Consider the following 227859-nt stretch of genomic DNA (forward strand, 5'->3'; position numbering starts at 1 on the left):
TTATATAACATTCTTCCCACCCTCTTCGATTATTTCACTGATTTTTGTTCAATTTTTTTTTTTTTTTATATTTAAATTACTTTATGTTCAATTGATTCGTTCTCGCTTTTATTTTATTTTTTTTTTTTTCATTTTTTAAATTAAATTATTCTTTTAATTGTTTTATAATCACTTTCATTCGTTCATGCTTTCGACTCATTGTTTAACGCAATTTAAATATATATATTTTATTTAGTTTTTCATTAATCACTTTGAAATATTTATTTGAAAATTATTTTTAATAATTTTCTCGTCAGTGGTGGTATTTATTTTTACAATGAAAATAATAATTATTTATTCGATAAACAATGTGACAAAAACAAAATATAGTTTATCGGAATGATTTGAATTTGTCAAACGTTGACAGTTATTATTGAAGTAATAATAAATATTTTAACAAGGAAACATTGTAAAAAATAGATGCCAATAATAAATATTATTGTTTTTTTTTCTTTTAGTTATTAACATAAAAACTTTCATTAATTCTAGTCCTACATATCTATCTCTTCCAATTGTATAATAATATGGAAGACACTTATCAAGAAAAGTATCATATTTTCTTTAACAATTTTTAAAAAAAATTAATTTCAACTACTTCATCATGAAAATTTGGCAAGTAAAAAACTAATGAAAAATAATTGCAAAACACTGTTTATTTATTTATTTTTATTTCTTTTTTTGTACACTAAACCACTGACGACAGAAGTTTTTGTTTTTTTCATATATTTTTTTTATTTTTTGTAAAGCAATTGAATAGCCCCTGAAAAACCATAGCTGCAAAATGAAGCCTCAAAGTTAAATGATATATAAAACAACAAAAGATTTTTTTAAATAAAAAAAATAATAAAATGAAAAAAAATAAGCTTGTCAATTTTATCAAAGTGAGAACGATTGTTCGTGTCGAAGAAGCCCCCCCCCCCCTCCCCATTGAATGTTTCATTGAATTTTAGTTGTTATTTTTATTTAATTTTGTTTTATCAAAATTTTATTTATTTTTTTATTTAACCATTGTTGTTATTTTAATATTAATTTATTAATCTCTGCATCTTTGAATTTATTTAATTAATTATTTACCTCTTGTTTAAATTTTTTTCATTTTTGTTTATCTGTTTTATATTTTTTTATTTAAATAATTTGTTTATTAAATTTCTTTTTATTTAGTAGTAGTAGTCCATTGTTGTTGTGTTGTTGTTGTAGTTGTTGTTTTTTTTTTTTTGTTTATTAAATAATTGAATTGGTCAATCATAACAAAATAAATTGTCATTTCATTGCGTTGGATATTGATGCATATAAGTAACCAATGGTGGTTGACCAGGTGGTAATTGTGGTGCACCAGTTGGTGGTGTTGGTGTTGCTTGTCCAGGTTGCCATGTTGCACCAGCAGATGCTTGCATTCTCATGCTATTCATATATTGTTGTTGTTGTTGTTGAGTATAATATTGTCCATAATATTGAGCTGCTGCTGCTGCTGTTGGTTGTAAAAATTGTCCTTGCATTTGTGGATATCCTTGATACCAATAGCCCATTTGTTGACCATAACCATATGGATATTGTCCAGCTCCAGCACCAGTAACATTCTAATAAATAAATAAATAAATAAATAATAAATAAATATATTATAAATGAAAAATAATGATAAATAATATACCTGTTGTGCTTGTTGATTTGCATTTGGACCAACACTATTTGGATCACCATTTTCTTTACCCCAAAAACATTTAACAACACTACCATTAATTTCTGTATTATGTGTTGCTTCAATAGCATGTGTTGCTGCTTCTTTTGTTGTAAATTTAATAAATGCATAACCTTTATCTTTGAATACTCTAATTTCACTTATAGCACCAAATGGTGAAAATGTTTTAGTTATTAATTCTTCAGATATACCATTTGTAAAACCACCACAATAAACAGTACAATTTGTTGGACTACTTTGAGCATAAACCTCTTCGTAGTTTGGTTTACTACTATTTGGATGTCTTGGTCTTTCTGATCTTGGTGGTGGTGGTTTTCTCGTTGACCAATTTGTCCTGATACTACGTGAACCTAACCATTGTCCATTCATTGATGATATTGCTGCTTCAGCTTCTGATTTTTTAACAAATGATACAAATGCATAACCTTTACTTTTTAATGTTTGTGGATCACGTACAATACGACAATTACTTATTTCACCAAATGGTGCAAATGCTTCTTTTAATGTTTGAGTTTCAATTTCAGGTGATAAATCACCAACAAATATATGATGATGATTACTAGTGTCAAGTTTTGGTTGATTACCAGGACTTGTTGCCCAATTAACTTTTATTTCTTTATCAAGAAATACTCTTTTATTCATAGCAAGTGCTGTTGCTGCATGTTGATGATTCATAAATTCAACAAATGCATATGGATCATTACCTGGTTCACGTATTATTTTACAACCTTTTACTGGTCCAATTTGAGAAAATAATGTTACTAGTAAATCTTCAACTACATTTGCATCAAGATTACCTACGTACAATGTACGAGGATTACTTTCTTCACTCATTTTTTCTTTCTTTTCTTCTTTTTTCTTCTCTTTGTTATATATTGTTTTTTTTTTCTATTATTCTGCTCACTTCTGAAAAATTAAAAGAGCCGGTTAACTCAACGCCGACAAATCAAATTATATCTATTTTTTATTTTTATTAAAAATAAATTCAACAAAATAGAATGAAATTAAGATGCTACTTTGACTCTCTTTTTTTTTTTTTTTTTTTTATTTCCAACAAAATTAAAATTTCACCAACACTGGGCCACAAAAAATCATCATCATCATCAATATTAAAAAATTAAAAAAAAAAAAAATTATAACACGACTACTATTTTAACATTTATACTGCCACCTTTTGAGCTTTGCTTATCATCAATACCGTTAAATAAAAAAAAAAAAAAAAAAAAAGTATGTGTGTTTGTGTGTTTTATAACTTTTTTATATATATTTCATTTTTTTTTTTTTTTTTTTAAATTATCGTTTACCAAAATATAAACACTTACCATGTATTAATTTTTTGTTTTTTTAACTTTATTATTGTTGAATTAAGCTTTAATTACCTTTTTTTTTTTCGTTATTTGGTATTATTTGAATTATTAAATTTATAATAATTTATAATAAAAAAATTAAATTTATTTTTTTTTTTTTTTTAATATGTAATGAAAAAAAAAAAAAAAAAATTCACAGCCACCAGAGCCTACTACTATCGCAAACACTTGATGTTTTACATGTATGCATTTGTGATAATTTTATGATATTAATTTGTTATTATTTAAATAATATATTTATTCACTTAATAGACTTTATTTATTGGTTGTAAAAATATGAATATTTAATTACGATGATAATTATATTTAACGGTTTAGTATGAAGCTGTTTGAGATACAATATAAACTACACACACCCAGACCTGTACGTCATACTAACATAAAATGGCGGCTATGAGAGGTGCGTGCGTGCCTGCGACTATGCTGACATTGCTGACAATGCAATTGCGGATCATTCATGCAACCTGACATTTTTTTTTTTTTTTTTTATTATTAATTTATTACTCTTTTTTCTCTAAAATAATTTTTTGTAATTGTTTTTCTCTCTCCTACCTCATCAATTAATATTTACAACAATTAATTTTAACTTTATCAATTATTTTTCATTTCAACAATTGTTAATTAAATTTTTTTAATTATTTATTTATTATTTTGTTTATGTTATTATTATTGTTATTTGCAAAAACCACTGTTGTCTCTCCTCGCCCCCCGCGCGCGCGATTTCATAACATTTTAGCGGGAAAATAATGGATTTCTATTGGTTTAGATTTTTTTAAAAACACCGGTAGATTTGCCATTTTTTTTTTTTTTTTTGCTAAAAATATATTAATTAATTAAAACTTGTTAATATATATATATTTTTTTTGGAGTATATTGAGGACAGAAAAAAGGTAGATGTTTAATTAAGAAAAATTAATGAAATATGATATAATTTCACGATTATAATTGCTTTTATTGATATAAAAAAAAAAAATTAGGTAACTAATAAATAAATGAGTATCTTGAATAAAACAATTATATACTTTATATACCTTATTTTAATTATTAAAAATTTTCTAATTAAAATTGGCTTTTTTTTATTATTAGTTTATTTGTATTTACCGCTGTTTTTTTTGTTCTAGATTAATCAAGATTGAAGATTAATTGAGCTATGTACTCTTATCTTGTGCGATAAGCAGATTGAGGCATACTTTGAGTTATCATGTTCAATGGATTGAATACATATACTCAAATGAATATACCACTAATCTATTATGCAAAAACAACACAGAGAAAAATAGAAAATATGAAAATATATTTTATCAATGAATTAGAAATCCTGGGGGAAAAAAATTATGGCTTTTATTTTACGAGACAATCACATGAAAATTATTCAAAAATAATTTCCAGCAAGCTTCATAATTAACTGTACTATTTTTTTTTTTCACCCCCCATAATTAATTGTACTTGTTTTTTAAATTTAATTTTTCAGCTATATTCTGCTTTACCGACTTAAAACCCCATAATTTCCTATAATTAAACACTAGAAAAACCATAACGCGCATGCTCTATTATAATCACATGATTTTAGCCCTTTTTTGCCCTATTTTCAACCCTAATTAAATGCAATTCAATGCAATCAAATGCAACTGTCTCTCTCCCCCGATACACACGGGTGTTTGTTATTGTTTATTGAATATTTTGAGGTTAAACACTGTGTGCAATACAAAAGGAAAAATATAAAAAAAAAAAAGAATAATAAAAGCAACAATTGAATAATTAAATAATAGATCTTGAAAATGGCTCATCCAGAGTCATGTCAAGAAAGACAAAAAAATGAATTTGAAGTACTCAAGGTAAGTGATCAAGAAAAATAATTTTATATTGCATCATAAAATTTAAATAATATTTATTATTATTATTTATAGTCAATATTTGGTGATGAACTACATGATTTGAGAAAAAATAAAAATAAAAAGAAATGGCAACCAATGGATATATCAATAACTTTAACACCACAACAAGGTATGTCTGGACCAGCTGAAATATATGCTAAAATTGATTTATGTTTAACATGTAATGATAAATATCCAGACACACCACCAACAATACAATTAAATAATAGTCTTGGTTTATCAAATGAACAAATATCATGTTTATCAAATGAATTAAAAATTTTATCAAAACAATTAAAAGGTGAAGTTATGATATATGATCTTGCTCAACATGTACAAAAATTTCTTCATGAAAATAATAAACCTGGTACAAAATCATTTTATGAAGAAATGGTAACAAGACAAAAAGAAAAAATGCAAACTGAAATGCAAGTTATGCAAGAAAAAAAATTACAAGAAGATAAAGAACGTCAATTAATACAAGATGAAATATTAAAACGTCGTGAAGCATTACAAGCTGAATTACGTGAACGTCGTGAAAGTATACAATTATCACAAACAATACAATCATTGTCATTGTCACCATCAACATCATCATCATCATTATTATCAGAACGTGGTCAAAAAACAATATCAAGAAGACGTCATAGAAGTTCATGTGTTTATTTAGATGATAAAATTTGTAATCATCAAGGTACTGAGTTAATTAAATTTGATAATAATTGGGGTGATAGAAATGTACATCGTGGTAGATGTCTTGGACATAGTAGTAAAGGTTCAAATGTATATGCTGGTGTTGATAATACAAGTGGTGAATTATTAGCAATAACAGAATGGTCATTAAAATGTATTACAAATAATGATTCATCAATAAATGATACAAGTGATTTACAATATGCCATAAAACAAATAAGTAGTATTGAACAAGAACTTAATTATTTACAAAGATTACAACATTCAAATCTTGTTAGATATTATAATTTAAAATACATACAAGAAAATGATGAAATAACAATTTATATTGTACAAGAATTTGTTGTTGGTACAACATGTTCATTTTTATTAACTGAAAATTTTCCAGTAACACCAGAAATGCTTCGACATATTACAACTGGTGTATTATCAGCACTTGAATTTCTTCATAATAATAATATTGTACATAAAGATTTACGTGATACAAGTATACATATTGATCGTCAAGGAATCATTAAAGTATCTGATTATTCATTGAATAAAAGATTATCTGATATTTATCATTCAAATTGTTTAGCTAAAAATGATCATGATTTTCCAACAATACAAGGTAGAGGTGGTAAAAAATTAGACATATATAGATTTGGTATTATATTATTGTCATTATTAAAAGGTAAAATTATCACTGAAATTGATACTGATTGGGATAAAAATATTGTACAATCAGAGATACGTGATTTTTTATCAAAATGTTTAACAAATGATGAACGTTCAAGATGGTCAGCAAATCAATTACAAACACATATATTTATACGTACACCAATAATACATAGTATATCAAAACCTGAAAAAAATCATGATAATGAAAATAATAGTACTGAATCAGAGGAACAAGCTAATGATATGTCAATGTATTTGACATTGTTAGGTGGTCAATCAAGAATTCAAAATGAATTTGAAGGTCTTAAATGGCTTGGTAAAGGTGCATTTGGTGATGTTATAAAAGCTAGAAATAAATTAGATGGTGGTATATATGCTATTAAAAGAATACGTCTTGATGCTAAAACAAAACAATTAAATAAAAAAATAACACGTGAAGTTAAACTTTTATCACGTTTAAATCATGAAAATGTTGTACGATATTATCATTCATGGATTGAATGTGCAACAATGGATGATACAAATACTAATGAATCATCAACATCAGCATCACAAACATCTGATGAACAATCTCTTGATAATAATCATGATGATGATGATGATGATGATGATGATAATGAAAATGATGCTTCAAGTGATGAAGATAGTGATGAAGATTGGGATCTTCTTCGTCGTACAGCAAATGAATCATCTGATTTTGTTGAATTTGAAAAAGATGATGATGATGATGATGAAGAAGATGATGATGACGAAGAAGATGATGATGAAGATGATGAATCAAAAACAATTAATAAAACAAATAATGGTAATAATATTAAAAAAAAAATACAATTTATGTGTATACAAATGGAATTTTGTGAAAAAAGTACATTACGTACAGCAATTGATAATTTTTTATACAAAGATGAAGAAAGACTATGGCGTTTATTTCGTGAAATAATTGAAGGCTTGGCACATATACATCAACAAGGAATGATACATCGTGATTTAAAACCAGTAAATATATTTTTAGACAGTAATGATCATGTTAAAATTGGAGATTTTGGTCTAGCAACAACAAATATATTTTCATCATCTTTAACACAATCTTCAACAAATGATAATGATAATAATAATAATATGTCAGATAAATTATTAGTAACATCTGATACAGATAAATGTAATTCAATGACTGGACAAATTGGTACAGCATTATATGTTGCACCAGAATTAAATTCAAAAACATCAAAATCAATGTATAATCAAAAAGTTGATATTTATAGTTTAGGAATAATATTATTTGAAATGTGTTATAAACCAATGGATACTGGAATGGAAAGAATTAAAACACTTATGAATATACGTATGAAAGAAATAATATTACCAGATGATATTAATCAAGGTGATACAAATAAAAAATTAAAATTATTAAATTTATTATTAAATCATGATCCAAGTCAACGTCCAACATCACAAGAATTATTAACATCAGAATATTTACCACCACCACTTGAAGAAGCTGAATTACAAGAAATGATTGGTCATACATTATCAAATAGTCAAAGTAAAGCTTATAAATATTTAATATGTTCATGTTTTGATCAAAATGTAACACCAGCTGAAGATATAACATATGACATGATAATACCACAAACAAAATCAACATTAAATAATAAAAATACAATTGCATGTTGTTGTGATTCATCACTTGGTTATGTACGTTCATATGTTAAATCAAAAGTTATTGAAATATTTCAATGTCATGGTGGTATTGATATAACAACATCATTATTAATGCCAAAATCAGGACATATTTATAATGATACAGATACTTGTGTTAAATTAATGACACATTCTGGTTATATTGTAACATTACCACATGATTTACGTGCACCATTTGCAAGATATGTTGCATGGAATAGTATAAAACATCATCGTAGATATACCATTGAAAAAGTATATCGTGAACAAAAAGTTCATGGTATTCATCCACGTGAATTATTTGAATGTGCATTTGATATTGTTAGTCCAACAAAAAGTCTTATGGCTGAAAGTGAATTAATATATATTGTATGGAAAATATTTGATAATTTACCAGAGCTATATAATAAAACATTTACTGTACGTTTAAATCATACATCATTGCTACAAGGTGTACTTATGTATTGTGATATTGAACCAGATAAATATCAAGATATTTACATGATATTACGTGATGCAAGAAGTGGTCGTATATCAAAATTTCAAGTACAAACACATTTAATTAGTTTATGTTTAAGTGATCGTGCAATGGCATTGTTATTTAATCTATTTGATATTGAAAGTTCAGCAGCTAAAATAATAAGTATATTAAAAAGTATAATTAAAAGAAAATGTGATGCATCTGAATATGTTAAATATAGTTTAAGTGAAATTGAAACAGTTATATCACATGCTGAATCATTTGGTGTTAAATTTCCAATAATAATTGCTCCATTATTAGTACCAAATATAACACAATATAGTGGTATATTTTATCAAATAACATGTGAACCAACAAAACCAAGAAGACGTGATGGACATAATGTTATTGCTGCTGGTGGTAGATATGATAAAATGTTAACGACATATCATAAATTAGCAGAAAAAACTGGTTTAACTAATAATACAATAGAACAACATGCTGTTGGTATTAGTATATCATTTGATAAATTAGTTAAAATTGTTAGTGAAGCTGAAAAAGATTGTTATGATTATACAACAAAAATTGATATGAAATATGGTTTAAATGTTGCGGTGTCTTGTACAGATGGTGAACCAAAACGTGATCATGAATTAGCTAATTTATTACGTGAATTATGGACATTTGGTTTTCGTGTAACTGTATTAGATTTATCGACAACTCAAGATGTTGTTAATCATGCACATGAAAATTCAATAACACATATTATTATATTACAATCTGATGAAAAAAGTATATTTAAATTATATACATGGGAACGTGATCATTATAATGAACGTAAATTTTCATTAAATAATATTATTGAACATTTTCAAAAACAAATTGATAATCAATTAAATAGATCTGATGTTAAAGTTACTAATAATTATGATAGTAGTATAATGCCAATTAATGTTAATATACGTTTTTTATTACCATCAACATCAAAGCTAAGTGGAAGTTCACGTAAAAGTTTTAAAAATTCAATGTTAGCACAAATGACAACACATTTACAAAGAATATCATCAAAAATACCAATTGAAGTATTTGCTGTTTTAATTGATATGAATGTCATTTGGACAATTGTTAAACATTTAGAAACTGATGAAAATGAACAAAAAAAAAATTTACAATTTATTATTGAAGAACATTCACGTCATAAAGAATATATACAACAAATTTGTGATGAAATGATTGAAGCTAGAAATGAAAAATCACGTCCATCATTAATTATGTATAGTCTTATTGATAATAAATTTGCAATTATTCTCTAACATAAATTATTACATAAGTATATATTTTTTTAATATGATAATATTTTTGTTATAAAAAATTTAAAAAGACTAATAGTTTTAGATATATATTTTTGTCATTTTTATAACGACAATTGTATATATTTGTATAAAAAAAAAAAAACAACAACAACAGCAACAACAATAATAAAATATTTTTTAAGTAATTTTTTTTTTTTCTTATGCTGAAACGTATTTTATATTATATAAATAAAATGAAATGAATATTTTTAAATTTTGTAGTTTATTTAATTTATTTAATTTATTATTTTTTACTATTATTTATTTATTAAATTAAATGTAATTTAAAAAAGCCCGCTTTAGCATGTTGGTGTGTTATTTCAAGATGGCGAATTAAACTCCATGCACGTGTGTAATCGAAAATCGAAATCAATCGAAATCGAAATTTCGTATAAACTGGTCCATACTTGTCAAGCGTGTGTGGTTATTAATTATTATAAAATAAAATAATAAAGTTTATTAAATAATTATTGATTATTGTCAATAGCATAAAAATAAAATAATAATAATATTAATACAATTAATTATTAAGGTAAGAAAAAAACTATAACAATATATGTAAGAAAAAAAATAATAAAAACATGCTTTTAAAATAAACTTAACCTTAAAAACATATGTGATACATAAATAAATAAATAATAATTAATTAATAAATTATTTAACAGAATGGACGACGAGGTAATTGTTGGTTTTGAAAAACCAGTATATTCAGATGTTGATGATAATGAGGATAATGATGATGAAGCAATTGCCAAAATGAAAAGTAAAAAAAAATCAAAATTAAATGGTTTTGAAGCAATGGGATTAAGTAGTACAATATTACGTGCATTAAGAGAACAAAAATATAATAATCCTCATCCAATTCAAAAAATGATAATTCCACCAGCATTAGAAGGACGTGATATTGTTGGTATGGCAAGAACTGGAAGTGGTAAAACAGCTGCATTTTTAATACCATTACTTGAAAAATTAAAAGAAAGAAGTGCAAAACCTGGTGCAAGAGCATTTATATTATCACCAACACGTGATTTAGCGCGACAAACATTTATTTTTTTTAAAAAATTAGCTAAATATACAGGTTTAAGAGCAGCATTTATTGCTGGTAATGAAAGTATGGATAATCAATATGATTTATTAGTTAAAGAAAAACCAGATGTTATTATTGCTGTACCTGGAAGATTTTTACAACTAGCAATTAATATGGATAATGAATATAAATTTGATAATATACAATATGTTGTGCTAGATGAAGCTGATAGATTATTTGAAATGGGATCAGATTATGAAATTCAAGAAATAATAAATCGTTTACCTGAAACAAGACAAACCCTATTAATATCAGCAACATTACCAAAAGTTTTAACTGATTTTGTACGTGTTGGTTTAACAAATCCATATCTTGCTAAATTAGAATTAAAATTACCAGATAATTTGACAATGCGTTTTGTATTATGTCGTACTGATGAAAAAATTGCTGTATTATTACATTTATTAAAATTTGTTATTAAAAATGATTCACCAACATTTGTATTTGCTGCATCACATCAACATGTTGAATATTTAAATATGATACTTGAAAAAGCAAATATATCAAATGCAATGATTTATGGTGCAATGCATCCAACAGCAAGAGAAATAAGTTTAGCTAAATTTAAAAATAAAATTGTTAAAGTACTTGTTACAACTGATGCTAGTGCACGTGGTATTGATATTCCATTATTGGATAATGTTATTAATTTTCATTTTCCACATAAACCAAAAGATTTTGTACATCGTGCTGGACGTTGTGCACGTAATGATAGAGCTGGTACAGCATACAGTATTGTATCAGGTGATGAACATGCACATTTATTAGATGTTAAAAATTTTTTAAATTTAACACTTGAATCAACAACAACAATTGATACATCAAATAATGAAGTTAAAGCAACAATTGGTACATTACCACAATCATTAATTGATGAACAAGTATCAGAAATACTACGTTGGCATAAAGAATGTGCTGATCTTGAAAATATGTCAAATGTATGTAAAAACAGTTATCAAAAAGTTATGAGAACAAGAAAAATAGCAACAAGTGAAAGTTGTAAAAATGGTAAAAAATTAAATTTAACAAGTGCTGGTATTATTGCTGAATTATGTCCAACAACATCTACAACAACTGAAAATATTGATATATTATCACAAATGAAAAATTATCGTCCATCTGGTACAATATTTGAAATTGGAAAAAAATCAGCATCAGTTGGTTATATTGTTATGAAAGCAAAACGTCAATTACATTCAAAATCAATAAATAAATATAAAGAACAAGAAAATGAATTTAAAGAAAGTATTAAACAAGAAAAAGAATTATCATCAAAACGTGGTAAATTAGAAGAATCAACTGAACAAGATATTGAACAAATATTTGGTGATAATATAAGTTTTAAAAAACGTAAAATGAATGATTTATTTAAAGCACCTAAAAAAGTTAAACGAGAAAATTTAAAAGATGATGAATTTTATATTCCATATGCAGCAACAGATAAAAATATTGAAGAAGGTCTTGCAATAAGTAGTAGTAGTGCAAATGAATTAATGAATAATAAAAATTTACCAGCACAAAGTAAAAAATGGGATAGAAAAAAGAAAAAAATGGTTACTGTTAATAATAATTCAAAAGCTGGAAAAATACGTACAGAATCTGGTGTATGGATACCTGCATCATACAAAACAGATTCATTTAAACGTTGGAAAGAAAAATCTAAAATTGGTGATACAAATGATTCATCAGATGATGAACAAGAATCATCTAAATTCCAAAATTGTATGTTGTTATTTATAGTTAATTTATTATTTTTTTTTTTTTTTTGATTAATTTTTATTTTGTTATTAATTATTTTGTAATTTATTTTTGATTTTTTAGTAAAAACTGGTCCAAAAACTCACTGGGCACGTCACAATCAAAAACTCAAAGATAAAGTAAAAACTAAACAAGAACTCAAGAGACCAGAACAAATATTAAAACAACGTAAATTGGCTGAAAAAAAACAAGCAAGAAGTGGAAAAAAAGGTAAAGGTAAAAAAAAAAGTAAAGGTAAAGGAGGAAAATAAAAAATAATTTTTTAATTGTATCACTTTAAATTGATAATAAAAAACTTTTCAAATAAAAAAAAAAAAAAAATTTCTATTACAAATATAAATAATAAAACCGAATTTAATAAATCCCATAGATTTAAAATAATAACTAAAATTTAATAATGACGCTTATATATAAAATATAAAAAAAAAAATTAATTTCGTATCGGGAACATAAAAATACATAAGAGATATTCCTTATTTCATCAAAAATAATTTCTTTTCTTTATGTTTTCCTAATTAAATCGAAAATTCACTGAAGAATTCTTATATTAAAAAAAAAATTAATTTCGTATCAAAAACATAGAAGTACATAAGAGGTATTTCTTAATTTATCAAAAATAATTTTTTTCCTTTATATTTCCCTGATTAAATTGAAAATTCGCTGAAGAATTTTCGAAAAAAAATTTATTTCGTATCAGGAACATAGAAGTACATAAGACGTATTCATTATTTTATTTAATTTACCTCCTTTTCCTTATAATTTCCTAATTTATTTAGAAATTCGCTGAAGAATTTACGAAAAAAAATTAATTTTGTATCAGGAACATAGAAGTACCTAAGAGGTATTCGTTGTTTTATTTAATTTACCTCCTTTTCTTTATGTTTTCCTAATTAAATCAAAAATTCGCTGAAGAATTCTTAAAAAAAATTAATTTCGTATCAGGAACATAGAAGTACATAAGAGGTATTTCTTATTTTATCAAAAATAATTTCTTCCCTTTATGTTTTCCTAATTAAATCGAAAATTCGCTGAAGAATTTTCGAAAAAAAATTTATTTTGTATCAGGAACATAGAAGTACATAAGAGGTCTTCATTATTTTATCAAAAATAATTCCTTTTCTTTATGTTTTCTTGATTAAATTAATTAATTTTGTATCAGGAACATAGACGTACATAAGGTATGTAATATATTTTTATAATTTAAATTTTCGTGACAAAAAATGTCTTCATATACTCTAGCGGTGTTTTTTCTTCTCCTTACAACTCAGTCAACTCTTATATATCTTCAGTCAATAAAAGATCAATTGTTGATATATGGATTTCAATTTATTATTAAAAATTAATACTCTCAACTGACACAAAAATTCAACTACAATTTAATTGTTAACAATTTGATCAGATTATAATATGCATATCACTTTTCATCAATTAATTATCAATTATTAAAAATATTTCGTTGCGATACAAACGACACCTCTTGGCTTTTTTGTTTTCCTGAATTCCCGCTCAATTTTTGTTTAATATCAACCTTACCCTATTAATTTTTTTTTTTTTTCTCATTCTGCCCATTCTGCTAACAAGAGAGAGAATACACACACTCGCTTTGTAGCCCAAAAAATTTTACAACGTAATTTATAAAAATTAAATCATCAAGTGTTTCGTTTTAATTAAATAAAAATGTCAAAACGTACTCCAACACAAAAAAACACTTTATTTAATTATTTTAAATCACCAAAAAGTGTCGATCCAAAAAAAGATGATAAACCAACATCAACAGCCAAGGATAAAACACCAACAACTCCCAAGCGTGCACCAACAACATCAAGATTAAGAGGTTTGTTATTTATTAATTTTTTTTTTTCAATTTAAAATTATTTCTATTGATTATTTTAATTATTCAATGACACTGACAATCAAGCTGAATTATTACAATATTGTCCAGCAATGTCAGGCTAGAAAAATTCATTGGCATCTATTGGATATAATTCACTACAAAAAAAAAAAAAGAAGCTTCTTTTGTCTGGATAAACACAATAGCCCAACAAAAGAAAATCCTAATCTCCCTCTGAGATTTTTCCCAACCAAGCCAACAATTTTATTTCTACCAAAAAAAAAAAAATAAAACTATTATTGTTATGTTGTTAATTTATTTGTTGTTAATTGTTTAGGTGCAGTAAAAGGAAAGGAAAATAAAACTGATAAAAAAGAAGAAAAAAAAACAGCATCAAGAAGAAAGCTTGTAAAATCAAAGCCAAGTGAAGATGATGATGATGATGATGAGGATTCCAAAGAGGAAAAAAAACCAGCAAAAAAAACAGCATCAAGAAAAAAGCCTGTAAAATCAAAGCCAAGCAAAGATGATGATGATGATGAAGAAGAAGATGAAGATGACAATGATCAAAAGAAAAGTAAAGAAAAAAAAAGAGTTACAAGAAAAAGACCTTTAAAATCAAAATCAAATGAAGATGATGATGATAATAAAAATAATAAAATGGATGAATCAGATGATGAAGAAGAAGAAATTGAAGTTAGTAAACCAAAAAGAAGAAGAATTATTATTCCAGATGAAGACAGTGAAGGTTGTGATTCATCAGATGATTATCAACCATCAGAATCTGAGGATGAAGATGATGCTACTGAATCAGAATTTTCAGAAAATGTTACAGAGAGTGATGCATTTACTGAAGAAACTGAAGAAGAAGAAACACCAAAAAAAAAATCAAGATTATCTCAACCAAAAAGTAAATCATCAACAGCAACAGCAACAAAAACAACAACAGTTATAAAAAAACAAACAAAGGTATATTTTATTAATTATTTTATAAATATTTAAAATTGTTAAAATATATATTGTATTTATTTTTTAGGATGATAATTTTCAACTACAAAAAGCACCAGCTAAAACTGGTCCAGCATCAGGTGGTGATACATGGCCACATCTTAATTATGATTTTCTTCAACCAGATAAAATACGTGATAAAGAACGTAGATTAAAAACAAATCCTGATTATGATTATCGTACAGTATATGTACCAGATAAATTTTTAGATAATCAAACACCAGCAATGCGTCAATGGTGGATACTTAAAAGTCAATATTATGATTGTGTATTATTTTTTAAAGTTGGTAAATTTTATGAATTATATCATATGGATGCTGTTATTGGTGCTAAAGAACTTGGTATATCATATATGAGAGGTGAATGGGCACATTCAGGTTTTCCAGAAATAGCATATGGTAGATTTTCATGTATGCTTATTGAAAAAGGTTATAAAGTTGCTAGAATTGAACAAACTGAAAATCCAGAAATGATGGCTGAACGTTGTAAAACAAGTAAAAAAGTTACTAAATTTGATAAAGTTGTTAGACGTGAAATATGCCAAGTTAGTACATGTGGTACACGTATTGCAACAGTACAAGATCCAGAAATAATAACACCATATTCAAATTATTTATTATCAATTATTGAAAAAATTGATACCAATACAAAGCTATCAACATATGGTGTTTGTTTTATTGATACAACAATTGGTGAATTTCATTTAGGACAATTTAATGATGATCGTTGTAATTCACGTTTATTAACATTACTAAGTCATTATACACCAGTTCATGTTGTTTATGAAAGAGGTAATTTATCACAAGATACAATGAAAATATTAAATACATTATTATCAACAGCAATTAAAGAACCATTACAAAAAGATGTACAATTTTGGTCATCAACAAAAACATTAAAAGCATTAAATGAAGGTGATTATTTCAAGGATGATAATACAAATGAAATAACATGGCCAAATGAATTAAAATTATATTTAAGTGATGATGATAGTTTGAATTTAACACCAGCAAATAATAAAGAACTTGCTGTTAAAGCACTTGGTGGTTGTATTTATTTATTAAAAAGTTTTGTACTTGATCAACAGTTATTATCACAAAAACATTTTCAAACATATACACCACCTGATACATCATTTATTGATGAAAATAAAAGTAGTGTTGGTATACCACCAGTTAGTAGTATGGTACTTGATGCAATTACAATTCATAATTTACGTATATTTGGTAATGATGCATCATTATTAAAAACACTTGATCATTGTTGTACAGCATTTGGTAAAAGATTATTAAAAGAATGGATGTGTCGTCCATCATGTCGTAAAAATATCATCATGCTAAGACAAGAAGCTGTTACTGAGTTAACATATCAACCAGATATTGTACAAGAAGTTAGAAAATTATTAAATAATTTACCTGATTTAGAGAGATTATTGAGTAAAATTCATACACATGGTAATGCATCAAGAATGAAAAATCATCCAGATGGTAGAGCAATTATGTTTGAAGGACAAATATATTCAAAAAGAAAAATTGTTGATTTTATAACAGCATTAAATGGCTTTGAAATTGTAACAAAAATTATTAAAAAATTTCATATATGTGAAAGTGAATTATTAAAAAAAACAACAATGATTGTACCAGATGGTGAATTTCCAGATATTCAAGAAACATTAGAACATTTTAAAACAGCATTTGATCATGAAGCTGCAAAAAAAATTGGTAGTATTGTACCACAAAAAGGTGTTGATGCTGAATTTGATAAAAGTATACGTGAATTTGATATAATTAAACAAGAAAGTGAAGATTATTTAAAAAAACAAATGAAACATTTTGATGGTAAAGTAACATTTGTTGGTAGTGATAAAAAACGTTATCAACTTGAAGTACCAGAATCAAAATGTCATAAAGCAACATCAAAACATGAATTACAAGGACAAAGAAAAGGTTTTAAACGTTATTATACTGATGAAACAAAAGAATTTTTATCAAGACAAATAAAAGCTGAAGAATATCGTAATAATATATTAAAAGATTTAAATCGTCGTGTATTTTCAAAATTTAGTGAAAATTATGATTTATGGAGTATAGCTGTATATAAAATAGCTATATTAGATGTATTATTATCATTTTGTGAATATGCTAAAAGTGTTGATACATGTATACCAGAAATAATTGATAATGACACTGAAATATGTACAATAATTAAAGATGGTAAACATCCATGTATACAAAAAGATAATTTTGTATCAAATGATACTAGTTTAGCTGGTGATGATACAGCATCATTAGTTATATTAACTGGTCCAAATATGGGTGGTAAATCAACATTAATGCGTCAAGTTGGTTTATTAACTGTTATGGCACAAATGGGTTGTCATATACCAGCAAGTAGTTGTAAATTATCAATAACTGATCGTATATTTACAAGACTTGGTGCTAGTGATGATTTATTAACTGGTAGAAGTACATTTCTCATTGAACTCAGTGAAACAGCAACAATATTACAACATGCTAGTAAAAAATCATTGGTATTACTTGATGAACTTGGTAGAGGTACATCAACATATGATGGTACTGCTATTGCTGCTGCTGTTGTTAATTCATTAACAAAATTAAAATGTCGTACATTATTTTCAACACATTATCATTCACTTGTTGAAGATTATAAAAAAAGTCATGATGTATCATTGGCATATATGGCATGTCAAGTTGAAGCTGATGAAGATGATGAAATAACTGAAGAAACAGTTACATTTTTATACAAATTTGTACCAGGTGCTTGTCCAAAATCTTATGGTTTTAATGCAGCAAGACTTGGTGGTGTTCCATCAGTTATTATTAAAAGAGCTACTGAAATTGCTAAAAAACTTGAAAAAGAAGCTAATCAACGTAATATGTTTTCAGCTTTATGTCGTGCTAATTCTGATGTTAAAAGTATTATCAGTAAACTTAAAAATACTGTTCTTGTTTAAATATTCATCATTGCCATTTTTTTTTTTTAACTTGCAATTGTTCGACTTGTTTTTTTTTTTTTTAAATAACTTATCAACATTAATTAAAATTAAACCAGTAATTTTTTAATAATATTATTAGCTTTTTCTCTGCGCAGGACGCTTTCATTTATAATACTTTTTTTAAAAATACATTTACTCATTCATTCTACAGTCGAACAATTGCTTTTCTATTTTTATAAAAATTAGATGTATGTGTTTTTTGTAATAAATAAAAAATTTGAATGCTTACAAAATTTTTTTTATTTCATTTTCAGAGTACAAAAGAGAAATAATCACGACTAATGTGATGTGTTACAGATATAATTTATATTTTTTTTTTTTTCCTTTAAACTCACATCAAACATTGATTATTATAAACTCATCTGATTATTATTATTATTATTATTTTTTATCATATACAAATAAACAGATATACAATATTATTATTATTATTATCATTTGTTGATTTTTTTTTTTTATAAATTGTGTTTAGTTTATAATTTAATTCGTAAAAATTGTGTAATTTATTTGAATATTTTATTTGTAAATTAATTTTCTATTTTTATTTCAAATACAATTATTTATAATTGTTATTAAAAATATTTCTTTTAATTTATCTTGATGAATCTTTTGATGAAAAAAAAAAAAAAAAAATGATAATTGTTGATTGCCATGGTAATTGAATAAAAAAAAATTTACACAAGCTATTTTCTGTTGCATACTGATAAACAGTTTTAATAATAAATAATAATAATAATAAATATATATTATGAGGAAATAATCACGCACGTTGATTAATTTAAATTAGTAAAGAAAATATATATAAATATTTTAGATCAAGAAGGCTTTTACAAAGTTGCTCTTGAGATTCATAGAAATCATTTAAGTGCACCTCGTTTTGCTCGAAATATTATAAGGAATTTATTAATAATAATAATATAAAAAAAAATAATAATAATTAATATAATTAAACTAAGAAAAAATTGCTAAAGCAAAGCAGAAGAAAAATCAACGTGTGAAACGAAATAGAAAAGAAAAAAAAAAAAAAGGTAATAAAGCAAGGTAAAAAAGCACTCTAAACATTATGGTGCATTTAATTTTTTATTGAATCAAAAAAATTATTTAAATTTAATTCCGATTATTATATTATTAAAGACACTCGTTTATTAATTAATTAAAAAAAAAAAAAAAATATCGTATCGACATATCCAGTAATTTAATATTTTAATAAATCTCAAATGTATTTTTTTTTTTTTTTTCTTCAAATAGTTTAAGTATATTTAAAAAAAAAAAAAGAAGCAAGAATGTTTTATTTTTATTTTTGATAATTAATTTGAGATTCTTCTGTTGATGATTCAATGATGATGATGATGTGTGTTGTTTTTATTAATAATTGTTTCTTCGTTAGGTATTTTGGTGGTTGATTTACCAAAGACCGGATGAGAAACCACCTGGTGGAACACGACCACGTACTGGTTTGCTGGTAACACTTGCTGGTGATGAATCAGTTGTTGATCTATTATCACCATTAATACTTGATGCACTGCTACCATTTTGCGATCCACCATTATTTCCATTCTCAATATAACCAGCACCAGTTACTGGATTTCCATCTGTGATTAAAAATTTCATAGAAAAATTAATAAAACATTGTCGTTTTTTTATTGATAACAACTGGTATTTTTTTGGGACAGTTATTATATTTTTTTTTAGGTGAATAATATTGCCTGCAATTGATTCAAGCACACAAAATGTAAATTAATTTAAAAAATCTAACAGCTTAAATAATAAATAATAATAAATATTTATATGCGGTGATAAGCACAGGTGAAAATACCGGTTATACTCACCTCAACGATCTAGAGTGCTGTAAATGATTAAAACATTGATAACAAAAAGTAATAAAAAAATAAAAATTAAATAATACATTTAAATAACAAAAAAAAATTTAAAGTTGCACATTGATGAAAGCCAATAATAATTATCTAATTTATCAATAAAATAAATCTATAAATAATCCTAATTTATTACATTAAAAAAATAATTTATCACTTGCGCTTCAATCAACTATAAATTTTCATATTAATTATTTATGAAAATTTTATATCACTTTTTTAATTTACAGTGTGATTATCATTTATTATTAATCATAAATTTTTAATATTAATTTTTTTTTTTTATAGAGTAGTTTAATGTTGCGGGGATTAAAAAAATAAATATTAAAAAAAAAAATGAGGATTATAATTGGGTTAAGAAAACGTTACCTCTACATTTTCGTAAGTTGCGTTTTATTGGCGTGATAATAATTCCATCGCCAGTTACTGGATTACGTGGCATGCAGGAGCTTCCTCCTGGTTTTTTTTTTTTTGTTTATTTATATTTATTAATTGTTAAACAGCCAACAGGAATAGACCCAAGATGTGTGAAGAGCCATAGAGACATTCAACCATCACCAAAAGCACGTTTTTCATATTTTTTTTTTTTTCAAAATTTATTTTTTATATTTTTTTCAATATTGCACCATGCACCGAGACAAAGATTCATTGAAATTTTCATTATGTGTTAGTGTTTTAATTAATAATATTAATTTAAAAAAAAAAATTTAATTTTAATTAGCATCTCGAGAATGAATCAAGAAATTAATAAATTTTTATTCAAGTAATTTTTAATAAAAATAAAAAAATATATTTATAAATACAAGTTAATAGAAATAGCAAAAAATATATACTTTTTTTATTTAATTAAAAAAAAAAATTGTTAAAATCAATTACACGGGTAATAAATGTTTGAGAGAACAATTTTACGAGAAGAGTTTATTTAACTGAAGTTGTTTTATTGATGGGGTAGGTGGATTCAATCTCGAGATGCAGTTAAATGTTGGTAATTGGGAGGGACTTAAAAAACATGATGTATTAACGCATCTAATGATTATTTTAATCGTGAGAATGTTGTTATTTTGTACACTAGGCAAAGTTAAATTATTATTAAATTGCCAATGTGAAAGCGAGATTATTTAAATGAATTTTAAATTAATAAAATCAATGAGTTTTATTTTATTTATGTTTTTTTTTAATTTAAAAAAAAACTAAAATTATTATTATATTTATTTTATGATGGTATATGGGTTATGGGATTTTATTGAAAAACTATAAAACTGTGCAATTACATGAAGCGAAAAACACAAAAAAAAAAAAAAAGCTGTAACTCGTGTTCACATGACAATAAAGCTGAGAAAAAAAAAATAAATTAATATATATTGTTAGATATTTAAATGAAAAAAATAATGAATAACTTAAAATATGTGTCTCATTGTTTTGATTCAACAGGCCTAATTAGCAATGATTATTTAAAAAAAGTAAAAAAGAAAATGATTATTTAATTTTTTTTGCATTGAAAGCTATTTTATTTTAAATCAAACTAACGAATTTTTTAACTTGATAATTTAAATGAATTAATTAATCATTGGCAAATGGGAAAATTGAGTATTAATTTTGTGTAATGTCATCTAAATTTTGTTTGTCTCGTTGCAAACTTACGAAATCTCTTGTTTCTCCTAAATGCTGCTTGTAAATATTCGACATTTTTTTTATAAAAAAAATAAAAATTAATAAAACAATTTTTTAAATTTATAAATTATATAAAAATTTTCATCTATAGGTTTTACGGGAAATAAGAAAAAATAAATTAATAAATAATAAGGCCTGTGTAACACATATTTCAAGATAACTGTGTTAGTAAAAGAAGAGATTGAAAATAAAAATTAAATAGCAAAAAGAGTCTGTTGATAAAATCTTGACAATCAATAAATTTATAATTAATGTAACTGATGATTTAATTAAATTCTTAATTGAATTTTCATTCAAAAAAAAAAAAAGCTAAATGACAACAACCATCATCACCATCATGATAAACATCACCAGACTCTTAATGAAAAAAAAAAAAGAAATATAAAAAATCAAGATAAAAGTGATAGTGTAATAAAAATAAATAAACAAAAAGAAAAAACCAGGGAAGCGTTTGGATAGTTTTACCTGTGTTATCATTAGTAAATGCATTTCCGTTGATAATGGAATTGCCATTTGATGGTAGAACACCATTAATACCGTTCATCTTTTTAATTGTAAATAAGTTGTCTTGATAATCACTACTGCTGAGTGATATATTGCTGCGCATATGATTTTTTGTATTTGGGTTTATGGGTTCAGGGGGACCAAACAGACGTTTGTATGAATCATTACCAGGTTTATTTCCACGTGGTGAATCTGGACTTGTGTTTCCTGTATTTGTTGAATCACCAAAAAATCCTGAACTAAGCTGCGATTGATTGTGATTTTTAATACGACGTGGACTTGTTTGTCCACTTGATCCAAATATATCACTGCTTCCACCACCTGGTGGTTTCAAGACCCTTTAACAAAAATTAATTAAAAAAACATTTTAATATATTTTCTTTTTTTTAAAAACACGTAGCATGTGATTAATGATACAACAAATTAAAAAAAAAAAAGAAGAAATTATGCAAATATAAAATGGTCTCGCATCCATGGCAAATTGTTGAGGATTTACGGATTGTTGATCATCATCATCATCATCATCCTGGTGTACATCAACATACTGTGTGTGTTTGAGCATTCAAGAGGCCAATTACGGTATAGAGGACCGTTTCTTAAAGGCAACTTTGTTATCATGCACGTGCTGATTATTAATAAAACATTAAATTCCGTTCAGTCAAAATTATTATATTCACATCAATTACTTATTTTTGTATTTATTATATAAAAATTTCTAATGATTTTTATGCTATTGCATGTATTGAAATACAATAGTTTTTGGACACGCGTGTTCTACAATAACAGACACGTGAACAAGGGCAAATTCAACCCTAAAAAAATACGTATAATCATTAGTAAATATAGTATAATATTTTTTGAAGTTTACATTATGTTTTTTCTTTTTTTTTTCTTTTTGGTGACAAAGGTATTTTAATTTAGGGGAATTAATTTTCATTGCGTGTTGTACTCGATTATAACTGTTTTTTTTTTTTTTTTGTTTTAATAATTTTCACAGTGTACATTTGGTTATTAATAATTTTATGAAAAATATAAATAAATTCATGGTTAAATTGTTGATAAAAAAATTGTAAATAAAATTGTGATAGACAGGATATAGGTGTGCCTTGTTTACAAGTTCAATCGGAAACGATTAGCATTGAAAAAAAAACATTAAAAAAAATTAGTAAATGTATTTGTAAATAATAAAAATTTATACAATGTATTTGGTATATTTAATTGTAAAAAAAAAAGAGAAGACAATTATGTAATTAACAAATTAGATGAGTATTGGGAATTTAAAAAAAATATAAATAATAATTAGAAAATTAAATTTTAATAATTTAAAAATAATAAAAATCGTTCGAAATAAATTAGAAGAAATTGATTCGATAGTTGTTTGATGTTTTTATTATTAAAAAATAAATGAAACTTGGATTAATAAATTATGCAAGAGTGATTTTGTCATGGGTACACGATCAACGAAATAAAATACGAAGATAAATATGATATTCAAGGTGGACACGAAGGTTGAAAGATGAATATGATAAATTTAAAAAAAAAAAAAATATATATTGAAAATAGTGGTACCAGGTTCAACTTGTGTCAGCATGACTTTTTTATAAATTTTTTATTATTTATTTATTTATAACTTGTACTCGATTCTTTTTCATTTGCAATTTATTATTTTATTGTTTTTAATATTAGCTCGATATTGTCATGACAATATAAATTTTTTTACTATTGTAATAATAATATTTTTATTATATTTATATAAAATACTGTGTCACGCGATTTAAAAGAAAAAAATTCAAAAATTATTTTTTCTTATAGCTCATATTTATATTGACAAAAAAATAAATAATAAAAATTTATTTGAATTTAAATAAATATATAAACTTTGAAAATAAAAAAAAATAAAACTCGTACAACAAAGAACAATGGTTTCAACAAATTATGAAATAATAATAAATAAAAAAAAAAAAAATATAGCTGACAAGCAAATTTGTGTGTAAATCATAAAACATATATTCACACGATGAAATCTCTTGTCAAACAAATAAACCACCTATTCAAAAACCAGCACGTGCGAATTAGAAAAAAATAATTAAAAAAAGAAAAAAATCTATATATTAAATAATAATTTATAAATAAAAATAACAATGAATAAATTTCCATAGAAATTTAACAAAGAATAAATTTTGTAAAATTAATATATTTTTATGAATAAATTTGCTGATAAAGTTCTAAATAAAATACAAATAAAGTAATGAAAATCTAAATGTGATTTATCGATTATAGATCGATTTAATAAATGTTATTTAATATATTTAATTTAACAATATATCAAAGATCAATTAAGATAAATTTTAATACTCAAATGTTCATCCCTTTCTTTATGTCAAGGTTAATTTTTTATTAAACAATTGAAATATATTTTTTAAATTTTATAATTGAAACGAATTGACGCTTGGTACTTTGATAGATAAGAAAAATAAAAAAATATATTTTCCATCGATATCTCAAGACTTTACGAGTAGTTGGTTCATTATTAACGATGTTAAGCTTTATTATAGTCCAGTAAAATTCAAAACCGTTACAAAACAATTTATCGCTATTTCTAAGAGGTTTAATTTACAAGTATTTTATTATTAAAACCATCTTCGTTTTATTTATATACATTTTTTTTTTTTTTTTTTTTTTTATTATATACAGTTTATTTTTAATTTAAAATTATTTTTTTTTACACAATTACCAATTTTTTTATTGCATTTTAAAAGTACCGTATTTCATCTGGTTCCATCATTTGTACTTTAAATCAGGTGTTTTTTTTTTTTTTTTTTTGTTAATAAAAGTTATTATTATTTTTTTCAAAAAGTTATTTAGTGAAAGTATCATTTATTAGAAAATTAGGAACAAGTCTTTGTCCTGGTATTTCTCAATAAAAATACTGTTATTTTAAATTGAAAAAAAAAAAAGTAAATTAAATTATTTAAATGATAAATTAGTTGACTTTTTTTTTTAATTAATTTATTTATTATTCAATTCGGTAGTTGTGTAATTAATTAAATAATAATTAGCATTATTGATAATTAAATTTTCAAGTTATATATCGACAGAAAAAAAAAGTTATTTAAATTTATTTTTTCGATATAATAAAATGATAATTTTATTTATTTTTCTTTCTTTGTAAATTAAAAAAAAAATATTATAAATAAAATCAAGATATTTTATTATTTGTTTTATTTTTTTTTAAATAAAAAATATTTCAATTTTTAATATAACGTCAAAGATGTTGGTGATGAAATGGCTTCTTGGTGGTGTTGTTGTAAATTAGACGAAGCCTTGAGAAAAGCTTTGCATGACTGAATATATTTTTTTTTAATTTTTAATATGGGGTTAGTATCCCCTAAAGCTAGTCACGTGGCACTGTGACTTTACCCTTTTTATTAGTTGTATTTACAATGTTTTTTGTCGTCCATTTGGAAGTCGTAGTATTTTTTTTTTTTAAACTGGAGAAAATAAAAAAGTCGTCTCGAGTGTAACATTACGTAATTGTTGTAATACAATACTCGAAATGAACGGAAATATGATGCGTCCTGTTTCCACGCGTGCAAAAAGTCTTCATAATTATTAAATTAAAAAAAAAAAAAAATTTCTCATCACCCTTGGTTTTTTGTTTACTCAATTTCCAATAAAAAGACATTTAATTTTTTTATTTTTTTATCATAGCCATGTCATAATTAACTACATCAATTATCAAAGTGTTTTTTTAAAAATAATCATGTCATTATGTCAATTTTTTATATTAAAATAATTATTGTTAAACAATTGAGCCACCTTTTTTTTTTTTATAATTTATTTTATCTATTTTTGGTCGACTAATTAGTTGACAACTTGAAGATAATTGCAATCGATTAGTCCGCAAATTAACCGAGTCATTTAACATTTTTTCCATTATCTCCAACCAAATTTGGTGGTAACGTGGGCTTGTCGTTGTTTGTGTATTTTTTTTTTTTTTTTTTAAATTTCTAATAACGATAATTGGATATTATTTATTACCTTGAGGATAATAATACATAAAAAAAAAAAAAAAAAAATTAATGAAATCTAAACTTGTATCTTGTCTACATCAAGTGTATTATTTTTTTAATTTTAATAGGTGAGATGTAGGAAGAATGTGTTAATAAAAATTTGAAAAAAAAAACGAGGTAATAATTTTTTTGAAATACAGTAGATGCCTTTGGAGTGAAATAATTGTGAAATGCCTGAAGATATAAATACAGAGGTTCAGCATCGCACGCTCGTTTGCACCCGATAACGATCAACTGCGGAGATCGATCAAAATACTAATCGATCGCTTTGATCATAGATTATCAAAAGCAACTTTAATATTAACTGGATATATGTGTATTACAAAATAATATATGCAAGTTTATCTTGTTAAAAATTATCCTCACCGTTGTCCGTTATACACACACACGTCATAGACTTGTATAATTTTATTTTAAATATATAAAAAAATTATTTTACAAATATTCCATCAATTGCAATGAGAGCAGTTATTGTTTTTTCAATGGAAAAAAATGTAAATTAATAAAAAAATTTATTAAATGCCTGGACAGTGATCGTGAATAATTGGTTTATCAAAATAAACCGATAAAAAAAAGTCAAAAGTATATGTGAGTTACTTTATACGCTTTCTAGATTTGCAAATTTATATACAAAAGAATAATATCTGTATCAAACGATCTGTATATAAATATAAAAAATAAATTTTTTATTTCCGTATCTTTTTCGATATAAAGCCGCCAAAATTTACTTTCATTTTTTTTTATTTAAAATATATATTATTCCTCTAATTATTACCTGTATTTTCGTTGGAAAAAAAATTTTATTAATTAAATTTATCAATGCTCTAATTGATCATCAAAAAACAAAAAAAATTTCGAAAGTATTTTGACATTTTCTATAATTATTAAATTATAATTTAATTAATTTTTAATTATCAATTAATATTTTTTATTTAAAAAAAAATTTAAATTTATTTAAATGATTTTTTATAAATATTAATGTTCTTTTTTTCATTTCGAAATATAAATTTTCTTTTTTCGCTTGAAAAAATTTTTATTAATTATTATTTTTAATTTATTTTAATGATTTATTATTATTTTTATAAATAATAAATTGTTTTTTCTATTTTTTTCTAATTTTTTTTTTTGGAAAATAAATTTTCTTTTATTAATGAAATTACTGATTTGAGTGACATGAAAGTGTGTATAAAGACAGGTGGAAGATGATGAATGAATGAGCTTGACCGAGGGCCTTGAAAATGCACGGTCATTGAGTTTATACCGCAAGTCGACCTCTTATAGTCTTATTGCAAGCACGCGGACCAATAAACCATAAAAATTATAACAATAAAAAAAAATTTTAATTTATTTTTTATATATATAATTTAATTTTTTTCTCAATCGAAAAACATCTCGACTCATCAAGACGACTCATCAATAAAAATATCGATATCATTGTTATTTTTTTACCGTACAATTATACAATTATATTTTCTATTTAATCTATTTTATTTAACATTAGTTTATTCTACTTTTTCATTACACAAAGACCATTAAAAATCAACCGTAAAAATTAAGAGCCAGAGAAGAATTTAAAAAAACTTCCAAAGTCCCAAATGATGGATAAATGATTTTAAAATAATTACAGACTTGGTTGTTACAAAAAAAAAAAAAAAAAGAAATGGGATATATTAAATAACGGATATGTAGGATTTAAATTTCGTCAAATAATGACAAAAAAATTGTAAAGTTCCGGTGATCAACCATAAAGAATTTAAAGTAAAAAAAAAAATTAATTTTCAGGGTGATTTTTTTCCTGTAATGTTTAAATAAAAAAAAAATAAAATTATAAATTTAAAAATAAAATAATTAAACTAATTAAAGGCGCCTAATTTATTTTTCATTTTTATAATAATTATTTTTCATTCAAGATTAAATTAAATTGTAATTTACCAAGCGTAAATAAAAATAATATGATGATATCATATTTAAAACCCGGAAGAAGTAATTTATATTTATATATTTATTTTGATCCACACTGATAACTAAATATAATTAGCTAAATATAAATCTGCATTTTTTAGAATTTTTTTTTCATATAATTTTACCTTTTTTTTCCATAGCCAATATTGTCAAGCTCAATGTGTCTGTATGCAGCGTAAGTTGCCATGTTGTCTGACCACAAATTGATTTTATCCCTAGCTTACTCAAACCAACCCTCAAAAAAATATTTCCAAGTAAAAAAAAACCCTTTTTTTACTCAAATTTATTAACACTTGATTCTAGCTTTAATTTAAATAATTTTTAATAAATTTTTAACACTATTTTTCAACAATGTAAAAAAACAAAAACAAAAATCAAAGAAAAAAAAAAACAAAAAAAAAATTCAAATAAAGCTCTAAAAACACTCTTTCACTATATTTAATAATTTTTTTTTTCTAAATTATAATATTATGTTTATCTTTAATTAAAATTTATTATTTTTAAATCAGTTTAATGCACAACGCGAACAGATGAGAGACTGCCAGTCGCATCGGAAAACCAGGCTGTATATAACGCCACTGGTAACGTTGCTCGTCCCTGCCTCTTTTCCCTTTATTTTTCCCCCCTCTTGTTACGCCCCCCTGACTCTTTATACAAGTATCCCTCACACTTATACTTATGTGTACTATATATACATACTTTTATACTATTTTTCCCTCTGTACAATTTTATACATGTCTTTCTTCTTTTTTGTTTTTTCGTTTTTTCTATTCCCCACTTATTTTTTATTTTTTTTTTACACCTCCCCTCGTTTTTCCCCAACCCCCCGCCAATCTTCTATCAACTGACTCAACTAACTACACCACCCAACCACCCACTGGCCCTTCTTGCGCTGTGAAAACTATATTTTCCGCGCCCTCGCGTCTTTTCTCAGATCAGCACTGCCATCTATATTTAATCCAACAATCTTTAATCCATCCCTCACATCATGATAACATATATTTTTGTTTTTTTTTTTTTTTCATCATGATAATCATCATGCTCGTTAGCCTAATCAATTTATCTTTAATAAATTTGAAATTTATTTTTCATTTTTTTTTTTTTTTTTTGGGTATTGTCTTTTATCAAAGGTGAAATTTAATTATTTTTTTTTGCAATGTGATTATTATTTTTTATTATATTTTTATTGATAGATTAAAAAAAATTGTATGAGTTTTCTGATGATATTGAATGTTGGCCACGCTCATGAACTTGAAAGTTGAATCGATTCAATATAGAGATTTTGTCCAGGCTCAGATATTTCATCTGCATGCAGTATAAAATTTTTATATCATAACTCGGGCGCATGTCTATTAAACAGTGTTGATGTAGGTCAAAAAAATTTGTGCCAAAATGAAATTTGTGTAATATGACATAAGCCTCAAGGGATGATATTTATAAGCTGATGAAAAAAGCCCATTACAAAACAAAATAAATTATTGTTTGATTATAAGACAGGTGTTATTGTTTGATAAAGATTATTAAAGAAAATAAATATTAAATTAAATAATCGATAATGTAATTCAAACAAGAGAAAAAAAAAAAAAAAAGGTTGATGTTAGAATTCAAATAGCATGATCTTTAGCGATATAAATTTAACAATTGACTGCACCTATATACAAGGGTGGCCAGAGAATCATGAAACGAAACGAGCTAGACGATAGAAAATAAAAAAGACAAATGTTAAAGAAAAAAAAAAAAAGGTTAAATAAAAAAGAAAGAGTCAATCGAAGAAGCCATAGCCCATATCACATTGCTTGTTGGTTGACCAAGCGAGCTTCCTGCTATCCAGGATCAATTACAAATCAAGGATTGCCCACGAGTCAACCAGAAAAAAAAATTCTTTTTTCAAATGATATTTTAAAAATTAATAGAAAGTAGAAATAAAAATGATATATATATATACAATGAAAGTATATTAAAATAATTAATCACAGTAAAAATTATTACTCAAGACAGGTAAAAAAATTAAACAGAAAAATGATGGACATATGTCAAAAAAATAATCATTTGTTTTGATAATTTTTAAGTCATTTACATTCTATAAATATAAACAGAATAACTGTCATATTATTTTTACAATCTTTAAAATAGTAAGCATGACAAAAATAATTTAAAACAAAGATAAATAAAATAAAATAAGAAAGAACAAGTTACTTAAAATATATCATGGTATATTTTAGATATATGTTCAAGAGAAAATCTAACATTAGAAACACGACATTACAAAAAAATAATACAACTAAGAAAGCAATGGTTTTTTTATTATAAATAGTTAATTTAGTAAGTCGTAATTTGTGACTACAAACTTTAGATGACTTTTGTTAAAAATTTTTATGATTATTTTATACATGCAAATCCTTTTAACCTGATTGTTGAATTATTATCGATCAAATAAAACGATAAAATATATATTATTTTATATGATAAAATGAATTTTTTTATTTTGAATTTTTAGATATTTTTTTAATATTTATAGTCATTATTATCAGTAGGTAAATGAAGATAATTCAAGTAGCTATTTAAATAATATTAAAACTTGGAATTACTTGGAATTTTTAATTGACAATTAGCTGGTAATTTAAATAAATTAATTAAAATGTAAAATACAAAAAAATCAATTGCAATTTAATTAATTTTGGAACACTAAAATAATAGATAAATAATTGCAAATTACCATAAAAATTGTATGAAATTTATAAAAATTTTGGAGCAATAAAATAAAGTAAAATAATAAAATGACATTTTTTTTTTGTAATTAAGAATAAATAATTATTGTGTTTACAAAAAAAAGCCCTACCCAATGTTGTTGTAAAAATTATTTTCAATGAGGTATATAATTACGAGCTCATAAATTTAAAAATTCAAGAAAAAAAAATATACAACTTTTAATAAAATTTTTATTCTAATATATGAAAAAAAAAAAATATATTCATTGATCCTTGAAGAACATGAGTTAAAATAAAAAAAGGATAAATATTTTTTTTGTATTTATTTAAACATGGACCTTGAGGGCATTTTAAAAATATTAATCACCAATATAAAGCAGGTAGAATATTGAAGTGAGTAACCACAAGACTATACAATTCAAACCAGAAATCAGTGATGCATGTACACTTTGAGATCAGTTGCATTAATGAACATGAAGTAAAAAAAATTAATCATGAAATTTTTTATTTAAATGAAAAAACCAATAAATATATTAGGCACCACAGGCAGATCAATTTGATCAAAGTGTTGTGTTTACGACTTTGATTCCATCTGTTTGCCTCAAGGCATTATCATCATACAAATGATTAATTTATTTTTTTCATCATAAAATATGTATTTATACTTAAATATCATGCTTGTTAAATATTTTTTAATATGTATTTTATTGGCTTCTGTTTGCTAAATATATCAAATGATAGCCTGTAAAACAAAATAATAAAAAAAAAAATAAAAACAACAACCACTTCCTTCTTTGAATAAAAATATGTTTGTATTTTTAAGATAAAAATATTTCAACTAAAAATACCAAGTGTTGTTTTGACAAGTCTGATAATCAATCAGTTTTTTTTTTAGACATTTTTTTATCAAGATGAGTGGAAAAGTTTGTGGTGAAAAAAAAGATAATTTGATGTTAGTTAAAAAAAAAGGGGCGAAGCTGCTCTTCTGAAACAGGAAGAAATGGATCAATGAGCAGCCTTGAATCGTAGAAATATTAAATACAATGGAATCGTCGATGCAATTACATCCGGTTATGTCTTATTTTTATATATTAAAATTGTCTCTCACGATGATGGGAAATCAAAAATACATATATTAAAATTATTTGCATCACTCCAAGAAGCAAAACAAAATTAAAAAATTAAGCCCTGCCTTTAAATTGATAATAAAAAATGGGCAAAGCTTGTCAATAAAACTGTCAACAATAATTCTCATTAAAAACAATTATAGAAATAATAAATTGTCATTAAAAAAAAAGATTTAAATCAATATTCAAATGAGAGAAATATAAAAATATTTAAATTTTATTTTAAAAATATATAAATTTCATTTTAAAAATATATAAATTTCATTTTAAAAATATTTTCATGTAAATTAAAAATAGCAAAAGTAGTGACCTGATATTGAAGTACTATTATAAATTTTTTTTTTTTTTGCAAATTGCGCAGATATTTAGAGTATGTACTTGGTTGAGAGAAGATCGATATTTGCGACATTGCGGGACCGCAGTATGTCGACAAGATGTTTGAAAGAAAAAATATATATGTACTTAAATATTGAAAAAAAAAAAAATCAAGTAATAAATAAATATAATTTTAACAGTAAAATACAAAATACAAGTATCAATTTTAGCTTAGAAAGCTTCTGAGAATAATTTTATTGGTATAAAGACAGATGGTATAACACAATCCTGAAATTCAACTTGTGGCAAGATGTAATTTCATATGTCTTGTTGATTCACCTATCATCATACAATGTTATAAAATTATCTATAAAGTTTTTAAAAATATATTTTTACATTCAAGGGTATACACAACATGATGACTTTGAATAAATTGATCTTAATAAATTCACAAGAGAGTGATTGAAGTTTTGATCGATCGAAAAAAAATAAAAAATTAACATATAATCTTAAATGTTATGGACAGATATAAAAAAAAAAAATTATAATATCGACAGATTAAAAATAGAATAAAAATTTTGAGCTACATAAATAATTTGAAACGATTTAAAAAAAAAGGATTATTGTTGAATTTCGACTTGTCATTGATGATTGAAATAAAAGAAAAAAATTAAAGATTTAATAAAATAGTGTAGATTTATTTATCGTGTTGCTATTGGCCCACCCATTGTGAATTAGAGAATAGAAAGTTATCGTGAAACGAAGAAAAGGTGAAAATAATCGTCTCGATTTATTGTTGCTATTTGCTATTAAATAAAAAAAAACAATTGATTTATCTTTGGGGAGATCTTCACTGATTCAAATAAAAAAACTACAAAAAAAAATACTGTGATTTTTTATTGCAGCAAGTTTTTTAAATGATTTTTTTTTCAATCAATTAGTCAAATTTTTTATTATGATTTTTAATTAAGGGAAATTATGGTAATTAAGAGATTAATTTAGAAAATATTTAGAAGAAAATTAGGCAATATTAGACATTATTTTAGTCATTGAAAAAAAAATTTTAAATATTATTTGTTTGACTTTTAGTGGATTGAAATTTTCAAGAATTTTGTTTTCATTTTTATTCACATCGATAAATTTAATTTGAAGTTTAAATAAAAAAATAAATTATCTACAATCAAATGTATTTGATATGCTTTTTTAAAAAATAAAAAAAGATCACTAGGGTCAACTAATACACTCTTCTCTTGAGTAATCAAGAATGACAAAAAAAAAAAGAAAAAACTTTTTTTGTATTTTTTTTCTAACACAGTCTAATGTTACCTTTCTTTGAATAAAAAAAATTAGATATTATCTGTTAGATATTACTCAACTTTTCTATTATGTTTATAGATAAAAAAAATATATTTTTTTTTTGATAATAACAAAAAATAAAATTATCAAATAGTGTGAGATTTAAATCGTGACTTGGTGAAATTTCTACCTTTAAAAAATCGTCTATTGGTTCTATTGATTTACAAAAAAAAAAAAAAAAATAACTAACCAATTGCGTGTCTATGATTATTAAAAAAAATAACCTAAATAAATTTTTATTTGATTATTGTAATTAGCACAATAATTAAATAATTTTTGACCAGTTAAAATTGAATAAAAATCTTAATTTCATTTTTTTTTTTCAATCGCTATATATATTTATAAAAAAAAAAAAATATTAATAATATTATTAGATATAATTTGAGTTGTTTATTTTATTCATAATATTATATTGCAAATATTTTAATCCATTGATATAATCATTAATTGAAATACTCAAATGTCAGGTGATTTTTTTTTTTCACTATTCTTTAAACACCTGCAGGCTGCATCAACACTTGCGTGCAGTAAAATTATTCAAATGTTATTAAAATAAATTCACGCTTGTATTTATATCAGCAAATATATATTAAATAATTATTTTTAAATTTTTATAAAAGTAATTTTTTTCGCTCAGTTTAGTCCAGGAAATAACAGCCAATTAAATTTGATTTCGTTGACGCTTTTGTGCTCTTTTTATCTCTTATTTTTTTCCGTTAAAAAAAAATTTAAAATAACAATATAAATAACAACATAAACTTACACAAAAATTTTATAAATAAATATAATTTTTTACCTGAAGATAAAAAAATAAAACAAAAAAAATCATCATGTATTTTTCGGGAACATGAGAGAAATCATAATTATTTTTTTATCATCGTTATAGATATATAATTTTTTTTATGAATGACATACCGAAATAATAAATTTTTTTTTTATCGGATTAAAATCAAGGTATTATAACGGTTTGTCCGGAAATCATGAATGAGATTGGGACAAATTTGTCGAGGCTAAAATACACAGTCTATTTTTTTTTTTGAATATTTAATTTTTGTTTAATTTTTATTATAATATTATGTGTGTTTGTGTGATGGTACTTTCAATTAAATTAACGGTATGCATTGAGGTATACTTGTCATGACTCTAATAAATTGCATGACACTAAAAATGACTTTTTAAAAGGTCAAGAATAATATCTATAAAATATTTGATTACCACTTGGCTCTTCAATCATAAAAAAAAATATATGTCAGATTAATTTGCAATATATAAATAAACAAAGTGTGAATAATATTTATTTTTTTAAATAAATTTATATTACTGTCTGATATATTAGATTGGTCATCATCATCATCAGTGTATGTAAAATATACAAGAGCTTGTTCATTGCACTGATCGAGGCCCACACATAAACTATAAATTATTTTATTTTTTTTTTTCAAGTATTTTTTTCATTGCCATATGGCATGAAGTACCAGCACAAACGATAGATACTTTGTATTGATTAAGTAGAATAGCTGTATACAGCTACAAATTAAAATAAATAAATATAAACAGACGTTATTAATTATCTGATTGGTGTATCGATCTTTTAACACACTTGATAGTTAAAACAGTAGAAATTGATGATTTTTTTTTATTTTAATTTATCTTTTGATATAATAGAAAGAAAAAAAAATTATGTATGTATAATTAGGTCGATTGGAAAATGGTAAAAGTATTATAAAATTAAAATATTTATAAATTTAATTTAATGAAATCGTCTTTAAACACGATTTCTATGGAATGACGAGGCGTAAATTCATTCGAGCACGACACCTTTCTTATACATGATAAAAATTTAAAATTTATTTTATATTTTTGCAATGTATTTTTTTGCTGTAAATTTGATTAATTATTTAATGCTTCAATGATTTATTTTATTAAATTTTTTGTTGGTTTAATATTACCACAAAATTTCTATGTAGAAAAAAAAATTTCTATGTAGAAAAAAAAATTTTTTTAGATCATTTTTTACTATTTAATATTGCGGCTAGATAAATTGTAGATTGAGAAAAAAATTAAAAGATATATTTCAAGTTAGAATTTACAAGATTAAAAATAAAATGTTAAATTTATATATTTATTTTTTTAATTTGTAGAGTATTTTATTTATTTATTTATTTTTTTGTACTAGTTTTTGAAAGGAAGGTATTGAAAGAGGCTGTGATATAGTTGAATTGAATATTTAGATGGTAAATGTTGGGAAGGATGTGCAGGTAATCCAGGTTTTATGTTGTTGGGCTATACAGAATATAAGGCTTTACGTGTTTTTTAAGATATTATCTGTAACAGTGACTCAGATTGGGATGGATGTCTTCCAGGTGGAAGTCGATCTAGCGGATAATAATTTTTTTTTTTTTTTATTAAACCATTCACGGATATACCAAGTACAAATTTAAAGTCAATTCTTTTTGTAGACGACTGATCGAATAAAATCAATAAATACTAGAAGCATAATTTCATGGAATTTTCGTTTAGAAATATTTTTTTTTACCAATGATAACTTGTGGCAAAAAATACCAAATTTTTAAAAAATTAAAAATTGAAAAAAAAAATAAAAATAATAAAAATTAAATTTTAAAATTTATAAGATAGATAGATTTGAGTGTTGTTTAAATATTAGAACAATAATTTCATGAAAATTATGTTTAGAAATTTTTTTTTTTACGAAATATAACCGGCAGCGAAAAGAGAGCCTCGAGTTTTATAAATCACAGAAAATGTAAGACTAAAAAAAAATCATAAATAATTGAAATAAAATTTTTAAACTTTTAAAATAATTAAATTACGATGTTGTTTATCTATTAAAAGCATAATTTTATGAAAATTTCGTTTAGAAATAATTTTTTTTCCACCAAAAACATGAAAAAAGTACCAAATTTTCGAAATTTTCATTCAACATTCGGTTAAATAAATAAATTTAAATAAAAATAAATAAAATTATGTTTAAAACGATAAAATTTATGGCATTATGCCAGACAAGTATTCCGGAAATAGGCAGTGTCTATCTTGCGAGTATTTAATGTCTACTTTTGTATAATTACAAAAATTTTCTGAGTTGTATCCTTTGACTATTCGCGTTGTCGTGCATTGCACTTGTGATTGTTGGAACGTGGCCCTCTCCTCGTTACAGTCACTGAATTTACACGTAATTTTTAAACTTCTATATTCTAACTATAAAAACCAAGATGAACATTAACAAACTCAAGATGAAAAACACACGAGAATAGAAACACCAGAGATAACAAAAAAAAAAAAACAAAAAATTTATCATATACTTGATATAAAAATAAATAAATTCACGATATATATATTTTTCACAAATTAAATAATCATATATAATTTTTTCAAATATTATTCAAATTTATTCATGTACCATCATCAAACGTGATGATAAAAAATCATGCTACCAGTTATAATATAATTGAAAAAAAAAAAATAAGAAAATTATGCAATGATAGTGATCATATTAGCAGCAAGTTACGCTCTATTAAATAGACATTAAAAAAATAATGTTAAATCAACATTAAAAAATAAAACTAAAGCTAAAAACATTTCCCGTCATCATCATGTACACCACTGATTATTTTTTTAACAAAATAAAATCCGACATTCCTTTAAACACGATAAAATATATATTTAATAATTTTTTATTTTTAAAATTGGCACAATTTTTGCTCTTCAATATTCAATAATTCAAGTTCAATGTAAAAATAATAATTTTTTATTTATTTTAATCTTTAGTTATCCAACAGTAGTTGTATTTATAAATTTTTTTTTTAATTTTATTTGTCAGTGTTGCACTTGAGCGTGAAATGAAATTTCTTGTTCATCACGAAGCAAAAAAACCCTTTTTTTTCTTTTTTAAATAAATCAAGAAGATTATTTTATATAAATTTTTTTTTTCATGGTTTTTGTGTGAAATTATCTACGCTTTTCTAAACTCATCAAATTTTATTATTATAAATTTTTGGTATCATCATAGACGAAGATCAAAGCCATCACGTTTTAAAGTATTTTACTCGTTTACTCGTACCCCCCAAGATGATATCACATAAATAAATTATAAAATTAAAAAAAAAAAAATATGTATATATAAAGTACCGAGATAGATAAAAGTATAAATAGATATTTTTTTTTTTTTCGCTAGACAATTGCAAACACAAAGATATAAACTTCCTCAATTCGTATTTTAAACCGGATAATCGTTGTTGCACCTATGGGGTCAACGTAACGATATATTTAAATCATGTCAGTACTCAGTTATAGACTTTTGCTATTTTCTGTTGATTTTTTTTTTTTTTTTTTTGTCTTTTTTATATTTAACATCTTTGTGTGTATATGTGGATGACAGCAGAATTATTTATCGGTTAAAAGTTAAATGCTAAGAAGTTAGAAATTGTAGAAAATTTTTAAACTTAACATTTAAACGTTTAAAAGTTGTTCATGATGATAATCGATAAATATAATTATTTTTATTTACTTGATTTTTGTTTCAATAGAATATAACATCCATTATTATTTTCTATTTTCATATATTATTGATGATGGTATATACTGATTGACTTACCTAAAACAGATTAAAAAAATCATAAAAATTAATATTTTTATTTTATTTTTTTACAGATAAAATAATAATAATAAAAAAATATTTATAAATTATTTTATTATTTAGATTATAAATTGTTATTAAAAGAGAAATTTTTTTTCATATTTTTATCAATATTTTAATGTTAAAACAAATGTTTCTAATTTTCTAAAAATGATATCTCTTAGTGTATTTGAATTTCAAGTTACTAATTAAATTTTTGTGTTAAAATTATGAAAAAAAAAAAAAAAAAAGAAATTTACAGTTAATATTTCAGTGTATATATCAATTTGTATTTATATTTATTTATATATAAGAATTAAAATTAGTGCAACTTGGTCATAACTGCGTGAAAAAAAAATGAAAAAAAAAATAGTCACGAAAACGAATAGAAGAAAAAGTTGATTTTTAGCATATGCTTGACACATCAATGGACGTTTTAAAAATAAATATAAATAAAAAATAATATAAAGATTGAAGAAAGGATTCATTGAGAAAAATAAAAATGCAACTTGACATAATGTTCAAGCACAGTTACGAGTCTCAACCGAAGAAATTGATGATTTTTCGAGTCGTGTTACATGTCTAGTTAAATATATTTATCTTCATAAAATAATCTCAGTTTGTTTTGATAGATCTGAGTACCAAAAAAACAAACTAAATCAATGAATAAAATTATTTAAATTAATTTAAAAATACAGCCAATGATACAAATGACTTTCGAAATCTTAAAACAACTATTTTAAACCGTCGAAAAAAAACCCTTAAATTTTACCAAAAATTTTTTTGTAAAATTCATTCATTAATGTAATTAAATTATTTAAAAAAAAAATATAATTTTTTTTTTAATTGCAATTTAAATGAGAAAAAAATAAATGAAATTCACAATGCGTTACGTATCTAATTAGAACGAGCATCCTCATCATCTTGTGGGTCCTCAAGACATCATTAAGATTTCATATCACAATTGTTTTGGATTAAAAACAATAGAGTCAAAACAAGACATAATACGCCTCGTCGAACATCATCACCAGCATCAACCCAAAACCCACCAAAGTTAATATACATATTTTTTTTTTTTGATTAATTATTTTATCTACATGTTCATCAATAATTTCAGATAGAAAAAAGAGTTTAAATAAAAATAAAAAAAAACATTTTGTTGTGTTTGTTCATAGACCAGGAAAATATCTTAATCAATTTTTGTTTTTTTATTTTGACATGTGTATTTGGGTGAAAGCATACAATTATTTTATTTTCTCGCTATGAATTTTTATGTAAAAGAAACAGTAAATTTGTCAGTGAGTATATAAAAAATGCTATTTTTTTTTTTTTTTGAATAGAAAAATTGTGTATGCACACCGAAGCATGATTCCTGTCTAGCAACATCTTGAAAATATATTTTTTAAACTTCAGGTTGTGTGTATGTTCATTAAGAATTTTATCATACCACAAAAGTTGGACATTTAAATTTTTATTTTTTTATTAAACACGATAAATAAGATAGAATATATTTTTTTTTTATATTTTTTATTGAAATTTAAGGCTTGTAAATTATTGTAGAAAAAATAAAAATATCAAACAATTATTTCGACAAGATATCAGTTTATATTTGCAACAAGTTTTTGTTAATTTTTCAATTATTAATTAACTAGAAGATTGTTAAAATATTTATAATTTTCCAACAAAGAAAATTCATATTAATTTTAAATAATTAATAATAAAAATAATAGCTGATTCGTTGGAAAGAGAGTGAGTGTCGAGAGGGAAGTTGTTGCAAATCAAATAGAATTAATTTTAATGAATTAATAAAAATACTTGGCATAAAGAAAAATAAACATCAGACAGCTTAATTTTCATGTCAATTGGTACTTGCATAGTTTCATAATTGTAACACAAGAAAAAAATAAAAAAAAAGCGAATTGAAAAGATAAACAAAAATTTAAAGATAAATAAATAAAATTGTTAAAGAATGAGAACAACAAGTGGATCCACTTTGTCTCATTTAATACTTGAATATTTGTCTATTTGTTACAATTATTACTATCATCAGACTAAATAAATGATTAAAATTCTTTGAAATTTTGTCACAGTTTTTTTTTTTGAGGGTATTTCCTGGTTAGTATATAAATTATTTACGCTTTCATTGGCTGTTTGCATGTTTAAAAAAATTAAACAAGTCATTTTATTTATTCACAACCCTTATCATGTTTCTATTTTTCGAAAAGAAAAATAAGCTTTTTTGTATTTAAATAATTACCAAGTATAATGTCATGTTTTTCATCAAGCCAAATTATATTTTATTTTATAATAATTTATTGTTAAATGAATATATAATTATTATTGATATTTTTGATAAAAAAAATACCCCAATTATTGTTATCTTCAAGTTGTTATTTAATTATTTTTATTGGTAATATTTATTTTTTATTTTATTTATTAAATTATTCCTTATTTATTTGCTGGATCTTTTTTTTTTTTTGCTATACTAATGGGAAGTTATTGTACCATGTAAAGAAGTTTTTGGCAAATTAATTTTAACTTTTTTTAAGCTACTATATGAAGATACGTGATTTGTGTAGGCGATTGAGATTCAAGTCTCGTTATTATTATCGAAAAGAAAGTACTCGATTCGTCGAGTCACTGGGTGCAGCCAAATATACATGTTATAAATAATATATAACATGCATTTATCCAAAAAACTTTTACACAAAAGAAACCTAAAAAAAAATATTAAATTTTATAAAAATTATTTTTATCAGCAAGTGAAATTTATAATTTTTAAAATAGTATTTTTATTTATCCCTGGATTAATCAGAGAAAATAAAATTTAAAAAAATATTTTTTTTCTTTCTTATATATAAAGAAATAACATTTGTTTTATTTTCATTTCTACTGAGCTTTTTTTCGCATTAAATAACAAAATTAAATTGTATAATTTGTCATGATTTTTGATTAACAGCATGTAATTATTTTAACTAGCTCACAATAATATATAACCAAATTAAAATAAGATTGATATTAATTTCTGATGTATTTTTGAGTAGTCATACAGTTGTCAAAAATAAATAAAAAATTTAACGTCTAAAATCATGCGGTAAATCAAAAATTATTAACCACATATTTTCTCATTACTTGCACAGTTAAAACGGGGTGTGGTGTATTAAAAAAAAATCATTATACCTAAAATTAAATAGACCCTCTTTTTATTTATCAAAAAAACCGAATAAAAATTGAAGAAAATAAATACCAAAATTATATTTTCTTATATAATTATTTCATGTTTTTTTGATACTAGAAAAAATAAAATTTCCATGGTTTTTTTTTCGTTTAAAAAATTGTGAAATATAAAAATGAATAATTTACTCTTTAAATATTCAAATTTTATCGAATGTATATTAGCCAACAAATCACAGTAAACGGTAATTTAAATATTCCATGCAATGAGCTTTTTTTTATACTCTTTTTTTGCACTCGGTCATTAACTTTAGAAAACTACTTTTTGGTATCGCTAAACAGCATGCAGAGTCATATAAAATAAAATATATTATCAAGTAAAAGGCATAGTCATTGAAAATAAATTTGTTGCATTCCACTTTTGATTATAAATAAATCATAAAAATATTTTAACTTAAAATTACAACCTATTATTTACGATAGATCACGAATGAAAAATAAAAATTATTATTATTCTTATCAAGTGTTAAATAAATAAAGTATTAAACTGGTAGTCAATGGATAAATTGTGTATTATTTTAAGCTTGCATGTGGTCATACATGAAATAATATAATAAAACGATTAAATAGATAAATAAAAATATCATAAAATTATTATGAAAAATAAGTGGTAAACAGGGAGCAACAAAGATCCAAGTAGCGATCGATCGATCATGATTAACAGACGATCAATTTAATAAATTTTTTTTTTTTTTATAATGAAAATCTGAAAGTCTATCAGTCGAATCATACTGTCGCATTTTTTTTTTTATTTTTTCTTGTTTAAACAAAATTAAATAAATAAAAAAAAATAAATTAAACTTGATGCAAAGATGAGACTTGGTGCTTAAATAACAAGCAAAATTTAAAATAATTAAAATTTAATTTTCTAGCTTTGTATTTAAATTTTAAATAATAATTTAATGATATTTTTAATTATCAAGGTATTTAAAATAAGGAATGTCTGCTGTTGTAGAAAATAAAAGGAAAAAATTTATTTATAAATTAAAATGTCTTGTTTAACTTGGCATTCACCTTCAAATTATCACCATATATATATTTGATACAATAATCATGACAATAATTCGGCCTTCTTTCTATCCCGATTAATAACTACAATCATTGTCATGAAATAAAACCGGATCTAAAAAAAACATATTCACTTTAAAATATGTAAAAAAAATTAAAACAAATTTCTTTGTTTCTTTTTTTTCAAACGAAAATAATTAAAAATAATTATACATCATTTCTTTTTTATAAACTCAACATTCTTGCTATCGAAAAATTTGTTAATTTCATTTATTTCATTTATTTCTTTATCAGGAAAAAAGTTTTTCTACAGACATGATAACAGCAAGTAAATTTACAAAAATCATGTCATAAACGCATAAAATTGTCTACATCGATTTTACTCAAACATGGCTTCTAAAATTCGCGTGTTGGATTTTATACATAACTCTCTTTTCTCTTTACTTCTTCATTCTTCACTCAATATATATATCAACATGAAAATTGTAACTATGCACTCTTGTTGAGGTCATTAAACTCATTTCACGAAAAGTCGAAAACTCACATTGGCGTCAATGTCTCTCTACACCATTCTATATTTATAAATCCATATAAATAAATAAATAATTTAAACAATAAATATTAAAATCAATATATTATTTATAAATTAAAAAAAATAAATTATTTAAATAATAAATATTAAATTTAATTTAATGTATTATTTATAAATTTAAAAAAATAATTAAATCAAAAATATTTTGAGGCTTTTGTCATGATTATTATGAAAGAAAAATAATTAAAATTTATAAAAAATATTGTGTGTAATTTTATGATGCAAATATGGAGAAAAAAAATACATAGTGGGATAAATTTTTTGTATGACCTAGTAAGGAAATTTTTCAGTGAATGTGTCCTTACAATTTATGAATCATGTTAAATTATGATTATGGATTTTTCATTTTATTTTTTCTTCATTCAATTTTCGAAATAAACCATTACTATTTAATTTTTTTTGTTCTTAAATATTGAAATATCATTATAAATATTTAAAAAATATATTTTTTGTTTTTTAAAATATTGTTAGACAGTTAACAGCAGCAAAACGAGATAACCTGTTTAACCCTTTTAACCTGAATTGAATTAACAAGACGTTGTTGCTTCCGGCACGCGAGGATGATTTTTCTTGTCACGATAAAATGCACTAGATGCCACTGATATTTCTCTAAATAAAATTCATCAAACCTATTATATTTTCAAACAAAAAAATATCCATCTAACTCGCTCATTCTCCTCCAATTAAAAATAAACAAAACGAAAAAAAAGTCTTTAAAATAAAGAAAATATTTTATACATTTTCATTTTTTTTTTTACATAAGTAAATAATAAAATTAGTAATTTACCTCGTTTTATATCTCAGTGTATCATCCTGTCCAGCCCACATTTTCTCAGCTTATTTTTTTCACAAATAATTCCAAAGTATTCAACAAAAAAATAACAAAAAAGAGCAAAAAACAGCTGTGATTTTTTTCTATCAGTTTGTAGCGAAAAAAAAAATATAATAATAATAATGATTCACGATTCTCTGGGTACTATTTATTTGCTTATTTTATTTGTTTCACCAATACACGCGATCAGGTCAAAAGGGGATTTTTTAAAAACTTGATATTTGCTCATGTAATTTTAGCACATGGTCTAGATGATGATGAAGATGAAGATGATTAATTGTATAAACTTTCAGATACTATTTTAAAATAATTGATATATTTTGTTTATTTAATACACAAGAGACAATTTAAAACAAGCAACTGGTGTGGTTGGTGGGTGATGTAGCAACTGAGGTGTCCAAGAAATCGTTTCTCTCATGGATTTTGTCGCGTGGTACATAAACGAGTCACCAATGTCTCATTACAAATACAAGTATTATACAAATAAGTATCAACTTTTAATGTATGTATATATGATTTAATGGTTTTTTATATTTTTTTTTTTTTTATTATTTTAAATATGCATGTATGCAGGGAGAACCGAACATGGGTGGCAAACATGTTGTCTTGACTTTCTTATGCATTACAAAAAAAATAAATAAAAAACCTTCATCTGTAAATGAATTATTCAAGGTGATGGAAAAAAATTTTTTGTATAAATTTTTCTTAATATTTAACTTGATATTTGATAGTTAAAAAAATTATTTATTAATTAAGATATTATTTTTTTTTTTAGAAGATAAAAAAATTTCTATACAAAGAAAATTCCATGTTATTATTATAGAAAAAAAATTTTTTAAATTGTTTCTATTGTTTGTGAATACAAGGTTTTTTTTTATTTTATTTTTTAATATTTATTTATATAATTTTCCTTTAGTAATGGATTTAGTTTTGAAAAATTTATTAACCGAGACTAGAATGTATAACGGTATGAACTTTAAAGAGATAAAAGAATTTAATAATGAAAAAAAAAAGTTTGATATTTAAAAGAATAATACAACTATTTGAAGATGATTATTGAATGAAAAAAAAATTGTAAAAAAAGCTTTCTCAAATATAATTTAAGATAAAATAAATAAATAATTTGCGTAGGTTTTGTTTCATGGTGTGTTTTTACACATGTTAAATTAAATCCACATATATATTATGGAAAAAAAAAAATATATGTGGGTGTTGGCAGACGGGAAATGGAAATCGAATCTGTTATCTTCCACCAGGAGTTTTGTCATCGACAATCAAACATTCGATCTTCATATTAAATATATTTTTTGCAACAATAAATTATGATTTAAATCTCAAAAATTAATATTGTTCAGTTCAAAGCTTCAAATTAATTTAATAGAAAAAAATTTTATTAAAAAAATTCACAAGGCAGTAGAGGAAATGAACCTTCTTTTTTTATTCATGAAAAAATTACTATTAGAGGGCAAAATTTAAAAGAGAAAAAAAAAGGATATAATATATTAAATAAAGGGCTTTCGCAGAATTGTTGTATGCTTTATGATTTCATAGAGAGAATTGTTGAAAACAAAAAATGAAAGGGTTAAGATAAAAATGTAGTAAGTTAGAAATAAAAAAATTTTAACAACAAAGAAACATTGAAAGGTAATGATAACAATAAAACAAGACTGGTTAACGCCCAAGACTTTGCCTCAAGCACAACTCCCACATTGTGTTGTATAAAAATCACCTTTTGATTTTTATTTTTTTTGACTCTCAGGCTCTCGTTATACTCTCTCTCAGGTTCGTCATACTATTCCGACAACAAAAGCACCTCACATCATCATCATCATCATCATCATTTGCACTTTACTTAAAATGTTTTTTATTATTATTTAAAAATCCCGGAAACTATTTTATTTAGATTTTTTTATATTCTAGAGTTGATACTTGATGACCAACAGAAATACGAGGTCAACCACTTTTCATTTTATTGGAAAATCAAGGAAAAATTTTATTTATAAATTAATTTATTTTCCTAAATAGCTCAAGAGTGTTTTTTAAATTTTTTTTTCCAAAGGGAAGTTAGTCTAGACAAGTCAACAATGAGTCACGTATATGTGCACTAAATTGTGTATAAAATTTAATTTTTTTTTTCCCTTTTTTTTGTCTGTTAATTTTACGCTTGAAACATTAGTAAATTAAATTTTTCAAATATTTACTTTTAGTCACTGGATAAATGCAATAAGTCAATATTAATTTTGTTTTTTTTTTTTTTTTTCATTATACAAAGTCAAGAAAGTCTAGTCCAATTATTAAAAATAACTTGAATAAAAATATGTAAAATATAAAGCAAATATTTGCAGGTGAATGAGCTGTTAAATTTTATAAATTTATATTGTTGAATTTTAAATTTCATTGATGAAACAAGATAAAAAAGAAAATTAATTTTCACAAGATTCATTAACAATTTATCATTTGATTTTTATGTAATAAGCTATTTATATTGTGTTGAAATTTTTTTTTAATTTGTTTAAATCTTATCAATGTAGAGTTTACTGATGTAAAAAATATTGAAAAGATATTTAAAAGATATTAATGAAAATAAAGCAAATTAACTTCACGTAGGGCTGAGCCAGTTTGACAGTAGCCCGAACAACATTATTTTCTCACACATAAAACGAACTAAAAAATCATTCAACCGAATCATTACCATGGAAGTCATATAACCAGTATACCGTTAATGGTACACAATAAATCTCAAAAAATATATATGCAACTATATTTATCCGTAAATTAAAAAACCAATAAAAATAAAGAAAATTAATCATAAATTTCTAGTCTTTACCTGATGCCTCATGATAATATCAAAAATAAAATATTTATATTTAAAAAAAAAACCATCTAAAAATATCTACACGTAAATAAAAATCTCATTAATTAATTTTAATCAAAATTAATCATCTTTAAAGCACAGTACAATAATTAATTCAAAAAAATTCGAAAAAAAAAAAAAATTTCAATTTTATTTTTCTCATTAAAATAATAATTTATATTTAATGCAATAATAATAATAATGTATTATTAGTTAATTGTTGTAAATAATTGTTATTATTAAATAGAAATTTTAAATTTTTAATACAGGCAACGCATTCTGTTGGTAGATCGTTGAATCACCAAGCAAATTTACAAAGCCAACCGCGAAAATATAAAAGATAATAAAAAAAATATATATTTATGAAATTTATACACATTCAACAACAAATAAAACCTCCCTAGGTGAATAATCCAATAAAAAAAAAAAAAAAGAAAAAATTGCCTTCTGTCGCCGGTTATTTGCTAACACGACTTTATGTCGCGACGAAAATATCGATTTTCCCTATTCTCTCAGAAAAACAACAAAAAAAAAATATATATAATGGCAAAAAAAAGTACAAAAGGACATGTATTAACCCCCTAACCACCCCTATAAATATGTCTCATGTCCGGTCATGTGAATCAACCCCTAATCATGTCCTTCCAACTGGACAATTATTTTTTTTTTTTCTCTCAATAAAAAAATTTGCCATGTTAATTATATATTTACAAATTTTTAGTTTTTTATTTCTGCTTATTTTAATTAACAATTTAAGATAATATACGTATCTTATAATAAATAAATAAATAGATAACGTAAAATCAAGACACAAGGCCAAGTGCAAATATTTTAAAAATAAAATTCTATTTTTATAAAAATATATACGAAAGTTCGTTCAACCGATCATCATCATGATAAAAATAAAATTAAAAAATCATTAATTAATATATTGTTATTATTATTTAACAATAAAATAAATTTATAAATATTTTTTTATGTGTTTAAAAAAAAAACAAATTGGAAATTCATTTTTTTCTTTTTTTTCTGTTAGTTTTGTTTTTCTACTCTCTCTCCCTTTCTCTCTCTCGCAAAATAATTGAATTAATTTTTTTTACTTATTATATATTCTAAATATATTTATTAATAAATATATAATTATTATTATTATATTTTTATCGTCAGAAACCACAGGCGTGTGCTTGCCTGTTGCTAACCAAAACCGATTATTACTTTGCAATCAAGACAGCTGCGTCAGGCGAGGACACAATATATCCCTTGAATGACTCACCATCAAACAGACAAAAATATACTAAAATACTAAATAATAATCAGCATTATGCCTTTTTTTTATTTGCCGAATTTTTTTATCAAACAATGTGCATATTGCACCTGTCTTTGACACGCCAACAGAATTTTTCAAATGAGAATTTATAAAATTTTTAAGACATATTTTAGGTGATTCAACTTCTTATGACTCATCAACATCATCATATAGTCAATAAATCATGTAAATTAATGTGACAAATAACAGATAAAATACATCAATCAAAATGACAACAAAAATTTATTAATAATAATATTATTTAACTTGCAAATTTTTTCCTTCCTTCAATATTTTATAAAAGAAATTTGAATATTTCACAGGACAACGCCCCTTAAAAAAAAGGGCAGTTAAATTATCCAATAAAATAAAAAAAAAACTCAATTAATTTCAAGAAAAAAGCTCAATTAATATTACAAAAAAAAAAACAATTAATAAACCAATTTTTTTCCAATAAAAATAAATTAAATTTGTTTTTTTTTTTTTAAAAAAAACGAGAAAGTTTTATTGAAAATTGAATGATTTGTTGAATGATTTGATGATTAATATTGTTGAAAATAATTTAGTCAGATGAATTGAGATAAAATGTGGAATTTAAAATGAGGGAAAGTACCATCATAATAAAAATCATTGAAGCATGTTAACGTATACATTGTGAAGCAACAAAAAAAAATCCAGATTTTTTTTTTAAAATTGAACGAGGCAAATGTATCCTGGAGGATATATTATGTACAAACATGTATGCACTGTACATATTCAAGTGAAAAAAAATAAAAAACACATGATACAGAGGATGAGATATATCTACTTGTATCCGGTTAAAACTTATATGCGCAGCGTGTAAATCCATGAATGGATGTTTAATATTTTAAAAAAAAAATAATTGACTTTTTTTTTATTTTGCGCATTCAATAGTCGTTTGCCAAGACAAAGAGCCATTATGAAAATATAATATTGACACCAAAAAACTATTGCCAATAAAAAAATCTTGGCAATAAAAAAAAACGCTTAATTTTCGGAGCCGGCATCAATTTTTTAGCTTGTTTACAAGATCAAACGTCATTATAACCTAAATTGCCAAAAAAAATTCAACAAATTGTTTTTTTTTTCCCCATTGGTTTTTGTTTTTAATAAAATATTTTTGTCAATTTTAAATTCAAAATCAACTAAAAATACTCCAATAAATATCAATGATTATTTAAAAATAGCAAAATAATGTTTATATTATTAATTTGACGTAAATTATTCAAATATTATTGACAAAAAAAAAAGTCTTGACTTACTTGCTTGAATTGCGGTCAGCATTTAATCCCTGGAATGTTCCTGTTGAAGTCATCTTGATTGATTTCTTGATTGTTTATTAATTTGACAAGAGAAGATAATATTTTTGTTGTTAATTGAGATTATTTTTTTAATAATTAAATAAGATGTCACACAGAACAGAAGGTTAACCGTTGTCTACGAGAGCACACGACAAACACAACGAGTCTTCTAACTTTTTGGAGTATTTTACACACACATATAATCAAATACCGTTTGAAACAATATCATTGGTTAATATCGATGCTTGGGTTTTGTGACGTCACATTATTGGTTGAAAAATATTATTTCCAAAAAATAATGCTTTATTGTTTTATAAAATATTTAAAATTCAATTTGACAGATTAATCAATCTAATAAATCGACTGCTCTTATTTTTTTTTTTTTTACAATGATTATTTGTTTAATTAATAATTTGTTTTATTTAAAAAAAAAAAAAAACAATATGGCGAATTTATTGATATTCTGGAAGGGGTCGCTACTGTTGACTGCTGTTGACAGCTAAGAAATAACAAAGAACGCCATCTGTGATTTAACATGGATAATGTTTATAAATAATAAATAAATAAATAAAATAATATTTAAACAATGAAGTTAATAATTAAGTAATTAGTTTTTAATTATTATTATATATTGATAAGGCTTTTTTTATTTTGTATACTGATAATAATTGTGTTGGTATTTTTAGGTTATAATTTTGGAGTTAAATAGATCTTTCTGTCATCGAAAAAGATAAACATAAACATAACATCAAGGACATGAAGACTAGGCACCAGGACACTCATATGGCCTGAGATCAAATTATTGTTATGAAATTGATAAAGATTAAATAAGACAAACAATGGCTGGATATTTAAAAGACATTAATGGATCAATTCGTTTTGATGAAAATCCTGATAACTCTGATGTAAGCTAATTGGATTGTTTATTGGATTATTAAATTATATTAATATGATTTATTTATAGGTAACAATATTGAGAAGAAAATTACAGGCAAAGACAGATGCATTGATGGTGCTGAGTCAAGAATTTGATCAATGTAGAACACAACGTGATCAATTTAAATTAATGGCTGAACAAATACAAGAAAGATTTTGGTACTTTAAAAAACAAGCAAATGATTCAAGAAACACCAGGTGAATATAATAACGAATTAGTTAATTTTTTGATTAAATAAATGTAATGTTTTTTTGTTTTTTTGTTGAAGAAAATTAACTCTTGATGATGATTTTCGTACAATGGATCTTTTAACTGAAGCTAGAGAACAAAATAAATGTCTACGTCTTCAAGTTGAAACATTGAGACAAAAATTAGGTGATGTACAAGGTGATATTAAAGTATTACGTACAAGTAATAATTTAAATTTAGATCAAAATGAATCACAACTTGCTCCAGCAGTACATGAAAGAGAAGAACTTATTGAACAATTAGAAAATTTAAATATAAAATATACACAATTAAAACAAGATATAAAAGTACTTGTTGATGAAAAACTTGAATTAGAAACAGAAAGAGATGCATTTAAATGTAAAGCACATCGTTTAAATCATGAATTATCAAAAGCATTAAATGCAACACAGCCAATTGATTTAGATTCACTCATCAATGAGAATAGATATTTACAAGAAATAATTGAACAGTTGACTGAAGAAAAAGAAATAGCAAGACAATCATTATCAAAGTACAAAGTAAGATTATTTATTTGTTGATGATTATTATTTAAATTTAATAATGAATATATTTATTATTTAAAGGGTATGCTGGATAGTAAAAAAATTAAAGGAACAATTAAACTTGGTGGTACAGCTGGTACAGCTGGGAAAGTAATGACACTAAAACAAGGTATTAATTATTGTTCAATTGTTTTTTTTTTTTGCAATAATAAAGAAAAATTTATTTGCTTTTAAAGTTGAACAATTACTTGGACAAGAAGTTAATATATCTGCTCAAAAATCAACAGCTGCATTGGCTGATCTTAGAAGTCTTTGTTCAGCTCTTCTTGAGTCACTCAATGACAAAACATTAGCCTTGGTGCATCAAAAAAAAGCCAACAAGTTAGTTAATTATTATTTAATGTAATCACGAGTTGATTTATTGATTTATTTTTATTTGTTTTAAAGAATTTTAGCAGCAAGAATTTGTGAATTAAACAAGACAACGCCATCACCAACATCAAAATTATTGGAAGGATATACTGGCTCTAATGTTGATGACAGTAAGTTATATTAAATCATTGAAAATTTGTAACTATTTTAATTGTGATTATTTAAATTTTAGTTGAAGAAGAATTTATACGAAAAACACTTGAAGATAATTTAACACAACGTGAGGATCAATACATGATGAATGTCAAATCATCTTCATCATGTTCAGAAAATCCAACACCAACAAAAACACAATTACCACAAAATTTGGAAGATCTTGTTCAAAAAGCACTATTAAATCTTGAAGAAAATGAAAAATTAACTTCCTAAAAATAAATTGATTTGTTTATACATCTATCAAGTATTTATATGCATCAAAAGGGTCTTGATGTCATTGATAAATCCAATACCAAAGATTAAAAAAAAAAGTCATAATTATAATTTAGTTTAATCAATTTTTTAATTTAGAAAAAAACCGTTATTTGTATATCTAATTTGACAGTTAAATTTTTTGGCATTTAACACGTGGTTTAATTGAGCATTGTAATAAAGTTTAAATTTACAAAGCCAACCGCGAAAATATAAAAGATAATAAAAAAAAATATATATTTATGAAATTTATACACATTCAACAACAAATGTCCGGTCATGTGAATCAATCCCTAATCATGTCCTTCCAACTGGACAATTATTTTTTTTTTTTTCTCTCAATAAAAAAATTTGCCATGTTAATTATATATTTACAAATTTTTAGTTTTTTATTTCTGCTTTTTTTAATTAACAATTTAAGATAATATACGTATCTCTAATAATAAATAAATAAATAGATAACGTAAAATCAAGACACAAGGCCAAGTGCAAATATTTTAAAAATGAAATTCTATTTTTATAAAAATATATACGAAAGTTCGTTCTAATTTGACACGTAAATTTTTTGGCATTTAACACGTGGTTTAATTGAGCATTGTAATAAAGTTTAAATTAAAATAATAATTAATAATTGTAAATAATAGGATGGAGGGAAAAAAAAAAACAAATACTAACAATGATTTTTTAGTAATAAGTAAGATTCATAATTTATTCAAATAATTATTATAATGAATTTACTTATTTCTTGGCTGCTGCTCCAACCTTGGATTTCTTGGTACCTCTAACCTTCTTCATTCTGTTCTTACGTTCCTTACGTTGTTTTCTTGATTGCTTTTGTTTTTCATAAAGACCATGTCTTTGGAGTCTGTGTTTTGGTTCAAACTTTTTAGCAAAATCAAGAGTTTCATAAATCAAAGCAAAACCAGATGTTTTACCACCACCAAATTGTGTTTTAAAACCAAATACAAAAACAACATCTGATGTTGTTTTGTACATTTTAGCAAGTTTCTCACGAATTTCAGTTTTTTTAACTGATGGTAAACCTGGATGGAGTACATCAACGACCTGAAAATCATCATCAATCAATTAGAACACAATTAAAACTCAATTTTAACTATTTTTCATATTTTTTTTTTTTTTAGCTTTTCTTCAGCAATAATTAATGATAAAACTAACCATTTGTTTACGGCATAATAGTTTATTGGTCATAAACTTCCTGGTGCGGATAGTTGCGCTAGTCCCTTCGGTCTGAAAAAAAAATTGAACAAATCAACACATGAGTTGTGAGGTTATGAAACACCTATCACTTAAACAATTAATAAACTTTATTTCCATAAACTCTTTTTCACTAATCATATTAAATAACAAAACTAAACAACTTGATATTTAATTAACAATTATTATTATTCATTGATTTATTTTTATTAATTATTTATCTTTGGATACATACCATGATTGAAATGGTGATTGATCCACTTGCGATCGAGCAAAAGGAGATAAAGAAAGACCTCACCAAGCTCTTTTTTTTTTTTTAATAAATAAAACAACATGGCGATGGCAGACGCTGATCCAGCGACCAGCACTACCAACAACAAGAAAAATATCTATTTTTTTCTAATTAAAAATAGATGTCACTAGTTATCATTTATTAAAATTATTATTATTATTTGTCGGCCATTACGTGTTCCCATTACACTCCCCCTTGCATGCAGTTTTTTTTTTCTTCAATGGGATTTTTCGTTGATGCTCAACAAATTGCATTATTTTCGAAAATAAAAATAATAATTTTAAACACTAATAATCACCACGTGTTGTTTGTTATTTAAATTATTTTTTTACAATTAATATTAGTTTTAAATAAATAAATAAAAAATAAAACGTAAAAACATATTTATGAAAAAAAATAGTGACTCCAAATTTGTGTGTATATAAATAAAAAAAAAAAAAAGAAAACAGTGTTAAAACAAGATAGGAATAATAATAGTTGGATTAAAAATAAATAAATAAATAATTATTTGGTTATTGTGTGTTTAAAAATAATGGCTGATATTGAGGGTAAAAAATTGGCCGAATTACGGGTCATAGATCTAAAAACGGAATTAGAACGACGTGGTCTTGACAAAACCGGTAATAAAGCAGCACTACTTGAACGTTTATCAAAGGTAAATTAATTTAAATATATTGTAAATATATCATTGTTTAATATTTATTAAATTTTATTGATGTATAATTATGTTAAATTGATTGAATGATTTATTTCCTGGGCGTCTTGTATATGCGCTTCCTGACGCCATTTTAATTTTATTGATCATCACACACACATACCATCCAACTGTGTTATCATAAAATCAGTGTCACTATGTTTTTAATAATAATATAAATTAATAATTGTTATAGGCTATTGCTGAAGATGGTGAAGATCCAGAAGAATATTTAATTATTCCTTGTGGTGGATCAAATAAAATAAATCCAAGAAAAAATAGTGGTATGTTTGTTATTAAATTATGTTTGTAATAACATTGATTTGTTGTTAATTTATTTATTATTAATTTATAGTTACTGGTTCAGTTACACATGACGAATCACACGATTCACAAGAATTGAATAATCACAATAAAGATAAAGATGATGTTAAAGATAATCAACAAAATTCAAATGTTGTTATTAAATTAAAAAAAGATACATTGACATCTAGCAAAAATACAACTCAAGAAGATGTTAAAGAAGTGAAAAAGGTATTGTTAATAATTTAATTTATACTTTGAATGTCAATTAATGAGGTAATTTTGTTTTAAAATAAAAAAAAGGATGTTGATGAAGAAGCAGTTACCAAGAAAGAGGAAAAAAAAGTTGAAACAGTAGATGAACCAATGGAGACTAATAAAAATAATGATAAAATTGATGATAAAATAAATCCAGAACCGGAAGAATCAGATAAAATGGAAAAAATTGATGCCAAAAATAAAAATGGTATTGATGATTTGATAATTCCACCACCAGCACCAGTTATTGCAGCACCAGCACCACCAGCACCAATTGTTGCACCATCAGTACCAAAGCCAATACCAACATCAATAATAGCTGAGGCAAATGGTATTGATAATGAGGATTCAATTAATTTAACTATCGGTGAAGACGAAGAAAATCTCCTTGCCGAGGAGGTACGTTTCGATTTTAAATAAAAAAAAACATCCAAATTGAATTTTCAATCATTCAATGTATTTATTTTCTAATTTTTATTTGTTTAGACGGAGACACACTTCAAGCAGAGAGGTAAGTCCGCTAATATTTTTAATTTAAAAAACAAAAAAACAAATTAAGATTACAATACAACGAAAAATTATTTTACTATTATAAAGAAAAAAAATTTGTACTGTTGTGATACAGACTGGAGACACTCGCTTGCTCATTGGTTCATATTTTGTTTTTTTTTTTTATATATATATTTTTACATTTGACAGCAAAGAACAACTGTTGTATTATTAAAATAACTATCATCAATTACGTTACTAATTAATAAGTCGCAACATGAGCTTTCACCATTAAATATCAAGACTAATAATTTAGTTGAATTATTACTATAAGTGCTGCCGCGAAAATCGAAAATGCAACATCAATTATACATGAAAAAACAATGACATTGCATCTCCAAGTTTATTTATTTATATATTATTGTAAACATTACATGAAGACTTCAGTAATTTTTTTTTTAATAATATTTTTCATGTGGTTTTTTTGATAGTGAAAAATACATCATCTGTTACGATTTCCCTCCCCTCACCCAAAGTTTAAATTAATAATCTTGTGATTTTAATTCTTCGAGTTTGTTTAACCACCACAGCTTAAAACATATTTATCAATTTTTTAAAATAATTTTTAATAGTTAAATATGAATTATAAAAAGACAAAAAAAAAACTAAAATTATGCTCTGATTGCAATTTGAAATTTTGTGACAATGTCAATTGACTATAAAAAAAAAAAAGTAATCTTCGAAATTGATAGCACAAAATATTATTAAATGATAAAGTATATTTTTATTTAAAATTTATTTAACATGTGAAGAGTCTTCTCTCGTCCCCAGCTGATTAAATTTTAAAATTTTATTTTTATTTTTTTTTTTTGATTTTGACTATCAATATTAAATATTTATTTCCACATGCCCCCTCTTGAAACTATTTTTTTTTTTAACTGAATATACAAGGGTGACACGTCCAATAAGACAATTTTTAAAATTCCAAAAAATATTCACAAATATTGGAGAGGTGAAAAAATAAATAAAAGACAATTTCTTGGGTCTCCCAAATGGGATGAAATTTTCTTCAAAAATTGAAAATAAAATAAGTATAAAAATGAAATATTCGTTTTTAAAATAAAAAAATAAAAATAAAAACTCATTTTTAAGTCATTCTTAATAGAGAAAATCTCTACCAGCGAAAAATTCAAGAAAAAAAAAACGAAAGATATCTGAGAAAGGGAAAAAAAAAAAAAAAAGTTAAAAAAAAGCAGGTTGTTCGTGTTGGTGATGGTGTTGTTATGAAGGATTTAAACTATCTACTTAGTACAACTATTTCCTGATACAACTGAAAGGATATTGGCATTGAAACAACTGTACAACTTGATTGTTCCTGCAGATGGTGGAGTTAGAAAGAGAATTGAAGATAACAACAACAAGAAAGGTGAGCCAATCAAAGGTAATTGCAGATCAGAGGCTACATCATCATCATCATCATCATCAATCATCAAGGATGGGACATCATCCTCATTGAACAGCGGCAACAAGATCAAGCTGGACACAAGCGATGGAGGCAAGAGGTTGGTCTCACATTGCTAAAACAAAAAAAAAAAAAAAACAAATCAAAAAAAATATATATCTAAAACATATTTCGAAAGTTAAAAAATTAGACAAATGGTTCGTGGTGTACACCATCACAAAACTTTTTTACAAATATGTTTACATAAATAAAAAAAATATAACATTGTTTAAAACAATGTTCGCTCGTTGGATCATCACTACCTGGATGTGTAAGAAATTCTACGACAACGCTTCCCTACTTACCCCAAGATCGAATTTATTCGACTGATTTTTATTTACACGCAAGATATATAGCTCACTTTTTCATAATAGTATTTTTATTATTTATTAAATTATTTATATCAACAAATTTTCATAGCTGTTGATTTTTAATTATTTAAAATTCTTTAATTTATTCTTTTAATAATTTTTTCAAATCATTTATTTTAATCCTCGAGCTGTGTTGAATTGTGTACAATATATCAGGCTGTAATTTTTAACTCTGATAATTATGTTAAGTTTTTTTTTTTTTTTTTAATTAAAAATTGGCTAGCAAATTTTCTTTTTTATTTTTTTTGTTTATATTTTTTTTTTTTTAAATTAATTAATCTACAATTGTTGATCTGTTGAAAGAGCAAGATAATACTGATGCTGGTTACAAATGAATTGATACAATTTGTCATTCAAGATATTCATAATTTTTATCCAATTATTATGGATAATACGAGGGATAAAACACACGAGGATTAATTCAAGATAATTATATAATTATTCAACAAGACAACAACATCAACAACAACTTCAAGATGAAAAAAAAAAACATAGAAAAAAAATTTTAATAATTTTTTTTCCATACATCGAAAAGGTGTTTTTAGTTGGAGCAAAAAAAAAAAAACAATTTTTATTTTATTTATTTAATTTTTTTTTATTGAAAAAATTGCTAGCCAATATTTTGTAGACTTGACATATTTGCAGAAATGATTATTGCGCCTCAGTAGCTATTTTTTATTTTATTTATTTAAAATAATAATTATTTTATTTTAAAATTTTTTTCAATCTTATCAATGAAAAATAAAGTTTATTTATTTATTTTACTTAATTTTTTATCTTGATATAAACACAATAAATAAGGGCAATATAAATAATATAATTGAAGATAAATAAATATAAATATTAAGGTAGTTTAATGAGTTGATGAATTGAGAATAACGCTTATTTTTTTACAGCAGTGACTTGACAGGCATCAAAGGACCAAAACGTGATGAAAAGGGTAAAAAAATTTGATTGCAATTTGTTTATTAATATTTATTATTAAATAAATAATGTTAATTTTTATATAATATAATTATAGATAAAAAAACATTACCAATTAATGCAAGTAGCAGAAATCTTTGGGTATCTGGATTATCATCAACAACACGTGCAACTGATTTGAAACAAATATTTTCAAGATATGGTAAAGTTATTGGTGCTAAAGTTGTTACAAATGCAAAAACACCTGGTGCAAGATGTTATGGTTATGTAACAATGTCAACAAATGATGATGCTGGTAAATGTATACAACATCTTCATAAAACTGAACTTCATGGACGTGTTATATCTGTTGAAAAAGTAAATATTAATTATTATGAATATTTATTGTTAATATAATTATTTATTTATTTATTATTTTATTATTTTAAAGGCAAAAGGTGATAATCAACAAAGTCATACAAAAAAACGTGATGCAGCAAATGGAAAACAAGATAAAAAAGATGAAAAAGCTAAAGATATAAATTTAATATCATTAGAAAAAAAAGAACCTGATCAAAAAGAAAATGAAGAAAAATCAATTGATGCAATTAAAAAGCTAGATGACAAAGGTGGTTTTATTGATGATAAAAAAATTGATGATAAAGATGCTGATGCACGTTCAACAAAATCAACAAGTAAAAAACCAGATAGTGAACGTGGTAGACGTGGTGGTATGCGTCAAGAAAATCATCGTTCTGGTTCACGTTCACGTAGTCGTGAACGTCGTAGACGTGATGATGTTTTAACATTTGCTAAAATACGTGAAGAAAGAGAACGTCAAAGATTACGTGATCGTGAACGTATGTTACGTGAAGAAGAACGTCGTCGTCGTGAAGATATGGAACGTCAACGTGAAATTGAACGTCGTCAACGTGAAGAAGCAGCAAGATTAGAACGTGAACGTGAAAAATTACGTCGTGAACGTGAAAGAATTGAACAAGAAAAAGCTGAATTATTACGTCTTGAACGTGAACGTCAAAAATTAGAACGTGAAAAATTAGAACGTGAAAGAATTGAATTAAAAAGACAACAAATGCGTTTAGAAGAAAGTAGACGTGTACCACCACCAACAACAATGAAAAGAACATCAAGTGATAGACGTGATTTACGTGAATTATATGTTGAACCAGATAGAAAACGTATGGCAACTGAACATAGAAGAGGACACAGTCCAAGTGATAGAGTTACTGATAGAAGAACAGATATACTTGATAGAGTATCTGAAAGAAGAATGGATACACCACCATCATCTGGAAGATATGATTCAACAAGATCATCACAAGAAATTGGATTAAAAAAAGATGGATTTAAACGTTCAAGTGAATTTTCATCACGTAGCAGTAGACCAGATACATTTACTGATGTATCAAGAGGAAGAGAAGTTATTGTAAGACGTGATACACTTCCAATTGCATCATCAGCAAGTGATCCAAGACAAGTTAAAGAAAGGTTATTATTATTTTTTTAATAACAATCACACAATTTAATTTAAAATATTTATTTGTTTATTATTATTATTATTACAGCAGATATGAAAGACCAAGTACAACATCATATGGACGAAGTGATCGTGAAGTTAGACGTACTGATACTGATAATCATAGAAGTTCACGAGACAGTCATACTGGTCGTTACAGTGATAGCACAAAACCACCTGGATCAAGTGCACCTGGACGTAAGTCCTCAACTAATAATTATTTACACATAAAATTATAAAATAAATAACATCTTTTATTTTAACAATTAATTATTAATAAGTATATTAATATTTTTCGAAAAAACAAACTTGTATTAATATCTAATTATTAAAAATAATAAAAAAAAAACACAATCAATAGATAAATAATTTAAAAAATTGATTATATTTATTTAAAAAATTTATGATTATTGTTTTTTTCATTAGGTGACAGTCGTTATGGTGATAGCAGTAGAAATACAAGTAGTTGGCATTCAGTTCCACCATCAAAATCATCATTTAATTCAGTAACAACAAGTGGTAGTGGTGGAGGTAGTGGTAGTGTTGCTGGTGGTGGTGGTAGTGGTAGTGGTGGTGGTGGTAATAGCAGTGTAAGTGGTCAACGTAGTGGTGGTGGTGGTGGTGGTGATTTAAGAAATGAAGCAACAAGTTGGAGCAGTCGTTCATCTGATAATCCAAATAGATGGAATAGTTCAAGTAGTATAGGAAATACATTGAGACATCCTGGACCACCAATGGGCTATCAAGGTAGTAGTGGTAGTGGTGGTGCTGGTGCTGGTGGTGGACCAATGCAATCAATTGGCCTAACAGCACCTGGTACAACACCATCATATGAACGTTTTGATCCCTATAAATCATCAATGCCCAATATGAGGAAGTATTAATTAAATATTCAACGAAATAATTATATATTATTATTTAAATAATTAATTTTCTTCATTTAAATTTAATTTTTTTTTTCTTTCTTTCTTCTATTATTATTTTTTCTTTGTCAATTATCTTTTAAAAAGATGAATAATATTGATAATAATTTACTGATAGCTCAGTAGGTATTTTATAAACTTTTTCTTTTTTTTTTTTTTCTTTCAATAAATATAAGTCTTAATATTACTTTTTATTATTAATTCATGTGTAAAAGAATTTATGTATATTTGTTAATAGACGTTATACATTAACTAATTAATCGTATAATTTAAATTTCAATAAAAAAAAATTGACCTGAATTAAACGTAAATATATTATTCTTTATTTTACTTTGATCATATTTTTCTTTAAAAATTTGATCATAAAAATAGAAAAATTTGATTGAAAAAAAAAAAAATGAATTTGATGAATAATAATGATTTTTTTTTGTTTATTAATAACGTAATGATTAATGAGTCATGGTGTTTTTAAAAAATTTTCATATACATAATAAAAAAAAACATATTTATATACATTATGTATAGTGAAAATAGTGTGCTCGATGATGTGTGTGTCATTGTTCATCACTGTGTTTTGTGAACATCGAAAAAAACGTCATTAAGTCAAATAAATAACATAGAAATATTATTATAAATAAATTGGGGAAAAATTAAACAAAAACAATGATTAACAAACTAAAAAAGAAAAGACGTATGTAACTAAACTGTTAACATGTTTGTTATTTGGTAGAATTTAATAATAAATAAATTAAAAAACAAATACATATTGTATTATTTATTATGTTAATGATTATCAATATATATATATTCGTAACGTGTTATAAATTTATTTGAATGTCAAATATAATTTTAAATAATAATATTAAAGGTGGGGAACAAAAGCACTTTCCCTTGGTATATTTATCAAGAAGGTGTGTGAGGGATGGCGCCTCTCAAAGAAGAAGGAATGGAGAGAGTATAAGTTTGGTTGAAGTATCACTAAGTATGTCGAGGTCTTTTCACGGACAGTTGTAGTCAAGACACTGTCCTGCAAGACCAAGTGTACCTATCATTTCCTAAACATTATTATTTTACAATTAAAATATCTACCAATTATTTAAAAAATAAATTAATTAATATATTTTCTTTTTGTTATTTTAAACAACAAAAAAATTTATAATTAAAATTACTTTTTTAATTTTTTAATAGATCTATTTAAAAAAGTGTAAACGAGAGTGATTCGTGTTTATTTTTTTCAAGTGGAATGATAGTTAATAAATGATGATTTTTTCATTGAGGTTGACGTCATGGGTGCTAGGTATGTATCATAATTCAAAACAAATTAACAACACGTGCGAATTATCAAAAAAAACAAAACATTATTTCTCAAATTTTACTAATTATTTTAACTTGTTAATGCTGCAATTATTTATCATTAATTGTTATTAGAAATTTGCAATAAAAGTAATTTAAAAAATTCAATTTTACAATAAATAAAACACAAGGATACTTTTTTTTTTAATCAACTGTGAAAATAAATTAATTAATGAATAAAAAAAAGTCATTAACATTAAAATAATATATTTATTTATAATGATTTATTATTATTATAATAATAATTGACTCATTATATTTATAATTATATATAATATTGTTATATCTGGGTTATTCGCTTGAGTTAAATGGGTAGAAATAAATAAACCCTGATCGAAAGCCATCATCTTATTGTAATAAAAAAATACGAGAAATTTTTATTTCATTTTTTTTAATATAAATTATCATTAACGTTACGGCAATTTGACTTGCACACCTAAAACCATCAATTGAATTTATTTATAACTTTGTTTGTGTTGTTTTTTTTTTTAATTAAAAAATTATCAAATTTAAATATTATCATTTATGATAATTATTTATTTAAAAATATATTCGCACGTGCTACAAGAAGTTTGAATAGTATTATTTATTTGAGTAGAACAATTCCATCATTGGAATTATTCAGGTCATAACGCGGGAATTTGACTTTGGTGAAATCTAGACAGTTATACATTCGGAAAAATAATTATTGCAACAATGATATCTTATTTTGTCTGATAAATTAATCTTTGTTTAGTTTTGAAAATTTATTTTTAAAGAAAAAATAATCATTATTGTAAATTCGAAATTTTGTAATTGTCATTTATCGAAATTCGAAATTCGAAATTCCATATTTTTCATCTATCGAAATGCAGCGTATTTAAAAACGTAATAAAAAATTTAAATAATAACCAAAATTAATTTTGAGAATAATAAAAAAATATTATTTAAAAAAAAAAATACAAATTTGAGTTACAAAATTTGGCACACAAAACTTTCACCACATCCGTGTGTTTATATTTTTATGTTATCTGATTTTTTATTATATGTTTATTTTTAACGTCATTGTGATGATATTTTAAATAATCAAAAATTTATATATATTTTTTTTTGGGTTTATTCAAGGTCATTGTCGATGATGAGTTTTACTTTTTTTAAATAATTTTTCGATGAAGAAATACAGGATGTAATTTTACTTTTTTTTTTTATTTGTTTGAAATATAAAAAAAAAAGACTTTTAAATTTGGTGATTGATGGTTCCATGAAATTGGTTGAAAGGTTTTTTATTAATTTTCAATGGTAGACAAAAAAGATGGACAAGGTAACAACGTCAAACATTTGGCTAGACAGTGAATCACTGTTTGTGGTTTATTATATGCCAAGAAAGCCATACTTTCCCGCATCAGGGATAACTTTCACCGTCGATGAAACCACATAGTTGTTTTGTGTATATAAAAAAAAAAAAAAATATATATACAAGCTTTTAAATGAGAATTGAAAAATCATGTTTCCTCTTTTTTTTAAATTCTTTTTTATTCTCTTAATGCATGTGTAATTACTTGAAATTTTTTATTTATCTCAAAATGTCTATTTTTAAATATACTTTTCTTTTTTTTTAAAAAAAAAAAAAATAATTATCAAATCGACAAGCTTACTTATGAAATATTTAATTCAATTGATGGTATTATTTGTCCTAATTTCAAAACTTTGAAATCCGGATTTAAAATTATTTATATCTCTAACTATTCCACGAAAATTGGAAAGCCCCGGTTATTAATTTGCATATGTTATATCATATTTGTTTAATGTCACCTTGGGTTTTACTTATTGCGCAAGATATTTGGAATTTCCAATTTGTTTATGTGTGATGTTATTTATATTCTAAAAAATTTATTATACAATGTATATATCTATGACACTTTTTTATTTTATATAATATTTACTATTTTATTTTCTCTACAGGAATTTTTTTAATTATAAATTATTCATTACTGATTGTACTGGCATTTGATGACAATCCACAATATCAAAATCAACGTAAGTTTCATCAACCAATATTATTTACAAAAGAAATTAAATATATTTATATGTATTTTGTGCTTTTAATGGCTTTTAGGACATGCATATCGAGCAAATAATCATCAAACACGAAGACAATATGAAAACTGGGATAATAATTTACGTAAAAGTTTAATAAATCGTCGTGATACACAAGAAATACAATATACAAAGCTAATACCAGTACATACAATTGAAGCTAAAAGAGATCCATTAATGACAATAAGTGAAACACTTGGTGCACTTAATACAGTTGGTAGTTATATTGTTAATATGACACGTGGTGGTGAAAATTCATCAAATCCATCAAAAGAATTACCATCAGCAATTTATACAATATCTAAAAATATACTTGGTAGAAATGTTACTGATAGTATTGCACCATTAGTTAGAGGTGTTAAATTATCTCCAAAACAAACAACAACAACATCAACAACAACAACAACAACAACACCATTACCATTTATATTGACATCTGAATCATCAAGAATTGATGATAATAGTGAATTAAATACTGTTAGAGATAAAGAATCTGGTTCATCATCATCATGTACAACTGCTGATGGTGGTAATGGTAAATGTCAAGATCTAAGTAATTGTCCACAATTACTTTTAGATTTAACAAAATTACGTCAATCACTTTGTTTTAAAAGTTTATTTGTTCCTGGTGTTTGTTGTCCAATTGATAAACCAGAATCAACAACTTATCCAAGGTAAAAAAAAAAATTTTAATAATAATAATATATTGTCATTTCCTGGAGAGATTTTTATTAAAATATTGACAAAAAAACTTTCTATGATTAGAAGGAGAACTTGATGAACAAAATAATATATTTTTAATATGTATATTTTTAGTCAAACATCAAGCACGTCAACTGTAAGTGAAAGTGGACGTCCCACTAGACCACCATATAGACCAGTCAAACCAGCAACACCAAGACCAATACCTTTATTTCCAATTACATCAACGCCAACAACAACAACATCTGTTATACTTCAACAATTACCAGATTTATTTTTAAATACAACAAATGAAGTTATTGATAATATTGATAATAATTTTATTCAAGATGATGAAGGTAATTTTAAATTAAAATAATTTTCAAGATTTGATAGCTGTATATTAAATATTATATTTTTTATTTTTTTTTTATAAAAGAATGTGGAGTAAGGAATGCAGGAAAATATCGTGTTGTTGGTGGTGAAGAAGCTTTACCAGGTCGTTGGCCTTGGATGGCAGCAATATTTCTTCATGGTACTAAAAAAACTGAATTTTGGTGTGGTGGATCATTGATTGGTCCACGTCATATACTAACAGCAGCTCATTGTACCCGTGATCAACGTCAAAAACCGTAAGATCATATATAAATTTATTTAAAATAACATAACAGTAATACAACATTCATTTTTATATTTAAATCTCAACGTGAAACATCTATCATCATAATTACATGATTACGTATATAATATACCTATATATATTTATTTTTTTTTCACTTTTTATTTATTTTTTATTTTACTTTTTATATATTGAAAAAACCTTGGGGATATCAGATTTTCTGCTCGTCAATTTACCGTACGTCTTGGTGACATTGACCTCGAACGTGATGATGAACCATCATCACCTGAGACCTACACTGTCAAGGCCGTTCATGCACATAATAAATTTTCAAGAGTTGGATTTTACAATGATATTGCAATACTTGAATTGAGTAGTCCAGTTAAAAAATCACCTTATGTCATACCAATTTGTCTACCACAAGGACGTTATCGTACAGAAATTTTTTCTGGTGCAAGACCAACTGTTGTTGGATGGGGAACAACTTATTATGGTAAAAAAAAAAAATTCATATATATAGCAATTTAATTTAATTTAAAAAAAAAAGCTTTAATTTTATTAATCATAATTATTTTTTATTTAATAACAAAAAATTCCAATAAGTAAATAAATTTCTAATTTTTTTTTCTTTTTTATTTCTTCATCTTCATTATTTGCTGCTGCTTTTTTTTCAAGTAATTATCAAGTATATTTGCAATTAAATTTTATGACATCATAAAATGTATTTTCTTCTTCGTTTTTATTTTCATATATTTATTTTGTTTCCGGATTTCTCAGTAAGGACACAAATATCATGAAATTAAATATTTAAAAAAGAAAAAAAAAAAAAATTGAGGATTTTTTTTTATCAGTTGTACTGGTTATTTCCTTTCTCTCTGTGTTCTCGAAAGTTTTAAATACAAGACATAAAAATAAGAATAAAATTATAAATTGAAATGTATGTGTATTAATTTTTTTGGTAATTTTCCGCAGGTGGAAAGGAAAGCACTGTTCAACGTCAAGCAGTATTGCCTGTATGGAGAAATGAAGATTGTAATGCAGCCTATTTTCAACCAATAACTGGTAATTTTCTTTGTGCTGGTTATAGTCAAGGTGGTAAAGATGCATGCCAAGGTGATTCTGGTGGTCCATTGATGCTAAGAGCTGAAGGTAAATGGATGCAAATTGGTATTGTATCATTTGGTAATAAATGTGGTGAACCTGGATATCCTGGTGTTTATACAAGAGTCACTGAATATTCTGATTGGATTAAAAATAATATATTTTAGTTTTTTTTTTTTTTTTTTTCAATTAAATTATAATCAAAGAAAGTTTTTATTTTTTTACTTGCCACACTAAATCAAATATTATTTCGATTATATCACTTGAATTTCTCTTGAATTTTTTTTTATTTAAAATTTTAAATTAAAGTAGAACACAAATTCTATTGTTTTAAATATTTTAAATATTTTATTTTCATTTTAAATTGATTTTTTTAAATCACAACAATTCGATTGACTCAATTTTTTAAATATTTTTTTTTATTTTTCAATCTTTGTATATAGAAAACAAAAAAAATATAATAATAATTTTTTTTATTTTTTTTAACTTGTAATTATTCAGGTTATAATTTTTAATTTTAACAATAATTTTTTTTTTATTATTTTTAATTATATTAATAAGTTATTTAATTATGTATTATAAAATTAATAATATTGTACATTTTTTGTGATAAAAATTTTTAAAATTACATTATGTATTAAAAGAAAAAAATCTGTCTTTGTTTTATTTTTAATTTAGTATTTAATTAGTTTATAAATTAATAATTAATAATTAAATTTCATGACAATTTAAAAAACTATGTAAAACATATTTATATATAGAAAAAAAAAATACATTTGAATTAATTTAAGACATAGTGATGAGTTTGCAAATTTAATAAATAATAGCTTCAATGAAATTTTAAAATCAATATTACTTTATGATTTTTTGATTTTAAATTAATAATCATTATTCATTAATGAATTTATTCACATTGTTTAAGGATATAATTTATATACATGTGAATATAAAAAAAATGCTTTAGATTGAATGGTGAGGTCATTGAAAGGTCATCGAAAATACATCCGATTACCCCTTCTTATTTCTTTGACTTTCTTTATGAGTTTTTTTTTTTTTTTTTTAATAGTAAGGCTATATAAAACAATCGAACTTTTCATGAATGACGATATAAATTGCTTTGACTTGTTAAGTACTGTTCTGGAGATTTCATAATTTTTTTTTTTTTACAGTTATATGTATATTATATTTGTTTGATGACGTGGAAATTTAGTAATATATAGAAAGTGAAATTAAGTTATGTGTTTAGTATAGAATTGAATTGAAATAAAAAAAAAATTTAACAATGGCTGTGGTTGGATCCAATGAAGAAATTATAGAAAGATTAAAATTAATTGAACCAGTTGAAATTAAACCTGGATTTTTACATCTTGAACTAGACCCTTTAACAGATTCTTTAAAAGAAAAAGCAAAAAAAGAATTACGAGAAACACCAGAAATTGTTAAGGAAGCACTTGCTGAAATTAGAAAATTAATTCAAGGTAAATCCTGCATATCTAAAAAATAAATAAATAAAAATAAATAATAATTTTAATAGTAATTTAGTGTCTTGAAAAATTTAAAGAATATATATTTTATTTTTTTTTTAAATTAAAGTTTACTTTGATTGTTCTTGTTCAAGTTAAACAAAGAATATTTTTTTTTTTCTTTCAACCATTTAATTAGCATTAATATATACAACTCAGTTCTAGTAATTTTTTTTTTGCAATTAATAAATTGTCATTTACAATTCAATTAACAAGTTGGTAGATTAATTAATTAATTTATTTTTTTTATTAAACTGTACTCAATACAAATTAATAAATTTAATATAAATCAAGTATTTATTGTAAAAATTGTAATTTAAACAGATGAAGCTGACCTAATAGTTCCTGATAATGATTATTTTTTAACACAATTTTTACGTCCATGTAAATGGTATGCCAAATCAGCTTTTGCACTGGTAATTTAAAAGAATTTTTAATTATAAAATTTAACCAACACAAAGCTCAATTTAATATGATAATTTTTATTTAAAAAAATATACAGATGAAACGTTATTTTCGTTATTTAAAAAATCATCCACGTTATTGTGAAAATTTAGTGCCAAAAAATGAACGTGCTATATTTGCAACAAGAATATTAACACCACTACCATATCGTGCTAAGGATGGTTCAAGGATACTTGTATTACAAGGTGGTAAAATATGGAATCCCAAAGAAATATCTGTTGATCAAGCTATTAGAGGTGTTTTAATATTCAGTACATTTGCCACCAGTGAACCAATAACTCAAGTACGTAGCTAAATATTTATTACTAATTAAAATAATTATTATTGTAAATTAAATTTTTTAAATATTAGGTAAATGGAGTTCGTTGTATTGTTGACTTGGATGGTTTTAGTTTGAATCAAGTTTTTTATTTTAAACCATCACATGCTGCTGTTCTTGCTGAATGGTTTCAAACAGCATTTCCCGGGCGTTTAAGAAGTATCGATATTATTAATCAACCATATATTTTTAACATGGTTTTTGCAATTATTAAACCATTTATAAATGTCAGTAGTATTTATACAGAATAAATTATATTTAATAGTTTAATAGTATATTCATTTTTTAAAAATATTTCTAACAGGAAAAATATCGAAATCGTGTTATTCTTCATGGTCATGATAGAAAAGCTTTAAAAGCTTGTTATGGTGTTGAATCATTGCCAAAACAATTTGGAGGTGAAATTGACTATCAACTTTCTGAATCACTTGATGATTCACTTTATAATTATTTATGCAACTTTAATAAAGAATTTGAAGGTATTTTATTTATTATTTTTGTATTATAATTTTAATAATTATTTAATTGTGCTATTTTTTCTTTTTTCTAGAGTTGGAAAAATATGGATATTCAAAAGAATCTTAATTGAAAATTATTTTGATATTTTATTTTTTATAATTATCAAAAGTTTAATCAACAATTTATGTAGTTAAATAATTTTTTTTAAGACAATTTTATTAATGAAAAATAAATATTTTATTGTCATTTTAAAAATATAATTATTATAGTAAAATTTTTGAAATTTTTATTTGTTAATTTACTTTAAATGTATTTTGATATAATTTGAATAAAAATATTATTTAATAAAATTTTAATAGTAAATAGTTTATAATAATTTTTAAAAATATTATTATCTATTTTTAGACAATGTTATTTATAACAATAATAAATACAAGTTAATTAATGAAAAAAAAATTATTTTGTCAATTTTATTTGTTCAGCTTATCATAAACATAATTAGAAATATTTATTAATTTTTATATAATAATAGTGCTGTTTTTTTTAGGGTAAAAAAAATAATAAACAATAGTTTTATGTGATTTTTAAGTATCGAAATTGTTTGTCTTTTATTTCGTCGTTCAAATTGAGTTTCGAAATAAATTAGATGCTTCGATTTAATTCTATTTTACTATTTATTTTAAACATTATAATAATTATTAAAAAATACAACGTGGATAAAGATGAATGTCTCTTTTTTTTATACAAAAAAAAATATCCACTACTGTGCTGTAAAAATTTAAAGTTGAATTAATTGTTTCTCTTCTTAACTTTGTCATGATAAAGTGTTTTTTATTTTGTTGATTTGTTTAAATAACTATATGACCAATTGATGATAAGACACTAATTATACCAAAGTAAATTAATTTACTATGACTTGGCAAATTGAAAAAAAAAATATATAATTTTATTTATAATTAATCGAGTGTTTTTAAAAACAAATAACTTTATATTTTGTTTCGATAATTAAGTAAATATTGTCATTACTTGTACAATGTTTTGCTTGAAAAACAAAATAAATTTATTTGAGAATATTCAAAATTTATTTGCATAATTGAATTTTTTAATTATTATGAGGTCAAATTCATATGAGCATATCCGATTGCCACTTCTCTATTTTTCCATTACATCATTTGTTCGTTAAAATCTATAAAATGATCAGACTCATATTTAATTACGATACTTAGAATTATTTTCTTTATTGCGATTCATCATTCAGAGTTTGATTAGTTTTTTTTTTTTCTACTAGGCAAAGTGATAAATTCATTTGCGTATTTAATGTTATTTTTTGTTTTACGATAAAGAAAAAATATTAAAATTCAACAATGGCTCTAGCTGGAAATTTTGAAGAGACAGTTAAAAAAATTAAAAATATTAAACAACAAGACGTTCATCCTGGTATCTCATTTCTTGAACTAGAACCTTTAACAGATTCTTTAAAGGAAAAAGCAAAAAATGAATTACGAGAAACACCAGAAATTGTTAATGAAGCACTTGCTGAAATTAGAAAATTAATTCAAGGTAAATCCTGCATATCTAAAAAATAAATAAATAAAAATAAATAATAATTTTAATAGTAATTTAGTGTCTTGAAAAATTTAAAGAATATATATTTTATTTTTTTTTTTAAATTAAAGTTTACTTTGATTGTTCTTGTTCAAGTTAAACAAAGAATATTTTTTTTTTTCTTTCAACCATTTAATTAGCATTAATATATACAACTCAGTTCTAGTAATTTTTTTTTTGCAATTAATAAATTGTCATTTACAATTCAATTAACAAGTTGGTAGATTAATTAATTAATTTATTTTTTTTATTAAACTGTACTCAATACAAATTAATAAATTTAATATAAATCAAGTATTTATTGTAAAAATTGTAATTTAAACAGATGAAGCTGACCTAATAGTTCCTGATAATGATTATTTTTTAACACAATTTTTACGTCCATGTAAATGGTATGCCAAATCAGCTTTTGCACTGGTAATTTAAAAAACTTTTTAATTATAAAATTTAACCAACATAAAGCTCAATTTAATATGATAATTTTTATTTAAAAAAATATACAGATGAAACGTTATTTTCGTTATTTTAAAACTCATCCACGTCATTGTGATAATTTAGTGCCAAAAAATGAACGTGCTATATTTTTATCAAGAATTTTAACACCTTGTCCATTTTTTGCAAAAGATGGTAGTGGAATACTTTTACTTCAAGGTGGTAAAATGTGGAATCCCCAAGAAGTATCTGTTGATGAAACTTTCAGAGGTGTTTTATTATTAAGTAACATGTACATTTCAAAACCAGCAAATCAGGTAGTCATCATTTATCAATAACAAAAAATTACAACAAATTAAAATTTACATTTTGTATTGCTTGATTTTGTTTTTAACATCAGGTTAATGGTACTCGTTGCATTATTGATTTAGATGGTTTAACTTTGAGTCAAGTTTTATACTTTAAACCATCACATGCTGCTGCTATTGTTGAATGGTTTCAATCAGCATTTCCAGGACGTTTAAAAAGTATTGATATCATCAATCATCCATATATTTTTAATATGGTTTTTGCAATTATTAAACCATTTTTAGGTGTTAGTATTTTATTATTATTTATTAGTAATATAAATATAAAAATGAATATAAACATATGTATATTTAAATAATTATTATTTACAGGAAAAATTAAGAAATCGAATTATTCTTCATGGCTATGATAAAGAAGCCCTAAAATTATGTTATGGTCCTGAGTCATTGCCAAAAGAATATGGTGGTGAATTAGACTATCCATTAACTGAATCATTTGGTGACTCACTTTATAATTATTTGTGCAATTTCAATGAAGAGTTTGAAGGTATTTTTTTCATTTTATTTATCTTACAATAATACTATCAACAACTCTGTTTTTTATTTTTTTTTTAGAATTGGCTCATTATGGATACTCAAAAGCATCTTAATTAAAATTTATAATATTTTTCTTTTTTTTCTATATGATAATTAAGAGTTCAATAATTATTTTAAGGGTACATTATATTATTGCTATTATAAAAATATAAAAAAATAAATAAACTATCAAAATTAATTACAAATTTCTTTGTATTATTGTCACTGGGTTATTTAAATTAAAAAATATATTTAAAAAATAGCAAAAAATATTGGAGATGCGGGGGATCGAACCCCGGGCCTTTCACATGCAAAGCGAACGCTCTACCACTGAGCTACATCCCCTTAATTTAGAGGGGCTACGAAATAAAACTGCTCAAATAAGTGAATGAAAAAAAATTGACTATAAATTAATCTGTAAATTAAAATTGACCTAAAGTTAATTTAAACGTTTCAATTTGTATTAATTTCATATAAAAAAATTCTTATATAGAGCTTTTTTGTAATGGTTTAAGCAAATGTCTTGTAAGTCTGTCTTCTAAGCATTTATGGATGCTTATAATCAATAGAATTTTATGAGCAGCATGTGTAAAATAATCATACAGCCTACAGGTGATAATGGCCTATATTCAAGATGATATTATAGGCACTCTATGTACAATGATCCTATAGGAATTAGGGTAGATAGCTTATAGATAGTAAAGGGTTTTATAAAAATATATTAGACCCAGTCTGAAGCTCTAAGTTGTGCAGATCGTGTTGGTTTTTGTGGAGAAGCATGAACTATTTGAATGGAAAATTTGTTATTAAAAAATATTTGTAAAAAATAGCAAAAAAAATATTGGAGATGCGGGGGATCGAACCCCGGGCCTTTCACATGCAAAGCGAACGCTCTACCACTGAGCTACATCCCCGAATTGATGGGAGCCCAGCCAATAAACATTTTTTGAATGTCAATCATAATTTTCAAATATTTTTGTGCTGAATTTTAATAATAAATATGCACACTCAGCTGCACTGAGCTACATATCTAATGATAACAGCAATGACATATCTTTTGGAGAATTATTATACGAAAATCTTTGAAAATTATGATTGACATTCAAAACATGTTCATTGGGTGTACTGATATCAATTCGGGGATGTAGCTCAGTGGTAGAGCGTTCGCTTTGCATGTGAAAGGCCCGGGGTTCGATCCCCCGCATCTCCAATATTTTTTTGCTATTTTTTTTTTAAATACATTTAAATAATATTCAGTAATATAATATTACTAAATATAATATTACTATGAATACATGGTAGAAATATACTGTATATTTCTACCATGACTAAATATAATATTACTGATACTAATATAATATTACTGAATATTACTATAAATATAGTTTAGCAAGTTCACTTGACTTAAAAAACTTTAAAAAAAATTTATGAAGATAAAATATTACGAAGAGCAATTTCATATGAATACTGCAAAGATTTAATTGTTACTGGACATAATTTTTATTCTGATAAAATAGAAAAAGTTGCAATAAATTTATGGAAAAAGAAGAATGGTGAATTGCAACCACCTGGTTATGACTGGTCCGAAAAAATGCGTGAAGATTTTCCAGATAAATATGTTTGGGCCATGATTGTTATGACATAACAGATTAACAGTATTACAAAGTCATTTTATCAACATTAATTGACAATAATTATTAATTTTTGATGATGATTTATGATTACCGGTTACTCCGAATTTCCCCGCGATTACTCCGAATTTCTCCGAAATTGACCCATGCGGAAATAAAAGAAGAAAAATTTTCTCCTCACCTCGTCGTTTATTTCGGAAGAATTTCTCCGCACTAAAATTATTTTTTTTACACGTTTCTTCGCGTGCGTTTTTTTCGCGGAGAAATGTTTCCAAGCATTTCTTCACCTGAGTTTTTTGGAGAAACGGCCGGAGAAATATTTCCTCGTCAGCGATTTCGGAGAAAATTCGGAGTTACTGAGAAGAAAAGGACATCATTAAGACTGATCAAGACACTATCAGGACATTCGTTCCCAATCAGTAACCCTATTAATTGAAAAATAAATCATTTGTTTATTTTGTTTATTTTTTTTCATATGTTTGTTTATATTTAAATAATAAATATATTTAGTTGATGAGAATTTTTATTTTTAAATGTTAATATATAGTTATTATTGTTGATAATTTATTTATTTTTTTTTCTTTTCATTTTTATTATTGTTTAGTATTTTTAATTAAAATTTTGATTATTATTGTTGATTATTTTTGACCTTGAGAGACACGTGTATAAAAAAAATAAAATTATCTACGTAAATAATAATAAATGTATATTGAAAATAAAAAATAATAATTAATCTAGATAATTTATAAAAAAAAAAATTAACAATTGATTTATTAACTTAATAAATAAACTAAAACAACAACAATAAAAATTTTAAGAGGTTATGTTAGTAACACTATTTTGTTAAAATGGGAAAAAAATTATTTGTAACAGTTGGAACAACAAAATTTAATAAACTAATAGAAAAAATAAATGACAATAAAACACTGAAGGTAATAAATTAGCTAAATGATTTCCAATAATAATATAATTAATATAAACCTTTTAATTAAACAAGGTGCTGAATAAAATTGGCTACAGTCAGCTGTTATTACAAATTGGTAATTCAACACTTGAGCCAAATTGTAATGCACGTTGTGGTTTTGATAAAATTGATTATTATCATTTAAAATCATCAATTCAAGATGACATTAAATGGGCTGATTTAGTTATAAGTCATGCTGGTGCTGGTAGTTGTTTAGAAACATTGGAACATGGTAAATCACTTGTTGTTGTTACAAATGAATTATTAATGGACAATCATCAATTAGAACTAGCTGAACAATTATCAAATGATCATCATTTGTATCATTGTACCTGTGATGAATTATTAAATACACTTGAAACAATGGATCTTAATAAACTTGTACCATTTGATAATGATAAAAGTCTTAAAATTGCAAGAACAATTGATAAAATTATGGGCTTTGATTGATCAACAATTTTCATTTATTTACTCTTTTATTTCAACATTACTTACAAGTTATTTTATATATTTTAATAAACAGTACATATTAATATGATCTGTAATTTTTTTCTTTAAATTATTAATCTCTGGTAATGTTTATGTGCAAGTATTTTTAGCAACCTTGTTAATTAAACTTTCAATATTAAAAAAAAACAAAAATTGGTAATAATAAAAAGCATTAAATTGTTGATAATAAATTATTTCACAAACTGAATCATGTACATTTTTATTAACAATTAGAATTTTAACTTGTCATAAGACATTATAATATTTTGTTAAATTGTTTTTATCTTTTTGCAATTTTAAATACAGATAAGAGACATGTTTTTTTTTTTTTTTTGTTTTATTAATTTAAAGGGATATAATAGGGAGACAAAAAGCTACATGATTTCAGAGTGAAAGTCTTGTTTTTCATTTTTTTTTTTTCTTCAAATTTCTTTATGTTATTATAATAATTGTTTTTTTTTTTCTTGTTTTATTGAAAAATTTTATTAATTTTTTTTTTTTTTAATTCGAGTGAAGACCAAGACGAGTCATTTCTTTTAATAATTCACGACCCATTTGTGCAGGGCTTCTTGTAACAATAACGCCAGCCTAAAAAATGACAAAAAATAAATTTAAAAAAGCCATATTTTTATATTATTAAATAATTATTATAAATTACCTTTTCAAGTGCGTTAATTTTATCTTGGGCACCTCCTTTACCTCCAGAAATAATAGCACCTGCATGGCCCATTCTACGACCAGGTGGTGCAGTAATACCTGCGATGAATGAAACAACTGGTTTAGCTGTTGCTCCCTGAAAAAATAACAAATAACAACATCATAATTATCATATATTTCAAAAGTAATAAGATAATAAAAGGATTAAGATAATTAAAATGACAATTAATTGATAAAAAGGAATTTGGATTTGGGATTTAGGTACCAAGTTATATTGCATCAACCAACAGTGTTATGTTCGATGAGATATTCAGCAGCAGATTCTTCAGCACTTCCTCCAATTTCACCAATCATTATTATTCCAGATGTACTTGGATCCTTGAGAAATACTTCAAGACAATCAATAAAATCAGTTCCATTAAATGGATCACCACCAATACCAACACAAAGTGATTGTCCCAATCCAGTCTAATAAAAACAAGACAAATAATTATGTTAAATATAGGTATATTTATAAATAATTAGAGCAAAATTAAAACATACCAATGTTGTTTGATTAACAGCTTCATAAGTAAGTGTACCAGATCTTGATACAATACCAATTTTTCCTTTTTGATGTATATGACCAGGCATAATACCAATTTTACATTGTTCAGGTGCAATAATACCAGGACAATTTGGTCCAATTAAACGAGATTTATTTTGTTCAAGTAATCTTCTTTTAACTTTAACCATATCATGTTGTGGTATACCTTCAGTTATACAAACAATTAATGGCATTTCAGCATCTAATGCTTCCATTATTGCTGCAGCTGCTGCTGGTGGTGGTACATAAATAACTGATGCTGTTGCACCAGTTGCCTCTTTTGCCTATGATAATAACAAATAATAATAATCATCATTTTTGTTAAATAAAAAGTTGGATTATTTAATTTTTAATTTACCTCTTTGACTGTTTTATAAACTGGTTTACCAAGATGTTCAGTACCAGCTTTTTTTGGACTAACACCACCAACAATTTTAGTACCATAATCAATAGCTTGTTGACAATGAAATGTACCTTGTTTACCAGTAAATCCTTGACAAATTACTTTTGTATTTGAATCAATTTTTAAATTTTTTCTTGTATCAGTATAATTGAACCTAATTTGTCCATTTAATAAACAACTTGATCCTCGTACTGTAACAATTCATTCAAAGTACAAAGTTCATTATTAACATACTATATTACTTATTTATTAATACATTATATATTGCACATGTGTATTTACGAAATTATATTTTATTTTTAAATTAGAAAAAATAAACAACAATGTTGATGGCTCATTGTGAAATTGTTCAAGGTGAATAAGTAGCTAATTAATTAATTAATGATAATTAATTGTCAATAAAATATTAATTATAAATTTATAAATCATTGAAATTTAATATTTAGGTTTTATTATTTATGGACAAGGTTTAGAAAATTGTTATTATTATAATCAGGCCATGGCCATTAACAAATAACTTTGTTGAAATGTCAATGACATAAAGATTTTTTTTAAAACAAATAAACAACAGGTTGTGATTATATAAAATTATTTAGTAATTTATATTGAGCAATGTTGTTGTTAAAGAAATTTATCTTTGATGCAAAAAATTAATATTTCATATTTATATTTAAAAAAATGTAAAATGAATAATCTTATCAAGTTAAAAAATAATGTAGAATGAAAAATAAAATTATTATTCAAGTGGTTACTATCAGATTTAAATTATCTTACATAATGAAATATCAGCATAGAAATTTATTGTAACTATATATAGAATACTGGAGATATAGTTAACATTAAATAATCAATTTTAATAAAAATATATTTGTGTATATTTAGCTAATTATTAAAAATAAATTTGTCAAGTCCAAAGTATCATACTCAGTGTAATAAGATGAATTTTTAAAAATGATTTTAAGCAAGACCTCGACCCAGAGAATTATGATGAAAAAAAATAAGAAATTATTTAGCTGACAAATTTGTAAATTACCTGTCAATTTTTGAAGTGCTCTGGCAGCAACAGCCATTTTAATTTGTTAATTATTTAAACTTATTTAATTTTAATATCTCAGTCACAATCAGGACTGATAAATAATGTTATTATTAAAATATTAAATGACTAACTGAACAACCACCATCAAATGTTACAATCGCAAATACACACCAACTTGGAATGGCAAAAGGGGCAAGGACAGTCAGAAAGATGAAATAAAAAATTATTTATATTTTTTATTTTTTTATTCAGACAGTAACCTCTAAATTTTAAACACCCATTGCGCAGATGTTTTAATAATATTGTGTCGACATCTAGTGAATTATTACTATACTGTTTTTAAGTTATAAAAAAGATTATTTAAATTGATATATAAAAAATTTTTTATATATTTTTTTATAAATTTTTTAGACAATCAAAAAATTTCAAATATTATTACACAAAGATAAATAGTAGATGTTAAATTTTTTCTTTAACTAAAAATAAAGTTTACAAAGAATTATTTTTTAAAAAAAATATAAAAATATTTGAAAATTTATTTACCTTGAATTTTCAAGTGATAAAATTTTTTTTTTTTTATTTAAAGAAGTTATTTTTCAAGAATTCTGATAACACGGTTTTTATTTTTTTATTAACTATTAGAAATGAAAAAATAATCCTACCACTTGGTCATAAAAAAGTATAAAAATATGAGTTGTATTGAACGTTTCCTCATTATTCAGTAAATTTTCCTTCGTGTCATCGAAAAAAAAAAAAATAAATAACGTTACCAAAGATAAAAAAATATAAAAATGAAGTACTTTGGTATTTTTTTGCTGATATTTATCAAAATTATTCAAAGTAATTATTAAATACAAAAATTACAATATTGTTTTTTAAATAAATAATTTATAAAACGACATATTTAAAAAAAAAAAAATTAATAAAAATATGTAACGATAATTTTGATGGTTTTTTATTATTTAAATTCAAGCTGCTGGAGAAGAAAAAATTATTGAAGACTCATGTTTAAAATGTATCCATGAAGGATCATCAAAATGTTCAAATGAATTTCCCAACAATTCAATATCACGTGGACCATTTTATATATCTCGAGAGTACTGGATTGAAAGTGGAATTAATCAAGGAACTGGTAAATTTAAAAAGCTAATTTTATATATATTAATAATAATTATTAAACCATTTATCAACTTTTAATTTTTTATATATTAATTGATTCATTTTTATTTATATATAGATTTTGAACCTTGTGTTGATAATTATAAATGTGCTTCTGAAGTTGTTCGACAATATGTTGTTAAACATACAATATCAGTAAGTTTATATTACCATAATTAATTAAATTATATTAATAGTGATTTTTAAAAACTATGTCATTTAGAAAATTGTTATTTTTAAAACAGAATCTTCCGAATACCGATTATGCATTGTGCTATGAATTTGGAAAAGTTCATGGTCATGCTGTAATTGATAAATTCGATGACAATCGTTATCAAAGTTGGGAGGTGTGCTTCAATAAAATGTTCAATAATTGCCACAAATTATTTATCGCAAAAATGAAATCTGCCTCTCGATTAAGATACGGATAATTTTTATCATACAATTATTCAACTAAAAAAATATTTATTTAAAAAAAATAATATGTTTAAAATTTAATATATATAAATTTAAATTTGAATAAATATTATTTTATTTATCATTTAAAATTTCATTTTTCTTTTTTATTCTTGCAAAAGTTCTCTCTGTTTACTCACCCAAGTCCCTTTTTTTTTTTGCTCAAATAAATAATTTTAATAATAATAATAATAATAATTAACTATAATAGCTTTCTCTCAGCCACCTTCAGCATAATCTTTACCTGGAACTCCAGGTGTACGGCTTTTATAATTTTCAAATTCATATAATTGTCGATAAAAAAAATTTTACAAAATAATAGTCGGTAACTTTTCAGGTAGTTATTATTAAGAATTATTTTATTTAAAAAAATAGAAAAATTAAACTACTTGGTATTTTATTAATTTTATTTAAAAAATATATACATAATTAATTTATTTTTTTTATTTTTAAATTTATCATTCATTCATGATAAATTAAATAAAAAAATTATTCTAAAAGAAGAAAAAAATTATATTTAATATTTATTAATTATTTACCTTAAAAATTTTCAAGTGATAATACTTTTTTTTTTTTATTTAAAAAGAGTTATTTTTAGAGAATTCTGATAACGCAGTTTTTTTTTTATCATCTATTAGAAATAAAAAAAAAAAAATCCTACCACTTGGTCATAAAAAAGTATAAAAATATGAGTTGTATTAAACGTTTCCTCATTGTTCTGTAAATTTTATTCTTTGTGTCATCAAAAAAAAAAAAAAATAACTCTCAAAGATAAATAAAATATAAAAATGAAACATTTCGGTATTTTGTTGCTAATATTTATCAAAAATATTCATGGTAATTATTAAATACAAAAAAAAAAAATTAAAATATTGTTTTATCATTAAAATAAATAATTTATAAAATGACACATCAAAAAAAAATTAATAAAAATATATAATTATAATTTTGATGATTTTTTTTTATTATTTAAATTTAAGCTGCTGAAGAAAAAATTATTAAAGACACATGTTTAACATGTATCCATGAAGCATCATCAAAATGTTCAAATATATTTCCTAAAAATTCTTTATCACGTGGACCATTTTATATATCTCGAGAGTATTGGATTAAAAGTGGAATTAATCAAGAAATTGGTAAATTTAAAAAGCTAATTTTATAAATATTAACAATCATTTATCTATTTTTAATTTTTTATATATTAATTGATTAATTTTCATTAATAGATTTTGAATCTTGTGTTGATGACAATTATCAATGTGCTTCTGAAGTTGTTCGAAAATATGTTGTTAAACATACAAAATCAGTAAGTTTAAATTACCATAACTAATTAAATTATATTAATATTTATTTTAAAAAAATATTTCATTTAAAAAATTGTTATTTTTAAAACAGAATCTTCCGAATTCCGATTATGCATTGTGTTATGAATTTGGAAAAGTTCATGGTCGTGCTGTAATTAACAAATTCAATGTCAATCGTTATCATAGTTTTTACTGTTATTATGAAATGTTCAATAATTGTTACATACAAGCTTTGAAGGATACTCTTGAAAAAATGAGATTTAATGCTCGACCAAGATGGGGATAATTTTTATCATACAATTATTCAACTAAAATAATATTTATTGAAAAAAAATAATTTAAATTTAAATAAATATTTATTTTATTTATTATTTGAAACTTGATTTTTCTTTTTTTTTTTATTCTTGCAAAAGTTCTCTCTGTTTACTCAGTCGAGTCCCTTTTTTTTTTTTTTTATTAAAATAATTTTAAAAAGAGTATATATTTTGCATGCTTAAAATCAACTTCGCGTAATTTTTATGTTAATGATAGACACGTGGAGCCTACATGATATAATTTTGACGTGAATGATGAAATATAAATAAAATATGAACACTGACAATGATCATAAAAAATAAATATTTAAATAATCAAAAACGTTTTAGAATAGCTTTATTAAAATTTTGAAATATTTAATGCAAATAATAAAAGAAATAAAAAATTATCACTTTGTTTGACGACATGACATTGTTAAATATACTTTGATACGTATTTTTTAAATTTATATCATAACACACGTGTGTTTCTAAAACAAATATATACTTTTTAAAAAATAATAATATAAATTAAAATTACGAGGGTAGCCCTGATTTGAAATTCAATTATAATACTTGGTGACAATTTAACATAACTTTAAATGAAATTTATTGATGATTTAATACTCCAAAAAACATATGAAATTATTGTTATTAATATTGTAAATAATATTGTTGTTGAATGAATTTATCTTTGATTCAACAAATTAATATTTTTTCCTTATTTAAAAAAAATGTAAAAATAATCTTATCAAGTTAAAAAATAATGTAGAATGAAAAATAAAATTATTATTCAAGTGGTTATTATCAGATTTAAATTATCTTACATAATGAAATATTAGCATAGAAGTTTATTGTAACTATATATAGAATACTGGAGATATAGTTAATATTAAATAATCAATTTTAATAAAAATATATTTGTGTATATTTAGCTAATTATTAAAAATAAATTTGTCAAGTCCAAAGTATCATACTCAGTGTAATAAGATGAATTTTTAAAAATGATTTTAAGCAAGACCTCGACCCAGAGAATTATGATGAAAAAAAATAATAAATTATTTAGCTGACAAATTTATAAATTACCTGTCAATTTTTGAAGTGCTCTGGCAGCAACAGCCATTTTAATTTGTTAATTATTTAAGCTTATTTAATTTTAATATCTCAGTCACAATCAGGACTGATAAATAATGTTATTATTAAAATATTAAATGACTAACTGAACAACCATCATCAAATGTTACAATCAACTTGGAATGGCAAGGACACTTAAAAAGATGAAATAAAAAATAGTTAGAAACTATATATATTGAAATATGAACATTTATTTATTAAATATATTTTTATAGATCAATAAAATATATGTTTATTGGTCCTTGATTTCACGAAGACGACGTACAGCTGATCTGACAGATGCTGCTGCTGTTGTGGAGTATACCCAGGCACCACCAGCAACTGTTCTCTGGCATCTTTTACATGACCAGATTCCTACAACTGATCTTTTCATGGAATCCTAAATAATAATAAAAAAAACAAGCCAGTATTAATATTATGTAATAAATAAATTTAGACAGTTGATCAATACAATAATAGATTGATAAACATAGAGAAAAATAAAAACAATTATATTACTTTTCCACAGAAGGTACAGGTGTACTTGCTGTGTTGGGTGATTTCCATTTTTTTGACCATCTTCCTCAAGGAGGCACCATAACGGGTACCATACTTTCCGGTGATTCCAACCTTCTTTGTGCGTTTTGCCTAAACAAATAAATTAATATTTATTAGCATTATAATAAAGACAATATTATTTTGTTGTTGCATTATTATTATGTCACTTTAAATTTCACTTTTATATTTTATTATTTGCAATAAAGCATGGATTAATCAAGAGTTGAGGTTAGGAGTTGCATTGTTTTTACAATTACTCCAATCAATTGTTTACTCAAGTTGTTGTTTATTTAAATTATTGAACATTGTCACTGATAATAATAACACTTTTACACATTTTTTATGAAGATTTATAATTAATTTTTACCATTTTTAATTGATGATGTTCTGGCGACGTGAACAGCAAGGACGCGTGCTCAAAAAGAAAGATGGAAAATTAAAACCGTGGATTGCATGCGCTTGTAAGAAAGGGTGTCAAGAGAATTAAGAAAAATAGTTCCAGATAGTGTCGTTAGTGGTGCTTTATTAACAGAACTATAAACATGGTAAATTCTAGATATTTTATTCAAAAATACAATTTTTAGTTGCGTTAATTTTTTCAATGAGATTTTGCAAATAAATAAATAAAATTAGGGAATTTATAAGAGAAAAGAGGTAAGTCTATATATTATTTTAATTTGTATTTATTACGAGAAAAATTTCTTATAATTTTAAGTGTTATTTATTTAATTTGAAGTACGGAGAAATTCGGAGTAATGCGGAGAACGTCGGAGAAATATCGGAGAAAAACGAAGTAAAATCGAAGAAATTCGGAGAAATCATTTTCACCAGGGTGATCACTCTGTAAAAGATCTCAAAGACTCGTTAACAAAACAAATGAAAGGAAATACAATAAATAATCAAGTTCAAATTGAAGTTGATGGATGTGGGCCAGTGATTCTATTTCAACAATTGATGTTTAAACTTGAAGAAAAAAATCCTGTCGTCTTAGTTGATGAATACGATGCACCAATGAACGGTTTCAATAAAAACTTAAAAGTACAAGAGTCTATTATATTCATTATCCAAAGTTTCTTCACTTCATTAAAATCAGTTGTAGGTTTGTATTTGTTACTGGTATTTGCAAGTTTGCTATGGCCGGAATTGGGTCAGGATTGGATTTTCTGATGAAGAAATTCAAGACATTTAAAGAGCCACTTAAAAAAAAGTAATCTCGTGCATTCAGGAAGGCAAAATTGGAGCTTACTGGTGTCATACAAGAGCTTCAACATTGGTAAAAAAAATGATTGTGAAAAATCCAACACACTTTTGTCAATTGGTTGGAGGTCCTTTTGAAATCACTGAAGGCAAATTGATGAATAGTTGTACTCCTCGTGATGAAATAAACCTTACACCTCTTTTATATCAAACTGGATATTTAAGTATAAAATCATTCACTGAAAAAGATACAGTTACAAATTTAATACTAGATTATCCTAATCATGAAATTAAACAGTATGTAGAAAAATATCTGAAAAACTATGCACTTAATTTAACGACGGTAAAATATTTTACTGATCCCCTGGTGATTTCCTCCTCGATTTCAACTGAATTTCTCCGCGATTACTCCGAATTATAATCAATTTGAAGAAACGATCACGGTAGTTTTGTAGACCAAGTACCTCAGGTATATCAACTTTTTTGAAAAAAAGTGTCTTCGAATTTTCATTTTTTTCAAAAAAAATGAACATCATCGTGGCTTGCGTTATGTAACAATTAATATTGAGTCATTTTTTTTTGGAAAAATTGGAAATTGAAAAAGTTGGAAAAAAGTTGCACAAATGGTAGAGAAAAGTTGGAGAAAGGGTGGAGAAATTGGTCCGCCATTTCTCCAACCGTGTGAAAAATAATTTCACTGCTGTGAAGAAACGTTCGGAGATATTTCTCCGTCAAAAAAAACACGCAGAGAAACAGTGTTTTTTGTCATAATGTTTAATAAAATCAAAATTAAATAAACTCTACTATTTTTATATATGTATAACACTTATCCACTTAATTTAATAAAAAATAAATATAATGTTCTAATTATGGATTAATTGATCAATAAATGCTTGATAAAAAATATATACTCACTAATAAAAAACAATGACTCATCATTATAATGATTAAATAAATTTATAAAATCAGGTAAACAAATAGTATTATTTTCTAAACAAATTTTATCTATTTATAAATTAAATTTTATATTTTTTTTCTGATCCAACAGAACAAATTTTTATCTATTATTTAAATTTCCAAATACACATGATTTTGCATCGAAATAATTATCATAAAAATATTTATTAATAAAATAATCAATTAAAAAACAAACGCAGTTAATAATAAAAATTGTAAAACAAATATTCAATATAATTAACAAAAAATAATAATAATGAAAGAGAAAAAAATTATTTTGTTAAAATTACCTTGTCTATTTTCTTTGGGGACAGCTCATTTTTCAATTGTTGGAGAAATGTAAATATAATAATAATAAAAAAATGTAATTAACCACATAAAAAGTATTTTAAAAACAAATCTAAAAAAAATAAATAATTAAAACAGTATTATATTTATGTTTATATATATTTTTTATTTTCATTACAAAATGTTTCTTGTAATTAAGTTACAACATGTAATATTTATAATAGCGTTTGTTCTAAACACTTATTCAAAATAATAAGGTACAACAATATTTTTTATTTTTCCAATATTTAAATGTTAATTTAATTTTTCTTTTTTAAAAACTAATATAAATTTTATTTTCCTCTAACAAATTATTAGTCAAAAAAAAAAGATCTTAGTCAATTAATAAAAATAAAAAAAAAAATGCAAATTTTATATTTTTCTTCTCATAATAAATGTTTATTTATTAATTGAATAATTAATTGATCAAAAAAATAATAATTTTTGTAAACCATACACACAAATTAGTATAAAGATAATCTAAATTTATTTCAAAACAATTTGTCATTATAAAATTTATTGTAATTATTATTATTTATGTTTTTTAAATAACCCATTATATTAATTTATCTTGTGTTTTAAAAAATGTCATTTATAATCTTCAAATAATTTGATTAAATTATGATAAAAAAACAAAAAAAAAATGAATCTAATTCTAAGATATAATATATATATTTTTTTTAATCATCTTTATTTAATTAATTTGTCGTATAAATTTTTTCTTTATACTAGGTATGCATATATGTTTCGTATAACTAAATAGAGATATTTATTATTTCGATGTGCATTATTTTTATTGTTGCTTATCGTGAATTTACATTGCTATTAACGATAAGCAACAATAATAAATTTTTATTTTGAATGATGCTCTCTTCCTCTCTTAATAAATTCATATATGCATTAATTTATTTTCTCATGATTTTATCATATAAAGTACCAAAGTAATCATCATAGTAAAATTTTCAAAATACAATCTAATTCTAGTATAAATTCTTATATAAACTTATGAATTATTATTATTTTTTTTTTTTCTTTTTTTTTCTTTTTTTTCTTTATAAATTATTTATAATAAATCTTCACATTATTTTTTGTTTATATTTTCATTTTGTGGTTATTTATATAATCGAAATAAAATTGTCATAATTTATTTATTATCGATATAATAATTATTTTTAATATTACATTTGTGCCCGCTTGCACCGAATTATGGTAATTTATGTTATATTTTTTTTTCGAACCAGTTATATTTTTTTGTTCATTAAATGTGTATTTTTTTTTCATTTTTTTTATACTCTAAATACTATATTACATGTAACATAAAATCTAAAGACATCATATTTACATATTTACATACTGAATACACTCCAATATATTTTATTGTTTTTATTTCGACATAATTTGATTTTTAATTTTTAAATTTTAATCATTGAAATTGCGAACATCCCTGCTATTAATTAATATTATAATTTTGCTTATCAACTTATTATCCAATTGAATGAATTATTTATAATTGTTATTATTAATTATTACTTAATGAAATACGAATAATCTTAAATATTACAAATACTATATCAAATTTCAAAAAGAAAAAAAAATAAATCAATCAATTAATAAAAATAATAATTTTTTTTTTGTTTTAAAATTTAGTACTATTCTGAGAATGATTATTAACCGGGTACTTACTCATGCTACGAGTCAAGATCATCTTCTCTTTGACTGCTAAAGTAAGATACTAAACCACCAAATTCACCACTTCCTTCTTCATCATATTGTTTACCATGTCTTGGTGGACCATGTCCAGTACTTGATGGTACAGTTACTGATGGTGTTACAATATTTGAAGGATGAGGAAGTGATTGTGTTACTTGAGGTGATATTGATGTAACTGGTGGTGGTTGTTGTTGGGGCGCTGGTTGTGGAGGTGGTTGTGAAGGTGGTGGCTGTTGTTGAGATGATGGTGGTTGTGGTTGTTGTTGCTGAGGCGCTGATGATGGAGGTGGTTGTTGTTGTTGTTGTTGTGATGGTGGTGGTACAACAATTGTTGAAGGACCAGTTGGTGGACCATGTGATGAATTATCAGATGGTGATGAAAAATGTTCAGTTGAATATGGTGAACCCTGATATGTTGTTGTATCATCAACAGGAGGAGGTGGTGGTGGTATTGGTCTTGGTGGATAAGCACCATAATGATAATTTGGTGGTGGTTGTGGATGATAAGGTGAAAAATTACCAGGTCTATTTGGTGGTGGTGATGGTTGTTGAAGTGAATGATTAACTGGTGATGTATTTGTAAATGGTGGCATTGAATGACGTGATACAAGTGGATTATCAGAAAAACGTGATAATGGTGGACCACCTCTGACATATGGTGGTGGTGGTGGTTGTTGTTGTTGTTGCTGTTGTTGTTGTAGTGGTGATTGTGGTCCACCTTTAGCTAATGGACTACTTGCTGATGATGGAATCATTGATGGACCAATTGGTGAATTTCTATCTCTAGTTGTTATTGATATTTGTCCACCACCAGATGGTGATGGATCCATTGGATGATGTACATTATGATATAATTGTCCTGGTCCAGGTATACGCATTCTCATTGGTGGTCCACCACTTCTAACAGCAGCAAAATGTGGTGGTAATGGTGTTTGTTGTCGTGATGTATATGGTGATGGTATTCTACCACGTGATGCTAAATCAAATGGTAATCTTGGTCCAGACATCATTGATACACCACTTGGACTACCAAAATATTTTTGTCCCATTGCTGTTGCAGCTGCTGTAAATGATTGTGGTGAATTTGTTGATACTGGTTGTGATTGTAACATTCTTGTTATAACGGAAGACTGTTGACTAGGCAATTGTGGATAAATTGATAATGGATTTGTTGATTGTATCAATGACGATGATGCTGCAGCTGCTGCAGCTGCTGATGGTAATGTTAGACCTTGTGTTGTAACTGATATTGATGATGATGGTGGTGTTGATGGTGCTGAGCCAGATGTACTACTACCAGGTGTAGGAAGAACATTTGGTATATCATCATGTTTTAATTCATTACTATGATCATGTCCCATTAAACTATTAGGCTGTGATTCCGCAGCACGTGCAGCTTCTAATGCTAGTGTCTTTTTTCCTTTACCTCTACCACGACGTTTTGGCTTAACTGGAGTACCATCTGGATGAAATAATTGTCCATCTGGTGTTGTTATCATTTGACCAGATAAATGAGCATCATTTGGCCTGTCAATAATATCACCAGGCATCATACCACCAGCCATTAATGGTACACCACTTAAAGCTGGATGTAAATTCATTGGTATATTACCACTAGCACCAGCCAACAATGGTGATGTCAATGACAATGGTGATGAATTAGTTGATGGTGATGTCAATACACCACCACCACCACCAGTTGTTGGTGATTGAAGTACACCTGATGCTGCTGCTGCTGCTTGTTGACGCATTTGTTCAGCAAGTATTTCAGCTTTACTTCGACGACCACGTTTTTTCTTTTTTGGTACTTCAATATCAATACTATCAGATGATAAATTTAAATCTCTTGGCTGTTGTTGTGATTGTGGTGGTTGTTGTTGTTGCTGTTGTTGTAATTGTAATTGTTGTTGCTGTTGTTGTTGTTGTAATAATAATAATTGTTGTTGTTGTTGCTGTTGTTGTTCAGCTGCAAGTATTTCTAATGCTTTTAATCTTGCTAATTCTAATTTTTTAGCTTCTTTTTCTTCTTTTTTTTTATTTTTTGCAATTTCAATTGCAGCAAGTTCAAGTTGACGTCTTCCATATTCTTCATCTTCCATCATCATTTGTTCAATATGTTCATCATCAAATTCACTTAATTCACTTGTACCTAAACCAGTTAATGAACCTTCAGGTACATCACTAATAACACTGCCCTCTAATGATATTGAAGTTTTTGATTGACGTGGTTTATTTTTACTTCCTGGTTTTGGTCCTGGTTTTTTACGTTGTTTTGGTTCACCATTATCACTATCAGATTTTTTAATACCTGGACTCTTTTTAATACGTCGATTTTTAGGTGATTTATGTTTAGCTAATACACCTTTTTGAGGTGAATAAATATCACCAGAATCAGAATCTTTTTCTTGTTCATCTTGATTAATTTCAGTTCCTTCACCAGTATCCATTACAAATTCATCTTCACTTTCAGTTTTTCTCAATGCTTTTTTAAGTTCTTCTTCACTATCAGACATTATTGCATCAACTTGATAATTAATTTTACGTCCACGTGTACGTCTACCCATTGGTTCTTCACCATCTTGTGATTTATCTTCACTAAGACCACCGTATATTATTTTACGACGTATACCAGATTGTCGTTTCTTTCGTTCTTTTTTATTTTCTGGTGTTATTTCTGTATTAAATTGTGGTGAAGAAGAAGATGTTAGCTCAGGAATTTCTTGAGATATATGATGTTGAAGATGAAGTTGAGGTTGCAGTAGTGGTTGTGATTGTAATAGTGGTTGAGATTGTAGAAGTGATTGAGGTTGAAGCTGAGGTTGAGGCTGAAGTTGAGGTGGTAGTTGAGGTTGAGGTGGAAGTTGAGAATGAGGTTGAAATTGTGGATGAAATAGTGATGGCAATTGAGGATGAAATTGAGATTCATTAATTGGTAATGGTAATGGTAATGATGGTGATGGTACATGAGACAATTGTTGTATTACTTGCTGTTCAGGATATCTTGTCTCTAAAATATTTTGCATTGGTATTGATGGTATTGGCTCTTCAATAACTGAAACTTGTTGATATTCATCAATTGGAATTTTAATTTCATTATTAATAATTTCTTGATTTAAACATGTTTTAATTGGCAAAGGAATTTCTGTTTTTTCTTCATATTTATTTTCTTCTATTTTTTCTTCTTCCTCTTCTTCTTCTTCTTCTTCTTCTGCTACTTTTTCTTCATCTTCTTCTTCTTGTTGTTCTTCTTGTTTTTCTATTTCTTTTTCTTTTTCTTTTTGTTCAACTAAATTTGTATTTATAATTTCAGTTTGATAAATTTCAGTTTGTTGTTTTGTATCTTTTTTAATTTCTAAATTTGCTATTTTTTGATCAGGCTCATTTATTTCATTATCACTTGGATTATCTGATTCTTCTTGTTGTATAATACGTTTTCTTTTTTTCTTTTTTTTACCTTTTGTTTTAATTGATGAACGTGATTTTGCTATTGATGATGATTTAGTTTTCTTTTTAGTTGAACGCCATGAATTTTCACTGTCATCACTATCTGGTAGATCTTCTTTCCATGCTGATTTTGATGATTTACGTTTTGGTTTACTACTATCATCACTATCATCATCAATAAAATCTTCATCATAACGAGTTTTTCTAGCTGCTCTTGTTGAACGTCGTACAGCACGTGCATCACCACCACCACTACCACGTTTACCACCTCTACGTTTTGATGATGTAACATATGAATCATCAGAAGATAAAATTTGATCATAATCATCTTCCTCTTCATCACTATCAGAACCTTTAAAATCTTCATCAGATTCTGGATCATCTTCACTACTAATATCAAGACTATTAAGTTTACGATGTTTTTTACGTGACAAAGGTTTTTTAACGACAATTTTTTGTTTTGATTTTTGTTTAACATTATTATCATCCTCATCATCATCATCTTCATCATCATCAACTTGATATTCTTTATCACTTTCTTTATCAGACTGTTTATCTCCCTCATTATTATCTTCATCATCATTATCATTATTATCATCATCATTAGTATTAATTTTTTTACCAAATTCATTATTTTTTGTTTCATCATTTTCAGCATTAACAATTGTTGATATATCTTTACCTCTTCCTTGATTACCAGCACCTTGTACAGCTTCAACTTCATCTCTTATTGCAGCATTAATCATATCATCATATGCATTAAATTTATATGATGTATTTGCACAACGACGTTCACGTAATTGATAAACAGGCTCACTTTCTTCACTACTTGATGATGATGATGATGTTGTACTACCAGATTCAGATGATGATGACGATGATGATGAACCATCATTATCTGTATTACTATTTTTATTTTTATTTTTACCAGAACTTTTATCATCATCATCATCATCATCGTCATCATCAGTTTCATCACTTGAAGTTTGTGATTTATGTCCAGCATTACGATGTGATTCATTTTTAGATAATACATTATCCAAACTAATACCAACAAATGCTAATCTTTTTTTACGTAACATTTCATTTTCATGTTTTTTAGAATTTTGTTCATATATTTTTAATGTATCACGTAATTTATTAACTAATAAATTATGTTGACATGGTGGACAATACCAATCACCTTCTGGTATTAACATAAGTGCTGGACGTAAACATGAACAATGCCAACCTTTGTCACATGTATCACAAAGTAAAATCCATTCTGGATGATCAATTTTACCACATTTTTGACATGCATATTCATCAATTGATTCTTCATCAATACGTATTTGTGATTTTTCAGCTGTTCTAGCACGTCTCATTGGTTCAATTTCATCTTTTTCAAGATCACTCTCGGGTGAAAATTCATGATCACTTTTAAATAATAATGAACCTTCACTTTCAATATCATCCTCAAAATCTTCTTCATCATTTTGATTATTATCATCACTACTTGTACCTGATGAACTTTGCCATGGTTTAGCTTCATTAAATTTATCTTTTTTCTTTTTTTTCTTACGTTTTTTTTTATCTTTTTTATTTTGTTTTTCATTTTCTTTAATAACAACTTCATCATCATCATCATCATCGTCATCTCCATCATCATCATTATTATAATTATCATTATCTTGTTTATCTTTTTTTCTCTTTTTTTTTTCTGAACCTCCATTTTTATCTTTAGTACCATCATATGTTTCTTCTTCAATACGACGACGATCAGCTTCTTCTTTAATTTTTTGTTGTGCTATTCTTCTTGATTGTCGTACTGGTGTTTCATCAATTTCACCAGTTGTTGATTGTTGTCCATCATTAACAACAATATCAATACCAATTTCAAGACCAAGTACCATTTTTCTTTTTTTACGTTTTTTTGTTGTTTCATTTGGTGTTGTTGTTGTTATATTATCTGATAATTTTATTGACGTTTCATTATCATCATTATTTGTTGTATTTACATCTATTTTTTTATTATTATTTTTAGGTTTTTTAGTTTTAATACCACGACGTTTTCTACCTTTTGTTTTACCTTTTGGTTTTAATTGAATTTCTGTATTTTTATTATCATCAGCATCATCATCAACAACATCAGCAGTAGGAGCAACAATACCAGGAGCAACAACAGTATCATTGACATTTGCTTCTTGTACTTGTTGAGTTATTAATGTTGATGATGATTGTTGTTTTATTATTGAATCTTCTTCACCAGAACTTGTAACATCAATTCTACTTTTTTCAACAGATCTACGAAGTTCCATATCTGGACTTCTTTTACCACGTAATTTAATTCTTTTACCACCAGTATCTTCATCATCATTGTGTCTTGTAATACCATCATCTGAATTTGAATCATTTCCACTATTACGACGTTTACGTGATACTTTTTGTATAGGTAATGTTGTATCAATTTGATCAATTTTCCAATCTTCAACTGTTTTCATACATATACCTAATTTTGGATCTGTATTTTCAAGATTATTTGTTGTCAAATCATTATTATCATTTATTTTTGGTGAATCAATATTATTTATTGGTGCTTCAAACATACATTCATTATCAATACCTTCAGATACATCAGAATCTTGATCATCAATTGTTGTTGATTTTTCACATATTTTTAAATCACTTGTTGATTTTAATGAATCATCATTTATTTTATCATAATTATTTGTAAATATATCATCAATTTTTTCAGCTTTCAATTCACTATCTATTTTTTCACTTGGTATTATTTGTTGGTGTAATGGTTTATTTAAATTTTCAAATGTTTTAACATCATTTGTCAGCACCACATCATCTTTTAACTGAGTTGCACTGCTTGGTTTTGATTTCATTGGTGGAAATTCATCAGAATCAATTTCTTTTTGATGTAATCTTTTACTTGCTTCTTTTTTAATTAATGTTTCAAACTGTTGTTGTGGTGGTGGTTGTTGTTCAATACTTGATGCAACAATTGATATATTTTTTTTATCAAATTCATTTGTAATACCAGAAAAATCATTAGTTGTCTTGAAACATTCATTGGTATCTTTTACATCCAATTTTGTTACAATTAAATTATCATTTTTAATGGAATCTAAATTTTTAATTGATTCAATTGATTCAATTTCTGACTTAACAAATAATTTTTCACTTTTTAAAGAATCATTTGTCAAAGGTGGTTGTATTTTTGTATCTTGATATTCATTAATATCAGTTCTTGGACGTTTTGATACTTGTACAATTTCACCAGTATCACCAGGATCACGTAAATGTTTTTCTGGATATTCTTTAACATGTATATCCAAATTTTCAGTTATTTTTTTAATTTCTTCATCATTTTTTTTATGACAAATATCTTCAACTTTTTCTAATATTACTGTTGAACTTGCTTTTGTATTATTATCTTCAATAACAATTTTTTTATCAGATGTTATTGTAGATTCTTTGGATATTTGTGGCTCAGTTTTTTCAAATTTTATATTATCAATTTTGACAATTGGATCATCTGATGAATTTTCGTCATTTAATATTTTTGATATTTTATCAATATCATGATCAGCAACTTCAAATGGTGATTCATCTTTTTGTTCATCAAATGCATCATTAATGTCATCATTTGATTCTTCATCAAAAATGTTTTTTGTTTTTAATATTTCACAAGAACTTTCATTATCAAGTGCATTTATTTCTTTTTTATTTTCATTAATTTCAGCTGTTTTTTGTTTTTCTAATATTAATTTTTCAGCTTCAAGAGATTCAGTATTTTCAAGACTTGGAATTATTTCTTCCAATTTTGTTGTTTCGATTTTAGGAACTTCTTCAATTTTATTATCAAAATTTTCTTCTATTGTTTCTATTTTTTTTGATTCAATATTTATTATTGATTTAATTTCAATATTTTTTGTTTCTTCAACTGTATCTGGTTGGATATTTTTTACAATATCCAGTGTTGAAGATTCTGCAGTTTCTGTAGCTGGTACAGATGGAACAACTGATGATAAAGATTCAATATCTTTTGTTTCTTCAACTGGACCTGATTCAATATTTTTAACAATTTCTATTGTTGAAGATTCTGTAGCTGGTACTGATGAAACAACTGATGATGAAGATTCAATATCTTTTGTTTCTTCAACTGGACCTGATTCAATATTTTTAACAATTTCTATTGTTGAAGATTCTGTAGCTGGTACTGATGGAACAACTGATGATGAAGATTCAATATCTTTTGTTTCTTCAACTGGACATGATTCAATTGGTTTTACAATTTCCATTGTTGAAGATTCTGTAATTTCTGTAGCTGGTACTGATGAAACATCTGATGATAGGGATGATTCAATAATTTTTGTTTCTTCAACTGGATCAGACGATTCAATTTGTTTTACAATTTCTAATTTTAAAGATGAAGATTCTATATTACTTGTTGGATCTGTTGATAAAATTTCTGATGATGATTCAATATTTTTTGTGCTTTCAATTGGAATGGTTTCAATATTTTTTACAATTTCTACTGATGATGATTCTGTAGTAATTGTCGTTGACACTGATGATGATAAAACAACTGAAGACTCAGTATTTTCTATTACAGATGATGATTCAATATTTTTTACAATTTCAAGTGAAGAAATTTCATCATTTTTTGTAGCTGCTATTGGTGAAACAACAGATACAGATTCAATTTTATTTTCTGTTGTTTCTATTTGTAAAATTTCACTATCTTTTATTAACTCAGTCGGCTGAGTTTCAATACTTTTTTCAATTTCAGTTGATTCAATTACATTGGCTTCACAATTTTCCAATGGATTTTCAGTCATATTAATATTATCAATTGTATTTGATATTTTTATTGGCTCAACTTCAATAGTCTCTTTGATGGTAGACAATGAAATATCAATATTTTCTGTACTTGACGTTGCAATAACTTTTGATTCATCAGTTAAATTAATTTTAATATCATCAATTATTTTATCCGGTACAGATTCAATGCCTTCATCTATTTTTTTAACATCTTCTTCTACTTTTTTACCTTCAATATTTTCTTCTAATGTTACTTCACTTGTAGCTTCAGTATTTTCTTTTTCAGCTTCAATATTTTTCTCTACGTTGTCTAATTTAATTTCAGCTACTTGTTCAACTTTTATAGATTCATCATCATTATTTTTATTAACACAAACTGCATCACTTGTAATATTTTCACCAATTTTATTCTGTTGAATAATATCAATGTCTTTATTTTTCACTGGATGACATTCAATATTTTCAACAGTTTCTATCAAGTCCATTGACTTGTTTATATTATATTCTTCATTCTCAATATTTTTTACATCTATTTTTTCACTTGGTATATTATCTAAAATTTTATTACATTCATTATTTATATTTTTATTTTTCATATCAAAGTTTTCTTCACTCTGTGATGTTCCAGTCTCTGTACTCTCAATAGTAATTTTTAATACCTCAGATTGATTTTTTTCTTCTTCAATTAATTTATTATCTTTATCCATTTTAATATTTTCAACAATATCTTCACTTGATTTAGCAGCCATATTGTTATCGGTATTTATTTCTTCTAAAACTTGTAATACTTTTGTTGTTGTTGTTGTTGGTGTTGTTGTAGATACAGTCTCATTTTTTTGTACTATTTCATCATCAGACTTTGAATCTTTAATTACAACTTTGTCATCATTGTCATCATGATAAATAGTATCACTATCTACCTCATTAGATTCATCACTTGTATAATTAGCTACCAGTAAAGGTTTTATATTTTTATCATCATTTTTGTCATCTTGAGATGATTCATTGGATATCGTTGGTTGATTATTTTCAATTATTTTTGTGTCAGTCATTGAAACAATTGATTTATTATTTTTTTCTTCTTCTTCAGTTATAATTACACTTGTACTTGTTGGCTGCCGTGATAAATCTTGATCTTTTTCATTAGAAATATCTTTTAATTCATCTGAAGATTCCAATTGTTCTGCTGTAATTTCAGTGGAATTATTGTCGTTGTTTTTTGTATCACAAGTGACAGATTCATCTTCAATTTTTTCAAGACAAGGTGAAGCTTCATCTTTAGTTTCTTGCAAACAAGGTGGAACAACTTTGTCTTTTATTTCTTGAGAACTAGCTGGACCATCATCTTGAATATCTTCAGAGCTAGTTGGAGCTTCATCATGAATTTCTTGAGAACTAGTTGGAGCTTCATCTTGAATTTCTTTAGAACAAATTAAAGCTTGGTCTGGAATTTTTTCAACTGGAATATCATCTTGAGATTCACTCGGACAAATTGAAACTTCATCTTTAATTTCTTCAGGATAAATTAAAGCTTCATCTTCAGATTTTTTTGGACAAATTAAAATATTGTCTTGAGTTTTATTCGGACAAACTGGAAATTCATCTATAATTTTTTCAGAACAAATTGAAGCTTGATTTTCTGCTGGATTAATTAAAATTTCATCTTCAATTTTTTTAGGACAAATTACAGCTTCACCTTGATTATCTTGTAAACTAGCTGAAGCTTTACTTTCAAATACAGAAATTAATTTTTTTACAGAACTATTTTCTTCAATTTCTAAAGACACTTGATTATCTTTAGCTTCTATTTCAACTTTTGAAGATGATTCCAATGTTTCAGCTGTTGATTTCATTTCAATATCCATAGAAACATCATCAGATATTTTATCTTGTGGTACATTTGGTTCACTCAAATTTTCATTAACTGAAACTAAATTTGATAAATTAATTTCCATTTTATTTTCAGTATTTATCACAATTGGTTTTGATATTTTTTCAGCTTCAACACTTTCATCAACAGTTGATGCTGAAATAATTGATGGAATTATTTTACTTTCTTCTTGTATTATCGATTTATCTATTGACATTTCTAAAGTAACTTTTTCTTTATTTTCTGTATTTAATTCTTGTTGTTGTTCTATTATTTTTGTTTGTTCTTCAGATATTTGTTCAGTAGTTTTCTCTTCTTCTTTTACACTTGAATCTTGATGTACTGATGATTCATCTACAGACATTTCTAAAGCAGTTTCTTCATCATCTTTTATATTTAAAGATTCTTCAGGAAGTTGAGAAACATCAGTAACAATTTTTGTTATTTCAGGCATTAAAATAACTTCAGATTCTTTAGAACTTGAAATTTTTAAATCTAATTCTGGCTCTTTAACATTTTCAGTAATTTCTAAAGAATCTTTTTCATTTTGATTTTTTACTTCTTCAGTTTTTACATTTTCTATACATTCTATATTTTCTTCTACTATATTTTTATTTTCTTTTATCTCTTCTTTATTATTATCATTTAATTGTTCTATATTTTTTTCAACTTTATCATTTGATTTATTTTCAACAAGATCACAATTTTTCTCTTCAACTGTTAAACAACTTAATGTCGATTCAACAATTTCTTCTGTTGTATTTATTATTTTATCACTTGTTTTTTCATCATTAGAATGAGATACAATTGATTCCTCTTGTAAAATAACTTTATCAGTTTCAGAAATATCATCAGGAATTATTGCTTTATCATTTGATACAGAAGAATTTAAATTATCCGGTAATTCTTTTTGTGTATCATCATCAACAACACTTGATTCTTTATCCTTACTAACATCCATATCAATTTTTTCATCACTTGAAGATTTAATTTGTACAGTATCTTCAATAATTTCACTATCATTAATTTTTAATTTAACTTCATCAACTGTTTTTTCAACAACACAATTAATTTCCATTTTTTTATCATCATCAATATTTTTGCTTTCATTTTTTTTATCATGCGATGTAAAAGCAATACAATTTGGACCGAAAAAAAATTTTGGAGCTTCACTAGATGATTCTACATTCATTGATAAATTTTGATTTAATATACTTGTACTATTTGATCCTTCTCCACAATTATTAGCTTTATCATTTTCATCAAAATCAATAAATTTTTTAGCCATTGATATGTCTTGATTTTTTGATAAATTTAATTCATCAGCTTCTTTAACATCCCAACGTGATGATGATCTTTTAACTGGTGAACAAGAATTTTTTGAAAATATTTGTACACCAAGTGTTGGTTTAAATTTTTCTTTAGGTGATTCACTATCATTATTTGTTGTCAAGTTATTATTATTATTAGATGATAATTCTAAATTTTCATCATTTAATTTTGTTTGTGTAGTAGCACCATCACCACCACCAGCAGCAGCAGCAGTAGCAGCAGCAGTAGCAACAACAACATTTGATTGTTCATCATTATTATTATTTGATTTATTACTATCATTATTATCACTTGATGTTTCATCACCAGGATTACCAGTATCACATTCATAACCAGCACCATTACCATAAATATATAAAACTGGTTCTTCAATAGCATCAGAAAATTCTGGATTACCAGCATCACAATCACTACCAGAACCTTGTCCTTGTATAATCATAAGTGGTTCTTCAATAGCACTACCAATATCATCACGTATAGCAGTTGTTGAATTTGTAGTTGAACGATATGGTAATGTTGTTCTTTTATCAATATGTCCAATATTTCTAACTGGCATTATATCAGTACGTAATCTTTTTAATACTTCTTGTGATTCATCAATATCAGTTGTTCTTTTAACAACTGGCATACGCATCAAAGATATTTTACTTGGATCAGATAGTATTGAATAATTTGGTAATCTATGCTCATCTTTATTACTAATACGTCCAGTATTTTGATAAGCACTTGATGCTAAATCATAGCCACTTGTATTATATGATATTTGTTGACGTTTACTTAAATCAGCAATCATTGTTGCATGATTATTTCTAATCATTGATGATCTTGGTTGTTCATATGATATATTTGTTGGTTTTTTAGTACTTAAATCCATTTCACGATGTTGAAAATCTTGTTGTTGTCTATATGGTGCTGTTAATTCAATTGGTTTTGTTGATTTACGATTTGTCATATCAATACGTGAAAAATCAACAGGTCTATTATTATCATTTGGTATTTCCCAACTTCTTGGTGATGTTGATAAATCAATACCTCTACTTCTTGAATGATAATCTTGTGATATATGTTTATCATCAATTGTATTTGATATTGTACCATGTGCACTATTTGATTTTGCTAAATTTTCAGCTATTTTTTCAAGTTTAGATATACTTGGTTTTTCTAATTTTTCTGATTGTATTCTTACAGCTAAATTTGCAGCTAATTTATCAATTGGTTTTATTGGAAATTTATTAGCATGATTTAATGGATATGAATGTTGTTGTTGTTGTTGTAAATTTCTTGTAGATTTATCATAAATTTTTGTATCATCTAATATTGTATTTGTCATTGGTACTGGAATAATTGTTGTATCTGATAATTTATCTTTAATTGTATGTTGTTTTATTTCATTATTAATATTAACCAATTTTAATGGTGCTGTTATAACTGGTGTTTCAATGGATTTTAATGGAATTGTTTCATTTAATTTTATAACTGATGCTGATTTTTTATTATTATTATCTTTTTCAATTGTTAATAATTTTTTTTCTTCATCTGTTGTATTTTTAAATATATTTGGTCGTTGATTAATATTTTCACATGTTTTTGTCATTTGTATTTTTGGTGTTTCTTCTGTTTTAATATTATTATTTTGATTACTTGAATCTTTTTGTAATTTATTATCTTTATTTGATGATAATTCTTTCGTTACTTTAACATCAATTTTTTCTTCTTCTTTTTCATCATCATCTTCTTCTTCCTCATCATCTTCTTCTTCTTCTTCCTCATCTTCATCATCATCATCTTTATCATCTTTATCAGTATTATTTACTGATTTTTTAGAAGCTTTATTATCATTTATATTTTCTACACTGTTAATCTTGTTGTTTTGTTTATCATTATCATTTGAAATATCATTGTCATGTATTTTTTCTTGACCAGTATCAATAACTGGTTCATCTGTTATTTCCAAACCATTACTATCTTCTTCATTTAATAATATTGAAGGAGTTTTACCATCTGATAAAGTTGAAATAAGATCAACTACACTATCACGATCCTTGGCAACTAATGTCCAACTCTCTTCATCTAAATCTTCACGATATATTCTAACATTACAATCATCATCTAGCTGAAACCAATATGCTAAACCATTTTTATCACGTCCAATTGGCTCTAGACGAAGTTCATTTGCTGATAGTTTATTAACTTCATTTTTAAATCTTTGATTTAAATCAAATTGTGACTCTAAAAGCACCTAATTAAAAAACAACAACAAATTGTCATTAATATTATAAACAATAAATAATTATTTATATATATTAAATAGAATTATTATATCATACCTTTAATAATCGTAATTTAATATTTATTTTTATTTTTTTGTAACCAAATCTTTCCAATTCCCAGCCATCCTGATTTGAATATGTATGACAAAATTTAACCAATGCACGTTCCCATTTTTCTGCTGATACTGATTTTCTTGTTTTTCGTAATAATTTTATATGTAAATCAATCAATTGTTGTGATACTGAAAAATTATCATTGCAAATTTTCATTATTAAAAAAAATGAGTAAATTATATATTTTAAAATTAGTCTTATTTTCAAAACACATCTTGACATATTAAATAATTCAAACAACGCCATCAACTCTAGCATGAAAAATTAACAAAAAAAAAAAAATAAAATAAAACAATAATTACTTTAATAATAGGTACATATTTTAAAATAATAATTTTTTTTTTTGTTAAAAAAACACCCATAAAGATGTCAAAAAATAATAAAACATTAAATCCAAGGTGAAAAGGAGAAAAAGTACAGAATGACGTCGTACGTTGGCGCGCTTGTTGGATCAAACACCAAAGCGCCAGAAAAATAAATAAAAAAAAAAAAAAGAAAAAGAAAAAGAAAGAGGAAAAAAAAAAAAAGAAAGAAAGAAAAATAAATGATTTTTTTTTTTTTATTATCATCAAAGCAAAATAGCATGTATGAATAAATAAATAAAGCATACCTTCTTGTGTATTTTCAAGCATTTTTTGTAAATCAGCAATATCCGGATAAACAATACCACATTGTTTTCCAAAACATTCTAAAAACGAACAAATCACAGCAAAATTCGGGTCACTCACGCAGGAGGCTTCGTTATCCGCCATTTTTCCTACCGCTTTTGACGGCCGTTATGCATATACGCAGACCCACAACACAACTACAAAAAAAAAAAATTATGTATATATATACTAAATATATATACTCGTGTTCATATATAAACACACAAATGCATTTATTAAAAATAACACACAAATTGACGCGTGTGTAGAAAGTCCAAGTCTAGTTGATAATAATTCAACTATTTTGATGATTTTTTATTTTCATTCATTTAAATGACACATATACTTTCTTTTTGGAGCATTATTTTTTCTTTTTTTTTTTTATTATAATGCTGTACATTGTTTATTTATTTAAACACATAATTTTTAATAAATATTCATCGTTGATAATCCATTGAAATTAACACACACGTAGAGAAAAAAAAAAAAAGACGCCAAAAAATGAAGGCTAAATTTTTTTGAAGTTTAAAATGTCACTTTTATTGTTAATTAGATAATTTAAATTTTTAGTGGTTTTAGTTTTTTACACATTGGTGTAATTAATCAACAATAATATCACCACACCTCTGACCCTTTCTCTTTTTTTTTTTTTCTTTTATTTTCAAGCATCTTTGATGATTTTTTATTTTTTTTTTTTTTTGGAAAATGTTTATTTTACTTTTTTTTCTTTATTATTTTACAACACACAATTTTACACAATGATATTTTGTTTATTTATTATTATAAAATTTAATGTTTATTTTTTAATTTTATTTGTGGAGTATTTTTATTATTATGGAAATAAATACATTTATCTTCGCAGCGAGATTTGATACGCGGTATTTATATCGACATATCGTAAATTCGTAAAACACGCATATACAATGTATATGTGTTTTTTTGTGTGTTATATACATACATGATATTAATCGTTAGTGTTAAGAAGAGGGGCGGTGGCTGTGGCGCTTGTGTTTATTTGAAAATTTACACCGCCAAAAAACAATTATTTATTATTCTGAAAAATAGTTTTTTATAGTTTTTATTCAATTTTTTGGATTTATTTAAATTAAGTTTTAAATAGATTTATATTTTTTTTATCTTAATTTATTTCTATTTTGTTATTTTTTAGTATTTTTCTAATTAATAAAAATATATTAAGGTTTTTCGAAATAATTTTTTGACGCTTCATGGAAATAAAATTAAGACTTGTTTATATTGTTAATCATATAAACACACCGTAATACCGTATTGTTGTTTTTTTTATTTTTATTGATAAAAATTTATTAATTAAATAATAATCATGAATTTTATAAGAAGTTTAAGACAACTTCAACCATTCAGAAGCCTGAGTCAAGTGTTTACTCAATCAAACGTCATTGTAACTCCAAAATTGTGAGTAATAAAATTTGTTTTTTTTTTTAAATGTTTATCAATAATAATGGATTATTTTTTATTTTAGAAATTTATCAACAACTCAAGGAAAATTAGTAAATTTATCATCAATTAACAATATGTCAAGTATAAAAAAAAATGTTGACTTTGATGGTCTTTTAGAAGCTCAAAATGATAAAAATATTTTAATAATTGACGTTCGTGAACAATCAGAAATTGATGAGACTGGAAAATTACCAGGCAGTATTCACATTCCAAGTAAAAAATTAATTATTAATCATTAAATATAAAATATTAATTAATTTTTTTTTATTAACTACTAATATCTATTTACAGTGGCAAATGTTTCAAGTCAATTACAAATAAATAATGATGATTTTCAAAAGAAATATCAAACTTCAAAACCAACAAAACAAACAAAAATTGTTTTAAGTTGTAGATCTGGAATGAGAAGTGGTAAAGTTCAAGAAGAACTTCAAAAATTAGGCTATGAAAAGTAAGAGATAATATTATTTATAAAAAAATTATTTAAAAAACATGTAAATTATTTATTATTAATTTTTTTTTAGTGCCTATAATTATACTGGAGGCTGGAGTGAATGGGAAAGTAAACAAAAATCTTAATAAAAATTTTATGATATTAATAATCTTATTGATAAATAAAAGCAAAAAAAATATTGATAAAATTAAATATTTACAAGCAATTATTAATAATAATTAAATAAAAAATTTATATAAATTTATTTTTTTTCTTTTGCTTGTGTTTTTTGTGCAACCATATCTTTAAATTGTCCAAGAATAAGTGTTTCACGTTTTGATCTTTCTTCTTTACTAAACATAGCTAATGCACGTTTTTCATCAGCAGAATATATTTGATTTTCTTTTCTAATACGTACAGCTTCCATTCTTCTATGTCTACTTCCACTCATGACATAACCAACAGATTCATATGATGCTATTTCATCTGATGTTAAACCAATTTCACCTCTTCTTGGTATACGTTTACCTTCAGCAACATAAGCTGCCATTGCAGCACCTTCACCAGGTAATAATGCTTTACCAAAATCTTTTGCTGATAGTGTAACATGTTGTTTTTGTACTGGACCAACAATACCATCTTCACAACTATCATCTGATGATGAATGTTTACGTTTTTTATTTATTGATGATGATGATTTTGATGATTTTGTTAATTCAACCCATTCAGCTTCTTTTTCTTCTTCCTTATCATCATCATCACTACTACTACTTGAACTTTCAGAATATTTTTTCTTGTGTTTTTTACTTTTCTTTTTATGTTTTTTATTTTTTTTATCCTTTTTCCTATCTTTTTTTTTCTTTTTACTGCTTTGAGATGAATGTTTGTGTTTGTGTTTTTTTGATACTTCATCTTCATCACTTGATCTGTTTTTAAATTATATTATATATTAACAAAAAATATATCTATAAATTTGATATTGTTAAAAGTTAAAATAAACTTACTCTTCAACTCTTGTTGGTGATTTACCCCACACTCCATTGACTCCAGTCAAACCAATTTCTTCACGTTCACGTCTCCTTGCTTCCATCATCTTGTTTACTCTTTTTATAATTCTATCTAAAAAAAAAAGAGTATTGTAGGTTACTTTTTGGAGTAAATATAAAATTAGTTGTAAAACAATAATACTTACATGTTTTTTAAATTTATTAAACTATTATTATTAATGATAATTATTTTATAAATAAATTTATTTTGTTTAACAGGTGATGTATATAAACAAACTGAGTGTAAAATTTACACTGTAATACGTTGATGATAATTGATCCGGGTTAGGTTGGATCAAATTATCAAAACAATTCCGACATCTTGGTTTCCTCTAAAATATATTTTTTCAAATCATAATTTATAAAACTATAAATACTTATTATTTAAAAATAGTTTTTATATTTAATTTTTTGTTTTTATTATTAGTTGATAAATAATTATAAAATAATTTTAATTCTCTATCATAATATCTAGACAATAAATAAATCCAAAGAATTTAATTTAGGAAGAATAATTTATTTTGTACGATTGCCATAGTTAAGTAATTATATTCACAAATATTAATAATAATAATAATATAAATACAGCAGATTCATCAGTCCTTAAATCAAGAAAAAAAAAAATAATAATAATAATAATACAAATAAACAAACAAACAAACAAACAAAGTACGAATAATTATTATGCAAAAAACAAAAGATAAATTAATTAAAAAAAAAAAAATTTTATCACACAGAGTCTAGAGAAAAAGAAAAAAAAAAATTTATATTCTAGACAATTGTTGAAGTAAATTAGATGGTAAAACAGCCTCAAGTTTCTCCATAATATAATAAAAAGGTAATGATAACCAGGCAATAATAGCCCTAGCAACAATTCCCATTGTATCAGGATATTGATGTGTAAGTAACGCAAGTAATGCTGTAAATGAACATAAACCAGCAGTAAATAATATAAAAAATGGTAATTCTTTTTTAGGATAAACACTAACATCATGAAATGTTGGTAATAATTCACGATCAGCACATTCAGTACATGTTGGATATGGATAAAATAAATGTCCACGTTCAAGTGGATATGGTAATAATCTAAATGTACCTTCCCATGTACAATGTAATAAATTAAGTGCACCATCAATTTGTTTCCAATGTGATAAATGTGAAAATGCATATGCAATTGCTTCTGAATCACCACGTTTAAGTACATGTTCAGATGGTAATATTAATGGTTTCATTTCTAATAAATATTTTGGTACATGTGGATTAAATTCAACTGCTCTATGTATTGCTTCAACAGCTGATATTTCAGCATTTGTTAAACCTCTTTTACTAGCAATATCTGGTGAAAATTTATCAGCAACTAATCTTGATTTTAATAATGCTGATGTATAACATATTGTTGCTGATTTTGGTAAACTAATATCATCATATTTTGATAATACTGTTTGTACATCAACATATGCTTGCATTTCTAATAATACTTCAATTAAATTTTCATGTATATTTAATACATTCATTATTGGTGGTACTTCTTTTGTTAAATCACGAAACATTTTAACTGATTCTTTTAATTTACCTAATTTTCTAGCACACATTGCTAATCTTCTTTTAATATATATTAGTACATTTGTATCACGTCTATGTATTGCTTCAGCAATTGTACCTTGATGTTGTGTATTTTGTGATTTTTTATAATTTAATTCAGCTATTTTAAGTGCTTGTTTAAATAATTTTTCAACTTCAATTATTGTTGTTGCTTCTTCTTCAGCAAGTAATATTAATGCTGGTGCACATTCTGAATTTTTTTCTAATGCATTATGTGCTGCTTTAATACGTACTGATGGATTTCTTTCTCTCCATGCTGTTTGCATTATTTCAAATTCAGCTTTATCTGAATCACCATCACATGTAAAAAATGTTTGATGATCTTGAGCTGATAAATTCATATCATAATATGTTAATGGTTCTTTATTTGTTGTCCAAAAAAAACGTTGATATTCAGCACCACGAAATAAATTCATTGGATTTCTCCATACTTTACATTCTGGTACACTCAATTGATTTGTTGAATTTGTATTATTTATTGTATTGTTATTGTGTGATTCATTTGTTGATGATGATGTTGACGTTGATGTTGTTGATGTTGTTGTATCACCAGAACCAATTCCACCACCAGCATTATTATTAGCACTATTATTACTACCACCACCTCCACCAATCCATGGTGATATATGATTAAGTGATACTTGCTCAATAAATGATGTACCATATTTACGAAAATACCACCATTCAAATATCAATATTAAACCTGATATTAATGATGATGTACCAGTTAATGCAACATAAAATTTTGGAGTTAAAGTACTCAAAAACATTGTAGAATCCCACATACTTGTAAATAATAATGCCATTTATTATAATTATTATTTAATTAATTTTATATTTGTTTATTTTTTTTCACTCATGTAATTGTTTATTATTATTTTTATGATGATGATGTTGTTGTTTTAACTACAACTAGTTTAATCAAATTAATTAGGTCTCATTCGTCTTGTTGATCTCTATATCTCTCTCTTTCTCTAGTTACTCTGGAGTCTTCTAATTGTTTTTAATATATAATGTTACTTTTTGTTAGAGCAAAAAACAAAACGTACATTCGATTTTTGCAATGAAATTTTTGCAATAAGTAATGTGAAGATTTTACAACAACGAGTACTTGAAAATGCAGCCTAAGGTAGACCTCCTATTCACAATTTTATTATTATTTTTAATTATTATTATTATTATTTTTTTTTATTAATAATGTCGTATATCGGAGTCGCACCCTGACGAGGAATGTAACAAGTACAAAATTCTTTATTATTTCTTTTACGTACGACGGGACTAAAACAGATTGAAGTGTAATACTCATTTTTTTATATTAAAAAAAAATAATAAAATATATACGTTTTTATTAAAAGCTTTATATTTATATTATTAATATTTATTAATTTATTAATCATCGTTTGTATATTGTAAGTGTTGTATTTAAATTAGTGAATTATTATTAAATTTCGAATTTCGAAATTATTTTACATACAGCATCCAATATGTTTTTTGTTTATTTGTGATAATTATTTACTCACTTTTTTTTTTTTACATATATGTTACTTTAATCTTGGCAAGTTTTTATTATTTAATTTAATTTAATTTTTTTTAATTTCAACTAGTTGATTAATGATTTTTAAGAATTTTTTTTTTTTGATAAAATCTATTTATTTTTATTTTTTTTTTCTCCCTTTTTTTTTGTCGTTTATATAGATATATCTATGTATTATGATTTTTTTTTTATTTTACGGAATTTATTTGTACTTAAAGATTCATGTAAATTTGCATTTTATGATGTTAAAATGAAATAATTTTTTGCCTACTCGAATTACCAAAATTCCTAAGCATTGACACCTAATGTAGTTTTTTTTTTCTCCTACTACCATTTTAATAATCACCAACACACCATCATCAATCAACTTGTTATAAAATATTTTAATATATTTTTTTTATTTCTATTTTAGTAAATAATAAAATTTTTTGTTTATTATAAATGATAATACAAAAATGAGTTCACTTCCACAAACTGGCAGATTTTTGCCTTTTACAAATAATAATATTCAACGTAAACAACAATTGACAGTTCAAGGTAATTATCATTGTTGTTTAATATAATCATAATTTAATTATTAATTTTAATAATAATATATTCTTTTTAAATTAGGAATATTACCACAAAGTTTGAGTGGTAGTGATACAGATGTATCAACATCAAATGAAAATTTAAGCAATGAAGATAGATATGTCATCAGGCATACTGCCAGACAAGAACCACAAGGTCAAGAAAATCAACAACAAAGTCCATCTAGATCCTCCAGTCATAAAGAAAATATACCAAATATTCAGGTTTGTTTTATTTAAATATATTTACTAAACTTATAAAAAAATCATATTAATAATTATTGTTGTTATAAAAAAAAAACAGGGTAACTTGATAAATCGAAACAGTCACAAGGAAAGTTTAAATGGTTCAAATAGAAATAGTCTAAAAGACAGTATAAATGGCTCAAACAGAAATAGTTTAAAAGATAATTTGAGTAATCGTACAAGTGTTGGTTCAAATCGTAGTAGTTTAGATATATCAACAAGTTCATATAATACACTTATAATACACAATGCAAATGATGAAAATTCATGGTCACAAACTGGTAGATTATCAGGAATTGTAAGAGATCATAATGATATGGGATATTTATATTGTGATAATAATAATAATAATAATCATAATAATAACAAAGGTTATTCAAATAGTCCAACAATGCAATCACTAACAAGTATTCCAAATGATGAAAAATTTTATGAACAATTTAAAAATAATGGATGTCAAGAAATAACTGATATACCAGATGATTATCTTAATCAATCACAAGTTTTAAAACATCTTGCTAAAGAAGTTAAACCATCATCATATGGTACTAAAATTAATTGTGGTAGTACATCAGATTTTGAATTACGAATACGTGAAAATAATCGTAGTAAACAAAATAATAATATTAATAATAATAATGAATTATCATCGACATATTCAACAAAATTATTACCAGGTAAAAATAAATTTCGTTTATTAGGACCAAATGAAAAATTAACATTATCAAGATCACAACCAGATTTATCAAGAATTGAAAAATTAAATATTGATGATTATCAAGTACCATTAACAACAACAACAGCAGCAATAACAGCAGCAGCATCAACAACAACACGTCCACAAACAAAAGGACGTGAAAAAATAGATTCAACAATTGGTGAATTATGGCCAGCAACAGAAATGTTTCAAATAGTTATACAAGAAAATAGTGCATTAAAACTTGAACTTGAACGTTGTTATAGTAAAGTATCAAAATCACAAAAATTAGAACAAGAAATATCAAAAGTACATCGTGCACATGAAGAATTAGCAGCATCATGTGAAAGACGTGAAAAACTTGAACGTGCAGCAAGAGTAAGATTACAAAGTGATTGTAAAAGATTAACTGAATTAAATCGTGCATTACGTGATCAAATTGATTTATTATCATCAAGAACAGATAATCCAAAAATTATTGAATCAATGAAAAAAGAATTAACACAACGTGAATTAATGATTGGACAATTAATAACACAAAATAAAGAACTTGTTGCTGCTAAAGAAAGACAAGAAATTGAATTAGCAGCACAACGTGCAACATTACAAGAACAACGTACACATATTGATATACTTGATACAGCATTAACAAATGCACAAAGTAATGTTGTTAGATTAGAAGAAGAAAGTAGAAAAAAACAAATGTATGTTGAAAGAGTTGGACAATTACAACGTGCATTATCATCATTACAAGCATCAAGTGATAGAAGAGAAGAAACAGAAAGACAATTACGTGGACAACTTGAACGTGAATTACGTGAAGGTGGTAATTTTAATTTAAATAATGTTGGTGCTGGTGGTGGTGTTAATGGTGCTGGTGTTAGTGGTGGTAGTGGTTGTAATAATAATAATGAACAATCATACAATGGTGAAACAATAGCAGAATTTAAAAGACGTGTACGTGAAAGAGATGAAAAAATTATGTCACTTGAAGGTGATGTTGCTAAATGGGAACAACGTTATTTAGAAGAAAGTGCATTAAGACAAGCAGCCATTGATGCAGCAAGTCTTCCAAAGTATGTATCATCATCATCATCATTTATTATTTATTTAATTATATATATTAATTATATTTATATTTTTATATAATAAAAAATAGAGATGCTAAAATTGCTGCATTAGAAAAAACAAGTCAAGATGCTGAAAAAATGATTGCTGAAGCAAGATCAGAAAAAATGCGTCATATGGATGAAGTTTATGCTGCACAAAAAAAACTTACTGATCTTGAATCACGGTAATTTAATTTTTAATATATTTTTCATTGTATAATATAATTAATTAATTTATATGTAATTTAGAATGAAAGATCTTGAATCAAAGCTAGCTGAAAGAGATGCAATGATAAGAGTACTTCAAAAACATACATATGATAAAGAAAGTAGTACTAGTAGTGGTGTTGGAAGTTATCCACCAGTACATTCAACTCATTCTAGTACATCTGTTGATCATAATGGTTTAACTAATACACCAGAACTTGGTTAGTTTATTATTTATAGCTAAGAAATATAAATTAATCCAAATAAATAATTTATTATTTTGTTTATTAGCATCACGTGTATCAACTGTTAGTAGTGTATTAGGTGGTGCTGCTAATTATACAAGTACTGGTAGTTATGGTGATTCTTATCAGTATAGAAAACAGGGTAGTTTTGAACAAACTAATAAAAGCCTTGATGATCAACTTAAAGAACTTGATTCACAACTTCTCAGCAAGGTAAGAACAATTGTGTAAAATTTATTTTTATAAAATTATTATTGTTTTATAATATAATTTAATTACAACATTGTCTTTATTCAATTTATATTTTTTTAAAAAGTTTTTAATTTATAAAAAAAATCTTATAGTTTTTTTTACAGTTTACTATTTAATTTTTAAATATGGTAAAAAAAAATTAATTAAATTTGAAGTTAAAATTCATTTGTAAAATCACTTGAAAAAAATAAATAATAATAATATTAGTACATTAAAATAGGTCCATGTGTAAAGGTATCGTAAAAGCATGTGTGGAATTGAAAAAAAAAATTTTTTAAATAATTTTTCGCGTTTTTTTTCTTTAAACTAAAATGATGCTTTATATTGTGTTTTTTTTTTATGATAAGTTTATTAAAACTAAAGTAATCAAGTCAAGTCAACTGCATTAAAAAAAAAAATTATATTTATTTTATTATTCAATAAAACGTCATTGTACTTTGCTTAAATTTGATATGAAAAAAAAAATATATATATTTTTCTAAAAAAAAAATTAACTAAAGTGTTATTTATTATTGGTTTTTTTTTTATCTTGACTTGACATGATTAAAATTGTTGTTTATTTTAAGAGTGATCCAAACTAAAAAACAAATTGAAAAAAATTCAAAACTCCTAAATATCCAAAATATTAAAAAAAAAAAAAAATCCCAGAGTGCGCATGTTTTGTTTTATTATTTTTAATTTTTTTTTTCTTTAACTTTTGTGGTTTATTTTTTTTTTTTTTTGCGAGCACTAACCCATAATCCATATCCTATAATTTCCTTGTCCAATCTTCGGGAATTTTTTTCTTTTGTTTTCAGCGGGCACTTTGCTGTTTTCCAGGATTCTCTAATTCAGGCATTGCGTCGAGAAAAGGAAAAATATCCAAGCCATTATTGGCGAGTGTAGATCGTACAATATCATCAAGTACAACATCAAGTAAAAGTCGTTTAATTGATGATTCAATTATAAATCAAAGTGGTAATATTGAATTTTCAAAAACATCATCAACAACACCATCAACAATCACAACAACAACAACAACAATAGCAACAGTAGCTGCAGCAGTAGCAACAGTAGCAGCAACAGCAACAAAAGCAAAAACAACAACAACATCATCATCATCATCAACAGCAACAACAACAGCAGCAACTGCAGCAACAACAACAACAACACGACATAAAAATAATACATCACGTTTATCAGATGGTAGACCAGAAGACATGATGTTACTTGAAAAACAAGGAAGAAGTTCACAACGTCAACGTATGCAAGAAGGTGAACAAAGACGTGCTGGTAGTTTACCACCAAGTTCATTACCACGTCCACCAAAAACAATTAAAACAACAACAACAAATAATTTACGTTATTGTCGTTTAAGTGATACTGAAACACGTAAAAAATCTGATCCAGGACCAACAATTATAAATAATATTAAAACAACACGTGATTCTGGTAATTGTACACTTGAATATGGAAGATTTGATATGAAAAATCAACGTAAAAAAAAAAATGATATTGTTTATTTACATAATAATATTAAACAAACAATTAATCATGATTATAAACGTTTTAATGATGACGATGATGATGATGATGTTGATGTTGTTGTTGTTAAACATCGTGATACACAAAATAGATCATTAATACCACCACCATCATTAACATCACGTAGAATTTGTGATTATGGAAGATTAAGTGATGGTGATAATAAAACAACATTTAGAAAACAAAATATAATAACAAGAGGTCTTAGTACTGGTAGTACTGTTAGTAGTAAAAGTTGTGGACGTGATTCTGGTGGTACTGTTAGTAGTGAAGCATCAATATCATCATTACCACCAACAAAAGCAAGATCAATACCCCGACCAAATTATCGTATTCATTTTTGACAATGAAAATTATTATTTTCAAACGATAACAACCAAAGTAAACACAATTTCTTTTTTTTTTTTTTTTTATTTTTTATTTCTATTGCGAAAACAATAATAATTATGTGTTATATAAATATAGCAAACGATCGAAATACGAATTTTTTTTTTTTTTTAATTATTATTATTTAGAATTTTAAGATTAACTTTGATGATTGATTGATTTTTTTTTTTTTTTAAAAAAACTTGGTACATCAATGTATTAGAGAGCCATATTAGTTTTTTATTTTATCATTTATTATTATTATTATTATTTAGATCTGATGAGATAAAAGATAGATTACTTGATTGTTTATTTAAGTCATAATAATATTATCATAACTTGAATGACCCTTGATAAGATTAGTAAAAACTAGTCATTGCCAAAGTAACTATTGTTGCCTCTTTTTTTTTTTTTTTTTTTTGACACAAGACTGGGTCAATATTAAAATTTTTTTCTTTCATATATAATATATACATGTATTTTCTTTGTTACTATTAATATATTTAAACAGAAAAATTAATTTAAATTATCAATAAATCTTGATACAGTAAAGTAAATATAAAACAGTTGAAGAAAAAAATTTTTAAAATAAAAAAAAAAAACTTTATACAGTGCCTTTTATATAAATTTCAAATTGAAAAATAAAAAATATAATCAAGCATAAAATTTCACAAGACTGAATGAAAAAAGAAACATAGAAAAATATTTTTTAATAAGGTAAATTTGATTATAGAAACTTGACTTTTCTGATTATTCAAAAAAAAAAAAAGGAAATAATTAAAATAAATATTTATTTGTGCTTGTTTTAATTGAAGCCATGAAAGAAAAAATTTTAAAATAATTTTAAACAACGATAACGTACAATGCAGGATGTTTTAAGTTTTCAAAAAAATATAAGCATACTAATTAATAATTTTTTGATTGTGATGTAGTTTAGCATATTTGATTAGAAAAAAAAAAAAAAAACGATAAAAATCATTTTATTTCTTTTTTTCATTGTTTATTAAAGTGCAGTTATAAAAAATAATTGTCTTTAATTAAAAATTAAGAGTGTAAATTAATTCGAAATAATTAAAAAGAAATAAAAATGATAAAACAATTATTTAATTATCAATTAATTAATTAATTGTTAATTGGAAAAATTAAAAAAAATTAAAATCGTTACCAAATATTTGTTAAATAATATTTCTGCGTTTAACGATGTTTTTTTTTTTTTAATTTTCAAATTTCTATTTGTTTATTAAACATATGCTTATTTAATTTTATTTTTTGTAAAATATTATCGTGTTGTTTGCTCTCTATTTGAATTAATATTCAAGATAAAAATTAAGGCCTTAAATTTTTTGAAAAAACAATTTTTTTTCTTTATTTTTTTTTTTCATCAATTTAATATACTTTATAGATTATAATTCTTACTATGGTAAATTTATTTTCCATAAAAAGCGATAATAAAATTTTTAAATTATCATTAAATGTACTATGATGTAAAAAAAAATCTAAGAAATACAAAGGTTGTTGTAAAATTGTTGTTGTTTTAATTTATTAAAAAAAAAATTTTTTCTTTGCAGTACGTCTAGAAACAAAAAATATCATTTAAAAAATTGAAAAAAAAAAATAAACCAGTCATGGACCCATGTCAATTAACTATTTTATATTCATTTTTTTCTATTTTTCTATTCGAAATTTTTATTTTTCGATTCGAAATCTTCTTTACCAAAACAAAATAAAAAAAAATATTACAATGCTTATAAATGGATCAACGTCTCTCCTTTATAAACAACATAATATAATTATATATTTATATTATGTTGACCTTTATTAACTGATTGTTTATGAATATAAAAAAAAAATTAAATATTTATATTTATTACTGAGTTGTAGTATAAACGACATTGATATTTTTGATTTAAAAATTTATATAAAATTAATTTTACGTAACTAAAAAAAATTTGCATTAATTTGTTGATGTTTTTTTTAAAGGACAATGTGCAAATATATATAGTGGGGTATTGAAGTGAATTTTAAAAAGCAAACTCACATTTATGCCAGTTACCAGTTGTCTCTTGTCACGAATCAACTTATTTCTTTACAAAAAAAATCAATTTTATATTTTTGAATTAAAATGGAATTAATAACAGCTGCAACGTTCATTTTTGTTTCTATTATTACAATACTTTTGGTTTATGATTATTATATTCACAACAATAGAAGAGGCAAATATATATCTAAAATTCCAGGACCAAAATCATATCCAATCATTGGAAATGCTCTTGATGTGATGGTACCACTTGGTAAAATTTTTTTATTAATTTTAATTTATAATTATTTCATATTATATAAATCTACAAGTTTTTTTTTCATCAACAATTAACATTTATATAATACACTTTAATTAACGTATATTTTCAAGTTTGAATATTTTTTTTTTCAATAATTTGTGTTCGTGATACTAAGTACTACAATATCAATGTCAATTTTTTTCTATTTGTTTATTTAATTTTTAAACGACAGTATAATTTAATAAAACATCATTGTAATGACAGTTTTAAGAATTCGCGTGTATAAAATTATTAAATATATATTTACCAGATAATAAAGTCAAGTCATCTTTGACATATTTCATAATTACTACATCACAGACACATAAAAATGATATTATTTTTTTATAATCGCCTTAAAATTTTATCAATTTTTCATTGTAAAAATTGAATATAAATTATTAAATTTGTTTATTGGACATTAAATGAATGCTATCAATTAAATTATAATATTTTTTTGGTTTTTTTTTTCATTATGTCAGAGGATATTTGGCATTTTTTTCGTAGAATTGGAAGAGATCATTATCCAGTGAGTAAATTTTGGATAGTTAATTGGCCAGTTGTTAATGTTCATCATCCAGATGATGTTGAGGTATAAATATTACGTCTTTATTTATATATAAATTAAAAGACAGTAGTAAAGATTTTTTTTTATATCCTTAGATTATTCTCAGCAGTACAAAAAATATTGAAAAAAATATTTTTTATGAGTTACTTCATCCTTGGTTAAAAGAAGGTCTCTTGACAAGCAAAGGTAATTATTATTCATCATTTTATTATACTATACTTAATAAATCGATAATTAAAATTTATTAATAATATTATTTAAATTTCAAGGAGATAAATGGCGTAGTAGAAGAAAAATTCTAACTCCAGCATTTCATTTTAATATACTTCAAGAATTTTCACAAACATTAATTGAACAAACGAAAAATTTAATTGAAACACTTCAAAGTGAATCAAAGTCTGGTGAAGTTGTCAAAGAGCTTCTTCCGATACTCAGTAAATTTACTCTCAACACAATATGTGGTAATGAAAAAAAAAATAAATATTGATTATTTATTTTCTCCCTATAATTTCCATCGTAATTAATTATAAATTTTTGTTTTTTTTTAAAAAAATAGAAACAGCAATGGGAGTTACTGTGGATAAAAAATCAACTGACCAAGATAATTATCGAAAATCAATTTATGAAATTGGTTTAATATTTTACTACAGGTATTTTATTTCAAAAAATAATTACATATAAATTTATAATTAAAAAAAAATAATTATTTATTCATAGAGCTGTACGTCCATGGTTAAAAAATGAATGGATATTTTCATTGACAAAAAAAGGCAAAGAAAATATAAAAATTTTAAAAACTTTACATAATTTTACATCAAAAATAATTGGTGAACGTAAAAAATATCACAAAGAAACAAAAGGAATATATTTAAATGAATTTACAAATAAAATTGATGGTAATAAAGACACAGAAGATATTGAAGATAAAAATTCAAAAAAACGTTTAGCATTTTTGGATCTATTAATTGCTGCATCAGAAAAAAATCATGTGATTGATGATGAAGGAATTAGAGAAGAAGTTGATACATTTGTTTTTGAAGTAAGTTAAAAATAATTTAATAATATATTTATTTTTAGATTATTATTAATACTCTTTTTTTAGGGACATGACACAACAGCAATGGCTTTATTTTTTACAATTTTGCTACTTGCTGAACATACAGATATTCAAACAATTGCGAGACAAGAAGTTGATGAAATTTTAAATGAAACAAATGGACAATTAACATATTCAGCAATACAAAAAGTTTCTTATTTAGAAAGATGTATTAAAGAATCTCTGAGGATGTATCCAAGTGTACCAATTATTGGTAGAAATATTACTGAAGATATAAAATTAAGTAAGCTCAACAATTAATTAAATTGTAATAACTTTTTAATTTCTATATTGATTGATAATTTATTTTTTAGAGCATTGTTTTGTACCTGCTGGATCTATTTTAAATATTCAAATTTTTGATACTCATCGTGATCCAAATTTTTGGGAACGACCAAATATTTATGATCCTGATCGTTTTTTGCCAAATAATACAAAAAATCGTCATCCATTTTCTTATGTACCATTTTCAGCTGGACCTCGAAATTGCATTGGTCAAAAATTTGCAATGCTTGAATTAAAAACAGTCTTAGCTGGACTTTTACATAATTTTAAATTTGAAGCAATGGAAAGTGCTGCAAATATTAGAATTCTTCCTGATCTTGTTATCAGATGTGCACATCCAGTTAATGTTAAATTCATACCAATTAAAAAATAATTATAAAAATACATATATACAATAATTATTATGTATTATTATATCAATTTACTTTACATTAATATTTTATTTGAAATTGCTAAATGGCACTGAAACGAGGGAAATAGCATCACCCAGTGAATTTATTTGTTTAAATAATTTATAAATATGTAAATAATTATTTAAAAAATATTACATTAATGGAAAAGTTAATAATATTATTATTTCAACATCAAGAGGGAGTGGTGAAAGGGAGGGAATTAATAGGTGAAGCACCACATTGTATTTAATGATACAAATAATTTTACGATTGTTAACTTATTATCGGAAATTCTGTAACTTTGACCATTGGTGTTTAGCACATTGTGTATTGATCGGTTTAAATGCACTGTATATTAAACTACTCCCCAACTTTCCAACAAATTCACAACACAATTTCAATTATCTAGAAAAAAAAAAATATATTTTTTCAATTTATTTCAATGTTTTTTTATTCAAAATTGAAATTAATTATTATAAAGTATAGAAAAATGAAAAAAAAAACAAAATCCAATTTTCAAATTGAAGCAAAAGAAAAATATAATATATTTTTTAAATTTCAACACAAATTATTTATGTGTAATTAAATGAGTATTTTATTTTTCAAATTTCATATATCTATATTGATAAAAAAGACGTATAAAAAATTAAAAAGTTATGATATTGATGAAAGAAAAAAGAAGGAGGAAGAGGAGAAAGTGCGTTATACTCTCACATTCACATAGCTCAAAAATAAAATCCATGAAAATTCATTAGAATATAAAAACACAAATAATATTCTATAAAAAAAAAAAAGTAAATCATTTAAATTATATTTTATATATTAAAAATTATTATTTCATTTAAAATTATTTTAATGAAAATACACACTGGGATACAGGTCATTCGAACGGTTAGCTGGATATTTTATATTTTACATAACATAAAAAAAAAAAAATGTTATAAAAAATATATAAATTTTACCTGAGAATAAAAATAAAAAAAAAAAAATTAATAAAACATTTATTATTAATAAATCAACATCAATATAATTTTGTTTAAAAAAAATTATATACAATTTTTTTAATTAGTAGATGCTTTTAACCCTTGTAAAATAGTTTTAATCTCTTTTTTTTTTTTCTTTTATTTTTTCTACGTCTTCAGGTGGAAATATGCTTTGGCATTTAACGGCATTACTTCTCTCAACTGTGACTTGTTACAAAGTAGAATAGCACAAACTTGAAGAAATAAAAAAAAAAAGAGGTTCAGTGACCGACAGAGATCGACCAAGCACGTCGTCACTTGTATCACGATATACAAACTCTTCTTCTTGGCCAAATAAAATATTTATATTTGTAAACAAAACAAATAAAGCTAGCCAAAAAAATAGCTAAATTTTATTTGTCAAGTTTTGTTTTTATTATATACTAAAAATAAATCATATATACGAATTAAGCTGTATCTTGATTTATGTATCGAAATAACATTTCGAAATTTCGAAAAAATTTCGACAATGACTTACGACAAGTTGTAAAAATATTTTAACTTAGAATTTTTCGAAATTCCATGCGAACATTTGTGGATAAATATTTATTTATTTATCATTTTAAATGAATCATACGGTGGATGATGATTCATGCTTGACTTATATCGAAAAAAAAAATAAAAAAAAAAAACTTTATAATCTATTAATATCGTTGTATTAATTTGCATAAATACTTTCAATTTTTAAAGATTAATTTTATTTAGTTAGCATTGAAGCTCCATTAGTAATGATTTAAATGATTTTTTTTTTGTATTTTTTGGAGTGTTTGGAAATTTTATTTGACATTCACCGTGAATGAGAATTATGCAAGAATCAATGTGCATATTATGTCTGTATGTAACCATATTTGGCTCCGAAGAAAAATATCAAAAAAAAATTTATTATATCAACAAAATATATGTTAATTTTAAACAAACAAAAAAGAACAATAATTTTCTTTTAAAATTTCTATAAATTACTCCGAAAAATTCTCCGGGTTATTTCGAAATTGGTTCAATGTTTTACAAATTTTTTCCCTATATTTCTCCGAGAAATATTATTTTCCAACAAATTACTCCGTTAAAACCTTTAATCACAAAATTATTAAATACAATTAAACCGCCTTTTACTTGAAATTAATTTGTTTCCCGTTAATCAAATAAATAATTTTTGAAAATTTAATTTTCTTCAAAGAAAAACACATTTTAAATTTGTTTTATAAATATTTTAAACATACTTATACAATTTCATGAAAATTTATCAGACAAAACTTTCTTTCTTGAATATATCGCTTTAAAAATTTATCTCTCCTCTCCTCCTCCTCTCTCTCTCCCGCTTTGTTCGAAATTATTCGAAAATCACCGAATGTAAAATACAATTCTCGACCGCTCTATGGCGCTTCAATCTTTTCAGTCATTTGCGACTTCAGTACAAGTCGTGACTTGGTCGGTGACTGACTGTTCAATAAAATTCCTCGTTTTCATTACAAAAATTCATTTTAGTATTCCAAACTCGTCCCCACTTTTAATACCTTCCTGGACCGTGTATTAAACCACAATACGGAGAAATATATTAAAAAAAAAAAAAGAAAGTTTTAACTTATTCAACATAATACAAACAAAAATAAATTTAATTATTATCAATTAACAATTAATAATAATATAAACAAATACAGACCAAAGAGTGATATTAAAATATATAAATAATAGTTGTATATTTTATAAAGAAAATTCTTTTCAATAATGGTGAGTGACGTGTTATAATTTATCCTTGGAATTTGACGAGTTTATTTTTTCATTTTTTGTTAATAAATATTAACATAATACAAAGTGTACAAGTGAAATTAAATAATATACAACAAAATTTAATATAAATTAATAAAAATTAACAATTTTTATTAATTATTATTAATGTATATTTAAAATTCATATTATTTTTCGTTTTTTTTTTTTATATAAAAGTTAAAAAAAAAATAAATAAAAAAGTCAAGTTACTCCGACCAAGTGAAACTTGTGTGTTTAATTTGTATGTGTTTGTGGGTGCGTTTATGTAAATGTATTTGTAAATACATAAATGTTCATGTTAAAATTATGCTTTCTTGATTTTAATAGTATTTTTTTTTTTTTAAATTCATTTTTGTTATAAGCCGTGATAAATACTCCAAATAATTACTCCAAAATATCATAAATAATTAATTAAATATATACACAATGAATTAGTTGAAAAAAAAAAAAAAAAAAATTGTGATGATGTTGTTAAAAGTAGGTTACCCCGGTGCGTGTCCTTGGTGAGTGCCCGATACACTCGGTATAACAGCGCTCGGACGGCCCAGTTTAATGGACGCGTATTCTTACATAACTACGTGTTGTGGCTCCAACAACACACGGGCTTATTCAAAGTTTACTTTTTTTTTTTTTTGTTTTTATTTATTAGTTGTCATTATATTCCTTGTTTTGCTACGTATTCGCAGTACACATTGTTCATGCTCACGCGTTACTCCGAAAAAAAAAGAAAAAAATTTTCAAAACAAAAAAGGTCTTTAATTGAGATTTAAATTATTATATCAAAACACAATAGATGAATATTTATATTCAAAAGCTTTTATGATATTTAAAAATGTGAAAAATTTGTTGGCCAAGATCAAGTGTACAAGTGTTTTTATTGTTCTCTTGTAAACACACACACACACACAAACACATACGATTTTTCTTTTGCATTTTAAATAACAAAAAAAACAGAGTAAATTATCTTAAATTTAATAATAAAAACAATAATTAGATATATTAATCTACCTAGATATGAAATAATCATTGAATTTTAAATATGTGTGTGTGCAGGGGGGAAGAGGAGGGATGTGGGTGTGTTGTGTGCTTGGCCCTGACTTGTCTACTACTCGTTAAGTCGAACGGACCAACAATAACGACATTCGATGTTGTTATACAGGGTGTTTCATATTAAAGTGTTAATTTTTTAAAATAATTTTTACGTATAACAAGTGTTATTAATATATTTAACAAAAAAAATAATTAAATTATTCAATTTATTAGCTTTGTTTAGATTTTTTTATGTTTTCGGAGTAATTTGGTCCATTATGGACCAAAATGTGAATAAATAAATATTAAATAATTATTTTAGACAGTGAATTTATAAATTATATAAACAAAAAAAATTATTAAATCCATTTTATAAATAAATAATCATTAACTTTGTTAAATTTTTATTTTTTCGGAGTATTTTTTTTCGGAGTAATTTGGTCCATTATGGCCCAAAATTCAAACCAATAAATATCAAATAATTATTTTAGTTATTGTCTTTATACAAACTAACAAAAAAAAATTATTAAAGTCTTAAGTAAATAATAGTTAAATAATAAATAACTTATATTAAAAAAAAAAAAAAATTTTTGTTTTACAAATATCCTAAATTTTGTTTTAATTAATTAAATATTTTTAGTATCACAGACAAGTACATATTTGTGTAGATTAAATTAATAGTTTTTTTTTTATTTTTTAAATAATAATATTAGAGTATTTGATTAATGTGATAAAAAAATAAATGATTATACTGTATTTAAAACAAAAAAAAAAAAAAAACTGTCAGACAATGTAGTTTTTTTCCTGTTGAAAACTTTGATTGGTCCATTATTTATTTTAACTTTTTTTATCAAAATAAATACATCCTAAATAATGAAATAGCTTGTTTAAATATATATTTTATCATTTTGTTTTAATATGACTAATATATATATTTTATTATTTTATTTTACAGACAACGAAAAAAAAAAAATAATCAAGATACTTAAATACATGGAATAGGAAGTTGACTTGGATGTGATATATAAAAGAAAATATAAAATTTAAAAATTGTGTTATTTGTTAGTGATGCAAATGAAGAAATATAAAAAAAAGTTTTAAAGCACAAAGAGTGATAATTAATTGTGTTAGTGTATGTGTTTGTGACGATATAAATTTGGATACATACATAACTTCAGCTTGGATTATTAACAAAAGAAAGTGGATCGATTATTTATTATAAACATCCATCAATTATGTAAGTTTTTTTTTAATTATCTTAATCTATTAATAACAATAATATATTTTTTATTTATATTTTTATTAATCATCAATTTATTTTAATAGAAATTTTTGAAATAAAAAAAAATTTATCAACTTTAGTTTATCAGATTTTAACTACAAAAGTATTTTTATTTTTAATTATACATAAAGGTATATTTTTTTTTTTAAATTTTTATTTAAAAACTTTGGGACAATGTGATAGTGATAGAATTTTTTTTTACAAAAATAGCAAGTGTATTTTAATTTCTATAGATAAAAATTTGAAAAAAAAAAAAGAAAAATTTTTTACAAGTTTATTGAACTTGTTTATTTATATATTATTGATATAATAATTAAATTATTTGACAGAAAAATAATAATAATATACCTTTTGTAAATTAAAGAAAAACAAAAATGATTAATTTTTCATCTAGCCAAAAGTGATATAATGATTTATCAAGTGCGTGTCATGAAAGACAATAAGACACTGACACTTTGTCTCAAACTCTCAATCAGTATAATTATTATTATAGAGGGTTCTTATCAGTAATTTTCTCTGGACACTCGTTAATCCAGTATACACATTGTGTAAAAACAAACTTGATATATTTTGTCTTCATAAATATTATTTGTTTATATATATTTCTTTAAATTAAAAATTTATTTATATATTCAAATTATATCAATAATAACATTTTTAATTATTCCCTAACTTTGAACTGTTTCAATTTAAGTCATTTTAATTTTACCAGTTGAAATAATTATCGAATAATTTCGTTGAGAAAAATAATAACATAAAATCGAAATAAAATTATCTAAAATTATTTCGAAATTGGTTTAATAATTTTTGGAGTTGTTTCGATTGGTATTTTGGTAAATTTTATTTTTAACTTTTCGAAATTATTTAAAATTACTACGATGCTTAGAAATTTTTTAAAAAATAACTTATCAGTAAAAAACATTTTATCAGTAAAATTTAACAATAAAATAAATTTATTCAATTGTTAAAATAAAAAAAAAACTAATTAAATTTAACTTTAAATAATTATCAGTTTGTTAATGAAAAACAAAATGACATTTATCTATTTAAAAATCAATAAAAATAATTTCTAATCAGCTAGATAAATAAACATTAATTTATACATAAACCTTGAAATTATTTATAAATTATTTAAAGGTTAATTGGAATATTTAAACTGTTAAATTTTTTTTTTTCTTTCAACTAGTTAATTTGTTTTTTCATCAAGTAAAATTGCTTGTCATTTTTTAAAAAAACACAGTGAAAAATTGTTAATTTATTTTGACAATTGTAAATTGATTAAAATAGCTGTTTAAAAAAAAATCTAATATGAAAGTTTGAATAATTCATTAGTAGTAATAGTGCATAGCAATACAAAAAATTTAATATTGATAAAATGTTTTAAAGTCAATCGTTTTTTTTTTTCGTTATTATTGTTACCATATTTAAAAAAAAAAAAAAAGTTTCGTCAAATTTCAACCGGAAGTTTTGGAATAATAGGCGGGGCAAATTAAAAACATTTGTTGTCATTTTTTTTTTTTCTTTATAAAAGGCTTACTTTCAGACTTTCACATTGGAGGTCGGTCGACTGATGACTTTTCACTTTTTTTAAAAAACTTTTCATTCTATACTGTGAACACACAGTGATTCAAATCACCCACCTATAGACTCTAAATTCTTCTAAAAACTTGAACAAAAAGAAAAAAAAATCCTACTATTTTAAACAGAATTTAAAAAATTTTATTTTTAAAAAAAGCCATTTCTTTTTTTTTTTTTCTTTGACATATTTTCTTTTCTTTCAAACACTGAGGTAAAAAAAAAAAAAGCACGTGTATTTATTTCGTATAATACACTCTATAAAGTACATTATATTACATGAGAAAATTTTCAACTACAGTATCATTAAGAATTCTAAAAAGAAATAAAAAAAATGTGACGATGAATAGAATCGAGCAAAAAGTATTTCTTGTATTTAATTGCGTTTCGTACCGGAAGTCACAGTTGCTTCAAAATCAAGTCAGCTTTTTTTTTTTTTTTCTTTATAAAATAACAGTACGACATGTATACTTCAAAATATAATAATAATAATAATAAATAGTATCATTAAAAATGTATTGCACCTGTAGATTTCAAGTACATATGTTAAATTAAATTAAATTCTTTTTTTTTTTTAAATTATTTTCTTGACATTTTAATAATATTCAAATTTTAAATCAAGTATATTAAATAAACAGTTATTTAAACTTTCAAAAAATAAATTTAATATACTGTAAAATTATTTTGAATGAACAAATTTCTATTTGGATTTTGTCGATTTTATATTTTTAAGATCGAAAAAAAATTTCAAAAAAACGACAAGAAACTTTTAAATTCCCAAGATGAAAAAAATTCTAAAAAATTTGATTAAATTAATTTTGTTTTATATGTCATTCAATTATTTCTATTTGAAATTTATAATCAAATTAATTTTTAAATAGCTCATTTATTATTAAAAAAAACAAAAAGAAATTTTTTTTTTTTCAAAAAGAGAGCAAGTTGAATAGCAAACAGCAGCACGTATATTGAACAGGGCGACGGCTGATCAGCTTTATTCTGTCTGACAAAAAAAAATGTTTAAATTTCAAATAGGGGAATGTTGTACAAACGACTGAAACGAGTCACGGTATATGACCGAATGGCCAGTCGTCGTTGTTAAGCACTGCGCGCTTTCAAATAAAAATAAAAAAAAAAGTAGGAGGAAGAGAATTTAAAGATATAACTGTATGTTGGGGAAGCAATGTGATAAAATAAAAAGAAGCAAGAATCATCATCAGTTCCATGCTTTACGTTAAGCTTGATTTGCAACACTAAAAATTATATTAATAGTTTATTTGTGGCCTGGAATTGGAGCACAACTTGCCTGGTTCCCATCGCTAAATTCAACTGACTAAAATGCATCTTGAAATAGCTTTTTAAATTTATCATCAAAATATTTTACTAATTTTACTTTTAAATATTTTTTTTATAATTCATTGTCTCTACCTACACTTTATTTTATTTTTATTTTTATACTTTGATAAATATATAAATATCAAACAGTTATGAAAAAATATTTTTAACTAATAATATTGGCTGATGTTTGTCTTTGTCATAGTCCAAATTATTAACAAAAAAAAAACAATAATTTATATATTTTTTTAAAAGCTGAAAATAGTAGAGTATTTTAATTTTTTTTTTTTTATTGAGAAAGTTGGATATTATATCTTGGCCATGGTATTGCATATGATCTACGCGTTAAGTACTGAGTATATAGAAAGCGACCCACTTGCGACAAGCAAGTAGTTGTATTTATGAACCAAGTAAACGACCGTTATTATTATCAATATGCTATCATATATATTAAATGAATAATCAGCTTGAACTTGAGGTAGATAATTATTTATTAATTTTATCCTGATAAAACAAAATGAAAAAATAAAAAAAAAATTCAAACAAAGAAAAAACAAATTAGTCATGCTATTGTGTTATATTAATGGAAAAAAAAAATATAATAAAAATAGAGATATAAAAAAAAGAGCTAATTTAAAAAAATGAGTAAAAGAAAAACTAGCTTAAAAAAAATATATAAACAATTTAAGCTATGATGATAAATAATAATCATATATAAAAAAACTCTAGCAAACTTTGGTGTCCTCTTCGTTGGGCGTTGCTGCTGCATTGATCGTGCAAATGGGCTGAAGGAAAGCAGTCACAAACAGAGGGGGACGATTTTATTCCCTCCCTATTTTTCCTCCTTGTCTGTCGTTACAACGTTGCCTGGCATCTAGGGGTATTTTCTGCTCCAACGTGTGTATTCAACTAACGTCACTGACTCGTTTTACAAAAAAAAATGAAAAAAAAAATCCCATGGCACGCATATCTCTCTATTTATTTATTTATAAATCACACTTAATAATATTTTAATTACTATATAAATATATTTATTGTAATATGATTATTTTATTATTTCAATTTATCAATAATTTATTTTATAAATTAATCATTTACTTTGATTGAATTATTGGTTTATTTTCTACATAGAAATTTTCTATATGAAATTTTTTTATTTTATATAAAAGATGCGTTGTTAAAGAAATATATTGCAACAGGTTGATGGATAAATGATATGACAATTTTATAGCACTACTACTACTGTATATATACACAAGATTTAATAGAGCTTTTTCTTCTAGAGTTTAATTTTCTTTTCTTTTTTTTTTTTACTATGATTTTAGTTGAAATAAATAAATAAATATTCAATAGAAATGTGTTTATTGATTAGATGTAATGGAGCTTTATTGCTTTGATTTTATTGAAGTTTTTTTTGAAAATAATGTTGTTGTGTTTAATTTAAAATAATAGAAAATATTTTTGTGTGTTTTCAGAATGGATAGACGAAATCGAAATGACATAGAGATGGAGGTTATTGCGCCAATGCGCTTTCTAAATACAGCTGGCTAATAGCACCAGACACTTACAAGCCCACTTCAAGACCTCACAGCCAGACACTAGGTATAAAATTTAAAAAATAAATAAATAAATAATTTACGTAAATTATTTTTAAAATTATTTAAAATCTATAATTGATAGTATTAAATAAGCAAAATGTATTTTTATTTAATTTTAAAGCTTAAATATGTTTATTTTTATTTATTTTTTTTCTAGAATCTGTAGTTGGCGTGACATGGATGTGAGTTATACGAACGTTTTGGAAGGGGCTCGCCAGTACTTTCAGGGTTTACCCATGCCAAGTACAGCAATAACACCAACAAAAAATAGAATACATGATGAGCAAACAAGTAATTCATCAACAGTTGATGATGGACGTCAAACAAATAGTAATAATATTAATAAAATATATTGGAATACAAGTAACAATGAGTTACGTACAATTGAGCCTTATCCACCTCAGCCAACTAGAGTTGAGGTACCAGATACAAGGCCAAATAATGATGATGATGATAATAATGATGACAATAATAAAAGATCAGAGTATTTAGAAAATCATAAAAATTTAACAAATTTAACTGAAATGCAATCGACAAATAGAACAAATAAATTAAATCAACAAAGAGATTTATTAAATACACATTCACCATCACCAATTTATCAACAATTAAATAATGTTTCTGGTCCATCAAGTTATAATCGACCAATTGAAATAAATAATACAACAACAAATTCATCTTATACAACGAATGATAGAACAACATCAACACCAGTTATACCTCATCGTACACAATATTATCCACGTTATCATCATCCAGATATAACTAAAAGTTCACCTCTTCCATTTTCAAGAAATTCAAATGTTTATCAAGCATCAGTATCACCATCAATTGATTCACAACCACAACCACCAAGACAATTGATAAATATTGATTTAGAAAATAAACGAATACAAGATCAACAGCAACAACAATTACCCCCTTCATCAGTTTATCAAATGACATCTTCAGAAACAACAGCATCACCAACAGTGGCCTATCGACAATCATCATCATCATCATCTTCTGATTCATCGTCAATACATTCCTCAACAAATCCTTGCAACCCTTGTCATGTTCAAAAAATTCACATTCCTTCACATAATAATCATCAAGGTTACATTCCATCACCACATTTACCGGTGTCATCAGTTGCACCTCAATCCTCTATAGCACATCCTTCATCTCAACTATCTCATCTTCCAAATCGAATTAATCCAACTAATAATAATAATAATATCAACAATCAAAATAGAGTTGGATTATCATCATCAAGTCATTATCAAAATCAACATCATCATGCTTCAAAACAACAACAACAACAATCAATGTTACCACCATCTATGTGTAATAATCAATTATCAATATCTTCACATGAATCAAATCGTAATTTAAATTCTCCATCAAGACAATCACCTCATGCTTCTATTTTACATAATCCAATTGCCTCTCAAGGTTTGATAGATGCTCAACCCCACTCACCGCCATATCCACCGCCTCCTCATTCCCCACCACGAGTATCCAGTCATCATTCAATGCATTCTTCTTCTTCTTCGTCTTCGTCTTCTTCTACTACTTATGGAAGTCACAATGCGCATTCTTCTTCTTATCCACAAAATTCTTATCAAACAAATATTTATCATTCAACAACAAAAATCAATAATCAATATCCTGTTAATGATTTACAATCTTCATCATCGTCAACATTAAATTCAACTACAAGTGTTTATTCACGTCAACATGCTTCACCATTAAAACAAAATAATAATTATAATATTATTGATTCAAAACAAATTGCTGGTATATCAAATGCTAATCAAGGAAATACATCTTCATCTGTTTATGTTGCTTCATCGGGTATTCAACGAAGTATTAATACACATAATTTACCAATAAATGATAATTCATCTGGTCATTTAAATAGAAGCAATAGAGATATACAAATTAAAAATCAATCAATATCACAATTATCAAATAATAATATGACTTCATCATCAAGTTCATATGTATTAGCTCCACGTACTAGAGAACATTCACATGAACGTATTTCAAATGCAATAAATGCTGAAACATATTATCCTCCATATAAAAGTAGTGAATACAGAGATTATAAAACAACAAATGCATCAAGTCATTATAGTTGTACAAGTAGTACATCAACTACAGTAATGTCTGTCTCAAATGATACAAGACCAAGTGCACCATCTTCAATAACGGTGCCTTTACGTCCAGTTTTAGATACAAATAATAGACGTTTAATTTATCCTCAACAACAACAACAGCAGCAACAACAACAACATCGTCGTGGTGGTGATGATTATAGTTCAACTGATTATCTATATAATAATAGCAACTCTACAAATCAACAAAGTCAATCACAACCAACATCAAGAGTTGTATCACCACAGCCATTTATTGTTAATGGTCCAGTTATTAAAAAACGTGAATCACCATTAGATCTTTCAGTTAAAACAATTAAAACAACAGCTGATTCAACAGCACGTGATGATATTGATACATTTGATAAAACAAATAATTTACGTAAAAATATAATGCCATTATTATCAACACATCAAGGACCAGTTGTATATGCTAATTATGACAATAGACAATTAAATGGTTCACGTTATTCTACACCAAATTTACGTCCAACAACACCACAAGTACCAGTATGTGCTCCAAAAGTTGATTTTTTACCAAATTTTAATTCTACACCATTGAGACATCAAAATAATACAGATAATAATTTACGACGTAGTACACCAAATATACTACCAACACAAGCACAAACAAATAATTTACAATCTTTACCAAATATGTCGACTTTTAAAAAAACTTTACTGCCTACAACAGCAACAACTACGACAACGACAACAACATCATCATCATCATCATCATCACAGCCTGGAACAAATAATTATCATGTTTTACCTGAAAGAGTAAAACTTCCATTAAAATATCCAACTGTTGAGCCAAGACAACAACAACAAAGATTACAAGATTATGATAATAATGATCGTTATTCTGAAAGTCATAATAAATATATAACAAATAGAGGAAGTGTTAAAAGACTTGGTGGACCATATATACCTGGTGGTATTGGTCCAAATAAACATCCAAGAGTTGATGTTTGGAAAGAAGTATTTGATAAACAAATACAAGATAAATTAACAGCAGCACTTGCACAACGTGAAAAACAACAAAAACAAAATCTTGAAAAAAATCTTCCAAAAACAGTGGCAAATGGTACATTAGTATCATCAATTTATCAAAATACAAATACAAATAATAATAATAATTTACAACAACAAAATACTGAAAATTCTTCATTTCATTCACAATCTATTAATCAATATCAAAGAATGAATATTAATGAAGAAAGATATAAAGATATTAATAATTGTCGTGATACAAATGTTTATCCAATAATTAAATCTCCAAATTTAGCATCTGGGCTACATACTTCCAGTCAATCTTCTTATTCACATCAGTCTAATTCAAGATCACCTCATCCACAACAGCAACAACAACAACAACCACCACAACATCAACAACATCAACAACAGTGGCAATCATTTCATGATCTTCCAAGTAATACTGGTGCTGATAAACGTGTACTTACATTATTAAGAAATAGCTTGGAAAATAAACAACAACGTGAAGAACAACATAATAATAAACAATCAATTTATTCAAATAAAATAATAACTCCAGTTGAACCAAAAACAAATATTGGTAGACATAATCTTTCACCATTTGCTGCTGCAAGTTTACTTGAACGTAATAGTAATACATCACCTCATCATAAATTTCATGTACCAAGAACAATTGATTCTATAACACAAGAAATGTCACGTAGTCCATATGGTTCACGTATTATAAATTCAGCCTCATTACCAATTGGAAAAGAAGCTGATATTAATAATAGAAATATTGAATTACAACGTGATAATAAAGATGATAATCTTGCTGCAATATTAGCAGCTAAAATACGTACTAAAGCTGAATTAAAACAAGTTGTTAGTGGACAATATAATTGTTCAAAAACAATTTCATTATTATCATCATCATCGTCATCATCATTACAAGATATTGGTGATTCAGAAAGAGCAGCATCAACATCAACTCCACAATCAGCAGCTTCATCAGCTGGTAGTCCACCAAAATTAACAAGAGAAAAAACACCATCTATATTACCAAGAAGAAGATTATTTTCAAAATCAGAAGATGATAATAATACAACATTAATGTCATCAACAACAGCAACAACAACAACATCATCATCATCAACAAAAGCAGCACCAATTGTTTCACAATTTACTGTACCAACAAGATCAAGTGATTTTAGAAGTTCATCTGAAACATCAGTATTTGATTTTCGTGAAAGTGATTCTGAGGGTGAAATGCCAGTTCTTGAAAGACAAACACTTGAAGAAATGAGAAGAGATAGAAAACAATTATCAAAAGTACAACCAGCAGTATCATTTAATGATGCAATGTCAGTTAATATGGTTACATCAAATGATCTTGTTAAAATTGAATTAAAAGAAAATAATCAAGTTAATAAAAATGATCCATTTTGGAGTGAAACATGTGATAAATTTATGGAACAATTACGTAGTGGTGGTAGTAGTGGTAGTAGTGGTGGTAGTGGTGATAGTGCTAAAAAACGTGGACGTAGAAAAAAAATTATAAATACAAATAATATTAAAACTGAAATAATAATAAAACCAGAAAATATTAAAAAAGAAATAAATGAAAAAATAGAAATAGAAATAAATAATGATAATGATATAAAATTAGAATTAATTAAAAATACTGATGATAATGATGTTGATAATAATGAAATTATAATAAAAAATGAAATAACAAATGATATTAATGATGATTGTAATAATTCAGATCATGATTCTGATGAATTACCATTAATAAAACGTGCATCAAGAAGAAGAATTAAAAAAGAAATTAATGATAGTGATGCTGATGATGATATTATATCAAAAAAAAGACGTGGTAGTAGAATAAAATTAGAATCATCAAGTGGTAGTGAATCATCAAGTGATGATAGTGATGCTAGTGGTGAACCTGGTCTTGGTTCATCTGTTGCTCATCGTTTACGTACACGTAAACGTTCTGGTATAACAACAATTATTGATAATGAAGGTATGAAATTACGTTCACGTGAAATGTTACCACAAAAAATTAAACAACAACAACAACAACAATCTAAAGAAACTAAAGAAACTAAAGAAACTAAAGAAACTAAAACACCAATTAAAAATACAATTATACAAAAACCAAAACCAAAACCATTATTTGGTGATGGTAGTGATTTTCGTCCTGGTTGGGAAGAAGAAGTTTATGTTTATAAAAAATCATTAAGAATGCCAACACAACTTATTAATGTATCAAGACCATCAAGATTTCATAGATTATCAACTTCGTTACCTGATTTAGATCCTGATTCACCAGCTTTATCTGTATCAATGGATAGTACTGATGTATGTTTAGAAAAACGTGGTGGTAGTGGTGTTAATAGTAGTGGTATTAGTGCTATTGGTCGTGTTGCTGATAGTGATATTGATTCAAATTGTAGTTTACCAAATAATGATGATGAAGGTACATCAACACCAATAATAACAACAACAAAAACAACAACAAATTTATCCAAAAGCATAATTAAATTTGATGGTAATTCAATAGTTGATGTACTTGCTAAAAAAGTTGGTAGTAATAAAAAAGATATACGAAAAAAATTAAAAGATAAATTTGAAAAAAATTCAATAAAAATATTACCAAAAGGAAGTAATGAACCAGAGCTATTATCAACACCAAGTTTTACAAAAATTATCAATGAAACAAAGCTATCAACAACAAATGGAAAAACACAAATTAAAAATAATAGTAATAATATTAATAATAATAATAATTCAAATAATAATAAATTTAAAAAATCAGTTAATATGGTTGATTCATTATTGGGTTATTTTCGTAAAGAAACAGTTAATAATTTTAGAGATACATTTAAAAATAATCATGCACTGCCAAATGAATTTTCTACTTATGTTTTAAAAAGTAGAACAAGAACTGAAACAAAAGTATTGAAAAAACAAGCAACAATTAGAGAAGTATTTGGTGAAGATAGACCAGCATCAGCACCACCAATGCAAAATCATGCTGGTGATACATCACAAGATGATGATGATTCACAGACTGAAACTAAAGAAATTTTAAAAAATAAAAATAATTCACGTACATTAAGACAAAAAGTTGTTTCAAGATTAAGAAATGTTGGTATAATTAGAAGTCACAAATCAATTATTAATTCAAAACGTCATTTATTAACAGTACAAAGACGTAAAGTTATACTTAAATCAATGACAGATAAAAAATTAAAAAATTCAATTAATACCAAAACAAATATTAATAATGAAAATAATGACAATGATGATGTTGAAGATGAAGATGAAGATGAAGATAATAATAAAGATGATGATAATGAGGATAATATTAATAATGATAAAATAAAAAAAGAACAAGATACTGATATTAATGATGACACAGAAATTGTTGGTAAAAAAAAAATCAAATTACGAAATGGAAGAAAAAAATTTCGTTCAGGTTTTGATTATATTCGTAAAAAGAAAAAACCAATAAAAAAAGATGACAACAATATACCAAAAGAACGAAAAAAAGTAAGTCTATTTTATTAATTATCATTAATTTTTCTTTTAATAAATAATAATAATTTTTATTATTTAATTTTAGCAAATGAATTTACGAACAAATGCTGAATGTGTTGCTGATTTACAAAATGAAATAAGAACATGGGTTATTAAAAAAGGTGTTGGTGAAACTATTTTACATAGAGCTGCACGACTTGGTTATACGGTAAAAAAATTAAATTAAATTTATAATTAAAATATTTGTAAAGAAAATATAAATGTAATTTTTTATTGTTTTAAAATTTAAGGATGTTGCTGCTTATTGTTTGGAAAAATTAAATAATGCACCAAGTCCAAAAGACAATGCTGGATATACACCACTTCATGAAGCATGTTCACGTGGACATTTAGAAATTGCAAAACTTTTACTAGCTTATGGAGCAAATGTTAGTGAAAGTGCAAATGGTGGAATAAGGCCACTTCATGAAGCTGCTGAAAATGGTGCTACTGAACTTGTTCGTCTATTATTGTCATATGGTGCTGATCCATTATTAGCAACATATGCTGGTCATACACCTCTTATGCTTGCTGTTGATACTGATGCATATACAATACTTGAACAACATCTTGGTGATGTTCAAGGACGTTCAACAACTCCCTGGAAATTTTATGGGCCATCATCTATATTTGGTAGCTTTTTTTTTTATTGTCCTTCATTTGTTTGTTAATTTATTTGAATGATTTTAATGTTTAATTATTATTTTTTGTTTAATAGATCCTGAAGAAAGTGGTTATAATCCAATGAAAGAACCACCAGTTAGTAGTCCAGAACCAGAATTAGATGATATAGAATTTGAAATGAGTGATATTAATCTTCCAGTACTATTTTCATTAGCAAATGATCCTGATAAATGGATATTATTATCAGATTTAATGTCTGCATTACGTATTAAAAGTCGTGATGCATTATTACGTCAAATTAATCCAAAAGCACCTGCAGGACCACCAACAATTGCACATCGTGATGTTATGAAAGAACTTAAATTACCAGATTTTCTTGATCAATCAAGATGTTGTCATTTATTAAGTGCAGGTGAAAAAATTAATGTACGTGCATCAAAAGTTGCACTTATTAAATATAATGAACAAGTTAAATCACTTTTAAATGTTGAAAGTGTATTTATTAATCTTAGCTGACAAGAGGAGCAACTGGGAAATTGTAATACAATATCTCAGTCATTAAAAAAAAATACTATTATTAATAATAAAAAAAATATTAAAATTAAAAAAACAAAATGTGCTAAAAATATTAAACCAATTAAAAGTGAACGTTTAAAGCACAAAAAAATTATTCAACGAAAGCTCAATAGTGGCGTTAATACTGATGCAAATAAGATATTAAAAAAAAAATGGAGAAAAAATTATATTAAATAAAGTGCAGTGACTCATTTTTATCTATTTTTTTTTTTTCTTTTTAATTACAAAAAGGTGCAAAAATAAATTTAAAAAATGGTGCAATTTTGAAAATAATAATGTGAAGTTAAATAAAGAACAAAAAAAAATGAGTTTGGGTAGTTGCTAATATATAAAATAATAAAAAATGTTTTAATTTTAATAATGAACAATTAATAATAGTAAAAAAAAAAAAATACTGTGACATGTTAGATTATAAATTAATATTAATTATAAAAAAAAAAACAAAAATGTAAATGATTTTTTTACACGAAAAACAAACTAAAAAATAATTTCAGGCAATTGCGAGTAATCAAGTATTTTTTTTTTTGTTGTTTTTTTAAAAGACAATTTTTATTTAGAGAAAAAACTGCCAGCCTGTTAATATAACTATATTCAGGTAATAAAAAAGGAGAAAGAAAAGTTTTATCCTCGTAAAAAAATAAACAAACTTAACGTGATTTATAATTAAAATACATTATTGTTTTTTTTTTTTTATGTTCATTGAACTTTATGTTATATTTTAATGCTATCAAATTGATTAACACATAGCGGGTGATTTTTATGTATCATTAAATGATTATTAATATTTTACAAGTAGAAAAAAACGAGAAAAAAAAAAAACAAATATATATATACCATTTAAATCAATATTTTATTAAATATATATATTGTAAATGATATACACAATGATTATTATTTGTATATTTGTTTTAAACTAGCAATTTATTTAAATTTTTATGTTTTTAATTTTTAATTATTATTAATTTTGACTTAGTAGATTATTAAATCAACTATAAATTATTATTCATTTTTTAAATTAATTACAATGTTTATGTTGAAATGTAAATATCATTATTATATTATTATTTGTTTAAGAGAAAAAAATAAAAAAAAAAAACATTTAAACGTTGGCAAGTGCAATTTGATACGTAATATTTTTGTTTTTTTTTTTTATTATGTTTTAAATAATTGTAACAAATAATAGAAATAAATACTCATTTAATTGATTGAGCGATAGTAAAAATTTTTGAGGATATAAATAAAAATAGAAAGAAAGAAAATTGTAATTTAGTTAATTTGTTTCTTTTTTTTTTTTTTTGTGCAATAATCAATTATAATAATTGTAATGACGAAGAGCTGTCATAAGCTTTTAAGTTTGTTTTTTTTATAAATATTTGTCTCGGTGTAAAATATCCCAGTAATATCAATTTTTTATCTCCATTATAATAACAATAATTATTTAATGAAAATTTTTCTATAGTTTTTATAATTTCATGTGTAAAAAAAAAAACTATTGACAGCTCTTTACTTTATTTATTGACGGTATTGATTAAATTAAATTGTGGTGTTTGTAATAGAAAAAAAAATAGATGAAACAACGTCCAGAAAAAATAAAAAAAATCATGTTAAAAAAAAAACAAATCAAGTAACAAAATACAGAGAGAAAAATAGATAGAAAAAGTAAAACTTTTAAAGATAAATATAATTTATTTTTAAATGAAAAATTATAATTACTTGATTTTTTTTTTTTTTAAATTTACGCCGAACAAAATATGGACGACCACAAATGTGATGAAAAAAATAGAGCAAATTGTAAATGAATAATGTATATTTCTCATAAAAAAAAAATAAAAAAAAAAAACAAATAAAATTGTGAATATTTTTGATTGTTTTTCAGCTAATTGCTTGACAATTTTTATTTAAACTTATATACTGTAATTGAAACTTAATATACTCCAATTGAAAACAAAAAAATGCAACAAAAAATAACGAATGAATTAAATTTTTAAAATCACTCTCAGGGAAAACTAAAAATCTATGTGTAAAAAAAAATTGAGTAAATATAAACATGCATGAATAGACAATTTAATTGATACTCAAATTATATGTAAAATATGTACTAATGGAAAATCATCTTCCGGCAAATAAATTAAATATATATATATAAATAAATACATTTTTTTTTTCTCTACTTTAATTGACTGATTAATATTCAGTTATTAATTAGAATAAATTTGTAAATATTATTAATGTTCTAAATATTTTTAATAATTAAAATTTTCTCTATACAAAATTGTATGTTTTTAATAATTCAAATAAGCAATCATTTAAAATGATGACACAATATATACATTAATATTTGTCTTAATAAAAGTGCTCTCGTATCCCTAAGACAAATGATTTGTTTTTACTAGTATAAAATGTAATTAAAAAAAATAATAATAATTAATTAATAAGTAATAGCTCATGCAGGGATGCTCGTGTACTATACATAAATGGTCTAATATATATATTCATATATATATTGAAAAAGATAAAACTACTTTTGAATTGAGTAAATAAAAAAAATTCTTACAAGTTTAAAATTGATGTACGTTTTTGCTATGATACAGAAAATCCATATTTATTATTGCTATGATAAAAAATAAAAATGTTCAAATGTGACGAATAAAATATTATTTACAAAAAATTATTTAGCAATATTAAATAATTATTTTATTTTTTAAATGTCCACCAATCTACTTTATAGTCAATCAATTGAAACACCATACATTAAATCTTCAAGTACATATCACAAAGCAGTATGAAATAAAATTGTATATAAATAGTTTAATTTATTATTAATTATTATTATAATATTGTTAAATTATTATTATTATTATTATAAAATTACCAATTTGTCGATAAGTAAAAATTTTATGGTAATGTATGAGCAGAGATCTACTTTTGATACATAATTTGTCCGCTAGGTGGCGCGTGGCTTTGTTCGAGTGAGGACGTGTGTCGTTTACTTTTATTGTAGTTAATTTATTTTTTTTTAATAATATATATTAAGTTAAATAATATAAATTGCTTAAAATATAAATAAGGTTAATATTATATTTTTGAAACAAAATGTATAATAATTTGTAAAATAATGATAATTTCGTTGAATTAATAGATTGTCAATTATTATATGGATGTAATTGTACTGTTGATCGTTTTTGATGACAATCATTGAATGTGTTCATATATATATTTGACAAAATAGTATTTAATAATATTTGTTTAAAATATTATATTTAAGTTTATTAATTATTTGAGTATAATTAATATCATGCATAATATACGTAATTTTATATCAATAATATTTTGACAATTATTATAAAATTATCAATTTGATTTAGTTATTTTGTCATTTAATATATAAACAAGACATTAAGATTATTATATCAATTTTTTATATAAATAATTATAGTTAATTTAATAATATTATATATTGTAAATGTACATCCTTGTTGTATACAATCATTTTTGTATTAATAATATATCAAATTATGACAATATTTCAATAATTAATTTTATATTGTCTGAGGTCTATTGGTATTATAGTAGTGTTTTTGAGATTTCAGTATTTTTATGTATATTATTATTTATGACTATGTTTAATTTGTTGTATTTATTGTATTTATCTATCTTATTGTTGATAATATTTCTATTTATTTATTAGTTTATTATATTTATTTATTTGTATCATTATTTTTTTTCTTTTTAATGGTCTATTATTTATCTATTACTTTAATAATATTGTTAAATAATTATAAATGTTATTTAATAAATTTTTCTGTTGATATAATTTATTGGGGAAATTCGTGAATTTTAGCCAAAATGAATGGACCTGTCAAGACTTTTGGAGCTGACAAAGGCAATTGTTAATTTGTTAAATAGTGGACAAATGGTATGTAAATAATATGTTTTTTTATTGTTATTAATTATTTGGAGCATAAACAAACATAATTACGTAATTTTTATCAATAATTTTGACGAATTAAAATTATCAATTTGAGGTTAGGTTGTCAATTTTTATAAAGACAAAGAGATTGTCAATTTATTTATAAATAATTATAAATTTTTGATATTTATAGCATTGTTGTAGCATCCTTATTGTTTAACAATCGTTTTTTTATTAATAATAATCAAAAAAATGTGAAATATTTCAATATTAATTTTCCATTGTCTGAGGTCTTTGTCGGTTTTTAGTGTCAGTGTTTTGAGTCTATTTATTCACTTTTAGACTCAATTTTTTACTGTTAATTTGTTTATTTATTGCGTATTTATCTATTTATTATAAATTTACTATTTATTTATTTGTTTAATTATCATTTATTTATTTATTTAATAATGCCACTTTTATTTATTCTTTTTTTTTTGCTAATATTTACTCCAATTTGAAAATTATTTATAACATAATGTTTAATTAATATTTTTATTGTTTACAGATATATAACAACAAGTGTGACTAAAATATTTGATGTGCTTATGCAAATAATTCAAGAACATTATTAAAAATGGGACTAAACAAATGACTAAATTGGTTTGTCATTGGTGCCAAGATCATTTTTACAGTACAGTAAGTTATTTTATTTTTTATAAATAAAATTATTTATCTAATAATAATTTAATGATATACCTATTGTTACAGTTGCATTAAATTTATTCATGGCTCAAACACTAAGTCTTGCCAATTCATGTAATATCAGATTTGCATAATGAAAAAAGAAGAATGTGAACAACTAGGACTGCGTAAATGCTTAAATATAACATAAACAATAGCCAGCAAATGATTATGGTGTTAAAAGTGTCATTAAGTACGTTGTCGATTTTAGTTTGTGTCACCAAGTGTCTTAAAAATTAATCAAATACTGGTATACTTGAACCAGCAACAAAATGAGCATCAAGACCATCTACATGATATGCTTATGCTTCAACAATGATGAGTCCCTGATAATGAATAATCATTACTCAATTATTTACATATTGCAAGTGCAATTGAATCCAAAACATGTCAAGTTTAAATGAAATCCAACACTCATGAGTTATCTGATATGATTTATCAATCTTTTATTGGAGCAATCAACAATATCACATGGTGCTGGTATTATTGACTCTCATGCTCAAGTTGATATTGTTATTGCTAAACGTTTGTCAATTTTTATTGTAATTGTCTTTGGTAAAGTGCTGGTGATGCTCCATCAATAACAACATGTTGGTCTTGAGAGAGTTGAAAGTAGTTGAGAGAGCAGTTGAGACTTTGAGAGTGGTTGAGAGCATCAGAATATACTGCCTCTAGCAAATGGCTTGCCTCCTCTCTCTCCAATACCTTGTTTACATCAAAGAGCTTGCCGCTATAGCAACGGTGTGTATATTATCAATCCAGCCGACAACTCGAGACACCTTTCGAAATGGATAAACCACTTTCAAATAATAATAATAGTATAGACTATATTCGAAAATATAATATTACAATTTATTATAATTTTTAAACAATCGAGTCAAATAGTTTATCATCAAGTAAATATCTATAAGATAAGAGACTAACAAAAACTTTATTGGGTACTTACAAGTGGTAGACTGAAAAGCAGTGAAAAATGTTTTTAAAAAAGTTTTGGTGAAAAGTGTTGTGATCATTGTTTTGTGTGTAATGTGTGTAGTGTTTGTGTGTGATCATTGAACCTGTTGATGACCAGCTTGAATCATCACATGAACTGCATGGAGTGCAGCATCCTCTGGTCTTCATGGATTGCAGTATCCTGAGCAATTTTGATGACCAGTGTTGGAAGATGAACATCCGCGTAAAAGGTAGGATTTTATTTAATTGATGTAATTGCATATTTGATCTCGGTTTATATTATTATAAATTATTGATGATTGTATTTTTTGAAACTCCTTAAAGTATCTCTAGGTCATCTTGCTTTTATAGCTAGCTTCAAATTAAAAACTTAAATTAATGTTTAGATTATCCATATTTTTATTGTTATCATGTACACAAATATCAGTGTACATAAAAACCCCCCAAGTAGTTCATTATTTATTTCATTAAAATTTGTTGCTTAGAGCGCAATATAGTATCAATGATTTACGATGTCTTTATTGTCTATCAAATCAAATACCAATCATCTCCCATCCATCAACCACCTAACGTTACAGCACCAGAAAGAATTTAAATAATAATCAAAAAATAAATTAAAATTGATAAAACGTCCCTGGTGAAAATATTTCTTCGAATTTTTTCATGTTTCTCCGCGTGTGTTTTTTTTCGCGGAGAAATATTTCTGAACGTTCCCTTACCCAAGTTGATTCGGAGAAACGACGGAAAAATTTCTCCTCATCGTTTATTTTAGAAAAAATTTCTCCGCGGTAAAATTATTTTTTTCACATGTTTCTCCGCATATTCTTATCGTGTTATCATGTAAATGTTTCTTCACCCAAGTCGATTCGGAGTAAATTAACAATATCTATGCGGTATGCAACCAACGCTGCCAATTTGGCCATAGCGATTTTCTTGGTTATTTTGATCTCTGGTAGTATATATTTCACCTCGATCACCAGGTAGATAGTGACAGACTTGCCATCTTGAACTTTTTTATATTTTATAAAATGATCAAGTCTACCATCACCTGCATTATCTTCACTTTTGCTTTTGATATTATTTAAGTAAATTTTTGTAGCACCTAAAAATCCATAGATTAATAAGTTAAAACAATGTTCACTGTACGGTAACGTGTATGAATTTGCTTTCCTTAAAACCATGTTTAAGCTTTCGACTAAACGCTTAATCGAATGTGATTCCAAATCAGATGTCATTTGCATTTTTTTTCAATATTAATATCTGATTTTTCACACAACGCTAACGACAAGGTCTTGATAAATTCAAATTTAACTTCTTCGTTTGGAAAGTCTAATTCACTAATATCATCTGTTTTTCTAACAATTGTTAAGTACCCTGACTGGAACATTAACACCTCAATATCACATAATATGCTCTTGTTAGTTAATTCTTTTTTATCTTATTTTTTTTTCGTTGTTATTGGAGACTTGTGAAGAATTTTTTCAAATGCTTTAGGGTTTTTCATGATTTCATTAACGAAAATTGTTGGAGTTCCAGTTTTATACCAATAATTTTTAAATGCAAATTTTTCAAAACATTTTCGTACTGATATCGGATTATAAACCGATGCCTTGGAAGAACTAAACTTATATCCATTGTATTTTATTTTAATTTGTTTCATTATAACCTCCATTTTTGACTTTAAAGATGCATTTTTATCCAATTTTTTTAATTCTAAATAAATTGCTTCTAAATAATAACAATCTTTGTAGAAGACACGCGGAGATAATTTCTTCGTGGTAAAATTATTTTTTTCACGCGGTACTGCACGTGATTTTTTTTTGCGGAGAAATATTTCCAAACGTTTCTTCACCCAAGTCGATTCGGGGAAAATTCGGAAAAAACTTTTGATACCTTTCTCCACTTATTTCTCCGCATGGGTCAATTTGGGAGAAATTTGGAGTAATTGCGGAAAAATTCGGAGTAATCGCGGAGAAATATTTTCACCAGGGATCGCGCTAAACATTTTTTATTCAATTGCTTTGATTTTATTTTTTTAAAGTACAGATATTCTTGGATAATTGGAAATTGATTGAAATTTTGAAAAAAAAATTACGATAATAATTTAGAATAAAGTACATCATAACAATATATGTAATAATTTTTTTTTTTTTAATTTATTTTTATTGCGTAGTAAATTAATTCAACAATTGATGAATTTTTTCATTTAACAATATCAGCAATTATAGTGGACATTTAAAAAAAAAAAAGACTTTATACGAATTGAAGAAAAAAAAAAATATATATATCTGTATATATTTTTCCTCACGCAACAATTTTATAGTATTATTTTTTTTACATTTAAATTGACAACAATTGTCATAATAATTGTCATTTTTAATATTTTTATTATCATTTATTTTTGATTCTAAAATTCTAAATGTATTATATATATTTTTCTCTTTTTCGTATAAGTACAATTAAACGTTTTTTTTTTTTTTTTTTTATTTTTTAACGTTTTATATATTGATAAAGGCAACTAATAATTTTATAATAAATTTATTATCAATATTAAGTCAAAGTAAAGATCGTCGGGAAGTTGAGATTTTTTTAAAATTTATTTATTAATTTATTTAGAGTATAATCAATGCCACTTGGCATAACTTGAATAATAATTTTTAAAATAAATGATTTTAACAAATACAAATAACACATTATTTGTTGTATTGTGTTATTAATTATTTTATATATATATTATTTATTATTATTCAAGAATACTGTCTACAATAAACATTCAAGCCATTAAAACCTTCGCCTTTTGGTTCAGTCCATAATAGGCATAGGTATTTACAATAATAATATATTAAATATCAACTATTAATAATAGTAATATTTAAATTAAAATATTTCATTTGTTTTTTTAATTTTTATCATCATCATCATCATTATTATTATTCGTCTTTCGAAATTTAATTTTTTCATCTACATAATGTTGCACGTAACCCAATTACTGGCTTAGTCATCTAGCTGTACAAAACATTATATTTTTTTCATAAATTTTAACAAACATTTTAACTTCACATTCCATGATTTTTTTTTTTTTTTTTCTTTTTAATTATTATTACTTTTCGCCATGGTTTGCAATTATTTAAAATATATATGAATTAATTATAATTTTTTTTTTTTTTTATATAATATATATTTATTATTTATTTTCTTTTTTATTTTTTTTTCATACGCATTGTGCTGTTTTTTTTTAACATAATTGAATGATTAAGTACATATTATTTTATTATTGTTTAATAAACTATTTTTTTTTTTTTTAATAATTTGAAAATAAATTTATAAATATCGTGTACAATATTGCATGATTTAAGAATAAAACATTTATCAAATAATTAAATAATTCATCATAACGAATCACATGGTTTTATTTTTATTTTTTCTCATTTATTTTTTATTATTATTTTTTATTTTGCAGTGGCTCTACTACTGCACTCTAATTAATAATAATAATAATTTGTATTTTTTTTTTTTATTTTTTTTGTTTTATTTTATAGAAAATTCGTGACCCTGTTGTTGTTTTTGAATTTATAATTATTATTAAATAAATCTTGGTACACGTGAATGTTATAATTTATTATTTTTTTATCTACCTGAAACGCGTCTTTTATTTAAAGATAATTATTAATTAATTTATATACTTATTAATAGTTTTTTTTTTTTTTTATCTATTATACTATTTGCTAATTTGGTTGGGAAAAAAAAAAAAAAAAAGTAGCTAATTTATTATAATCGGAATAATCAGGATGTCAAATTTAATTTATCATCTTGAAATATGATTGATTTTTTTTTCTTAATTAATTTTTTTAACTTAACTTTTTTTTTTTTTTTAATTTGTCCATTTGTGTAATTTTATTTATGCTATTTATATTTTTTTAAAATTATTCTTTTTGTCTTGGAGGCAGTGTCCAAGTGTTGTTGGTTGAGTTTGAACTGGGGGCAGGACGTCACAGTTGTTGATCACGTGTTGGTACCCAAATATTAGGACCAGATTGTTCAGAAATAACTGTTTTAACTTTGTTATAAATATCTTCTGGTGTATCACCTTGAACAACAGCTGTAATTTTTAAATTAATATTATTTTTTGTATATTTTGTTTGGCAATTATTTTTATAATATTTTATTAATTTACCAGTAAAAAATTCACCAAATTCTTGTTCCATTTTTAAAGCACGTTCATAGGTAACTTTAGCTTGTTCTTCAGTCATTCTTTTATTCATTTCCCTGTTTTAAAAATTAAATATTTATTTAATTTGTAAGCTGGTATTTTATTTTTAATTTTTTTTTTTCTATACTTACATTATTGATTCTACTGATTTTGGTTTTATGAAAATGGCAACTGGATGTAGATGAGCAACTTGCAACCTTTTTATTGCATTACCACTTACATCAAGTATACAATGTTTACCCTGTAAAAAAAAATATACAAAATGATGTATTTTTATTATTTTTTGGGCATTTTAGATCAAAATATTTCAAGCAAAAGAATAATTTAAATAATTTTTAAAATACCTTTTCTGATACTTCACGAACAGATGCAACTGATGTACCATATAAATTATCATTATATTGTCCAGCTTCAATAAATAAATGATTTTGTATATCTCGTTCCATTTGTTCTCTTGATGAAACAAAATGATAATCACGTCCATCAACTTCATACTGTCTTTTACTTCTTGTTGTGTCTAAAATTAATTTAAAAAAAAACCCAAAATTAAAATTACAATATTTCATAAAATACCAGAGATAAACATTTCTTTATATAATACTAACGTGGTACACAACTTCCAAATTTATCAGGAAATTCAGATATTAAATCGTCATTTATACGATCTTTTAAAGGACCCAAAATTATAACTGGACGTGTATATTGTATGGTTAGTTGTTGTACTGGCTCGTATGACAACACAGTTTCTTCACTACCTAAAATTTAAATTACACACAAAATTAAATATCTTTAAATTAATTAATAAAAAAAAACATTTAATTATATTAAATCAAAAAGAAAACATTATTATTATTTTTTTTTTTTTTATATACAACATTTTCATTATATAAAAAAAACACCGGATTAATTATTCATTAAATTTTTTTTTTTAGATTAGGCTTTTTCTTGTTCTATGAAAAAATTCGTTAAATTAATTATTTTTTATTTTTGTAGGCAATTTTTTACTCTTATAGAGATGATTTTAAAATTTTCTACAATTAGATATTTATTGTCTTGTAATAAAATATAAATTTTAGCTTACAAAAAATACACAAAGCATGCTTTTTTTGATTCTTTCGGTTATAAATTATTTTCCATATACATATAGTAAAAAAAAAAAAAAAAATCAACAACGACTGATTAGTAGGACACAATTGGGTCACTCTTTTTTAAAATTTTATTCAGTCACATATGGGCTTACAAAGATCTTCAACATTTTCAAGACCCTCCTTTTCCAGATACACTAAGGTCAGTTCTTCCATATAAGGCAGTTCAACGCGATATAAAATTTCTTTACTTCCTGGTTCCGAAGATAAATCTTTATTAAATAAAACGGAAAATATAATATCAAAAAAAAACAACAACAAACATATAAATTGATTTTATCAAACTAAAAAAAAATCAATAAATATTAATAAGTTTTTTTTTTTTTTTTAATTTTCTTTTTCTTTCACATTGTTACTAATAAAATATATCAACTTTTTTTTTATTGACTTTTATAGCTATATGTCTGATAAATTTAAGTAAACTTGAGCAATAAAAATTTTACTAAAATGGAAGTTTCATGTCTATCAAGAAAAATAAATTAGAGACAGTTGGATAAACTAGTTGTTGCTTGTTTTTACAAAAAAAACATTTATTATGTTGCTCTATTTTTTATGTAAAAAATAAAATAAAAAAAACAATCTATTTACTCGGTATTGAAAAAATATATCACGTTTAATATTTACAATAATAATTTTTCAATTTAAAAATGTGTTACTCTTATTTTTTTTGTTTTTCTTTTAATTTTTTTTCAACAGTAATTATTTATCTGACTGTTTTCATTTGATTAAATAAATGTGTTTATTTTTCAGGGTCATTGTAATGTATATAAACATTAATTAAATTCATGTAAACAATTTTAAAAATAGCTTTAACTATTTTTTTTTTTTCTCATTTTGAAATGTCAAATTAATTAACCAAAAAACAATTGTCTCCAAATAGAATTAGTTTTTTTTTGTTTTAATTAACATTACAATGATCTTGAAAAAAAAAAAATTTATTTAATAAATTTAATAGTGTATATATGGTTTAATAAATTAAGTAAATTTTTTGATACGTTAAAAATTAAATATTCGTTACAAATGATTACCTTCGGTATTGGTGTCATCTTGAGTATAGCACAGCATGAATGCTAAAACATAATAATTATATAATTTAATATTCACAATTAGCAATAAGTGATATATTTTGAATAAATGTATCTATTAAATAACTGACATATTAATTTTAGTTGAGGTATATATTTATATTTAAATAAATTACTTGATAAAAAAAAAGAAAAAAAAAAAACATTTAAATATTCAACAGACAGACTCAAGGGAATCATGCATTTTTTAAAATTTATTATTTACAGTTTGAATGAATTTTAAATTACAAATTTACCGAATTTTTTTTTGAACGTATGGGGGGTTTTTTTGGGGGGAGGAATGATTACATTTTACATGAAATACTTACGAGTAAGATCTTTTTCATTCTCGGGTGTAGTGGGCGATCCTACACAAGCAGGCCAAAACAAAAACACATTTCACGTATAACATAGGTCGTAAAAAATTTAAATAATATTTATTTTTTTTATAAAAGTTAAATATTTAAAGAAAAAAAAATTATATTTTCATAATAACGTGATCTAGATTAATGTTAAAAACAAAATTTTATTTTTTTTTGAATCTAGGACAAGTTGTCGAAAATAATATATATTTTTTTTTCTCTAAATAAAACGAGATCAATGGAATATTTATTATTGCACATGATTTAAAAAAAAAAAAAAAAAATTAAATAAAATAATAATAGTACATGCAAGTTTAGGTATTTTTATTAGATTAAAAAAATTTTTTTTTTTTTCATCAATAGGATGTTTAACGACATACACAACATAAGCAACATTTAAAAATTGAGATAATTATTTTGTTTTTTTTTGTCTTTTAAATAGAAATAAATTAAACTATTTGATCGATTGGTTTGATGAATGAATTTAATTTTGAAATAAATAATAATTGCAAGATTTTAAAGAAGAAAAAAAATAAATTAATTAATATATCAATTAAATTTAACGTGCAGGTATACCGATCGTGCTTTTAAAAAATTATTTAAATATAATAAAACTACTCACGTTCTTGATCAGAACCATCATCTGATTTATCATCTTTACTTTTCATAAATGGAAATCTTCTGCTGAATGAAAAGTTTTTCTTTTTTCTATCAAGAGTTGATTGCTAATAACAAAAAAAAAATAAATTAATTAAATTAATATTATAATATAAATTTAAATGATATTAATTACCTTATCTAAAATAACTGGCATATGTCCTTGGAATTTAACTGAACGATCTCTTGCACGTTGTTTTCTTTCCCATCTTCTACGTGATGGTATTATTCCTAGTCCTTCATCACCTTGTGGTGTAACTCTTTTAGCTTGCCACCATTCATCATCACTTGCATTTGTAACATGTAGAATTTCACCATAATGAAATGCAAGACCTCGACTTGGTAGACCATCATCTTTGTTTGGATCATAGTCAAATAGTGCCCTGTTTGTTTGTTTTTTGTATTTTTTTCAAAATAAATTCCTGAATAAAATTTACTATGACGAATCACAATATATGATATTTAAAAAATTTAAAAAAAAATAAAAAAAAAAAAAATACTAATTGATTTTAATAGCTATATAAATAATGGTTAAAAAAAAAAAAATTACCTGACATAAAGTGATTTTTTTTGTGATGTTCTCATTAATGTACCAGTTGTCATATTTTGTTGTGATATTTGTTGTTTAAGATCATGAATTTTAGCTTCAAATCTATTGTAATCTTCTGGTTTATATTGTACAACAACTGTTACAGTTTGACCAGTACCCTAAAACCAAATTAAATTATATTTAATTAAATATTTTTAATTTAAAAATTTATAAATATTGATTACCTTGAGTGCAGCAGCAGCTTCCTCGTGGGTTGCTGTTTTAAGATTAATACCATTAACACTTATAATTTGATCACCTCTTCTTAATTCACCACTTAAATCAGCTGGTCCACCAGCAAGAATAAATGATATAAATATTCCTTCACCATCCTCACCACCAACAATATTAAAACCAAGACCAGATGTACCTTTATTTAATATTACTGTTCTTACTTCTCTGTAATATTAAAAATAATAATAAAATATTAACAAGTGATTGTAGTATATGAGTCATACTAAAGTATTATTGAGTCACTAAATAAATTATTCATAAGTATAAATAAATAACAAAATTATATATTACGATAGAAAATTTATCAATAATATATGGTAATACAAGTTTTTTAAATATATTTTTTTTTGCACACTTTTTATTCACACAGAGGAAAAAAAATTTTCATTCACTTATTATCTTTGACCCTTCTACATAAACTAAACAGTATAAACTCTCTAAATTAGCTATTCGATAATGTATTATAATTTTAAGACTAGCAAAACATTCGTCCTGACATCTCTAGTGATAAGAAATAACTGAATGAATTTTTATTTTATATTTTCTTTCAATCGTTCAATCAGTTTTCTCATGTACATTGTAATATTGTATATATATATTTGTGTACCTTGATAAACAAGTACTGAATAAACTATTATTAAACTTTGATAGAAACACTGTAGCCTATTTCGATGGTATTTTTTAAAAACTCTTTATCGTTTCGATCTTGTTTTTTTTTTTTTTTTTCTTTTTTCTCTTTTTGTTTTTACGTCATTGATGAAATGATAATTAAAAAAAAAAAAAAAAAAGAGGTCACACGTGCTATAACTACCCTTTTTAATTAAAAAAAATTATTACACACATTATCATTTATTAAAAAAAAAAAATAAAATAAAAGAAAATTAATTTATTTTTAATATTTATTTAATTTTTTTTTTGTTCTCCAATTAACATTTTTTTTTATCTGTTTAAAAAACAATGATATACATGATGCAATTGTTTAGCTTCAACGAAAATTATATATATCTTTTAATTCTGTTTAAAAATTTAACAATAAAACAATTGTTTATTGATTTTAAATTGACAAATATATTACATTGAATATAAAAATGTTTGTATTAACTTCACACAGCTGTGAGTCAATTGATAATTCAATACCACCTGTAACCGCAAAATAATGAGTTTATTTGAATTTTAGTTTCTTCACAATCACACTTTTACTACTTAAACTATTATCAGCCATATATAACAACAATAATAATAATAATAACAATTAAAATTTATAAAAGAAAAGTAAATGATATTATTATTTTTATTATTATTTTGTTGTTGTTCTTGAAATGTAGATATGTATATTATTCGTATAATAAACTAGGGCGTAGCAAAAAAATAAAGAAAAAAAATGAAATAAAATAAAAAATCGTTAGTAACTAAGCCAGGTGGTGTAATTTTTCATTAAAAATCACGAAAGCTTGACAAACTATACAACAAAAGTTTTTTTTTTTTATTTAAAAATGAAATTCAAGTTTTACCTTGTTGTAAAATTTTATTATTACATTTAAAATTTTTAAAAGACATTTGTTTATTTAAATGTTTTAATAATTATTTATTTAAAAAAAAAACAAAAAGATATATTTTTAAGATGTTTTTTTTTATTTTTTCGAGGGTTGATTGTCGTTGTTGTTGTTGTTGTTGTAGTGTTATGGGTACTAGACTATTGAAGCTTTTCTATTAAGGTCGACACTATGAATTTAATACAAAGAGGGGAAAAATATCGCGACGGCGCTATGCACTTGTAATGCACCTACCTTTTGCATCAAATATCACTGTCATTAGATCGATAGTTATATATTAAATGTTACACTCAACTTTACCTATTGCTTTAGCTGATACGTCATTTTTAAATGACTCTTTTTCTCTATGTACACCTATTACCTCTACCTCGTCTTACATTTTTTTTTAAACTAAGTGTATATTTGAACATTATTCTCTTATTATTATTATTACTATTTTTTTTTTTTATTAATTTTATTGTGAGTTAATAGAAAGGCGCCTCTAGAGGACACACTGATAACTCTTTGAAATAATGCTGGTATAAAAATTTTGTTATTTTTTAAAAAATATATAAACTCTCACCGTGAAATATCTTCTTGTGATATTGCTCTTGGTGTTGTTGCACCATGCAATGCTAATGATGATGCATGTCGTGATTCTTGAGAATATGATAATGAATTATTCTCTAATCCTGAAACTGAGCCATTTTGTTTACCTGTTAATTAAAAAAAAAAAAAATATTATTATTCGGCTTCTTCTTCTTCTTTTTTTGGTTGATTTAATAAATATTTATTAGGTTTTATTTAAACATACGTGGTTGTGGTGATAATGTTTGATCCAATGATACTGGTGGTTGTGGTGTTGATGGTATTATATCTTCTGGTTTAGATACAACTAAAACAACTCTATCTTGTGTTGCTTTTAATGTTGCAACTGCTTCTTCATGTGTTACATTTTCTAAATTTTTTTCTCCCTATTATTTTGATAATAAAAAAATAAAATCCATTAATATATATATTAATTATCAAAAATTAATATTGAATATAATTAGATTCATACCATTGCATTTCTAACAGCAACTAATTTATCACCAACAACAAGACGTCCATCAACTTGTGCTGCTCCACCTTTCATAACTTTTGTAACATATATACCATTGTCACCAGGTATATGCTGATTACCAATACCACCAGCAATACTAAATCCCAAACCTTTATTACCCTTAATAAGTTCAATTTCTGTCATATGTGCATGATTTCGTCTTCGTACATGCTAAAAAAACAACAAAAAATAAATAAATATTAATTGTTTTAAATATATTTTATTATTATTTTCTATAATTCTTACCAATTTAACCGTATTACCGGCTTTTTTTAATGCATCAACAGCCATTGCATGTGTCACATCAACAACAGATGTATCATTAACTTGTAAAATAATATCATTAACACGTAAACGTCCATCTGCTGATGCAGCACCACCTGGTATTAGTTTTGTTATATAAATTGCAGTATCACTAGCAACATGAGGATTATCAGTACCACCAGCAATGCTAAATCCTAAACCAGATCCACCACGTTCAAGTATTATTTCTTCATGATCCCAATCATCATCTCCATTTGTCTAAAATCATAATATATACATTTATTTATTTTAAACATCTGTTTTGATTATTATTTTTATTTTTTTTATTATTAAATTAACAAGAGTATATTATGATTATTCAAGTGTTAAGTCAATGAAATATATATATAACAAGTGTTGTCTGTTTAATAAAATTACTCAACTCAAATTTTATTTCTATATAATCTCAAATATTTAATTTGAAATATATACAACAATAGAAATTCCAATTTATATATTAGCTTATAATCAAATACCGGAAATAAATAATAAAAATGATTATTATTTTTTTTTTAATTATTATTCAATTAATAAAAAAACATGCAAACTATGTTACCTTGATTTTCATGACACAGTAAAAATGATAAATAAATTACAGATGATGACTAGTAGAAAAAAAAAAAAAAATTTCGCAATGAAATATAAAAAATATAATTTAGAATATGATTTTTTTACTATTGCTAATTTTTATTGATATAATATTTTGCAAATTAAATTATCATCTATGTGATATATATAGAAAAAAATACAAAAATATATATTTTTTATTTTTTTAAATATTCTTGAATTAATAATTTATTTATCTTGAAGAATTTTTATTATTAAATTCTCACAATAGTGTGGGTAAATAATTGTACACAACGTGAACAATATATAACGTGTAATAACTTGTAATCGTGTAAACGCATTCATGTATAATTTTTTTTTTTTTTTTCTTTAACTATTATTAATATATATACCAGAGCCATTTTTATCTATTACATATCCGAGTTGCGTGCATTTTTTTTTTTTCAATAAAAAAATTCCAGAATTAAATAATATTGTATTAACATTATGAAAAATTCTTTTAATAAAATGAAAATTGCATTATTCATTTATCTATATTTTGAAAAAAAATTAATTAAAATTAGCTAGACAAATAGGAAAAAATTCCAGTTAAGAAAAATAATTAAAAGAGTTAAAAAAAGAATTTATATTTATATAGAAATATTTAAAAATAAAATCATAGTGTTGAATTTTGTGTTAGCTCAATAATTTACAATAAACCTATAGATATTTATAGTTGAAAATAAAAAAATTATGATTATTTTAACAGATGGAGTGTCCAACATATGACTCACCATATTGAGACTAAAAATGCTTGATACTTTTTTTAGGAAACCGTCCTGTGATTTCCTCCTTCGTGTTGTTGTCATTATTGTTTATAAATTAACACTCAATTTTTTGTCTTTCAATAAATATCAACCGTTAAATTATCATTAAATTATTATTTTCAAATTTTAATCACTAAAAAAAAAAAAAAATAATAATTAAATTATAATACACATTACAATCAGACACACTAAAAGTTTAGATAAAAATTTTTTCATTCAACATAATAATAATAATATTTTTTTATTTTTTTAATAGAATTTTATTTCCAGGTGATATTTTATTTTTACGGTTTATTTATAGCTGCATTTTGTATATAACATGAACGAAGAATTAGAGCACAAATTTAAGGTTGTATAGTAAAAAAAAAATTCTGTTTTTTTTCTCCCAAAGAGTTTAAATTGTTTAGAGCTTTACAATGAATTTTAACATGCTCAAATAGCTTTTTATATATAAAAAATTGAATTTTTATAAAATAACCATTTATTGTTAATTTAATTTACCGGTTTTTTTTTATTTATATACATTAAAACAATAAAAAAATAAAAAATGATTTCGAATGAATGAAAATATTAAATTAAATATTTCTATTATTAAAAATTTTTTTTTTTTTCAAATAAAATACAATGAAAATTTGATAAAAATATTAAATTAAATTTTTTTTTCGTTTTTTTTTTACGGTTTGAAATATTTTTTATGGTTGGTAAGACTGAATGAGACCCGTGTCACATAAAATTTTCCCCTTACATTTGTATATCGAAAAATAGCGGTTGTACAACCTTAATGAGAATACAAAGTTGAATATATTTTAATAAGGACGTATATAAAATTATAAATAATAGAAGGGGTAAACAAAAGAATAAATATTCCCGGTGAAATGGAGGAAGGTATAGAAAGGTAAAAATGTGACCATATGCAGTCAGCGTGACTGACCATCAGGGTGTAATCTAGTGGCTACTCCACGGGGGCCTTATTTACTCCAAAAAAAAAAAAAAAAAATATTATTTAAATGTACAGGTGTATATGTACTTTTCAATACACAATAATATATTTTATCACCATTCATTCAAAATCATAATATTGTTATCAAGTTTTATACATATATTTTTTCTTATTTTTTTTTTTTTTTGACGTATAACAATAATCGCGTATCAGTTACTGCCTATATTTTTTTTTTTTTTATATTTTTTAAATGTTAATTTATTATTTTTTATCATGAACCGATAACGAGTATGTAAATATTAAAATATAGCTTACTAAAAAAAATCATAGCTCATAAGGGCACATAGTAGGTTTATTTTTTTATTTTTTTATTTTTTTTAAAACGATTAACATAGTAATCATTTAAAACACAAAAATCATTTAAATATTTTATATTTTATAAATAACACGCCTACGCAGCTATAAATAAATCATAAATGAAAAAACCAACGGGAATTTTTTTTTTTTTCTATATGAGAAATACCTTTATGATGAAAAATATTTTATTATTATTTTAACCGGCTTTTAAATAATTGTTAACTGTATCGACAATTGTTGTTTAACTGTCACCATTTTTTTTTTTTTTTTAACTTTAATATAAAGCTAGTGGTAATTATTTAATTATGTGTATTTGAATAGTTTAAATTGGTTTTAATGAATTTTTTTTTTATGTTTTACTAAAATTTTAATAATATAAAATTGACAAAAATACACACATTCTTTCGTACTTGGCCATGGCCACAATATAAACGAATCACTGACAACCACTTCCACCAGACATTCCACACGCACAAAATAAGCCTGTTGTTACTTTAATACTACCAATATTATTTCGATTGTCGTTATTATTATTTTATATAAATTACTCCTTTTTTTTTTTTTTTAAATATAGTTGAAAAATTTGTTAATTTTTTTTTGGTATTATAATGATAGTATATTGATAAAGTTTATAATGATGATTTTTTAAAAAATAAATAACATTGAAAAAAACTTGGTTTTTTAATTATCGTATACATTTTTTTTTTTAAGCCCCGGTATGAAACTCACGGCGTCTCAAACTCTCAACTTTCGAGTAGACGTGCAACTTGTCCCCCCTTGATATTTTTTTTTTTTTTTTTTTATTTATTTAAATCCCCACTATTTAAAATTACACATGAACACTTGTGTGAATGTCAAGTTAGACGCGTTATGCTACGTTCACGCCGTTTTTTTTTTAATTTTCATTTTTGTTTTTTTTTTTAATTAAAAAGAAAGAAAATGTACTGCATTAGTTAATTAAGAATATTTTTTTTTTTATTATTGTTTATTATACAAGGTATATTTTAATTAGGAAAATATGATTACTATTAATTTTTTTTTTTGTTTTAAATTTTATTTTCGGAGTTGGAAAATTATATTGATTTGATTATTTGTGTGTCAACTGTCAATTTAAGTATAGATCGATAATCAAAATTGATATAAAATAAATTATTTGAGCAGATAAAACAAGGCCATTATTATTATAGTTGAATTTTATTGGTTTATTAATAATGACGATGATAAATTCTCGTGTCTTATTGGTTGAAAAAAATAGAGTATGTTGATGTATTTACACTGTACATAAAAGCGTTAGTATAGATCAAATTTGTCGATAAATTATCGATATTGATTTTTTTTAAAAAATCAAAATTAAAATACGTGGTAATTGATAATAGTCAAGATTCAAATCGAATTGATGTTGAAAATAAATTAAATTATAAATATTTTTTGTTTCTTTTTGTGGATATTATTTATAAAGTTATGATAATATTTATAATAATTTAAAATAAATATTATACATTTATATAGAAAAAATATTATCGTTGATTTATTTTTAAAATTATTTATTATTGTCAAAATTAAATGTAAAAGTTTTTGTTAATTAATCGTGCGACTATAATTTTTTTTTACAATCAACTTAACACTTAAAACTTTGTAAATAAACCTTAATCATGCTTTTATTTAAAAATCAAGTTTAAAAATTATTCTTACCATATCTTCATTGTGAATAGGCCAGTTTTCGTGACTCTAAAATAAACATTAAATTAATTTTAAATAAATAATAAATTTAAAAATTTAAATAACGAGTGATCCAATTATTAAATATTTTTTTTTTTTGTTTTAATATAAATATATAATTTAAAAAATATTATATTGAATTTTTAAAGTTTTAATCTATCTTTGTTTAGTTTATTTTACTTTTGCTCATTATACTTGTTATTTTCTTTTGTATATATTTAATTAATCTTGATTTAATTAAAAATTTTAAGTTAAAATAAAAGTACCTACCTTGTGAATTGAATCATTATTTCCTAAAATATTTTGATTTCCTTCTAAATGTGAATTTAAATCAGCAAAATTTGCTTCAAAAGTATTATCATCATACTGATTATTTTCTTTGAAAAATTGTTGTTGCAAAGGAGGTGGTGAAATTCGTTCTCCACTAACTTGAGTAGAATATCTCGATTTCTAAAATTAATTATATAAAAAAAAACCATCATTAAAATTGTTTTATATATATTATTTTTTAAATTAATTATTTTCAAACCTGATTATGATCAGTTAAAGTATCAGGACTAGCAGATCTGCGTTCGTAAAAATTTAATAACGTCTGTGTTAATGGAAAAGCACCAACAGGACCACCCTATTAAATTCAAAATAAAATTCATAAAATTATTTTTAATATTTAATATTACAAAATAAAATATAAACCTACATCATTTTGTGCAAATGTTGGAGTTATTGGTCCATCACTAGCTTCCCATTTATCAGCTATACGTAAAGTTTCAGCTGTTTTTTGCTGAACTGATTTCGATTCATCTAGCAATGTTAGTTCGTAAAATTCTTGAATATCTGAAATTAAAAATTAAATTAAATATCTTTAGAATTTTTATATAATTAACAATTAAATTAGCTTAGAAAAAAATCAACAAATTACAATAGTATAGTGCAATTATTCTTAGTATTTTTTTTTTTTTTTAAATAAATATTTCGAAATATTTTACAACGAAAATTGTGGCTATTTAAATATTTTTCAAACGGATTATCGATAGTACAATAAACTTAAAAGTATATATGAATATGCTCCAGCTTATACCTTGCGAACATCGCAGTAACTTTTTTTTTGAACCTCTTTCAAAATTTACTGAAGCATAGCAAAAAAAAAAAAAAAAGTATAAAATGAAAGATTGAAAAAAGCCAAGATTTTGTTGTAAAAAAAATTTCAATTGAGATAGACGAAACTGATTCAATATAGGGATGATCTTGATAAGAATATTTTTATTTTCATCGTATAAATATGTATCACATTACTATGCAATTTATTTCTATGATTACAAAGCTAAAAAGTTACTGGTTATTTAAACATGTGACCTGTGTGTCAAGACTCAACATACATTTTATTATAAAAAATTGTTTTATTTATTTATTTTTTTTTTTTTATATATTTCTATCAAACTCTAGTGAGATTTATTTTTCAATTTAATATAGTAAAATAGATAATAATCAATGTATGCAGTTGAGTGTTTCACATCATCAGCTTAATAAATATTATTACAAATATTCATCACATAGTTTCTCTAGGTCGGATGTTCATTTGTGTGTATCTTTTTTTTTATATTCAAGTCACAATATATGATGGTGTGTTAAACAATAGTACACTTACCAACATAGACCAATATATATTTATAATACATGTTTTAGTTTGAAGACAAGTATATTTCTATTATTATAAATAATGAACTAGAACTCATCATAAATTCACAAACAATAATACAACAAACATTATACAATTTTAAATATATATATAGATATACTATCCCTGGTTTAAAAATATATTTGTTTATATTTAGAAAAATAAAAAAATATATTTTTTTTTGACATTGAAATATTTCATTGTTGATGTATTTATTTTTTTTCGAAAAATTTCTCCGTTAGAAATCGAAATATTTCTATATCAAATGAGAATATAAAAAAAAAATTGATTAAACTTTTTCTATACAGTTTATAGGTATTTTGTCATTGATCAAATGTTGCGATTGTACTTTTTGTTAATTATTTTTTTAAATACTATATGACATAATGTAAATGTCATGATGCTATTTATAAATATTGATTATTTATCATCAATACTTGGTTATCTGCAGAATGTTTGACTTTGTAGAGAATATATACATTGATGAGCTTGTGTTATCGTATATAAATTTTGATTAAAGACTAAATTTGTTATCAATCTTTTAAATAGATATTTGCAAGCTTCTATATTTGTACCTTCTTTTAGTGTAATATATCCATGAACCTCACAGTAACTACTAGGTAATGCAGTTTGAATTGGTGAATCAACTGTAAATACACTATTATTTGCTGACATTTTAAATTCTTTTTCTTCTTCTTCTTCTTCTGGTGTTTGTGGTAAATTTTTTTTTGTACAAAAATGATTAAATTGTTGATATTGTTGATAATTATTTATTTGTAAATTATCCTGATGACATTTTGTGCAACGATTAATCTCTGAACGAATACGCATCATCCAAACCATACCAAATAGTGCCATAGCAGCATCAAAAGTTTTTAAAATTATCAATTGCTTCATAATCAATCTATCAAAATTTAATGTTGAAGTTCAAGTATAATTTTTTGCGATTAAATGTTTTTATAAAAATAAATATAATTATGTTTGTTTTTATTTAATTTTTAACTTCATTTTATTTATGACAATGTCAGTTTGATTTTAATTCCATTAGATTTGTTGTTGTTGTTGTTGTTGTTGTATATTTTTGTTTGACATTGATGCATGTCAGAAAGCTTTGATATAGAATATATATAGTGCAAAGCTGGATTGTATTGTCCGTTCAATTGACAGTTTGTCATTTTAACTTTTAAAGATAACACAAATTCAATATGACAAGATACAAGATATACAAAAAGACATCATCTTTTTTTTTTTTTTTTTATGTTGCTTGATAATTTTACATTGTATCTAGTTTAAAAATTAATTTTTATTTTTTATATAAAAGCTTGATGATTGTTTTATTTTTTAATTCAAATTTCATTCAATTTTTTTCATATTCATTTAAATAAGTAGCTTCAAATAAATATAAAAATATACACTTTTGAAAACTTTTTTTTTTTTTTAGATATAAACACAATTATTTTAATTAAAAAAAAATAATTTTATGACCTAAATTTTATTATAACCAATTATTTCACATCTTTATAATTTGATATTTTTAAAAAATAAAATATTAAATTAAATAAAATTGTGTGTAGTATCTTGGTACACAGCAAAACACTGACTAATTTTTTTTTGAATTTATACGAACGTGTTCTACATACTCTCCAATGTATCCCTCTTATACAAAATCTTTTGCGCAAACTCTATATAATATTCTCGCGCTTTTTTTTTTCTTTTTGTTCTTATAATTCACTCCACCTAACGATCTACTATTTTTTTTTTTTCTTTTTCAATACAAAATTGTATGTTGTAAATTAAATAAAAGTTTATAATTTTTTATTTATATATTCATGAAATATATTTAATTTACAACATGCAAATTTATTTTTTTTCCATTAAAAATTTACAATTTTATTTGTTTAAAAATACCTTCTTTTTTTTTTGTTTATAAAATTTTAAATAAATTGTTTACGAGTACAATATTTATTTCAAATATAAAGGGTTAAAAAATTGACTCAACTTGTTATCCGTCATTTAGTAATGTCTCAATTGTCCACATCATATTTATCAAGCCAACAACAAAAATCGAATTTGAAAAGTACATACATGTAATTTTGCAAATTGCCATGTTTAGATAAAATAAAAAAATATTAAAATCAATATACAGCTGTTTGTTGCCACAATTATTTCCACGCATAATTATTTGATAAATTGAAAATTGTTAAATTCAAAAGTCAAGTTATACTTATCCATCAATTGTCAGTACTATATGTACTATTTGCGAAATGTAAACCTACAATTACCATTTACCATGGCAAGTTGATGTCTCATTTAATATTCAAATGACTCTACAATCATCTTGTATACATCCAACTAATAAAATTCAAACTAGTATACTCAAACAAATGTTAATTATATATATTCAAAAATTCATATACATTGTAAATTTTTTCTTTTTAAAATTGCAATAACCTTATGAAAATTACACGTATGCCATTATTAAATAATCGAAATAACAATTTACAAATTATAGGTTTGTCATATTATAATTTTGTAATTTTTTTTTTTTCATTATTTAATAGTTGTGTACTAGTTAGCAAAACAAACAAATATTTAGCTCTAAAATAAATTTAGTTGCACAACAGCACAGTGTATCAGTAGTTGTCAATAGAAATTTTTAGCATTGACAATTAATTTTTTCTTTAAAAATGACTAGTCACGAGTACAAGCCAATTAATGCTTTTAAAATAAATTTAAATATATTTACAGCTGAGGGAATATGGCCTGCTGGTTTAAAAAATAAAAATTTACGGTTTGAAAAAATTTTTAGTTTGAATTTTTTATCATTGATGTGTGTTTAGTTGATTTATAAAATTTTATTTTTTAAAGATATCCATATGCTGTGTATAGATTATTATCACCAAGTATATGGTTTGGTTTATTTTTTATATTTCAATTAATACAAGTTATTATTGTTATAAATGATATGGCAAAATTAATGGATTCAATGTATTTAATGGTAACATATTTTGCAATATTATCAAAATTTATGTGTTTTATATTATATCGTAAACGTATTGAAAAATTATTTAATACACTTGATGAATCAATATTTATACCACGTCAAAAAAAACATTTTGATTATATTAATGAAGCAATGAGAATAATACGTCGTGATACAATATTTTTTTTATCATCTGGTATATCAGCAACAATATTTTGGACATTTTATCCTTTATTTGATAAACATCAAGAAGAAAAACAATTGGCATATGTTATGTGGTGTCCAATTGATGTATCAACATCACCAATATTTGAATTAGTATATACTTATCAAGTTATTGCAATAACATATAATACAATGTTTAATACAATGGCTGATACAACAATATGTGGATTATTTAGAATGATGAGTGGACATCTTGAAATTTTAGCTCAAGATTATAGTGAATTATTTGATGATAATTTTATTTCACCTGGTGATATTGTTGATAAAAAAAATAATATTAATAAAGGATTATCTAATTATAAAAATGATAATGAAGACATTGATGAAGATAAATATTTAATTGTTAAAAAACCAAATGTTACACATGAAAAATTAAGTTATAGAGTTGCAGCATGTGTTGAATATGCACAGGCTATTGAAAAGTAAGTTGATAATTTTTTTATTTAATTGTATTGATGAAGGTAATTATATAATTAATTTTTTTTTATATATTGGTAGATTTGTAAATGAAGTTAATGATGTTTTTCAAGGTGGTATTTTAACACAATTTATTGCTAGTTGTTTAATTATATGTGCAACTGCTTTTGCTCTTACAATGGTAATGATTTTTTATTATTTTTAACAATTGATATAATATTGTTTTATGTGGTTTTTTTTAATATATTTTTTAGGTGCCAGTTGCAAGTGTACAATTTGTTTCACTTTTGCAGTATCAAGGATGTATGATTATTCAAATATTTATATATTGTTGGAGAGGAAATGAGCTTACATTAAAGGTAAATTTATGAATTTATTTATTAAAAAATAAAATAGATAATAAATAAATATTATTGCTTTTAGTTTACAGAATTATCAAATGCAATTTTTAAATGTAATTGGCAATTGTGTAATGGACATTTTCGAAGATCTATGGATATTATTATGAGTCGATCACAAAAACCAATGATACTTGTTGTTGCTGGACTTTTTAGTCTTTCAGTTGATACATTTATTGGTGTAAGTGCTTTGATTCAATGTGTTTTTAATTTATTAATTTATAAAAATACTAGAAATATATTTAATTTGTATTTTTGTAGATTATTAAATCAGCTTATTCATTCTTTATGTTTCTCAAGGAAGTTCAAACCGCTGCTGAAGATTAATGTCGTTTAATTTAATTTTTTTTTTGCACTTTAATTAACAATTATTCATGTATGGAAAGTTGTACACACTTGCACGTTAAAAAATAAATAATTAAATATATAACTTTCCATAAAAACGTTATTTGTTTATTATTTTTTGGTTAATTTTAGATACAAATTTATTTAATAGATATAAATATTTATTAATTTTTTTAAATAAAACTCACCTAAAAGTGCTTGAAAAAGTCTACTTTTGAAGATTCTTATAACACGTTCTATGGCTAATCGTAGTTGTTTATCATGAGGTCTTGTGAGTTTTGCATGGTAATCCTCCAACAACTCCAAGGCTCTGTGAGCTTCTGTAAATAGGTGAATAAATATAAAAATAAAATATTAACAGTATTATTTTTAATTGACTAGTACTAATATTTGCTTGATCATTTAATAACTTTTATGATAATTTTTTAATGAAAATAATACAATTTCTTTGAATAAAAAAATTTCATTAATATTTAAAGACAAAAATAAAGTTGAAAAAAAATAATATAATAATGTCAAATCATTGTCAAGCTAAACGCTGATAAAAATATATTTTAAAATATTAAAAATAATAGATAAAAAAAAAAAAAAAAAATTAAATGATCATCGACCTTAAAAACTGACCAATACAAAAAAAAAAAAAAATAATAAATTAATTAAAATAACACACAAAAATTTAATATCTAATTTTTTTATTTTTCAACATATCTTGTATATCAGGTAATGATTTATTTTTAGTTTCTGGTAAAAATAAAATAGTATACAATGTAATAATAATTAATACAATAGAATATAAAAAAAAAATTTTATAACCAAGTAAATTACTTGATAACATTGAATATAATTGAAGTTCAATAAATGTAAATAAACCAGATACAATATTTATAATACAACATGATAAACTTCGACAATTTGGTGAAAATAATTCACCAATAATCATTGATGGAATAGTAAGAATACCATAATTTGTAAATAAACCAAGTATAATAATATTAATGATAAAAAACCATTGAAAATTATCATTTATCATGTTATTCATTTTAATAATTTCAAAATAAATACCAATACAAAACATTGCACAAGCAGCACCAACACATGATACACAAAAAACAATTTTTCTTCCAAATTTATCACAAGTTAATAATGATATAATACCACCAATTAAACCAATTGAACTTGAAATAATAATAAATAATGATGGTGAAGTAATTGAAACTTTAGAAATTTTAAAAATTATTTCCATATTTAAACTAATTGCTGTTATACCAGTCATTGTCATTAATATAATTAATATATTAATTTTAATAATACCGCGTAAATTATGTGACAGCATAAGTTCATTAAATACATCACCAAATTTTAATTTATTATTTTTTTTAATAAAATCATTTAATATATTTAATTCATGTGTTGCATCATCAATACACTGATAAAATTCAATGGATTTTTTAGCTTTATTATAATTATTATGACGTAATAAATAATATGGTGAATTTGGTAATTTAAAAAATATTATAAAATATATTATTGTTGGTAAAATTGTTAATAATGAAAAATTTGTTATTGTCATTTTTGAGGCAGTTATTAAACCACCAATATAACCAAATGATATACCAATTGTAATTAAACACATTAATGCACCACGTATATTTGGATTTGATATTTCACTTATAAATAATGGAAAATTTATAAAAAATATACCACTTGCAATACCACATATTAATCTTGATAAACATATTGATATATATGATTTAATATATTGATCTGATATTAGTAATATTATTAAACCAATTGATTCAATTAAACCAACAGATAATAATGATATTTTTGTTCCAATATATTCAATTAAAAAACCACCAATTAACGAGCCAAATGATGAACCAATAAATATTATTGATGTTATTATTGTAACTTTATCTTCATCAAAATGAATTGGTGAGCTTGGATCCAATAGAATTTTTATTGTTGGTGTTGTCCAACCATTTATCATTCCAATTGTTATTGAAATTAAAAATACTGTAGGTAAAAAAAAAATAAATAAATAAATAATAATAATTGTTTATTTAAATATATAAATTATAATTTTTTTTTTTATATAATAACCTGTTCCAGCTGTTAGCCATTGTGTCCAGTAGAAATTTAATGAATTTAATTTTTTCGATATATTAAACATTATCGTTTAACTGTCAGGCAATTAATGATCAAGTTGAAAAAAAAAATACACAATAACGTTGTTGAAAATGATAAATAAAAATTTGACTATTTTTTTTTTTTTTTTTTTTTGGCTATTTATAGTAATCGACAGTGGTTTAGTCATATAATCATTAGTTGAAAATTTTGTTTGTTCATTTTAATGGTATCTTATCTTGAATAGTTGACGATTGGTTTTTTTTTTTTTTTTTTTCTAATATTTTATATAATTTTTTTTAAAATAAAGACTAGATGATTTTTTTTTTTTTTTATTATATTGCCTTTGGGGGTGTCTGACAATGATGATAACTGAGTCGGAGAATACTTAAAAATGTTCTTTCGTAATAGTATATACGGTCAACAAACTTTAATCATTAACAAAAAAATAAAAAATTGTAAAAATATGTCGATTGTAGGCTATTACAAAAATTGAACTAAAAAAATTTTTTTTAAATATTATTATTATTATTATTTAATTTAAACAATAGACAGTAAATAAATAAAAAAATTTAAATTTATCATTACTGTCAGTTGGATGTAAAACAACATTCGATTGAAAAAATAATAATAATAATATTTATATTCAACTAAAAATAATTTTATTTTTACTGGAAAATGGTTTTCTTGTCTTGATGAAAATATTTCTTTAAATTATTCTGTAATTACTTGATGGATTTTTGTATTAACCCGGAGTCAATTTGAAGAAATATTTTTTCATTTCTATATCGTGATGTGCCGATTGTTTAAAAATATATATAAATTAATTTTGATTGAATAAAAGTACGACCGTACTTTCGGGTTAACGACTGATATGTATATACCTGCATTGAAACTTCTACGATTGAAAAATTGGCACGTTACTACTCTTGCTGGTGATGACTCGACATCGAGTATAACACGGCACTCACCTAGAAAACAAAAAATAATAATAAATAAATATATATTGTATATATAAAGAAAAATTATTATTTTTATTATTATATATTGGTCAATAAATTATAACTTGATTGTAATTTTTATCTTTAGAATTTTTCAATAATAATAAAATCTACAAGGTTATTATTTATTTTTATTTTTTGCATGCTCATATAATTTTTACGGGCTTTGGTCTAAAGGGTCAAGGGTGATAAGTTACTTTTAGCACATTCAGCAATTTTTTTTTTTTTTTTGATAACGTTTTGTATCGAGGTACTTGATAATGTTTTTTTGGAAAAAAAAATTTAATTAGTTTATTAGGAATTATTGATGAAATTATAATACAATTTTTATGATTTTTCGATTCGAAATTATAATTAAAAATTTATTTTTTGTTTTATCAAAGTCAATATATAGAATATAAATAAATATTATAAATTTTAAATTAATAAATTTATTTCACAATAAGGCAAAATGCCAATAGACGTTTGAAGTTTATCATTAACAATTGTTTAACAATGTAGAAAAAAAAAAATATAAACTTTAAAAGTAAAAATCATATTTACGCAATAATATTATAACAGTAGAGACAAATAGATTTTTTTTTTTTTTATTTGTAAATTTTATATATAAATAATTAAATGTTTTAAAAATATTCAAATTAATTTTCATCTCAAGTTCATTACGTAATTGAAATTAAACGAATTTTAAACTTCTTTTTATAAATATATATTTTTATATAGATACAATATTTTAAAAAAGTATTTATATATTTTTTTAAATTTAACAAAATTTATTCAATTTTTATCTTCCCCTTTTTATTATTATTATTATTTTTTTACATTGTGTACTAAAATAAATAATAGCCAATCTGTGGCCCTCAATTTCCATTGATTTCCGTACGAAAATTTTGTAAACCACTGGAAATCCACCACCCCAAGTCGTCTATCGATTTTCAAACCATGCAGCAGCAAACATAACACATGTCATATAAAATTTTATATACTATAAAATAAACTTTAAAAAAATTTTTTACAATAAAACATTCATAATATATTTGCAAAAAAATTTTGAAAAATCAACAAAAATTTAGTTGTAAAAAAAGCAAAGACAAATAAATTTTTAAAATAATATAAATTATGACTTTTAAAATATTTATAGGGTTAAAAAAAAAAAAATAGTTTCAATATTGTTTATTATTATATGATGAAAAAATAATAAAAAAATAGTATATTACAATGGCCATGAAAATATTTTGTCGTGGTTGTTTTTTTTATTGCTCGTCTCAAAAAATAAGCCAGACATATTTTTGGCATTTAATCAAAAGAAAAAACCACGTCACTGCCTGCTTGCTTACTTATATTTAATGATTATTATTACAACACAATCTTGGCCTACATTATTATTAAAAAAAAAAAAAATTTTTTTCTAATTTATTTTTCTATACGGGGGAATTTACGTCAATTGGCTCTTGATTGAAGAACAATGTTTAAATAAAATTATAACATAAATATTTAAATTGATTATTCAAGGTTATTAAAATTGAAAAAATTATTCAAGCTAGGTTTTTTTTAGAAATTTTATTTAGAAAAAATAGAAAATAAACAAAAAAAAAAATTTCTAAACTACTGTCAGTTGACCGAGTGACCTAGGTTTTATTAGATAAAAAAAAACAAGAAAAAAATAGGACACTTGATTGTTAAAAAAAGGATTTAAAATAATATAAAAATTATTTAAACATTTAGAGTATAAAAACTAGGGAATAAAAAAACTACGAATAGAATGAGCTTACCACCTTGTTTACGGACTGGCATTATTGACGTTTTTATTTTTTTCTTTTTTTTTTTATGTTATTTTATTTTTTTTTTATTGTAAAAAAAATATATATGTCAATTTTTTAAGTTTATTCGTTGTTACACTATATTAAATTAAATTTAAAAAATTCACGATAGTTGATTAATCACCCGGGTTGATAGAAGAAAAAAAAAAAAAAAAATATTTCGAACACACGAAAAATAAAATTACGATAGAAACAGGCCACCTCTGAGCTTTTCGAAACGCGCACAATAATAATTCAATATATATCGAATATAAATAAAAATAATAAATTAAAATAATAGCACAATTATAATAAATAAATAATAATAAAAATATAAAATTAATTAATTATTAACACCACTAAACAAATTAATAATAAAAATCGAAAAAAAAAAAAAAAGTCACGAAACACGATAGACATAATAATACATTTTAAAATAATATGACACTTGATAAAACTAATTAAATATATATAATTTTATAATATTTTATAAAATAATTTAATGAAAAATTTAATATATATAATATAAACACACACCGCGGGTGACTAGGCAATATGGCGGTCGCGCAAGTTTAGCATGACAGTATTAAAATGCTTGGAGTAATTTTGATTGGTAGATTGCGTCGTATGACGTCAAAAAACGACGCCGGTGCGCCACTATTAAATGTATATTTCTGTCAGATTTTCAACCCCCATGGTAGATCTATTTTTTTTTTCCTCTAAAAGCAAAAGAGAGATAGATGAATAAAATTCTATTATTGTTTGCAATTTTAGCGCCACTAACTGGGGTAAAGCTCTAGCACCATCTAACGAAATTGTAAAAAAATTACATGAAAATATATATATTTACTAATGGTAATAATAAAAAACAACCCTTATAATTGAATTATTTTAAAAATTATAAATTTTTTATATATTTATTTATTTATTTCAACTTGAAAAAAAAAAAGAAAAAAAAAATTCATACAACAAAATATAATTTAAACTATCATTAATATTGAAAAAAAGGACACTATTATCTAGCCAATTAATTATAATATATAAATAAAAAAATCTTAAATATATTTACAAATTAATATATATAAAAAAGAATTGTATTTTATTTTTTTTTCTTTTTGGTTTCTATTATTATTTAAAAAAAAGAAAAAGAAAAAAAACACATTTTTATCGATTAAATTTATCATCTTGTGTACACATGTACATTGGTACTGGTCCATTTTCACCATAATAAATTTGTTGTGGTGGTGTTGAATGAAGTACATGCATTGGTTGTATATAAGGCATCATTTGTACTGGTATATTATGTCCATTTTGTTGATTAGCATGTCCTAATGTTGATGATGGATATGAACCACCATAAACATCATGTGGAATTTTACCAGAATAAATACTTGCTGATCTAATCATTGATGGATCATGCATACCAGATGCAGCAATTGCAGCCATATGTGTATCATTAATATCTGTACTCCATTTTAAACGACAAATACATATGACAATTATTATTATTGCAATAAATGCAACAACACCACCAACAATACCAATTATTAATGTATCATCAGTCATTGATGATGCTGTCATTATTTGTGGTATATCATTATAATGTTTATTATTTTTATTTATTGTTGTTGGTGCAACTGTCCATATTATTTCTGGTTCAGATAAAATTGTTGATCTACTTGATGATTTTATTGATGATTCTGTTGATGATGATGATGTTAATCCAGATGATGTTGATGTTGTTGTTGTTGTTGTTGATGATAGTAATTTTTTAAAATTAAATTCTTTATCACATGTTAACATTTCTTCTGTTAATTCATTGATATATTTATCATGCAAATATTCTGGATATTTACATTTTATATTATTTTCATGATTATTAATACGTAACCATTTCCAAAAATATATTAATTGACAATCACAATTAATTGGATTTGTTTGTAAACCTTCAAATTTAACCATACCATTTCTTTCATCAAGTGATGTTAATAATTGTTGTGTTATTGTTGAAAAATTACTACCAGATATATCAAAGCTAACATGTGTTGATCTTGGTATTGGAAAAAATAATGAACCAGGTAATGAATCAATTGATGAATTTTTTAATGAAAAATTTAATTCATTTGTACGTATACCAACAAGTATACTTGATAATATATTTTTTAAACGTTCACCACGTAATGTTATATCATGTAATCTTGGATGTAATTTAATTGTTAAATAATCATTACCAATATTTGTATCTTTTATTTCAATATCTAATATTTCTAAATTTGGCATTTCTTTTATTATTTTTGGTACATCAAAATATCCAAGACGTGGATAATTATATGCTGATAATAATTTTAATTTATTTAATGATTTAAATGTATTTTTTTCAATTTTTGTTGTATTTAAATTTGACATTTTTAAATAACGTAATTTATCAAGACCATCAAATGTATATTCATTTATAATCATTGGATCATTACCAGATATATCAAGATATTTTAATGATGGTAATAATTTATATGTTGTAGATAAATTTGTTAAATTTTCTAATTTATTATTTGATATATCAAGATATTCTAATAATGTTGTACGTTCAAGTACACTTGTATTAATATTACTTAATTCATTATCAGATAAATTTAATATTTTTAAAAATGGTGTTTCAAATCTTGGTAATTTTTTAATACCAGTATTATGTAAATTTAATGAACGTAATATTTTAGCTTTACCAATTATTTCATTTATTGAATTTTCACTTAATGGATTGCTTGATAAATCTAATATTTTTAAACTACCAATTATATCTTGTGTAAATACTTGTACAATTTTATTATTAGCAATATTTAAATAATTCAATGATAATAGTTGTTTTGTTAATGAACGTATTGGTATTTCATTAAATTTATTAAATGATAAATTAATTTTTTCAATATTACGAATTCTTGATATATCAAATATTGTTTCTGGTAATGATGTTAAATTATTATTTGAAAGATTTAAATATTCTAAACGTAATATACCTTCCATTGTTCTTTCATTTAAATTATCAATTTTATTATATGATAAATTTATTATTTGTAATTGGGTTGAATTATGAAATGATAATTCATCAATTGCTTCAATATTATTATATGATAAATCAAGTATACGTAATTTTCCAATTTGTGAAAATGTAAATTCATCAATTATTTTTAATAAATTATTTGATAAATTTATTATTTCAATGTTCTCCAATGTTTTTATATATTCATTTGTAAATTTTAATAATTTATTATTACTCAAATTAATTTCACGTAATTTTGTGTGTATGATAAATGTTTTTGTTGATAAATTATCAATTAAATTATTAGATAAATCAATAATTTCTAATTGACTTGTTGTATCATCAAATGGATCACTTGAAAATGATGTTAATTTATTATCTTTTAATATTATTTCATATATATTATTTATTCCATTAAATCCACCATTATGAATTTTTTTAATTTCATTATATGATAAATCAAGTATTGTTAAATTATTGAGATTTTTAAATGTTCCTTCATTTATTTCTTGTATGTTATTATGTGATAATATTAATTTAACAAGTGATTCTAAATTTATAAATAATATTGTTGGTAATATTTTTAAATTTGTTGATGATGCATCAAGTGTTACAAGTGAAGATGGAAATATTGGTGGAAATGCTTGTAATGGATTATTACTTATATTTAAATATTTTAATTTTATTAAATTTTTAAATGTATCTGGTGTTATACGTTTTAATAAATTTTCACCAATATTTAATGATAGTAAATTTTTTAAATTTAGTTGTCCAATTGTTGTTATACGATTATTTGATATATCAAGATTTAATAATTTATCATCAATATTTGTAAATGTTTTTTGATTAATTGTTGATAACATATTACCAGATAATTCAATGTTAATTAATTTTTTAAAATTAATAAACATATTATCTGGTATTTCACGTATGAGATTTCTTGTTAATGATAATGATACAATTGTTGGTGATGTTGAACGTAATAAATCATTTGATAATGCAGCAATTCTATTAAATTCAACATGTAAATGTGTTAGGGATGGTAATCTATTAACTGCTGTTGCTGGTATTAATAATATATTATTATCTTGAAGTGATAACCATTTTAAATTTGTTAAACCTTCAAATGATGATTCTTCAATCTGAAAAATAATATTTTACAATAGTTTAAAATTGATTTTGTTATTTGCATTTGTTTTAATTATTTTTACTTACTGTTCGTAAATAATTTAAGCTCAAATCAAGACGTGTTAATGATGATAAATTTGCAAATGCATTTATACCAAGTCTTCCAATATTATTTCTACTTAAATCAAGTACTTGTAGTTCTATTAATCCAGCAATATGTGTTCTTTCAATTTCCTAAATAGAAAAAAAAAAACATTATTAAATATTTAAATATTTGTCAAGTTAATTATTATTTTTAACTTACGGTAATTAAATTATTTGATAAATTTAAAAATTTTAATCGCTCAAGATGTCGAAATGCTTCTGTTGGAAATTCTTGAAGAAAATTTATTGATAAATCTAATTGTAGTAAATTATTAGCACCTGTAAAAGTAAAATATTTTTTTTATTTATTTATATTTATATAAACATTAAGCAATTGTGCAAATTATCTTTTTTTTTTTTTTTTACTTTTCAATTTATTAATGACTTTTTTTTTTTTTTTCATTGAGAAATTCATAGTAATAAAAACGTACAAGTTAAACAGGTGAAAAGAAAATTTTTTATTGTTCATAATGACAATGGAAGTAACAAGGAAGTATTTATTTTAATTATTTTTTTCTTTATGTGGGAGTTTAAGACCTTTAATTTAAAATGCAAAAAAAATAAAAATATAAAATTCAATGTATATATCACAGCAACTTGATCATTGACCGTATTTTTTACAACATGATTATTTCCCACGATAGACCGTTCCCTTTCTCACAAAATAAAAAATAAAATATAAAAATAATAGTACAATATTTTTATTATTATTATACAAAATTAAAGCTTTATTTAATATATATAAAAAAAATATTTTACCTTTGAATACATCACTGTTGAAACGAGTTAATTCATTGCGTGATATGTTGAAAAAAAAAAGATTATTTAAACCTGCCAGTGAATTGTCTTCCATGTGGGTAAGTTCATTTCTACTTAAATCAACACGAAGTAATGATTCACCAAGATTTCCAAACGCAAAACGTGGTAATAAACCTGAAATAATAAATTTTTTTTTTTTTTTTTCATTACTAGTAGAAAATTAATTGCGCTGGTCAGACTAAATATTCATTAGTGTCAAGTTGAAGAAAAAAAAAAATTCCAGTTGTTTTTATATTTTAAAATTCTAAAAGTGTATAATGTAAAATAAAATATTACTTTCTCTATAGATAATTTAGTTTGAAATAGAAAAAAAAATTAATATATACCAATATTATTTCCAGCTAATGATAAAATTCTCATTTTTTTTGGTCCTTTTAATGAATCAGCTGGTACAATTGATAAATTATTATCATCCAAATAAAGTTCTTCAAGATTAAAACATCCTTTAAATATACCTTCTTCAATACTACGTATTCCATTACCATGTAAATCAAGTAATTTTAATTTTTCTAAATCATGAAATTCATTACTTGAAAATATTGGATTTAAATTATCACCTAATAAATTATTACCAAGTTTTAATTCTTTTAAATTTGGTGTATATTTTAATGTATTATCCATTAAACGATATATTAAATTATCACTTAAATCAAGTTTATCAATATTTAATCCAATACTTAATAAATCATCAGGAATTTTTTGATAACCAACATTACGTCTTGTTATTGATGTTATTGGTTGATTTTTTAATATTTCAAAATTTTCTCTTGTAAATATTATATTATCACAATTCATATAAATTGTTTTTATACGTTCTGTTGATAATGTACATTTACAAGGTATTTGTAAATCTTTTTTTAATTCTACACATGGTTGCCATTGTCCATTGATACACCCAACACTCATCAACAATAAACTCCATATTAAAAATCTAGAAAATCAAAAACATCATTTTAATTAAAATTTTATTTCATATATATATAACTATAGTTGTTAATTAATTTTGAAAATATTAACTGGTATTTTTCGAAACTAGTCAATTATTTTCTTGTCTTTTTGATAAGTCTTTTTTTTAATGAAAAAAAAAAAGAGAAAATATACGTAATACAGATGATAATTATTATGAGATTTCTACATGTCTGATGACATATAAGCTGGACCTTTCTACTTCATCAAATATATTTTTTTAATTTCATATGAAAATTGAATTATTAAAATTATTATCTAACTTGTAGATGTTTTTTTTTTATAATTTAAAAATATAATAATTAGATGAAGTTTTAAATTTTCTTTATCATCAAGTATTTTCTTGGAAAATGAATATAAAAAAATAAAATAGGCTAAATGAAATAATAATATATGGAAGTTGATGGGCAACTTGTTTGCTGTATACCCTCAGGTCATTGATGTCTCTCCACATACCAAGAAACTTGAGTTTAATAAAACTTTCTCTCTCATCAAAACAACTTAACTTGATTTTCAATTTTCCATTTTTTATTTTTTTTTCATGTGAAAATTATTAATACAAGTGACTTGCAAAAAAAAAAGGCTAAATAATTATGTTAATTAACTTAATATCAAGTAATAATTTTGTTATTTTTTTTGCTTAAATTAAAAATAGAAAATTTATATAGAAAAATTGTAGTAATTAATTTTTTCGATTGACGATTTATCTTTTATTTTTTTTCGCTCTTTAAATTTAATAGAAAAAAATTATAAAAATATGCATTTTTAATTAAGTTCAATGTATTTTATTCGCGAGAAAGTTATATTATCATTAACAGCGGTATTTCCGCACTTGGATGCATCGATGCCTTCTTCAGTAATTTTATATTTCAAGTGTAACGGTTCTTCCGTGCTGGATCATCATCCGCGAGGTATATAAACTCTCAATGAGAAAAAAAAATTATAAAAAAGATGAGTAGCTAAATGAAAAAGTAAAAAAACCTGATTATAAAAAAAATAATAGGAATTCCGAGGTCATGAGAGTTGAGAATGAAAAAAAAAAAATATTTCCTTGATAAATTTTGAAAAATAAAAATAGAATTTACCTCATAATTATAAGATAATAAATCCTTTCTTAATTGACAATACTCCTTTTTTTTTTATCAAATTATTTTCATTATTTTACAACACATTATTTATTGATCTATATTTACATCAAGTACACAGACACTTTTCACTCCACTTAAGGAAAACACATAAGCTTTCTTTTTGTTTAAAAAAAATAAATAAATAAACTAGTTGTACATCAAAATTTTCACTAAATTAAACATTAATTAATAATAATTAAAATATCAATATATTTAATTTTTAATAATTTTAAATATAATTAAAATTTGAGAGAAAAAAAAAAAAACACTAGACACACACAGTGTTTACGTGGCTAGATGGAAATAAGTACTGGCTTTTTTATAATTCAGTTGGAGTTGGTTGGAGTTTCTTTGGTATCCAGGTGATGGAAGCGTTGCACAGCAGTAAGATCGGAAAAGAGGCAGTGACGATTGAGAAGGGGGGATTGGGGGGGAGGAGGATGAAGAAGAAAAAAATAAAATGAAAAAAATCGGTGAAATTATAAAGAAGTAATATAAAAGCTGGATGATGCTATGTGTGGTAGTCAAGACTAGAAAAATTATGTTTTATTTTTTTTTTTTTGAAATAATTATTTCAAGAGAAAAAATAAAATTAAATTAACAAAGATTAAAGGATGATGTTGATGATGAGAATAAAAAAATATATATATATTTTAAAAAATCGAAAAAAATATTTACTCTGTATGTAGAGAGACAAATATGCTGAGAGAAATATCAGACTTTAAACGATAACGGTATATTTATGAGGACAAGTAGGAGATGAACAAGAAGAAGGTTGAGTCTTACATGTATGAAAAATTTAATTTTATATACTTGTGTTAATACCAATCAAAAAATTCAATTTTAAAAATTCAAAAAAAAAAATGATTTTTTAGATTATAAATTGAAGATTGATATATCTAAATAAATAAATTACATTAATTAAACATAATGCAAAATAATAATAATAATAATTATTATTATTTTATATATTTAAATAAAAAATTTTACTGGTAATTAGTGTTCAGCTGTTGTTAATACTTTAGTAGTCAAAGTATATAAATAATGCTGATGAAAAATCAATGACCCTGACAAAATTATAAATCTTGCATGGAACCACTCTTTATATATTATATTGTAGAATTATTTACAAATATATATAATTTGTTTATTTGCCTTTCACTGCGTATTTCTATACTATCGTATTTATATTATATTTTTTATTTTTATATATACTATTGATGGATGAAATTGATATATGCGTAAAACGAATTGACCAAGCCCTTTAATTAAATATTTTAATATAATGTATTTAAAATTATGTTTAAAAAAGAAATTTATTTATTTATTTATTTATATAATTTTAAATATGTATTATTTATATAATGATTTTTTTCTTTTATAGAAAAAATTTATTTGATATGTATTTTGAATTATTTATGTTTAAATGATTGTTTAATTGAATATAGATTTTTTTTTATGTTAAAAATTATATTTTATTTTATTATTTCAATTATTTTAAAGAAATATGTGGTATTTAAAATATGCGTATATTAAATTCAAGGTAATATTAATGTTGAATCACGTGAAAGTAGATCTTGATTTTTTAAAATTTTTATCAGGAATGTTCGCATCGATTGGATATTGAGTAATGAGTGTCTATACATTTAAATTGACTCAAAAAATAAATAAATAAAATAGTTTACTTGCAGCATGACCAACCCTAATATACAAAAAAAAAATTATTAATTTGTATATATTTATGTATTTTACATTGAGAAACTATAAAATTATAAAAAAGTTTTAAAATAAATTGAGCGAAAAGAATAGTAAAAGAAAAAAAAAAAAATGCCTGAATTGTATAAGTCATTATGTATTATGAGATCGAGATCAAGATCAATGGATCAATGATCAGGCACACGGTATGATGATGAATTGGTGGAATTTTGTTATTTTTTTTTTTTTTATTCAGGTAGTCTTGAATAATTTTTGTATGTTGCATTGTGCTCGCACGGTTTCGATTGAGACTCCGCCTCTCTCAACCTTTTTTTTCTCTCATCATGACCAGTTTTCTAAAATATTTTTGAAGGTTGTTTATGATTACATAGTAAGGGTCGTATAATTATATAAACCACAAAAAAAATATATATATTTTTTTTTACATAAATTTACAAGTGGTTTTTATTTTTTTTTCGATTTTTAATTTGGAAAAATTACTCGGACTTTTCTATACAATTTTCTTTGTCTTGAAAATAATATTTTTTAATTTTTAAATCAACAATAATTAATTAGATGAAATAAATTATTATCAAATATAATTTTCATATTATACAATTTAAATAGACCTTCATGGTCAATTAAAGCCACGGAGTTGTAATAATTATAATTGGCTATAACCACGGATTCGAGATGTCGCTGATGTGACTCATAAATCTTTATGATTATAATTTTGTGATTCACATCAATTGACACTGACAGCAAACAACAATAACACCCTAAAAATGTTAATCTACCTATCAAATTAAACAAAAATTGTTTATGTCTTTTTAAAAAGTTTAAAAAAAAAAGTTTCTATCATGTCTGTGATGTTGACTGCTGATTGGTTTCCCTTGGGACGAGATGTATACTTTAGGTAAATAAATAAAGAAAATAAAATAAACATTGAAAATTAAATTAACAATAAAATTAATTTTTATAGAAAATTTGAATTATATCCAATTGAATTTCAAAAAGAAGTTAATCAAAATAATATTGTTGTTGCTGCACCATACGGTGGTTCAATAGCTGTAACAAGAAATCCAAAAAAATTTGTTAAAATACAAGGTTCTAGTAAGCCAATTATTTCATTATATTCATCATCTGGTATATTAACTGGTAAATTTACATGGAATAGTGGTCAATTAGTTGTATTAGGATGGTCACATCAAGAAGAATTATTATGTGTTCAAGATGATGGTACAATAATAATATATGATTTATTTGGTGTTTATCAATCATCATTTAGTATGGGTAATGAAGCTAAAAATACAAAAGTTATTGATGCAAAATTTTTTACAACAGTTAATGGTACTGGTGTTGCTGTTTTAACATCAACAAATTTAATATTTTTAGTTAATAATATAAATGATCCAAAAGTACGTAAATTACCAGAAATACCAAAACTTGGTGGACCAATTGATTCATGGTGTGTTGTTAAATTTGAACGTGAAAGTCGTGTTATATTATCAAATCAAAATGGTATATATGAAATTCATCATGCTGGCACAATACCACAACCAATATTAATTAATAATTTTTTTACAAATAATATTAATAGTATAACAGCAATTGCAGTATCTGGTAGTAATATGCATATTGCATTTTACAGTGATAATGGATATTTATATCTTGGCTCAGAAGATTTACAAGTAAAATATATTGAAGTTAATACTGGTATGAATGAGCCATTAAGTGATATTGCATGGTGTGGTACTGAAGCTGTTGTTTGTTGTTGGAATAGTACAATAATGATTATTGGACGTAGTGGTGAAACAACATTATATACATATGATACAACAGTACATCTTGTATGTGAAATTGATGGTGTTAGAGTTATATCTGGTACATCACATGAGCTAATACAAAAAGTACCAAATGTTGTACAAAAAATATTTCGTATTAATTCAACAGATTCAGCATCATATTTATTAGAAGCATCAAAACAATATGAAAAACGTAGTCATAAAGCTGATAGTTATATTGATTTAGTTAAAAATAAATTAGATAGTGCTATTAAAGATTGTGTTAATGCAGCAAGTCATGAATTTAATTGTAATACACAAAAGCTATTAATGAAAGCAGCAAAATTTGGTAAAGGTTTTAGTTGTACAATTAATCCAGAACGTTATGTACAAATGTGTAGAATATTAAGAGTTTTAAATGCAATAAGACATACAGCAATTGGTATACCATTAACATTTACACAATTAGATATGCTTACATCACAAGTACTACTTGATCGTTTAGTTGTTAGAAAACATTATTATTTAGCAATACAAATAGCAAGACATCTTGAAATGCCTGAAATTATTGGTGAAAGTAGAATATTAGCACATTGGGCATGTTATAAAGTTAAACAAACATTATTAGATAAAGAACAAATTGCTGAAGAAATTGCTGCTAAACTTGGTTATGCACCTGGTGTATCATACAGTGAAATTGCTGAAAAAGCAGCAAATTATGGAAGAAAACAATTGGCAATTAAACTTATTGATTATGAACCAAAAGCACAATTACAAGTACCATTATTATTAAAACTTGGTGTTGAACAAACAGCACTTAATAAAGCTGTTGAAAGTGGTAATACAGATCTTGTATATACTGTTATATTAAATTTTAAAGAAAATATGACAAATGTTAATTTTGAAATGTCAATAAAACATTGTCCTTTAGCAATGTCATTATATATTAAATATTGTCAAAATCATAATCGTGATACTTTACTTGATATTTATATTATGCATGATGATTTTTATTCACAAGCATTATGGTATATTAAAGAAAGTTTTAAATTAAAAAATTTACAAACAAAAGATGCATTATTACAAAATGCATATGAAAAATTTAAAATGGGAAGATATGATAGTAATGCATCATTAACTGAAGAACAAGTTAAATTATTAAAATATCAAAAATCATTAGAGGATACATTGAGACAACAAATTGTTGGTAAATCATTACATGATACTGTTAAAATATTATTATTACAAAATGAAATTAAACTTGCTGATAAATTAAGATCAGAATATAAAATACCAGATAGAAGATATTGGTGGTTGAGAATACAGTGTCTTGCTGAAAAACAATTATGGAATGAACTTGATAAATTTTCAAAAAGTAAAAAATCACCAATTGGATATGAGCCATTTATTGATGAGTGTTTATTACATGGTAATCAAATTGAAGCTAAAAAATATTTACCACGTATTAGAGAAGATATTAAAGTTAAATATTTAGCTAAATTAAATATGTTAAATGAAGCTGCACAAATTGCATATGAACAAAAAGATACATCAGCATTGTCATTTGTTTTAGCACAATGTGGAACATCTGATCGTCAAGTTGCTGAAAAAATTAATTCAATGATTGCTAGTCTTAGAAGTGGAAAATAAATTATATTATTTTATTTTTAATTATTATTATTACACCATATATATGTATATTATTATTTTCATTTTGTATATAATTGTTTAATTATGTTTTTAATTATAATAACAATTTATTAATATAATTAATGTTTAATTTTTTATTATTGATTGTTCATGTTTATTTACGACATCAGCAACAATGTATTTTTCAATTTCTTCACCATTATTTAATTGTTCCTGAGTAAGATTTATTTTATAATCTTCATTTGCTGTTACCATTACAACTTGTTGTTTACGATTTTGTAACATGTTTGCAATAACAAGCTAAAAAGAAAAGAATACCAAATGGTTTTAGAATCGTTAATCATTGATAGAGGGTTTTTTTTTTTACTTACGGAATGTTTATAATTATTTAGGGCTTTTCTAGCTTTTGATATTAATAAATTTTCATCAGTTTCAAGTTTAAATGATATGACAAAAGCATTTGGAACCCATAAACTAACAAGTGGTTTTAATATTTTTGGTACCAAATGAAGTGAAAGATTTGGTACAGTTGTTGATTGAATTTTATGTACAGACTAAATACAAAAATTTATAATTAATTATTAAATAAAAAACAAGTGTTAATGATGATTTATTACCATTTCATTTGATGGTACATAAAAATCTGAAACAGCAGCAGCTAAATAAAGTAGAGCTTGATTATTCAGTGGTTTTAAAACTTCACATGCAGCTCTTAATAACCAAAGATATTCAGAAAGTGTTGTAAAACAAATTTGAAGTAGTTTATTATTTTTCAATGCTTGATTATATTTTAAATACACATCAATAACATTATTAGAATATTTATCAGCAACTGTTAATGATTGATGACCATTTTGTTCATTTAAAACCAACATGTCTAGAAATTTTTGACCTATAAAATGTCGAGCAAATGGCTCCAATGATTTTACTCTGTTGGAAGATAAAAAATTAGTTGATTAATTTAGATGATATTAGGATTACTTAATGATTACCTAAAAAGAAAAATAACAGCATAACCATGCTCCAAAAAATATTCAGCTGATACTGAGCCTCTTGTTCCAGCACTAAAATTATCAACATATCTTACTGTATTATGTTCAAGTGGTACTGTTGTTCCTCCACTCTAAATAATTATCATTAATATATTTTTTATTATTGTTTATTAAATATATATATATATATTTAATTATTAAACTTACTGTAACAAGTACAACTTTACTATTTTTTTGTACAAATTGTTGTAATAGTTTTTTACTATTTTCCAAATCAGCTGGAGGCTTTTGATTTGCATAAAATTCTTCCCAATTTGATTCAGTTTTATTTGACAAATTCATTTTGTTTATATAACTATTGACAAGTGTCAATTTAAAATGTTCTTGTCAGTTTTTTTTTGTAAATTACAAAGTCCATTCTAACCTTAATAATTTAGCTCAATGTAAATAATAATAATAATTGTTACAAATAAATTAATAAATTAGTTGAAAAAAAAAATCAATTAAAAGGAATAATTATATAATTAAATCAAGATAAAAATTGAATGACAAATATATTTATTTACTTTAAACAATTTAGTAGTAAATTACAATAAAAGAAAATTTTATTTTTTTGTTCAATTCAATTGATAAACATTTTTTGTTTTTTTTTTTACTTTTTTTTTCAAAGGTAAATTGCGCAATACAAATTACAATTAACCCACCTTACTAAATTATCAAGATAAATAATAGTAGATTTTGTTTTTACTACGTTATTTTTTAACTTAACAATTGTTTATTTAGTAAGTTGGTGGTTTTGCATGTTCAGTGTCTTTAACTCTATCAGAAGCCCAGAACTAAAAAAAAAAACAAAAGAAAAAATAAGTAACAATAATATTGATTATTAAATATATTGTTTATATTGTTGACATTAAAAATATATAAATATTTATTTATCAATAAAATTACCTTGTATTGTTTGTCCTTGTAATATTGCCATGGTTCTGGATTTTTTTTGTTGATCCATGAAACATCAGGATTACGAGTTGCCAAACGTATCAAATAACCACCAGCTCCAAGAGCTCCAGCAACAAAACAGACATACAAAGGAAGTAGCTAAAATATTGATAACAAAAATAAATAAATTACAAAATTATTTACAAAAAGAGAGAAAGAGAGAGAGAGATATTATGAAAGTTAATTATAAATAATTGTAAAAAATAAAAAAAAAAACTTACAGATGGATTTTTAGCAATACTGCTTTTTGTCATTCCCTGCATCATCTTGAAAGCTTTTTTAGTTACGTGATATAATTATTTCAATAATAAATAAAAGAACGTATAATATTACACGTCTTTATGACTCTGGTGAACGTAATATTTTGTCCCAGATGATCTTGAATGATCTAGATGACAAAAAAGACGCATTAAGCGCTGCTATTCGAAAGCCATTTTGTTTTTCCTTAAAAAAGCGCCAAATTTAATTTATTAAATTCATTTTTTTATGTTGTCATCATCAATGTGTATGTGTGTGTATATATTTGATGTATGTCAACTGTTTATGTATTGGTTAAATTAATCAAGCACTGATCAGCATCAAAATATCTGATGAAATTTGTGTTATTTTGTGCAATTATACAACAAATTTATTATAAATAATTATTAAAAATTGATTTAAAAAATGAGTTCTGATTATACACATCATAGATGGAGTCATCTTAAAAAAATACTTGAAAGATCAGGTCCTTTTTGTCGTCCTGATTTTGAACCATCATCAAATACATTACCATTTTTAATGGAAAAATGTAAAATTTTGGTTATTGGAGCTGGTGGTTTAGGCTGTGAGCTATTAAAAAATCTTGGTTTAATGGGTTTTCATCAAATTCATGTTATTGATATGGATACTATTGAATTGTCAAATTTAAATAGGTAGGTTATGATAATTTCTTATACATACCTAATTCAATAATTTTTATATTTAATAATTTAAATATTTTATTTTTAATAGACAATTTTTATTTCGACATGCTGATCTTGGTTCATCAAAAGCTGAAGTTGCTGCAAAATTTATAAATAATAGAATACCAGGATGTAATGTTGTTGCACATTTTTGTATGATACAAGATAAAGATGAATCATTTTATCGTCAATTTCATATAATTGTTTGTGGTCTTGATTCAATTGTAGCTAGAAGATGGATAAATGGAATGTTATTATCATTATTAGTATATGAAGATGGTGAACTTGATCAAGAATCAATAATACCAATGGTTGATGGTGGTACTGAAGGTTTTAAAGGTAATTCACGTGTTATATTACCAGGTTTAACAGCATGTATTGAATGTACACTTGATTTATATCCACCACAAGTAACATATCCACTTTGTACAATTGCAAATACACCACGTTTACCAGAACATTGTATTGAATATGTTAAAGTTATACAATGGCCAAAAGAAAATCCATTTGATTGTATTATTGATGGTGATGATCCACTTCATATTAATTGGATATATGAAAAATCAATTGAAAGATCAATACAATTTGGTATTAGAGGTTTAACATATAGACTTGTACAAGGTGTTGTTAAAAATATTATACCAGCAGTTGCATCAACAAATGCAACAATTGCTGCAACTTGTGCAACTGAAGTATTTAAATTAGCAACAAGTTGTTGTGCATCACTTAATAATTATATGGTATTAAATAATTTAGATGGTATTTATACATATACATATGAAGCTGAAAAAAAAAGTGATTGTCTTGCATGTAGTGAAATACCACGTGAAATTGAATTAATTGATGGTAATATTAAATTAAAAGAATTTATTGATTTATTATGTCAAAGACATGATTTACAAATGAAAAATCCAGGACTTACTGTTGCTAATGTTGATGGAAAAAATAAAACACTATACATGCAAACAGTACCAAGTATTGAAGAAAAAACACGTGTTAATTTGGGTAAATCATTGACAGAGCTAGGATTAACTGATGGAATGGAAATTAATGTTGCTGATATTACTACACCAAACACTATAACATTGAAGCTTAAATTTAAAAATACAGATATTGAAATGGCTTGACAAATAATATAATGATAAATTAAATAAATACTCTATATTAATGCTTTTTTTTTTTTTTTATTAAATAATTTGATATTTTTTTTTTCATAATGTTCTTCAATGTTTTAATTACAAATTGAAAAAAAAAAAGCTCAAATAAAGTTAATTATTAATTGATTGATCAAGATGTAGCTATATTTTCTTTTTCGTTTTTATTTGCAGAAAAAAAAATGGGATTTATTGAAAATAATAAATTCAAAAACAAATTTAAATATTAATTTTTTTTTCTTTATATGACAACTGCCAAATGTCGACACTCATTTTACAATTTTTAAGTAATTTATTTAAACAATTTAATGAAAAATTATTTTAACACAAAAAAAAAAACAATACCAGATTGTTGTTTTAGTTGATTTTTTTTTATTTTAATACAAATGATTCTAATAATTTTTGATAATAAGGGATACTTGAAGAAAAGAAAAAATAATAATAATAATATATCACAATGATAGTTGATAAATTTTTCAATGATAGTAATTTTTTATTAATGCACTTGAGTGCGAAAGTAAAAGAATAGTTGTTGTTATTAATATTGTTGATACATCTTGTATTGGCTAAGGAAATATTAATATTATCAAGTATATCATTGTTATCTTTTAATTATCGATAATTTTATTGATGTAAAAAATGACGAGTGCACGACTTTGATGATTAAGTCATGATGGGCATATTTATTGAATGATGACAGTTGGCTTTGTGTTAAGCCTTGGCATCAACTTCCATGGCAACTTCGTTAACAGCTTTTTCAGCCTTCTTCTTCTTCTTTTTAGCTGATTTTGGATTTGCAGATGAGTTAAGAAGAGACTGAAATAATTAATCATCAATTAGTTACAGTTAATAAATTTGTAAAATATAAATTGTTGTATTAAGTTTGTTTAATTAATACCTTGAGCTCTGGATCTTCGACAGTGCAATCTGTTTGGAATGCATCACTATCAAATGGTAAACCTGTTATTTTATGTGCACCATTTGGCATCAACAATACTGTAAATTTAAATTGTGCAACATGTTCATTTGGTTTTTCATATAAAACTTGGAATGGTTCAATCAATCTGTGATTAACACATTCAACAACAGCCATTTTAGTTTTTCCTTCTTCTTCAAATGTACGAAGATTAAATGGCATTGTACCTTGATTATGAGTAAGAACAGAATAAAATGCTCTTGATGCTTTTAATTTTAACTGATATGTTTCATCAGTTTTTTTATAAATTGTAACACGTGTATTTTGTTCACGTCCAATACCTTCACCAGTACTAACTAATACATCCATAGCATAAACCTAAAAACAAAAATAAAAATTCATCAATAATAAATTAATATAAAAAATAATACAAATAAAAAATAAATGATTTATCAACAAACCTCATATGTATCAAGAGTGAATTTTTCATGTTCTTTTTTTTGTGCATCATTTGGATTTTGTATTATTGTTTTTTCTCCATCAATTTTAAATCTTTTTAATTGATGACTCAACATACCTTCAATTGGTTTACATTTATAAGCAGCACATACTTTTTCAACAGTACTTGTTATTGAATAAGTACCAGTACCTGGTTTTAAAAGTCTTAATGCAGCTTCAGATGCATTATGTGCAGCTACAACAACATCAGCTTTTTTACCAGTTACTTTTTTATCAGCTGATGAACCAACGACAATTGTATGTGCAACAACAGCAATAAAACCATCAACATGTGCACCAAGATCACTAGATTAATAATAAACAATATTAATTATATATTAATTAATTAATAAATAAAAAGTAGTTAAGAAATAAATAACTTACACTTTAACCATATCATCTTCTTTCAATATCACATCAGGTTCACTTGCAATTGGTGAAAAATGGCAAATACAATTGTTAACAGATATACAAGTTGGAAATGCAATACCTTTTTTTAAATCTTTTTCTTTCTTGAATACCTTGCTTGTTTCTTCAAGCAACAATTTATCACCATATTCACAAGTTTCTCTTACTGATGCACCAGCTACGCATTTTTCCAGAACTTGTTTCAAGATCTCTATATTTTTTTTTTTTAAAATAGAAAAAAATTTAATTATTATTTAAGCATCATTCAACAGATTATTATTATTATTATGATCATTGTATGAAAAAAAAAAAAAATAATTTATAAAAATAAATATGACAATTAATGGTTGGTTATGGTGAATTAAATTTTTTTGATGAAAATTAAGACAATAATGATGATTTTGTAATGATAATGTTGGAGATAATTTTGGATTAAATGAAAAAATAAAATTTTATAATGAACGCTAGTCCACATGGCGTGTAGTGGCCGGCATTGCTGGTTCACATTCCATATGGACATGATGAAAATATCCATTAAAATGTTATTTTAAAATGCTAAATAAATTATTATCATATTGGTAAATAAACATAGCATCATTATCTTACGATTTACGATTGTCCCAGCCATTTTATACTTGGTTACAACCAAGTCTTCGGCGATGGTCTTCTCAATTTCTTCTTTGTCCGCCATGTCTTTTAGCACAATTTTAATAAACTGAAACAAATTTAATACAGAAAAAAAAAAGCTGGATCTCAAATGATCTCAAATTGTCTAGGGCAACGTGGATTTGAAAATATTATCTAAAAACACTTGTAGTGAAAATAGCAAAAAAGTATTATATGACGTGGAACATGGCGTCTTTTTAATTTTTTTTTTTGTATTTTTTTTTTCTCATATTGCTTATACTGTTGATTTAAATGTTTACAAAATATTTTTACTCTTTTTTTCTCTCTTATAAATAAATAAATTTATCTCCTAAAAATAAAGCTATATAATTAATTAATTTTAAAAGGAAAATTTTAGTAGAAAAATTCAAACAAAATAGCAATTTTTTTTTTTTTGTAAATTGTTTATTGATTGTTAAACTATTGAAAAATATTTATTTATATTTATTTAACAATTTTTTTTCATTATTTATTTATTTTTATTATTATTAATTATTATATTATCGAAAATTGTTTACTAAACTATGATAAAGTCAATTTTATTTTCTTGAAAACAAAAATACAAAATAAATTTAAAATTTTGTATCAAAATATTTTTTTTGAAATACAAAATTATCATTTGTTTATATAATAAAAATTTAATCTTGAAAAATTATTAAATTAATTTAACAATAAAAATAAACATATCTATACTATTAAATTTAAATAAACATTATTTTTTTTTTTTCAAGCTATATAACTTTGATATAAAAAATAAATAAAAAGAAATTTTTTTTATCAAAAATATTAAATAGAAAATAAAGCTATATATAATGATAATTAATAATTAATCAAATGACGTCATTGGATCAATAATTCTTTTAAAATTTGAAGCTTTAATTTTATCAACAATTTGTGAATTATTTTTTTGTTGTTGAAAAGGTTTATTTTTCAAAGACATTGTTTCAATCATGCTTGTCAATGATTTATCAGTTTTATCAATAATTTTACCATTTTTTGTATGTTGAAAATGATCCAATGATTTACTTTTAATTGTTAAATTTTTCATTCTTGCTATTGGTTCTCTTGCACGAATATTCCAAGTACGTTTTAAATCAGTATCATCAATTTTATTATTTTTTTTTATATAATTTTCATCATCCAATGATTTACTTTTAATTGTAAAATTATTTTTCATACGTGCTATTGGATCACGTGCACGTATATTCCATATTTTTTTTTGTTTATACAATGGACTTGATATTTCTTTATCTTTATAATCATCAATGATACTACGAACTGGTGATAAATGATTAATTATTAAATTTGTTTCTCTTCTACGTTTTTCTGTTTTTGAAAATATTAAATCCATTGATTTACCAGCAAGAAGAGGTGAACCAGGTGCTGCAGTTAATTTTGGTGATAAATAAGGTGAAAGTACTGGTACCACTGATGATGGTGATGATGATGATTCACATTTTTTTAATGTTGAAGAATTAATTAAATCTTTTATAATAAAATTTGATGATGGAACAAGTGGTTTATGACAAATTGTACTTGATGCTGCTGGCTCATCTTCATTAATTGTAGTACTATTTGATTTTTTATAATTATTATTAACATTTGAATTATTTATTGTTGTATTAGTTGATATACGCATTGCATTTTTAATTGCATTTGCAAATGTATAAAAAATTCCAGTATTATTTTCAATTTTAGAATTACCTTTTATTGGAGATTTTTTTGGTAATGATAATGATTTTGGTGTATTTAAATGTTCAACTGCTTCTTGTTTTTTGTTATCACTATTATTATCACATGATGATTTTTCAACAATATTTTGTGTTTGTTGATTATGATCTGTTGAAGTTGTATTTTTATCAATAAATTTATCAACTGTTTGAGTACAATCAACAGGTGAATGTTCAGATATACTTTGATGTGCATCAAAATAATCATCAATTGATGTTGAATTTAATAAACTTTCATTTGCATTTTGTTCAATTGATTCATTAAACATACCAATTGAATTTTTCAATCCAATTTTTGTGGATGATGTTATCTCTGACAATTGATTTAATTTATTCATGATGATTTTTATTTTTTTGGACGACAAATTATAACCAGACAATTGAAATTATCACCACTGTCTTCTTGATTGATCTAAATTAAAATTGACAAAAAATTTAATTATAAAACTGGTTAATTAATTTATATTTATCAAATTTTAGATAAAATTATTTATCAAATTTTCAATAAGTACCTCTTTATTTGCCACGTTGTTGGATGTTTTTATTTTATTTTTTTTTCTTTTCTTTTGTGAAAATTTAATATTGATACGCATGCGTTATTGTTTTGGGGTGGCACTTGATCACTTGGTCACATGTGACTCTCGTGATTTGAGTTGAGAATCTCTTGATGTTGAGAATCTCTTGTTATAAATTTAAAAACACACTTAAAATATTTTTAAAAAAATATATACATAATTATATTAATTAAAGTGTATTTTAAAAACATTAAACAATCGTTAAAAGTGTTTTATTTATTTTTTCGTCTAATAATATTGTGAAGACTGAAGAGGTTATCATGGGTATCACATCTAGCACACAAATGGTAAGTTTATAATTAAAATTTAAAATAAAAAGTTCATGTAATTAATCAAATCATTTATAATTTTTTAATATAGATAAATCAACAAGTGTTTTATGATAAAATTAATGACTTAAATGATGACTGTCTTGCTGAAATTTTTATGAAACTATCATTGGAAGAACGATTAATCATTGAATCAGGTAAAAAGTATTATTTTTTCTGTTAATAATAAACGTAAATTAATTAAACTAAATAACTGGTATTTTTCTTTGTGTTTTTCAGTATGTCAAAGATGGAAAAATATCAGTCAAATATCATGGTATAATGTAGAAAAAATGAATTTACAAAATCTTGGACTTGATAAAAATTATATATCACAAGATGATGATACAATGTTACGTTATTTTTTTAAATCAATTCATCTATTTGAACGTTGTGGAAAATTTGTTAAAATATTAGATTTAACATGGGTACATGATTCATCAATAATGCCAATAATTAAATTACATTTTCCATTTATTAAAAAATTAAAACTTCAAATTAACGATTGGATTAATCGAGATTTTGATAATGCATTTTCAAATATGAAAAATCTTGAATCATTGTCAATTGTTATTGAGCCAAATAATCAAAGTATACCATTAACATTAATTGATGCACTTAATGGAGTTGTTGATAAATTGAAAAAGCTAAAATTTAAAAATTATTTATATTGTACTAAACCTTGTGGATCAGAAGAAATGACTATTCCTAATCAACTAGCATCAGTAAGTTAATATTTTTAATTATTTTTAATTAAAAAAAATGATATAATAATTATAATTAATTATTTAATTACAGATTATTAAACAATCAAAGTCACTTAATTGTTTGAGCTTAGTTGGTTACGAATTGAGTGATGCAATAATTGCTGAAATATCAAATAAAAAAAGTTTGACTAATCTTGTTATACATAAAAGACTCAAGTGTAATAATGATAAAAGTATTTATCCAATTTCACGTATGAAAAATTTAGAAATATTGAGTATAAGTGGTGCTAATGATACATTTATAATTAACTTATCAATAAATTCTAAAAATTTGAAACATTTACATCTAGATAATTGTTGTATTAACAATGATGGGATAAATGCAATTATAAAATTTGAAAAACTAAAAACAATTAAAATGAAAATAGTTAATGAATATTTTAATGTTGATAATTTTCCTATTTTTAAGTTTGATGAACATGTGGAAAAATTGATATCTTTTAATGACACTACTATTTTTTTTTAACACTTGAATTGATTAATTTTGATAATGACTAATAAATATTATATTATTTTATAACAAATAACATGTTTGAATTAATTTTTTATAGATATAATTTTTGTCAACATGCTGTTGCTTACAGGGGCTTTGAGCAAAAGCAGTTTGCAATTTTTTGCGTTGAAAAATTAGCATAAATAATTAAAAAATAAAATAGAAAAACTAAATTTTCTTTAATATTGTAGCTAATTTATTACCTATTTTTTTAAATAAGGAATGGTTTTTAATTTTAAATAATTAAAATTCAAAAATTTTACAATATTTTGTATTTTATTTTATAGAATATAATAATTACTATTAACATTGTTGTAAATAGGTTTATTTATTGACTTTTTGTTGATGTTTGTTCATTTGAATTTTTAAAACTTTCAATTGCATTTTTAATTGTTGGAGATGACATTACTGTATCAACACCATTTGTTGCATGTGTTGGCAATTCAGATACATAATTAATGCTTTTTTTAACACCTATATTCCACATTCCTCTGGCACAATTTGTCATTGTTGATATATTTGGTAAATCATTAAGTACAACACATTTCTATTAAACAAAAAAATTTTATAAATAAAAAATATTAATTATTAATATAAATAATGACAAATTAACTTACATCTTTAACAACATCTTTGACAGTATTATTTGTTAAATATGGAGTAATATTATTATATAATTTTGTGCAAAATTTAATACTGTCATCTGAATTTGACCATAGACCTTCTTCAACAGTATAATAAATTAATCCTCCAACGATACTTGATTTAACAGCAAATCTATAAAATAAATAATTATTTAAATAATCAATAAAAATAAACCTATTTTTAATAACAATAATAAACTCTAAATATTTTTTTTTATATTTTTTTGATAACTTACTTAATTAAACCCATTGTTGTTGATTAATTTGTTAAATAAATTATTGACAATTGAAATTATGTAGATAAATTATATAATATTATTTTTAATCAATAAATTATTATTGTTTTAAGGGTGTAAAGTGTAAACAATAAACACACACGACTAAATTTTAGAGGTTATAACAATTCTCAAAATTTAACAGTTTAATTTAGCAAAAAAAAAATTAAATTATAATTTTTTAACTACAATTAATTATTGAAAAATTTATTTAAATTTTTATTTATTCATTAGTATTATCATCAAGATATTATTTAATAATTATTTTCTATTTATAATTATAAATAAATAATTTTGACTAACGTAGTATGTTACATGTGCATGTGTGTAAAAAAAAGTGTTCATATGTGTGTGTCTCTCCTTGCAAAGACAAAAATGGATTCGCATCTTGGTCGGGCGTAATCACAAGTGACGTTTAATATTTTTATTTATTAAAATATAATATTCATTAAAAAATTTGTCATTGTTATATTATTATAAAAAATTAATTTGTAAATTATTTAACTAATTAACAAGGTAATTGTCATGTTTATTTTGATGATATTTGTTTAATTAAAACCGGTTTAATGAAAGTTTTAATATTCATTAAAATTTTGTTGTTCTTATTTTATATTTACGTGACACATTATTAATCCGTTATAATTTATTAATACGAAATATTATTTTAAAAATTTACATATCAAAAATATAATAATAAATAAGCTTATTATAAATTAAGGAAAATAATTTTAACATAAGTTTCTTGTGTTGGTAAAAAATCAATAAGTTAATATGTATTATTTTTTTTTTTTGATTCTAGCAAGCTGTAATAATAATAAATAAATAAATAACAACAATGTCAGATAGAAAAGCAGAGTTGGAAAGAAAAAAGGCTAAACTTCAAGCCATTAGAGAAGATAAAGAAAGACGTAGAAAAGAAAAAGAGCAAAAAGATGTAAGTTATTATTGATAAAAAAAAAATAAAAATAAAATAATCAATATTATTGACAATTATTTTGTGTTGTTTTTTTGATTGAAAGGTTCGATTAGCAACTGCTCATGTTGCTGGTCCAGGCAGAGATCAACAAAAAGAGGTGGATGACATGTTGTCATCATTGGGTGTTGCTCCAGTCTCTGGTAATTATTGAAAAAAAATATCTATTAATCATTTATCAATAAATTATCCAGTTTATTATTGTGCTAATTATCTATTTAATTATTTTTTTAATAGATGTATTATCTAGTCTTTCAAGTATGAATTCTTTGACATCAGATCAATCAAATAATCCAACACCTGATGCTAGTATGCAACCAACAAGTATAAATTCAGTTCAAAGGTAAAAAAATTATAATTTAAATTTTAATAATTTTGAAAATTTAATATTTATTAATTTTTCTTATTTAGTTTGAAGAAAAAAATACCTCGTGAATTAACTGTTGTCTCAGTTGCACATACAAATATTCCACCAAAGGAACCAGTTGTCTATAGCAAACAGACACAAACTGCACAAGCAGCTCAAACATCTCATGACGGTAAGTCATTAATAAATTTATTATAAAAATTTTCAATTAAATTATTCATTGAACAAATAAAACTATTAAATTGTTCAATGAAAAATTTTAAATTTAATCAATAATTCTCCACCAGATATTATAATGATTAAGATAATTTTTAAATAATTTTTTTTTTTAAATTACTCATTTACATTTACAATAAATCTAACTTTTTTTAGTTTTATAAATTTAGTAATTAATAATATATACGTTTGGCGAGGAAACCTACATATTCTCATATAAAAAAAAAAATTTACGTTTATAATATCAATAACGCGTTAATCATTTTTAATATTCATTTATTTTTTTTCATTTTTTTTTAAATAATAATTTAACACGAAAAATACGATTAATCATTTAATTTTTCATTAATTTTTTAAATTACAAACAAATATTTATTTCATTACCATTTGTTTTATCAGTCTTTATTCTAAAAAAAATATTAATTTCATTATAAAAAAAAAACTTGAATCATAAACTAACACAAACATTGCATGATTAATAATAATAATTATTTTAAAATGATGAAGCTGGTGGAAGACCTGTTAACAAATATAAAAGAAAAAAAAAAAATTATTTTTACAATCATATGGTGTTTGGGAAACCTTTTATTAAATCCATAAAATCAGTTTGTTAATAATTTTGCAAAATTAATTAATCAATAAATCTGTAAACTGATTTTATGGCAATAACATATAACAAGTTTGTATTTTGTCGAAAACAATGGCAAAAAAAAATTAAATTTAAAAAAAAAAAAAATATAAATTGACTCCTGGTGTGGTGTTGGACCATACCAAAGGACTGTCAACTTCCTCTTCCGCAAACACCATCTACTCCTTCTGTACTTCAACAACGTCACCATCTCACTCTTGCTCCGCAGGCTACTTTGAGACTGACTGGTGGCGTCCCAGGAAAGGTGGGTCTGCACCAAACTACCTATGTATGTTTTGTCTTTATTTTTTTTTTTAACCCTTTAACTAACTGTACTTAGAGTTAGATAATTATTTATTGTTTATTAAGAGGTCAATAACATATGTAAAAAATCACCTTAAATAATTTTATTAATCACTTGGATGTTGTTTTTTGTTGTTGTTGTTGTTTTGAACAAATTAAATTTAGACCTCTTAATATACAATTTAATTAAAAAGCTTGCTAAAAGGGTGTATGCTTTTTTGGCTATATAAAAACAAAAAAAAAAAATATTTTTTTCATATTTATTTATTAATAATAACTAACTAACAATTAGGGTTTCTTTTGGTATAAGGTGTTGCTATTTTGTTATCCAATTTATGATAAACAAATGATGATGAAATTTTTATGAGACTGGGGGTGGGCATAAGTGTGACAAGTTTTATTAAATATTATTATGATAATAATAATAATTATTGAGGTAATAGTTAAAAATATATAATTATTATTATTTTAATCATTTATTTGTTAGAATCATTTTTTTTTTTTGTCTATAATTTAGAATAAAATGTAATTTCGAATTTTTTTTTATTTATCATTTTGTAGGTAGAAAATAATGAATATGTATGTTTCCTCTTCGATTAGCTGAATATTGTTGAATTATTTACCTAACTACATTCAGTGTTTTACTGTTGAATTTTAATTTTTTTTTTTTTTAATGATATTATTTATTGTTTTGATAAAAAAAAAATTATTGATGGTTTAATTTATATCCTGAGTGTAGAGAGGTAGGAAAATTATAATTTTAAAATTCAAATTAATTATACTTAGATTAGATTAGAGACAAAAAAAAAAAAAAAACTATTTTTTTTAATTACTAAGATTATTATTTTGTTTTTTTTTTTTTTTCTTTTTTGTTTACTTCAGCCCATGCCTTCGACTACTACGGTAAGTTATGATTTCTGTTGGTTTGTATTGAGTCTCAAATGACAGGCTCATTTAGGAATTTAAATAATTTCAACAAATTTTTTAATGAATAATATTTAATTAGATAAAAAAAAAAAAATATGAATTTTAAAAATAGGATCAGGTTTTTATTGCGATATATAAATAATTTTATTTACTCTCCACCCGAAAAATATGGAAAAAAAAATAAACAATTGTTTATATAATTTATAAACAATTGAAAATTAAATTTTAAAATTTAACCTTGTCTATTTTTAGTCTGTTCTAATAATTTCTTTGTCTATCTATTATTCCCAGAAAATATGGTTTTAATGGTGCACGTTTATTTGTTTATTTATTGGATAAATAATATACAGGAAAAAAAAAAAATTATTAAATACGCATGATCTATAAAATTGTACAAAAAAAAAAAAAATATTTAATTGGAAAATCTTGTCACAACTTAACGCACCTTCCAGAGTTCTCAATAATATATTTAAAAATTTTGACATCCTGATGTTGAAGAGAGAAAAAAAAAAGCGCGTTCTTCTCTGATTTTAATAACAATTTTTTTTTTTTTTTTTTTTTAAACTAATATTCTAGTTTTATTTAAAACCCAAGTCTCTAAATTTCATTGATAAATTTTTTTAACAATTAGTAGTTAATTACAACATAAAAAAAAATTTAATTAACGTATCTATTTTTGGATTGGTGATAAAAATTAAATACTAATTTGTCTTTAAAAAAATCATAAATAAAAAAAAAAATCTAATGCTTCTAAATTTTTTATTGTTAGGAATATGCATGCAAAAAAATTTTTTTTTTTTAAATCTAATATATAAAAATGCTTATCTTGAATATTTAATTATTTTTTATTTAAAAAAATAATTAATTATACAAGTATTATATAGCTATATTTAATTAAGGATACAAAATTGATTGACATTTTCTTTTCCCCCCTTCAAGACGAGTACAATCTAAATCCTGGTTTAGAATGGGAGGACGAATTCACAGGTAGGTGATCAACTCTTTGAAGGTGAATCACAAATTTAATGTTACCCAAATTATTATTATTTTATTTTTTTTATTTATTTATATCTATTTAGTATCAAAATTATTATTATACATTTTTTGAAGCTTTAATGTTTTTTTTTACATCACTATTTGTTTTTATTTTTTACTATGAATGAGCTGAGCAATTATTACTATTAAGAATTCAAAGAGTAATCTTTAAATTTTAAAAAAATTATTTATTTTTTTTATAAATAATATAATACATAAATAAAAAGAAAATAATTGCTATTTTTTGGGAACATTTTATTGGCAAAATTATTTGTTTTTTAAATCTATTTTTATCGGCTCATTCGACTTACCTGTGAATTTATCAGGAATATTTTAGGACTTTGCATGGTACTCATTTTAATTTTATGTTATTATTATTTAGTTTATTGTTTTTAAAATTATTATTTAGTTAATTTATTGTTCGGCATGAGACTCAGGAAGTTGCGAATTATTATTTTTATTTTATATAATTAGTTGTATTGTTTTAATTTATTATTATTTTTTTTGATAATGATGGAGGGTGGAGAGAAAAAAAAAACAAAATTATTATTTAATTTTTTATTTATGCATGTTTATTAATTTCAATGCAAAATTATATTTTATTTAAAAAAAAAAAAAAATGATTTATAAATTTATTAAATTCATTTATTGTTTATTGCTGCTTAATGTTTTTTATATTTTTTTCATTGCACAAAATATAATTTGATAGATAAAAAAAAAAAATTAGATAGTTGATGTTTAGAAGAAAAAATAAATTAGAAATTTAATATGAAAAAAGAAAAAAAAAATAGTAGGTAGTTGCAATAGGCATTAGAGATTTTTGGACTAGCTTATTCACCACAGTTTTAACATATGATGATGGCCAAGCCGAGGATGAAGAAAACAGTCTTCCTCATATTGATGGATTTCAAAGTAAATTACCACCTGGAATTCTTCCTCATGGTTTACCACAAGTCAAAGAAGTCCAGCCAGCAGTAACACAAGTTGAACAACAAAAAGAATTGGAAAAACCAAAAGAAGGTATAAAAAATTAAATTTATCATTAAATTATATAATTAATAAATGTTAAATGTTTTTTTAGTTCGTGAATTGAGTGAAGAAGAAAAACAAATGATTGTATTATCAGAAGATTTTCAACGTTTCTTAGACAGATCAAGTCGTCTTGTTGAACGTGCATTAGCTGAATCAGTTGATATATATGCTGATTATACTGGTACACTTGATGGTGAAGAAGGTTTAGATGAAAAAACTCATCAACGTTTATGGCTTAATCGTTCATTTTATGATGAACGTTGGACAAGAAATCGTTGTGTAACATCAATGGATTGGAATCCACAATTTCCTGAATTATTAGCAGCATCATATCATCATAATGATGATGCACCAAATGATCCAGATGGTATATGTTTAATTTGGAATACAAAATATAAAAAAACAACACCAGAATTTGTATTTCATTGTCAATCAGCTGTTATGTCAACGACATTTGCTAGATTTCATCCAAATTTAATACTTGGTGGTACTTATGCTGGACAAATTGTATTATGGGATAATAGAGTACAAAAAAGAACACCAATACAACGTACACCATTATCAGCAAGTGCACATACTGTAAGTTTTTTTTTTTTTTATTTTTTAAATAATAATATATATAATAAATATATATGGATACATGTTTGTTTTTTTTTTCAGCATCCAGTTTATTGTTTAAATGTTGTTGGTACACAAAATGCTCATAATTTAATAAGTATATCAACTGATGGTAAAATGTGTTCATGGAGTTTAGATATGTTATCACAACCACAAGAAACACTTGATTTACAAGCTAAACAATCAAAACCAATTGCTGTAACAAGTTTAGCATTTCCATATGGTGATGTTAATAATTTTGTTGTTGGTAGTGAAGATGGTACTGTTTATTCAGCATGTCGTCATGGTATACGTGCTGGTGTTACTGAAACATATGAAGGACATCAAGGACCAGTAACATCTGTTAGTGCACATGCTGTACAAGGTGGAATTGATTTTTCACATTTATTTTTAACATCATCAATTGATTGGACAATTAAATTATGGAGTTTAAAAGAAAATAAACCATTACATTCATTTGAACATAATGGTGATTATGTTTATGATGTTGCATGGTCACCAACACATCCATCATTATTTGCTGCTGTTGATGATTCTGGACATCTTGATCTTTGGAATTTAAATCAAGATACTGAAGTACCAACAGCTTCAGTTGTTGTTGATGGTTGTCCAGCATTAAATAGAGTATCATGGACACCAAGTGGTTTACATGTTACTGTTGGTGATGATACTGGTAAAATATGGGTTTATGATGTTGCTGAAAATCTTGCACATCCACGTGGTGATGAATGGAATAAATTTTTATATACACAACAAGATTTAAAAAATAATAAAGCTGATGAAGAATTGGATAAACTTAATTTAAGCTCTGGACCATCAAGTCTTACATCAATGTCATCAATGTCATCAGTACCAATTAGATAAATTATTATTATTTATTATAATAATTTTTTAAAATTTTTAATCATTGAGAATAGATGTTATTTTGTGACTTTTTCGAAAATCATATTTATCGATTTTCTCTCTCTTTCTCGTAATTAATGCTTGTTATAATAATTAATAATAAATTTAAAAACAAAAAATTTATCTCAAGCTTAAAAAATAAAAAGAAAAATTCAAATATTAAATTTAACATTTTTGTGAATTTTTCATTAGTAATGATATTTTTTTTTGTAAATAACTGAGATTTTGTGTTGAATTTTTTTTATTTTTAACTTGCACTGTGTATGGAAAGAAACAAAAAAATCTGTAAATCAATAATAATAGATGTAAACAATTTGTGTCTTTTTATATTGTAATTTATTTTAAAAAATATATTTCGAAATTCGAAAAATAATTTCGAAATATATAAACACACTGTAAAATCATTATAATTATTTCGTTTGTTTTTTTTTTTTTAGATTTTTATATTTAAAAACTTCATAGACGAAATAAATAAAAAATAATTGCAGTGCCAGATAAATTGTAAAAAAAAAAAAAAATGTACTAATAATTATTTCTATTATTTGTAATTTCGTCCAACGAATTTCTAGATACTCTAAAGAAAAAAAAGAAGAAGAAGAAGAAGAAGCCCCCATATGAATCTAATTTTTTTTTTATCAACATGACATCATCATTCGATTGAACACAATGACGTAAAGCCTTTATTACAACTGATTTAATTAGCAACATACGACTCATCAACTAAATAAAATATAAAAAAAATATTTATCTGTAAAACAAAATTAAAATACAAAGATCCACATTATATACAGAAATATTAATCATGATTTCTTTGAATGAATTGATTTCAAATTTTTATGACATTTTCATGATGTCACGTGAGTATGACAAGTGCTGTATTTTAAATTTATTATTTATTGTTTTTTAAATTTATTTTTTTACCAAGAAGATGAAGATGAAGAAGAAAAAAAAATACACATCAATGCATGAATAAAATATGAAAATACGCCATCTATTGTTAATTCATAAATGAAAAAAGGAAAAACTATTAACTCCGTAAGTGTATGTCTGTGTGTATGATTTTTTAAAATAGTAATTCTTATTTTTTTTCTTTTTTTATCTACTAGATGACCCCCTCCATCATCATCATCATCTTGCTTGCTGTGTGTCTCTCTTATTTAATACACAAGTAAATTCAAATTATTAGCTTATTTTATAAAGAATGAGCAACAGGGCATATAATAATGCCTCGCCTTAGCTGCTGTGAATCTCCAATTCTTCATCAACAATATGTAAAAGCAAGCATAAAATTCAAGAGAGTGGGAGGAGAGAGAGGAAAATGCTGCTGCTTTAAACTTCCAGTCAAGAGAAATACAGAGAGTGAGAGAAAAAATTATGATAAAGATAGAATTAAAGCAGCTATCATTGGCTCTTTTTATAATTTAATATTTTTTTTTTTTTTTTTTTATAAATGTGTATACTGTACTAATACTTGATTACAAAATTATATATATAGAAGTATAGGTGTATTAGTCAAGTTGTACATAGAATAGCCGACTCCCCTGCGATTTCAGTGGCTGTTCGGTGCCTCGGTGCCTGCGTGGTGTTTCGGAACCGCTCCAAGTTGTTCCTCTTTTTTTGTGTTATTATTTATTTTTTTTTTTTTATAATTGTTTATTTATTAATTTATCATTATTATTATTTCATATATTTATACACATGTCCGTCCAGTTTTGTTTGTTTTTTATTTGTTATCTATTGTCATATTATTTATTGGAGTAAATAACAAAAAAAAAAAATAATAAATAAAACAATTGTTTCGCGTGTGCGTGTGTAATAATTGCTAACGTATAAAAAATATACTTTTGCATGCTTTTGCATAAAAAAATAATAAAAGAGAAAGAATTTAAAAGGTAAAAAAAAAAAAGTGTCAGGTGTAAAAATTTGAAAATAATAAATATATATTGACAAGATAATATAAAATATATATTTGTAATCTTGTCACTGTTGTAATTTTCAATTGAATTGAGTGAAAAAAAAAAAAAAAAAAGTAATAGTTATATATGATAAATAAATAAATAAATAAATAGCAAGAGAAATAAGAGAGAGAAAGAGAAAAAAAAATAGAGAGAGAGAGACTGGATTGCGTTTGGTGCTCGATGTAAAGTATGTACCCTGAGAAGTGGTCTCGAAAGTGGTTGACACGTATAATATAATTCAACAAGGGGGGATAAAACCTCGACGACGACGACGACGAAGAATACAACAACGACGACGACGACGACGACGACGGAGAAGTAGTCAGGCACCCGATTCGAGTGGTATATTATAACGATACATACACGCAAAGAGTAGGTGTGCTGCAAGACCCGGAAACTCGTTGTTGGTTGAGCCAACTTGTGCTTGCTTGAGTTACTTGTGTGTGATAATTTTTTTTTTTTAAATATATACACTATATAACATAATATGCAACAAGAAATTATTTAAATAATAATAATAATAAAACAAAAAAATTAACAATAATAAATAAAAAAAAACACACGTCGTACATAGTTGTGTTGCTAAACTCTCTGGAGAATATAAGAAAGGAATATAAAACAAGATTGTTGACTTTAGTTTTTCTCTCTACTGTCAATTTTTTTATATTATTATTATTATTTCTATCAAGTTTATTTATTGACTTTTGTTTATGACGTTTCATCACCGGATGCTTGAAGTAGAAAAAAAAAAAAAAAATTAAAAAACAACATTTCTTGATTTTTTTTATTTTTTATTTCAAATCAGGTTTTTTTTTTTTTTTTTCTATACACTTGTGTTTTTCTTGGAACTGAGAAATAGAAAACTAATGGGATTCAGGGAGAATAGTTGGATATAGTTTTCATCATTCTACTTTGGAGCAACAAGCAGGTAGCATATATTTTATGGAAAATAAAAAAAAAAATCAGGGATAAAAAAAAGTGTGTTTATTATTGTTATTTTAAAAATTGAGCAATAATAATATTAATAAAAAATAGCTAACAATAAATAAAAAAGAGTGAATAAACTTAGCTTTTATATAAAAATTAAAAATACTTGTCGTCATGTTTATTGAGTGATACGGTGGTTAAAGTGAAGCAAAACTTGGTGGATAATACCACACGGTAAGGCCTCTTTTATTCTCTCATGAAATAAATAAAAAATAAATAATAATAAAAAGAATAAACAGTATACTTACAAGGGTATATTAAAGTGAGAAAGTCTGATAAATGTTTTAGTAGAGAAAAGAAGAAGAATAAAAAAAAAAAGTCGAAATAAAAAAAGAACAAGAAGAAGAAGAAGACGAAGAAAAAAACGAAAGAGTCAGCAAGTCTTGAAAAAAATTAAAAGAGAGAAAAAGATAAAGACAACAGCAAACTGTAGAGTTTTGCCCTCGTGAGGTACATATATATGTATTAACAAACACAAACGCATATTCGTACTTTTATGTTGAGTTGAACCGAGAGGTACGAACCAGCCAACCAACCAACAAACCAGCCAACCAACACGATCGTTAAATTACATACGCCAAGATAAACGAATAAGAAGAATAGTAATAAGTGCCTTTTAAACTTGAATATACATAGTGCCTTTAAAAAAAATATAATCTAAACAACAAAAAAAAATAAAAAATAATATTTATCAATTGATTGAGATTGATTGTTAATTTTAAAAATTAAATATATGAAAAAAAATTAATTATTAAAAATGTCTCTCAATCAGGATATTGATTCAAAAAATAATTTAGTTATGAGAGTTGATGAAGATTCAGAATCAGATTTACAGGCATTATTTGATAGTGTACTAAAACCAGATTCAAAAAGACCATTACAAGTACCATTACGTATGCGTAATTTACCAAATTCATTTTTTTGTCCACCAACAACTGGTAGTAAAAGTCCATCAATATCACATTCACGTGAAAATTCAGCAGATTCAGCATTTGGTACAATAAGTAGTGGTTTAAATTCTGGTACTGGTGGTAATACAACACCAAATAGTGTTACTGGTAGTGTTACTGGTACAAATAGTACAAATAATAATACAAATAGTGTTAATAGTGTTAATAATAATACAAATAATAATAATTCAAATAACAATAATAATAATAGTAGTAATAATAATAATAGTAATAGTGGTAGTAATAATAATATAACAAATGGTGCTGGTGTAATACCAGCTGGTTTAATTGTTGCACATCCACGTGCTCATAGTAGTCCAGCATCATTACAACAAACATATGCAACAGCACAACAACAAGCAAATCAACATGCACCACAACCACATGCTAGACATCATCATCATCAAAAACAACGTAGTTATGATGTTATTAGTACTGTTGATGATCTTGGACCATTACCACATGGATGGGAACAAGCAAGAACACCAGAAGGACAAATTTATTTTCTCAAGTAAGTGGTTTTTTTTTTTAATTTTCATATTATTATATTGATAAAGATGATAACGATGATGATGCAGGGTATCAGGTGTGACATACAAGTATCTTTCAAAGACACCATCTTATATACACTTAACTTTAAAAGAGTTAACACAAACTGTAGTCAAGTTTGTTGGCTCTTTTTCTCTTTTATTTCACCTGACTAACTACTATATACCTATATATACACATTCAAACAATATTAATCCTCTTTTTCTTCTTCATCTTCATCTTCATCTTCACACACATATATATAAAATTTAAGAAAAAAAAAAAAACCAATGTAGAAGCTGAGAAGCTTTTTCTTCTTCTTCTTTGCTTCTTGAGATTTTTATTTTATAGTTTTTTTTTTTTTTGCTATTTTATTGTGCTTCTTTCAACTACTTCTTCTTGTTCTTTTCTCTTTTTTTTTTATTTCTTGTCTTGTGGAGGAATATACATTTGAAACCTTCTTCAGGCAAACATATTCTATAGTTTGTGTATATTGAATTCACCTGTAAATGGCGCCCCACGCTAACACACTGTGTTCCCACGTGTCACCTGTCGTGGGAAAGCACTGTATGTGTTGTTCTTCTTCTTCTTCGTGTTCTTCCACAATGTTGGGAGGATGTCAGGATGAAAAGAGAATTTGCTTTTATTGTGTATTAGGTGATGACGAATAATAATAATATATTTAAAAAAGGGTGGGTAAAATTTAACATGCTCCGATGATTTTATTATATCCATATTATGTGGTCCCCCCTCATTTTTTTTTAAATAAAAAAAAATATATAAAAACCCTTGTAATATATGTTGTATATGGATATTTAAAATTTACCTTTGTGTGTGTATATATATACACCCACCTGTTGCACATCATAATCGTCCTTGTATGTAATTTTTTTTTTTAAATATACATTTAAGAAGCAAGACCCCCCCGCGATGCCCATCATGAGCACAGTGATTCAACGGGAAACACGACACCCACGGGAACTTCCGGTGTTTGTTAATTTAACTTCAATACCTTTTTATTTATTTGTTATATTCTATTTTTATACACTCAATGTGATTATAAATATTAATTTTAGACGTTATTGTAGCTTCGGTGGATTTATTTTTGGAGCATTTTGATTCATTTTTTTTTATTGGAGCAATTGAGGGGTTTTTTTTTTGGAGTTTGATAGGTTTATTGGAAATTTATATAGGTAGTTAGTGGCTAGAAAAAAAATATATATATATTTAAACAGGTTAACTGGCCCTTTTTAAAGTTATTATTTATTTTTTTTTTTTTTTTAAAGTCTTTGCACAAAGTATAGAACACGTCAGAACCTTCAAGTCTTTTTTTTTTTTATTATTTCATATGTTGGCTGGTTAGTTTTTTTTTTTTTTTTTTCATCTCGTTTTTTGACGTTCTCTTTCGTATTTGTTTGTCTCTGTTTTTCACCTGTGAATCAAGGTTCTTCTTGTGTATTATATACCTGGAACGATTTTACAAAGCGTGAGAGAGCGAGGGCGGTCGAAATTTATTTATTTATTTTTTTTTGTTCTTCCCTGTGAGATCTTATAGACTTGAATATATATATGTATTTTTTTTTTCTTGGTTTTTATTTGCTGCGTCGTTCCCTTTTGTTGTTTAAATGCATATCCGACTCAAAAAGTCTATATCCCATGAATTCTACTATAGTTTATCCCACGATTTTTTTCGGTTTTTTTTTTTACTTTTTTATCTACATGATTATTATAACTCTAAATTCTACGAAAAATAGAACTAAAAAATAATAACACAATAATTCTTTTTAATCTTTTATACAATAGACAAAATGACATAAAAAAATATATATATTTAAAAAAAAAAAAAACGTACTTATCAGTATTTATTTCGAGTTTGTTTTTTTTTTTTTTTTTTATTGTCACGGTCGAGTTGTGATGTTTGATAAGGCTGATCGTTCAAGCGCACTTGTTTTACCTTTTTTTTTTTTATATAATATTATTTTTTAAATTACCTTTTCGACTTTGACATGATAAATTTAAACATTTAATCTTTAAATTAATTTATCTTTTTTAACCATATTTTTTTTTAGATATATAATTATTTTCTAAAATAAAATTATATAATTTTTTTTTCATTTTTTTAATGATCAATATATACAACTGTTTATTCAACAAATAAAATATTATTATTAGTAAATTGCTTGAACAAATGTACTTTTATAATAATGATGATAAAAAATAATAATAAATTTTTTTTTTCAAGTATTATTTAAATACACACCTGTTGATATGATAAAATTGTTTTTTTTTTTTTTCAACTATTTTTGTATTTTTAATATTTCAACAATAACATTATTGTTGATTATGTATATCTAATTTTATTATTGTCAGAAATATTAAATACTTTAATTCCTAATTAAATTTCATTAATTATTTATAATTTTATTAATTTATTTTTTAATAATTAAATGAATAGAAATGTAATTTTTTAAAAGGCAAATTTCGTGATTTTTTTCATCAACATTTGCTTGACTTTTTAACAATAATAATATATAATAAATTTTTTTAATTCTTAATATTTTGAATACTTAATAAATTCATAATTAAATTGAATTATTTATTTATATTTTTATTAATTTATTCATCAACAATTAAAATAATTACAAAATAATTATTTCATCATTTAAAATTGCAGCTTTATTTATTTTTTTAACAATAATATTCTTAGTTAATAATAAATATTTGATTTTATTATTATGTCTCAAATATCAAGTATCATCTATTGCATAATTAAATTCAATTAATTATAATTTTCATAATTTATTAATAAACAATTAGACACTTTTAAAAATATAATATTGCCATCGATGAAAATATATGAAATTATATTATTATTTTAGTTATAATTTAAATTTATTTGATGAAATAATTAAATGATTTTTTGGTGTGTCTGTCTGGCTCGTGTGTATTAAACAGTTATACTACTTGCCGGAAGTTTAATATGCGGAAGGAAGTTGCGTGTCTATTGAGCTCATCGAGCCGCGATGCAGTCTCATTGAATTCGCCAGAGAAACCCAAGTGAAATAAAATATATTTAAAAAAGAAAAAAAAAAATTAAAAAAAATATTATTTCATAAACATTGTAAATTATTTTGATCAACTACCAACATCCGTTATTTATATTTCATTAAAAATAAAATTACCCATCTGTAATATTTTTTTTTTTTCTTTTTTTTTTTTTTGCACGCAGATAAATTTACTGAGTAGCTGATGGAGATGAATATAAAAAATAAAAAATTCTCCTTTTTTTTATTTTATTTATTTCAACAGTTACAACGATGTAGACTTTGAAATGAACATCGTTGTTGGTTGGGGCTGGATAAAGAAAAAATAAAAAAAAATAAAACTGGAAATATTTTTAAAATAACAAAACTAGAATCAACTTTACGTATGCAAAACATAAACGTATATATGAATATTGAATATTCATGAATTTACTTGTTTTAAGTCGTCATGAAACTTGTAAAAATTCAATTGCCTTTGGGCATTATTAAGAGAATAAACTTAACGATTAACTATTCCGCATTGAACAAATACTCGAGTCATTATACATTATTTTTTATGATTATTTTATTCTTAAATTACCTGAATCTAGTTACATATTTATATACTTTTTAAATATTATTATTATTTTATAAAAAACATTATTAAATCATTTTCAAAAATCGTCATCTTGTTTTCATGTCATTTTGATGAATCAAATCCACAAGGAAGTATTATTAATTAATATATACATTTTATTTATTTTTTTTTTAAATTCATTCTTTCTATAAAAATAGAAAAATAAATTAAATAATATTATATATATGAAGGTTAATAAATAATATAAATAAAATAAATAAAATAAATAAAATTATTGGCATTTAATTGACCTCGTTGATCAATTTTATCCTGTTTCTATAGAAAAAAAAAAAAACTGATAAAAAAATTTATAAAGAAAGTTATATATCAAGTTGTATTAATTTTTTTAATATATTTCTAATTAATTAATTTACTATTTAATAAAAAAACGTAATAGCTTTTGATACTTGACTGATGAAAAAAAAAATACAAATTAATTTTATATTAATTTTTAAATATATATCACGAGTACCGGAAGTTTTTTTTTTTTTAGGGATATGCCAATTGTACATTTACAGTAAAAATTAATAAATTTATATTTATTTATGTGTGTGTGTGTGTGTGTTGTCTCGAGGCCGATATGTTTTATTGCCCGATGTAAAGTTATCCCAAGTCGTCGGCGGTTTGCCTCCGTGTGTCTATTTACGAGTTGTCCGGCGCCGAGATGTCCGGAGTAAAAATACACATCGCTTCTAAAACTCTGGGCGTTTTTTTTATACAGTCTATATATTGTATATATATGTGTAAAGTTTCTCAAGAGTGAGAAAAGCTTAGTAAAGAATTAAAAAACAAAAAGTATAAATAAAAAAAAAAATTTATAGAAAAGATCCGACCATGTCTGATATGTGTGTGACTTGACTACTGTAGTAATAATGACAACGACAATGACGACAATACATAGCCAAATGATCTTTTGAAACTTGCGACTTATTTTTTTTTTTTTTTCATTATATTTACTTGGCTACTAGCAAATCTGACGTTATTTGGATGACTGCCAGACGACAGTACGACGACGAGTCAACGCGTACTCCCGGACAACGCGAGGAGCATAGGGAGGATAGGGAGGCTCGTCGACAAACAACATTCAAATTTTATCTTTATATTTTTTTTTATTTCTTGATAAATATCTTTATCTTTTTTACATCTTTAATTTAAAGCCTTAATTATCGCAGTCTGTCTTTTCTTATATATTTTCTTGAATTTTTTTGCTATTTTATTTTTGAAGAAAATAATTTTTTCTTTTGGGTTTTTTACATGTCTGCTTGTACTTTGCAATTCATAGACAAGCTATTTTTGTAACAACCTTCTTTATAATTCTGGTTTTTTAATATACATCGAGGTTGTTACATTTTGTACTTTTCAAAATTATTTTTTATATTTTTATTTAGCAATATACAAGATTTTTTTGTAAATCGTAATAGTTTTTTTTTTTCAAATATATCATGACATCATCATTAACGTCATGAAATTTTGTTAGTTTGGATAATTTATTTTTAAAATAATCATATAATATTTTGAAAAAAAAAAAATATCATATAGTTTATTTTAATTTGCAAAGTTGTCGTCAGAAATTATTTTTATTTTTTCTAATAATATATTTGATGGTGAGCGCGCCCACCTGTTTTTTTTTTTTACCAATGATTTAGCATCTAGATCATTGTCACCAAGTGTCCAACGAATTAAAAAAAAATATAGTTCAACACTTGATTGTTTATAAATAAATAAAAAACACACACATACATAAACATAGTTAATCTAAAAAAATAACGAATAAAAATTAGTTTAAAAAATAATAAATAATAAAATATAGCAGATGGATAAAAGTCATGATGATGATGATGATGATGATGATGATGAAAGTGGGCGTGAAAACGTGGTTTGAATGAAAACTATTTTCAGACATTGCTAGACTATATTCGGTAAAATGCGCAGCCAATCTATTTTGTTTCTGCTAAAAAAGAAAATAAATTAAAAAAAAAAAAAAAAAAAAATTCTCATTATTTTTTTAATGATTAAATTTCTAATTGTTAATTTTTTTTTTATTTTTATGTTTTTCTATTAGTCATTTAACAAGAACCACAACTTGGGAGGATCCAAGAAAAACAGCAGCCGCTGTAAATGTCGCGGCTGTTGCTGCTGCTGCTGTTGAAAGTGGTAAAACATCATCAAATACAGCAAATATACTTGGTTCATTACCTGAAGGATGGGAACAAGCTCGTACACCTGAAGGTGAAACATATTTTATAAATCATCAAACACGTACAACATCATGGTTTGATCCTAGAATTCGTAAGTATATTTTTTTTATTATTATTTTTCATTTTAATATTTAAAGAAAATTTATTTTTTATTTATTTTTTTTTTATATCTTTTTATACATTAATTATAACGGAGATGATAAATAATAATATTATTATTACTCAATTAATAGAAAATAATTAGTAATATATTTAATAAAATTATTTTTATTTTTAAATTTTTTATTAGTTTTTTACTATATCATGTTGTGAGATAAAAATTTCAAGTTTAAGATATTTTTTATTTATCAAAATACAATAAATTATTAATTAATTAAGATATTAATTATATAATTTTTTTTATTTTTTTAGCTGCTCATCTTCAGAGAGCTCCAACTTCTGGAGCAATGTTACCACAAAATTGGCTTCAACCTGGTACAGCAGGTTTGCCAAATAATCGAATTCAATTATGTGAACAACAAATGAGAATTCAAACATTAAGATTAGAACGTGAAAGTCTTAAACAAAGACAAGCTGAAATAATGCGAAAGGTATTTTATATTTTTATATACAAATGACGTAAATTAATTTTTATCCTCTTGTTATTATTTTTTCATAATATATTTTAATCGTCATTGATATTGTTATAATTCAAAATTGTTTTTATATAGATTTTAAATAACTTGTTAATATTTTTTTTTTTAGTCTGAGCTAAGAGCAAATAATAATGAAGCAATTATGGATCCATTTTTATCGGGTATGAGTGAACAACATGCACGTCAAGAAAGTGCTGATTCTGGTCTTGGACTTGGTTCAGCATACTCATTACCACACACACCTGAAGATTTTCTTTCAAATATTGACGACAATATGGATGCCACAAGTGGTAATTATATGTTTATTATTTTTAATTTTTAATACAATACTTTTGGTATTTAATTACATACAAAAAAAAAATGAAAACAAAGCGCTTTTTTTTTTTTTTTATTTAAAATTCTCTATAACGTTCATTGGAAAATATAATAAAAAAATTTATTTTTTATCATGTTGATAAATCTACAATGGACTTTATTAATATATATATTTTTTTTTTTATCATTTTTTGTTAATTCATTGTGTAAATTTTCAATTGATTATAATCATCATATCATTGTGTAATCTTAACGTGAAAATATATTAGATTTTTTAACAGTCATTGACAATTTAATATCATATCAAAAATAAAAAAAAAAATATATATTAAATTGAGGTGAATCACCTGAAATTAAAAATAATAATAAAAAATTATTTCGAATAAAAAGTATGTCTCTTGATAAGAAATTTAATTTAATATTTATTTATTAATAATATGATTTTTTTTTTGTCATACAGAGGGTGGAGCACCAATGGAAACACCAGACATATCATCACTAAGTGATAACATAGATTCTACTGATGATCTCGTACCTTCTCTCCAGGTAATCTTTAAATAAAAAAATAAATAAATCAAGATAATATTTATTGATGTGTTTGATTAAAAATAAACATTATCATTCGGATAATGTATGTTAATGTCATGTATTAAAAAAAACATTTGCTAAATTAAAAACTTTTTTGTTAAATAATATTATTAATTGTTGGTATTTTTTTTGTTCTTTAGCAACTCAACGAAGAATTTCCAAATGATATCCTTCTTGAAGACGTGCAATCGCTGATAAATCCGAATTCGAAACCTGAGAATGTTTTGACATGGCTGTAGTACAAAGCCAACAAGCTCCAAGACAACTCGATTGCATTGAGTGCAACTCATTGGCGTGTTTAAAATTAAAATACAACATTCAATGCCTTACAGTAAAATACAACTATTAAAATATAAAAAAAATTTATATATGCATGAAAGAAGAAAAATAGCTTGAAATAGATTTAATAAAAAAAGAAAATATATTTTTCAAATAATTGAAAAAAAAAAAAAAAATACATAAAACACTAAAATGAACAAAAAAATATTATGTATTTTAACATTTTGAGTGTGTATATAGCTTTTTGATACATTTTTTACGGAGAAAAATTTATAAAAATAGAATTTATATAGAAAAAAAAGAAAAATATTATAATTTTTATGAATTATTTGTCGGTAAATATTATTTATAATTAAATCAACGGGATTAAAATATGAAGTAGAATTTTTTTTGCAAAGTGAGCACAGTTATTGTATTATATACGAGTCAAATGTCATTATCATATGACACGTATTTGATGGAGCTCAAGTCTGGTATCATGACGTATCAGATTTTCATAGTTGATGATTTTTATAATTTCATTAAAAGAAATTAAATTTTTTTTTTTAATTAAGTGTACAGAGAACAAGTGCAATGCCATCGTCTCTTGAGACTTAATTAATAATCATACAACTGTAAAAAATACAGTATACATTATTATACACAAAAGTATAAGAGTTTAATAATTAAAAATTATTAAAATAATAACCGTAATGCCTTAAATAATAAATGAAAAAAAAGTGCCTAAAAAATTTAATGAATTAATATAATTATAAGCATTAAATTTATGGTAACTTGATTTTATTTTGTTACAAATCATTCTTAATATTGAATTAAGCAATCACCGTCCATACAAAAAAATACTAAAATGTTTTTTACGAATTAAAGAAAAAAAAAATGACTACGTTGTTAAATTGTTGGAAATATAAATGATATTGTTTGTTTTTTTATTTTTGTATTAAAAAAACAAACGGATATATATATATTGACGATTAATTATGAAAAATTTATTGATGAAATTGAAAATGTGAGCAATAGAATTAAGAATAGTTATATATATTTTACATAGATTTATTTTTTTTATATTAAAAGTCTATTTACTCGTTACAAATGACAATAAAAAATTTATTGTTTCATAAAGTAACAATAAATAAAGAAAATAAATTTTTAATAAAATATATTAATTAATTTTTTTTAACAATAAAATAGTATGTAAATTTAGACAATAATTTTTAATTATGATAGATAAATATTTGAGAGAAAAAAAATTGTACATTTTTTTCTATCAAGTAATTATTGAATTTTAGAAATTTATATAGTTGATAGTTTAATGTTGATAGAAATTAAGTAGTATGTAAGAAACTGTGGCAGCTCATAAATTTTAAATAATGCTTAAAAAATTTTTATAAAAACAACAATCAAAAATCAGCTGAAATCTGGTGCCTTGAATGATTTAAAAAAAATTTAATATTTAAAAACGAAAGTAGATTATTAAATTCAACAATAATATGTATCATTTTTTTCATAAAAATGGTGATTTATCTTAATTATTGTTTAAATAATTTACGTGTATGTAAAAAAATAATTTTGTTTTTCTTTGATAACACTTGTAAATTGCTCTTGTGACTTTTCTTTTAAATAATAATTGCGAAAAGTCATTATGATGCATTATTAACTCACAAAATATTTTTAAAATATGCACGTTTTGTTTTTTTTTTTTTTTTTAATCATTGATAATTGATTTTTTATTTGTGTAAAATTAAAAAAACAAAAAATATGAATTTATTAACATAAAGCTAATTATAGAATATAAGTTTAATTAAATATAAATATTTATGTTGTTATTTACAAAATTATATATATGTAAAAGCGTGTGTATTGTAAAAAAAAGAAAAAAAAAAGAAAAATATTATAAATCATATGACAAATAAGTTTATTGTAAAATATTTCTTTTTTTTTTTCTTTTTTATAATGATTTATTTCAATTTCATATATATTTTTTTGTTCTTTTGCTTATAAATAATTTTTTTATTGTTTTTTGTTCATTTTAACAATGTATAATGCTTTTGTTGTTAATGGATAGATCAAAATTAATGCAAGCTCCTTAATCAACATAATCAAAAGAAGAAAAAAATATAAAAAACGAAACAAATCAATAAACATGTCGTAATGAGATAAATAATGTTAAATAAAAAATGAATAATAATTTAAATTGAATATAAATAATAGAGAAGGAGCTTGATACTGCACGTGCGTACATAAAAAAATTATATTAAGATCTAAAGATTATGTTACACGAGCAGTAAGACTATACGTAAATGAAAAACAAAAAAATGTTTCTTTTTAAATAATAGATCAGTATTTGATTTAATTATATGCTCATTGGCCTGTTTCATCGTGATGTATTCCTACTATTATTTTATTTTTTTTTTCTATCGGTAACAAGTGCCTTAGTGAATAATTATTTAAATAAATATTGATTATACTTACAAATGTTGGGTTGTTTTTGTAATTCCTGAATAAGCAGTTACCTCCTTGCCCTTCCTGTTCTCCTAATATTTTCAACGGAAATTCGAAAAAATAAATGAAAAAAATTTATTTCTTAACAGGATTACATAATAAGCGAAGAGGTATTTTATTTCCCAAGCAGTTACCTCCTTGCCCTTTCTGTTCTCCTAATATTTTCAATAGAAATTCGAAAAAATAAATAAAAAAAATTTATTTCTTAACAGGATTACATAATAAGCGAAGAGGTATTTTATTTCCCAAGCAGTTACCTCCTTGCCCTTCCTGTTCTCCTAATATTTTCAATGGAAATTCGAAAAAATAAATAAAAAAAAATTATTTCTTAACAGGATTACATAATAAGCGAAGAGGTATTTTATTTCCCAAGCAGTTACCTCCTTGCTCTTCCTGTTCTCCTAATATTTTCAACGGAAATTCGAAAAAATAAATAAAAAAAATTTATTTCTTAACAGGATTACATAATAAGCGAAGAGGTATTTTATTTCCCAAGCAGTTACCTCCTTGCCCTTCCTGTTCTCCTAATATTTTCAATGGAAATTCGAAAAAATAAATAAAAAAAATTTATTTCTTAACAGGATTACATAATAAGCGAAGAGGTATTTAATTTCCCAAGCAGTTACCTCCTTGCTCTTCCTGTTCTCCTAATATTTTCAATAGAAATTCGAAAAAATAAATAAAAAAAATTTATTTCTTAACAGGATTACATAATAAGCGAAGAGGTATTTTATTTCCCAAGCAGTTACCTCCTTGCCTTTTCTGTTTCCCTAATATCTTCAATAAAAATTCGAAAAAATAAATAAAAAAAATTTATTTCTTAACAGGATTACATAATAAGCGAAGAGGTATTTTATTTCCCAAGCAGTTACCTCCTTGCCCTTTCTGTTCTCCTAATATTTTCAACGGAAATTCGAAAAAATAAATAAAAAAAATTTATTTCTTAACAGGATTACATAATAAGCGAAGAGGTATTTTATTTTTTAAGCAGTTACCTCCTTGCCCTTTCTGTTCTCCTAATATTTTCAATAGAAATTCGAAAAAATAAATAAAAAAAATTTATTTCTTAACAGGATTACATAATAAGCGAAGAGGTATTTTATTTCCCAAGCAGTTACCTCCTTGCCCTTTCTGTTCTCCTAATATTTTCAATAGAAATTCGAAAAAATAAATAAAAAAAATTTATTTCTTAACAGGATTACATAATAAGCGAAGAGGTATTTTATTTCCCAAGCAGTTACCTCCTTGCCATTCCTGTTCTCCTAATATTTTCAACGGAAATTCGAAAAAATAAATAAAAAAAATTTATTTCTTAACAGGATTACATAATAAGCGAAGAGGTATTTTATTTCCCAAGCAGTTACCTCCTTGCTCTTCCTGTTCTCCTAATATTTTCAATAGAAATTCGAAAAAATAAATAAAAAAAAATTATTTCTTAACAGGATTACATAATAAGCGAAGAGGTATTTTATTTCCCAAGAAGTTACCTCCTTGCCCTTCCTGTTCTCCTAATATTTTCGATGGAAATTCGAAAAAATAAATAAAAAAAAATTATTTCTTAACAGGATTACATAATAAGCGAAGAGGTATTTTATTTCCCAAGCAGTTACCTCCTTGCCCTTCCTGTTCTCCTAATATTTTCAACGGAAATTCGAAAAAATAAATAAAAAAAATTTATTTCTTAACAGGATTACATAATAAGCGAAGAGGTATTTTATTTCCCAAGCAGTTACCTCCTTGCCCTTTCTGTTCTCCTAATATTTTCAATAGAAATTCGAAAAAATAAATAAAAAAAATTTATTTCTTAACAGGATTACATAATAAGCGAAGAGGTATTTTATTTCCCAAGCAGTTACCTCCTTGCCCTTCCTGTTCTCCTAATATTTTCAATAGAAAAGAAATTAATATTGTAGCAGGAACATAGAAGGAGCGAAGAGGTATTTGGTGTTTTGTAAAAATAAAAAACAAAAGATTGTATCTAATTTTGCAAAGAAAAATAAAAACATTTTATTGTGAAATTAGAAACATTTAAGTGATATCATTTTATATATAGTCCATTCAAATTTATTTATTATTTTACATAATATTTACAATTATATATCTTGTTTAGTCTCGCAATTAATTTTCTCACTTATTAAATATTATTAACAACAAAAAATTCATATCAAGTTAACAATTTAGTTAACTAAGTAAATAGCTTATCATGATTACTATTGAATTCTTTTATTTATAAAATTTGTCTCTTTCATAATTATAGGTATACTTTTTTTTTATCCACGCGTTTCTGTTATTCCCATTTGTCTTCATAGATGAAAATATTGGCCATTGTGATCTCGTCATTCACGTGTTTATGTTGTCATCTGGATGGCGTGGTGATTACCTGTTAATTTATTTATATATCTTTAAGTATATTTTACTGTCATAATTTTTTTTTATTCTATAAAAAAAATATCCCCCTGTCGATGGGGATAATCATGTGGATCATGTAAGCTCAAAAATCCGGATAAAAAAAATCCCCTTTCAACAGGTCTTGCTTGTGTTTTTTTTTTTTCCTTTTTTTTTATACATACACCAAAAAAAATGCAATACGAGCCCCATATCGATGAAGATATCTACTTATAAAAAAAAAGGTGAAAAAAAAAACACATAAAAAACTCCCCTTAGTTAAAAAACAGGTTGACTTTGATTATATACAGAGGGTACGTGTTGTTGTTGGTAGTTTTTTATGAACCTGCTGAAACTTGTTGGTTGGATAATTCGAGGGGATGAAGTTGAAGGGTTAACAATGAAAAAAAAAAAAAATAATAAAAAATACACACATGTTATTATCCCCAAATTACATAATAGTTTATGGTGGTGTTTTTTTTTGTTGTTGATTTTTTTAGGGGACTTTCAAGTACACAAGTCAATGGGTTGATATTTTTTTCATTCTTTTTTAACAAGGGGAGTTTATAAAATGGCTGTGTATAAAGGGTTAAAAATGGTGGATGATTAATTGATGATTTTAAAGCAATTTTAAACAATAATATTAATTATCTACTTGTTGATAAAAAAAAAAAACAAAATGTGTTATTTAAAATATTCAAAAAAAAAGGAAATACTTTAGCCTCATTCAGTTCTCTTCATTTTTTTAATTCATTTTAAATATTGATGATATTTTTTTTTTATGCATAAAAGCGAGAAAAAAAAAACATACACACAATAAAATATTAAAAATTTGAATGTCATACATCAGTGTCAAAAAAAAATGTCTGTTAAAAAAAAAAGCTTTACCTCAAGTATTTATTGTAATATACAACTGAATCGAAATATTTTCTTCTGCATGGTATTAACAATACCATATATATATTAAATAACTGAAAAAGGCCCAAGTATTTCCGTGCATGACAATAAAGATGCGGTAGATCGTTATAGAAATAATATATATATATTTTTTTAAAGGACAATTTATATATTGAAGTCTCTTGAAAGAGCTATGAAGGAATTGACTCGATCACTAGATTTCCGGCTCGAAAAAAAAAATAGAAAAAATAGAAAAACTCATGTCTATAAATACCCAATATGAAAACTAGACTGTCATTGATTTTTTTCCTTTATAAAACTTTATATAAAAAAAAAAAAAAATTATATTTTTTTTTTACCTTTTTGGATATATCCATTTTTTTTTTTATTCCATTGCTACTTGCTGGGGTATTGTATTGAGCTAAACAGAAGTGTATTAAAATGCGTTTTTAATGGGCCCCGTATTTCATTGTCCTGAGGGCGTTGCTACAGTTGGGCCCAGTATCAAGCCACCAGCCGTTCGTCAGACCATGATTTTGCAATAATCATCTATAAAAAAAAAAAAAATAAATAATAAATAGAAAATAAAAATAGTGCATCATCCAGGACAATAAGCAAACAATTTTTTTTCGATTTTAATAGTGGGATAGAATTATGGAAAAATATATGAGATAGAATTTTCTATCACAAGTATATTATTTAACATAAAAAAATAAATAAAAATTCAATTATTTTTGTCACAAAATTTTGTTGAAAAAAAAACAACCGAAAAGTATTTTCTTTGGATTCATTTTTAGGGGTAGTTTTTTGACGAAAAATTCATGTATTTTTCGATTTAAATACTGTAGTTAATTTATTGACAATTGTTTATTTATATTTTCCAAGTTTATAGGCTATAAAAAAATGTTTTTTTTTTATAAAATAAGGAAACGATCACTCGGAAGTTTTAAAGATGCAGTCACGTGCGGATATATCGGGTGTCGCGACGGGTCAAGATGGACATCAGGCAAAAAAATAAATGAAAAAAAAAAAGATAAAAAGAAAAAAAATATACACGCATATTGGAAAAAAGAGGGTAAAAAAAAAAATATACATTTCCAAGGGGGAAAAAAATGAAAAAAAAAAAAAAGTGGAGGCAAAACTTGGCAGGAATTAACGCGTGCCAGAGAGTTTTTCCCTAAAAGGGAGATCAAGGGCTACTACTGTATGCTGCTGGGGTCCAAATATATATTTATTTCTCTTTTTTTTTTATTTATCTTTCTTTTTTTTCTCTTCTCTCTTTTGGCCACTACTCTATCCAATAACTATGAACAGCTCGCGTGTGCTCTCCTCTGAAAGCCGATACAAAAACCAAAAAAAAAAATTGTAAAAAAAAATAAAATCTATAAATGAAAATGATCACCAAATGCTTTGAATTTATTTTATTTTTTTTATATATATATTTCGTTCTGTGTAATCGGATTTCAACGTGTTTCCTCTTCAGCGATTTTTTTTTTTTTTATTTTCCACCAAAATCCTATTCTACATGCGGCTTGCCTCGTTACACCATCAAGTGCCCAATTTTTAAATCTCATTTTTTTTTTATTCAAAAAAATAAAGAACATTTTTTTCTAGTCCACATAATCCCATAAAATTCAAGTGTAAACCTAATTTTATATACGCATTGCATTGCATTGCATGGACATTTAAAAAAATATAATTTTTATTCAGCTAAAATTGCCACAAAATAAATTATTGATTTTACTAAAAGAAAATAGTCAATTTTTTTATTTATTTTTTCTTTGTAAAATGATGAATAATATCTCACTGCAATAGATGTACTGACCCCTAAAAATTGAATGACCAGTGTGTGTCCAGTTTGATCAGTAAAATTTTTAATAAATTGACCCCCAGCAAAAATTTAATTGTGAGAATTTTAGTTGGCCATAAAAATACAAAAAGTATCTGTATGAACAGACTGTAAAGAAAACGATTAAGCGCAATATGAAGAGAATCAAAAAAAATAAAATAAATATATAAAAGTACGAAAAATTTTTCAGGATTAAATATATAATATACGAAACGAATCTTAGGGGTCAGCCATCAGTGACATTTTTCTATATGAACAATAGAAAAAAATAAAATACGTATATGGTTTTTATATATTTTTTTTTGATTCGTTTGAATATGAGTGTATGTAGGTCTGTGACCTATAAATCTTGTATTGTCCAGTGCCAATGTTTTGTTGGCCGCATATTAACCCCGGGGTGCAAAGGCCATGCACCCGGAATTGTTCACAATCTGACCCCTCTCGATGACAACGTGACCCCTGAGTATAATATTATATTTGATTTGAAGGGCGAAAAAATTAAACAAAAAAAAACTGGACTACTATTATTTATCAGGTTGCTAAATTTCAAAAAAAAAATACTGCATCATTCTAATGGACAATGGGAAAAAATTTTTATTCAATTTTTGCTTTTTTTTTTTCTATTTTCTAACATAAAATTTATGTTGCTATTGAAAATTTTTATAAATTTTTAAAATAAATTTATTTGAGATATTATTTTTATTATTTTTATTTAAAAAAAAAATTTATTGTAATGTTTTTTTGAATTATGATTTCGATATATTTATTGAGAAAAAAAAATTGCAAATTATTATTTTTTTACTTTTAAATTAATTGTTAATTTTGATAATTAATTTTTAATTAATATTAATATTTATTTAGTGCATTTTATTGTTTATACAATGTCAATGAAATTAATTTTAAAAATAAAAATATTCTATCTTTTTTCTATCCTTATTTAGCTTGCTAAATTTTATTTAAAAAATTTCTTCATTTTTATATTTCAAACACACGAGACATATTGAATAAAGAAAATAATTTTTCCAACGTTTTTTTTTTTTTTATTTCTTTAGCTACTGAACTTCATGGATTTTAACTTTTCAATAATAAAAATCTGTTTTATTTTGGTCAAGATGATATAACTCATGGAAAAATATAAAAAGCGACAAATCGAAATTTTCGATTTGAGAAAAACGAGACCAAACAGCTGGTCAAGTATATATATTTTTTTTTTCTATTTTTTTTTTTTTGTTGGGGGCTGTTGGCACAAGGAGGGTGAACAAAATAAAGGATTTTTGTTTTTCTCGATGAATCATATATATAAAACTGACCAATGCGTATATTACTGTGTGATTCAGTCGATTGATAAAATAAATTATATTCAAGAGATTCCTCCTATTATAAAAAGAAGAACTGTAATGCCGGTTCTTCGTTGTGTGATTGGTTGTCTCTCGGGTCCCTAGCTTGATATTGTTTCTCTCTCTCTCTCTTTATTTTAATTAATAAAATAAATTTATTATTCTGTTTCTTCGTCTGTTTTTTTTTTTGTTAATTTTATAATATTCTGGTTGGCAACGGTTGCTGTGGGGTCAAACATTTTAACTCTTTTTTTTTTTTAATAACTAGCTCATTCCTTTTTTATTTTCGTATGTAAACTCTTATTTCTAGTTTTTTTCATTGATTTTTCCATTTTTTTGTGTTTGTTTTTTTAAGCGAAAATTCCGGAAAAAATCCGGAGATATTATGGAAATAGTCTAGAGATTACTCCGTAAATATCTCCGAAAGTCTCAATTACGTAGAAAATCCGGAGAAATCCGGAGTAAGTCCGGAGAGATCCGGAGAAATCCGAAGATATCCGGAGAAAATCCGAAGAGATTATTTCTACCAGGGCTCTAAAACAATTTGTTGATGTTTTTTTTGATGAGCATCCATATAGAAAGACAACCATATAGTTCATTACCGAGAGAAATGGGCAGAAATACAGACTGAAATGGAAAAGTTTAACGAAGAAACAAATGAAAAAATAAAACAACTACAAGAATCAGTTGCAACGTTAACAGCTAAAAATCGATTGTTAGGAGACAAAAATAACAAATACAAAATGGCTTTGAAAACAATTTATAGTGAAAGTCTAACAAAATTATCAACACTGAATATATCATTTGATGGGCAAGGATCTAATAAAAAAAAAAGGGCAAATCAAGTTAGAATCACTATGCCTGAATTAGATACGGATTCATCACCTAATAGTGATGATGATGATGATACAAACGTACCAATTGCATTAACTCAAAAAATTGTTTTGCCTGAACCAAGATGCTCATCAAGAAAAACATCAACAAATTGTATTACAGCACTTCCAATTGATGAGACGAATCATTCTTATAAACAGAAAACGTATAGTGACGTTGATGAAATTGAATTTCATATCGGCATAAAACTACCTACTGGTACCAAAAAGAGACCGTGGAAGGACAAATTTTTAAAAATTGAAAAAGGTCAATTAAGCATACATGAGACTGATGGCGCTGACGAAGTGCTTGCAAGCATTAATTTATCAAGTAAGGCTGGTTTTTCATTTCGTTCCGATCTTAAACCCGCAGATATACCGAAAACTTTTCAAACGAACCTAGTAATTGCAATTGAGGGCTCGAGTCCTTCGTCGCAGGATAAACCACCAACTTTTTTGTGGATCATGTCCTCTACCCCGAAAGGGAAAGCCCAACTCATGGGAATATTATATTCATTAAACAAATTTCGTTTTTTTTTTTTTTCTAACAGATGATGTTGATGAAATAATCTCTTCGGATTTTTTCCGGATATCTTCAGATTTCTCCGGATCTCTCCGGACTTACTCCAGATTTCTCCGGATTTTCTACGTAATTGAGACTTTCGGAGATATTTACGGAGTAATCTCTAGACTATTTCCATAATATCTCCGGATTTTTTTCGGAATTTTCGCTTAAAAAAACAAACACAAAAAAATGGAAAAATCAATGAAAAAAACTAGAAATAAGAGTTTACTTACGAAAAATAAAAAAGGAATTTTTTCTGAAAAAATCCGGAGAAAATCCAATAAAATCCGGAGAAAATCCGAAAAAACTCCGGTATTTTTTTTTCCAAAACAAAGGGTAAATTGTGCTTTAATTTGTACCATTAAATTGAAAATTATAAAAAAAATTATTTAAAAATATTTATTTTTGGAAGCGGTATAGAAACATTTTGGAGTAAATATTTTTTCTTTGTTATTTTTAAGGTACAAATTTCGAGTTTGGTGGTCGAAATATGTTGATTAATAAAGCAGATATGCAATTGTTAATTAACATTTTGGAGTAAATAATTTTTTTTTTGTTGATATTTTTCAGGTACAAATTTCGGGCTTGGTGGTACAAATTAGTACAAGTTATTTTGCGTTTGTATTAATTTTTTTTCCCCCTAAGTCATCTAAAAAAAAGCAGATTTTTAGCCCTTTCTCCACCCTTTTTTTTTTTTTTTTTTTTTCAAAGTTTAAAAGGCTGGGAGACGCGCCTGGACGCGCCGTAAGCGCGTCATGTTCGCTAGTAAATATAAATTCTATAATAACGTAATAGTATTTTTTTTTGTTCCGTAAATGATATTACGATTTGATAAAAGATTTGTTTTTTCAAATTTATAATATACTGGTTGTATTTTTTTTTCGTTAAAAATAGAAAGTGTGATGGCTTGAAGATGTTTAGATGGTTATTTTTTTAAGTGCATTTAGGGGAGAAAAAAAATGAAAAAATATATAGAAAAAATGTGTCAGATTTTTTTTTATATATATAAAATAAACCGGTGGCAATGTAGTATGTGAGTATGTACGTTTGACAAGCGTCTAACGATCTCCGTGTGTGTTTATTACGTGGAGAAAAAAAAAATAGAGAAAAAAATAGAGGGTAGTCGTGTGGCGCACGAGCCATCCTGTCTTCATCCCCTCCTTTATGAAAATAAAATAAATTATATGTGAAGAAATGAAAAAAAAAAAGTAAAAAAAAAAATAGAAATAAATATATTGAGGCTTCTGACCTGGTGCAGCGTTTAACGAACGGAAAAACCATGGATCCACAAACTGAGATTCACCCCCCTGATATACTCACTTATTATATAGGCAGACTCCAAAAAAAAAATATATATACATAAAAAAAATAGGTAAAAAAAAAAACGATGAATAAAAAAGCTTGAAAAAAAATTGTAGAAAAAAATTAGAAAAAAAAATTATTCACCTTGCGGGGTTATATTATGTGTTATGTTAACAAGTGGATTCGAGTAAAAAAAAAAAAGTTAAATTTCAATTAGCCCCCCAATAAAAAATAATGAAAAAAAAATTGTTTTTTTTTTTCAAACATATTATACGATTGCTTGTTTACATGATTATTGATTAATAAATTTATTTTTTTTTCTCAAATTTAATTAAGATTAATTAATTGAAAAATTATATGAGAAAAAAAGTTTTTAAATTTTTTTTTAATAAAAAAACGCTGATATAATGTTCCGACTGAAAATGAATTTATATTTTTATAATTTTTTATATTCTTAATATTGATCCAGTCAATTAACAGCATCTGTTGTTATTTTATTTTATTTTTTTTTCTATTTTCAAATCAATCATATGCTTGTTTTATATAAAAACAAAATTTTTTTAAAATTCATTTTGAAATAGATTTTTATTAACTTAATTTTTATCAACAATCATCTGATAATTGTTGATAAAAAAAATAATTAATATTGTTTATTATTTCATAGATAAAAAATTGATAAAATTAATTTTCTATTTTTATCAGAAAATATCATTTAAAAATTTAATAAAAAAATAAAATTCAAAATGAAATAATAATTCACCTTTCGCGTTATAATACCGGTATAAAAATATATACGATGAAAAAAAAAAAATAATAAAAAAAATTGTAAAAAAGAAATATAAAATAGGGGTGGTGTTAGCAGATGAACCATAAGTATGGGTCAACCCTGCCACGAGCGTATAGGTCAGCTGTCAGTTGTTTGTCCTTGTGCCCAAGAAGGCCCCAGCATCCGAGGACCAACGGCGCCGCCATTTGTGGCCAGGACTTTTTTTATATATATATTTTTTTTTCTTTCTCTTTTCTCTTACTTGCACTCTCTATTATAACCAAAATGCGCCTGTAATATATCTCGCTATATATACATTTCATACAACAAAAAAAAAAGGAAAGAAAAAAAAACGGCTAGCCACCAAAATATGCCCTCGGACCATACGTTTTTTTATACCGCATATTCCTCTTGTCCCCCGTTTTTTTTTTTTTTATAAATTTCCCCATTCATAGCGTTTTTTTTTTGTATTGGAATCCTCGGACCCTCGAAATCTCGACACCCAAATATACACCAGGCTAAACGGAAGCTTTTTCAATTGCCTTCACGTGGATGTAACGACTTTGTCTCACAGCGGGGTGGACAATGTCCAAAATAAAAAAAATTATTATATTTTTTTTTTTATATATATATATATCTATTTTAAAATTCTAATAATAGATATAATAAAATAAAATTATTCATTCGTCAAACACATCATTGAAGATTTTTAAAAATGCTTCATTAGTTTGTTTTTTTTTTTTTTTTGAATTCTTCTATTTATTGCACCGATGAAAATAAAAAAAAATAATTAATTATTTATTGATCTATTTATTTTTTTCAATTATAAAAATATTGCTCCGATAATTTTCATAAATTTCTTGAATTTTAACAAAAGCATTAGACAACTATTTCATAAACTCAGTCTAAAAAAAAAATCTTAAATTTCAAGGGATTGTGCGTATTTGTATAAGCTGGGGAAAAAAAAAAACTAAAATAATCTTTGTTTTTTTCTTGATGTAGCTGTATATATCGATGAAGAATAGAAAAATAATAATAATAATAATTATGAAAAGTTTTTCAAGCATGTGAAATGGGGAAAAAAAATTTTTTTTTCAACAAAAAAAAAAAAAAGGATTGACTTATTATTTGTTATTGAATCGCGACTGTGTGCATATGCAAACACGTGCCTGATGCCATCATAGGGGATGAGAATGCATTTTTATATTATTGAATATATAGAAAAAAAAAAAAAATGATATATATTTTAACCCCCTCGTATTTCATCGATTCATCCGTGAATCCTTCTGTGGTAAAATTGATGCAAATGAAAGAGAAAAGAAGAAAAAAAAAATATAAGTATCTGAGCTTTGATAAAATTCAGCTTGAATAGATATATTTGTATATTCTCGTACCTGAAAAATGAAGGAAAAAAAAATATATATATAAAATAATAAAATGACAGTCGTAGGTGGCACGAGGGGGTTGACATTGTGGCAGCTGCATCACCAATAACCCTTTTTCAAGCACAAATTGAAATTCAACATACGGAATATATATTTTCAGAAAAAAAGAAAAAAAATAAAATACATCATTGAAATGTTACAGAAAAATAGGAAAAAAAAAAAAAGGGATTAAAATAGTAAAAATGAGATGGAAAATTTTAAAAACATCGTATTGAAATGTTTTCGAAAAAAAAGAGGAAAAAAAAAAAAAAGTTTTCAACAGAATAAATACTTGAAAAATATATATATTATATTCTGTATCGACAAAATTATTTATAATAATTATTTTCATATACTTTTTTTATCTCTAAAATTATTTTGTATTTTTTTTCTTTTGATAAATGGAATGCGATTTTTGCAAAATGTTTTTCAATGACGGTGCGTCTAGTCGGTGAAAGACAGACTCATTGTGATGAGATTGAACAATGAAATTTGTTGAGTGACATTTTTACACGTGTAAGTGAGGAAATTGTCTACGAGTCATTTACACAGCATGAATTTTTTTTTTTATGCTCAAGGGGTTTAAAAAAATAACACATCAATCAATTGACCGCACACAAGTCGACTTTGGGCAGTAACGCATACATACCGGTATGTATTTTTTTATTAAAATTATTTTAAATATTTAATATCAATTTTGCGTTTGTAATTTAACACGCGGTTCTTTTTTTTTCACCGAGCAATTTTAATTTAGAATAGAAAAAAAAAAAAAATAGGATAACGATTTAAATATATTTTTAAATTCACCATTGTAAAACACACTAATGATTTTTTTTTTCTTTTTTTTTTTTTCGCTTAAATGTTTTTAAAACTTATTATCTTTCGCCGACTTTTCAGAAAAACCATAATGAAAAAATAAAAAAAAAGAAAAAAAAAAAAAAACTTTCCACATATATTTTTCTTGCAAATTTGACAATATTTAAATTCAATAGTTATACATGCATTACAATAAAAACCCAAGGAGTTTTTGTAACACTTGGAACTTTCGAAAAATATGTAACACGACCTTGTAGTAATTTTTTTTTTTTTTTTCTTTTTTAATGCTTTTTTGTTTTTTTGTTTTTTTTTTTTTTTATTTTTTCAAGAAAGGAGTTTGTTTTGTGAAAATTTAAACTAGCGAAAGGGATTTTTACAAAAGATAGTTTTCATTTTTGGGTGGTCTACATGGTGTTGCAATATTTGAAGATTCTAGCATAATCAAGCTTTCTTAACTCAATAGAAGAACCGTTATTTTAACATCATTAATCAGACCTTTTTACCAATGGCTTAAAGAAAAAAAATAAAATAAAATAAAATAAAAAATAAAGTAGCTGATTTATCCTGGGGTGAGGCGACATCATGGATTTTTTTTTTTTCTTGAAAACAATTTTATCAAAAGCAAAAATTATGTGACTTGAAGGATCTCATGTTGCTAAGGAAAATAAATTTCAAGCTTAAACTCAGACGTTGCTAATTTACCTCTGACTTTTTAGAATTTAAGGTTTTTTGTATAAAAAAAAAAATGGGTATTCCCAATTTTTTAATGGTTTTAGTTTTAAAATGTCCCGTTAAATCCAGATAAAAAGAAATCTTTGTCTATTCACAAATCACTAATACGAGTACATGCTGTTTTCGCAAAATTAAATTTGAAAAAAAAAATATATTTTTCACAGTTAGGGGTATATCTTGTCTAGTCGTCTCTAGTTTTACCAATAAAAAATAAAAAAAAATTCAATAAATACATATGCTAAAGCTTATATTTCTAAATAAGCTTCAGAAATTTTTATTTTTTTTTTTTTTACGAAAAATATGTTCTCCCAAAGGGGTGGAAGCTTTTTTGTCATCTTAAATTTTTTTCTTACCATGTTAAAAAAAATTACATGCTGTGTGTAAAAAAATTTTTTTTAATATTTTCCACATTTTTCTATTAACAACATGTAGTTGTCATTGAAAAGAAACGATTAAAGAATATGAATTTTGAGAAAATAAAAATCCTGATAAAAAAAAACAATGAAATATATAAATAAGTTGAAAAGCCGAAATGAGAAGCAAAAAAAAAAAAAACTTGTTTTTACTTGTTGATATTTCATATTTTACCTGAAAATTTAACATCAATGTGAATATTACCCTGAGAGGTAAGACCAACCCCCCAAGTCAACTCTATACTCAAAACCGACGACGGCACTTTGAAAAAAAAAAAATTAAAAAAAAATTATAATGGCAAAAAATTTTAACGTAAAATAAAAAAAAAAAAAAAATAGATAAAAAAAGAAAAGGAAAAAAATTTTCCAGCCTTTTTTTTTTTTTTTTCTTCGTCGGCGGTATAGATGAAAGGCTTTTTATTTTTTTTAATTCTTTAAATATTTACGGACACGTTGTTATATATATTATTGGTAAAAAAAAAAAAAAAAATTAAGCGTATAATTTTTTATTCTCAAAATAATAAAAAAAAAAAAAAAAATGATAATAAAAAAATAAAATCCAAGCATTGATAATAATGGCGCGAGCAAGTTGGTGTTTAGTAATAGCGCGTGCTAGAATATTTTAAAATTGAATTATCGTATATAAATTTTAAGGGTCCAAGGTGTATATAAAAGCGGCTTTGAAAAACATTTTATATTTTGGTATTGTAGAGAGGGTATATAGAATAAAATATATAGAGGGAAGTGTTGAAGATGACGCCGGGGTTATTGGAGTACAACAAAAAAATACCAAGTGCTTTTTCTTCATGAAGATGTTACGGCTGCTCTTATTTTTTTTTTGGAGTAAAAAAAAATAATTGTATATATTTTTATACAATTAAAAATAAAGTAAAAAGAGTTAAATCATAAAATTATTTTCATTAGGTTGATTAAAAATCAACAAATTAATTAAATATTGAAAAAAAAAAATAATATTATTATTTTTTAAACATTTTTTGACTGCTAATTATTAATAATAATTTATTTATTTATTTACCTTGAAATTCGGTGACATCATACCTTCCATGTGTTGCATTTTCAAATATATCTTTTGAATTTTCTCCGTCGGTTTACTTGTCAAACTTGATCCGTCGCAAATAATCTGCACCTCATCGATTAGCAAATTTTCCAATTCAAATTGTCCATTTTCCTGTGAACAAAAAATTATAAAAATATTAAAAAAACATTTCAAGATATACAAATAAATAATTATTAATTAAAAATTTTATAAAATTTAGCTTTTTATCATTAACCTAAAAATAAAAAAACAATTGTATATAAATTAAATTATTAAATTATTTTAAAACATAAAATTTAATAATAAAACCTTATACTCAAAAAATAAAAATTATTTATTAATTATTAAATGAAAAGAAAAAGGTTAACAAAATAGGGAGAGAGAGAGGACTGTATAAACGAATGCAAAAAAAAAAAAAAAAAGGCAAATGGAAAAAAAACCAACTTGAAAATTTTCCGGATACCAGGCAAACATGAAGTAAAAAAAATAGAAATAGTTGGAAAATTTATATATAAAAGTGGGGATATGTAGATGCTATTGGTGCAAAAATACATGAATATATTGCTTGACGTATTTCCGACAGCCTACGATTGGCTGAAGGGAGCCATGGGAAGGGAAGGGATGAGGGTAGCTGCCCTTTTGCTAAACATAATAAAATTCGAAATCTTAAACACACGTTTAGATTTTCCTCAGTCGAACACGAACACCCGTCTTAGTAACAGTTATTTTCTCAATAATTATCATTTATTTTGAGTTATCGTTTTTTTTTTTTTTTTTTCTAATTAAATATTA

The 227859-nt window shown here is 24.1% G+C and overlaps 32 protein-coding genes, 1 long non-coding RNA gene and 3 other non-coding genes across 65 annotated transcripts; 20 read left to right on the top strand and 16 right to left on the bottom strand.

The window, feature by feature from the left end:
- Positions 1 to 1100: 1100 nt before the first annotated feature.
- On the bottom strand, positions 1101 to 2970 carry LOC122854319 (nucleolysin TIAR). The gene is made up of 2 exons (XM_044154839.1): positions 1688 to 2970; positions 1101 to 1616 (listed from the first exon to the last, which is right to left on the bottom strand). The coding sequence occupies exons 1-2, from the start codon at positions 2567 to 2569 to the stop codon at positions 1305 to 1307; spliced, it is 1194 nt and encodes a 397-aa protein (XP_044010774.1). The 5' UTR covers positions 2570 to 2970; the 3' UTR covers positions 1101 to 1304.
- A 1745-nt stretch (positions 2971 to 4715) lies between these two features.
- On the top strand, positions 4716 to 9782 carry LOC122854308 (eIF-2-alpha kinase GCN2). The gene is made up of 2 exons (XM_044154826.1): positions 4716 to 4937; positions 5010 to 9782. Exons 1-2 carry the CDS (start codon positions 4881 to 4883, stop codon positions 9780 to 9782), a joined length of 4830 nt encoding a protein of 1609 aa, XP_044010761.1. The 5' UTR covers positions 4716 to 4880.
- A 708-nt stretch (positions 9783 to 10490) lies between these two features.
- LOC122854312 (ATP-dependent RNA helicase DDX54) lies at positions 10491 to 12987 on the top strand. Its single transcript, XM_044154830.1, has 2 exons — positions 10491 to 12630; positions 12730 to 12987. Exons 1-2 carry the CDS (start codon positions 10578 to 10580, stop codon positions 12915 to 12917), a joined length of 2241 nt encoding a protein of 746 aa, XP_044010765.1. The 5' UTR covers positions 10491 to 10577; the 3' UTR covers positions 12918 to 12987.
- Positions 12988 to 14243: 1256 nt separating this feature from the next.
- LOC122854309 (probable DNA mismatch repair protein Msh6) lies at positions 14244 to 18810 on the top strand. Its single transcript, XM_044154827.1, has 3 exons — positions 14244 to 14500; positions 14835 to 15466; positions 15534 to 18810. Exons 1-3 carry the CDS (start codon positions 14344 to 14346, stop codon positions 18477 to 18479), a joined length of 3735 nt encoding a protein of 1244 aa, XP_044010762.1. The 5' UTR covers positions 14244 to 14343; the 3' UTR covers positions 18480 to 18810.
- A 451-nt stretch (positions 18811 to 19261) lies between these two features.
- Positions 19262 to 50334, bottom strand: LOC122854320 (microtubule-associated protein Jupiter). 6 transcript variants are annotated; one of them, XM_044154841.1, is made up of 5 exons: positions 49851 to 50167; positions 22532 to 22908; positions 22037 to 22060; positions 20765 to 20851; positions 19262 to 20113 (listed from the first exon to the last, which is right to left on the bottom strand). In XM_044154841.1, the coding sequence occupies exons 1-5, from the start codon at positions 49901 to 49903 to the stop codon at positions 19926 to 19928; spliced, it is 729 nt and encodes a 242-aa protein (XP_044010776.1). In that variant the 5' UTR covers positions 49904 to 50167; the 3' UTR covers positions 19262 to 19925. The 6 variants fall into 6 exon arrangements, with proteins under 6 accessions (XP_044010776.1, XP_044010775.1, XP_044010777.1 ...); XM_044154840.1 differs by lacking the exon at positions 49851 to 50167 and adding an exon at positions 28731 to 29180; XM_044154842.1 differs by lacking the exon at positions 22037 to 22060 and having other exon boundaries at positions 49851 to 50334.
- A 25-nt stretch (positions 50335 to 50359) lies between these two features.
- Positions 50360 to 52690, top strand: LOC122854318 (coiled-coil domain-containing protein 149). 2 transcript variants are annotated; one of them, XM_044154837.1, is made up of 8 exons: positions 50360 to 50492; positions 50576 to 50794; positions 50854 to 51023; positions 51095 to 51575; positions 51642 to 51729; positions 51797 to 51941; positions 52008 to 52102; positions 52165 to 52690. In XM_044154837.1, exons 2-8 carry the CDS (start codon positions 50729 to 50731, stop codon positions 52359 to 52361), a joined length of 1242 nt encoding a protein of 413 aa, XP_044010772.1. In that variant the 5' UTR covers positions 50360 to 50492; positions 50576 to 50728; the 3' UTR covers positions 52362 to 52690. The 2 variants fall into 2 exon arrangements, with proteins under 2 accessions (XP_044010772.1, XP_044010773.1); XM_044154838.1 differs by lacking the exon at positions 50360 to 50492 and having other exon boundaries at positions 50540 to 50794.
- Positions 52691 to 53077: 387 nt separating this feature from the next.
- Positions 53078 to 53961, bottom strand: LOC122854322 (40S ribosomal protein S24). The gene is made up of 3 exons (XM_044154846.1): positions 53851 to 53961; positions 53577 to 53648; positions 53078 to 53465 (listed from the first exon to the last, which is right to left on the bottom strand). The coding sequence occupies exons 1-3, from the start codon at positions 53851 to 53853 to the stop codon at positions 53139 to 53141; spliced, it is 402 nt and encodes a 133-aa protein (XP_044010781.1). The 5' UTR covers positions 53854 to 53961; the 3' UTR covers positions 53078 to 53138.
- A 128-nt stretch (positions 53962 to 54089) lies between these two features.
- On the top strand, positions 54090 to 61646 carry LOC122854323 (scaffold attachment factor B2-like). 4 transcript variants are annotated; one of them, XM_044154847.1, is made up of 11 exons: positions 54090 to 54562; positions 54798 to 54885; positions 54957 to 55135; positions 55208 to 55561; positions 55649 to 55673; positions 57033 to 57213; positions 58420 to 58463; positions 58545 to 58804; positions 58878 to 59935; positions 60013 to 60161; positions 60390 to 61646. In XM_044154847.1, the coding sequence occupies exons 1-11, from the start codon at positions 54440 to 54442 to the stop codon at positions 60845 to 60847; spliced, it is 2919 nt and encodes a 972-aa protein (XP_044010782.1). In that variant the 5' UTR covers positions 54090 to 54439; the 3' UTR covers positions 60848 to 61646. The 4 variants fall into 4 exon arrangements, with proteins under 4 accessions (XP_044010782.1, XP_044010783.1, XP_044010785.1 ...); XM_044154848.1 differs by having other exon boundaries at positions 54105 to 54562; positions 60016 to 60161; XM_044154850.1 differs by having other exon boundaries at positions 54105 to 54562; positions 58423 to 58463; positions 60016 to 60161.
- A 154-nt stretch (positions 61647 to 61800) lies between these two features.
- Positions 61801 to 67512, top strand: LOC122854325 (proclotting enzyme-like). Its single transcript, XM_044154851.1, has 7 exons — positions 61801 to 62183; positions 64181 to 64255; positions 64335 to 64989; positions 65132 to 65355; positions 65436 to 65628; positions 65831 to 66108; positions 66588 to 67512. Exons 1-7 carry the CDS (start codon positions 62144 to 62146, stop codon positions 66881 to 66883), a joined length of 1761 nt encoding a protein of 586 aa, XP_044010786.1. The 5' UTR covers positions 61801 to 62143; the 3' UTR covers positions 66884 to 67512.
- Positions 67513 to 67816: 304 nt separating this feature from the next.
- LOC122854326 (alpha-tocopherol transfer protein-like) lies at positions 67817 to 69645 on the top strand. The gene is made up of 6 exons (XM_044154852.1): positions 67817 to 68194; positions 68564 to 68655; positions 68742 to 68987; positions 69056 to 69250; positions 69328 to 69502; positions 69574 to 69645. Exons 1-6 carry the CDS (start codon positions 67999 to 68001, stop codon positions 69606 to 69608), a joined length of 939 nt encoding a protein of 312 aa, XP_044010787.1. The 5' UTR covers positions 67817 to 67998; the 3' UTR covers positions 69609 to 69645.
- Positions 69646 to 70699: 1054 nt separating this feature from the next.
- On the top strand, positions 70700 to 72609 carry LOC122854328 (alpha-tocopherol transfer protein-like). The gene is made up of 6 exons (XM_044154853.1): positions 70700 to 71042; positions 71413 to 71504; positions 71591 to 71836; positions 71920 to 72114; positions 72200 to 72374; positions 72443 to 72609. The coding sequence occupies exons 1-6, from the start codon at positions 70847 to 70849 to the stop codon at positions 72475 to 72477; spliced, it is 939 nt and encodes a 312-aa protein (XP_044010788.1). The 5' UTR covers positions 70700 to 70846; the 3' UTR covers positions 72478 to 72609.
- Positions 72610 to 72676: 67 nt separating this feature from the next.
- On the bottom strand, positions 72677 to 72748 carry Trnaa-ugc. Its single transcript has one exon. It is a non-coding gene; the product is annotated as a tRNA-Ala (tRNA).
- A 497-nt stretch (positions 72749 to 73245) lies between these two features.
- On the bottom strand, positions 73246 to 73317 carry Trnaa-ugc. The gene has a single exon. It is a non-coding gene; the product is annotated as a tRNA-Ala (tRNA).
- Positions 73318 to 73541: 224 nt separating this feature from the next.
- On the top strand, positions 73542 to 73613 carry Trnaa-ugc. The gene has a single exon. It is a non-coding gene; the product is annotated as a tRNA-Ala (tRNA).
- Positions 73614 to 74791: 1178 nt separating this feature from the next.
- LOC122854330 (UDP-N-acetylglucosamine transferase subunit ALG13 homolog) lies at positions 74792 to 76030 on the top strand. The gene is made up of 2 exons (XM_044154855.1): positions 74792 to 74966; positions 75032 to 76030. Exons 1-2 carry the CDS (start codon positions 74883 to 74885, stop codon positions 75446 to 75448), a joined length of 501 nt encoding a protein of 166 aa, XP_044010790.1. The 5' UTR covers positions 74792 to 74882; the 3' UTR covers positions 75449 to 76030.
- Positions 75930 to 78393, bottom strand: LOC122854329 (succinate--CoA ligase [ADP/GDP-forming] subunit alpha, mitochondrial). Its single transcript, XM_044154854.1, has 6 exons — positions 78167 to 78393; positions 77089 to 77324; positions 76688 to 77014; positions 76433 to 76612; positions 76146 to 76280; positions 75930 to 76075 (listed from the first exon to the last, which is right to left on the bottom strand). The coding sequence occupies exons 1-6, from the start codon at positions 78201 to 78203 to the stop codon at positions 75989 to 75991; spliced, it is 1002 nt and encodes a 333-aa protein (XP_044010789.1). The 5' UTR covers positions 78204 to 78393; the 3' UTR covers positions 75930 to 75988.
- A 4292-nt stretch (positions 78394 to 82685) lies between these two features.
- On the bottom strand, positions 82686 to 83521 carry LOC122854331 (60S ribosomal protein L37a). Its single transcript, XM_044154856.1, has 3 exons — positions 83419 to 83521; positions 83013 to 83141; positions 82686 to 82893 (listed from the first exon to the last, which is right to left on the bottom strand). The coding sequence occupies exons 1-3, from the start codon at positions 83419 to 83421 to the stop codon at positions 82747 to 82749; spliced, it is 279 nt and encodes a 92-aa protein (XP_044010791.1). The 5' UTR covers positions 83422 to 83521; the 3' UTR covers positions 82686 to 82746.
- Positions 83522 to 86207: 2686 nt separating this feature from the next.
- On the bottom strand, positions 86208 to 102676 carry LOC122854332. Of its 2 annotated transcripts, XM_044154858.1 has the most exons (4): positions 101698 to 102676; positions 101031 to 101215; positions 94951 to 100942; positions 86208 to 94845 (listed from the first exon to the last, which is right to left on the bottom strand). In XM_044154858.1, exons 1-4 carry the CDS (start codon positions 101837 to 101839, stop codon positions 87221 to 87223), a joined length of 13944 nt encoding a protein of 4647 aa, XP_044010793.1. In that variant the 5' UTR covers positions 101840 to 102676; the 3' UTR covers positions 86208 to 87220. The 2 variants fall into 2 exon arrangements, with proteins under 2 accessions (XP_044010793.1, XP_044010792.1); XM_044154857.1 differs by having other exon boundaries at positions 86208 to 100942.
- A 338-nt stretch (positions 102677 to 103014) lies between these two features.
- On the top strand, positions 103015 to 103863 carry LOC122854335 (rhodanese domain-containing protein CG4456-like). Its single transcript, XM_044154861.1, has 4 exons — positions 103015 to 103165; positions 103233 to 103423; positions 103502 to 103661; positions 103735 to 103863. The coding sequence occupies exons 1-4, from the start codon at positions 103074 to 103076 to the stop codon at positions 103787 to 103789; spliced, it is 498 nt and encodes a 165-aa protein (XP_044010796.1). The 5' UTR covers positions 103015 to 103073; the 3' UTR covers positions 103790 to 103863.
- LOC122854333 (NKAP family protein CG6066) lies at positions 103860 to 105048 on the bottom strand. 2 transcript variants are annotated; one of them, XM_044154860.1, is made up of 3 exons: positions 104836 to 105048; positions 104648 to 104758; positions 103860 to 104569 (listed from the first exon to the last, which is right to left on the bottom strand). In XM_044154860.1, the coding sequence occupies exons 2-3, from the start codon at positions 104734 to 104736 to the stop codon at positions 103906 to 103908; spliced, it is 753 nt and encodes a 250-aa protein (XP_044010795.1). In that variant the 5' UTR covers positions 104737 to 104758; positions 104836 to 105048; the 3' UTR covers positions 103860 to 103905. The 2 variants fall into 2 exon arrangements, with proteins under 2 accessions (XP_044010795.1, XP_044010794.1); XM_044154859.1 differs by having other exon boundaries at positions 104648 to 104762; positions 104836 to 105047.
- A 320-nt stretch (positions 105049 to 105368) lies between these two features.
- On the bottom strand, positions 105369 to 107407 carry LOC122854337 (protein ST7 homolog). The gene has a single exon (XM_044154864.1). The coding sequence runs from the start codon at positions 107095 to 107097 to the stop codon at positions 105454 to 105456; it is 1644 nt and encodes a 547-aa protein (XP_044010799.1). The 5' UTR covers positions 107098 to 107407; the 3' UTR covers positions 105369 to 105453.
- Positions 107408 to 107498: 91 nt separating this feature from the next.
- Positions 107499 to 113463, top strand: LOC122854336 (angiomotin-like). 2 transcript variants are annotated; one of them, XM_044154862.1, is made up of 8 exons: positions 107499 to 107700; positions 108238 to 108362; positions 108438 to 108619; positions 108699 to 110413; positions 110497 to 110631; positions 110696 to 110874; positions 110945 to 111111; positions 111948 to 113463. In XM_044154862.1, exons 2-8 carry the CDS (start codon positions 108281 to 108283, stop codon positions 113016 to 113018), a joined length of 3531 nt encoding a protein of 1176 aa, XP_044010797.1. In that variant the 5' UTR covers positions 107499 to 107700; positions 108238 to 108280; the 3' UTR covers positions 113019 to 113463. The 2 variants fall into 2 exon arrangements, with proteins under 2 accessions (XP_044010797.1, XP_044010798.1); XM_044154863.1 differs by having other exon boundaries at positions 107499 to 107586.
- Positions 113464 to 114418: 955 nt separating this feature from the next.
- Positions 114419 to 118592, top strand: LOC122854338 (cytochrome P450 4C1-like). Of its 2 annotated transcripts, none has more exons than XM_044154865.1 (8): positions 114419 to 115331; positions 115841 to 115950; positions 116022 to 116112; positions 116196 to 116387; positions 116483 to 116576; positions 116644 to 116965; positions 117029 to 117266; positions 117337 to 118592. In XM_044154865.1, the coding sequence occupies exons 1-8, from the start codon at positions 115163 to 115165 to the stop codon at positions 117678 to 117680; spliced, it is 1560 nt and encodes a 519-aa protein (XP_044010800.1). In that variant the 5' UTR covers positions 114419 to 115162; the 3' UTR covers positions 117681 to 118592. The 2 variants fall into 2 exon arrangements, with proteins under 2 accessions (XP_044010800.1, XP_044010801.1); XM_044154866.1 differs by having other exon boundaries at positions 115024 to 115331; positions 116489 to 116576.
- A 1538-nt stretch (positions 118593 to 120130) lies between these two features.
- Positions 120131 to 135950, top strand: LOC122854339 (uncharacterized protein MAL13P1.304). The gene is made up of 7 exons (XM_044154867.1): positions 120131 to 120446; positions 122470 to 122751; positions 127179 to 127305; positions 127459 to 133975; positions 134049 to 134171; positions 134254 to 134635; positions 134721 to 135950. Exons 4-7 carry the CDS (start codon positions 127478 to 127480, stop codon positions 135140 to 135142), a joined length of 7425 nt encoding a protein of 2474 aa, XP_044010802.1. The 5' UTR covers positions 120131 to 120446; positions 122470 to 122751; positions 127179 to 127305; positions 127459 to 127477; the 3' UTR covers positions 135143 to 135950.
- A 3070-nt stretch (positions 135951 to 139020) lies between these two features.
- Positions 139021 to 141019, top strand: LOC122854342. The gene is made up of 3 exons (XR_006373958.1): positions 139021 to 139118; positions 139660 to 139790; positions 139863 to 141019. It is a non-coding gene; the product is annotated as an uncharacterized LOC122854342 (long non-coding RNA).
- Positions 141020 to 143703: 2684 nt separating this feature from the next.
- LOC122854341 (disks large 1 tumor suppressor protein) lies at positions 143704 to 167914 on the bottom strand. Of its 8 annotated transcripts, XM_044154870.1 has the most exons (23): positions 167317 to 167914; positions 165431 to 165517; positions 162608 to 162739; positions 157074 to 157210; positions 156906 to 157001; positions 156647 to 156826; positions 156350 to 156385; positions 151931 to 152206; positions 151643 to 151855; positions 151397 to 151556; positions 151166 to 151298; positions 149002 to 149215; positions 148778 to 148935; positions 148364 to 148610; positions 148193 to 148295; positions 147538 to 147576; positions 147173 to 147214; positions 146240 to 146356; positions 145605 to 145754; positions 145344 to 145516; positions 145131 to 145240; positions 144964 to 145055; positions 143704 to 144888 (listed from the first exon to the last, which is right to left on the bottom strand). In XM_044154870.1, exons 1-23 carry the CDS (start codon positions 167336 to 167338, stop codon positions 144779 to 144781), a joined length of 3027 nt encoding a protein of 1008 aa, XP_044010805.1. In that variant the 5' UTR covers positions 167339 to 167914; the 3' UTR covers positions 143704 to 144778. The 8 variants fall into 8 exon arrangements, with proteins under 8 accessions (XP_044010805.1, XP_044010809.1, XP_044010808.1 ...); XM_044154874.1 differs by lacking the exon at positions 147538 to 147576 and having other exon boundaries at positions 167320 to 167914; XM_044154873.1 differs by lacking the exon at positions 147538 to 147576.
- A 545-nt stretch (positions 167915 to 168459) lies between these two features.
- Positions 168460 to 174893, bottom strand: LOC122854343 (protein artichoke). Its single transcript, XM_044154877.1, has 6 exons — positions 174520 to 174893; positions 172795 to 173399; positions 172409 to 172582; positions 171810 to 171928; positions 171593 to 171739; positions 168460 to 171519 (listed from the first exon to the last, which is right to left on the bottom strand). The coding sequence occupies exons 1-6, from the start codon at positions 174522 to 174524 to the stop codon at positions 168508 to 168510; spliced, it is 4062 nt and encodes a 1353-aa protein (XP_044010812.1). The 5' UTR covers positions 174525 to 174893; the 3' UTR covers positions 168460 to 168507.
- Positions 174894 to 176990: 2097 nt separating this feature from the next.
- Positions 176991 to 179827, top strand: LOC122854344 (vacuolar protein sorting-associated protein 16 homolog). The gene is made up of 2 exons (XM_044154878.1): positions 176991 to 177172; positions 177239 to 179827. Exons 1-2 carry the CDS (start codon positions 177117 to 177119, stop codon positions 179688 to 179690), a joined length of 2508 nt encoding a protein of 835 aa, XP_044010813.1. The 5' UTR covers positions 176991 to 177116; the 3' UTR covers positions 179691 to 179827.
- Positions 179677 to 181125, bottom strand: LOC122854346 (uncharacterized protein C4B3.18). The gene is made up of 5 exons (XM_044154880.1): positions 180890 to 181125; positions 180683 to 180813; positions 180308 to 180620; positions 180062 to 180244; positions 179677 to 179990 (listed from the first exon to the last, which is right to left on the bottom strand). The coding sequence occupies exons 1-5, from the start codon at positions 181022 to 181024 to the stop codon at positions 179817 to 179819; spliced, it is 936 nt and encodes a 311-aa protein (XP_044010815.1). The 5' UTR covers positions 181025 to 181125; the 3' UTR covers positions 179677 to 179816.
- Positions 181126 to 181444: 319 nt separating this feature from the next.
- On the bottom strand, positions 181445 to 182088 carry LOC122854348 (cytochrome c oxidase subunit NDUFA4). Its single transcript, XM_044154881.1, has 3 exons — positions 181900 to 182088; positions 181631 to 181777; positions 181445 to 181518 (listed from the first exon to the last, which is right to left on the bottom strand). Exons 1-3 carry the CDS (start codon positions 181942 to 181944, stop codon positions 181462 to 181464), a joined length of 249 nt encoding a protein of 82 aa, XP_044010816.1. The 5' UTR covers positions 181945 to 182088; the 3' UTR covers positions 181445 to 181461.
- Positions 182089 to 182182: 94 nt separating this feature from the next.
- On the top strand, positions 182183 to 183991 carry LOC122854345 (NEDD8-activating enzyme E1 catalytic subunit). The gene is made up of 2 exons (XM_044154879.1): positions 182183 to 182589; positions 182669 to 183991. The coding sequence occupies exons 1-2, from the start codon at positions 182342 to 182344 to the stop codon at positions 183744 to 183746; spliced, it is 1326 nt and encodes a 441-aa protein (XP_044010814.1). The 5' UTR covers positions 182183 to 182341; the 3' UTR covers positions 183747 to 183991.
- LOC122854349 (proliferation-associated protein 2G4) lies at positions 183992 to 186343 on the bottom strand. The gene is made up of 5 exons (XM_044154882.1): positions 186202 to 186343; positions 185572 to 185806; positions 185151 to 185493; positions 184672 to 185067; positions 183992 to 184589 (listed from the first exon to the last, which is right to left on the bottom strand). The coding sequence occupies exons 1-5, from the start codon at positions 186284 to 186286 to the stop codon at positions 184485 to 184487; spliced, it is 1164 nt and encodes a 387-aa protein (XP_044010817.1). The 5' UTR covers positions 186287 to 186343; the 3' UTR covers positions 183992 to 184484.
- Positions 186344 to 188748: 2405 nt separating this feature from the next.
- LOC122853687 lies at positions 188749 to 190055 on the top strand. Its single transcript, XM_044154104.1, has 6 exons — positions 188749 to 188853; positions 188927 to 189032; positions 189115 to 189264; positions 189394 to 189599; positions 189673 to 189940; positions 190051 to 190055. The coding sequence occupies exons 1-6, from the start codon at positions 188827 to 188829 to the stop codon at positions 190053 to 190055; spliced, it is 762 nt and encodes a 253-aa protein (XP_044010039.1). The 5' UTR covers positions 188749 to 188826.
- A 399-nt stretch (positions 190056 to 190454) lies between these two features.
- Positions 190455 to 191063, bottom strand: LOC122854351. Its single transcript, XM_044154895.1, has 3 exons — positions 191015 to 191063; positions 190752 to 190911; positions 190455 to 190681 (listed from the first exon to the last, which is right to left on the bottom strand). The coding sequence occupies exons 1-3, from the start codon at positions 191026 to 191028 to the stop codon at positions 190463 to 190465; spliced, it is 393 nt and encodes a 130-aa protein (XP_044010830.1). The 5' UTR covers positions 191029 to 191063; the 3' UTR covers positions 190455 to 190462.
- A 338-nt stretch (positions 191064 to 191401) lies between these two features.
- On the top strand, positions 191402 to 201253 carry LOC122854350 (cytoplasmic dynein 1 intermediate chain). Of its 10 annotated transcripts, none has more exons than XM_044154883.1 (12): positions 191402 to 191569; positions 191853 to 191987; positions 192073 to 192169; positions 192264 to 192369; positions 192438 to 192565; positions 193467 to 193526; positions 195407 to 195454; positions 196346 to 196522; positions 196584 to 197113; positions 197195 to 198912; positions 198984 to 199090; positions 199162 to 201253. In XM_044154883.1, the coding sequence occupies exons 2-10, from the start codon at positions 191889 to 191891 to the stop codon at positions 198014 to 198016; spliced, it is 2067 nt and encodes a 688-aa protein (XP_044010818.1). In that variant the 5' UTR covers positions 191402 to 191569; positions 191853 to 191888; the 3' UTR covers positions 198017 to 198912; positions 198984 to 199090; positions 199162 to 201253. The 10 variants fall into 10 exon arrangements, with proteins under 10 accessions (XP_044010818.1, XP_044010820.1, XP_044010821.1 ...); XM_044154885.1 differs by having other exon boundaries at positions 196370 to 196522; XM_044154886.1 differs by having other exon boundaries at positions 193467 to 193502.
- A 504-nt stretch (positions 201254 to 201757) lies between these two features.
- On the top strand, positions 201758 to 209847 carry LOC122853688 (transcriptional coactivator yorkie). Its single transcript, XM_044154105.1, has 6 exons — positions 201758 to 202109; positions 202230 to 202461; positions 208201 to 208427; positions 208748 to 208926; positions 209081 to 209261; positions 209747 to 209847. Exons 1-6 carry the CDS (start codon positions 201758 to 201760, stop codon positions 209845 to 209847), a joined length of 1272 nt encoding a protein of 423 aa, XP_044010040.1.
- The last annotated feature ends 18012 nt before the right edge of the window (positions 209848 to 227859 follow it).

The sequence above is a fragment of the Aphidius gifuensis genome, linkage group LG4 (genome assembly GCF_014905175.1).
Source record: "Aphidius gifuensis isolate YNYX2018 linkage group LG4, ASM1490517v1, whole genome shotgun sequence".
NCBI classification, from domain to species: Eukaryota; Metazoa; Arthropoda; class Insecta; order Hymenoptera; family Braconidae; genus Aphidius; species Aphidius gifuensis.

What these genes read in the sequence shown, in the direction of transcription:
- LOC122854320 (XM_044154840.1), bottom strand. Translation starts at nt 28,792, where the DNA reads ATGGCAACTTACGCTGCATACAGACACATTGAGCTTGACAATATTGGC. An exon ending in TAGGAGAAACAAGAGATTTC is followed by an intron (nt 20,852 to 22,036) that starts GTAAGTTTGCAA and finishes AAAAAAAACCAG; the next exon opens with GAGGAAGCTCCTGCATGCCA. An exon ending in CAACTTACGAAAATGTAGAG is followed by an intron (nt 20,114 to 20,764) that starts GTAACGTTTTCT and finishes TTTTAATCACAG; the next exon opens with ATGGAAATCCAGTAACTGGT.
- LOC122854336 (XM_044154862.1), top strand. Translation starts at nt 108,281, where the DNA reads ATGAGTTCACTTCCACAAACTGGCAGATTTTTGCCTTTTACAAATAAT. An exon ending in GATGCAGCAAGTCTTCCAAA is followed by an intron (nt 110,414 to 110,496) that starts GTATGTATCATC and finishes AATAAAAAATAG; the next exon opens with AGATGCTAAAATTGCTGCAT. An exon ending in AACTAATACACCAGAACTTG is followed by an intron (nt 110,875 to 110,944) that starts GTTAGTTTATTA and finishes TTTGTTTATTAG; the next exon opens with CATCACGTGTATCAACTGTT.
- LOC122854349 (XM_044154882.1), bottom strand. Translation starts at nt 186,286, where the DNA reads ATGGCGGACAAAGAAGAAATTGAGAAGACCATCGCCGAAGACTTGGTT. An exon ending in GAAGATGATATGGTTAAAGT is followed by an intron (nt 185,494 to 185,571) that starts GTAAGTTATTTA and finishes TTATTAATCTAG; the next exon opens with TGATCTTGGTGCACATGTTG. An exon ending in TCACTCTTGATACATATGAG is followed by an intron (nt 185,068 to 185,150) that starts GTTTGTTGATAA and finishes TTTTGTTTTTAG; the next exon opens with GTTTATGCTATGGATGTATT.
- LOC122854333 (XM_044154860.1), bottom strand. Translation starts at nt 104,736, where the DNA reads ATGATGGAAGCAAGGAGACGTGAACGTGAAGAAATTGGTTTGACTGGA. An exon ending in TCACCAACAAGAGTTGAAGA is followed by an intron (nt 104,570 to 104,647) that starts GTAAGTTTATTT and finishes ATTTAAAAACAG; the next exon opens with ATCAAGTGATGAAGATGAAG.
- LOC122854337 (XM_044154864.1), bottom strand. Translation starts at nt 107,097, where the DNA reads ATGGCATTATTATTTACAAGTATGTGGGATTCTACAATGTTTTTGAGT.
- LOC122854341 (XM_044154868.1), bottom strand. Translation starts at nt 158,909, where the DNA reads ATGGCACTATTTGGTATGGTTTGGATGATGCGTATTCGTTCAGAGATT. An exon ending in CTTTAACTGATCATAATCAG is followed by an intron (nt 156,827 to 156,905) that starts GTTTGAAAATAA and finishes AATTAATTTTAG; the next exon opens with AAATCGAGATATTCTACTCA. An exon ending in CCGGTAATACGGTTAAATTG is followed by an intron (nt 151,856 to 151,930) that starts GTAAGAATTATA and finishes TTGTTTTTTTAG; the next exon opens with CATGTACGAAGACGAAATCA.
- LOC122854345 (XM_044154879.1), top strand. Translation starts at nt 182,342, where the DNA reads ATGAGTTCTGATTATACACATCATAGATGGAGTCATCTTAAAAAAATA. An exon ending in GAATTGTCAAATTTAAATAG is followed by an intron (nt 182,590 to 182,668) that starts GTAGGTTATGAT and finishes TATTTTTAATAG; the next exon opens with ACAATTTTTATTTCGACATG.
- LOC122854351 (XM_044154895.1), bottom strand. An exon ending in TCAAAGATGTTGTTAAAGAT is followed by an intron (nt 190,682 to 190,751) that starts GTAAGTTAATTT and finishes TTTGTTTAATAG; the next exon opens with AAATGTGTTGTACTTAATGA.
- LOC122854308 (XM_044154826.1), top strand. Translation starts at nt 4,881, where the DNA reads ATGGCTCATCCAGAGTCATGTCAAGAAAGACAAAAAAATGAATTTGAA. An exon ending in ATGAATTTGAAGTACTCAAG is followed by an intron (nt 4,938 to 5,009) that starts GTAAGTGATCAA and finishes TATTATTTATAG; the next exon opens with TCAATATTTGGTGATGAACT.
- LOC122854319 (XM_044154839.1), bottom strand. Translation starts at nt 2,569, where the DNA reads ATGAGTGAAGAAAGTAATCCTCGTACATTGTACGTAGGTAATCTTGAT. An exon ending in CAAATCAACAAGCACAACAG is followed by an intron (nt 1,617 to 1,687) that starts GTATATTATTTA and finishes TTTATTTATTAG; the next exon opens with AATGTTACTGGTGCTGGAGC.
- LOC122854331 (XM_044154856.1), bottom strand. An exon ending in CCTGTACCTTCTGTGGAAAA is followed by an intron (nt 82,894 to 83,012) that starts GTAATATAATTG and finishes ATTATTATTTAG; the next exon opens with GATTCCATGAAAAGATCAGT.
- LOC122854330 (XM_044154855.1), top strand. Translation starts at nt 74,883, where the DNA reads ATGGGAAAAAAATTATTTGTAACAGTTGGAACAACAAAATTTAATAAA. An exon ending in ATGACAATAAAACACTGAAG is followed by an intron (nt 74,967 to 75,031) that starts GTAATAAATTAG and finishes TAATTAAACAAG; the next exon opens with GTGCTGAATAAAATTGGCTA.
- LOC122854344 (XM_044154878.1), top strand. Translation starts at nt 177,117, where the DNA reads ATGTCTGTGATGTTGACTGCTGATTGGTTTCCCTTGGGACGAGATGTA. An exon ending in GGACGAGATGTATACTTTAG is followed by an intron (nt 177,173 to 177,238) that starts GTAAATAAATAA and finishes TAATTTTTATAG; the next exon opens with AAAATTTGAATTATATCCAA.
- LOC122854343 (XM_044154877.1), bottom strand. An exon ending in ATTAGCTGGAAATAATATTG is followed by an intron (nt 172,583 to 172,794) that starts GTATATATTAAT and finishes TTATTATTTCAG; the next exon opens with GTTTATTACCACGTTTTGCG. An exon ending in TATCAAATAATTTAATTACC is followed by an intron (nt 171,740 to 171,809) that starts GTAAGTTAAAAA and finishes TTTTCTATTTAG; the next exon opens with GAAATTGAAAGAACACATAT.
- LOC122854348 (XM_044154881.1), bottom strand. Translation starts at nt 181,944, where the DNA reads ATGATGCAGGGAATGACAAAAAGCAGTATTGCTAAAAATCCATCT. An exon ending in GTATTGCTAAAAATCCATCT is followed by an intron (nt 181,778 to 181,899) that starts GTAAGTTTTTTT and finishes TCAATATTTTAG; the next exon opens with CTACTTCCTTTGTATGTCTG. An exon ending in ACAAGGACAAACAATACAAG is followed by an intron (nt 181,519 to 181,630) that starts GTAATTTTATTG and finishes TTTTTTTTTTAG; the next exon opens with TTCTGGGCTTCTGATAGAGT.
- LOC122854338 (XM_044154865.1), top strand. Translation starts at nt 115,163, where the DNA reads ATGGAATTAATAACAGCTGCAACGTTCATTTTTGTTTCTATTATTACA. An exon ending in TGATGTGATGGTACCACTTG is followed by an intron (nt 115,332 to 115,840) that starts GTAAAATTTTTT and finishes TCATTATGTCAG; the next exon opens with AGGATATTTGGCATTTTTTT. An exon ending in TACTGAAGATATAAAATTAA is followed by an intron (nt 117,267 to 117,336) that starts GTAAGCTCAACA and finishes TTTATTTTTTAG; the next exon opens with AGCATTGTTTTGTACCTGCT.
- LOC122854329 (XM_044154854.1), bottom strand. Translation starts at nt 78,203, where the DNA reads ATGGCTGTTGCTGCCAGAGCACTTCAAAAATTGACAG. An exon ending in CTGTTAATCAAACAACATTG is followed by an intron (nt 76,613 to 76,687) that starts GTATGTTTTAAT and finishes TGTTTTTATTAG; the next exon opens with ACTGGATTGGGACAATCACT. An exon ending in AAATTAACGCACTTGAAAAG is followed by an intron (nt 76,076 to 76,145) that starts GTAATTTATAAT and finishes GTCATTTTTTAG; the next exon opens with GCTGGCGTTATTGTTACAAG.
- LOC122854323 (XM_044154847.1), top strand. Translation starts at nt 54,440, where the DNA reads ATGGCTGATATTGAGGGTAAAAAATTGGCCGAATTACGGGTCATAGAT. An exon ending in GACACACTTCAAGCAGAGAG is followed by an intron (nt 55,674 to 57,032) that starts GTAAGTCCGCTA and finishes TTGTTCCTGCAG; the next exon opens with ATGGTGGAGTTAGAAAGAGA. An exon ending in CCAAGACAAGTTAAAGAAAG is followed by an intron (nt 59,936 to 60,012) that starts GTTATTATTATT and finishes TTATTATTACAG; the next exon opens with CAGATATGAAAGACCAAGTA.
- LOC122854346 (XM_044154880.1), bottom strand. Translation starts at nt 181,024, where the DNA reads ATGAATTTGTCAAATAAAACTGAATCAAATTGGGAAGAATTTTATGCA. An exon ending in GTAAAGTTGTACTTGTTACA is followed by an intron (nt 180,814 to 180,889) that starts GTAAGTTTAATA and finishes ATAATTATTTAG; the next exon opens with AGTGGAGGAACAACAGTACC. An exon ending in GCTGTTATTTTTCTTTTTAG is followed by an intron (nt 180,621 to 180,682) that starts GTAATCATTAAG and finishes ATCTTCCAACAG; the next exon opens with AGTAAAATCATTGGAGCCAT.
- LOC122854312 (XM_044154830.1), top strand. Translation starts at nt 10,578, where the DNA reads ATGAAAAGTAAAAAAAAATCAAAATTAAATGGTTTTGAAGCAATGGGA. An exon ending in ATCATCTAAATTCCAAAATT is followed by an intron (nt 12,631 to 12,729) that starts GTATGTTGTTAT and finishes TTGATTTTTTAG; the next exon opens with TAAAAACTGGTCCAAAAACT.
- LOC122854339 (XM_044154867.1), top strand. Translation starts at nt 127,478, where the DNA reads ATGGATGTGAGTTATACGAACGTTTTGGAAGGGGCTCGCCAGTACTTT. An exon ending in TACCAAAAGAACGAAAAAAA is followed by an intron (nt 133,976 to 134,048) that starts GTAAGTCTATTT and finishes ATTTAATTTTAG; the next exon opens with CAAATGAATTTACGAACAAA. An exon ending in TGGGCCATCATCTATATTTG is followed by an intron (nt 134,636 to 134,720) that starts GTAGCTTTTTTT and finishes TTTGTTTAATAG; the next exon opens with ATCCTGAAGAAAGTGGTTAT.
- LOC122854328 (XM_044154853.1), top strand. Translation starts at nt 70,847, where the DNA reads ATGGCTCTAGCTGGAAATTTTGAAGAGACAGTTAAAAAAATTAAAAAT. An exon ending in TTATTAAACCATTTTTAGGT is followed by an intron (nt 72,115 to 72,199) that starts GTTAGTATTTTA and finishes TATTATTTACAG; the next exon opens with GAAAAATTAAGAAATCGAAT. An exon ending in TTTCAATGAAGAGTTTGAAG is followed by an intron (nt 72,375 to 72,442) that starts GTATTTTTTTCA and finishes TTTTTTTTTTAG; the next exon opens with AATTGGCTCATTATGGATAC.
- LOC122853687 (XM_044154104.1), top strand. Translation starts at nt 188,827, where the DNA reads ATGGGTATCACATCTAGCACACAAATG. An exon ending in ACGATTAATCATTGAATCAG is followed by an intron (nt 189,033 to 189,114) that starts GTAAAAAGTATT and finishes TGTGTTTTTCAG; the next exon opens with TATGTCAAAGATGGAAAAAT. An exon ending in ATCAATTCATCTATTTGAAC is followed by an intron (nt 189,265 to 189,393) that starts GTTGTGGAAAAT and finishes GGATTAATCGAG; the next exon opens with ATTTTGATAATGCATTTTCA.
- LOC122854309 (XM_044154827.1), top strand. Translation starts at nt 14,344, where the DNA reads ATGTCAAAACGTACTCCAACACAAAAAAACACTTTATTTAATTATTTT. An exon ending in AACAACATCAAGATTAAGAG is followed by an intron (nt 14,501 to 14,834) that starts GTTTGTTATTTA and finishes TTAATTGTTTAG; the next exon opens with GTGCAGTAAAAGGAAAGGAA. An exon ending in TTATAAAAAAACAAACAAAG is followed by an intron (nt 15,467 to 15,533) that starts GTATATTTTATT and finishes TTTATTTTTTAG; the next exon opens with GATGATAATTTTCAACTACA.
- LOC122854326 (XM_044154852.1), top strand. Translation starts at nt 67,999, where the DNA reads ATGGCTGTGGTTGGATCCAATGAAGAAATTATAGAAAGATTAAAATTA. An exon ending in AATTAGAAAATTAATTCAAG is followed by an intron (nt 68,195 to 68,563) that starts GTAAATCCTGCA and finishes TAATTTAAACAG; the next exon opens with ATGAAGCTGACCTAATAGTT. An exon ending in CCAAATCAGCTTTTGCACTG is followed by an intron (nt 68,656 to 68,741) that starts GTAATTTAAAAG and finishes AAAAATATACAG; the next exon opens with ATGAAACGTTATTTTCGTTA.
- LOC122854325 (XM_044154851.1), top strand. Translation starts at nt 62,144, where the DNA reads ATGATGATTTTTTCATTGAGGTTGACGTCATGGGTGCTAG. An exon ending in GAATCAACAACTTATCCAAG is followed by an intron (nt 64,990 to 65,131) that starts GTAAAAAAAAAA and finishes GTATATTTTTAG; the next exon opens with TCAAACATCAAGCACGTCAA. An exon ending in ATGGGGAACAACTTATTATG is followed by an intron (nt 66,109 to 66,587) that starts GTAAAAAAAAAA and finishes AATTTTCCGCAG; the next exon opens with GTGGAAAGGAAAGCACTGTT.
- LOC122854332 (XM_044154857.1), bottom strand. Translation starts at nt 101,839, where the DNA reads ATGGCGGATAACGAAGCCTCCTGCGTGAGTGACCCGAATTTTGCTGTG. An exon ending in GCTTGAAAATACACAAGAAG is followed by an intron (nt 101,216 to 101,697) that starts GTATGCTTTATT and finishes ATAATTTTTCAG; the next exon opens with TATCACAACAATTGATTGAT. An exon ending in TTAAATTACGATTATTAAAG is followed by an intron (nt 100,943 to 101,030) that starts GTATGATATAAT and finishes TTTTTTAATTAG; the next exon opens with GTGCTTTTAGAGTCACAATT.
- LOC122853688 (XM_044154105.1), top strand. Translation starts at nt 201,758, where the DNA reads ATGTCTCTCAATCAGGATATTGATTCAAAAAATAATTTAGTTATGAGA. An exon ending in AAGCTGAAATAATGCGAAAG is followed by an intron (nt 208,927 to 209,080) that starts GTATTTTATATT and finishes TTTTTTTTTTAG; the next exon opens with TCTGAGCTAAGAGCAAATAA. An exon ending in CAATATGGATGCCACAAGTG is followed by an intron (nt 209,262 to 209,746) that starts GTAATTATATGT and finishes TTTGTCATACAG; the next exon opens with AGGGTGGAGCACCAATGGAA.
- LOC122854350 (XM_044154883.1), top strand. Translation starts at nt 191,889, where the DNA reads ATGTCAGATAGAAAAGCAGAGTTGGAAAGAAAAAAGGCTAAACTTCAA. An exon ending in ATGGGAGGACGAATTCACAG is followed by an intron (nt 195,455 to 196,345) that starts GTAGGTGATCAA and finishes TATTCACCACAG; the next exon opens with TTTTAACATATGATGATGGC. An exon ending in ATTGGAAAAACCAAAAGAAG is followed by an intron (nt 196,523 to 196,583) that starts GTATAAAAAATT and finishes ATGTTTTTTTAG; the next exon opens with TTCGTGAATTGAGTGAAGAA.
- LOC122854318 (XM_044154837.1), top strand. Translation starts at nt 50,729, where the DNA reads ATGGCTGGATATTTAAAAGACATTAATGGATCAATTCGTTTTGATGAA. An exon ending in AAAATCCTGATAACTCTGAT is followed by an intron (nt 50,795 to 50,853) that starts GTAAGCTAATTG and finishes ATTTATTTATAG; the next exon opens with GTAACAATATTGAGAAGAAA. An exon ending in AGTAATGACACTAAAACAAG is followed by an intron (nt 51,730 to 51,796) that starts GTATTAATTATT and finishes TTGCTTTTAAAG; the next exon opens with TTGAACAATTACTTGGACAA.
- LOC122854322 (XM_044154846.1), bottom strand. An exon ending in TATTATGCCGTAAACAAATG is followed by an intron (nt 53,466 to 53,576) that starts GTTAGTTTTATC and finishes GATGATTTTCAG; the next exon opens with GTCGTTGATGTACTCCATCC.
- LOC122854335 (XM_044154861.1), top strand. Translation starts at nt 103,074, where the DNA reads ATGAATTTTATAAGAAGTTTAAGACAACTTCAACCATTCAGAAGCCTG. An exon ending in GTCATTGTAACTCCAAAATT is followed by an intron (nt 103,166 to 103,232) that starts GTGAGTAATAAA and finishes TTTTTATTTTAG; the next exon opens with AAATTTATCAACAACTCAAG. An exon ending in CAAAAATTAGGCTATGAAAA is followed by an intron (nt 103,662 to 103,734) that starts GTAAGAGATAAT and finishes ATTTTTTTTTAG; the next exon opens with TGCCTATAATTATACTGGAG.